This window comes from Molothrus aeneus, chromosome 15 (assembly GCF_037042795.1).
Source record: "Molothrus aeneus isolate 106 chromosome 15, BPBGC_Maene_1.0, whole genome shotgun sequence".
NCBI lineage: Eukaryota > Metazoa > Chordata > Aves > Passeriformes > Icteridae > Molothrus > Molothrus aeneus.
This window is the reverse complement of record NC_089660.1, coordinates 172,228-399,798: the sequence shown is the minus strand read 5'-3', so window position 1 is coordinate 399,798 and position 227,571 is coordinate 172,228. Positions and strand designations below refer to the sequence as shown.

General features: G+C 43.8%; 8 protein-coding genes across 15 annotated transcripts; 4 read left to right on the top strand and 4 right to left on the bottom strand.

Moving 5' to 3' along the window:
• Positions 1-5,973: 5,973 nt before the first annotated feature.
• On the top strand, positions 5,974-22,161 carry STK32A (serine/threonine kinase 32A). Its single transcript, XM_066560206.1, has 12 exons — positions 5,974-6,072; positions 8,773-8,828; positions 9,465-9,616; positions 11,091-11,264; positions 13,859-13,896; positions 15,813-15,902; positions 16,438-16,535; positions 18,356-18,472; positions 20,200-20,325; positions 21,292-21,420; positions 21,750-21,814; positions 22,066-22,161. Exons 1-12 carry the CDS (start codon positions 6,021-6,023, stop codon positions 22,151-22,153), a joined length of 1,185 nt encoding a protein of 394 aa, XP_066416303.1. The 5' UTR covers positions 5,974-6,020; the 3' UTR covers positions 22,154-22,161.
• Positions 22,162-24,899: 2,738 nt separating this feature from the next.
• On the bottom strand, positions 24,900-65,868 carry DPYSL3 (dihydropyrimidinase like 3). 3 transcript variants are annotated; one of them, XM_066559930.1, is made up of 14 exons: positions 65,812-65,868; positions 39,322-39,410; positions 36,863-37,047; positions 35,692-35,856; positions 35,457-35,518; positions 34,967-35,047; positions 33,819-33,887; positions 31,265-31,385; positions 30,422-30,578; positions 28,031-28,172; positions 27,514-27,684; positions 26,747-26,926; positions 26,053-26,215; positions 24,900-25,590 (listed from the first exon to the last, which is right to left on the bottom strand). In XM_066559930.1, the coding sequence occupies exons 1-14, from the start codon at positions 65,851-65,853 to the stop codon at positions 25,502-25,504; spliced, it is 1,716 nt and encodes a 571-aa protein (XP_066416027.1). In that variant the 5' UTR covers positions 65,854-65,868; the 3' UTR covers positions 24,900-25,501. The 3 variants fall into 3 exon arrangements, with proteins under 3 accessions (XP_066416027.1, XP_066416026.1, XP_066416028.1); XM_066559929.1 differs by lacking the exon at positions 65,812-65,868 and adding an exon at positions 53,144-53,437; XM_066559931.1 differs by lacking the exon at positions 65,812-65,868 and adding an exon at positions 45,237-45,377.
• A 1,681-nt stretch (positions 65,869-67,549) lies between these two features.
• JAKMIP2 (janus kinase and microtubule interacting protein 2) lies at positions 67,550-106,088 on the bottom strand. Its single transcript, XM_066560403.1, has 22 exons — positions 105,990-106,088; positions 95,979-96,242; positions 94,877-95,374; positions 93,453-93,662; positions 92,467-92,565; positions 91,606-91,752; positions 89,721-89,861; positions 88,764-88,820; positions 86,826-86,945; positions 85,222-85,350; positions 84,135-84,218; positions 83,762-83,824; positions 83,496-83,594; positions 82,045-82,143; positions 81,661-81,714; positions 80,836-80,901; positions 79,934-80,002; positions 78,842-78,919; positions 78,029-78,232; positions 76,724-76,789; positions 76,014-76,086; positions 67,550-71,639 (listed from the first exon to the last, which is right to left on the bottom strand). The coding sequence occupies exons 2-21, from the start codon at positions 96,105-96,107 to the stop codon at positions 76,036-76,038; spliced, it is 2,463 nt and encodes an 820-aa protein (XP_066416500.1). The 5' UTR covers positions 96,108-96,242; positions 105,990-106,088; the 3' UTR covers positions 67,550-71,639; positions 76,014-76,035.
• Positions 106,089-107,511: 1,423 nt separating this feature from the next.
• Positions 107,512-116,121, bottom strand: CDC23 (cell division cycle 23). Its single transcript, XM_066560338.1, has 16 exons — positions 115,997-116,121; positions 115,460-115,532; positions 114,439-114,576; positions 114,124-114,166; positions 113,657-113,762; positions 113,438-113,570; positions 112,267-112,444; positions 112,083-112,180; positions 111,783-111,864; positions 111,061-111,214; positions 110,813-110,932; positions 110,383-110,458; positions 110,046-110,107; positions 109,104-109,182; positions 108,886-109,005; positions 107,512-108,014 (listed from the first exon to the last, which is right to left on the bottom strand). Exons 1-16 carry the CDS (start codon positions 116,119-116,121, stop codon positions 107,844-107,846), a joined length of 1,758 nt encoding a protein of 585 aa, XP_066416435.1. The 3' UTR covers positions 107,512-107,843.
• Positions 116,122-124,862: 8,741 nt separating this feature from the next.
• On the bottom strand, positions 124,863-140,113 carry LOC136562911 (GDNF family receptor alpha-4-like). Of its 2 annotated transcripts, none has more exons than XM_066560003.1 (8): positions 140,013-140,113; positions 136,336-136,611; positions 135,569-135,661; positions 134,800-135,145; positions 134,617-134,726; positions 133,350-133,484; positions 132,257-132,387; positions 124,863-125,095 (listed from the first exon to the last, which is right to left on the bottom strand). In XM_066560003.1, exons 1-8 carry the CDS (start codon positions 140,053-140,055, stop codon positions 125,087-125,089), a joined length of 1,143 nt encoding a protein of 380 aa, XP_066416100.1. In that variant the 5' UTR covers positions 140,056-140,113; the 3' UTR covers positions 124,863-125,086. The 2 variants fall into 2 exon arrangements, with proteins under 2 accessions (XP_066416100.1, XP_066416099.1); XM_066560002.1 differs by lacking the exon at positions 124,863-125,095 and adding an exon at positions 130,023-131,949.
• A 6,079-nt stretch (positions 140,114-146,192) lies between these two features.
• On the top strand, positions 146,193-157,370 carry LOC136562922 (C-terminal-binding protein 2). 2 transcript variants are annotated; one of them, XM_066560015.1, is made up of 9 exons: positions 146,193-146,358; positions 146,919-147,073; positions 147,164-147,308; positions 149,754-149,960; positions 150,571-150,785; positions 151,594-151,724; positions 151,887-152,014; positions 152,549-152,669; positions 153,713-157,370. In XM_066560015.1, the coding sequence occupies exons 1-9, from the start codon at positions 146,193-146,195 to the stop codon at positions 153,882-153,884; spliced, it is 1,440 nt and encodes a 479-aa protein (XP_066416112.1). In that variant the 3' UTR covers positions 153,885-157,370. The 2 variants fall into 2 exon arrangements, with proteins under 2 accessions (XP_066416112.1, XP_066416113.1); XM_066560016.1 differs by having other exon boundaries at positions 146,250-146,358; positions 152,606-152,669.
• A 2,000-nt stretch (positions 157,371-159,370) lies between these two features.
• On the top strand, positions 159,371-207,275 carry KDM3B (lysine demethylase 3B). Its single transcript, XM_066560004.1, has 24 exons — positions 159,371-159,541; positions 163,058-163,225; positions 165,643-165,756; positions 166,236-166,341; positions 167,764-167,888; positions 169,301-169,369; positions 170,291-170,872; positions 173,261-174,503; positions 174,869-175,070; positions 176,396-176,610; positions 177,595-177,747; positions 178,747-178,854; positions 183,185-183,312; positions 183,965-184,244; positions 185,207-185,463; positions 189,093-189,359; positions 197,211-197,382; positions 200,408-200,498; positions 200,585-200,715; positions 202,039-202,158; positions 202,644-202,783; positions 203,117-203,293; positions 203,832-203,966; positions 205,923-207,275. Exons 1-24 carry the CDS (start codon positions 159,371-159,373, stop codon positions 206,001-206,003), a joined length of 5,235 nt encoding a protein of 1,744 aa, XP_066416101.1. The 3' UTR covers positions 206,004-207,275.
• A 5,059-nt stretch (positions 207,276-212,334) lies between these two features.
• Positions 212,335-227,202, top strand: REEP2 (receptor accessory protein 2). Of its 4 annotated transcripts, XR_010784592.1 has the most exons (9): positions 212,335-212,445; positions 212,808-212,880; positions 216,782-216,858; positions 218,304-218,424; positions 218,980-219,093; positions 219,318-219,465; positions 219,758-219,915; positions 221,819-222,256; positions 226,903-227,202. XR_010784592.1 is itself a non-coding variant. In XM_066560181.1 (8 exons), exons 1-8 carry the CDS (start codon positions 212,414-212,416, stop codon positions 221,891-221,893), a joined length of 783 nt encoding a protein of 260 aa, XP_066416278.1. In that variant the 5' UTR covers positions 212,335-212,413; the 3' UTR covers positions 221,894-223,433. The 4 variants fall into 4 exon arrangements, 3 of the variants coding, with proteins under 3 accessions (XP_066416278.1, XP_066416276.1, XP_066416279.1); XM_066560181.1 differs by lacking the exon at positions 226,903-227,202 and having other exon boundaries at positions 219,758-219,900; positions 221,819-223,433; XM_066560179.1 differs by lacking the exon at positions 226,903-227,202 and having other exon boundaries at positions 221,819-223,433.
• Positions 227,203-227,571: the final 369 nt, after the last annotated feature.

Below are 227,571 nucleotides of genomic sequence, written 5' to 3'. Positions count from 1 at the left end.
AGTGAAACAGAAAAAAGGAACTGCTCCTGCTACCACAAGAATTTTTTTTCACATTTGTGGTCAGTGTAGTTCTGAGCTGCTTGGCAATGAACCCAAGCAGCATGGAGCTGCTTCACAATACATTATAACACTTTCCTCAAAATCTGCCTGCAATCACAAGTGCCTGATAGCTGCACTTAAATGATTACTACAGACATTTCCATTGAAAGGCACATTATTAAGCTGTAGTGCTTTCAACTGTGTTTGCTGCTGCAGCATACTCTGTGTTAAGACTCTCTGAGAGAATTTAGGATTTCATCTACCAATGCTCCTTGTTTCTTGACAGCTCAGCAGAATTTCCCTTTCTGTAACACCGTTTGCACTGTTCCACAAAAAATCCACTGCCTCAAAGGCCAACTTGTTTCCTTTCATCCTAACATGCATTTTACCTCAATGAATTTCCAGACCTGAGGAAAGCAGGAAAATGGAGCCACAAGGACCAGTAAATTTAATCTCAGCTGTTTTACACACAAGTGAAATGTGTAACAGAAAATGCAGGTATTTCACAGTTGGCAGGTGTGATACTGGGCTCAGTCTGGGGTCATGCCATGGAGACACAGACTTGTTACTTCTCTACGAAAGAAGAGGAAAACATGGGGTTGGGAGACAATGTCCAGCAGGGGATATGACCAAGCTATATGGACTATGCTGTTGCCTAACTGGATGTCTTTGTGAGATTTCTGTCTGATTTTATTTAGGTTTTTGTATATTAATACAGGTATGTATCAAAAGTAATGTAATCATCTGGAATACACAAAAGGTACAAAGTCAAGAGTGAGCTTTATTGGATTATTCAAGCCAAATACAAGGAAAAGATAGAGTTTTAAGGGTATGAAAGGGGGAGGGTGAGGATTAAATGCTGCATCTCAGCAATGAGGAGATGACCATTTTCCGGAGGCTCTGTGGTGCTTCCTGCAGCTTGGGCAGAAACTGATAAGAGTGACAGTGAGTCTAACCTCTGGGCAGTTTGCAGGGCTCTGTCTCACATCTTCACCCTCTTAAACACTGCTGATCAATATATTTTTTGCCCAGCAGTCTCTGACGGGATTTGCTCTGTCCTCACCACTGTGGTTCTCCCACTGACACCAGGGATGGCTTATTCCTGCTTTGCACTGGAAGTGCTGGCAGCAGCAGACGGGGTTTCTCAGGCCTTTGTACCCCTAGACTTCCAGAGCACAGACACTCCACTGTTGCAGACACCAGGCTGGGAAGAGCCTGTAGTAACTGAGCCCTCTTTTCCTATGATTTAAAGAAAGTTGTGGTGGTTTTTAAGGTTTATTGCTAACTTAATTTGTGAAATTTCTGTCTGGACCATGCAGACCACCCCTGTAATTCTTGGAGTTCTTTCTCTTGGCACACCAGTTCTTGCTTTAAGGATGGAATTTCACTAATGAAGTACATACACCTATTGACACCTTGTGTGACAATGAACCGGTGTTAACTAATGAGTTCCATTTCTCTGAAATGAAAAGTTGTTAGTCTCTGTTAACAACCCAGCTTGCTGGAGGAGAGCTGTCGCTTTGGATTCTGAAGTCCTGTCCTGCCTTAAATTCTAGTGACCCCTAGCTGAGGAATCCTAGTGCTTCACTTCCTGCAGCCAGGAAAAGACATTCCTCAGTGTGTTCTCTGAAATGGAGCTCAGACTCCACAGAAATCTTGCTGGGATTGGTGTGTTTAAAAATGCAGGTTCTGGAACGCTGTGGTTTGCATTGTGAAAAGGATGTCCAGGCTGCTTTCAGAAGCAGCCACCTCGCAGCATATACCAGAGTGGGTGCAGGTGCCATCATCTGTGCTGAGTCAGGGGCTGGGGAAGCTGTGGATGGGATAAGGCACCAGGGACAGATTTGCCCATCCAGAAAACACTTAATCCCTGATCATGGGAGAGCCCCTGCTACAGGAGGGGAGCCCTGGGTGGTCCACACCTCTGCACAGCCTGCAGTGAGTTTTAACCTTGATTAAGTATGTATATCAATACCTACACTTTGGGACTGGCAGCCACCTGCACAGCATACAAGACAATTCTTATTCAGAAGGAGCTGTGGGCAGTGTGTGAAGGTAAGCCCACTTTAATCACAGGAGATGCCAGCAATGGGTATTGAAATCTAGCACATTACAGGCATACCATAACGTTAAAGTTTGATGGAAGATTACAGATGAGTTATGACTGCTCAGTATCATTTAACTTCTTTAAACACTTGTGGTTCCAGAAAATACATAGAATAAGTATAGCAAAACTTCTCTGTTTTTGCAAGCCATTGATAAAAGTTAGTTTGATAGTTGAACCAAAAGTACAGTTAGCTAAATAGTTAAGATTGTAAAGGTGAATAAAACTTTTAAAACTTATTTCTTAATTCAGTGGCAGCCATTAGGGGCTTTGCCCCTCTGACCTTTGCAGACCCCACGGGTTTGCCTGGTGTGCCCAGGCCGGGGGAGAGGTGGGGTTTATGTGCTGGAGGAGTGTATGGGTTGGTGGCAGGAGCCTCTTGGAGGAGAGGGATAAGCTGTGCCTCCTGTCCATTAGAAGGCACCAGAGATCCACCACAGCGCTCCCATTTCTCAAGCCAGGAAAGCCGTGGTGGCTGTTGTGCATGACGGGTGACAGAAAGACCACTGCACTCCCCTGAGTTTCCTTTTCGAGTACGAATGAAAAAATTCCCCAGCTTGGGACACGCCTCCTCTTTCTGAGCTGACACAGTAGAAAAGCTCCATTTCTTGAGAAAACTGCGAGACATGTTTAACTGTTTGTTTTTTTTTTCTAAGTGTGCCCTCTTTTTATTGCAGACCGAAGCCCCAGCTCTGGGACAGGAGGCTCTCTGTTTCCCATGGAAAATTAATCCCTCTGCTGCAAGCAGAATGGTGTTTTCCCATTGCCCAGTGGGGAACAGAGTTGGCTGTTTCACAGGAGCTGTTGCAGGTCTGCCTTTTGTCCTCTCATCTGCTGTATCTTTGGCCTACTCAATAAATGTGGTGTCTCTCTTCTTGTGGGGTCCTTCCAGGGGCAATGCGAACGGGCAGGGGAGGCAGCGTGACCCCGGCGCTCGGCCTTGCCAAGATCAGTGACCGAGGCTCCGACGGGACCGCCCTCTGTGAGCTGCCCCGAGGCGGCTGCGGGGGCTGGATGCACCCGGAGCCCGCATCCCCCTTCCCGAAAACAGCAGAGGGCCGGGCGCGGGGCTCAGAGAAGGGGAAGGATAACCCCGCAGCGAGGGGCGGCGGAGCGGTGCGGGCGGTGGGGTCACCGGAGGGACTCTCGTTCCTCGCCGCAGGGCGGGGACAGGGACAGGGACAGGGACACCTTCCTGGCGGCGCGGCCCCACGCGAGTGTCGCTCTCGGTGCCGCAGGCTCCTCCCGCCGCCACCGGCGCCCGGCCCGGCCCGGCCGCTCCCTCGCTCCGCCGCCCCGGCTCCCGCTCCGCTCCTCCCGCAGGCTGCGCCGGTCCCTGCGCTCCGCTGCCCCAGGTAGGCGCCTCCCCGGTGCCGCTGCCCGGAGCGGGCTCTGACCCGCGGGGTTGGGCGGGGGGCGAGAGGGGGACGGCGCTCACTGCAGGCTCGGGACGCGCGGGGTTCGCCGGCGGCAGCTCCGCCGCTGCCCGCAGCGCGTTTGGGCCGGGGGTCCTGCCCGAGACCCGGCTGCGGCGGGGAGAACCGCAGAGACACCCGTAGCTCCGCGGGAGACGCCCAGTGCACCCATGGTGGAGCTCAGGGCGCCTCCCCTCGTTCTTGCTGAACGCCGCTGTGGCTGCGGGGGAGTTCAGGGTCATCGTTAGTTCCTGTGGGACCAAAGCTCAGGGTGATGTCCCTCCGGGCTGTGGCGCCGCCCAGTCCCAGCTCCTCAGCGGAGCAGCGCTCGGGTAGTGCAGAGGTGCTGACAGAAATTGTCTGTGAACCCTCGGAGGTAGCCGTCCCCTTCCAGGGTTTCGGCAGTCCCACAGGGGTGACTCCGCCGGTGCGACCGGTGCCCATCCTCGGCTGAGCCTCCAGCCCTTCCCTCGGTCCCCCTGCGCTCCCGTCCCCTCGGAGCGCATCCCGCGCCGCTGGCTGCATTCCTCAGTTCTGCTCGGGGTTTCCGTTCATCTCTGGTGGCTAAGGCGTGCTGGGCCGTGTGCGTGTGCTGCGGCTCCGGGGCTGTGAGCTGGGATGCCCCGGCACTGCCGTCCCGCCGGTAAAATCCGCCGGTGACCGAGGAGCCCCGGAGCGCTGCGGAGCGGAGCTGCTGTCGCGCTGCTGAGGGAGCGAGGGTCCGACTGAGCACGACGTTAGCGTGGAAGACCTAGTAAATTTGGCCAGAGGAAAAGTAGTGATTTTAATAGTTTTGTGACGTTGCAGCGTGAAACAGTAAAAGATTTATCATTTCCATCCCCTGGCTACACTTTGTAAAGGTGCAAATCCTTGTAACTATTACTCAGGCTAGCTTAACTTCAAGGAATATCTGCACTCCTTCCTCAGAGCTTGTATGTATTGATGTATTTTCAAAAATGAACTGGCTCCAAACTGCTGTGCAAGGAAGTATCCCTGGGAACCTGTGATATGGGAACCTGATTTATGGCTGTTGCATCTGAAGGTCTATTTTTATTCTGAAGAGTACGTTTTGGGGCTCAAAAAGAGTTACTGCTGTTGGTTTGTTTGAGACTGAAGGCTCGATCTGTTCAGAAGCACTGATGGGAATCGTAAGCATTTGCTGCTTCATTTGTTTTCTTGCTGGATCTTGTTTCAGTTCTGAGATGGGAAATTAAGATTTTGTATTGGTTAGCTGGAGAAAAGGAGCTGCATATGCTGGTGGGGTAACTCATTGTATCCCATGACAGACCCAGTTCCCAGTAATTCTCTTTTCTCCAACATCTTTCTTAGATGCTTTTCTGCTTCTGCTTAAATTAACCATAATTTTGTTAATTTAAAGAAGTGAAGTTAGTTAGTAGTTTCCAAAATGTAGATCTGAGGAAATGTTCGGTGAACATACAGATGCCCTGGAAAATGCTCTGGGCTGGACCCAGTCCAGATCTTGCCGCACTGGTACTCCCTCATTTTGTTCTTTTAAGGCTTGGTACTTGCAACAAGGTATAAAGTTGTATGTCACAGGGATGTTTATCAAAAAAGCACATAAAGGTGCATTGCATGTGAATGCTTAAAAAATATGTGGCTGCTGTAACTTACAGAGTGTTCAAGCTCTCTCAGCTGCCAGTAAACTCTACAGACATGTCAGGAAAGATTGGAAAACTCCTGTACTCCCTGCTAATGAGCAGACCTGTCCCATTGCAGTGGGAGAGGAAATCCAGTCACTGCAGCCAGCATCAAGCCAGAAATCAGGTTTGCTGTTCTGTTCATAGCTCGTATCCAAAAAAACCTCTGAAGAACCTGAGTGGAAACTATACCTTGATTTTACATGGAATCTTTTTGTTAGAAATACCAGAATGGTATGATTTTTTCTCAAATGAAAGACTTGTGTAACTGCTTAAATCAAAAGGTGAATTCTGTGAATTTCTTCTTCCGTAGTTTTTACCCCTCCACATGACCTCATCAGTCAAAAGTGCTTTTTGGTTTTATCTAGCCAAGTCAGTATGTCCATTTATTTTGGATATTGGTCTCACTGCAATTAGTCACCCCCGAAGCTACAAAATACATGCTGAATGACACAGAAAACACGAGCCAGATCTTTGGGTCTGCTGGTCTGTTCCTGCCCTTCCTGCACTGGGCAGCAGTCCTGCTCTGAGGTGCAAGGTTGTGTGTTGCTGGTTTCTCTAGTGAGCTCCATTGCAATGTGCTTTTCCCTGACAGTCAGGCTTGTCCTCAGAGCAGAGAACCTCCAGTGAGACATTTGCAAGCTGTAAATGATGAACTTTTGCTTCCTGCCTTCTGCAGGATGCGTCAGCAGGACATTGCCAAGGTCTGGCAGGACTGACCCACAGCAGAACTGTACCAGAGGCTTCGAGTGTGGGAGCAGAACCCAGAGGAGTGGAGAGTGCTGAGCCTGGGCTGAGCACACCATGGGGGCAAGCACCTCCAGCAGGTCACCCCCCTTTGATGGGAATGAGGATGGTAAGAACTTTTCCCGTTGCTGTCTGGGGCTGCAGAGTTCTCCAGTGCAGACTGACTGTGGGGGTGCCAGCCAGCTCCTGTGCTGAGGCGGCACACTCCTGGGTGCCCCAGGTGAGCAGAGGGCTGTGGAGGTCAGCAGCAGCAGCAGCAGTGTGCCCCTGGTCCCTGCAGAGCTGTGCTCCGGTGTTGGGGTCCCTTTTGCCTCCCCTCCCAGCAGCTCTGAAAGTAAAACCGTCAGCAGAGGTTTGGTGTTGAGGAGTCCCTGGGACACTGCCAGGCACCTCGAGGGCAGGGACAAAATGCTGCTGCTCTGGGGCCTGGAGAGGTCTGTTCTGGGGTCCCAGTGCAGGGAGCAGTGGTAGAAGTGTGGTGGGAAGGTGGCTGGAGCGATGGATGTTCCCATGGGTGCTACTGTGGCTGCCCAGCTGGGCAGGACTGCCTGCAGGCACTGGGAGGCCAAGCCTGCAAGTTGGGTTGGCTGGAAAAGGAGCTGGAAAACTACTGCTGGGAGCAGTATTGGAGGCCAGGCTCCCCGTGCTGCCAAGATTACAGAGACAGTCATTAAAAGATTGCTCCATAAATATATTTGCTGTTGCATGAGTCAGCTTGCTGACTGCCATATGGGCTTTCACCTAGGTACAACAACAAAATGCATATGTGGATAAATACAAATACATAGTAATAAACGTAAAGCATACAAAGAGCTGGGTAACCCATCAATGCTGTTCCAATGTGCCCTGTAGTGCCACTGCCTGTCTGCAGCTGCTCAGCAAAACCAGCTTCAGTTTCCAAATGATTAATGCAACTGCTTACAGTTTTTCTTTGGTTTTCATATTTTTTCCATTTCTGTAGTTCAAAAGAAATCTGTGCTGTGAAGTTTTCCTGAAGATTTTGTTCCTGCTGCATCTAAATGCTCATTATTGGCATTTCTCATAAGCAACCACTTATGCTTGCTTGGGTTAATGAGCAGTTGTGTTCCTAACCACCTTCCTCAGGGTGGTGTGCTCTGGCTGTGGGATGTTCCTGGCTGGTCTCTGCTGGGTCTGTCTCTGGGTTCAGTGTTCATACAGCACCAGCTTCTGTGACTGAGAAACGCAGTGCCAGGAAAGGCCCTGTCCTGACCATGTCGGTGGTTTGCTGTCAGTTTGTTGGGTTTCAGTGAGCTCAGGGCCACTCTTGCATGCTGACACAGTGTGCAGACCAGTGCAGTTCTGTTTCCATGGCCCTGCACAAATTTAAAAAGTGGTACTGCATTTTTTCTCTAATAAGTCATGTTTTAATATACTGAGGGGAGAGAAACCCAGCTGAAACAGAGATGCCCCCTAGGGAATTTTCCATTATCCTGCAAATTGGTAACCAGAGGCTATCTCACCTTAGATGTCACAATCTTGTCCTCATTCTGATTTCAATTAAAATTGTAATTAATTAAGAGCTTCTAGGTACAGTAGGAAGCAGCACACTGCTCCATGGCACGGGCAGGTTCCTCCCCCGGGCAGCAGGTGGTGGGCACCAATCCCATCTCTGCAGCTGTGGCACAGGGAGACTTTTCCTTTGGGACCCACGAGTTGTGTAGGTGCTCCAGTGACAGTCCTAACAATTCTTGCATATTTTCCCAAATTGCTGTTGCTATAATTTCACTATTTTCTGTAGCACCACAATTTCTGTTTGAACTTCTTGAAGGGCACTGTTTACCTTCAGCTGAAGTAGGGTTACAGGATTATTTTTCTCTCAGCATTTCCTCTGAGCAGACAGGTGTGGATAATAAGCAAGTGAAATGAAAATATAATAACCAGACAGAAGATTCAAGGCTATGAGGTGATCTGATTCCCAGTGTAGTCAAGATGAGACCATTCAAGAAGCCAGATTTTGTTTGTGCTGCTCCTGGGCAGAAGGGTGTGGGAAGTGTCCTGGGGGATGGCAGCCAGATGTTCCCCCAGCTGGCCGAGTTTGCTGCAAGATAAAGAAGAAATAGGTAAAGGTGAGGACAGTGGTGGGCTGAGAAGGATGCTCATCAGTCTGTGGGCCTTTGCCAGTGTCCTCTCCAGCCCACCCGCAGCTGTTGTGGTTAAATCACCCTTGGACCAAGCAGAGCATCAGCTGTGTCATTGTTCCTCTCCCTGGTGGGGAGGGACTGGCATGGTTGTTCCCAGTCGTGTGGCCGAGTTTTCCTGAAGCTGCAGAGCAGAGGAGGGGAGAGGGAGGGAGGGAATATAATAAAAATTGGGGAAATAACCGCGAGAAAAGGGAGATGAGTTGTAACAGACCATGTGGTGCTGTGCTGGCTGTGCTGGGGTGAGCAGCAGGGATGAGGGAACCTGAGCCTCCAAGCATTGACTTTGCCTGGCAGATGAGCCTGGGGACCTCAGCAGTGTTGACTGCTCTTTGCTAAAGATGGTTTTTGTGGCTGGTTAGGTCAGTATTTTTTATCTAAACATTTTTTCATAAACCTTGGTTTAGAAATATGACCCCTGTTTACAAAACAGTGTTTCATGATTATACACCAGTTGCTTCTTTATGGCAGTTGTATTATCCTTCTTTGCATCTCTTAAACCAGTTCATCTGAGCTGGTGAATTTTGATCTGAGCATGTGAGTTTTGTCCCTGAAGGGCAAAAGCTCATAGGCATAAAAAGTAGAAATAACATAATTTCATCAAATGCTTGCTCAGCCATTTAATATTGAAATGTTGCTCTTTCTTGCAGTTACCTTCGACCATTTTGAGATTTTGCGAGCTATTGGGAAGGGCAGCTTTGGAAAAGTGAGTGTTGTGGAAATTAATCACCATGTGGGCAGCTGGAGATGTAACTGGGTGGAAATAGATGAGTTGGAGACTCACATGAGAGTACAGAACCAAAGCCCATGCAGTATCAGTGAGCCTTTACCTTCAATTCCTGGTAATCAGAAAGGAATCAGAGCCTGAATACTTTTCCATTCTGTAGCCACAAACCAAAGCCCAGTGCCCCTTAAACAAAGCCCAAGATTACCTGTGAACTGAGTAACACTTCTCAGGAAAGTGAGGATCAGGTGCTGGTCCCAGTGTTTGACCCGTAGCTCTGTGGTGGAGGGGGCTCTTCCCAGCAGTATCAGTGTGGGAGGAATGGACATGATGGTTAGTGAATGGCATTAAATAAAATGTTGACTTCTCTGTGATTCCCTGTCTCCCATGTTGTTCATGATAAATTCCTTCCTCTTATCTTCCCCCAAAAATTTCTCTTTGGGTGAAATTCCCAAGAAATTCCCAGGCAGTGTCAGTGTTGCAGCATTGGTGGATGCAGTTGTGCCCTGGCAGTGTCAGCACTGCCAGAGCTGCTGGAAAACACTCATGTCACTGGGCCTTACCTGCCCAAATTTGCTGACAAATCATCTCTGTTTTATCCCCTGACTGCTCTCCTAGGTCTGTGTGGTGCAGAAGACTGACACCAAGAAAATGTACGCCATGAAATACATGAACAAACAGAAGTGTGTGGAGCGAAATGAAGTGAGAAATGTTTTCAAGGAGCTGCAGATTATGCAGGGCCTGGAACACCCTTTCTTGGTTAATTTATGGTAAGAGGTGGTGCCTTGGCTCACTGGTTGAGTCAATTGCAGACACTTTTGAGATCAGACCCTCCTCATCTGCTTCAAGCCTGTCCTGGGAGCAACTGGTGTGTTCTGCTGACTGGGGCTCTTGTTTCAGGGGAATCCTGTTTGGTTAAGCAGTTATCACCCTTCTCGTCTCAGACAGCACAAGAGAGTTTATTCATGTGTCCTTTTGCAGTGTCCCCCAGGCAGGTATTGGCTGTCACCACAACCCCACCTGTATTTAAAGGAGCTCTTTGCAATCACCAGCAACTTCTGGCAGCGTGGGATTGATGGCCAAGCAGAGCTCTTTGCTGGTTATCCCTTGACATTTCTTTCTTCTTAATTTTATGAGGACAGCAGTAACGTTCCAAGGGTGTGAGGTCACATATTGCATGATAAAGTGGCGAATATCCTGTAGTTTCAGCATTCCTCTAGGGTTGTGGGTAATTACATTTATTGGAAATTGGATTTCTTTTTAGAATAAAGTAGAAATTATCAATGCTAAACACACACACACACACACACGCAAAATAGTCTAAAAGACACTGAAGATCAAAAATCTTTGAATAATTCTTCCTTTTTAAAATCTCCTGAAACCTCAGTGCAGTTCAGTGAACTCTTGGTATTTTGCTGCTGTTGCCATTTCGAGTGGTTCTTATTGGGGTATGAATGGTAAAGGTGCAGCTGCACCTCCCATATAATATCTCCAACCTTGTCTTTCCTACTTGAACACAAAGCTCCAGGCAAAGCTCTCTCAGCAGCTGAAAGCTGACCGGTGTGTCTGTGTAGAGATCTGTACAGAGCAAGCCATCCAAGTGTCCCTGCTGCTGTTCTTGCCCTGCCAGCCCTGGCTTCAGGATGCCTTTAGCATTCCTGTGTCTTTCCTGCACTCTGGGTGATTCAAAACCTACAAGCTCTGTGTGGAGCAGTGGTCTGGCTCGTGGTGCTGGTCAGCACATCCAGCAGTGTGCTGATAAGGAAAAGTCCATGAGAAAAGGGCTCATAGCTGGTTGTCAGCCCCTCTCAGAGAGACACAGTCCATCAGATGAGATCACTCACAGAGGACCAGCAGAGACCAGCTGCACCCTGTGGTGTTGAGCACACGGGGTCCCAGGCAGATGCTGCCCTGGCACAGGGACCTCAGTGCTGGGTCTGGCCAGGGGTGCAGGTCCAGGCTCCTCTGCCTGGCTCCTGTGGTCACCTCCTGTTGGTGCTCAGAGAAGGCAGAATGCCCATCCTGAGCTGTTCATACAATCTGCTCTGACTCTGTTACGGACCTGAGACTGAATTATTGTTGTCACAAGTGTGACAATAGTGGGAAACAGAGCATGGAAAGGTTGTGAAATTTGGAGTGAAATATTCCAAGAAATTATGAGTATTCCCAGAGGTACCACATGTTCCTTTATTACCTGTCATTTTTCAATGCTGCTGTCCTTGAAGCACGCGTGTGCTGTTTTAGGTACTCGTTCCAGGATGAGGAGGATATGTTCATGGTGGTTGACCTGCTGCTTGGAGGGGACCTGCGCTACCACCTCCAACAAAACGTGCGGTTCCAAGAGGCAACTGTGAAACTCTTCATCTGTGAGCTGGTGCTGGCCCTTGACTACTTGCAGAGCAGGCACATCATCCACAGGTCAGCCAGGCCACAGGCAGGCTTGTTACTCCTTTATGTGAAACAACAAATAGAAGCTTAAGTGATAAACAACATATTCTCCTATGTGTATTTGCTTTTCTGTGAAACACAAGGCTTCCCCCAGAAAAGTATTTCAAATACAGCAGAAACCATCTGATTTGTCCGTCTGGGATAGCTGTGAAATAGCATATTTGATTGCTCACTGATCCTGCAAAAATATGTCTCTGATAGGTTTTAATTAGCTGTAACTCATTAATGTCCATCCTCATCCAGGGAGAGTAGGTGCCAGCACTCAGAACTCCTGTGTTCATGCCTGAAGATGTCTCCCTTTGCCCCCCTCTGTATTGCACCAAAATACGAGGACTGGGCCCAAACACAACTTTTTCCTGGATGAGGTAAATCCCTTTTTAGAAATGCTGAGAGTTTCTTTTTGGCTACCACAATTTCTCATGGCCAGTGAAAAAAATGCCTGAGCTCTTCCCATACCTTTGAAGACCTCCAGAATAGCAGAGGAGGCAGAGGTTTCCCTGGCTGGGAAGCAGGGTTTGGCTGTGGATGGATAGACACATGGCTCTTCTGCTGCTGTCATGGGCAGCACAAAGCTCAGGGGCCCAAGAGTTTTGCCAAGTTAGCTGCTGTCAGGGAGGATAATCAGAGAGGGTCTGTCAGGGTCAGTAATTGCAGGGTTGCTGTAGGGAAACACTTTCATTTAGAAATACCACTCCAGATGAGCATTCTTGAGCAGTACAAGAATTAAGCATGGAAAGTGTAAAATTGAAGTGGTCCTGGTAGGTAGTGGGGAAGGCACACACTGGTGAGGAGCTGGTGAGGGTGAGTGCCTGTCCTGTCCTCAGTGCCCAGCTGCCATGTCCAGGCTGTGAGGGCAGAATGACCCTTGCCTGTCCCTGCGCCACAAGAGCCCAGAGCAGCTCTGCTCTGCTCTGCTCTGCTGCACTGGGGGCCAGGCCCGGGGACAGCTCCCACCCCCTCAGGGTCTCCTCTTTCACGCTGCTGCTTTCGTGCTTTACCTGCATGGATCTTTGCCCCAGTGTCAATAGGAGTGGGAGAAACTGCAGGTGGGGTTGCAGTGTGCTTCACACAGCTGCATGTGTTTAAGCTAAATCAAGTACAACAAAACATGTATGGCAGGCTGTAAAATTTGCAAGTTATTTAATTAACACTGTAATGCGAGTTGTTTAATTAACACTGTAACCCAGTGGGATAGTATTTGATTGATAAAGTGATTCGTCTGAGGCAATTACACTGCAACAGCTGTAATTGGGAACATCGGGAGACAGGGAAGCAATGGTTTTGTTTGGCTGAACAAAACTGTGCAGAGACACCAAACTCAGGCTGCAATTGTTTCCCACCTAGATGTAAAAGAATGAGAAATATTAATATCTTTTAGGTTAGGATATTATAGAACCAGCTTATAAAAAAGAAATATATAAATGAGCAATAACAAGAATTATCTCTGGTATTTGTTTGCATCCTGAGAATGATCTTACTGTGCTAGTGTAATTTCAGAGGCTGTATGCCAGACTGAGGGAGATCAGAAACAGACACAATAGAAATTTAAAAGTAATAACTTTGAAAAAAAAAAAGGAAACAGTTCCACTGTGCTCAGGGGGAAAATCAGCTGCTTACCTGACACTGTCCTGCTCTGCTAATGACGCTTGTCCCTATACCCACCTGTATGATGGGATGGCACCAGGAAGGGAACCAGTGCTTATAACCCACTGAAAGTTGTTGGGTAACAAGATGCCAGAAAACTGTAAGCTATTAGATGACAATTAGTTATATTGTGGGGCTTTGATTCCAGGTGGCTTGGAGAACTCAAACTGCATCCTAATGATTGAATTTTTAAAGATAAAATCCTAAACGTGTTCATTTCTTCACTTGGACCTCCTGTGCCTGGTGGGGAGCACCAGCTGGCACAGGTCACTGCACCTGCTGCCTGCCTGCTGGCTGGCACCTTTTCTCTGGGGCATCAGCTGGCCAGGTGCTCAATGGGGACTGGTGTAATGAGCTCATTAAAGCCAGGTAATGGCTTGTAAAGTCACTCAGGTGACACTGTGGCTGTATCAGAGTATCAGGTGTATGCTTTCTGCCTTCAGTTAAAGTGTTTCCCTGCAGCATTGCTATAGGTATTATTTTTTGGGGTCCTTTCACTTAGGAATAAAACCTGTGGGTAACCTATTTGTATCTAGAGCAATGATGTTAAAATACTTTAATTTGTCCTGGGGACCCCTTCTCATACAGTATTGAAATAGATTGAAAAGTGACAGGAGGAAAACGACAGGAAGACTCTCTAAGTGAGCTGTGGGTGCACTTAGCTGAGTGCTGCTCACCCAGACCCCTGCAGCCTGGCAGCACAGCCACTGCTGCTGCTGCTGCTGCTTCCTTGGTCACCCTCTTACACCCGAACCAAGGGGGAGCATCAGCTCTGGGAAGCCCCAGGCTCTGAGGGTGCAGTGTCCCTGCCAGTGTCCCTGCCAGTGTCCCAGAGCTGCTTTCCTGGGGTGCCAGCAGCCCTGCTTCCTGTCACTTCTCCAGGCTAATGGCTCTCTCTCCTTCTCTGCTTTGTTTCTCAGAGATATCAAGCCCGACAACATTTTACTGGATGAGCACGGTAAGTGCCAGGTGCTCTGTGGTCATGCCAATATTTAGCAGCAGTCAGGAGCCTGTATATATCTTTACATAAATGTACAGCAGGAGACAAGCTGCACTCTCGGTGCTTGCTGCTGCCATCCTTTTGTGTTGGGCTCTCCTGCTCTGCCCAGCTGGGAGCAGGATCTTCCCATCCTTTTGTGCTCACTTGCTGTCTCTTGCCTTTTGAGCAACAGTGTCTTGTACCTTCAGGGCACTGGGCAGCCTGTGATGCTGTGGTGTTTCTGGGGTTGCCTTGGTGTTTTAGCCAACACCTTCTTTGGCTCACTGACTTGATGGTGTCCCTACAAGACACCTGCAGGGACCTTATGTTTGGTGCTGCTTGGGATCAGGAGCCGAGCACACCTGATTTTAACATTTTCTTGGTTCTTGTTTAAAACTTATTCAAAATGCATCATTTGAAGGGCAATGCTTGTGTCACTGCAGGGTTTGTGCACAAACAGAATTAATTATGGTGCAATGGATAAGCCTTGGTCACATATTTAATTTTTCCTTGAGCATTTGGCATGGGGAGGGAGCTCTGAAGAGGATTAGGGGCTAGGTATGTTATAAATGTTGCTATTGGTTTTTCTATAGTTTTTCATAGGCAAAACTCTTGACTATATTCTTGCATGGCTCTTCAGTCACATTTTTTCCCAGCAAAGATCTCACAGTGAAGAGCTGTCTGATATTTTTTAGTTTGTAAAGAGAAACATTTTGTTAGGTCATATTTTTTTAAAATCCAAGTAACTGTATTGTTGTGAGAAATCTTCATTAGTAGCTAGAGCGAGGTGCTTGAAAAGTCAGTGCAGGGAGGAGGCATACCTGCATTTGTTATGACTTCAGAGGCTGTAGCAGAGATGCTGCAGCTCCCAAGGGAGGCCCTGCCTGGGTGTGTGTGACCAAGGTTGCCTGGCAGCACCGAGCCCAGACTCGATCCGTTTGCATATGACCTCCAATTTCAGAGCACGGGTTGATTATTTATTTAGGAGCTGGCAGCAAAGTGGCTTTGCCTCCCGGTGCTGGAGCCTCTGTCCCGCCCTGCTCCGTCTTTCTCCGGCTGTTGCTCCCTGCACGGACTCTGCAGAGCCCTGTCCTCCCTGCCATGTCGAGGGCCTGGCACTGCCCATCCCATGTGGGGCTGCTTTTGGTCAGTCCTCACTGTTGGGTGCTTTGGGGACCCATCACCATTGTCCCAGAGCTCTGTGCTGCTCAGACTGGGATGACACAGCTTCCTGAGAGGAGCTGGGATCACCATGGCCATGGGAATGTGGATCAGCACTCCCTGAAGAGGGAAAAAAAAGAGGAAAAGGCTCTGTTAGTCGCTACAGCTGCATTCAGCACAGGAAGACACAACCTACTAACTTTTATAATGATGCTACAATTTGGGATGAATTTTGAGTCTATTCTCTGCTCACTGTGATTTTTTTAAACTCTCTCTTGCAGAGGTTTCAGAGTGGTTTTTCTGGGTATATACCCTTGGCTCCAGTGTCCTTTTGACTGTGACTTGTAGTATTCTTTTTCTTCATCCATGACAGCAAAGGTTTGTCTTCCAACAAACTTGGAAAAGCTAAGAAAGCTTTGCACACACACAGAGTTCATTTTTTTTTCCCAGACTGATCCTGAAATATAGGAAGACTCAAAACAATCACTGCTAAATTACTTTTTGGAGAACTCTTGTATTTTCTAGTTCCCCAAAGGGAAAATAAGGGGATATTTGAAACAAGAGACATCTGCAAGCAGCCTGCAAGCTGAAATATTTTCTATCAGTTCTCCCACCAGATTTTTTTACCTGGAAACTCCTTTCCATTGAGTATTTTACTTTATGTTTCTGATTCAGAGCTATTTCTTGTGTGAATTTAAAGCCAAGCCTGTTACACGTTGGCCTCTGTCTTTCAGGACACGTGCACATCACTGATTTCAATATTGCCACCATGCTGACCAAGGACAGCCCTGTCACCACCATCGCTGGCACCAAGCCCTACATGGGTGAGAACCAGTGGCAGTTCCATGTTCTAGAATCTCCATTTTGTGGGCTTGGGGGGAGTGCTGTGGTGGGACACAGGTGAAGACAGTTTTGGTCAGAGCTGGGACTCTTTTCTTCCCGATCCACATCAAAACACACAGAGTCTGAAGTGAGGAGCACCCTGGGGAGGGGATGCAGGGTGGGGACAGGAGTCCCTCCCCAGAAATGCCTCAGTGCAGCTGGGGAACGTGTGCCCTACTTCACAGGGGGGTGAAGAGACGCTTAGGCCACCTTATGCCTAGGTTGAGTGAATGTGCTTATTCTGGAGCACATTTACTGTGAATGGTAGGCAGCTCCTGTGTCAGTAAGAGGAATTTGCTCTTTCTGGGCTTTGGGGCAGAGAAGCACAGAGAGTTCCATGTGGAGAGGGCTGTGGGCAGCCGGGTGGCCCTGGTGCAGGAGCATGGCAGCACGGGAAGGGCAGGGGGCAGGGGTTCTCTGTTGCTCATTTCCAGTGGGGACTGCAGCAAGGCAATTTTTCCCCCCTGTATTTCACAGCACCTGAAATGTTTAGCTCCACAAAACCCACCAGCTACTCCTTTGCCGTGGACTGGTGGTCACTGGGAGTCACTGCCTACGAGCTGCTCAGAACTCGGGTATGTGTGTGGCTCATGGCCTGGCTTGCTCTGCCCTTGGACACGCTGTTGGGAGGGTTAATGCTTTACAGCAGAGATGAGATGGCCAAGCTGAATTCAAGGCTTTAGGACTTATTACAGCAGAGGAAGCAGAGATCACATCTTCACCAGGGTTCTCGTGATCATGGCTAAGAGCTCAGAGAAGCTGCTGCAATACAGAACAGCATCTTGTGGCAGTTCCCTGTGCAGCTGAGGCCCTCTGGGTTGATTTAAGGGGCCAAGGCAAACAAGCAACAGCTCCTGAAGTTTGGGGTGCAATATCCTTTACTTGGAGCTTCTATTCTCCAAGGAAAAATAAAACTTGAAAAAAAAACTTGCTGCTGTTGTAACAAGACTGAGCAGTTGGAGCAAATGATGGGAAAAGCCCAATCCCTGCCTGTGCCGTCAGGGCTCTGCTGCTGACACGGGCAAGGTTGAGAGCTTTGTAGGTAGACAAATACATGAGTGTTTTGAAAGTGTTGTGAAAAAAAGGGGGACAAAAATTTTAAAATTACAGTATTCTAAACAAAAGAATGTAATTTAAAGAGAAACATTTAAGATCTTGTGAAACTTGGAAGCTTCTTTCAGTATAAGTATGCAAAACATGGTTTTTAAAACCTCTTATCAGCAGTCTTTGCAGAAGACATTTAGATGAACAGATTTTTTCATTTGAATCTGTGTGTCTCAGTTGCAAGAGATCAGTTTAGCAGACATTGAAGAGATGTGGCTGTCTGACCTGTTGGGTAACTGTAGCAATAAACATCTCAATGCAATATTTGAGTTTTCCACCTATAATGCTAAATGAATGGCAGGACTGTGAATCACATTGGGTTTTGACTTGTTTCTAAAGGCAGGAGAGGAAATGCTGTCTTGTGCTCATACCTGATGGCACAGCTGTGGCAAGATGGTGGCACCTGGATGCTGCCACCCAGGGGAAGGGAAGGGGGCCTTGAGGTCCATCTAGCATTGGCACACGTCAAGCACACTGCACCTGATCTGATCTCACTATTTATAGCTACTATTCTTTAAATGTACCTTTAGTACACTCCTGCCTTCTTCCCCCCAAAATAAGGTAAAAATCTGTGAATCAAAACTTTCAAGATGGAAACACTGCCATTTTAAGTTCTCTCTCCAGATAAATTGGCAGAATTGTAGATGGAAAATAAACAGGGAGGTGACCTCACCTGCACTCTACACTGCATGTGTCCCCGTGTCACTCACTGGCTGTGCACTGCATGTGGAGGGGTCCCTGGTGCTCCAGTGGGCCATGTACTCCTCTGCAGTGGCTCACCTGTCCCAGTGACATGACAGTAGCCACAGGGCAAAAGGGACTGTCACCCTGAGTCCTGATGCCCACCTGAGGCTGATGACCCTTCCTGGGACATCCTTTTCTGAGCTGATTTTATTGTTGGGGGATATTTGTCCTCTTTTCACTGGCATTGTCCCCAGCATGAGTGAAAAACGTTTTACAGGCAGTATCAGGAGTGGTCTAACCACAGCACTATGTGTCACAGCCTTGTAAGATAAAAACAGTGAAAAAACCAAGCAAATTCCCACTGGCTGATAACTCTGACTTCTGGGGTTTGCTCCTGCCTGCCCTGCTGTTAAATGTCCAGTTATTAGTGTAGTTCTTGCTGACATTTTGGTTTTTTGACTGAGCCATGGTCACACAGGGAGAGATGTCCCACAGGAGGCTGGGGACCGGACAGTGAGAATGTATGAAGCTTCTGTGCTCTAACCAGATTTCTCAAGAAGTCTGAAAAGCAGATAAATTCATGCTTGTCTTGTGGTGTTTTCCACAGCGGCCATACCACATTCGGTCCAACACTTCCCCAAGTGAAATCGCTCGCGTGTTCAAGACAGCTGCGGTGGCGTTCCCGGCGGCGTGGAGCCCGGGCATGGTGGGGCTGATCAGGAAGGTGAGGGGGCTGGCAGGGCCAGTGCTCCTGCCACTCTCAGCCCTGCACGGTGGGGAGCGCTTGCAAATGGCCAGGGCCAGGTCCCTCCAGAGCCCACTGTGGGACACATGTCAGCTGCATGAAGGCGATGGCAGCGAGCTGCGCTGGTCCCGGGCGGGCAGCTGCTGCTGCAGCCTTGGCTCTGGAATTAACGGACTTAGAAGCAGATCTTGAGACACGTGTCAATAAATTTAGTCCAAGAATCACATTTTTTTAATCCTCAAGAAACATTTTTTCCAGTAATGGAAATATTTGCAAGTGCTGACACTGTTGTAATCTTTTGATGCCATGTGGTTTATGCACCACTGCAACTGTTTTTCAATAAAGCTGTTACAAAAATTGCTTCAAAATCATTACTGGAATAATTTTGAAGCTGAAATCCCATTTGAAATGAAGCCATAGCTTCAATAAACAAGACTTGGGCTTAACAGTGGCAGCAAAGCTGAGCACTTACACCCTGCATAGCAGCACTGGCAGCAAATTTTAAGGAAGTATGTAAATAGTTTTTTAATCTCAAATAAGTGTGGGCAATGAAGTAGTACTTCATGTAGCTTTCAACTGGTTTTTGTTCCAAATAATATATATATATGTATTCTGTAATTTCTAATGAAATAGATTATCAAACATTTTAACAAAAAGAGGCTGTCAAGGAAGAAAATTGCAGAATATCTCCATTTGCTGAAAATTCAATGAAGCCAGTATTTCATTAAGCCTAACAGTAATACAGGAATACTTGCTGCAGATGTCCTGTGTGTTCCTATGCTGACAGTGTGTTTCCTGCTGATTTTCCAGCAGGAGAACCTGAACCACAGCAGGCCGCAAGTCATGGAGGCTCCCTTGTGAATAAATAATACAATGTCGCAATTATTTAAATGTCCCAGTGCTCCTTTGCATCTGGTTTAGCAGCCATATGCATTATATATACATGGCGCCAGCTGTGGCTCCTTCCTGGCTCTGCCGTGCCCTGTGGATTTCTGTGTTTGTGCTGCGGAGCTGCAGCGCTGGGCTGAGCTGGAGCCCAGGGCTCTGCAGAGGGAGCTGGGCTCTGGGGACAGTGCTTGTGCCTGGCTGCACACCAGGGCAGGGCTGTGCAGGTCACCCTGCCTGTAAATTCCCCAAAGTGTTTGGATCATCTGGTTTTCCTGCTGAGTTTTAGGAGCACAAGGTATCAGGAGTTTATGTAATGTATAATCCTTGAACAGAGACCACCTCAACCCTTTCCTTCCACACAAGTAATCCCTACAGCAATGTTAAAAAATTATGAAAATGAGCAGTGTGAAGGCATACTTTCACACTGGAATAAGAATATTACTTTAGTAGAGTGAGAAAAGAGGATGTTTTACTGATCCAGTACTGAAAGCAGAGCACAAACACCTGAGTGGAACTTCCCATTCCAAACAAACGCTTATTTTTAACATTGGACAATTTGTTTAATGCCACTGTACTGCCTCATTGCCTGCTCCTACAGTGGGGATAAAAGTAATTTGTAAAAATGGGAATAAGCAGAGGCAGAGCTTGTGAGCCTGTCGCATGCCCTGGTGAAGGGACTCTGAGCCAGAGCAGGAGAGGCACTGCTCCAAACGCCAGCCTCGATGCAGTGTCTCTGGCACCACGTGTCCTCAGCCGTGCTCCACAGAATGTGTGCCCTGTGGGATGGTCTCATCTCTCCCCTTTAACTCTTGCTGCAGTTGCTCGAGCTGAACCCCGAGAAACGCTTTTCTCAGCTGAAGGACATCCAGTCCTTCCCGTACCTGTCTGATGTGAACTGGGATGCTGTTCTCCAGAAAAGAATACTGCCAGAATTCATTCCCATGGTAAGGCAATTGAGTGTAAAGGTTCCTCACACCCAGCACTGGGACATTCTGACAAATTTCCACTGAAGCATCAGGTGTCCCAAGGAGAAAAGAGAGACCCAGGCAGAGCTGTCTCTTCCGTGAGTGTGTCGCAAAGAGTAATGGAGGGAGACTACAGTGTGGGTGCCCCAAAATGACATGCCCTGTTTGTAATGTTCCCAGAATTTCTGGGTGCAGAACTGGTGTTACAGCCCACTGGGCTGTGCATCTGTGTGGGAGGGATAGTGCCTGTGAGCCCTCTCGTGCTGACCCATGCTCTGAGCAATGCTGCTCCCCATATCCAAAATCCTAGTGCACCAGGATGGACTCAGCAGCAGCCTGGAGATCACCCACCATCTTATGGGAATTGTTTTCTCCTGCAATGCTTCCCCAACAAGCTCAATGTTAACAGTAAATAGCACATGCACTAGAGTTGTATTTATGGGCCTTTTTAAATTGAATTAAAACAGCACATAAGTAACATAACCCTTATAAAGAATAGTCCAACTACTCCAACTGGTTTTCAGCAGAAGTTGAGCTAAACTATGTATATTTGTTAATTGTAAATCTGCCCTTGTTGCTGGGTTTCTCTGTGGTGGGTATGATTCTCTGTTGCTTGAAGACCAGTTCCACTGGGCTGTTGTGCTACTCTCAAAAAGGCACAACCCAGCCAGGACACTGTCCTCATCCTCATTGCCACTCCAAAGCAGGCAAAGGGCAGAGTAGAAGCAGGAGCACAAAAGGAGCCACTGTGACACCTTGAATATCATCCATATCTGAAAGGACTGATAAAGTATATCAGAAGGATAGCCAATGCTCTTGGCTGCATGTGCAATTATAATTAGTGCATTTTTTTTACAAAATTCAGCTCCCAAATGCAGTCCAGTTTATAAGAGACTCCTTAAGACAGGCTCTGATCGCTTAAGGCCACTTCTCTCTCCCCTTCAGAAAGGCAGACTGAACTGTGACCCAGCCTTTGAACTGGAAGAAATGATCCTGGAATCCAAACCTCTTCACAAAAAAAAGAAACGCTTGGCTAAGAAGGAGAAAGACACAAGCAAAAACAATTCATCCCAGGTGAGAGCAAACAGGTACAAGCGTGGTAGGCCTTTCATTTTTCAATGACTGCCATCTAGCAAGACCACAGTAAAGTGAACAGAATATTTTTTTTCCATTGTGACCAACTTTATTCCTAAAACTCTCCATCTTCTCTGTGGTAAAGGGCAGAATCTGTATGCACTGCTTTACTGCAAGAGGAGAGCCTTAATGCCATTCTTCCCACTGCAGGGCTAAAAATGCTCTGTGCCTAAACATATTGCCATGTGTCATTGAAATTGTCCTTGCAATGTTCTTCTGTGTAAATTGTGAATTTATCCCCTATATCTTTTATTTTTCCAATATGAAAGGCCAGCCACCTCCAGAAGCACCTGGAAATACTCCAGAGAGACTTCATTGTTTTCAACAGAGAAAAGTAAGTTTTGATCCAGAGGCAGCAGAAGAGGCACTGGCCCTTGCCAAAGCCTTTGACAGTTTTTGGGGCCCAGGGCAGGGCCAGAGGGGGCTGTGTTGGAGGAGCTTGGGGCACTCAGGGCTGGAGGAGCTGTGCAGTGAGTGGCAGCTCATGCCAGGCAGTGGGGAGCTCCAAGGCAGCTGTACTTCTATGGGGTCTTGGCACTGCCTGGGCTTTTCCTCACAGTTCAATCATCCTTTTCTATCCCCAAGGGTAAGACCCCACCATGACAGCATCCAAGAGACCATGACAAAAAGTGGAGGCCCACACAGGGAGGACAATCAGAACATCAACCTCTGAGAGCAGCTCAGCCCCTGCAGGGGACCTCCTCATGGCACTGGGGCTCACCCACCCATCCACCTTCACAATGTCAGGCCGTGGACTTGTCCTCTGCTGCTGGGACCCTGCCAGCAGCCCAGGGCACAGAGGAGAGCTGGGGCACCACTCCCTCAGCTCATCCCCACAGCCCAAGGTCCTGAGCATGGGGGGAGAGGCTGTGGGGGTTGCCTTGCAATTGGCCACAGTTGGTTAGACTCAGATCCTATCGTGTTGCCTTTCCTGAGGCCAGGAATGGGACCACAAGACAATGGATAAGACAGTTTTCACTATTTTGGCTTGGCTGGCAGGTGCCACAGCCCTTGGTGTCGCCATGCAGGCTGCGCTGCCTCACGCTGAGAGGTGCCCACAGCTGTGCCACAGGGCTCTGCAGATGTTGGCATTCCCGCATGGATGGGCTCATGGCTGGTTCCCCAGGGAGAAGAGGTGGCTCCCAGATGCCGGGTCTTCACCAATGCATTGTGACAAAAGTGGCCTTTGCTTACAGACAGCTCCTGCAAACATCCTGTGAGGGTGGGCACAGGAGGCTGGAGATGAGCTCCTTTCTCAGCTGGGAGGAGGCAGCAAAGGTTTCCTGCCCATTTAGTGCTCTCTCCATGTACCCAGCAGGGCTGGCATGGTTGGTGGCCAGTGTGCAGACAGATGTGGACACCAAGCTGTAACAACCAGGTGCTGGTGAATCCAGATGCTTTACCAGTCTGGCCTGAAAAATACATTCACCATCATGTTAAAACTGCTGCAGCTCACTGAATCTGATGGAGTTTGGCTTCCAAAACCAGATGGGAATTTAAATGTGTATTTTGAATGCCTTTACCACTGAAATCACACTTGATTTAAGCAGGAACTGTCTTCAGGAACAACTGCACTGCTGGTGTGGTCTTTCCAAGACTGAGATTGACAAAAGCATTGCTACTGTGGTAATGCCAGGAATAATGCTTTTATTTAAATGCTTTGGCATGCCTGAGGTTTCATTCTTTATTTGACATTTTTCCCATTCTTAGCAATGTAGTGAACGTGATGAAGAGTTTGCCTTCCATTAACCCGAAGGTAAATGTCCTCTCTGCCCCGTGTGTCTGTGCAGCGGCTTGCAGTGCAGTTTGTGTCTGAAAACGAGCTTTAGTTTGGTGTCTTCCATGCTCTGGTCCCTCCTGCAGTGGTGGGGCCAGGTCAGTGTCCCACGGCCAGCTGCTGCCCAGCCCCTCAGGGGTGAGGGCAAGGCTGCCCACTCTGTGTGCTGCAGCCTCACCACCTCCCTCCGCATCGCCCTGCCTGTGGAACAGCCCCGGGAAGGCGAGCGCAGGGAGCTGTAAAGCTGGAGCGGAATTAATTCATCACTGAGAGGGTATGGGCGTCCTCAGTGAGTGTCATTGCCATGGGAAAGTCACCTTTCCCTGCTCCGTAGAGGGCACCCCAGTTATGTCATGGTGTGCTTGCTCTCCCCCTCCCCAGCCCTGCTGGCTTTCAAGCAGCAGGACTTCGCAGTGGGGTGGGGACTCCCTGTCTCTCTGCCTTGGACTCATCATTCCCAGGAAGGCTATCCAGAGCACCTCCAGCGTTCTCCATGGATCCTCTGCTCTCTGCCCAGTCCTGCAGCAGGTCTGGCACCAGGCAAGACTGTGCTGACAGCTGTCCCTGTCTCCTGCACAGCACATCGCCATCGCTGCCTTGCTCTGGTGCAGGCAGAGGTTCACATACCATAAGTGTATTTATCTGAAATCCCAGCTCTGCTCCTCCCTAGGGAAAAATCTGCTGCTGCAGAAATACCTCTCCACTGGCTGGTCAGAAAAGCCCCAACACAACTGAAGTCCTTAAATGGAAAGAACATTGCATATTTAAAAATTTTAAAAGGTAGAAATTTAAAGATTTCTACAACCATCTCTCTCTTCCCCTCTTCCTCTGTACACAGAGGCACAGTCTCAGCTTAATCTCTACCAGGCAACAGGAAAAAGCCTAAATTACTTGATGGAAGAACTTCACAATGCTTGTAAGCACAGCCTTCCCTACCCTGGCACAACTATTATGGCCTGGCCCCTTAAGGACTGCGGCAGAGACAGCTTGCCCTGCCTGAGTTGCAGACATGTAAAAAAAATATTTCAAGGTCAAATACTAAAGAAGAGGGGAAAAAAGTGTTATTTGTTTAGCATAGCTGAAACTGACCCTTAATTTTGTAGTCTTTAAACAACAATCACTTTTTTACATGCTTTGCAAGCTTTAAAGGACAGTGCCTTTCATTCAGACAATGCCTGATGGAAGGGGAGCATTTCACTGACAGGAGTCCACAGAAAACAGCCTCCAAGGCTGTCTGGCCAGGATGACCCCAAAGCCGTGCCCAGGCAGTGCCATGTGGAGCTGGTCCCTGTCAACACACAGAAGACAGGCACAGCTCTTGCCAGACAGTCACAGCCCATGGTGGCCAGGCCAGGCTCAGAGACTGCACGGACAAACTGAACAGCTGTTACAAATACTTGCATTGTGCTGTTCTGCCAATACCTTTACCTTTGCCTGAGAAGCTACACCAACACCCTGGCAGGTGTAGCAGCGAGCACTGCATGCTGTAGCCCCGATAGTCTGTTGCTGCAGCCCCCTCCAGCCCCAGCACCACCCAAACCCCTCTGCTGCCCCAGCCCACTTCCCTGCGGGGGCAGCTGGGCACTGCCCCTGCCAAGCAGCAGGGGCCCGAGGAAGAGAAGAGCCAACCGACAACACGAGCTGTTTGAAGGAACAACTGTTTTTTTAATAAAGTGTACAAAGTAGTAAAACTCCTTACACAAGGTGCTGTGACAGCTGTTACAGAGATGATTCGAGCTCCCCCACAGGCCTCATGATGGAACGCCAGAGCATTGGGTGGAGATGAAGGAGATGAATGTGACAGACCCACCTCTCCCTACGAGCTCAGTGCACCTGCCCTCCCCATCTGACATCCTGCCTCCGGCCAGACCCTGCCCCTCACCTGCCTGGCCGGGTCGCCCTGTGGGCCATTCCCACTGTCCCACACCACGGCATCCCACACACGTTCAACACCAATAACATTGAACCGAGCAACCTGTCCGAGCAGCATGCATACAGAGAGGAAGAGCAAAACACAACCCAACCAAACCCACAACAGTAACAACAACAGAACTTTAAGGCTATGCAAAAACAAAATGAAGCAACATCTTTAAAGCTAGGTAGCAAGTAGCATTTGTGAAACATAAGGCTTGAGGCTTATTGATTCTTCAGAACAGGTTTATTTCTTTTCATTCTTCAACACCAATGTACCATTTTTCCTCCTTTGCTTGAACAGGGGTTTTGTTTCCTCCTCAGCCGGGACATTTAGCTCAGGGAGGTGATGTTGGAGCGGCCTCCCGGGGGCGCGACAATGCGCTTGCTTGCTGAGCGCATGCCTTCATCAACCTGGGTACCTGGGATAGGATGAGACAGTACAAAGGGAACGGGGAAAGTAAAGTTAAGAGCATCTTCTTCACAGACTGAGCAGTCAGGCAGCCTGGAGTCCTGCCAAGGCCCTCCAGAGGCTATCTACTGCAACCTGCTCCCTCTCCAACTCCAGCAGCAACTCAGAGCCGCAGTGGCTTTAAAGTCTCTGCAGATTCTTTGTGAACAGACCCACACAGCAGGAACAGCATCGGATGCTGTGCTGGTCTCCACGGCCACGGTGGCCTCCAGGCAGTCTGACTGGCTACTCCTGCAAGGTGCAGCTCCAGCCATGCCCTTTAAGGGACACACGGGATCTTGCCCTGCCATGATCCACTCTTGTGCTTACCTTGCCGCAGGCCACCTCTAACTGCCCCCTGCCCCAGGCCAGGGACAGGGACATATGGCCAGCGGCTCTGCCCTCTCCCAGCCCACCCACAACACGTACTCACCTGACAGGCTGAATCCAGACTGATGGAGATTCCTGACGGGCGGTGTCTGCCGTGTGGGGGACCCCCTAGTTGACCCCGCAGGGGTGCCCCCCTTGGGGGTGGTGGTCAGGTCAAACACGGGTCCGTCGTACAAGCCCCGGGGCACAGCATGCACCTCTGCCATCTGTCACCAGAGAGAAGAGGACAATGACACTTTTCTGAGCCCAGGGAACGTCAAGCTCCAGCCATCCACCCGCTCCTTAGTCCCCCTGCAGAAGGATGTCACATTGCTATAGGCCTGCAGCACTGAGGGCTGGCACAGCCCCACTGCCCTGTAAGGTGTGCAGAGCCGGTGCAAGAGGCTATCCCCCAGATGGGATTTATGCTGCACAAATCAGGGAGGAGAAGGCGATTTTGGCCAATCTCTTCATTTTAAACAGTGTTTCCCTCCAGACTCCTGCTGCAGCAGGATAGGATGAAGAGAGACATTACCACTGCTAACCTTAAGGAGCATCTGTCTCCACCATGGCACATCACTAACACAAAGGGCTCCCTAACCAAGCCTCAGCTATTTTGTATATTCAAAATACACCAGGAATTTGCAGCACTGCTTACAGGGTCCAGCAAGAACAGCAAATGAAAACCAACCAGTTAATAAGAGCAATTTGGGCTACCAATAACCCAACTCTGTCTCCTGGCATCCCCACCTCCTCACCTTCCTCCTGGCTTTGATGCGCTTGTAGACGTAGTCAGGGAAAGGGCTGCTGGGCAGGAATCGTCCAGTCCCCTGGGTCACATGCAGGTTGCCATCCTCCAGCATGATCTTCCCCTGGCATATGACAACCAGTGGGGCCCCACGGAGCTCCATCCCCTCAAAGATGTTGTATTCAGCCACCTGCAGCAACCCCAGGATGATGGTCAAGAGGGACAAGAGCACTGCCTGCCCACTCAGGGTGGGTCAGTCCCCACACCTCACTGCTGGAGTCACCAATGCAGGCAGAAGACACCCCTAAAGCCTTGCATGCTCAGAGGCCTCCTGTAGCTCACTAGCCCATCACAGTAAAAGCCCACCAGAATCCCCAACATGAACCAGGACCTGCTGGTTTGAAGCTCAGCATGAGGAAGAACTCCCAGAGCAGACAAAGCAGGACCTAGGCTTGAGGTAAGGCACAAACAAAGCACTGTGGCAATGCCAGGAAAAGTATTTGTCCTGGAAGAGGAACCAAGGTAAGGAGAAATGTGTGTCTTTCCACCTGCATAGGCCAGGGTCAGGAGAAGAATACTCAAGCAGGGGGGAAAAAGCCCCATGTGCCTAGGGCTCATGGACATTCAATCCCTAGTCACAACAGGCACTGCCTAGAGCCTGGGCTCAGTCCCTCCTCCTCAGAGCCAAGCAGGACAGTACCAGGCTCCCAGCAGCCAGGCCACAAAACTACTCACCCGCCACCCTCCAGCGTTCACACAGAAGAGCAGAGGACTTACAGACTGATGGGTTTTTGCTGTGATGATTTTTACTGCATCAGGATCCCATATAACCAGATCGCTGTCCGAGCCCACTGCTATTCTCCCTTTTCGTGGATACAGGTTGAAGATTTTGGCAGCATTAGTGCTTGTCACAGCCACAAACTGGTTTTCATCCATCTTTCCAGTGGCCTGCACACACACAAAGAGAACTAAGTCCATCTATGGGGAAAGGGTGAGTAAGAGCCCTGGGAAGCACCTTCCTCACTCCCACACAAGGCGCTGGCTGGCTGGGCCCAAGCTTCTGAGGCTGATCTTACTAGCTAGTGCCAGACAGACCAAGAACTGGGGGCACAGTTACAGCTTCTGGATGTTCACCCCAAGCCTGCAACAGCCACCTCTCCTGCCCCAGCTTGATTTGACTCTCAAAGCCAGAGAGGGAACAAGCTGGGTGCCCAGCTCTACGGGGCAGCAGCATGGGTGTGTGAGATGGCAACCACCTCTTCCCACTCTGCCCCTTCCCTGGTTGGACTCTCACCACGGCCTTGTCCCAGATGACAGACATTCGTTCCTCTATGCCATTGGTTCCTTCTGGGATTGCTGTGAAGTTGTCTTTCCCAATGGCTTTCTGCGCAGTGCTGAAGGTACAGTGGGCGCTTCCTGACACCTGCAGATCACCACTGCAGAGGGGTGGAACAAACCCACTGTCAGTCGTTTGCAGTCAGACAGCAACAGAGACATGACAGATATGGATTTCCTCTGGCCACAAGCAGCCCCCAGCCCAGTTTTTTTTACTCTGCACCCTCATTTCCACAGTCCCTCAGCCTGAAGACTTCCACCTGACCCAGCCCCTGGGGCAGCTGTGTCACATGGGGGCAAGAGACCTCTGCCATGCTGTGCCACCCACCCGAGCATGGACAGCATCCTGCACAAAGGAAAAGCCAACAGCTCAGGTCCTAGGGAACATGGTGGTCTTTTGTCAGGCCAGAAGATGTCCTTTCCTACTGGACTCCATTTCTGGCAGTTTGTCAGGTCTGCTTGAGAGAACCCTTGTGCCACACAAGGAGGAAGAGGCCTCCCTGCTCCAGGGCTGTCTCCCAGTTGCACAAGCCAGCCCTTGCATTGTGCACTGACAGCTCCTGCATGCTGAGGGCTAGCACAGTCCTCCCCCACCCTATGAAAGCCTGCTGCAGTGGGATGGAGGGAGTTGGGAGTGCCCAGAAGCAGCTCTCTGCTTCACTGAGGCCTCGCCACCCTCTGCCCAAAGGGGTACCTGGACGGAGGAGATCCCTAGGAGTGGGATGGGTCAGGGTATGAGGAAGACGAGTGAGCTGCCCACAGACAAGGCAGGGCAAGCAGCTGTCCATGGCTCCCTGAAGTCATCCAGCTGCTGCTCGGTCCTCAGGTAACATTGGACAGGCAGTAATTGGAAAGTCATTGCTGCCAGGCAAAAGGAAGCAGACCAAGGCAGGCCAGCTCCCAGCACTGCCTGCATGAGGCAAGGGGGCTCAAGCACCTCAACAGTGCAGACAGTGACTCTCCTTGAGGCTGCAAATCTGCTCTAATCCACTGGTAATCTCCACCTTCCTCTGACCATTTCTGCCATATGTCTGATGAACTGTACAGACAGAGGCCCAGAATGATGAGACAACATGCTTCCTGCTGGAGACAAACAAGCCATCCAGCCCAGCTGGAACCTCACAGTCTCTCCTCCTGCTGCAGCCTCACAGAAAACGGTATGGCAGAGGTGTCAGGACAGACACCTATGAGCTGCAGGGACCAAGAATTGCTTGTGTCTTCTTTGAGTTCTGGGCTACATTGGAAGTGGAATGTAAGGAGTAGAAAACCAGTTCAGGAGCTGGGCTCACATTTCCTTGCCACTTGTGAAGACCTGCACCTATATAATACATCCAGTATGCGCTGAGGTGTCTCTTGTTCATTGACAAATGAACACCTCATGGAAAATGCAGAGTAAACTGCATACTCAGACTTCAAATGCACTGGCACTTCTCTTACACCCAGACACACCATCTCCACTCTGGCACAACCCAGGCTTATCCTAACATGCCCTGCTGGAGACACCTCTTAGTGACTCCTCATCCCTTGTTCATCTTGGTAGAATTGTTTCCAGCATTACCTCAAAGGACATTTCCATTTACAGCCCTCTCAGTGTCAGCCATTCCCCTGGCTAACAGATCAGGCAGCACACGCACAACTGATGTACAAACATGGGCTGAGAGTGGAGGGGGATGGACACATGGCACACAGACAGGGCAGAAACATTCAGTGTCCTCAGCTGCTGCGCTGGCCTTGCCAGTGAGAGAATGGAGTGTAACTGTGAAAGGTCATTGCAAATTGCTTAAGTGCTTTTTTGGTTTGTCTTTGTTTTCACAAAATCCTTTCTTTACCCGCTTGCATTCAGGATGAAAAAACAACCTGCCATCCCAGCCAGATGTGCAGGAGCTGCTCCTGAAGGTCTCCTGCACTCTGCAGGCTCTGCTGCTGCTCAGCTGTATAGGTGTGTGAATATATCTGCTTTGTATTTGACTGGGGTTCCTAGCAGCCTGTCTAACCTGTAATGCTCTCCATGCTGGTGCAGCATCCCAATTCAAGCATCCATTCCCCAGTTCTCCAGCTCGGTGAATCCTTCTGTTGACAAGTCTGTTTTAGCTTGTCCTCATTTCTCTGTCTTCCTCAGGGCTTTTAAAATGGTTCATGACTACTGGTATTTTTCTCATTAGTGATGTTAAGCTTAACATGTCCTCCCTCCACTCTTGAGGACAAACCAACATGGCTTGGAGTCAGAGCCATTTCACTGCTCAGTTAATTACATACCTACAGTGAAGTGGTTCAGGCTGGACTAACCTCTTTCTTCCCTATCCAGAGTCCACTTTCTCCTAGCAGTACCCCCAGCAGAGCTGTCACTCACCTGGCCAGGAGGGAGTTAAGGTAGTCAGGAGTGGTTGGGTCTGGGCTCAGTGGCGGAGAGACCACAAATGCTGCAGCCTTTGCCCAGTTCTTGCTCCAGTAGTGTGTTCCATCAGTCCCCAGACTGGCCGTGATGGGCTCACCAAACACCACAATGCCTGCAGAAGGGCACAGAAAGAACAGTGTTTAGGTGGAGCCTGGTGGCATTCTCTGCTCCACAGCACTACCAACAGCCTGCAATGTCCTGAGAATACCCAGACCCACGCCATCACCATAGGGTCCTCCTGCTCAAGGGCACAAATCCTTCATGCACCAGAATCCCCCTTCACACCTCCAGGGGCAGGGGCACAGAGCCCACTGAATAGAGCCGTGCACATGCCTGCACTTGTGGGGCATCTCTGTGCTCCAGCACCACTGACAAATGGAGCTCCCAGCCACCCGAAAAGGCACCCAAGCACTTCCAAGGGGCGAGCATTTCAAAGGGAGGCCAGAGCTATACACAGCAGCTCAACCCACATGCACTGAACAAGTATCTTCATTGAGCCCTTCACAGCTGCAGACAAACTGTGGTGTTTAAAACATTGCTCCTACCTGTGCCCCACATATTGATGTCACCTGACTGTCAACAGGAGGTGTCTCCATGTGGCCTACTGCAGTGTCACCCTGCCCTTCACAAGTCAGGCAAACTCCTAAGCTAACTGCTCCCTAGCAGAAGGGGAAGCGCTAGACAGCACTCGAAGCACGGTGCTGATCTTGGCAAAACAACCACGAGGACATGAGGACCACATAATCCAGCATCCTGGTGGCAGCAGCAGGGCTGAGTGTAGCACCAGCTGCCACTCACCTTTTTTTCGGGCTTGTGAGATGAGGTCAGCTGCACTTTTACTCATCACTTTAGTCACGTAGAGAGGGCAGTTGGTCTGGCTGGCAATAGTGATGGCCCGGAAGACAGCTTCTGCTTCCAGCTGGAAAAGAGGATGGCACACAGCTGCAGAGGAGCACTGGCTGGGCAGGGACAAGGCCCTGTTACTCCCAACACATCACTGATTGCTGCGGACACCCTGTGCCCTCGCTTTTACCCTTGACTCCCCCAGGGCAGTTCCATCAGGGAGACCTGAGGGGGGAAGTTTCCATCTCCCCAGGGCCTGGCCCAAAGGCAGGCTACAGCAGCACAATGCCTGGCACAGGAGCACCGTCTGAACCCTGCTCAGGGGCCAGCAGAGCTGCATCTGCTGTTTTTTCCACTGCCTGGTTCCAGCTCTCACGACAGCCCAAGGAGCCCAGGGACTGCTGCCCAGCCCAGCTTGCAGGCTGCTGCCAGGCAGTGGCAAGGTCCACCCTTTCAGAGCACTCCCCTGCACCAGGCTGTCCTACAGCTGCAGCAGGTTTAACCAGATGTCCCCTGTCACCCCCATGGCAGGGTGCAGAGGGCTGCACGCTGGCAGGCAATTTGTGTTTGAGGCCTGGCCATCCTGTAGTGCAGCTTCTGCTTGCCCCAGCCTGCTGACAGCCGCCCCATCTCACTGTCCTGCTGTTAGTGGAGGGTAGATTTCCACCAGGAGGGATATCTTTGGACCATTACATCAGCCTGTGCTCAGCCTGAGCTCAGGCCCGGAGTTCTCCAAGTGTTAGCTCCATCTGGCTTCAAGTGTTGGCTTGAGAAAGTTCAAAACAGAAGCCTTAAAAAGACACAATTATCCAGCCCCCAGGGCAATGCCTGGGACCATGCCAGCTGCAACGTCCCAGGGCACAGAAGCAGAGCACTGCATCCAGACACATATGCACTTCTCTCATACTTCTGCAGATCTATTTGCTGTACAGTGAAAAGAGGTTTTTCTCTTCTTAAAGACTCTTTAAACAGAAATTTAAGCAAGAAGTGATTTTTTATCACCATACTTAGGGCTGTAGTAGTTGATGGGGTTTAACATGTGGACAGGAGCAAACAGCCATCACTGCATACCCTCAGAGCAGGTTACCATCTGGAGCTGCATCATTCTGCCCTACCAAGTCACCACCATCACCTGACAGAAGAACATGCCTTTAACCCCCACTGAGGTCCCTCCAGGACAGAGAACAGCCACAGAGCATTCTCCTAATGCTTTGCCATCTGTCTGCAGGTTTTATGCAGTAGCAGGGTCATTTGTGCTCCGCCTAATATTTTCCAAGGAAGAGTATGTTCTGGAAGAAAGACACTGTTTATTTTCAAAGGCAATGAGATCTGAATTTGGCTGAATGCATAATATCTACAGCCTTGCACTGTTCTCACTTGCCTTATACTTTAATGGCATTTCAAGATCAAACACCTAACAATGTTTTATTGGCTTTGGATGAGATCTGCACTGCTTATGGTAACAGGACAGTTCTCAAATCTGGGCACAACCACAGCTTCCCGTAATTGCACTTCAGCTTGCCAACTAGTGGCAACAGGTTGGAATCGTAAAAATAAGAGGGACTCTGAGCCACTGTGTTTGACACTGATACTCTTCCCTGTACAGGAAAATGCTTTATACTCTTGCATTTCAAAGAGAGTAAGTACTATTGTTACACTAGGCCATTTATGTTGTTACCAGCCCAAATACAGCCAACTTCCTACACTTTTAATTTAAGCCAACTGATTTTATTTCAGAAGGACCTGAAGTACAAATCTCTCCCTGTTCTTCCCTGCTCAACTTTGCTACTGTACCAAATTCCTATTGTTTTCTTCTTTCACATGCTGTGGGAAGTCAAAGCACCTCTCAGCGGGGAGTTATGTGAAGGGAACCTATCTAAAATTAGACTCAACTCATATTAATGGACCAAACAGAAAAATCTATACAAGCTAAAATTAGAAGTAATCTCATTAGTGTTCTGACAATGAATTGTAACCAGAGAATTCCCCTTCTCTTTCCCTCCCACTCCTTCAAACAATGGCTTCATCCGTCTGCTTCTGAAGCACAATTTAGAGACTAAGCAGATATAAAGGAGGAAAAGGCTGGAATCTGTCAGCACTTAGATGTGAACAGTGAATTCTAAAACTCGTCAGTAGATTCTTCTTAGGCTTCTCACACCTGTGGAGTCACCTATATAAGACAAATGCCGCCAAAGCAGCCTCAAAGACTGCTACAGCCATACAGACACTTTGGTTGATTGATTCCTCTCTGTGAGACTCAGAACAAGGGCTTCTGTCTCTGCTGGGCAACTCAAGCACAACTAAGAAATGTCTGTCACAAACATGCATCTTGCTCTTTCCTGGGCTGCTGATGAAAAAGACAGCAGTGCCTGTAAAAATGGATACCGCTGGATGTACACACACTCTCCCCTGCCCTGATGCTTGCTTGGCCCCATTGAACACACTGAGCCCTACTGTGACTGGGAAAACTCTTCAGTGAAGCAAGGCTGAGCTGTCCTCTGCATCTTACCTCCTCAGGTCTGCTCAGCACATGGCCTTCAGGGCCTGTTATTCCCATCTCCAACATCCTGGCTTGTTCCTAGGACATCAGAAGAACAGAGGGATATTACAGGACTGAAACTATATCAACCACAAAAAAAGCAGATCCCTTCTGTGTCAAGCCCTTCCCTCAGGACCATCAACACCCTATGTCCTGTGGGACCACCAAGCATGGGGAGAGGCTGCTGTACCCTCAAGGGATTTGAAAGAGAAGAAGGGAACATGGGGCAGTGGGAGGGCAGGCACTGAGTTAAACCACTTCAGTGAAACAAGAACAATGTGGCAACAAAACAGGCCTACAAAACTCCCAATCCTCTCCAGTTCCCAGGTCTGTAAAGTGCTACTAATTAGTAATTTTGGGGCATTTTATGATTAGGCAGGTGCTAAAACAGAGATAAGCCCTGGCAAATACAATTCCTCTGACCACTCGGTTCTCATGTGAAGGAGCCATCCAACTGTGCACTGCAGCTCTAAAAAGTCCAAACAAGAACTAATTCTTGTAGTCTGAAAAGATGCTCAAAGAATGACCTCTTGGTTCATGCTCCTTCAACTCCCAAGAACAAGAGAGAGAAAAAAACAAATAGTTGTAGAGCTTAACTGAGCAATGTCTTCTGCGTCTTAATGAGAATTGAAAACATTTGGACCTTCTGTCACCCAGCACCAATTACAGCACAGCAGGCCAATACACACTACCCACTTGATCACTCAACCATGTCCCTCAGAACATCTGCCTTGTAAATTCAGCTTCATTAGCTACCTGTTTGCTTACAGGGAGAAAATCTCTCTTGCCAAGGCAGTTCTCAATGGACTTTACCTCTCCTGGTTTGTTATGTGCAAGGCAAAGGTCTCTGCCTCTCCTCACTGAAGGCAGCTACAGCAAACATATCCTACTTGATGGACACTCACTTCCATTTAGGTAATTGCTAATGCACTATTTCACATTCGCTTATGCACACGGTATTCACAACAAAAAATCTTGCTAACTTTGATATTGCTGCTGAACAGCAAAGATATCACCTTGCACAAGATGTCCAGCTTCAGAGCCATTTTACTAATGCCCCACACCAAATCTGCCTGATACAGATTTTTAGTTCTTGTATACCAGAAGTAGTTAGTTACCTGTGCAACTATATCCCCGTTTTCTGCATGAACTTGAGCTATGGCACCCAGCTCTGCCAGGCAGCTGAAAATCTCATACAGCTAAAAGAGAGACAAGAAGAAATTATTAGTGAGCAGGCTGCCCACAGCCCTGGCACCCCTCATGGCCCTTCCACCCATAGCCCTGGCAAGCAGCAGGACCCAGTGTAGCCATGCCAGGCAGAGCTCTGGCTGTGCAGGGACCAGCTCTCTGAAGAACGCAGTCACCAGCAGATGTTCTTGGTGATCTCCACACTCGACCTGTGCCTCCACCTGCAGTGCAGGAGCCCAGCCAGCCCACAGCACAGCCTGGAGCAGCCCTGCACAGGCAGCCAGGGTAGAGGTGAGCAGCAGCAAGGACTGGCCAGGGGCAATAGGTACCAGCCTTATGAGCTGCCCCACGCCCGCCATGGCTGTCACCCTGCACCGCTCCTTGAATCAACACAACCATGGCAGTGCAGGGGGGTCTCACCTCAGTGTTGGACATCTGGTACAAATCCTTGTAGGCCATATACACCATGAAGGAGTTAACACCTGGGGCAGGGCAGAGAGGAGAGAGAGGTGAGCTGGGTAGGTTAGGCTGCCTGCTCTGGCCACCCTCCCCACCAGCCGCCCTGTGGGGCACAAAACTCCGCAGCCACCTCTTGCCCTCCCTGGCCAGGGGACAGGGCTGGCCAAGGCCAGGCAGGGAGCCACAAGACACAAACCTTTCTCCTGGACCATGGTGTGCAGCTCCTGCCGGACGTGGTCGCTCCAGCGAGGGATGTCCACGTGCAGGGCGTAGTCGCAGCAGGCCTTGCCATCAGCCCACTCCCGCCACCGCTCCAGCGCCTCGGCCAGGCTGGACTCCGGCTCTGGCACCACGTGATCCACTGCAGGGCACAGCAGAGCAAGGGCTGGCCAAGGGCTCCCATTCCCCCGTGGCCTGGCAGCTCACCGCCCCAGGCCGGCCTCTTCAACCGCTTCAGGGCAGTTCGCCTTCACAACATGCCTGCCTCCTCAAGTGCATTTATTGGCAGGGAAGTGCACAGAGCCTTTGTTTAATGGCCCCTGGCATAGGATCAGGGGTTTTTACATGCTTCTGCGGAGAAATTGTCTGAAAGCTGAAGAGCCTTGTCTTTCCCCATCCCCTATCCCAACCCATCAGCACACAGCCTCCTGCCACACTGCAACATTAATGCACCTTTAATTGCACAGCATGGAATCCCCACACTTTGCCACAGACCATTTCATAAAACATTTTTGTTTTTGCCATAGAGGAAGGAAAAATGGTGGGGGGGAGGACAAGGAACTCAGCCCTTTATTGGAAGGATCAACACTTGCTCCTGCATCCCAAGAAACCCTGCAGTGCACACAACTGTAACCACTGCACAGGACAACAGCTGGACCTCAAACCAGTGCACAGCCATAGCATCCTCCAGGAAAGGACCTCAGAATTCCCTCTCCTTTTTCATTAGCGCTGTTTATTTTTGAGCAGTGTGGGATGCCAACACACTGCTCTGTTCCTCTGCTCAGAGCTATCTGAGCACCATGCTGCCCTACTGTTATTTAACAGAGAAGTTATGCCATTGCTCCTTTTTGAGGCTCCCAGAGGCAAGAGTGGCTGCAGACAAGCACTGCAGAACAGAGGATCTCCAAGGCCAAGGGGTCCTATGCACCTCTCCTGTCCTATCATTTCATCATTACTGAAGATCAAAAGATTCATCCCAATCCTTACTCCCTAGACTGCATTGACAGAGATCACAGAAAATATGAACACACTGTCATGGGCTTTGAAAACACAGAAGACTGAGAAAAGTACATCAAAAAATAAAGAACTGGGTGATCTTGCAGGAATACTGGGAGGTGTCATGCACAGGCCATGCCTACTGCACTTACTAATCATGGTGGTTCCACCAGCCAGAGCTGCTTTTGTTCCTTGGAAGAAATCATCCACAGAGGTCATTCCCTTGTATGGCATCTGCAGGCGAGTGTGGACATCAATTCCTCCAGGGATCACCATCTTCCCATTGGCTTCTATGGTTTTGACCCCTCCAGGAACAATCAGGTTGTCTCCGATCTGCCTGATAAGATCACACCAAGATACTGTCACAGAGGAAAACCTGCCACAACTTAACCTCTGAACAGCTCCCTTAACCTCCGAACAGGGACTGCCAGGGCAGCTCCCTGCCAACAGGAACACCCCACTCTGTCTTGCTCCCAGACCCAGGCTCACTCCACTCTGCAGCAACATTCGGGATTGTCTGGCTTGCTTACACCTATGCTGTGCCATCTGTCCAGCTGTTCTGCGGGTGACTCGGATGGCACCTGCTGCCTGGGGCACACACTGGGTTGGGGTAGCTGGGGAGTATGGTCTCATGGTGATCTCTGCAGTGCGTGGCGAGAACCTGCCTAGGACACCTCATCCCATTCAGGCTCAGGAAACAGGCTGCGGCACGCATTTCAGCATAGCAGCTCTAACTGCTCACCCAGGGTGCATGCTCACAAAACCCAACACCAGCCCTGCTTCCAAGTGAGCTACACCCCTAATCTTTCCTGTCTCCCATCCTTCTGCCCACCTTAAGTAAGGATCAAGTCTGAGCTTACTTACAGATAAAGATGATTTCCACTGTAATGCCACAGCTGCTAGACCAGCTCAGGGCTTATCAGGGACTTGTAATGCTGCTCACAGCACGAAGTCCCAAGAGTGAAGGGACTCCTGGGAGCTGGGAAATAGCTCAGCAAGTGCCCAGCTAGACTGGCTGCAGCCTGCTGGGCTCATGGCACAACCTGCAAGCTCTGGGCTCACCATCTTCCCAAGAAGTGCACGGTCCCCCCCTCTCACCTTGTTTCTTCTGCAACCCTGAAGAACAGCTTTGCTATCAGCAGGGCCTCACTGTAGTTAAGGCAGCTAAAATCACAAGTACCTAAAAGTGTCTTCTGAAAACAGGAAATCTAGAGAGTTCCAGCATAAATGCGCTAGTAACCTAATACACAACTACAGTGCTCTGGATCCTGTCCTGTTCGAGCACAACTTGACGTATCCAGCCCTCCTGCAGGCCAAGTTACCTGAACCTCAACATTCCCTTTTTCAGCCCCTGTTCCCTCAACCCCTTTATGTGTCCATATGTTCAACTCAGCCTTCAAATATCTTCCTTCAGAAATCCTACTTTCATCAAGCCTTTCTCAGTGCTCCTTGATAAATCAAGATTAAAGGTAGGTTGGTTTTAGTGGAAAATTTCTGATTTCCTTGGCACACTGGGGAGGTAAAAATGAGAAACAAATTCCATTTTTGCATTTCATTCAAGCTGAGTCACTTTGCAGGTTTTTTCCCTAGTGTAACAAAAATTCTGTGGACAGAACTGCTCACTTTACTGTCCTCACAGCAATAAATCAGCAGCTCTTCCTATTGCTTTTATGGAGATGAATCCATCACTAAAGGTTTTTAATTGCTTACTGTATTCTTCGCAGAATTCACTTGTAAGAGCATTTAGCTCCCAAGACAGTGAAATTCTGTGGCCTCCAGGCTGCAGATGAGGCTCGGTGATTTGCCCATGAATACTCAGAAAGCATGCACCACAGCAACACCAGAAGCTGGCTCTGATCCCTGCCTGTGTACAAGCACTTGTCAATCACAAATGGTCTTGTCCACCAGATAAAAATACAATCACACTTCTTGAAGTATTTATCTGCTGCTGGATATTTAGCATCTACCACCCTGGTAAGGCTGGATATATATAACTGTTACCATAGAGCAAGCAATGCCTTTTCAAATCTCAGGGCTATAAACTATCATGGCTCTTTCACTTCACTCAGTGTGGAGCTGGCTCCAGCACAATTCCTTTGCCAATTTTGAATGGCAAACTTTAAACAACTGAGCTATTCCTGCAGCTCTGAGACATACACGGAGAAGCCAGGGGAACCCAGAGGTTTCCCTGCAATTCCTGGAAATCTCAAGGATGCAGATGACTTGCAGCACAGCACTATCCTTGTAAGCACTAACAAACAGGATCCTGTGTGGGGTCATTCATGCTAATACAGTTAACACAGGGCAAAAGAGAAGTCAAAGATAAACCGTGTTCTGGTGCAATCAGAAACAACTTTGCTGTACAATGGACGCAGTATCATAATCCCACAAGCCTGACTGCAATTCAGTCGCTGGAGCTCCTCTGAGAACACGTGAGACAATCACGTATGTGCTTACACACACTGCAGAGAGCTGAGCCTCTGAATAGAGAGGGTTATCAGGTTTTACTGCTTGGCAAGTTGGGCACATACCACACCCCCAAAAAGCCAATAACCACTCAACCTGAAGCCGGTTTAAAAGGAGATGAAGATAATAGAAATCAAATACTTACTTTATGAGGCCATCCTCCACGTAAATGTCAGCATAGAATGACTGGTCATCATTGACTATTCGCCCTCCTTTAATAAGGAGACGATCACTCTGAAAAGGGAACAGCACAGCAGCTGTCAGTAGCACATACCACACATGCTTCATTCACTTTTGACTGAGAGGGTGGTTAGACACTGGAACAGGTTGCCCAGGGAGATTATGGATGCCCCAATGCTGGTGGTATTCAAAGCCAGGTTGGTTTAGTCCTTGAGCAACCTGATCTAGTGGGAAGTGTCCCACTAGAGGGGGTTTGGACTACATGATCTTTTAAGGTCCATTCCAACCCCTTAATATATTATGATTTTATGATTCTCAGCACGCTGTACAGGTGCTCTCCCACTGCTCACCTCAACCACTGATGCTGCAGAAGGGTCACTGGACCTGTGTCAACACTCCAAACAACACTACAAGAGCAAGGATTGAAAATGTCGTACTCCTACAGATGTTTCTAAGTGGGAGAAGGGCTGCCAGAAACACCGCCGAGGCAGACTGAGCACAGGGGAGAGTCACTGGGGACACAGCAAATATGCTTCCCTAAAATATAGAGAGAAGTCAAAAGCTTCCTACGCTGGGACATTACGCACATTACTTGGCAGCCAGCATGAGCCACACATCAGCATTTAGAGCAAGTTTGTACTAAGGGCATGTCTCTAATGACACCCTGTAAAGTAAGTTGCATTAAAGAAGACAAGTTACTCTCTCCTCTGTTACCACCTTGCAAAAACCACCAACAGGACAGGCAACCAGCTGTTAATCTGTCACTCTCCTGCTGTGCTTGGGGTAATGCTTCTGAGGCATTTCACAGGTCTATACAAAAACCAGAAGGCACTAGACTGCACTCCAATCTCATGATTTACCACCTCTTCTGTTCTCCTTTCTATTGACCAAAATGGCCAGCAGCCTTCTCCAAAGGAGCACAGCCAGACGCCAGAGGAACACCCCAACCAGAATTGTCCTTATGCTCTTCCTGCATTTACACTTTTGGACCAGACAACTCAGCATACACTGATGGGAGAGGATGGGCACTGTCCTGTGGGAAACAGACCCTGTCCAGAGGAACTGGGATGGCTGAGGTCCTGCTCTCCTACCTTCCTCTACCTGCACAAGTCTGCACAAGCAGCTGCAGGAAGTAGAGGGGCAAACCACCTGATCTCACATATGCCTGCCGCGGATTCAGGTGACATTGGCTAACTGCTGTGCCAGAGAACATGTTGTCTACCTGACTGCTTAAAACACCTCCAACAACTCTTCAGCTCTTAATGACACCTTACTGTTCCTCTCTGTTACCCCTGCTGCTCACAGCCCAGGTTTTGGCACGTAAATACGCTCCCTTTCCACAGTCTGAGCCTGGACAAGAGCCGACCAGAGCCTTCAGCAGGGCTCACATGCCAGCCTCACCCTGTGACGCTGTGGCATGGTTAATTGCTCCGCAGGGAAATGGGTTTGCTCTCCACCCACCACCCCTGGGGCCATTTCTTAAGTATCACCACCATAGTGGGAATTCGCATCCCTCTGTCAACAGAAGGATGCAAAGAATACTCCTGCATCCCGGCAGTAGCCAAAGCCCAGAGCCCCGCGTGCGTTTTCACAGCAATCTCATGCACACGCAGCGGAGACAAAGGAACTGGGTGGGGAAAGGAGGGGAATGCCGGCGCCTGCTCAGCCGCCGCAGCGCAGCCCCCGCACAGGGCCGGGGAGCGGCCGCACACGGCTGGCACCCGGCGAGGGGGCTCTTACCCTCCCCGCCAGCACAGCCCAAGGGAGCCTCTCCTCCCACCAGGGAAAGAGCTCCGCTGAGCTGCTCCGCTTCCCCTGCCACTCACCGTCCTCTCCAACAAGCAGACCCGCGGGCAGCCCCGCTTCTTCCCCGACCCCAGTAACACATCGGGCACAGGCGTGCCCAAACTGCGCTAAGGGGGGCCTGGAAGCAAGGGCACGTCACAGCCCGCCATGCACAGCTCCCTCGACATCCTGCACTCCATGAGCACGCAGAGATCCTGATCCTGACCAGCGACCTGGGGACCACAGCCAGGTCTCCCTGGGCAGCACAGACGCGTCTCAGGAGCAGCTGGGGCACAAGGACAGCTGGTATGCACTGGCTTGGCAGCCCCAGGTGCTTGGGCCAGAGCACAGCTGTGCTACGCCTCTGCCCACGGGGCACACGCTGGGCGATGCTCAGCTTTGGGGCTGAGGGCCCTGAGCACACACACGATAACAAAAAAAATCTCCCTGCCCAAATGCACTAACAGCCCTCCATTTTTTTTGTCTTGCCCTCTCCAACTTGCTTTCTTGAATTCCTGGAGCTGGTTCTCACTAGAGTGCGGGAACATCAGCAACTACTGATGCTGGCCTGCCCTTCCCTGAACATCAGACTGGAGGAAGCCAAGGGAGTCAGGCAGAGGCAGCACAGGTGCAGGAGACTGTCCCATTGACAATTACTGAATAAAGGGTTAATATGAGCTCAAGAAATATGCCTGCTCCACACTCACAAGAGGTCATTCTGCAGTAGATGTGAAGGGCTGCTCAGTGCTAACTGTCAGTACACAAAATTGAGAGAGCCACAGTGGCTGAGGCACAAACAAGGCATCCATTCAGGAGATCAGGCACTGCTAGAACCCACCGTGCCCATCCAACAGCAAAGGGACTGCACCAGCACCAACCACTGACTGCAAAGAAAAAAAGGCAACTAAATTGAATGAAGAAAATCCAAATGACATGCCTACAGGCTCTGGCACTGTTCAGGAGTGCACCCAGGTGACAAGAGGCAGGGAAAGAAGAAAGGAAGAGAATGAAGCAGTTATGAGGAAATGAGTCTGACTTAATAGCCAGGCTTCTTCAGTGCATGCTAGCAGAGCAGCCCCAGACCACAATAAATGCACTGTTCCCATATCAGGGCTCACTGTGCTCTGTACACCCACCACAGCTCCTGCCAGCCAGTGTCAGGCTGTGTCATCAGCCTCTGAGCAGAGGGAAAAGCCCTCCTGCAGCAGGAGCCATGGGGCCTGGCCAGGGAGGGAGCAGCCAGTGCCAGCACAGCCTTAGGGCACAGGGCACCAAAGCAGCCGTGAGCACGAGATGCTGTGGCTGTACACAGCCCTGCCTCACGCTGGCACTGACCTGCCAGGCCCCTTGGCCTGACCTCACTGCTGACACTGCCTCCAAAGCAGCCAGTGACAGCTCCTCTGCCACCTGTGTGGTGCCTTCTGGTGCCTTCAGGCACAAGAGATGCCTACGAGGCCAAGCCTGGAGCTTTCCCTCCAGCACAGCTCTGCCAAAATCTGCCGGACTCGCCACCAGCCCTCAACACCTCTCCATGCTGGTAAGCCTTTATGCAGAACTCTCCCTGTCTCTCTGCCTGTTTGCATTTGGGATCAAGCTTTCAAACCCATTATCCATTCCCTCATGCCCACACTCTGCTCCTGATGCCCTTAAGCATCATCTGGTCATGTTGAGATCCCAAAGTATCAGGTGGTCTTCAGAGTGATGCTGCAGAAAAAAAGGCAGGCAGCACTTCCAGAAGGCTGCTGAACCCAGCCAAGAACAGTGCTCACCTCATTTACGAAGCACAAGGGCATAATTAGGGGAGCACAGAAGCAGGTGTATGGTTTTACTGCTTTTTCCCTGGTAAAAGCAGAGACACTAATTGCAGAGGTGTTTCATCAGAAGCTTATGGTTCCTCCTTACTAATGCACCACACAACAGCATGGAAGAAGCCCTGGCTAGTGTCATAGGGAGAGATAGCTGCCAGCTACACTGTGATTCCCTACGGTTTGTGGCTTAAAATGACATACTGACAGCTACCAGTTCACCAAAACCCGTCTAGTCAGTAACTGAGGCCTTCTGCCCCGTGTGTACCTGATACACCATACACACCTCCTTGTTTTCAGAGGTGGCAGAGACATCACAGAGATGATATTTGTGGGCTCCAGCAGGGGAATTGGGGTGGGCATGGCTCACACCAAGAAAAAATATGGGATCTCCAGTCTACCTGGCCTAGGAAAGGATTTTATGACAAAAGCACAAAGACTGAGTAATTTTGATTCAACCAACAGTTCTGTTAACAGGTATTTTGTAAAATCAGGACAAGATTTTCGTCTTCCACCTCTCTTCCTGCAGAAAAACATACTGCAAGAGGGGAAAGATTTTGATCACCTTTCCAAACAGCTAAAGAAAAGGAACCAATAAAAAGTCTCTCAACAGACACACAAGATCTGAAATTGCTATTCTCCTGAGCTGGGCACCCTAGAATCAGCACACATGTAAACAGTAATAGGATGTTTAGTGGTCTCTGATGCATGGTGCACAACACGAGACAGTGAGGAGCAACACATCCATACCAGGCTGATGGAGCCATCACTGAGAAAGCCAAAGCTTTGGCTCACCTCCCCTCCCTGTGTTTCCTCCATGGCACAACTGACAGACGCGCCTGTACTTCCCAGCCTTCCATCAATGACTACAGTCTTGCCTGTCACGTACAGCTTTTGACCAGGCTTTTACAACTCATGTTGGGAATAATTTGCACAGAAATTTATCTCGCACTAACACATGCACCACTCACTCGTGCTCCTGGCCTCTCCACTAAAATGGCTGTCCTGGAAAAGATGAGAAACTGCTGCAAACAGATACAATAGGCAAACTCTGATTTTTCAGATGTTACTGGCAGAAACCGACTACAAATATTGACTGCAGCACTGTTGAGTACAAGAGGAACCAGAAGGGATTGTTTCTGCATCTCCAGAAACACACTAGGCAGTTGAAACATAGCTGGTGGGAAGTACAAATACCCAGTTTTCCAATACATCCTTCATGAAAGCCCAACCTGCCCATTGCTCAGGTGACAGAAGTGCAGCATTTTCAGCTTCAGGAAAAAAGCAAAGGATTTAATAGGGATAAATCAAGCAGCTTGGAAGATTTTGTTACCACTGAGGGGAGAAAGCTGCCATTGGATCCCAGAGGAGCAGGCACAAGCCCTGCATATTGATTAGGCATATCATAAAGAAAAAAGCCCCAGAGAATGGGAGAAATCCCACCTGCAGCAGCAGTTGGGGTGTCGTCTCCATTGTGGTCTAAGGATACAGAAAAGGCAGTATGTGTAAAGCCATAATATTGCTTGTGAAAGCATCTGAATCTAGGCTGACAAAGGAATTTCTCTTTACAGTGGTCAAGATCTTAATGCTTCTTTAAGAGCATTTTGTTCACATTTGTAAAAAGAATAATGGAAGTCGAGTGCTTTGCTTTTCCTTTTTCTTCAGAGAGCCAGAACTGTCCTCAATAGAAAAACCAGGAGCTACAATGAAGCCAGCGAAAAGCCAGCAAGATGAAAGACCAGACTGCCTTCCCAGAAGCAAGCCCTCCGCGGCCTCCGCAGGGCGAGCCTGGAGCAGAGCTGCCAGGCAGAGACCAGAGCAGGAGAGCCGCAGCGGGAGCGCCGCGGCAGGGCAGCGCTGGCACCGGGGCTCCCGCAGCTCCAGGGCCAACCCACCGGCCGCCGCCTCTCCCGGGCGGGCCGGGCGGGCGGGTCCCGGAGCGCTGCAGCGGCACCGCCGCACCTGACACGGCGAGACCGAGGAGCTGCTCGGCGGGGGCATCGAGCACGGGGAGCGCCCTGCGGGAGGCTGGCCCCGCACGGGGGAACACCCCACGGGCACCGGGCACTGCCGGGCACCGACCACGGCAGACGCTCCAGCCCGCGCTGCGCCCGCGGGGGCGCGGGTCCTGCCCAGCACAGGTCACCAGCGGGGCCGGGACACCTGCGCGGGCGGCGGCTCTTTGTCTGCACGCCGCCGCCGCCGCCCCGCTCCGACCCGCAACGCCGGACGCCGGCACCGAGTTTCCCCACCGCCCCACGGGCCGCCCTGCCCCGCCCGCCGCACCCACCGTGATGCGCGGAATGTTTTTCTTGCCCTGGTACGACATGGTACCGCCGGTCCGGCCCGACCCGCCGCCGCCACCCGTTCTGCCTCCGCGCCGCTTCTCACAAAGGCGAGACCGAGTCCGCACCCGCCGCACCGGGACGGCCGCCGCCCGCCCCGCCCACCGCACCGCCCGCCGCCGCCAGGGGGCGCCCGGGCCTGGCCCCGCGCAGGGCGCGCCCGCCCCGCCCCGGCAGGTGCCGGCATCGACCCCGGGCACCGGCAACGGGCACCGACCCCGGGCACCGACCCCGGGCACCGACACCGACCCTGGGCACCAGCAACGAGCACCGACACCGGGCACCGACACCGGGCACCGACCCCGGGCACCGACACCGGGCACTGACACCGACCCTGGGCACCAGCAACGAGCACCGACACCGGGCACCGACCCCGGGCACCGACCCCGGGCACTGACACCGACCCTGGGCACCAGCAACGAGCACCGACCCCGGGCACCGACCCCGGGCACCGACCCCGGGCACCGACACCGACCCTGGGCACCAGCAACGAGCACCGACCCCGGGCACCGACCCCGGGCACCGACCCCGGGCACCGACACCGACCCTGGGCACCAGCAACGAGCACCGACACCGGGCACCGACACCGGGCACCGACACCGACCCTGGGCACCAGCAACGAGCACCGACACCGGGCACCAGCAACGACCCCGGGCACCGGCAACGAGCACCGATCCCAGGCACCGGCAACGAGCACCGACACTGGGCACTGAGACCGGCCCTGGGCACCGGCAACAAGTACCGACACTGGCCCTGGGCATCAGAAACGAGCACTGACACCGGGCATTGACACCAACACCGGGCACTGGCTACGAGCACTGACACCACGCACCAGCACCAGCACCAAGCACCGGCAATGAGCACCGATACCGGCCCAGGCACCAACGCTGTCCAGTCTGCGTCTCAACCCAGCCTGCGGGGATGGCCCATGGGAGCGGCCACAATCAGGGCTCTGTGCTGGCCAAGACTCTCCATGTAGCACTGGCAAGTAGAATGAACATGGTCTGTAACAGAACAGGCTGTCTTGGGCTGCTGGAATGCACCTGCATCACCTCACCCTTCTTTCACATGCACAAGAGTTGGAAGCATTAAAAAACAATAAAATACACCACACATCTGGCTCCAGGAATCCTACATGCGATGCAAACACTACAAGTGCTGGCAAGGACTCTTCCAAGGACTTTTTCCCTTTTCTCTGCTGTGACTTTGGTAGAAGGTTTAAATGGTGGAATTGTTTGCAAGTACTCAGCAAACAGCTAAAACAGACGATGCCGAGCCTGGCCCACAGCTGGCCAGGACCATGCCAGCAAGAGCTGTACCACAATGGGACAAATCTGTCTACTCTTTCCTGCTTGCCACAATCCACTGTGTTGCCAGCAGGTCGTAAGACCCATGGCCACCCTGAACCTTGCTTTCTCTTCCAGGCCAGCTGCAATTCCACTCTTGCGCAGAGCTTTGAACACCATCAGCAAAAGATGCTCCTACAGATTCTGCTGCCAGGCAGCTCCACTAGGAAAATTTTACAGCCACACCTGGCAAGGACATTGCTGTAAATCCAATTCTACTTCCTGGCAGAAAAACAAGCCATCTGACAAGCCTGGGTGACCAACACCCAAACCCTCCCTCCAGTTTGCTTTCTGAACTAGAACCCAACAATGGCATCAGGGGCCTGACAAGCACCCTGCTCACCAGTGTGTGCACAGGCAGAGCCATCTCACAGCACAACCCCTGACACTGCAGCCAACTTTGACTGAGAGAAGTGGGTGACAGCAGCGTGGACTGTCAGTACCATGTGCTCTGCAGTAACCCAGCCTAAAGCTTTTGCTACCCACTGAGTCTGTTACTCTATGTGCTTCTGCACACTAGTTTTACTGAATTTGTGTTTATTCTAAACTCAAAAACCTTTCATCAGTTTGAAGTCAAAGTCAGCAGAGGCTCAACAACTTACTTATTACTACCTGGACTGTGAGAATACTGACAAAATTGTAAGGGCTGCTTGGCCCTCCTGTTTCCCTGTCCCAGCTACTATGCCACTGCTGGTGAGCTGCTGCACCCCTGTAGTCAGCAAGAGATGGCTGGAAACCTTCCCCTCTATGGCAGATCCATGGGCAGGGGATGTCTGCAAGCACCAGGCAGTGAATGGGGGAGCAGGGCTGTGCCAGAGCCTCTGCAACCAAAAGCCTGTGGGGAGATCAGGTACCAGACCACACTGTTCTTGTCACAACACTGCAAAGCATCAAGAATGGGTCCTGGTCTCTACTGAAATTAGACTGGCTGGGTCTGGGAGATGAGAAACAGCCTCAACTCCCATCACCAAACCTCTCAAAACTTCACTCAACACATTTTCTGGAAAGTTTATCAGTATCCCCATGCCTGGTGGTGCCACATTAACTTTGTCTAGACTCAGAAAGAGCAGCAGTTAATTAGTTAATAATAGATAAATGACTATACAGATGCTGCTGACTTCAACACTTGGACAGTTTCAAGAGTCAAGCTTGAATCAGCCCCCTGGATGCTGGCCAGCCACAGTGACTTCAGATCCCTAGTTTGAAGAGATGTGCTTTCCTCATGGTTGCTATGTGACACTCACACAAATACAATCAAACACCCTGCCCTGGGCCCAAAACATTCAAAACAGAAAAAAACTTTTTCCATAGGATCTCTTCCAGGTGCAGTGTATGAGGCGCTACTCACACACTTTAAAATATCCGCTATGAGAAGCATGGTCAATCTGAAAGTTACTTAAAATGGCAATCCTCAGAGCTCAAAAGCTCCTCATGGCTCCAGGTGTTTGTGGACAGCCACAAAAGAGAAGAGCGGGGTGAGGGGCACTAGTGGTGTGAAGACTGAACAGAAGGCGCATGCTGCTGCAAGGACTTTGGCACCAAAACAAATGCAGCTCCGACTGTGGCCCACCAATGCTCAGCAGCCTGGCTCAACCCCTCTGTGGGGACCAGGAGGCTTCTGACCCAACTCTAGTGCAAAGGGAAAAAGCAGATCCCACCACCCCGAGTCCACGACCAATGACTCTTATACAGCACGACCAACATTCAGTGGATATCACCATGGAATTATCTGGGCTCAAATGTGTCATAATGTTCAGCAGATTTGCCAGGCCAGCCTGTCCCCATGCATACAATCTCCTCCTCCCATACATATTCTTTGCATGAAACCATCCCCTCTGCTCTCCTAGCAGATGAGTTTTCAGGGGTTAACTTACTTCAGAGGCAGTGAATCCAAGGGACAGAAACACCATCCTTTCACCAAAGTGGGATGTCCTGTGCCCCCAGAACGGTTCCTGCACACCACACCCAGAGCCCCTGCCATGTTCCTGGAAATATCTGCTTCAAGCAGGCTGAAAACAGGCTGTGTCAATGTGGAGCTGGCTATCTGTTTTATACCTGACTGCAAAACCCAGTTTCTTTTCTGCTTACAAATTCCATAGTGAACAACATTTCCTGAGAAGAGCATGATGTTTTCAAGACCACATCAGCCCAAATAACACTGGCACCATCATATCAAAACCCTGGCAGAGCAAGATTGGCCCGGCACCTCAGTGCCCAGAGGCCAGGTACCCCAGAGGCTACTCCTGCCAGCCAGATCCCTGCCACCCCTGCACTGCCCACACACCGGGGCCAGCCACTGCCAAACCCCAGAGCTGAGAGTGAGGACAGAAGGAAACCAAGGACCATTGCCACAAGCTAGTGTGAAAAATCAAACTACTTCCATGCTAGGGTAAGTTTTGTGGTAAAACATAAGCTCTTTGCAGCAAGCAGGAACTCTTTAACTGAATCCCTAATTTCTCTGGAAATCTAGCCCTGCTGCATAACTCCCATGGAATCCAATATCTGTCTTCTTAAACAGGGGGGTGGGATAACAAACTCAACAGTTTTGCTTAAGTGCTGGCAATAACCTCTGTCCTAGCACAAGCAGCCAAAGAACTGACTCTTATTGCTGTGCTTCAGGCATCAGATTTCTTAAAAAAACACAAACACATATATGTGGGATTTTTTTCAATAAAGACCTGAATATTTAGTATTCAACTCCACAAACTGTAATGCAAGTTTAACTGTTGCATTTGTTATGTAGGAACTAGTTCAGTGGGGTGGATTTGTTCCTATTGTTTGTAAAAGTAACAGACATAATGTAACTCCAAATTATTCTCTTATAAAAAGAACAAGTAAAACCAAAACACAGATGCTGAATGGGGTGATATTGAGGTGTTAATGCTATTGAAGTGCTTTAGGATCCCTTCCACAAATTCAGGATTTTAAACTGCTAAAGGCAGTGCACAACTGCAACTTCAGGTTGTGCCAAGCTGCCTCATGAGGCACAGACTGCTGTTGGCTTGGTATTCCTGCTATAAATTGCTGGCATTGGAAACCAAAAAGCTGAATGCTAAAGTCAGAGCACATTTTACAAGTGTCAGAAAAACAAAGAGAGGATCAAGTTAGTCCAAGCTTTGATCTCCATTTGAGGCAGCCCTGCCTGTATTTCCAGGGTGTATCACAAGTTAGATATCACACACACCAGGAAAAAGCAAAGGACTGGCTCCTCCCAGTCTTCTGGAGGGGACGAACTTTTTGCCTGCTTTCACTGCCCACTAGTTTCCCCTGCATTTCTTTTCCCCTTCCTCTCCAGCCAATAGAGCTGCCCCAGCCTGAGGTGAAGCCACAATCCCGTGTTTGTGGAACCACAGCCAGTTGCACTGGAAATGACAACTTAAGCTGCAGAACCATGCAGCAGGAAGGACCAAGTGTCTGGGGATTAGCACCATGTGCTCCTACCTGTGTGACTGCACAGGAGGGTGAAAATGCAGGGTCTCTGCATGGCTGAGCACTGAGGAGAAATGTGGAGGATGCCTCCACAGGCTTCTGGTTGACCTTCCCAGGCACCAGGTGCAAGGCTCCTTCCCCTCTCCTCAAAGCCCTGTTGCCTCTGCAAATGCCCAGGATTGCAGCTCTCCAGTACCTGTACAGGTATCGCCCACCTTCCATGAACATCCTGGCCAAAGGAATTCACAGGGCGCTGTCTGTGACCTACAGAGAAACTCTCTTTTTACTTAATGATAGCAAAGTGAACACAGTAATCCACTCTGGCTAACAAATGCATGACAGCTCTCAGAGAAAACTACAAGACACTTCAGAAGGGTAGAGTCCACACTGGCTATTACTGATGAAAACCTGCACCGAGTTAAATCACTCTTATTAAAAATAACAAATATCCCAGATCAGCATTGAATCTGGCCCCGCAGTGTTGTTCCTCCAAATCTTAAGTCTTGTGTGGCAAAAACTCTTGCTGCAGCAGAACTCAGTAGCAGGGAAAACTAACCTCCTGCTTTGAGCAAAGAGCACCTGAAGGACACTTCAGGTGCCCACCTCTTGTTCCCCAGGAAGCCCACCAGCCCACAGAGGCAGCTCTCCATAACCACACAGTAGTAGTCCCCTGGGCCACCACGCTAATGACCGTCACTCATTGTCCCTGTCACTCTCTGACCCTAAATCCACTGGCAAAGCTCAAACTCCCACTGACAGAGCAAAGGCATAGCTCCCAACTGCTTTGAGCTATATCCCCACTATGACTTCAGTACACTTCAATATACAGCCGAGCTTCTGTCCTTCCAATAGACTTTGTGATAAAACAAAATAAGGTTGGACCATGTGCCTGAGTCTATATTATGCTGCCCAGTTGCATGACACCACATGTCATCACTCGGCATTTATTCACCGGGGTTGTCTCCCTGTAGAAATGTTGTGGCTTTAATTGTGATTAATATCATTATAGGAAAACAAACAAACAAGGTGTGTTGGTCTGTTGTACTTCCAGTAAACTGTTCACTGCAAAAATTAGAAGACAGATCTGTCTGCTGTCCTGGGCACAGGCAAGTCTCTTACTTTCAGCTTCTCTAATAAACAAGTTGCTTGGGCAAGAGTAGATGACTTGTGCTCTCTCACTGTTTCTTAATCTGTGAAATTATTCAAAGTTCAATTTGCCTTGACAAAAGTGCCTTTGTGTGCCCTGAATCTGTAGAGTCCAACACAGGGAAACTCCCCATGGCTGTGCAGGCAATGGGGCTCAGCATGCACAGTTCATTTCCCATTGCACTGTCCTATTCTGGGTCACCTCAAAGCTTGAAAGCCACAATACCAAGTCATACAATTCCTTCTAGCCAGGCACACACAAAAACACATGCATGAAGGTGCCCACCCTCTTAGGCAAGATGTACAGATAAAAGGGGTTACTTACTTAGTGACCCTTACTCTTCTGATGCTTATCAGCTGAAGGCCTGAGAGGAAGAAATCTAGAGGCAGAAATCATCAGGAAGAGAGGAGCTGCTGAAGGAAATCCTCAGCTACAAAACACCGGAGATAAGGGTCTACATAAGACCTTAAAAGGGAACAAGGCTCTTTTTGAATTTTTGGCACAGCTAATACAGAAAAGCTCACAGCAAAGCATGCAGACAGGCTGTCAGGAGCTTCAGCTCCTTGTCCAACAAGCAACAGCATAAAATTGTTAATGCAGTGGTTAGTTCTGCAACTGCTACTTAAACCACGTAGACAAGGTTGATACTGACAGGAATAATGTTAATTTTATTCCCGACTTTGTAAAACAGCTGCAAAGCTCAAGAACATGAATTGAGAAACATGCCAAAGCATGCCAGTAAGAAACCAAAAAGCAGAGGCTGAAGAAATTAAAGTGCAATGAAAAAAGCTCAAATTAAGCATTGCCTAGCTAGACATTCCTATAGAAGACAGTGGACACTTAGGACAGCCTGATGTTTTTTCCCAAAATCGAGACAGCTCAAGTCACCACAGTTCACTGCTGTGCTTCCACTAGGCTCATGCTAGTGAGGTTAGGCTTCCAGATCACCAGTGTCTGCTGTTTATCAGGGTTTGCACTCCAGACCCAAGTGGAGGTTTCTGCAGAATGCCAAGACAACCACTACACCTTTCTGTGCTACGATGCAGGTGATTTTTTATTCCATCTTCAAAAATGGGGAGGTGGGAGGAGGTTTGCCCCTGCTCACAATTGAAAAAGAGTGACTTTAAGATGGCTATTAAAAAGTTCAGCTCCTAACAAACTTATTGACCAACAACAGCAAATAGCCTTACTTGCCTGATGCAAAAATCAGCCACAGGACCACTGAAATCCCAAACAAGATATTCACGCAACACTATTAACTTAATCATCTTCTTGCCCAACTACTAGTGCAAATAGGACCAGAACCAGCACAGCAAGCCATCTCACCCTCCAGCAGGAGGACGATACCGTGGAGCCGCATGGATTAATTTATCACTTTCACTCTGGTGTAAATTGAGAAACTTTGTGCCTAGTGATACCTTCAACGCTGTCCGTTCCAGATCAATGTGCAGCCCCCCCCACGCTGGTGTGGTACTTCTAGTTTGTGTCCGTGAGAGGTAAGAATCTGCCTGCTTTGAAGTAGCAGCTCCAAAAATCCCCACTGTTTTTGTTTTTCTTCCATGTTCGGTGCCGCGGGAGTAGCTATTCTTTCATAAAAGTATAAAAGAGTTCCTGCAGCAAACCGAGCCAGCGACTCTGACTGTGCCGGTGCCGCGGCGAGACCGCCGACATCCCGCTCGGCGGGCGGAGCTCCGCGCACCGGGGACGGCCGCGACGGCGCCTTGCCGCGGGGGCGGCGGGGGAGCTGCGGGCGGCCGGGGCGGAGGAGCCACCGCAGCACCACCAGCGGCTCCTCCAGGGCCGGCGCCCGGAGGGGGGCGAGCGGCGGCCGGACCCACCCGCGGCCCCACACCGCCCCCCGAGACCCCGCCCCGGGGCCCGCGCCCGCTGTCCCGGCCCCGGCCCGGCCCCGCCGCGCCGCCGGCCCTACCCTGTCGTCCGCCGCGGCTGGGTCCTGGAGCCGCTCTTCACCGGAGGTGGCGCGGAGGCCGCCAGCGGTCTGACCGGGGCCGGGGGCCGCGCCGGGCGGAGGGTCGGGGCCGGTCGGCGGCGGGGCGCGGCGCTGCCCAACGCGCAGTGCCCCGAAGTCGAGGGTCTTGCTCTCGAAGGCGCCCTCGACGTTGCAGAACAGCCCCCCGCGCTTCGGACGAGGCGCCGCCGCCGAGCCGGGCCGCGCCAGGTACACCGGCAGCTCCTCGTCGTCGCGCCGCCCGTCCGCCGCCATCCCCGCCGCGCCGCCAGGACGGGACGGACGGGGCGGGATGGGGCGGGACTGGGCCGCAGGGCGGGGCAGACCCGACGGGAGGCTGAGGGGCGGCGGGACCCGGGTGGGTGGTGCTCGGTCGGAACCGCCGTCGGCTGCTCCGGTGTGCCTCGGGCCGGACGTTGCTGTGCGGAGCTGCCGCCGGCCGCCCTCCTGGGACGCTCCAGCCGTGAGGACGGAGCGGAGCACGGGAGCGCCTCGCCTCTGACCGTGCGGGGCGCTTGGCAGACGGGCTGTGCCCGGGCGCACCGGCAGCGGCCCCGACAGCCGCGTGTCGGTTTTCCCCCGCCGGTACGCGGTGCAGCCTGCAAACCAGCGTTCGCTCGCAAGCCCGGGGCCGTACCTCGCTTGCTCGGGCCGTGGTTCCTGCAGACCCACTGCGGGTAGGCGGACGCGACAGCCGGGCGGAGGCAATGTCCCCTGCACAAAGGCTTCGCTGCTCCCAAATGCGACCACGGCTGCTCCTGACTGACTGCACAAACAAGCTCCGTGTCTTGGCTACTTCAAGGTGTTGCTTGGAGAGCTCCATTGCGACTTCATTTCAAAAGTACTGGAGGCCCGAAGAGCAGACAGACAGCCAAGACTGGGTCTTACAAATGCTAATGGCTGTATAACAGTAGTAACCTGTGAAATCGATCGTGAGCACCAAAACTGGAGCTTTGACTAAAATCGTTTTGTTAAGTGCTCATTTCTTTATCTAGAACAAGTGTGCATGGTACCTGGGCTCGACATACTGTCAAGTGATTTCTCACACCACATTTTTGTGTTATGAGATATTGTCAGTCATGTTTTTTTCAACCTTTTCTGCAAAAACAAAAGAGTGCCATTATCTCTGCCAGTCCTCCAAGGGCTGGTGGTTCTTAAGGAAAATCCACATGGAGCCTGACCCATCATGGGTCAGAAAAATGACCCTGTGATTAAGCCTGGAGAGGCAGTCTGGGGGCACTGGCTGACTGAGGCTTGAGGCTGTGTGGGAGGAAATGGTTTGGGATCATTTCCCTCCTTTTCAACGCTGGGAAGCAGTCTGCTTTTCTAACTGGACTTGTACCAGTGTCATTAACTGAATCAATTTTTTTCTCCATCTAAGTGGAATAATCTACAGTAACTTGAATTTCTGAACAATTATTCAGGTCTAAAGGGTTAGGAGAAGAGAGGATGGACTAAATATAAACAGACTGTGTCTGTAAACTTGGAAGAGTTACTTTAAAAGCCTTGTGTTACACAGCACGGTGAAATACTGATCATTGTCTGCCCTTACTTTCTCTAAAGCAACACCAGAGAGGGTTGCATTTGGTAGTTCTTGGGCTCTTACGTCAACTTTAATATGCAGCTGCCCCAGCACTGTGGCTTCAAGGTGCTCAGCACCATGAGTGTAATGTCTCACCTGGTGAGCCCCGCTGCCGCCTCACCAGGATGTGCCAGGAGAAGAGCCCAGCACTGTGACATCTCAGATGCAGGGGCAGCAGCAGTGGCTGGCAGCTAGAGAAGGAAGTATCCCTTCAAATAGCCAGAAAACGTTTGTTCCGGAGTTTTTTCTACTCCTATTCTCCTGGCAAATGCCCCTCCTCTGTAACGGATGCTTAGCAGCAAGACCACCAGTACTGGCCAAGCAAATGCACACAAAGTGGCTGCCCACCAGGTCTCTACCTTCCTAAGGGACTGCCTTAGCATAAAGGAATTAATCCTCCTGCTGCAAGTGGGATCCACTGCATAGAGGATGAAGCCCCCTCTCAGACAGCTTCTGCCCCCGTGAGAGGGCTGTGCTGATGTTGGAGCTGGCGGCTGGCACGCTTCACACAGCGAGCGGAGCCCCTGCCTCCTCGTGGCTAAGCAATAGCATGCGAGGAGTGAGCCTCTCCCGGGGGGAGCAGCACTGCAGGCTGCCCTGGGCCTGTGTGCACTAACCACAGGGGAGTTAGAGTGAACCCCTTGCTTCGGCTGGGACACCTCCGTATAGCTCTGCAACTTTATGGGGACTTAAAATTCTCTGGAACAGGGCCTGGCCTTTGTCTGATTCTGCAAACATGCAAAAATTTCAGCATTGTACTTTAATAGCAATATTTATTTCAATCCTGATTCCAATGTTTATCTTTCCCAGTGCCTTGCTGCATAGATGGTTGCACTGAAATTATCTGCAACAGTAAAGGAGTACAGGGCTCTTCTGGGGAGTGAAGGCTTTAAAACCTGACTTTTAATGAAAATCATTCCCTGTATAAAAGACAGTTCTTGATTTATACCTTTCAAATTGCCATTCACTTCTAATATCTTTTTTGTTAGGTGTTGTAAGGCTACTAGTTCAAGAATACCATGAAAATTGAAGTTTGTTTTCAGTGTGTGTTCACTGCATAGTTGCTTTTGAGCCCAGCAGAAGGCATTATTTATATTTCTGTATATGTATGCCTTGGATCAGATGTAAAGCTTTTAATTATACAATGCCAAAATGTCTGCCTCCGTAGTTAAGTAAATGTTCTCTTCTTTAAATCACATGTTTATATGCTCATGGACAAAAATGTTTGTCAGGCAAACGGTCATGAGTGGTGCAACCTCAAATCCTGCTGGCAAAGCAGCTCTCCTCTCGCTTCTCTGTACGAAGTAGATTGAAGATAGAAATCAGGGAGGGATCCAGTGGGAAGGCTGCTTCCCCTGCCTGAGCCCAGGGAGGATGGAGATGGTAGGCACGTGAACTCACGTGCTTTGTGCTGCCACGGACTCACCAGAGCCAGCCATCAGTCCTGGAAAGGTTTCCTTGGCTCAAGGGCTGGGTTCCCATCCTGACCCCAAAACAGAAGTGCTGTTCCTCCTGGGTCAGGAATCTGAGCTGAGCCTGACAGATGGGCACCGCTGGTTGTCTCATGAAGGAATAGAAATAGGCTGCTTTTCTGATCTAGGGAGCAGCATTTATTTTATGGGAAATTCTATAGGGGCAAGCTTCTAATTCATGTCTTTCTAGTTGAGTAAGAACTGTCTAAGGCACACTGAGAAATGGAAATCAGTCATGTTACAAGGTGAGGTGCACTGGTTATGAATGGGGGAATGGTGCAGCCTTCTGGGAAGTGTTCTTTAAGCAAATCCCTTTCTGCAAAAGGATTAGTTAATAAGATGGGACATAATCACCCCATCTGGGGTGTGCATTTTCTTGTTCTGTGCTCTCAAAACCCCAGTGCTGGTTTTCTTTGTCCTCACTGGCTGCTGCCAGAGCACAGGCCGGGTTCCGGTCAGAGCCTGTGCAGGAATCGCAGGCTCTAAACGCTGAGCCTCAGAGTACCCAGTGAGAGGCACAACGTAGCGTGTCACTTCCTCAAGCATTTTCTTCATGGGGCTGTCAGGCTTACTGTTATCTTTTAAATCTTTGAAGAGGAATTCAAATTGCCAAGTGAATCATTCAAATTTGACAGAGAAGTCAAATTAGGTCATTTTGCTTGCCACTGCCAAGACACTCTTGTCCTCCAATACGTATTTTCTGATGACTTTGCTAATTTATTTTCCATTTGTCAGGGCAGTGGGTAGTTTCTTATTTGGAAAAACTCTACATCCTCTGCTAGCAAACTTCTGTGCCTTTTCCCAGCTCCCAGATGCTTTGTGCAACATCATTCTATCTGTAATAAAAATTAAAAATGGTTTAAAATAGAAAATGGTTTAAAAGAGTGAAGCATGTCCCAGATTGTGACACGTTGTTCACATAATGCCACCTGTGTCACTGGAAGTTGCTCGTTACACCAGGAAGCATCTCAGGCTCCATCGCTGTGACTACAATGCTCACTAGACTCAGAATATTGAGTTATTTGAAGGAAATAGACTGTTGACATTAGCTGGGATTTGACCCCTTCCTTCACCAAAGCTGACAAGCCTGAGCTGTGTCCTGAGTGAGAACATTTCCTTCCTTGATGTCAGTTCTATACAGAATGGTCTTACACTGATTTTCCTGTGAGTCTGGAGGCAGCATATCTTTGATTGCATGTGAAAAGGATGTGATGTAATCACTGCATAACATTGTGAGCAGGATAAATGCACATCAGCTTTCGTAGCTTGTTTTCTTCTAATGCCTGTGGGTTCAGCTGGAGAAGCAGCAGGACAGTGGTAGTAGCAGGTTAACACTGATTTCTTCTGATTCCTACAGGATTTGATAAAACTGCATCCCTTTATTACATGCATGATAAGTTGCAATGATGAAGTAAGTCCTAGTTGTCTTGTTTCATGCAAAGTTAGAGCTGCCTTCTCATACTCTGCAATCGTGATTTACAAGTGTGTCCTGTTTCTGGAGGCTGACAGATAAACAGGGTTGTTCTATTATCATTCTTGCAGCAATGTCAGGACAGCCCCTGGCACTGCCTTTCATGTGTCTCAGGGAAAGTCAGGCGAAGTACAAATGCAGAAGAAACAGTGAAAGAGTTAAGAAAATCTGATTGTCCCACTTAGATTTAGAAGCAGAGGTCAGAGATGGGTGGGCTTCTTTGTTCACTCAAAAAAGGCAGGTTTATGACGGGCAGGTGACTGATGAGCCTGCTATCTCAATCAGCTGGGGAGGGCCAGTGGCTGATGCCTGCATCACCACACTCCAGTTTCTAAACTTTCAGACATAGGCATGTTAGAAGATGAGACAGACCTTTGTGATCCTCCAGCCTGCTCTGCACATTGGTCCCTGGGGAACTGCTGTGCACAGGGTGTTGTCCTTGCTGAAATCCTTTACCAAAGCCAAACCACTGCAGAGTCAGAAAGCCAAAGCATTTGACTCTGTCAAAAGCTTGTTCAGTATTTCATGCCAAAACCACAGGGAGAGTGGGTTAATAGTGTGGTTATTTCTACTGCAGAATGCTATTGTATTGTTGGAGGGAGTAACTTCAAGCAACACACACAGCCTGGCTTCAGTATGTGTCGTACTAACAGAGACCACAAATCTGATAAGCAGCTGGAAGTTATAATCTTCTGTGCTTTGGTTATTCCAAGAATATTTCTGAAATGCAGTAATGCTTTTTGCTCACAGATTTTTTTAGTGCTGAGCAAAACCCTGTGGAAAATTCCAGTATTTCCACACATGGGGTATTTTTTTCCTCCTAAAATGAGTTGCTAGACAAAATATTAAGAAATCGTAATAGTGGAAAAAGAGTTCTGAAAAATTTTCTGTGGGGAATCCAGACTCTCCTTCTCCCTCACCAAGTCCTCCAAGGAAAGATTACTGTCTTCTCAGTGCCGAAGGACTCCCGTGGCACTGCAGGCCTTGCGGTCAGATGCAAACTGAGTGAATTACGAAGTTGTTTGGGACAAAAGGCACCAGAGATAAGTAACGTTTTCAAGAGGATCAGAAGCACAGATCTGGCATCAGTATGAAACCCCAAATATTCCAACCTGCCTAGAGTGTGCTCGGCCCACCTGAACCAACAAGGAGGAAAAGGTGGTGACCCTGGAGGTTCTGCACATCAGGCGAGCTCCAGCCACCTTCTATTAAGATGGACACACCCAGAGATGTCACTCCAGATTTCTAGGAACAGCCAAGTAAACTTGTAGACACTTCTGTTGTTTGCATGTCAATAGGTACCTTCAGGATCACAGTTTCAGGAATGGTGAGATTTTAGCCACTGTAACATCTGTCTGGCTTGGTGTGGTGCGGGCTGTTAGGGCCTGGATGAGATGGATTTATGTAAGGAAGCACACATTCCATATAAGTTTGAAGCCCAGGATATTCTGACAGACATGTGCCACCAGATTCACTTCAAGAGCAGTCAGCCCACTTCCTCTGAGCTCATGTTCTGCATCTCAAAATCAGTCTCTTTCCACCCGATCCTGTTTGTTCCCTGCTTCTTGTATGGCATTGTCTAGCATCTTCCCTAAGCTGTGAAGCCTGGTTTGGCTGGTCTCACTGTGTGTTTGGCCTCTCTTGTGATGGCAAATGCTGACTTGCTTCCAGTCATATCTGTTGTTGTGACTACCTCTCATTCCAGCTTACCTTAGGGATCACCAGCTACTCTCCTCTGTGCCTGCTTTTACTCCCAGAAATGAGTTGAAGGATTAAGCTGAGATTTCCTTGTTTCCATGGTGTTGCACTTGACCTAATCAACCATTGCAGACCTAAAGTGTCCTTTCTTTCAACCTCTCTCTCCTTCAACATGTAGCTTCCGGGGAGCACACTGATGCAAAAATGGGTGGTGTATCTAGAGATAATTAGTGATTATGTGCCGGTGATTACAAGCCTGTAACAAATAATTAGATGTCAGCAGAGTAGAATCACAGTGGATTTAAAGGTACTGTGTTTGCTTGTTTGTTTATATGGCTCCATGTGACTGTGAGGAAGCAAGCAGTCAAATATACTTTTGCCAGGCTGGTGAGGGAAAGAGAGCTGCCATTTGTGCATTTTTTGTCATGGCCCTGCACAGCCTGGATAATGCACAGAAGTAGCTCTAGAAGTACTGCAGAAACCAGGCTGAGACAGAAGATCCTAGTCTGCTTGCCTGTCAGTCTGTTTGCTGCTGCTTTGGAGGAAAACTGTATTCTGTAAATTGGAGTGACTGATGCCATGCAGAAGCTCGAACCTGTGCTTGCCATGGCTGGGACTACTTCTTAATTTTTCACTTAATTTTCATACCTCCAGCTGATCGAGTTATGTTAGAAATTGTGTTCAGTCTGTATTTACTGTCCAACCAAATTCTCCTTTGAAATCAGTGTTAAACTGTCCCACCATTAAGGACTGGTGGGCTATCCCTTCCACACAGATGTTAAAATAGGTAAAAATAGATGTCCATCTATGCTGCTCACTAAGTATGTCCTAGGGAAAAGCTTACAGTCCCCACTTTTCAGGGTATAGAAGAAAAAGGCTTCTATACTACCAAAATCCATCACCCAAACATAGCCTGCCCTCCACTCCTTTGTAAGACCACTCTTTTGCAAGCAGTCTTGGGATTGGTTGTTCCTTCAACTCTTTTTCAGCTGCTCATGTGAAACCCAAGACTCTGTCTGAAGGCCAGAATCCAATCTCAGCTACATCAAATACACCTGGAAGAAATCGCATGAAAAAGGGGGACTTAATCCCAAATAAAGCCTGCTACATCAAGGTAAGTGTCATCCCGTGACAGACCCAAGGGTTGAGAAGAGCAGATTGTGCCAGTTTCAGACTACCTTTCATTGCTATTTCCCAGGGAAGTCCTTACCTTACCTTGTGGGATTACTGTGTTGCACAGACATTAAATTAAAATCAAGGTTTTGTCTGTGTGCTCATAACCACCTTTGTTCCTTGCTTTTCCTAGCTTCCTAACTTCTGGCTTGCTTCTTTCATCTCAGCTGCTTTTTACTTCTAAACCAGTGGACAGTGAGTGCCTCACCTTGGGCAGACAGTGGTGGAAAGAGCTGAGATGACTCATCAGACTGCAAGCTGTCTAACAGGGAATTGTGCATCACAAAATTCCATTGTGCTGAGTGTCACTGCTTTATGAATTTTAGTAAATATGAAAAAATAAAGATGAAAGAGAGAACAGATAGTGAGCCAGATGCTATCTTGATGGAGAGGCTGGAACCCAAGGTCAAATTGCAGCATTTTAATGTTGGTCCTTTCCTGAGCATAGGCGAGTTATCAGCATCAATTGCTGTGAACTTTCGAATCACAGTAAGGTATTTTGGATTGGGAAAAGGTGAAAGGCAGCTTGTTAGTCATTTCCCTATGATAGCATATAAATCTTGCATCTTTTATTATAAGCTTTGAATGCCTGAGACTGAAATCAATCTGCGTCCCAGATGTGCTAATGCCTTACCTGCAATGCAGCTTTTATGCATCCAAAAAGCATATATAATTCTAAGAATTTCAGACCCATAACTGCCAAATGAACCACTCACATTCTGTGAAGCTAAAATCCTTTTCCCTTTCCCTGTACTTGTTCCATCACTATGGAGCAAGAGATTTCTCTTGATAGAACATGGCTAAGAACATGGCAGGTTACTTTTGCATTGTGCCCCTTCTGATTCACTGTTAGTGATTTACCTTTCCATAATTTTTGATGTATACGTTGATACAGAAGTGGGAACCTGTGTGTAACCCACACATTTGTGCAGGTTAGGTGCAGGTTCAACAGTGTTAGGTACCATATCCATTGTTTGTTCTTACAGGTTTAGACTAAGTGGCTGTTCCTCAAAATATTCAAATCCTTCATTCAGTGACTAGGCTAGCTGATAAAAATCCAAGTAATAGATACCACAGTAACTTCTGAAGTTTCTGTGCTGAGAATGTAAAAACAGAGGTTTGTCTTTCTTGCCAAGCTGGAATGCTTGAATTCTTTTCACAGCCCCCATCAGTTAAGCAATTGTAACTACTGGCTGGCTTACCTGGGGCTTAAGAAGGATCTTGAGGGAACTGGCCACTTTAAAAGTTCTCTGTTTTGTATACAAAGAAGCCCAAACTTCTGCAGGTTTTTACTATAATTCTTGGTTGATTTTACTGTTCTTATCTCTTCGTAATTCTCAGAAGTGAAAGTTTAGCACCAATGCTTTCTATCTGTATTCAAAACCAAGAGAATGGTTTGAGAGAGTGTGTTGGTTCTGGATGAAGAGGTTTACACAGAGGGCTTTTCCAGCATCACCTCTGGAACTCCTAATGCTGCAGGGGGTCTGACCTACAGCTCATACAGCTGCCCACTGCTCTCCTCTGGCTTGTCCTATAGACATGTAATATGTATGCATTAATTGTGTTAAGGAGTGTGTACCATTTCTGTAATTTTTTCTGTACTTTACATTGAAACTTGCTTAGTAATATTTCCAATGCATTCACATTTTTCCTTTGAGTATCACTAGCACTTTCCACAAAAATAAAGAAAGGACCAGATTTTCCTGGCAGAGTCTAACAACAAGGGCAGCTATGGAACAACCCAAAGTGGAGTGCTGGGGACAGTGCAGGCATCCGTGAGCGGTCTGCAACTGAGGAAGCATTTCTGGGAACACGGCAAGCAAAGTCCTAAAGCACACTGACTGAGAGAATTACTGTGGTTCTAAGCTACTGTGGTTCTGTGCTGGTTTCAGCTGGGGCAGAGTTAATTGAGTTAATTTTCTTCACAGTGGCTATGTTTTGGATTTCTGCTGAACATAGAGTTGATGATATAGAGGCATTTTCGTTATTGCTGAACAGGACTTACACAGAGCCAAAGCCTTTTCTGCTTTTTGTACAGCCACAATGGCAAGGAAGTTAGGGGTGCATGGGAGGCTGGGAGGAGACACAGGCAGGACAGGTGACCTGAAATGACCAAAGGAATATTCCATCCTAGATGATGCCGTGCTCATATCTAACATGGGGGGAAGAAGGAGGAAGGTGAGACATTTAGAATCATGGCATTTGTCTTCACAAGTTACCATTGCGTGGGATGGGGCGCTGCTCTCCCAGAGGTACCTGAACCCCTGCCTGCCATTAGGAAACAGGGAATTAATTCCTTGGTTTGTTTTGCTTGTGTGTGCAGCTTTTGCTTTACCTACTAAAGTGTCTTTTTCTCAATCCACGAGTTCTCTGTCTTTTACCCTTCTGATTTTCTTCCCCATCCTGCTGGTGGAGGAGTGAGCAAGTGGCTGCGTGGTACTTTGTTGCTGGCTGGGGTTAAACCATGACAGGTTCTCCTCATGAAAAACTGTTTCACACATTCTACACTGATGACTAATGATATTTTTGTAGTTTAGAATAATTCTCTGGATTTAAATTAAGGAAACTATCACAGCTTACAAACTCAGGACTAAAATATAACTGCATCCAGTGCCACTTGTCAGAATGATTATGTAGAATTTCCTAGGCTTCCATTCATAAAAACCTATTTTAGATGACTAATGAAAACACACTGATTTTCCTGTGTGCTAAGCACTTCCAAATCTGTAATTTTCCCATTTTCTTTTCAGTGTAGTCTCTCCATTAATCCTAAAAACTATCCACTTGTGTTCTCTGCATGCCTGTACAGGAGTTCAGATCATTAACTTGGAAACTGCTGTTGAAATATGCTGTCTTTTGCCAGGTCTCAGACCTCCTTTATCTGTCTCCAGGAAGTGAAGTTCATTATGTTTCCCCTGGACCATGCAAAGCAGAATAATAATCTTTTTTTATAAAGTATGTTTTGTGTCACGTTAACATGACTTAACTTCTGGGACGGTTGAAAACATACAAAGAATGTACAAACAAAAGACTTCCAGTTCCATTCAAATCTCTGAATGCACATAAACATGGCTATTGTAAAAAAATCAGAATTAATGAGTCACTGATCCTTATAGCAGAAGGATCTTCCTGAAGATGATCCTTACTGCATCTTCATCACAGTTTGTTGTTAAAGGAAATGGTCTGCTCAAGACCAGAGCATTTAAAGCACTTGAGTCAGCAGCTGATATCCCAGCACATGAGAGAGTTTGTCTCACTTGCTGAGTGGGTTTGTTTCTCTGATTGTGCCCTACATGGCTCAAATATGCATGGTTTTCCTGTGTCTGAGGCAGTTGGGGAATTTGGGCAATTTGTAGCATTAATTTCTGCATTGGGCTAATTCTGTAGGTTAATTTCTGCATTTTACTAGGTAGGTTGGTGTAGTATAAGGCCAGAAGTAAACCAAAGAGTTACCATTAATTTAGGTACAACAGGAAGCAGTGTTGGTGACAGGGTCTCAGTTATGGCTCTGGACTCAAAGCCCTGCTGGCTCCAGCCAGGCACTCCAGGTTCATCAATGCCAAAGCTGTTTTCTCTCCCAGTCATTATCATGTAGCTAGGTCTGGAGACAACAAATTACACAGGGATAAGCTGACCGTGTGGATTAGAATTCTTAGGGTTAGGGATCTGGAGTAAAAGTGTTGTTGACCTTAGTTAATAGATGACCCTTGTCTGGCCCATGACAATGGGGTCACCTGCTTGGTTGCTGATTGCTTTTAGTTCTTTTGTCCCAGGACTCAAAGGTATCAATTGAGTGTAGTGCTACTTTTGTGGGCTCTGTACATCTCACTATATTGCTTGTTATGTAACTGACTGGGACAAAATAAGGCACAAAGGAGTGGGAAGAGTGTTTTCATCTTCTCCAAGGCCAGAACTCAGTAAGATGGGACCATACAGGGATTAGTATTATGGTCAATGTTCAGGATTGTATTTGGAGGTCCTGGAGATTTGTAACTGGTTTTTGGAGGCTCCCTCTTTATACTGAGAAATGGGACTGCCAATCCATCCCCAAGGGAGCCTGGTGTGGAGGAGCCTGTTTCATGCAGCTGGGGTTCTGCCTTTGAGTGCATGTCAAGCCCACTGCGCGTGTTTCAGCTTCAAGATCTGCAGTGGACCAGAACTCCATGCAGCATTTGAAGATAAAAATGACCAAGAAAATGGTACAGTGACATTTTCCAATCTTCATGCTTTCCCTAGTTATCCCTAAAATGGCATTCAGCTGTTGAGCACTGACCTGCAAGATCCCTCCCTTGGCAGAAGTGCCTCATAAATGGTAAATGTTAGTCTATAATTAGGGAGTCTGTAATCCATGGATTAGTGACTCCGTACTCTAAAGTCTCCATCTGTTCTACACACTGAAATCATTATATCTCTAGTCTCAGTCCTGTTTCAGGCTTCTAAAATGGTTTTCACAGGATTTTCTTTGTTGTGCAAAGCAGCTTGTTCATGGCTGGCACTTGCTGTTCAGGCACTGGAGCAGATGTAGCACAATGGCCTCTTGTCAGTTTAGCACAAGCTATGGGATGCATCTCTGCCCAAGCAGGAACAGGGCTTTGAAATGTATATTTTGGTCATGTTCAGACTTAGCCCCCTTCAACACAAAGCAGAGGGCACACTGCCAGTTTTTAGGGCTTTTACTATGTTTAGATGATATCCCAAACAACGGAAAACTGTTGCCATCCAAAGGGGTTACAGAGACAAGCCAGAGACCTTCCAATGCATAGTCAGACTTCAGTCTAGCCATGAGCACTCACCATGCCTGCTCTGGCAAAAGCACAGCCAGGGACAGGGCCTAGTCCCTTGCTTGCCAAAGTATTTTATGATCAAATAGCAGACAAAATAGCGATGCCTCAAGGATGGCTGCAACCATGGGCCTCATATGATTACCCTACAGCCTGCCTGGGGTAGTAGTGACATGTACTGTCATGTACCAGGGACAGACTCACACCAGGCCTGCCCATGGCTTGTCCCAGGACAGTTTGCAACTCCCTTGCATTGTCCCATCATTGTATTGTCTTGTAGCTGAAGATACCTTGCAGCTGTCCCAGAGAAACACCCAGAGCATTTTGGACCGAAAATCTGGTGCAGAGTTCTTGTTATTGTCAAAAAAAGGATACCTAGGATGGCCATGCTTCCGTGTGTATACAGGAGATGGCAAAATCAGACATAACAGATGTTATAACACCAGGCTTACCATTCTGAGCTGTATCTCTACAGGATGCAGGTTTTTTTGCATTGTGTCTTCATTCCAATGGCAAAGTACTCCTCTACTCCAGCAGGTGTTCAGTCTAGGAGCTCATGCAGGAGCTTTTCTACACCCCTACTGATCCAACTTCCATTACCCGCAGTTTCCCTGAAATACATTTCTAATTTTATTAGAGATTTTTAGAAAAGTGAATGCCTCCTAGTCTGGGCACTGAGCAACTACTGTGTTGCGCATCATTTGGTGTAAGGGATGTTTGTATAGGCAAATGAGCTGCACAGCCTTATCCAGAGAGGATCCTCAAAGTCCTTCTGAGCTGAGCTCATTCCACAGGCCCTGTAGCACACATCTATTTTATATTGTGTATCTTTAATTCTAAGTTAGTGTATTGTAATATTAAATGCTCCTTCCATTTTTTTTTCCAGTCAAAGGAAACAAGACTGCTTGGCTCAAGTTCTTTGCTTCATTCATTATTTAAAGATTATTGTGCAAGGGAAATGAACTCTCTGATATTTGAACTCTCTAATAGTAGATAACTAAATCTAGATCCAAATTTCTGTGTTTCAGACTCATTTAATGCGTTTCAGTCTTCTAAGAGCACTTTAAAGATACAAAGAGCAGTTCTTGGGGACTGGATCTTGTGAAAGATAATGTTTGGGATTTTTTTAGTAAAGAATACATTAGTGTACTGGGCTGTTCTGTAACAATCTGATATTCTTCAGCTTAGATTTCTTGAGTGCAAAAAGGATGAGAGAGGTATAAATACCTGGCTACAAGTTTGCACTTCCAAATGTGCTTCCCATTTACTTTCTAAGATTTTCTTGACAATTCTCTTCCCAAAGGGCTGTTTGGCAAATCCAGAATCTGAGCCTCTCAAGGTCCGAAGGTGCAGCGCTGACCCCCGCGAACAGAAGCGGGAGCCAGCTGCGCCCCTATAGCCGGTCACCGCCGTTACGGCTCTGGGATCACCGTCACTTCCAAGGGTTACGCTCACGTCCCTGAGCTTCCACCGAGCCTTCCTAAAGCGCTCGGTCCGTCCCGGCCCGGTGTTCCCGCGCTGCCCTCTGGCGGCACGCGCGGAGAGCGGCCGCGGCCCCGCCTCAGCCCCGGCCCCCGGCCCCGGCCCTCGGCCCTCGGCCCCGGCCCCCGGCCCCGGCCCTCGGCCCTCGGCCCCGCCTCAGCCCCGGCCCCGGCTCAGCCCCGGCCCCGGCTCAGCCCCGGCCCCGGCCCCGCCTCAGCCCCGGCCCCCGGCCCCCGGCCCCGCCTCAGCCCCGGCCCCGCCTCAGCCCGGGCCCAGCGGAAGGCGGCGAGCGGCGGCTGTTTTGTATTTCAACCTGCGGCCAGAGCCTTCAAGAGCTCCCAGGCCGTGCGCCGCGGACTCCAGAAAGGCAGCAGCTTGCTGTTACGTTTTCTGCACAGGCCTGGCAAACAGCAGTAAATTCGCCCTTGGCCCCCGCAGGGACCGCTACGTGCCGTCCCTTTTCCTAGTGATCGCGCCAGGATCTCGCTCACTCTTTAATCGGTGTACTCCCCACCCCACGTACCCCCCAGCCCTTGCTGTGTCCCAGCCCCCGCGCCCCAGCATGTGCCTCCGTAACTCAGCTTGAATGTGATTCCTCTGAACCAGCTCCAGATATGCTGAATATCTCCGTGAACGTAAAGTGTTGGTTGCTTTTTTTTTTTTTAAAAATGCTGCTGTTTTATTTTTTATACAAACTAAAACACCAGAGGTCATTGAATCCTATATTAAATACATAAATTAAAAAATAACCATTCATAAAACTTTACATACAATAAGGATTCTCTCCTACACGTTAATACATATAGTACAGGTACATGTCCAGTGTTTATCAAAGGGTCATTCTGCAAGTAATTTACAATTTTGTTCTGGAATAGACACCAAAAAAATCTGGAACAAAAAGTATATATATAAAACCACAGAGGTGCTGATGTGAGAGAGGGCAGGGGAAGAAAAAACCCTTTGGCTCACCAGCAGCATTTGTGTGTTCTCTGAGCCCTGCTCATGTCAGGAGGGCCTGGCCTGGACAGTCCTCATGGGATGCCATAGAACTGAAAGCTTCGGGTTTCAGAGGATGTTTCCCACTGACATAATGGTAGGTGGTTGGAAGATTAACAACACCTAAAAAAAAATTTCTCCGTTGTCCTCCAGGCACATCAGTAAGAAAGGATGGACCTGTGAGCCAGGCTGGTAAACACTGCAAGAAGTACCATTTCCTTACTGCAACCCCAATTGCCTAAATTCATCTCACGTAACCAGACCCTCATCTGAATTGTTTAAATTCAAAAAATAGTCTTCAAAGTCTCATAACTTGGTCACTGGGGGGAAAAAAAGCAAGTCAAATTGTGGTCAAGCTGATTTGTACTACCTTCTGTGGCTCACCTCCTGCTTTGGCAGGATGGATAGCCTGGAGTGCTGCCACTCCTGAACAGCCTTGAAGGGATGCACGGGAGGGATCCAGGGCTGTATTCGCTGCCCTCAAAGGCTGCAGTAAATTGATTTTTATTTTTGTTGCTGGCTTTGGGGAGGTGAGGTTGGCTACAGTAACTAATCTGAGGGAGGATTCTCAATCCTTTGCTTCAATGAACATCAGCAGAAAGCCCAGGATTAACAGTCCAAGGAGAGTGAAGGGTCCAGAAAAAAAGAATCAAAAAATTAGCTGCCCATGAGATGTGAAACTAAACCTGGAGGAATAATCTGGATTCAGTTCCCCATGCCTAGATTAAAGTATACTTTTGTAAACTACAGCAATAATTTCTATATACAACAGGGAATTGGTAAGTATATGCTTATATATGTATATATATGTTCATATACATATAGATACATGTGTATATATATATATATACACACAGACATGAAACTCATTTTTATCTAGCTGATAGCAGAAAGTTCGCATTAACTCGCATCAGCATGTGTGTTTTTAGCATGGCATGTGTTATGCTGCAAGGAGAGTAAAGTAGTGGTAGTTCAGCTCCCTGGAGGGAAGAACAATCTTTGAAAAGTTTGCAGATCCAGGTCTGCTGCAGTCAGACCACCAGCCTCCATCCCACCCTGAACCCTTGGGAATGCAATACCTGCATGCATATGTATACACACAGGAGTAAGGGAGGGCAAATTAGACAAAAAAAAAAGAGAAATTAAATAAGACAACATGACTTAGGGAGTCTAAATAATGAAGCCTGCCACAAGACCAGTTAGGTATGTTGTAAAAGCGTGTATTTCTAACTGTGCCATAAACCTTCTGTATGATTGCCTGAAATAAATGTTTCTAGGGTTTTTTTTTTTAAACCAAACCAGTGGTGGAAGTTATTGCACCATCACTGAAACCAAGACCTGCTAATTCTTCTGCAAGAACTCAGTGCTTTAACTGCCAGCCCTAACACTGAGGAAAGCCACCTGAAGGTGTGAAATTACCTGATGCTGCAACAGAGGAGAAAAGAGTGAGGTGGGAAGGAACAACCAGAGAGAAAGCTCCCTCTGTAGCTAACGAGCTGCTGTTAAGCTGCTCAGTAATCTCCAGCTGTCACAAGAGTGGGACCACTCTTCAGGGCCTAACTCCAGAGCTTCAGGACTGAACTGCTAGCTCATGGAAAGCACAACCTTATTCACAGAGTCTTCTGCTAGAGAAAGGAGTTTGAAAAAAAAACCACGCAATGTGCCTGCAGTCATGTAGTGTATCTACCTACAAGCATATTTCTTTAAAATGAGCCAGCAAATATACAGCTTGGTGCCAGAACTCAGTAAACCCCTTGGCTGAACCAGTGTTTCAAGAAGATGTGGTCATTCTATAATTTAAATTAATTTTAAGGAGCAGGAAAGAAATCACTTGCTAATAACTTCTAATCTTCCATGGAAGGTTTAACACTATCTCCTGGCACTCAAGAAATAAGGATGTTAGCTGTCTTTGTGGAGAAACTGAGCCCAGAATTGCAATGCAGTTAGTCAAATGGACATTACTGATTAAAAGCTATTCTGGCCAAAAAAAAAAAGGTATCTGTGAGGGGCAGGCATCCTTGACACTAGAGAAACTTCCTCCCTCCTATGGCTAAGGAACTGCTTTTGATGTGCTGAGTTGCTCTGGCAAGTAACCTTACTGCTTTGTGCCTCAGCTGCTTTGTCTGTAAAAGTAAACAGGCAACCAAAGGAGATCTTTGAAAAACTCTTCGAAAGCTCTTTAAAAGTTTCTGATGTGCGTAAGATGTTGGTACATGTGATCCCTGCTTTGAAGGTGTAAGTAATGCACAAGCTGTATTCTGGCCCTTAATTTTCTAGTTTTTAGTACAGAAATCCATTTCTTCCAGTTAAAATTAAGGCTCCATTGCAGACAGAGCCTGGCCACAGGAATCCAAAGTCTGAACAGGCGGGGACTCCATTCCCCAGAAAATGAAACCAGAGGCACTGAGAAGTGTACTGTCAGCCCACCAGTGAGAAAGGGAGGGTGGGTGCAGCTGGCTGCACTCCTTCCCTCAGCACAGGACTCTCACAGTGATTGCTGCAGGCATTATGCTCCTCAGGGAGTACTCTTCTGAAAGACTGCTGGGGTGCATGGACCTACATTTCTGACAAAGTAATGGGTGCATGGACCTATGACCTCAGGGAGGCACCACAGCTGGGTTCCAGGCTTCATGATTACAGAGCTAAGTAATGCTTTCAAATGAAAACTGCTTTTAGTTACTCTTAACTGTGGAAAAATCTAAACAGACTAGCAATATTTCTTATCTCTAATAAGGTTGTGTTCACAATGTTTTTCCCCATTTTTGGTCTATGTATCATTGATCGGGAAGCCAACAAAGTCAGTTGACAAGCTGAACCAAAACATTTTTTCCAAGCTGGGACAAAACAGTTGGAAGCTGATGCTTTGTGAATCATGTCACATGGATAAGGGGATTAGCTTTCCTCCCTGCCCTGTCCTCACGTCTCTTTTCTTTCTCAGAAGATACTCTGTAGGTCCAATTCAGTGGTTACTCTATAGTGAAACCAAGTATAGTCATTATTATCTCAATGGCAGTCTTTAAAGAGTATGAAAAGTATCTGATAATAGACAGGCTGTTCTTCATGGAGGGATGGTGAAGAGAGATAAGGCTTCAACTCCACTGGAAACCTTCCTTATGCCATTCACCCTCTTCTTCCATTCCTTGGCCAAGGCAGGTGGTGCTGTGTAACGATCTCAAGCACAAAACATGGCGACCTGTCCTGCCCACCCTGAAGTAACACAGACTGGGGTTTTTTTCCTTTCTTCCTTCCACATTGCAGCTGTCATTTGTTCCTGAGGTTAAAACCAAAGAGGGAGAGCAGGAGTCCCTGCAGCGAGAAAGCCACATACTTCAAATTGAACACTTTGTTGTCAGCATCTCTTGAGTTTCTCCTACTCTCATCTGTTCATTTTTGATCCATTTGTCAGATGACAGGGTAACATTTAAATGATTGCCCTGCACAGCAGGAATAGATTTTTCAATTGTAACTTTGGTTCCATGCCCAAGACACACTGACTTGATCAGCTGAAAGTGGTCCCATCCCTTTAAGTTCTTCCTAGGTGATGTGGGTTGTCAGTTTATTTTTCTTCCCCTTTTGTAATTTCAACATACAGGATTTCATTAGATGCAGCATATATCATAGCTTTAGACAGGAATTGTCAGGTAACAAATTTTGAGTGATGGCTTTAAAATACAAGGTGGTTGCAGTCTTGGCTACAGGTTGTTCATTTTTATACTTTTGAAAATAGGTGTAAACAATATTCTCTTCATCGAGGGGTGGAAGCATTTGCCTTTATAAGGACTTATCTGTGTGGTCGGGCACTCTAAAAGTTAAAAAAAAAAGAACATCTGTATCAGATAAGGTACAAGTTTCTAAGTTCCTCTACCTACCTATCCCAGATTTGCCGAGATAGAATCAATATATCAATCAGGAAGCTGAAAAGGCTAGTTCTTGTAGCTATCAGTGAAACTGGTTTTGTCTGCATGAAAAGCACTTGTGAGAATTCTGTGCATTTTGATAAGCTTGTCCATTTAAACCCCACGAACTTCAACCCTGTGGTGCATAAAAGCCCCCATGGGCATGTTCACGTGAGTAGTATGCATAAGTTTCAATGACTCTTGAACCAAAGCTGCCTACAATTCACCCATAACAAGAGCCATGGCAGCAGGCAATATCCTTGGGGTGTCAGAGCAAGCCCGGAATTGTGGCTAATGCAGCACCGAGGCAAACAGAAACTGCTGATGTTCTGAGAAAGCCTACCCTACCTATAGAAAGTAACTTTGGTTCTCAGGTTTGAGACCAGGGAAAAAAGGGCATATTTTGTCTTTGTTATCTCAGCATTTAAGCCTACATAGTAAAATTCACTGTGTGCAAAATCCACACAGACCACACTTCCTTATGTGATCACAAATAAGTGAATACATATGTTCACAAGCACAGAGAAAATGCAGGTAGGAAAATCCCATATAAACAGGAATCAGAGAGCTTCTGGTCCGGATACTGTATCTGCTGCACATGGCTTCCTTCATTTGCACATTCTTGTCCTTTGTTATTGCCGTACAGCACTGAGTCAAGTGTTCACTCTGGGTGAGAAGGAAACCAGAAGGTATCATCTGTGACCACATTGTGGATTTCTCTCTCCTGGTTTCTCTCTGGCAAAGAAAAACCTGCACCAAGGCATGAACAAAACCAAAGACTTTTCACCATCAAGTGGCTCCCCAGGATGAGCTGGGCTTTTTGTTTGTTTTGTCAGGGATCTATCTGTATGAAGTCCCTTATGATAAGGCTACGACAGTTCACTTGCATCCAGTAGAAGTAAAGCAATTTTGTAGTATATATATATAAATATATATATATATATATAGTATACTATACATATGACAAAACATACAGCTCAATAGTTGTAAGAAGAAATGCTGATGGCACACTCCCCATGCCATGCTCACCTTTGCTGAATTAAATCACCTGGGTAGGCAGGTGTTTTTTAACGCGAATGGGCAACACAAATCAATGTTAGTTATTCTCTCCGATTCCATGTATTCCAGCCTTGGAGAATACGACTTTGCTAAAATCCCTCTCCATCTTGCCAACACCATTCCCAAATTGCCTGTGTCTGGAGATTTCCCCTCAGGTACTGAAGGGAGAGGATCCCATAGAGGAAAATGCAGGGGTGAAGGCAGGGGATGAGGAGCTTACCATTACCTTGTTTTTGAGGAACTGCTACAAGACTTGATGCTTTGCACCTGTGGAGTGACTGGCCTTGGTAAAACACTCTACAGGTATCATGCGTGCTGTGATGCTGGGCCTGCTGCAGCTGTCTTTACAGTTCAAGGGAGTTCACAGCAGTGCAGATCCTCTGGAAAAGCATTGAGTTTATATATCCCCCACACACACCTCACCCGTAAGATTTTTCCACCTTCATAGTCAATGTCGATTCTCTAAATCACTGTATCTCCACCACTGTCACGGCTCTTTTCCTCTGTCACTCAGCTCACTGTAATCTGTCCTGTTGATCCCTACCTGATGTTCATCAAGCCGAATATGTGAAAGAAGGATGGGAAAGGCAAAAGAACCCTTCACCTCCTGGGTCCTAGGAAGGCTTTATGGGGCTGTAACCCACATTTCAGCTCCTGCTGATGCTTCTCATCTTCTCTATGGGGAACTAGAACCCTGTGTGCTCCAGGACCAGCCATTATGGAGCAACAGTGACTTCAATGAGTGAAACTCATCTTGGCATTGTAGTTAGAGCAGCATTCCTGGGCTCAACAAAGTGATCTCGAAGGGATTTACACCTGCTAAACCTTAGATGTCATGTAAAACAAGAGGAAAACCCATTGAAGGAGATTGGGCCAGAATGGGGGGTGGAGGGTGGAGAGAGAAAGGGTGTGAGGAGCGAAGTGAATTCTTGACACAGTTCCTAATGGATCCACGTAAATTCCCCTGCAAAGACATCAGTCATTTGTGCAGCTGGGACAGTCATGTATGCCTTAAAGACAGCACAGAAATGTTTATGTTGTTTTGACTATTAGTCCTGTTCAATGAACATGACAGCAAGGTGTGCATCAGCTCCGTGAAGAGCAAGAGCTGAACAGGACCCAGCAGCCCATGGAGGCAGGATGACTCCAAGTGAAAAATAGCAAACCTCCTAGAACTTAGGAAAAATATGGAGTTCTGACCTCAAGCATCTTATTAGTTTTTCTAACCAGCCAATACCTGCCCTCAAATTAGGCCAAAAGGACCTAAGTGTTATCAGCAAATGGTATTAGCAGATTGGTATTGGTAATACTAGGACATAAAAGCTTCTCACCAATTCTGTAGCTGTACTAGAAGAGGCAAATACTCATTAGACAACCAATGCCATACCCACACTGGTGGAAAATGTAGGTGCAAACTGTATATATAGAAAACTCTGAACCTCTTATTGCCCAAGTTTTTCTCATATGCTGCACAAGGACATTATTTTAGTTGTGATAGGAACGAAAAAAGGACAACAGTACAGGCAAATGGAAAAAAATCATGCAGGCAGGTTCTCATAAATATCACTAGAGGTTCCTGTGATTTTTCAAGGTGCACCTTAAATCCAATATTTTCCTTTATTTGGAATCTTCCGCTAGGTTGACTGCTTGTTCTAGACTCATGATTCTGTGGTCAAACTACCACCAGTCAGAGACACCTAAAACATCTCACAGCCATACTATGCTGTACCATGGTTCTCAGAAATCCTGCAGGAGGAACACAATTAAGTATGCAGTCATAAGTTATTGTGTTTCATAATCACTGGATCAAGGCAGTATGTTTGAAACAGCAGCAACTTGATAATGACACTGACTCCTGTTCACAAGAGCTGTGATCACTGATCTGTCTGCATTTCTCCTAATTCTTCTCTATGGGTTGTTCCCCGTTCAAGCCAACCTCCATGTAAATTGCTGCCTCAGCCCATGGAAACATTCATTTTGAGGTTTGGCCAAAAAAGGACATAGTGGATTCCAGTTGATGTGGATAATTCTGAGAGTTGTCTCTGCATCAGCACAAAACTGCAAATGAAAGCTTTGCTCTAGCTGAAACAAAACACAAAGCGGGGGCTTTTCCTTAAAGGGAAAAGGAAAACCCACCAAACATACCCATGCCACTTAATTATAATCAATACATTGAATTGTATCTGGAAACAAAGAATGAGCTGGTACAAATGGTGGAAGGGCATGGCAGAACATCTTTCACACAACTGTATCTCAGCTTGTATCAAGTGGAGAGCAGAGGAATTATTCATTAACACAGCTGAAGCCAGAGCCAAGAGAGACTGAGAAATTTAATGGTATGGGTCTGTCCTCAAATCAGAAAATTATGCTGTCATTACATGTTCTTGAGACTTTAACATTATGTTTTCTATGCTATGTTCTACTTTTGTTATCCTGGATCAAAAGAAAAATTGTCCTAGCCCAGCATCCTTGTTCTGGAAGTGGCTCACAGATAAAAATGGGACCATTACAGTTCTCTGATTTATTTCCCCATCTTCACATTACCTTTTGAATTCTGAACTTTCAGCTGCTAAGCATACCGTGACAGACTTCTTTACCACCTGCACCCTTAACTATGAATTTTTGTTTCTTTAAGCTTATCACACGGTAATTGTTTGTATTAGACAGTGAACAATAGCAAGTTGTCTGTCCGTCCGTCCATCCATTCTATGACAAATTTTTTAGACCTCTCCAATACCTCCTATTAGCAGTGTCACTTCCTGAGCCAGAAAAATCCTTCCATTTCTCTATCTCTCCCTTCCTGTCTTTCAGCAGTTGATCACTCTTCCTTGTCCTTCTTTGTACTTTTCCTGCTGCTGGACACTTGTTTAAAATCCTGATCTCCTTCCTGAGTGTTAGTTCAGAATGTGTTTACAGTTGAGGTTATTTTAACTGTTTTCCATCTGCATCCCTTTGTAAACATCAACATTAAATTTCCCCTGCAATTCCCTTGGCTTTTTGATACTGTGAAATTCCTTGTTAGCTTTTGTTTTTACAATTATGAATAGCACAATATCATCAGCAGCTTGGCAGTACAACAATCCCCTACTGTGAACTATTGCAAATCGACAACAACCTGCTGTATTCGCTGACTCCAAACATCCACAAGAACACACAAGGATGTGATCCTCCGGTCTGTGCAAGAAGTGCTAGCTTTGAGGAAATAAATAAAACAGTCTTACCTTTCCAAGAGGCACATTGACATCAAGGCCAAAGAATAAAGGCAAGAGAGAAGAACAAGAACAGAAATAGAAACTGCAGAAGAAAAATAAGACTGTGTAAAAATGAAAGATAATGGCATTGTAAGCATCAGAATTATTTTTGCACTCTGTAGAACATAATATTTATTAATCCAGAAAACACTGTTATTTTCCTCATTACTTCTGTAAGTACCACACCACCTCCCAGGCTTAGAAAACAGATCCAAATAATTTTGGTGATGGATTACAATTGGCACCACATTGAAAGCCTGAGGTGTAACTATCACGTCATGATACCCCATGGGTTGACAAGTCATAAAGCTAGATAACAAAAATAGCACGTGTGGTATTTTTAAGCGTGTTAAAAGACAGTGGCTGCAATCCATGCTAGAAATAGCCTGGATATATAAATACATAAATATAAACTTATATATATGTACACATGTATGTTTATAGTACCTACACACACCTATATCAAACACTCACCATTACATGTTTCATAATGTAATGTAGTGTTTTAAGATTAAACTCTGTATCTACTGACACAAATTAAAAAAAAAAAAGGACAGTGGACCAACACCAGCAGGTGCAGCTGACTGAGCAGAACAAAAAGGTCATATAGTTCAAGAGAACTGGATGACTACTTTCAAAACAAAGTTAATCAGTGTGCTTCAAAGGCTAACAGAACCAACCTTTTCCTCCAGATCCTTAATTTGTCTCTTTTGGATGTCAGTTTTATCTTCTAAATCTCGGATCCTCTGGAAATCACAAAAGAAAGCATATACACTAAATTCTCAGTAAATCTATCCCGCTGAAGAAGTAGCTTAATGTTCCAAGGGCCAAAACCCTAGAAATCAACAAATCCATTTCTGTGGCAGGGACAATCTTGTGTCATACTGTGACTCGATCCACTCATCCCGCCAAACCACAGCTTTACCATGTGTGCAACTGCTCAAAATATGATCCTGCATATATGTAACTGGATCCTTAAATGCTAGAAATTAGTACCAATGACTGATAAGTAATATCTCCAGGGAAGGAAACTATACATCCTCCCTGGGTAATCTGATCAGTGGTTGGTTACTCGCACAATGAAGAAATTCTTTTTCATGTTCAGGTGGAACCTCTTGTACAACAGTTTCTGCCCACAGCCTCCTGTCCTATTGCTTGGCTACCTCCTCCTTCCTTTGCCTCTCAGCCACTTCCAACTGAGGCTGGCTCAGAGTCATTCTGAGAAGCCAAAACTGCTGTGGCAGTGTCCCTCAGGGCAGTGTCCCTCGGGGCAGCTGGCATGTTTAAAATCAAGAAGCTTCTTATGTGGCAAAGGCCTGGCATCAAAAGGTGGACCCAGTCTCAAGTGCCCAACTCAGGATCAGGCAAAACTGTGAGAGCCTTTCTGTGAACCAATTCCCCCTAACCACTGGGGATGTGCTTCTTCTCCTACTCCCATAAATGTCTGAGTCAGATCTGTTTCATGGTGCAGCTTTCATGTTATTCAATGTGCTGTGACAGTTTGCCATTTTGCTCTGGGACCTCACAGCTTGCAGAGTAGCAAACATCAGTCTTTTAAGGTAAAATGCAGTACCTTATCTCAGCAGTGAAAAGTACAAATGCCCACTTGGGAGGGACAAGTAGTATCTGGAAAAACAGACAGCTCTCCTGTGCCATACGAGCCAGCAGTATTTACTCTGTTTCTCTCATGCCCAGTCCAGTAACTAGGGATGACCATTTTTATTACAAAGCTAGAACTGTGCAGACAGAATTCTGGATGAAAACTTAAGGCTAGAATTTTAAAACTCAAAATATGCCAAAACCATCTTGCACAAGCTAGTATCATGTGTGCTTGCATGCACAGAAAAGACAAAGTAAGAGACAATTCAAAAAGCTGGATGCCAGGCTCCCTCATGGCCTGCAGCTTGCTTAGATTTGAGCTCAGATTGTGTTCTTACAAAGAAAGGCTGAGAAGATACCACATGTGTGTGGTTTCCTCTTCTTACCTGATGAGCCTGCTGGAGCAGCTCCATCCTCTCCTGAAGAATCTGGCAATCATATTCTCTGCTCTTCCTCAGCATCTGACGTCTTAGCTTTTCTACTGCTGTCCTCAGCTCTTCCTGCTGTTTTTCAGTGAGTAGCTCCCCAAATTTTATCACTGTTTCTTGCTGCAAAGCATTGTACAAGGTGGCTTCAAGCTCCTGGATCCTCTGGTTGATGCAATACCAAAAGTCAGTTAGAGATGAAACATGGTTTAAACCACATTGGAAACTGGGGGATTGGTGGCAGATTCAGACCCCTGCATGAGAGGCAGTCCCTGTGCTCAAGTGTGCAAAAATGTGAAAAACTGAACTCAGAAAATGGTTCTATGTTCTGAAAAAAGGATAGGAACTTTTATTTTTAAAGTATTTTAATATTAACTTTCACTGATATCCTTCACTTCTACTCTTTTTTATGGAGTTAAGAGCTGGACGGAATGTTCCTATCTGAAGTGTAAATTATTTCACCAATTCTAAAATTTCCACCTGTTGCGCTAAAAAACTCCAGCTAGACAAGCCGATATTAATGAGCAATATCTGCCTGAAGCTGACAAGAGTTCCAGACTTCAGCAGATGTGCCTGTTTATGACATGAAAAGGTGAGCTATTGTGTTGAAGCTGTGCAGATTGCATGCTAGTACTCAGGAGAATGAGGAAAGAACAAATTTTAAAAAACCCAGTACTAACAAAAAAGCAAAAATCTCTTCTGCTGATTCAAGAAAAGTCTGTGTGCTATTGTAGAGTTGGCCAGTACGTGCTGCAGAATTTCCTTTGTACATACCATGTACGCTTGGTCAAGAGCTTGCTTTCTGTAGTCTAATTCTTCCTCCAAATAACCTTTTATTTTGCAAAATTGCTCCTACAATGAAGGACCATTTGGACAGAAAAACAAATTAGTTACTCCAAATACTTTACTCCAAATACTATCAAATCATTTACAGATACCTAATTCAGCAGGACAAGAAGACTGGTTTTCGACTGATACTCAGCAGAGTTATTAACACCTGACTCAGCTAGAACAGAAGGAAGGGCAAATAGCTGTAGATTGCTCTTGTAAGTGAATACACCTGATATACATGGAACTAAATCCATCCTCTCTGTTGGCTTCAGTCGTACTGCTTGGCATTTCAGTAGTGAAATTTAGGGTGTTCTGTGTGATTTTTCTAAAGATACTTCCTCTGGCATCAGGAATTACTCTTCTTGTGCCTTCTCTTATTTTTGAAGAGGTGTAAAAGTGGACAGAACTAAAGAGGAACTAACTATACATTCACATTCACATTCCTTGGGAGCAGCTGCTGTGCTTTATCTTATCAGTCCACCTTAAGCTGAACAGACTTAAGTACAGACATATCACAGGAACAAAACAAGCCACTACTGCTGTCTAATTCTTGTAGTTATGTTTGTTCATCTTGTAGGCTGCTGCCATTAACTAGAATAAGAACAGGGTAAGGTACTAACTTTACACACTTAGTGTGTAATGAAAGCCAACAGTGTTATGATTCAGTTCAACAATTTCTCACATGCTGGTCCTGAAAAAAATGCAATACAACAGCTGATGTTTAGGCTGTGAATCTTATGAGACAAACAATGCATGCATCTCTGAAAATTATTGAGAAACCTTTGAACCCTCTGTACTTATTAATAAACAGTCATCCTCGTAGAAACAGAGAGGCATTTTTTAAACTTTTACTATTTCTGTTACTGTTATTCTGCATGTGAACTGGACCAGGAACAATTTTATGGATTCACCAATAATCAGACAAAAGCTGCATAGTTCATTTGTCAATACACTTTCCTAGTTATTTTTTGGCACATCAAGTAAGTGTGACACAATCAGTGTCCCTAAAACGTGTAATAAGGAAAGTTTTCTTACCATATCACTTTCCAGTTCCATCATCTTCTGATGCAGAGCAGCTTCAGCTCCCTCAATCTGCTGGATCCACTGGAGAGAAGACAATGAGACCTGTAACCTGCTGTGTTTTCTAGCACACAAGCAGTGGCAAATGGGCTATGTACAGCATCTTGTTAGTCTGTTTTTAGCAGCCTATTGCTGCTGGGCTCATCTTGAGGCTGTTTGTGACAGAGGCCATGATGTCTGCATGTAGCACTAGGCAGGGAAGCAAGCAAGAGCATCACCACTGCTGGGTCACCAGAAGATGGAAAAGCACACACCCTTTGATGGACAAGGAACCCATTCCACCCCATGCATAAAGGCCCACAATGGGTCTATAGCATCTCAAAAATACCTTAATTGGCTTTATGGCAGTTCTGTTTGAAGCAGAGGCATTGTTGTGCAGAACCCTTGGAAGCTGTCATGTTGAAATCTGTGTGCTGCATTTGAGCCTTAGAAAGCAATTTTAACCACCCCCCACTTTCTTCCTAATTCTTGGAACAAGAAATATAGACACATACTTTCAGTGATATTTCGGCATACAGATGCTTTTGGAAGCTTTCGAAATCTCAGGACTGTAAATCCCAAACTTTATCTAGTTACAGCTTAAATTTCTGATGATTTCTCATTCGGTTTTCAATTGCAAGTTTTGTTTCATGTTATTTTTGTATTTGTAGTTTTTTCTATTGCACAGCTTGGGCCAGCTCAGTTTGTTATTTTTGCTGCTTCAGCAAGGTGTTTGGGACTGTGCTGGCACAGTTTATTTTATTTGGGGAATATTCCCAACAGCAGAAAGTTTAATGATATTAATGACAACAACAGGGCAGAAAATGTGTTAGATGAGGCTTTAGATAACACGTGAGAAAAGCAAGGATGTGATTTACCTTTTCTGCCAAGGACAATACCGTGGAAGCCTGAATTATGGCCACTTGTTCTTCATTCCTTAAATTCTGTGAAGAGAAAGACAGGAAAGAGGAAAATTGGCAGCAGTTTCTTCATGAACAAAGACAATCCAGACTACAAACAAGGTCTACAGTTTTCAGAGGATACCTGTACTACTGAGTATTTGGTTTCCATTGAAACATTCAGTCTCTGTTCACATATTATTTTAAGAAGACCACTAGTTTTGCCTTTTTACATGATATGGATTAATTGTATCATTCATTCCATTACACCTTAAGAGAAATGTAAACTAAAATTAGACCCATTTGTTTGTCTCCATGCTAGTTTTACAAAGCTGAATTTCCATTAAAGCTTTTGTAAAAATAGTGCTGATCTACATCAGCACATGAATGGACAATAATGATCCTTTGTTTTTATTTCTTATAAACTTTTTTAAGACGTATCTAATGTTGGCCAGAGATACAGCATCTCTTTTACATGGGCAGCTATGCCTTCTTAGAAAGCCACAGGGAATTTGATAATTCTTGCCTATTTATGAAACTGTAAGAAAGAATCCTAGTCCTGATGAAGAGTGGTTTACTCAGACTGCCGAACTCCTTCATGTGTTTTCCCGAGTGAACAGGGTGCAGTTGGGCCCAGTCCCAAATATTAGTAGTCTTTGGACATTCTTCCCAGTCTGCTAAACCGTATGGAACAGATGCATAATTTAACAAGTATCTTTGAAAACAGTCATAACTATACATAACACTTACTGCACTGTACAAAATGCAGCTTGTAAAGACAAAATATCTCCCATTTCAACTTACCCCATTATCACCTAGGATGTCTAACTGCTTTATAAGGTCTGGGATGCTGACATCCTGCAAAGAGAGAGTAAGGTAAAGGCATGGCATCCACCTTTTATCATGGCTGCAATATCCATCTATCCTATGAACAACATGGAAGTCAGCCATTTTGTTTTATCCTATGGAAATGCATCACACATTGATTTCAATTGCCTTTGAACCAGATTTTATCATTATGGAGAGAATTTTGGGTCTAATTGAACTGTGTCTGTCACTACACTCTTACATTAGACCATTTTTAAATACCTAAAGTCTAGTGGAGTTATTTGTAATGGATTATATGGGCAGCACCCACCACTCCTCCCACTTCTTAGGGAGAAGCACTCCTTTATACAACTGACCTACCTTAACCCCTTCCTTCATGCAGTAGATCTGTAGAGCACTCACACCATCTGAGAATGGGTGAATCTGGAGATTAAATGGTGGGGACCGTCTCTCTCTTTCCTGCAAATTAATTGAAAAGATGCTAGAGAATCTATTAGAATGAAGGAGATGCACATAGAGAATGCCATAGCTGCTGTTTATATCATGCTTGGCTTGCAAAGCCAAGCTCTTCATTCTATAAGCCAAGGAAAGAATCACGTACACCTAGTCTGAAAAAGTGAGCCAAGTGGGACAGGATCCTAAATCCAAGGTAACTGCTCAACAGGAAATTATTTGATAAATTATGTCAATTTGCAAACTGGCTGTGGAAAGGCTGTTACCTAGCTGAGATTCAAGTGATTTGCTTTATTAAGTGTTGAACAACTCTACATGATTGTAAATACTCCCTTTAGAAACAGGTGTTTGACTTCAGATATTGGGAGACTCAGATTACATATTTTCCTCATCCTAGTATGCGTGGAAAACCATGTGTTCAAAAAAAACTGATCAACATAGCTATTTATAGACCTTTATTGCTTAAAATTTACAAATATTTGTCCAGTTTTAAAGGACCAAAGACAAGAAAAAAATTTAAGATGCTATTTCTCATTCCTTTCAGGTATTCAGGCAAGCATGGAAGTAAAGATTAGACTTTACTTTCACACACATTTTTGGTTTATGAATATGTAATTCATTTGATCAGTTCAGTTCCCTGCCATATGGAAACACAGCTGTCAGGTAAAACTGTAGGACAGTTCTATGAATAAGGGGCAAGTCTGAACAGCATTAAGTTATGAGAACCAGGAAGGGCTCTGTGTGGCAAATGTATTTGCCCTTGGACAGCAACTGAAAAGAACAAATAAAAAATAAACCATCTTACACTGGGGAAGAGAGCAGGTGAAATTTTGGTTGGCTGGAGCTCCAAAGAAGAGTCTGGAACTAGAGGCAGTCTGGGAAGAGGGAGCTTGAGGTCCTGCAGAGGCTTCTAAAGCTCCTGCACCAATGTCCAGTGTCACCTGAGAGACCGTTTGCACCCACTGCAGGTCATGGAAGAGCTGCTCAACAGGGAATGTGTCCAGTGCCCGCAAAAGGAACAGCACTCATACATGGGCAGACAGGCATCTCCAAGTATTAGAAAAATCATACCCACAGGTGTGGCAGCTAAGAGGCACACTCATGTTAATCAGTTAAGCATACCTGTGCACACTGGGCACCTGGCTCAGGCTAAAGTGAACCAGCTGGGTATGGTGCTTACTATTTCCAGGATATTAGAGCTGACATACTTCAGCTCACAATTAAAAATGCTAGGCCTGATTTGTTACTCTGTTTTATTGCTACAACACTTGTGTAAATCCTTGATTAAAGCCGGTGTCCAGTGCAAGTGCAGTAATTTAATTTTCTACCAGCTCTACTGTAAGAAGCACATCCATCACCTCCAGCTCAAGGTTGCGGAACTCCAGCAGCTCGTTCTGGTCTCGCGCATCCTGCAGCTCCTGTTGCAGACGGTTGTTTTCTGCTTCCGTTTTCTCTATCTAACAGAAATATGTAAAATCATGACCTGTGTGACTGTTACAAGAATCATAAAGTATTTGGTGAGTAGTAGTTGAGGAAGCATAGGCTGTGCAAATCTAAACCCTTAAGATGTCTCACAGCATCCAGATAACCCTTCAGAGTGAACATGCAAACCTTTGGAATGTACCTTGTCTAAAAGCTCTTGGTTCCTCTTAATAAAAAGCTGCTTGTCTTCCACCCAGTGTGAGTCCTGTTGAATGAAGTAGTAGTATTACAGAATAATCAAATTCCATAAGGCTGTGCACATTTATTGAACATTGGAGCCACAATATTCATTGGAGCCACAATATTTAACATCCTACAGGAACAAGCTGTCTTTTACAGAACAACATTTTAAGTTTACCAAGGTGTAGCAAGGCTTCTGAACTTGCGAGATCTGCATGTTTACTGACTGGCAACATTAGATCTCATGGAAGTTTATACTGAAATTGTGCTTGGTATTTTGTAAGCAGAGTGGGTAAGATACAGAATAGGGGAAAAAACACACAAGAATTACTTACCTGCCCTTTCTGAGCCAAAGTTTTCTCCAGATCTTCTATTTTGGCTTTATACCTCTGGACTTCAGCTTGAAGTTGCTCCTGAGCCTGTTGAAGTCAAACACCACATTAAAAGTAACAAAACCAGCAATGTGACTGGTATTGAAAGGAAACCAAAACCAGCAGAGCCAAGGTTCATGCTGTCAGTTCCACTGAGTGAGCAACCATTAGAAAGATTCTGACTTGGTGATGTTTTGTGCCACCCCTTAGACTGGCACACAGATGACACAAGAGAACAGAGCGGTGGATCTGCCCCAACTCCCCACCCAAGCCTGCTCCACCATTGCATCGGATTGCATCGGAGCAGCAAAACAGAAGCTCAGGTATTTGGGGTGCTCTGCTCCAAGACCCTCATAAGGGGCAATCCCTAAATTACAAAAAAAGTGCTTAGCAGATCAGAGTGGCAACAGGTAGTGGGAAGAGGCAAATTTAACTGCCAGGGGGTTCTTCAAGAGCTGACTCAACTAAATACTAAAAAAACTGGTATGATCTCACAGCTAACTGCTTTGAGCAAGATTTTTGGGCTGGAGACTGCCTGAGGTTCCTTCCAGCCTGAATGATTCTACTGTTTTATTAGAAGGACAATATTTTTAGCCTTGGAAGTTTTACTGTAGCCTGCCTCATATTAAAATTTAAATGTAATTTGCACTCATCTGTTAGAAACATTCAGGTGTTCCTAAAGTTGGCGCAATGTATGCCTTTGTGAAAACCCACAGGCCTTCATTTGCCTTTAAAACCCAACTCCCATCACACCTAGGCAAATGATGAGAAAACTCTCGTGATTCTGTGTCAGGCTGCAGAGTTGTCTGCTTTGGCATGCCTGCCTGACTGCAGAGTTTTCAGGTTCATGTGGAGGACAGCTTCCTGTAAACGGAGTGATTGTGTCCATTCTTAATGGTCACTCTCTTTCAAAATGTACTCAGTAAATGAGTGAACAGACATTTCTCAGTGTTATGGATGCTGTATGTAGCACCATTGCATTGTATGTCCCTTTGAGGGGTTTCTTGTCCTGACAGCAATGAAATACTGTTACTCGCAAACAAATACTGACCCTGGCTTCTCTTTCAGCATCTATGACCCCTCCTGTCTGCTCCTGCAGCAGTGCATACGCTCTCTGCAGGGCCTGGTACTCCTTTGTCAGCTGTCGAAACCGCAGCTCTGACTCTTCTGCTGCTAAACCCTGAAGAATAAGAAGGGACATGTCTAAGCCATGGAGAGCAAAGCACTGTCAAAGCAAAGAAAGCAAAAGTGATTTGTTAAGCACAGTAGTTGCTTTACAGGTCTTGATTCAAATAGTGTTTTGGATCAGTGAGCTTGCTGTGATCTGAAATTAAAAAATGGGGAGATTATACAGCATTTATTTCACAGTATCAGCGGAGTTGGAAGGGACCTACAAGGATCATTGAGTCCAACTCCCGGCCCTGCAAAGCACCATCCCCAAGAGTTACTGAGAGTGCTGTCTAAACACTTCTTGAACTCTGTCAAGCTTGGTGCTGTGACCCCTTCCCTGGGGTCATTCCAATGCCCAGTCACGCTCTGGGTGAAGAACCTTTTTCTAATATCCAACCTAAACCTCCTCTGACACAACTTCAGGCCATTCCCTCAGGCCCTGTCACTGGTCACCACAGAGCAGCCATCAGTGTCTGTCTCTCCTCCTCCCCTCATGAGGAAGTTGTAGACTGCAATGAGGTCGGCCCTTAAGTCTCTTCTCCAGGCTGAATAGACCAGGTGACCTCAGTTGCTCCTCATACAGCTTCCCCCCAAAGCCCTTCACCATCCTTGTTGCTCTCCTTTGAACACTCTCTAGCAATTTAATATTTTTCTTATATTGCGGCACCCAAAACTGCACACAATAGTCAAGGTGAGACCACCACAGAGCAGAGCAGAACAACAGACAATCCCCTCCCTTGACTGACTGGCAATGCTGGGCCTGATGCCCCCAGGACATGGGTGGCCCCCCTGGCTGCCAGGCCACTGCTGACTCATATTCAACTTTCTGTCACCCCCTGGGTCTCTTTCAGGGCATTGCTTTCCAGCATCTCATTCTCCAGTCCATCTGTAGATCTAGGGTTGCCCCATCCCAGGTGCAGAATTTGGCACTTTCCCTTGCTGAACTTCGTCTGGTTGGTGATGGCCCAGCCCTCTTGATTCATCGAGGTCTCTCTGCAGGGCCTCCCGGCCTTTGATGGAGTAAACAGCTCCTCCCTATTTTGTATCATTGCAGAACTTGCTCAGTATCCCTTCCGGTCCTGTGTCCAAGTAATTTATGATGAAATTGGAGGGCACAGGGCTTAAGATGGAGCCCTGCAAAACCCCACTAGTGACAGGTCACCAGTATGATGTCATCCCATTCACTATAACTCGTTGATATGTCTTTAAGCTACAAGAAATGTGATATGTTTCCTTGAAAGAGGAGAGGAAAAAAAACCACCTCAAATTGCAGGGTAGTCATACCAAAGACTCTACAGACTATACTGTGGAAGAAACTCTCACCATTTTAGTATATGAGTAATCAAAATTAAAGTCAAACTTAAAAAGTATTTATCACTCAGTATGCACTATAAAAACCCACGTGTTCTCGAGAGCCTGAGCGCTTGTTTTCAAAGTTGTCTCTTAAAAACCTGTAACTTGTCTGTGGAAAGAGTCAGATCTTACCTCATCCAGATCATCATCTGGGGTTGCTGGTGTCCTGTCTGTTCTATATGAGGCCACAGAGGATGTTTCAGAGTCCATAGAATCATCATCATACCCAAAAACCGTATCCACCACATGCCTCTATAGAAGGAAAAGTGTGATTTCTGAACCTTCATGTAAACAGAGGGGGGAGTTGCTAGTTACTTAAAAGATGAGGTGTGAAAAGTGAACAGTGGGCTACCCCTGCAATTACCATCTTCACGCAAACTCAAAGGAAACCCATTGAAGATCAGGTCTTGTGCTGGTGGAGAATAAGTTTGCTGACTAATTTTTCTAAGGGTCTGTCTCAGTCTATTTGGAAAACCTAATGTGAGCAGCAACATGCCAGAGGAAAAGTCTCTGCCCTTGCAGGAAGGCAGGAAAATTGTTTGCAAACCAAGAAGCTCTTCAGAAGACATCTATCAACATGCAAAGTGTAGTGTAGTGTGCAAAGGTTACACCATAAGGGCTAGAAACACATGTAGAATAGGCAGCCCTCCTTCTTCTCTCACAGACACTGCTGATACTTTTAATGTCCAGGTGCTTCTCCTGCTGATATTGCTGTTGGATCATATGAGTGAAAGCTATGCTATATAAAACTAACGTGAAGGAACTTTTATTGCATCTTTCCAGGACTACAGTAACTGGCACCCATTATAAACAATTGCTCATGCTCCACAGTTTGGCTGTATGTCTGACACCTCCCTATTGACAATTTCATAGCTGAATTAAATTAAATGAAAACTGTGAGATGTGTCCTGTGAAGACACAGATGCTTGACCCTGAAGGCTTGGTTTCAGGGTACCAATTTGAGCATTTAAATACTCGGCTTATGGATAATTCTGAAGACAAACTGATCAATGAGCAATTAAGATGCACTTCTTCTTAGCAACATCTTTCACTTTGCTGACAGGTTAAAACCTTCCAAACCTGGAGTTTGAATCACAAAAAAAAACATGTACTGAAGATGTCAATTAACTTTTGCATATATTATAATTTTTGCTCATTGTGTTGTCAAGTGAAAACAGTTGCCATATTCTCCAATGTTATAATCTCTGGTTTAGAAATAAAATTTACTGATGAAAATACTATTTGGTCCTTGCTGTGTCTGCTGTACACCATTTCACAACCCACATAGAAACAATGTGATGACACAGCTAGGATTTACTGGTCTGAAATTCCCAGTGTATAGACAATGCTGTGTGACTTTCAAAGAACATGCCTGACACACTAAGGGATGTCCTTGGAGGACTGAGTGCAACCAAGTAACCCATATTTCCACTTTTTGGAGGTGGGACATAAATGCTGCAAAGTCATGATTCACATCTAGCTGATAAAGGAGCTATGCAAACCACTCCTGACTACTCAGCTCTAAAATTGTTGTAAATTACACCAGCTTTGGACTTAACCTAATTCAGAGTGATGCAAAGGTTAGTCAAAGGCATGTGGAACTGAGCAGGAGAGAATGACACAGTATCTCAGGCAGAAATTTCCACCTGAAGAATAGAGATGCACAAGGATTTGGCTTTAGCCCATATGTGCTGTGAAAAATAGATTGCTGAAAAAAAAATGGGAAGGTCTCTGATAATACTAATACCTGTCAGCATAACAGACCCTGAGAACCTACTTATAGATACCAAATGGAAGGACCATTATTACTACTGAGTGGGGGGGTGGGCATGGGAAGGACAACGGATTGGACAGGAGCCCCATTTTGCTGAAAATAAAATAGCTGCACGCTCTTAACAGAATTTCAAAGTGGATTTTAAAAGCTCTCCCAAAGTAACTAAGCAATTTATAAACCTGATCACTAAAGCAGATGTTATAATCCACAAAGCTCTGTTTAATCAGATTGCTAAAGTGTGTTTTCCTACACAGCCTACTTGAATACTGTAAATAAGAAACAATTTTTCATCTTACCTTGATTGGTTTTGAGCTCCTTTTATGCTTTCTCCGACGAATGAGTTTCTCCCTGTCCTAGAAAGTAAAATTAAAAAGTTACTCTCTCTTCTCTTCTTTAAAGCTGACAGATGGCCAAATACATGGAGGAAATAAATAATAGAAGTTCCAGTGACTCTCTCCATATGTTCAAACAGGAATCTGATTGCAGGTAGAAGGGAGGATTCATAACCAAATCTGTAAGTGTGTCACCTAAAAACCACCTGAAAAAAGCCTTTGTGCATTTGCCTTGAGCAGCTGTCAAACAATAGGAGCTGATGGATTACCCTCTAAAATCACTGGGACGCCTGGTGCATGGATTTGGGCACTGTATAAGAGGCTGTCTGCCTTCCATGATGAGGAGATGCTGCCCCTGTCTCGAAGTCATTAAAGGATGGGAGTGGCGATCTCACCATTCCTAGCAATGACATCTCGGAAGAGACAACAGCCTGTTTTGGAATCCTTCTCCTTCTCCTCAGTATCATAATGCAAAGTTCACTGACAAAGGAATTGTCAGCATTAAATGACAGAAGAACTGGAAACCTACTGTCTAGCTGTACAAGCTTTTCCAGCACATGATGTGGCACTGTGGGCCAGCCTCCTGTTAAGGGAACTTTTTAAGCATGACTTAGTTATAATGGTAAAACACCTCAGCACAGTCCTGCCTTGTGAACATGTAGGTACCTTCCCAAGCTCCACAGCTCTTAGTCTGCATTCCTTTCTGGAGCTCAATTCACAATGTTATGGTTTGAGTTGTAGGGGCTGATGCTCCACTACAAATTCAGTAAACTACACATATGCACACCTACAGCTAAACATCTGCAGATGTTAAAAGCACGTAAGGTATTAATGCTCAGACCTCTAGTTATAAGAAAAAATACTATCAGCGGTAAACTGTACACAGCAATCATTCCTGATTTCCTTGTGCTCTGGACATACCCTTGTTAACTCATCAATTATGTTCTGCTGTTCTATGACCTGAAGCTTTAAAAATTCAGTTTCTTGTTCCTCATTAGCCTGATCCAGGTCATTGAGAGATCTTAATTTCTTTAGAGGAGGATGTGATGTTATTTTTTCTCTCTGTGGTAAAAAGAAAAGATAAAAGAGATAAAATAAGATCCAGCAATTAAAAGACCACCTTTCAGTTAAAAACTAAACATCACCTTTCATTTAAACTATAGAGACCTTTAAATATGCTTCAGCTACACCATTTTTTTATTCATGTCCATCAGCACTTCTTAACAATAAAATAACACAGCATGGCTGAGTTCTTCAACCAGAACAACAAAGCTTTAGCTGTTTAGTTACCATGTGGCAACACAGCCCCTCCAGCCCTTAAAGGTCACATATCGTAGCCCTTCCTTGGCCATGCATCAAGATGCCACCACGTGTGGCAAATGGAGTTGAACCTGTCCAGTGGGTAGGCAGATAGTATCTACTCTCACGACCTCATGTCCTTACTGATATTCAATGTAGGACTGTACACAGTGAGGCAATGGAGCTGCTTTACTCATGTTAAAGACATGCATCCAGTCACACCAGGAGGAAAGGCAAAAACTGTGATAACAGATCTATTTTAATCACAGCTCAATATCCTGCCTGCTCCTGTGGGAAAGGAGATGGCTAAATCCTGTGAGAATTGCTCTAGCCACCAACAGCTTTCATGATTTGGGCATCCATAGTGTGAAGAGCAGATGTCAGGGAGCTAACTGAGCACGTATACACTGTGTCCACAGATATGCACCAGTGATGCTGCCCACTGATGCCTAATGCATGCAGATTCCCGAGTCCTTTCTCTTTACTGTGGGAGACTTCAAGCGACTGTGATCTGCACTGCCACAGCTGTGGAAGAATAATTCTGACCCATGACACCTGCAATAAGTTTATCTGTCTTCTAGGCACGGGTAAATTGCAGAGTCCTTAGTGGATTAACTGTGTAACACTAAAGTCTGTTTTCTGTGGGACAGGAAAGTTAATCTGATCACCTCTGCCTAATCAGCAGGAAAGCTGCTCCCATTGCAGGGCACTTGCCTGCTCAGGACAGTGGCTACTACAGGTCAGGGCAAGGTCCATGGACACCTTTAGCAAGGGAAGTCGTCTCAGTCTGCCAGCTTACATCTGGCAACCTAGAACATCCACCTCCTTTTTCATTAATGCCAAAACCACATCAGTGCGTGTGTCGGAATATAGGGCCTGGAAGCAGACTGATAATCAAGGCAATCCCATCTGAAGGATATACAAACATAACTGTTTTGACCCCACTTCATTTGGCCCTGACATGGGAAATGTATAGCCCTAACTAAATTTAAACACCACCATTCTTCCTTTCTCATATCCACCTACCACGCATATATTTTATGGAAAGATTCTATGTGCTTAGTGCCATACCTTAAGTTTACTTTGTCATCATCAGCTCTAAAAGGAACATGTACATGATGTAAGAACATAATTCCGGCTGAAAACATCTTAACAGCTTCCTTTTTGAGTTCCAGATAAAAAATAGCACAGTAGGACATGCCTCAAGTATATAACATTTTCCTCTTTCGTTTTTTTGAAATGATTGACACTCAATATTCTAACTTTGAAAATATAATTAACTGTGATTATACATTCATGTAAATATATTGCCCATGTATGCATAATACACAATGTTATAGTATGTAAATCTGTAATAATACAGACCAAAACATGGCTCTATCTTAGCAATAGTATTACACATTATATATAATGCATATTCTCTATTCATATACATCATGCATTATGCAGATGTGGCCACCAACACACAGATCCCCCAGTAATAATCATTTTGCTCTTCAGTACCAACCATTTCTATATTTTCTTTAGTGACTGCTTTGAGTTTATCTTCCATGCGCTGCAAAGACTGCATAAGTTCATCATTTCTCTTCGTGAGGCACTTGTTCTTTTCCAGAAGAGGTTTACATTGTTTCTCAGCTTCTCGGACACGCTTCAACTGGATTGATAATAGCAATTAATAATTGTCATGAGAGACACATGAATATACTTGTAATTTGCAATCTTGACATCTATTTTGCAATTATGACATAAAGAACATTGAAGCTGGCTAAACTGATATGAAAGGAGTGCATTAAGATTTCTAGCTCAGGAATAAAAAAACCCATCAAGAGTTCAATTTATCACCCTCATCCTTAAGCAGAGAAGTAGGAATATAAACAGGTTAAATAGCCAGGGTCCTGATTCAACACACAGATATCACCACAGAGTAGAAAATCAGATAAAGGGATCAATTCAAAGTTGCCAATTCTTCCTAGACTCAGTACTTCACTATTTTCAACCTGGTCAAATACTGGACTACAGACCTAACAGACGTTATTTCATTTACAAGGTAAGTCTCAGTGCGTATAAGGTAAGTCACCAAGCACATGTTGTGTGCTCAAAGGAGGGAACAGAAGCATTACACAGAATCCTACAAGCCTTGCTGCCTCAACCTCTGCTGTGATTTTGTATTCACGTAATTTCAATTACGTTTTATTGTTAAATTACTATTTTATTCTAGGATAAAAAGTCCTCTTCAGCCTCCTGAGTGACGGGCCTGTTGGATGGACAAGGCATGTTCATCACCAGCTTTACCCTTGGATCCTCCCCCTCTTTGCCTTTCCCCACGGCTCTCAACCTCCTCTGTCTGCCAGTGCAAAAGCTCACATACCAGCTCATTTCGTTCATCAACGAGCAACGTGTTCCGGTCTTCCAGCTTCCGTATGGTGGCATTCAGCTCTGCTATCCTCTTCTGGTTTCTGCGCAAGTCCTGTGCATGGGCAACAATGTCACGCAGTTACTGATTCTCTTCAAAATACATGCTTGGGGAAAGAATCCTTAAAAAAACAGTCAATCTAAGCTGTCATCACCAACAAATTATCTTTACGGACTTTCAGAGTACTGAATATGTTGGCAAATATATATATATATTTAGGAGAAAGCATCTGGTTAGGGGATACTTTAATTGAAAATTTTAAGCCATTAAAAAAAATTAAGAGAAAACAACCAAACAGATGATAAATTTTTATGACAGAGATAAAAAAGCTAAAAGATTCTAATTTTTCTTCCCTTTTCCTATAGATTGCTTCTATTAGCTGAGCCACTGCCTCAGGTGAAAAAGCTAGGACAACCCTTTCTGTATCAATTACATTTATTTTCTTATTTCTCATTTGTATATATGAAAATATGATTTTAAATATGCATTGGTTGTGTAGACATCTTCTGTTTAGTCACACAATGGGTGACTTGTGTGCTTTGTGAATGACACCCAAGGGCTGTCTGTGGGAAACAGACAAAGAGGAGGATCTCCTAAGGGTCTCACAGATTCTCCACACCCAGCGTTTTCCTTGCCCCTCCCTGCTCATCCTTGTAATTCTATCTGGTTATGAGGATGCATGTTCTAGGTAGTTAGGTTCATCGATGATTCTTTCAAAAGGGCACTGATTATTTAGGATGTGTTATACTTGTGACTAGAACAACTGATGAAAACCAGCAGTACAAAGTTTTGTCCAACTAGCATGCCCTCTGAAGACTCTATGGACATTAACTTGTCTGTAGTGAATGACTGGGAATGTTTTCCTAGGGCCTGAGAAGGTATGTCAGAAAGAAACACACATCCACGCTACTGTTTTGCAGAGACCAGTAAAACCTGCATACAGGGCTGCTGCAGTGCTCCGAACCATCTCCAGCCCTTCCTGGGATCTCTCTCTTGGGACTGCTCATGTTACACTCTGCCTCCTTCACCAAAAAGAGCTGTTCATCCAGAGCTTCCTTTTGCAGCTGCAGCTTCTGCACATAGCCTGTCTGTGTCTCCAGTTCTTTCTCCAATGAAAATATGATCCTGTCTTTAGCCTTGATCTCATCCATCTGAATGAAAGAAACACCAGAACAATATTACCACGTGAAGGCAACACATTTCTCCAATTTGTATTGTGTGATTTACTTAAGAGCAGTGATCACCCCTCAAATCTGCTCTACCATACTGCACCAGGCCTGTAAAACAGCACAGTCTGAGCCATACCCATAATTTGGCACAGGAGCACATTCATTGAGCATTTTGGCAACACAAGAACACAAGAATACACCTCTAGGATGCAGACTGAATTTGGGGGGGGGGGGGGGGTGGGTGGCCAGTGGTATCATTCTTGACAGTTTAAATTCCCATTTATTTTACTTAAATTGTAAATTCTCGAATTCCAATTTTCAAGCTCAACTTTCTACCGTTACAAGCAGGTCCAGCTCTCCACACGACAGTGTGTCATGGTTCTGGGCAGGACAAGGTTAATTTTTGCAATAGCCAGAGGTTATTCTATATCATCTCATGTCATTTTCTGGGCATGGGGGAAGGACTCCCTTCTGGATGAGGGTAGCATGGCTGTGGTCGGGTCACAGGCTCCACGATGAGCATTTTGCACCTAAGTTCACTCTCCTCTCTCATGTACATATTTCATTGCTGTTTCCATCCAAGTGGTCTTACTTCAATTCATGATCTCATCTTTACCTTTTGTACCTCCAATTCTCCTCTCTAGCCCACTGCAGGGAATGGGGGGTGAGCAAGTGTCAGTATGGTTTGGAAAGTCAAAGTGGGAGCACAAATTGGGAAGTTTCTAAACCATGACACAGGGAAACAATGCACTTTGCTGGTGTGAGCTTCCTTTTGTTCATTTTCCACAAAAATTACTGAAGGTTACACCAAGGCCAACCTAAAAGATTTCTCCTCTCCTGCTATGTTTTATTGTGTTTAGGATACTATAACACAGACTGGAGAAACCAAAAAGCTGCAAGTGCAGATGCAAATGCTCTTTATCTAACCCTTTGCACGTTGCGTGTATTAACAAATCAGAGAGCCAGATCCTCGTGGATTAGACCAATCACTCTCCTAATTTAAGCTGTTAACTGCCATAACAGTGTTATAGCTGACTCATTGTGATCTATTTATTTCTGACAAATGACAGTGCGAAATCTGTAAAACGTTTTCAAAGTGAGTTGCATTGCAAGAGATCTGTTACGCAGAAAGCTGAGACAAAAAATGTAAACTCAGTGCAGCCTAAGAGAACACATGAACTGTTTTGATTACTGACCAGGCGTCGAATATCCCTTTCACTCTCCCATTTGATCTTGGAAATGGCCTCTTGGTGGGACTGATGCTCACTCCGAAGATCGCCTGCCTTGATCTTGTCAGCCTGGATCATATTGTTAAGGGCCTCATCTACCTGCTTTTTGGCAGACTTCAGTTCAGTAATTTCCTGCAGAAGCTTAAGGCGCTCAGAGTCAAACTGTTTCCTGGCCTCTTCACGAGCCTCAATAGTCAGCGCAGTCCGTACTTTATCACTGCTCCCATCCCGCAGTGCACACAGCGCCGACTTCAGGCGCTGGATTTCACTGTCTCGGACTTTCACCATTCTCGTCATCTCTTGCTCATGCTGTTTGATGAGGTTCTCCCTCACAGCCTGCAGCTCCTTCATTTTCTCTTCATGGAGTTTGGCTTTTAGCTCTGTGATCTGCACGGTCTGCTTGCGTTGCTCCACTTCACGGATACGCTTCGTTTCTTGAGTCTTTTCTCTTTCGAGCTTAGCAACCTACATTAAGATAAAATGAAAGTCATCTGCTGCCAACATAACATTATCAAAACAAGTCCACCCAGACACATCCATGTCAAATTGAGAAAAAACCCCACTGAGACCCTATACAATCCTCCATCTTTCTAAAACGAAATATAGGCCAGCTCCTGAGGTATTCACATAGATTATATTGTCCTTACTCAAACAAAAACCTCTCTCTTCTCCAGGTGTCCTGCCTCACACAATGATGCTACATGTACTTTTAATATTTCCTTCAGAAGTAAGACTCCACATATATGTGTGCATTTGTGTAAAAGCTTTTTAACCCAGAAGTCAAATTCACCAGAAAATTGGAGGGCTCAGAAAAAGCAAAATTCCTACAACTTTCACAGACTGCTCCATTTGAGGGCCAGAGGTTTCTCCAACTTGTAGCTCAGTAAAATGGAGTCTTTTCCAGGGAAGTCATAGGACATCCATAGTAAATGTTTTAAGTTGGGAAAGAATCAGACCACTTTTTTTAGGAAAGAGTTGTGTGACCTCTGTTGAATTCTGTGCTACTATTTTTTCCACGTGTTTGCCTTCTTCAGCAGACACTTTTATTTAAAACTGAACTGTCACTCACCTTAGATTTCTCCTGATGCAGCTCAATTTGAATGTCTGTTAGCTTAGTCCTGAGGTCCTCATTGGCAGCCTGTAGGGCAACAATCAGTGCCTCAGGCTTTTCGCCCTTGCTCCGTCCTTTTTTTGACATGGTTTTTTATCAGAGAGTCCACACGTTTATTTCAAATATGGATTGCCATCTTCTTCTGTTCCTTTCAGTGTCAGTTAGGTCAGCAACTACTGCGTGACATTCCTTAAGGTCCTTGACTCAGCTGCTTTGGAAGCCCTGTTAAGAAATAAGACGTACTATTATCTGTCAGCAGATGCTGCATCTGGACAGCTCACATGCTTACAGAACACAACAGAGCACTCCCATCTCCAAAACACTGCAATCTTTGCCTGAAAACCTACAAGGCAGATCGAGGCACAATCATGCTTCTGAACACCAGCCTGCCACACTTTTGGGAATTCCATGCTTGCCCTTTCCTGTTCTTAGAAAGGGGCACCATGCATTGAAGACAGGTGTTCATTTACCATAAAGATTAGTGCTACTGAGAGTGCGAGACTGGAAGGGACAGGTTATTTACTCCAATCCTTGCAGTCTGAGGTAACCACAAACCAGATGCTTTAATCTCAAGAATCTACCAACAATATCATTCTCTTCCCCTTCTCAACCCCTGATCCTCTTCAAGATCCTGTGCCAAACTCAAAGACTCTCCACAACACTGCTACCATCTGTCACAAGAGGAATAGGCAAGTGAAGTCCTCAATCAGCATTCCAGGTCTCTATGGAAGCAGAAAACTACTAACATGCAAGGGCCTGTTTACACTAGAAATTGTCCCCATGGAGTGAGAAATTAATGCCTACGCCTTTTGGAGGATTAAGATCCTAATTTACAAATGAGGCAAGAAATGACAATATCACACTGTAGTCTAGCAACTGAGGTTTTAACATCTGGTTATGAACAGTAAAAAATAAAATTCTGGACAAACATCATCATTATCCCTGTATTCATTTTAATTTTATAGCATTATTATTCCCATTTGTGGCCCCTAGCTGAAATAATGTTTGGAGATGTGGTATATCAGTTTGGAGATAGGCAAAGTGCTGAAACATTAAGACTGCAAAGAACGGGACAGAGCACAGTGTAGTAGTGGTAGTGATGAAATTTCCCAGCAATAATAATTAGTGCTCCAGTGCTAGATTCCAGGTAAGCTTTCCTCCATTATTGTCAGGTTGCACATTAATTTTTTATATTTTATTCGCTTTGGGTACAAAACAGAATTATCATGTCCCATGTTAAAACAGAAGAGACCTCCAAATATGAAAGACTGTTTAACTCAACAAAAACTTGCACACATCAGTTATAATTTTCTGCTTTCTGAGGGCAAGAACAGACAGAAACCCTAACTCGTACATGTGCTCCTCCCAACATCTTGCTCTCAGACACTTGGTTCTGCTCAAAGAGTGGCTCCACTGTGAAGGGAATTTACCTATGTGAACAAGCAAAAACTCTGATCTAAACTTGTTTTTCTCTGAGCCCAGAGCCAGCATTTCAGCTCTTGCCAAGACAACAATTAACATGCTAATTTGGAAACCCACTGACCCAACTCTCCATCAGGAAAAGAGAGCTGTGATTCAGGTTAGGTAACTCTAACATGAGGGGATGCTCCAAATCACAACTGCTGATCCAAGCACCCTGGCTCTAGATCCCAATCCTCACTCTAGAACCAGAACTTCAGAATGTGGCAAGCATGATGAGAGTATTATGAGAAACTTTTTCATCCTTGGCAAATTCTCATGACCTTTCTGAGCTTCACCATCTCTGCCAACAATCTGCAACAATTCTGAGAGAGGCATTTTCTACTCCCGCAAAATGATGAAAATCCCTTGGAACTAGAGGAGCAGTTAAAATGCTTACCTGCTGGAAATTCCAGTAGCCAGATTGGATTCACACTTGTTGATTGATCCGGCCTTAGGCAATACTCTAAGGAAATAGTATTTCAACATAAGCCAAATCCCATTACTGCAACAACGGGAATACACAACTCCCTGTGCCTCCAAAATCTGTCTCATTTGCCTAGTGGGATTTGAATGAATCCTAAATTAAGTCTTTGCTTTGGATTTTATTTACCAGGTTTCATCTATGTTTTGCATTTTTCAGAATAAAATTCAACCCCTAATTACTGCATACCATTCTCTGTGTGTTACGACACATAACAAAATACATAATTAATGAAAACTGTGATTAAAAGCATGAGTTACATTATTTTAGTATTTCATCATAATTCAGCATGTCAACATCAACTCAAAAACTCAGCTCAGACTTGACAAACAGCTCTTCAGGACAAATCCTAACCACCCTCTGATTTTGACTGCACAAAAATCACTGTATTGTAGTTAGATTTCTAATCAATACCATAATAATTTTCAGGAATATTAAAGTACCTTCTGAACCGAGCTCACAATATCCCTTGGATATGAGGCTCTATACAAGGAATACGGGATGAATCTGGTGCTGCTAGGCTGCTCATGCTAAAATTACCATTGGCCCTTGCTCTAAAACAGAACCAAAAAAGCCCTATCCAAGCTGATGACTCCATGGAAACAGTAAAAAGGGTACAGAAGCATTATTGTTACCCGCAGCAAAGCTAAGCAGATTTGTTAAAACAATATTCTAGTATTTTGTGGCTAAAATACCATCTGTCTCTTTCTCACACAGTTATTTTCCTAGAAGCTGGCATAACACAATGCACGCAGAGAACACTAACAGTGATAAAGAAAATCCTGCCCTATCCTAAAAGCAAGTGGACATTTCTCAGAATCAGAACTTTTTGCCATAAGATGCAAATGCATACTGACTGGAGGCTCTACTTAAGAATGGCAGGATTGTCAGAACAAGGACAAGCTCTAACAACCTGCTCCGCTCACTGCAAGATGGGGGCCTAACAAAACATTTTAGTGGTTTTGTACTTTGCACATTATTTTATGCAAGTGGATCACATTCAACCAACAGAACATGCACCACCTAGAAGAGAAATACTTCAATTCATGGAGTTCATTGTATCAGCCTCTCCTTGATTCGATTTTAACAACCCAACAAAACCCTGTTTTATTTCATTGAAATGCATATAAACGAGAAAACAACAGAGAGGGAAAGCCCATGTCCCAGATCCTTCTCCTGAAATCCCTTCCTTTTCCTTCTAAAGCTATATGAATGATCACCTCTTGTCTTACAGATACCAGAGGAAAGTATCTTACATTCACTACTAAAAATTGTCAGATATTTAAGTAATTTCTCTACTTAAAGGAATAAGGTTAACTTTGGAAGTTTTTGCCATTTTTACCTCAGGTCTTGATACAGCCGATAAACACAGACATTGGTTTCAGAACAGATTTTTAAAAAAATCTGTACTCTGGCCTCCCACATTCACTTTTAACAATACAATGAACTGTTTTCTTTTTTTGAATACCTTACTTCCAACTAGATTGCTACCTTCTTGCAGTTTCTTATCAACTTGCAGTTCAATATAGCTTAAAAAATGTATTTTCTTCTCCCACTCTATTGCTATCTATCAATGCCTTAAAGAACCTCATGTACACATTGCTCTAATTTCACGTGTCCTGTATCCCTCTTGCCTTTTTCTTCCATTTTCTGTGAAAAGAGTATGGATGTTCCCATTACCAGGGAAGTTCAGCAAAATCAGAACTAGCAGTTTATCTCTTCACATTAACTTTCTAGTAGAAATGTAAACACATCTTTTAATTAGTCATTTCTATACATCGTTTAGACTCAAAATACCTCTAAAAATAAAAACATTACAAGCAATAGTTTTTTCGCATTTGCAAATTGTTGTGAATCTTACCCCTCTATCATATGAGGAAAGATATGTTCCTTTGTCATCCCTACAGGCTGTGAACTCTTTAAGAATGGTCTGAAACAACAGAAATCTTTTCCACCAGTGTCACAGCTCAGCTGAGAAAAAAATACCCGTCATGCTTTGCCTGTTTCCCAACAAAACAATCCAAATTAAAACATACCATATAGTACCATACATGCTGACTTAGGTAGCTCTGCTCATAATGGGAAGAACAGAACTTGACAAATAAACAACTAGAATTAAGTGAAACTCATGTTAAATGTAGCATTATCCTTACACTTTACTATTTAAAAAGTACCCCTGAAAATTTACAGGATGATATTTAGCTGAACTCTGCTGCTTTATAAATGAAAGCACCACCTTCCATTTGTATCATGATGACCAGGGCAGCAGCACTCTCCTCCCATATAAGTAGGTGATGAACTGATTTCTGAGCTGGAAAAGGTGTAAGCATGAAACACCACCCACTAGATCCAGCTGAGATGCATGATGTGACAAAGCACAAAAAAAATTAAGACATTTCAATTATAAGGCATTCAGGAGAAGGTGCAGTTTTTCATTAAGGCTGAAACCAGAAAAATATTCTATGGTAATTTCAGAGAGATTTGAATAAGCATTAAGCTATTGTATATAATTTCAAATAAATTTCCAAGGACAATGCTTAAATCCTCATTGAGTTCACCCAACATAGGCTACCATGCTGGTCACAGATACCCACCGCATATTCCAAGGAAACAGCAACATGTAGGTCACGCTGCAACCCACAAAAATCCATGGCATAATGCAGAAGGGATCTGCAAGCAGCCTTGCTGGACATGGCTGGGGCAGTGATCCAACCACAGCAAAGGCACAGATGTTTGTCAGCTGTCCAGTGTGCCTCTGAAACAGGTACTGGACACACACAAAACTTACAGGTTTATTCCTGAAAGCGCTTCCTAATTAATTACAGAGTCTTTCCTTAAGTTATAAGCTACCAAACAGTAACCAGCACAATTATTCTTTCAGATGTAAATAATCCAATCTTTTTCCAGTGCAACAGTCCCCACATACTCTTTGTTTGCCTAAGACTTATTGTAACTGAGCACAATTTCCTGTCAGAGAGGGGACATGAAAAGGGGATATTATTAAGGGCTATATTAAATAAGACAGATTCTCAAAAAATGACTGCATCTCATTTTGTTCCTCACCAATGCACAGAGATGGAATAGAGCATCTTACAGAACCCTAAATATTAAGTACAAATAAATACAGGGAAAAGAAACCCCAAGGACTTAACTACAAATCACAGAACATAAAACAAAAATCACATTCATGTTCATGAAGATCTAAGTGTATGTTATGTATTAACATCATCATAAGTCTTTTCATAATTTTTGTATACCAAGCCTACCCCAAATACATGCCAAACAGTACAGTATTGATTCTAATTAATTTCTATCACGTGTAACATTTAGAGTTCTTAGTATTTTGCTTACATTATAGAAATGAAAAATTAAAAGTATTTCTGCACCCATTAAAAAAATCAGCTTAGTGAATATTAGCAAACCAGTGCACATACAGGGGAAAAAAAATCCAGAAGCCCCGACACCACCATTTCTCACAACTTTATACGCTCACTCATTACTGTTACCCTAAACCACCTGGTACCTCAATGCGATTTTCAACAACTGTTTTTTCTTCTTTTCAGTTTTAATTTCCATGTTATTTAGGCCCTTTGTTTACAATCCATGTAACATAAGGTTTAACAGGTCTTTCCCTTAAGCACTTTGAGAAGTATTGTAATATCCAATTTCAAAAAAAATAAACTAATAGCTTGAGAAATGGAGTATGGGATGAAGATATTACCTTCTGGATGGAGATGGAAGAAATGCACAAAATAAAAATGTGAGCCAACATGCATTTTAGCATCAGCTGCTCTCAATTAATTCAAAAAATTCATTATTTTTTATAAAATAATCTGAGATGCTGTTATACTTTGCATTATCATTTTTAACATAAAAGAAGATCTGCCATACTAGCTATACCAGACTAGCTCTTCTAGCCTAACAATTTTCTCAAGCACTGAGTCAAGTCAATTTTCTCAAGCAATCAGTCTGCTTTATTATTTGAGTACATTTAATCCAAAGTTAGAAAAAGAACTGTAGTCTATCTAATCTTCATTTACATTCCTTATTTGTTGGTATTTGTTAAACTTTTAACTAAGAAGGTTTCACTGCACAGCTGTGTACTAAAGTGTGTGCTGCACTTGTGTGCCTCTTGTGAAATGCCACTGTGTGGATGGTCACATACATCAGTTCACTTTACTTCTCTTGTGACCATGGCTGATGCACACTGTTCAACACAGGAAAATGCGATGTCCAAGTATGATCTTCTAGAGAAAGCACAGATCCTAAAGTTTACAGGATGAGTGATGGTTTCTCAGCAACCCACAGTGATCCAAATGCATGGCAAGCAAACCATACAGCATCACCACTTCTAGCAAGAAGAACTGAAAGCCCATGTTCCTGAAAATACTCCATGTTTTATTTTTCCTTTCCACTTCATTGGATGTTTCAGAGAACCAAACTGCAGACTATGATCCACTCTGCTGTGTCATTTCCAAAGAAGCTGTGTTTACGCTCATTTGACCTGACAGCGTTCAGTGTGGCCACACCACAGAGCTTTCTCATGGTTCTTCTAGCGCGCTGTTGAATTTTCTATTTAGAGCCCTACCTCCTGGAGCAAAGATTTCTAGTCCTCGTATTTTAAAGGAGAAATTCAAACAAACTTTAAAGATACAGAAACTAGAAGTACTACCAAAATTACATTTTTCTACCCTCATAGATTCTGGATTTTGAGAGCTGATGACAGAGAACTGTACAGATGCTTTGCACAGACCTATAAAGAGAAGGTAGCAGGGAATCCACCTCTGAAGATGGGAAGATAAATTCGCTATAATCTGATAAAGACCTGACCTTGAAGGGATATAGATTCATAGAGGAGCTTTGAAGATGTTACCTGCTTGGAGGCTATTGATTTGAAAACACATAATGCAAACATGTAATTATAAATTCAAGTAAATAATATTAACATAAATATTTTTTAAATTTGGTTTTTAAAACAAGAACATTTGGTTTGCAGTCTTGTAGTACAAATATTGCACTGCCATGCACAAAGATTAAAGAGAAATCTGATGGATGTAGAAGATACAACATCACTGGAAAGTGATTCAAAATTCGGGCATCAGGCAAGGGTTATTTTGCTGCCTCACAACTTCACAAAGCCAATAGAAAGCAAAATATTTACCACTATTAAAAATTACCATGACTGAGTAGTGAAAGCATCTTCAGGCTCTCACAGTTTGGTTAAAAAGAAGAGAGGAAAACCCCAGAGGTTATAATTAACAAACTACTTGGATTTCAAGTGCTCAAGCTACATCTGAGTTATACCAGCATTACAGCAGTGAAATCCATCCCCACACCTTTGTAATAGTTGGAGGACTATTTTTGTAACTTTCAAAACCACAATATCAACTATTAAATGAATTATTAGAGATCAACATTGAAAATTATTCTGGGCATCATTCTACAGTTACATTTCACAGCATTTCCCTGACTTGAATACCCTGAGGTCACTTATGCTTTGTAATGACAGAGAACTTATGCAGCATCTTTCCAGCTACATTGAAATCTTGAAAGTAAAAAGTCTACCAGAACCCAGCATATATTTACCAATGAAAATAGCCAATCACCTCTTTAAAATACAACCATACACAACCATACATAACCATACATACATAAGCCCACCTTATGTTCAATTCTTAATGTGCAGGATACCAAAGTTCTTACACAGAAGATTATTTAGCTGGGAATGGCCTCTGAAAGCAGAAGGATTATCAAAAGCCACTGAAAGGTGACAGTGGCAAGGTTCTCAGAACGGAGGCAGAGTCAATGCATTAGCAGTATCACAGAGCTTGAACTTAGGCTTGGAGAGGACACTGGAAATACCTGGCTCAAAATCATCTCCAAGGTGAGAGCCGTATTTCCCTATCTTAGGCACGACCAAAACAGTCAGTCAGAGAGCAGGAAGTCAGAAAGGTTGCAGTATGTCACTGACAGTCTAATCCTTTCTGCTAGGAGTTCTGCTGACAAAGCAAGGAATCCCAGCAGACCACCAAATCGCCACAGTTCTGGGAAACAAAGTCAAAGGGGCAATCCATCAACAGCTTCTGGCAGCCACCTCCATTGGGTAACTCCTATGGAAATCCCAGCAAAAACTTTCCAGCCTTTCCTCCCTGAGGCTTCTCCTTGGGATTTTGCTTCCTGTAGAAGCAAAGGTGGAACTGGCTCAAATCACACAGCTTGAGTAGAATCACAGAGTATCTCAAATTGGAAGGTACCCATAAGAACCACTGAGTCCAATTCCCTGCTTCTCACAGGACCACTTAATACTGAACCACATGACTAAGAGCATCATTCAGATGGTCTTTGACAGGTTTAGTGCCCTGACCACTTCCCTGGAAAGTCTGTTCCAGTACCCAGCCACCCTCTCAATGAAGCAGATTTTCCTACTGTACAGTCTGAACCTCCCCTGATGCAGCTTCATTCCATTTCCTTGTGTCCTACTGAGTCACCAGAGAGAGGAGATCAGCACCTCCCCATCTGCTGACCCCCTTGAGGAAGCTGTAGACTGTGATGAGGTCACCCCTCATCTTCTCTTCCCCAAGCTGAATAAAACAAGTGACCTCAGCTGCTCCTCCTAATCCTTGTCCTGAAGACTTTTCCCCATGCCTGCTCTGGATCCACTCTCAATAGTTTGATGTCCTTGTATCGCGGTGCCCATGGCATCTTTTGATTGACACAGAACTACTGACAGAGTACTTGTGTCTTGCTCCCTGTTCAACAATGACTGTCTCACCACTCCCAGATTTCACCAGAATCATACCCATTCCTAGAAAACCTTTCAAAATCAGCAAGTGTTCTGTCTGAGCCAGGTTGAGTACCATTTACAGCACAGCAGCGCTGGGTTTGAAATTCCTATGCAGAGCAGTAGGCCAGATCAATAGAAACAAAACCCGAGTCAGAGCAGAAGTAATAAACCTCATATTACTGCCTGAAAAGGAACAAAACATTCTCCTGATAGGCTACCTCGATGCTTAGATCAAGCATGATACCTGCACCACGGCAGAATCTGACCCAGCAAATCAGAGATGTTGAGAATGGGAGTCCAACATGTCACTTTACAGGTTAGGCACAGGACAGCATCAGAATGCAAATGTTTTATAAAAATGCATCTCTGCATTTTTTTTCTTGCAAGAGGTCAAAAAAAATTTTTAAAAATATGTTTCTATGTTCCCAACCTATAAGGTATGAGTAGCATCTTTTATTTGCATTCTCAGCAAAAACCAGAAACGAGTATAAAATGAGTATTCAGTGCCATAAGGTAACTCAAATGTAGGATCTAGATCTGTCGTAAGTGGCCAAAATGAAACTGAGGAATGGCAATCCCGTAATTTAAGCATAAATTGCACACCAGTCCAAGAGGCAGGTTTCCTCCATCAGTAGCTGTGAAAAAGGCATGCGTTGCATGTACAAAGAGATGCACTCTGCGGGGTCTGTGTTTGCAAGACAGAATGCCTTCTCACACATAGACACGCCAGCCCTGACAGCCCAGGACACGTACAGGTGCAATTATGAACATTCTGCTGGGCTGGAAACCTTGCGTACCGCCGTGGGAGCGGTGGAGCGGGCACAGAGGCATCGCGAGTGGAAATGAGCGCAGAGAGCGCCTGAAGGGCCGCGCTGGCCTCGCTCCGCTCGGGCTTCCCCGCGGCGCCGAGGCCCAGCCCGGGCGCCGCCGAACGCCCCCAGCCCTGAAGCATCCCTTCCCTTCCCTGCACCAGCCGCCGCACCCAGCGCGCCGCGCCCGCTTCGGGCGGACAATGACCGGCGGGCATACAATGGTGCAGGGCCGGCGGGAGCCTGAGGCGGCTGCGGGCTGCGCCTGCCACACCTCTCCCGCCATCTCCTCTCCATCACCGCTGGCTCCCGCTCGCGCTCCCCTCCCGTCCATCACCTCCATCCGCGCCGCCGCCCCGGCCCCCGCAGCCGGCCGGTCATTGTTCTACCGCCGCGGGCACCGGGCGACCCTCTCGGCCGCTGCCGCCGCTCACCGTGCCGCCAAGGAAAGACGCCGAGCGGCGAGGGATGAGCACGGCGCATCCATCTTCCTGCCGCCGCGGCGGCTCCAGCGCCCGCACCGGCCCCGCCGCCTCCTGCGCGCCGGCGCTGAGGGCGCGCGCCCGCCCCGCCGCCGCCGCCCCGCGGCCGAGGCTGCGCTGCCGGTCCGGGGCTGCGGCAGCCCCGCCCGCCCCGCCGCAGCTGCGCCCCGGCAGCGCCGGCAGCGCGGCGGGGAGCGCGGGCCGACCCGGCTGAGGGGGGCCCGCGGCGCCCGGCTCCCTCAGGACTCCCTGCCGGCGGGGCCCGAACAAACCAGCCTCTGAGGGCGAAGGGCCGCAGCCCTCGGACCGCAGTGACTCGAGCTGTCCGGCGTCTCCGTGGCCTCAAGCTGGAGCTCGCCCCAAGCCTTGCGACTTCCGAGGGACACACCTCATCACCAGTCTCCATTTGGACAGCACGTCAATGGCCACTATATTTGGGAGTGTGACCTTTGTCACCCTGGGGTCGACCTATCCAATCCATGTCTTTCCAGCTTAGAGACGAGGACACTGTCTGGAAGCCACAGTATCAAATGCTTTGCACAAGCGCAAGTAAATGACAAGAGTCACTCTTCGCTTATCCACCAGCACATTAATCCCCACGCAGAGAGCCAGTACCAAGTTTATCAAGCACAATTTGCTTGATTATTCCAGTACCCTAGTGACAACAATTTTATAAATGGTCTCATTGATATCCTCAGGTTTGCATGGAATTCGGAGAGCTCTTGGAAAATACATCAAGATCCAGTTTTACTGTTTAAAACCATCTGCAGTAGAAATGGTTGTTGAATGGATACTATGGGACATAGGACAGTAATTTCTAGAGATGCCCAGAACTAAGAACACGGGTTCCCTCTGCTCCATGGACAGAGAGCCCAGGGCTGTGACCCAGGTTTCCTGATGTGCCCACCTGTACAACTGGTCTCATGAAACACAGGAAGCTATGGCTAAATGGGAAGGGTTTATAAATGCTTTGTCCTTGATTTAAAGTCATGCCACAGACATAGGGGTGTGGCTGTAAATTTATAGGCTGTAAATTCTGAAAATCGATAGGCTGTAAATTCTGAAACAAAGGCATAATTATCTTTCTGCCTCCTTAACAAAATGATCCATTATAGTTCATTTGATTCCATTGCTACAGTACATATGGAACCTGAACCATAAAGCCCAAGAACTGTAACTTCATTATTTTTGAATTGTGCTATCCCAATTGCTTTTCTACTGAAAGACAAGACTATCCATCAGATCTACAGTGAGAACTCAGACAGCTGTCACCTGTAGCTATTTGGGATTCCTCTGACATTTGCCAATCCTTTAACATACCCATGGGACTATCTCTAAGTGCCTATTCTACTGCTGTGTAGTTCAAGACAAGCAAAAGTCATTACGTAGATAGGTAGGTAACAGTTTCTGATGAGGACAGCAGTGATACCACTAAGAGGTCCTCCAAAGAAGTGCAGTAAAGACCACAGGTAACTTAGCAGAATCAAACTTAAAATGTATTTTAACTCAAGCAGACAGCTCTTCCCAATGCCTCACTTAGCAGTCCTGTGTAGTGGGACATGTCTGCCCTCTGACTGGAATGACTTGGCGAGAAGTAGAGCAGGTTCTCACATTGCAGCTCAGGCACTTTCACATCAGGCTCCCCTTTCCCTGTTGGGGCCCATCTCTCTTCAGCTGTGGACTCTGCTAACTCCTTCCCTTTATGGGAGGGCAACAACAAAAGGAGGAATTTCCCTAGAAAGAAGTGGTTGCATCTCCCACTTGCAATGTCACATCCAATGCACAAGTTAGAAGTATCAGAATTGTTCATGGTGTTACAGAAGACAGATTGAGAGGGGAAACACGACGTGTGGGAGTGTTGTTGGCTGACAATGATGCCGGAAGGAAAAAGGGAGCAGCAACATCTGTGGATGATGTTTCTCCTTGGTTGCGAAGCTGTAAGATCTGGCGCAGCAGGGCTTTTCCTTCTTCTCTAGTCTGAAATTAATTTGTAGAAAAGAGAACATTAAAACTATGAATGGATGGTTTCTGGGTCAAATTCAGTATGTAAGCAGTGTAACTTAAAGTAGCTTGTCATTCTGTAAGGCTACAAGCTATAAAAGCCATTCTCAACTCTTTTTTCTTCTGCTCCTTAAAAATGTTAAGGTAAGTCACTTTTTTTCATTTTAGTCTTTCCTCCTTTTACTCCTGATTGGTGTGTTTCCTGGGTATTTCAGAGAACAGAACCACCAACCACTGAAGCTGTCTAAATATTCCAGCAAGAAGTAGATTGGGAAAACTTCAAATAAGGTGAATTCAGGTTGTAGAGAGCTCCAGGCAGCTTTGTCAAGGACAGGCCAAACACCCTGCACTCATGGTTAGTGTCTACCACTAGGCTGAAATTAAAAATCCCGAACTGCCCACTTACAGATACATAACATCACAGAGTATGAAGCTGCACACAAAACCCAAGTACTATTATGCTCTCTGTGCCGTCTACACACAGAATATGAGGAAAAAGGTTTTAAAAGTACCACCACTACACAGTGTGTGGGAGTTTGAGACCATTTCACTAACACCAAGATTTTTAGCAGCTGTAAGACTGCCATGTGAAGCTTCAAATTCTTTTACTTAGTGAATTCCAATGAGGAATGGTTCAGTTTCACTATCTACACCACATTCCATGATTTTTATCAACCATACTCAGCATAACTGATCAGGCATAGATGACAACCACCATTCAGGATGTAACTTGTATGGTAGACAGCCCTTATTCCTTCATAGAAGACTCCTTCTACTCTGAGGGGAGCCAAGGTCAAGGTCATAGATCCCTTAAGGAAGAAGCACCAAAGACTGCGCAGGTACTCACATCATTGAAGGCACAGCATTTCTGAGCACATGCTGAGGCTTCATCCCAAAGCTTACATTTGAAGTAATACTGGGCCAGGTAACGAAATGCAGTGCTGACCTCCAGGTGCTCCACTACCTCCTACAGTGAGTGGGGTAAAAAACATCATTTGTAAGTGCCTTCCAAAGTAGCTGCACACCATGTTTACTTCTCCTTTTATTCCCAAGCTATCTTCTTACCCCACAGGAATAGATATCCTGGATGTATTTGATGTAGCATTGAGCTGCCTGTTCAGATTCATTCAGCTGTTCATGCAACCTACAAAAGGAAAAAAGTGGGTCACTGGAACAAGGCTGCCCTGTTGAAGACCTTCTCGGTCTATGAGAATGTACATGCTCACCCTGACCTGGACTAAAGCCAGGTCCTTTCCTTCAGAATTTGCAGGACATGCGACATGTACTACCCCTTGTGGAAGGAGATGATCCAGTTTGCATTCATGCTGACAGACAGAGAGGCAGTCAGACAGTGACTAGACAGCTAGAAGCAGTGACAACCAAAGCAGGGGCCTTGGTATATTCTGTTGCATTTTAAAACTTAACAGACCTTTGCCATTCTACTTACTCACTATTTCCTCCAGTGCTCCTTCTTCCCCTGCTACAATCCAAATTTGTACAGCAGTTTCACTTTTCATCTGCCCCTTTTTTTCCCCTCTTCGCTTTTCCCACTTTATACTACTTTATCCCCACCAAAAAAAAATTAGTGCTGATGTCACAGTATTCACATTAGACCTCTTTCAATGTCACAGCTATATACTAGAAAGGAAAAATAAAACCAAACTACAATTTTATACATCATGTACTGTCACGGTCTGCTTTTAAGTTGCAATACAACAAATAAAATTGCTAGTACTACATGCTCAAAACACCTCAGGATTCAGAAGTCATTTGCAACCCACATAATGCTATCATTCTCTCTAGTTATCCTGATGGAAACAAAGATAAAGCTGGACACCAAAATTTGCAGTCACTACAGCCCTAAAGATACCAATTCTTACACAGCTCCAAAAGTCATATTAGCTAACAGCAATTCCACTTGTTTACATTCTATATTTTATCATTGGGTATCAAAGTGTGACTTGCATTTAACACAACCGTGACAGTTCAGTGAGGGTACATACTCACTTGGCGAGTTTCACAAGTGCCATTTTCTCCACATCTCCCACAGCATAAGCTCTCCAATAGCACTGTCAAGGAAGGAAAATCAGTGAAGCATGCCACAAAAATTAGTCCAGCTCATGAATCCAGCATGCAAATCAGAAACAAAAAATTACAGGGATTGTCAGCAAAGAGGGCATGTATCTGTAGACAACTCCTTATTTATCAGCTGCTCTAGTTATACTGCAGCAGTACTTCCCCAGCTGTAACTGCCAATGAGTTTAGGTAGCACTAGCTACGTAATTTTGCTGCAATTTCACCCAGTGTTCTGGAAGACACCCTAGTCTTACACATCAGTTCTCACCTTCTTAGCTTCCACCAACTGATTGAGTTTCTCATAGCATTCTCCTAGAGCAACCAGCATACGAGAGTCATTTGGTCTGTAAAAGAGCAATTCTTCAGGTAGTTTAATGGACTGCCAGCTGATCTCAGGGTGAGGAGAAGATGGGGGGTGGTCAAGGGAAAAAAATAATCTACACCTGGCAGTCTGTCATGTCTTTTGCATAAAGCATCACTCTTACTCCCAACCAGTCACCCTCAACATTTAACTGACAAAGCTTTTGTTAACAGTTAACTGACACAACTAAAAGGATTTGGAACAGTGGGACTGCACACATCACAAAGCATAGATGGTTTTTTCCTTCCCCAACTTAGTTCTTGCATGTAAACTCCTTAGCCAGTATCAACCAGGTCAGAATGAAGACCGATAAACATGGCTCCATTCTCAGCCCTACCTGAGCTGGTGGGCCCGTCGGTAGTAGTAGAGACAGTAAAATGGCATTTTGAGGATTTCATAGGTTTGCCCCAAGCCATACCATGCTCTGTAGTCCCTTTTGTTCACCTCTATTGCATGCCTGTCAATGAAAAGGAGATGAAATAGACAGAAAGTCAGGATCAAAACCAAGTCCAGCAAAACACTAAGAAAAAATAGAAGATACTACTTCAGAAGCAAACACAATTTTGTGCAGTACATGAGCGGTACCTATAAGCCTGGATAGCTGCAGATGTGTTCTTCATCTCCATATACTCATGTCCCATAAGTGTCCAGGCTCCCAGATAACGAGGATTCAGTTTCAAGGCCCTCTGGAAATAGAGTGCTGCTTTTTCATGCTGGGAACGCAAGCTGTAATAATTTCCTAAAGTAAAAGGCATAATATTTAAATAATTTTTTAAAACCCACAACCAATCAACGAAAAAAGCCAACACCAATAGAGAAGTAGAAAAAATGATGTAATGTGCATTATCTACTAACAAATTAAAAAGAGTCCTAATAAAGAGAGAACTAACTCAAACCTCAAGAGACCTAATAGCATTCTGTTCACCAGTCTTCTGGTCAATCCTTTTCCAGTTGTACCAATCCATTTATGATTCCATTGCCTTGGAGTGTCATGATCTAACAAATTAATTTCCTGCTCCTGACACAACTATTTCTACTGGAGTTTGAAGACTATAAACGGATTTTTAGGTACATGGGTCTACTTTCTACCCTAGTACTATTACAGCAGCTTTCAGAGAGAAATGAGGGAAAAGGGTACTCTCTCATTTTGTCTAATTTTCAGGCTGCCTGAATCCAAATTCAAAAAGTGGTGATTTTAATTGCCTTGCCAGCTTATCACTTCCTCAAGTGTTTCCAAGATTCCCTCACACAGCCTACACACAGCAAAATAAGATGTAAAAATAACATGTTAAAGAATTGGCTCTCACCAATTACACAGCAGGTCTCAACACGGTACTTGTCTATCTCACAGAGATTATGAGCCAGGTAGCTCAACTCAGGCTTCATGCTCTAGTGGAACAAAAGAATCAAGTAATGAGAGAGTACATTATGCTTTGAAAGAAATTGCAGTAAGCAAATGGCAATGCATACAGTGCCTCTCTTCCATGGAGTTGGGAAGAGGAGAGCAAGTATTCAGAGAGGCCAGACAGCACCAGCTGCTTTACCCGTGTTTAACATACCTCCAACAAACACCATCACTACGGACAGGCCACAGGAAGAATGCTTACCCTTACATAGAGCAAGTTGGAGAAAGTGTCCATGTTTTCTATCCTGTAAGGATCTTGTTTCCTCAGCTCATTAAAGATCGATAAAGCTTTGTCAATATCTGATGAAAGAACAGCATATGGGACATCAACAACTATAAAAGCCCAGTTTGCATTAAGGGGGTCATTCCTACTTAGTGTCACTGACCTCTTATATTGTGGTAGGCAACTGCAATCTGAGAGATGATATAAGTGCTTTTGGAAAATCCTGCATCAATGAGAGACTGATACTTCTGTAGAGCTTCCTCTATCAGCTGCAGCTCTGTATAAATGTGTGCAAGAAAGAACTCTTTCATCCATGTATCTGGCAAGGACAGGAACTTCAGCTAGCAAGAATCAAAGAAAAGAGATGAAAATCAGAAAAGATAACAATCAGAAGTATTCTACAAGGTACACATCGCAAAGAATCCATTCTCTTCCCTCCAATGACTTAGTAGATGGTCCTGAGGTAGGAGGCCTTCCTGCAGTCGCTTTCTTAAACCCATTTGGTCAATCAGGGAAGAAATTGCCTTCAAATATGACATTACCTGGCTCTTGCTGCAGCTATTAAATTCAGACTTTCTTCCTATGTTTATACATCAATACCATAACACTAATTTCAATGAACCATGTAAGCAGACTCAAAATTATATAACGAAACTGCACTTCCCTTTTTCCACGAATTGGTAACACTCCTCTGTATCACTTTTTAAAACGTTTTTTAAGTACTGTTTTAAATACTTCATCATGCAGAATTTACTGAAGAATTCCAGAAGTGGACTCAAATTCCATACAGAAAGAAAAATAATCTATTTTGGTTTTATATCTGAAGTTCGTTTCCCTGATACAATTCACCTCCTATGTGGCTTTGTACATTATCTTTTCAGCTTTGAAAATAGCAATTCTATATATCCTTTCAAGCAATGAGAAGTGCTCAATAACTGAGGAATTAGAACCAGATTAATAAAAAATAAAAAAGGGGTACCTCTTAGGAGGATCTCCTTCATGTGACAAGATGATAACTCCTGACAGTGACAACTGCTTCCAAAAATACATGAATTGGAAATTTCTTAAACCACTTCGTGGGGGAATGATAAGAAATTAGCTGTGCCTGTATAAAGATTTTCAAGCTACAGCACGACAAGCTATTGAAGATAAAGAGGCTTTTACAACATAATTTACAGTCATGGATTGCCTTGTCTGACAGAGGCAATCCATTCTGTGTCTCACAGAATGAAGCAGTGGGCAACATCAATCTTGTGGAAACAGAAACACTGTTCACTGCATCAGGCTAAACTCTTGAGATTTGTTACCACATCTCGGTATCTCCAAAGTTTTACCATCTCTTTATCTGTAATCAAGTTGCAAAGTTCCAGCCAAGCTCCCCAGTGCAAAGGCAGAACATGAGCAGCTTCAACAAACACATCTATTGCTTCTTTCACGAGGTCCAGTTTCCGCAGCACAACACCATACCTGCAAAAAAAAAGTATCAGGTTGACAAAAATCATGTAATTCTGCATATCCACACAAATATATAAGAAATACATGCAAACACTTACAGATAAAGGCCAAATCCATCCAGTTCCTGTGCCTTGTGTTTCTTGCTGAGCTCAACTCTCAATTCTCGTAGAGCTTCATTTTTCACCTGTCCTTTTTCCAGAGGTCCTACATGAAGAGAACGTCACACAGCTAGCTTTCAATAAGGAGTCTCACCACAGCAATGCCAAGTCTAGGGTACAGTCAGAATTATCACTGACATGACGGCTTCCCAGCCTGTGTTTATGTTCCCCATTTTAAAGAAAATTGCTTAGTCTGGTCGTCCAGTTTAAAAGAGGACCCCGAAGAGATGAAAATCTGCAACCTCTAATTAAGCCAATGAATCGAAAGAGAATGAAAGAAATCATGTTACAGCACCTATTATCCAAAAAATTGAGGGGAAAGCCATAGACCCAAGGTGAGTTACAAGAAGAGTCAACAGCAAAAGCTTCATTATCTCATCAAGCATTCCTTGACACCAGAGACTTACCCAAACTATCAACTGTCTCATCATCCTTTTTCTTTTCCCCCGACTGTGGAAAAGAAAGAAAATCTAAGATTATATTATAATAGTGTTTTTCCTGTGTTTGCTGCAGCACTTGCAGCAGTGTTTAAACGGAGTTTTCACAGACAGCACAGTTCTGAAAAGAACAGCCCTATCTTTCTTTACCCCCAACACAGAATTTTGACTTCAAGGTGGTCATTAGGAACCAAGCAAAAGAATAAGCAAAAAAATAATATATGCCAGGGAGGGGTTAGAAGCAGAGGAGTTCAGTGCTAGGAGGCAACCCTTTTTCTACCTTACCAGGTATCTGGAGTACATGTACAAGAAGTAAGCTTTCTGGCTCTTGCAGCCCTGTAAAAAGTAGGCAGCCCTGTCATATTCCTTCAGATCGAAGTAAGACTTGGCCAACGTGTAGGCATCCAGATCACGAGCATCCTCCTGCAGGGACACACAAGAGTTTTAAGACCCAAGAAGCTCTGACATACTTTAGGAAAATCATGGTTACAAACATAGCAGTGAAATTGCTCCAAAAGCTAAAAATGTAGTTTGTCCATCTTTAGAGATGGTTTGAGCAGTATCAGAAAAGTTCCTCCATGCCCTTGCATGAGCCAATTCTAGAGTTCTCAAATAACAAGTACAGACTATTTAAGAACATTTAAAATAAATGGTGAGATTTCAGAAACAAATTGTGGCAAGCTGCCAGAAGGCAAGGCTTAGCTGTTCAATTAGTATGAAAAACCATAAACAAGAAATCTGCTCAGGAATTCCATATAAGAGAATATTAATCTGCAAACATACAAGAGAACACTTCCTTGGTAATTATACCTTGAAATGTATTTATGACTTGTTACACTTCTATAACACACCAGGACACGCACCTATGAGTTCTACTGTATTCCTACAGAGGTGGGGATGGAGACACAACTTGTTTCTCTTGTGTCCTAACAAGCACAAGTTTAATGGCAAAACATAATTTGTATTAAAATAAATTTTGACCTCAGTAAAGAGGAATAAAAATAAACTAGCAGGCATGTGATTTCAAATTTGGCTTACAGAGTGCTTCATTTAGGACACAGCAACAGATAATGCTTTCATCTGGGAAAGCACATTGAGCTCTCTGGCCCTGTTGAACACACTATGGAAAGATGCTCCCAGCATTATGGCAAGATCAGAGCCCACTGCTGACTCCCGCCCGTGGGATTTGGGAGATTGCAGTCGCATATTTTCCTCCATAGTTAAGATTAAACAGCTCACCCACATGAGCTGCAGCACCTTCTAGGGCTCACAGCCACTTCCCCCTGAGCACAGCCTGGGCCCGTACCTCGGTGAGCACGGGGGGAGGCGGCAGCTCGCTCAGTGGCAGTGGCTCCAGGGCGAATGCAAGTTCAGCAGCCCTGAGGGAAAGAGAGCATTAGGATTATTGAATCATCGAGGTTGGAGGACACCTGTGAGATCATCAAGTCCAACCGTCGGCCCAGCACTACCAGCGTAATCCCTAAACCACATCATCTAGCGCCAGATGCAGACACCTCTTAAGAACCTCCAGTGACTCCACCACCTCCCTGGGAAACCTATTTCAGTGCCTGACCACCTGAACATTCAAAAAATATTTTCCAATATCTTATCGAATCTCCCCTATCTCAACTCAGGGCCATTTCCTCTGGTCCCCTCCCCGCAGGCACAGAAGAGACTGGCTCCCACCTCACTAAAAACTCCTTTCAGGGAGCTGCAAAAAATGATGAGGTACCCACAAGCCTCCTCTTGTCGAGACTAAACAAACCTAGCTCCGTCCCATCCTCCCTCCCGGCACAGAACATGTTAGCCCGGGGTCCGCCGAGCTGTGCCCGGCCCCGCTCACCACTTCCCGCTGTGCTGCAGCCCGCGCTCGCGGCTCCGCTCCGCCACACTCAGCAGCTGCTTCTTGATCTCCCGCAGATCCGAGAAGTCGCCGCCGCCCGCCGCCACCATTGCCGCCGCCGCCATCGCGCCAGCCCCGCCAATCACAGACCCGCACACTGCGTGCCAACTCGCCAGCCAGACCAATCACAGTCCCGTCCGCCGTTCTGGCCAATCACAGCCCCGCACACTGCGTGCCCGCCTGCCGGCCCGGCCAATCAAAGCCTCGAGCACTGCGCTCCCCCGCCCCTATACGGAGTCGTCTGCCTGGGCGAGTGCGAGCGGCCTCGTGACCAATCCTAGGCGCGCGCAGGAGCCGTGCCGCCCGATTGGCCGATTGTGGCGGCCGCGCGCAGGAGCCGTGCCTCCTGATTGGCCGGTTGTGTTTGAACTGGCAGCAAGTTCACTGATGGAGAAAAGAGCGTCACATCGTAAAAGATTTCTGGTTTTTTGATGAGCTGTGAATGACACTAATTTTTACACTGACTCCAGTATAGAGTCTAAGGCTACCACTGGCCTTCACTGTAGTGATGACTACTATGAAAATTTCAAGGATGCGTTGATCTGGAACGGTTTCATCTGGAGTCACCTACTGAAATTAAGATTGCTCCAGAAAGGTTTACAGAGATAGGAAATGCCCAGTTTGTCGTTAAAGTGGGAAATCATGAGTTATTTATAGTCTCCAATGTTTTTTCAAAGAGACAAAGCAAATTAGACCATTATTTGAAGTATAATTTTAGCCAAATGTTTTGCAAGTTCAGTTGTAGCTTTGACAGAAAATACTTCTATTACTCTGCCGGCCCATATGTCCAAAACACAAATAAAAACTTCTTTGTTATTGTTGTTACTACACAGATGGGTCTAGTCAACACAAAGCCTAACTTATACCTCATTCTCTCTCTCTTTGCCCCATCTCAGAACACATGTGAAAAGAGCTTCAGAATTTTTTTCGATGATGCATTTTTGTTGTACTTCCCATCTCTTTTATGTTCTCCATATGTAGGGATCAGCTGTTAGTGCTCTATGCTCCTAAACATTATATTTGGTATTTGTTTGAGTCCATTAGTTGGACTCAATGATCTTATCCAATCAAAATGATTCTGTGATTCTCTGCTGGTTTTAATATAAGGATGTTCAGTTTTTACATGAATACAAAGAGTGATATTTGAAGAAATCTGTATGTGTGTGTGAGGTGTATGAAGTAATTTTATTAAGGTCTGTTTATCTTCAGTTTTGGGCCCACTGGGTATTGTGTGCTGTTTTCCCAATGGAAACTGTGACAATATGTTTGAAGTGAGATTTCAATACAAAATACTGAACCTGCTGCAAAAATGCACAAAGTGCTACTTCTCTTCTTGCAGAAATCTAAGCAAAATACCCTTTGAGTCACGTTCTGTGTGTGAGCCCTGGGCAACTGCGACCCAGCTTTTCACATGCCTGCTCCTCTGGAAGAAAAGCGTTTCTGGCAGCGGTGACACACGGCGCTGCCCGTGGCAATTCGTGTTTCGGTCCCTAAGCGGGTTTGGGTCCCGGGGCCGCGCCCGCGGCCGGAGCCGGTCCCTGTGGTTCCGCTGCGCGGCAGCAGAGGGCGCTGCGCGCTCGCGAGCAGCGGGGCGGGGGAGGAGCGCTCGGCCGGGCCCGGCGGTTCCGCGGCTCCGTAACGGGAACTCGCGACTCTCCGCCGTTCCATCCTCTGATAGATGGCTCTGAAGTAACACCCGAGGCTGGCATTTAGAGCCAGGAGACTAATTAAATCCTCCGTGCGTGAAAACAGACAGATAGCATCTTGGGGAAATACAGATTAACTGAGCAGTACTGACTGGGTGCTCTAGGAAGCGGGGACCTTGAGGCCCTTGTTATTCCACAGCTACCTGGATGAGATTGTCTCTAGTCCCTCCGAGAAACATACTGACAAAAACAAGGAATGTCGGTGATGGAAGGGTGGGAATTGTGTCCATCATCCCAATGGGTTGTGTAGGTGCTTTAAAAGGAATTTTTTTTTCAAATCTACAGTTAATCTCGATGAAGTCCTGTTAAGTGGTCTTTACCAAGTGAAGCGTCTTGTTAATACAGTTCATTTCATCTGTTGGCAGTTAGAGAATTGAACTTCTTTATTATGATGCTGTAAAACTGTGTTTTTTAACTTTTTAGAAGATCAACCATGATTACAGTTTCCTGTATAATTTTACACTGAGAAGTCTGATGTTATAAGAACTTATTTTCTACTATTGGTTGTATTCACCATTGATCATAGTTAACACAACTCCCACTTTTGCTTTTTGTAGTCTGTTGGGACATCATTCATGTTAAAACTTGGAAAGCACGTGACTCTAAAGTACGAGGGAAACCATTTATACTTGATTTAAATTGAGACGAAATAATAAATTTGCACCAACTGGGGATAGTTTCAAAGGGTAGGAGACCTGAATTCCAGGAAATCTGCCTATGACTCAGTTAGTATAGCATTGTGATATCAGAGTAGGCTATTGTGTAGTCAATAATGTCATTTTTCCCCCCTCTCCCTCTTGTTCAGATCTCAATTGTTTTCTTGGGAGGTTAATTGAGATGAAGTGATATAAAATGCCTCTGAATGCCTCTGAGAGCTGTGGACTAATGCAGTAAAAGTGTTTATTATGTCTGAATCACTTCTCCATATCTGAAAAATTCATTGACTCATGACATGTATTTTCTAGTTTTAGGAGATTTGGTTTAATTGCAGCTTTTGATGAGCTTGGAAGTAGTGGCAGTTAGGTGTGCATATCTAGCCCATATGCTCTGAGAAAACCAGCATGCACCATTTACTTAGCATATTGCCCACTAAGACCTCTGGATATCACAGTGAGATTCTAAAGAATCATGCAGACACTTAATATACTGTTATTCAAGAACCTTCATGTTGTTGCTAAACTGCAGTTCCCTATTTAATGGAGCATGGACTTGCTTCCTTTTCAGGAGACCAAGAAATTTGTTTTAACCAGTTGTCAAAATTATGGCTAGGCTGAACATTAGGAACTAGGAATTTGTTTAATTGGGTTGTATTTAGTGTGCTGCTGTGCATCCTTGAAGTCATGGAGGAGAAGGGAGTCTGCATACAACACAAGGAGTAGTGATCATTTTGCCACACGTGCAGCTGGAATCTACAATTGCTGAGCAGCCTGGGCACTGCTGAGATCCTGCAGCCTGTGGCTCTACTGGCACTGCTGTCTGACACAAGTGTGTGGTGAGAAGGTTGGTCCTACATCTGTCATCCTCCCTTCAGTGCTAATGACTATGTACCCAGGCAGTAATGAAAAACTAATTTGGTTTCAAATCCATTGCTGTTTTTTCTTGTGGCCACTGAAGTCAAGAGTGAGGCAAGTGAATTTGGGAAGGCAGAACTGCCCCTTTTGTCATTGATGAAAGCTTATGCTGGAAGAAGTAGAAGTCATTGACATGCAATGATTTTTTTTCCCTAACCTCCCTGAAGGAGGGAAGTAAATAGTGCTGCTGCTAAAAAAAAAAAAAAAAAAAAAAAAAGTAAAAAAGCTGCTGTTAGTTTCTTTATGTGTAAGCTTTGTTACTGAGCAAGTAAGAACAAATTTCTAGTCAGGAAACTTACAAATTCTTTCTGAAAATCCTTATTTATATTTGGTGTGTCCAGGCACTTTCCCCCCCTTTTCATTATACTTACTCTCCATTTGAGAAAAGAGGAGGATATTTCATGGTGAACAGCAATCCGTTGCTATGTTTTAAGGCAGTACCATTTTATACAGTTTTGACCTTGCAAAATAACTAAATGCCTGGTACCCACAGCTCTTCCTGATTGTAGGAGGGGATTTACAGTTGCTCAATGCTACACAAAATCAGAATGCTAGGTAGCATTTCCATTTAGCATGAGTGTTACTGAGAGGATATATATTTAATAGGAAGGATGTCACCATCAACTTGATCTTTTCAAATAAAACACAGTGTTTCTTTGATGTTCTTTTGAACCTTAGCATTTAATATTTTCTGCATAGTGCATCAATGAAAAAGCAATTCTTTAAATACCTGCTATAAAACCAGTGAATCTCCAGAAAAGAATGCTCTGTTTTCTGCATATAAGTTCCTGTGAGGCAAATGAAGGCACAGTGCAAAGTAGAGCTCTATGTACTGGAGAACAAAAGCAAAACAAAGGTGGATAGTTGTCAAAAGGGTGTGGCTGACATCTTCACGAATATTCTGAAGATGTTGGTACTCTGGATAGCTTTGTAGAATTTACCTTGAAGAATAGCTTGTCTTGGCAGCTATGGACAGCTTATGAAAGTTGATGAGTATCATCATCACTGCTCAAGAGCAGAAACCCTAACTAATGTCTGAGCAAGATGATGAAGTAAAGGGAGTCACCTTGGTTTGCTTTTGATTTGATTTTGCTTTTTTCTTTGGTTGGTTGCTTTTGGTTTTGTATGTTTGAGGGGTTTTTTAATAGCCAGAGTAAGTAGAAGTTCAGCAGGTGAGTAAATGAATGATAGTTGAGGAGTTTATGAAACAGAACTCTTGGGTTGTGTGTTGTCCTTTACTCCTACGGGAGAAAAATAGTATGTGTTAGGAAGAAACTTGTATAAAACATGGTACTTTAGAAGGCTTTTAGGACTACTACAGAAACTTTCTTCATTCGTGAAATATTTCTGTTTCATCATCTTCGTGGCCCTTTGTAGGACTCTTTGCAGTAGGTCTGTGTCTCTCCTGTACCGGGGAGACCAAAGCTAGACAAAGCACTCCAGGTGTGGCTTCAGCAGTGCTGAGTAGAGGGACAGGATCACCTCCCTCAACCTGCTGACAATGCTCTCCTAATGCATCCCACTCCATCTGCAGCTTGTGTGCAGCCTGGTGCCTCCAGGATATCCAGGTCCTTTCCTGCAAAGCAGCTTCCTATTGTAACCAGGCATCCCCAAAGGAGCAGTAATTAGCACTGACTCCATGATTCCAGAGGGCTGATCAATCACTTTATTATACTGTACTCAATGAGAAACCCATCACCCTTACAGACAGTCCAATACAGGGGGACCCAATTGGTCCTTGGATCCAAACACCATCACCAGTGGCCAATCAAGAAATCACCCTTGGGTAAACAAATCTCCCTAACACATTCCACATGCTCACAACAACAGGTGCAGCAAGATAAGAATTGTTTCTCATTCTTTTCTCTGATCTTGTCACAGCCTTCCCCAGGACAGGCCCAGGAGAGCTGTGTCTGTGCTCTCTGTGGCCAGAGAGCTGCTGCCGCAGCTTCCTGGGTGGGTGGCCTCCAGCATAAATAATACATGTATTAAGTAAGTAATTTTCTTTCTGCTGCATAGGTCTGCTGTCAGAATGAAGTTTAAAATGGTTTTTAGCAGGTTATTTTCTACTGTTGTGGTGGTAAAATGAATTTTAATAGACTTTTCAATATAGTTGTGATGACTCCTAAAATTTTACCAGTTCTTTTGCAACATAATGATTTGCAAGCCTTGCTCAAGTGAAGAATTTTTGAGGACATAGTGAGTATCCAAGTAAATAGCAGTGTTAGATTACAAGGCTTTTTTTAACCTGTGCTAATTAGATTAACATTCCTAGCTTGTTAACTGAGTGTACTGATTTGGATGGAAGATAAAGTAGTGTGCATGTAGGCTTCTACCATGTTGATAAGTTGAGGCAAAAATATTTTCTGTTGTCACTGGATCTGAGAGAAGTGCAAAACTTATTTTCTTGGTGTATCAGTGTATCATGCTAGACATCCTGAGGAAAATTACGTTAAGTATTTCTAAAGTATGTTCTGCATATAATTGACTTTATTTTAGTTATTTGAGGGTGATGCTGTTCTGAAACATAATTAAGTATATCTAAATTGTCTGGTGCTAGCTGCGTTATGATGGATTAGAAAGTCCAAAAAACCCAATAGCCACTTTAGTGACAGCTTGTTTCCTATGAATTTTCCACAGGTCAACAGAAATTGAGGTAATAGAGACTTCCAGTTCAATTCTGACACTGATATGTTCAGTGCTACCTCTAGCCATTGAAGTATTTATTTTCTGTAATTGATGCTTTTAAACTATTTCTGAGAGAGTGTTGTGGATTTTGTCTAGCTGCCCAGGTAAACATGTGTATGGATTATATCTTTTTCCCTCCCTTTTAAGAGCAGGAAATATAAAATCCCCAAAAAGCCCACTAGACTGCATCTCCATAATGGAGATGCAATATAAGGGAATTTGTAGGGATGTTTTTGATAAAAGTTTTTTATGGTTTTATCACCATTAAAAGTTAGGATGAATCCCCATATAACTGTAATCGTATATCAAAATGCAACATTACAGCAATTCCTGGTAACTGCTTTGGTTCAGGAAAGAAAAATACCACTTTATGTAGGTTTGCTCCCAGTGGCACATGATTTACTGCTTATCCTTATTCTGTGTTGACATGATCTGGAATAACTTCTATGGCACTTGAGGCCACCTCTTCCAAGGTTGCATAGTGTCATTTGGTCAGATGACTGAAATCATTAAGTTAATAGTGATTTATACTACTACTACTACAACTACATCCTCTCTGAAAGATATCCCTTTATCTGCTGAAGGAAGGCAGCTGAACATAAATTCTCATCTGTTATCACTAAAGGGAAAGCAGGTTAGCTTACATCACCATGGCCTTTCAGTGGGCTATAAATGTATAGCCATTTGAAGGATACTCAAATCCTTTTAAAATTGCTCAATATTTGTCAGAAGTCATCATCTCACACTGTCATTGCACTGTTAAGGGAGATGAGTAAGAAAATTCTGTATTCAAAGGCAAAGAGGAGGCTTTTCATGCTCACTGAATCAATGCTTTCTGCCTAACTGAAAATGGAACCTAAATCAGGTGCCTGTGTTGCTGCTTATAAATTGAGTTTCTTCTAGTAGTTTCACTTCAAAAAATGGTGTCCTGTCCTCCTTCAACCTCTTGGCCACTCTAAAGAAGTGAGCTACAAGAGGTATGTTGGTACCTAGCTTGTATGATTAATTCAATTCCACACCCATATCAAATCAGTAACTAGGAAAGCAGGGTCCAAGGAGGACTGAGTCTGGAGTTTTCAGTGAGCGACAGGTACAATAGGTGAGTGACGGTGTCCAGATTGGACTGAATGCAGCTGGTATATAAATGGAGAAGCACTGGTAGCATGTCACAAGAGTGTAAGCACAACATTTATTCAAGGAATATTTAATTAAACTGGAAGGTAATTGGAAGATACAGTGTATAGTTCTTCCATTACAGAAAGTACTAGATTGCTTTGATGATTTATTACTGGGGAGAAATAATGGCTTCATGTTTTTTCCAAGACACAGAATGAAAGTGATGTGACATTTTAAAGCTACGCAGATTGCATTGATATAAACTTAAGAATTTTCACTGAGCTGAGTACTATCCTTCTGTAAATCTACTTGTTTCTGATCTTGTTAGATAAAACATCTCAGAGGAAAGATTTGACTTTCAAATTTGCAACATCTACTCTACAATGCAGAAAATTTGTAGTGTAGCTGCTGTATGCTGCCTTTAAAGATAAAATTCAACACAGTAAAAATAACTTCCTGGTTAGGGGACCACGATAGTGTTGCTGCAGAATGGGAAGCGGTTTCAATTTTTGTCATGAGAAGTGTAGGCTGAAACATGTAACATTGTCGTGTCAAATCTCATACCAGCTACAGGAGTTCTCAGTTGAATATTTTACATTTGCTGATTTCAATTTAGGTATGTATTCTCTGCAGAGTTGTTAAATACAGAGTAAAAATTGTCAGTCTGATATGACTGATGGGCTCTTGAGTAATTTCTGTCACTGAAATGGCAAAAAGGGATGAATCTGCTGCTGCCAGTATGGGGGCTGTTGAGTTTTACAGGATGGAGCAGCTGTATGTAAAGATGCTTTTCAGCCACTCTTAAGGTAGCTGTGAAAATAGCACTATTAATACATGTTGGAAAACCAGTGAGGTTTTAATAGAAGTAAATATGCTTCTCCAGCCTGTGGGCTGCCGGTCCCATTTGGGAAGGCATCTACAATAATCTGACATCTTGTTTAGCACTGATAAAGCTGGAGAGTCCAATTAAAATATTTCAAGAAGACATCCCCATACAAGACTACACTGATTGTCGGCTAATGTGTATTGAATTTTAGCTAAATACAGCCCCGGGTGCTGTGCTGGAAAGCAGGAAAGCTTGCTTTTCAAGCTCTTAATTCCTTTTATATTGATTTGGCTGCTAATGATATAACCTTCTACTCTAATTAACTGACATCTGCATTAGGCTGAATAAGAGCCCCCTGCTTGAAGCTGTCTACTTGTTTGTTTTATGAAATGTGTCCTTCTGTTACATTTTACCCAGATTAGGTCAGTCTGTGCAAAATAGACCATCTAAAGGATTGACTTTCTTTTAAATACCTTGTAAAACAAGTTTATCTTTCTGCTGTCTCCATTTCTGCCTGTTTTTCCAGGGCGTATGTTGCTGGGAAGCCTGTCCAGAGCTGGTTCACTGACTGGGTGCTTTTCTAAACCTTCCTTCCCCATGGACTATTAGCTCCTTTGACTGATTTGAGGCTGCCAAGAAAGGTGTAAATTGAGATAAAGATGGGCTATGAAGACCTGAGGATAACGGGCCATTTTGTATGGTTTAGGTTAAGAAACAACTGAGATGTAAGGGACTTAAATCAGGCAGAAAACATTGCTAGGTTGGAATAGGCAATCTGCTTATGAATCCATGTTGCCAAAATTAAATTAGTTCTCAGTTTGGGAAATTTTGATTTAACATATGAAAAAAATAAAACACATGGTTTTTTTAGATCATTTAATAAATTAAAGATGCTAGTTTGCAGAAAGCTCATCAAGAGCAGCTGTTTAGGTTCATTATGTGCGCTGTTGTCACATATGTGTTTGCCCATTTTTCTCTAGGAGAAGATTGGGAGTCTCAGGAAAAATTATGTGAAGTCAAGATTCTTTCACATTTTTATCTTTGTAGAAGTTTCAAACCCAGTGCAGGTGCTGCAGGAAATTGCTTCTTGCTTTCTCTTGTTGTGGGGACTGGAGCATCTCTCTTATGATATCTGAGAAAGAAAAATTAAAACAGGGCGTTAGACTCAGTCTTGGAAATATCTTGACATAGGCAACTGGAATCTGAATTGAAAAGTTCATGCTTGAAAATCTGAATTAAATACAGGCTCAAGTAGCTACCTGAGCAATGCTATGCTATCGTAATAGCAGGACTCCTGGTGACATCTGTTAACTGAGATCAGCCAAAAACAAATGAAAAATAGACTAGTAAATCAATCAACTCATCATCTTGTCCATTTCATTACCATTTTATTGTGTCTGATTTACCAGGTGGAAGATGTAACTCGGTGATGCTTGAGAAGACAGGCCAGCCTTGAGCTCTTAGTGTTAGCATTTCAAGCTTGTAGAGGGACTATTATGTCCTACAAGTATGAATAAAATGGTTCAGATTTAACTCCAAATATTTTAGTAAATTGCTTCATGCCAAGTCATGGTCTTTCTCTCGGAGCCTTTCTGTGTTCAAAATGTATATAAAACTGACATTTTCACTGTCATTTGTAGTTCTATATTAGTTCCATTTACACTGTGATTTGTATTTGTATATTAAAAATGAAGCGTTCAGTGCACAACAGAACTTCTGTTGTGATGCCTCTGCAGCTCCTAGTTGGGAGTAGCATAGCAATTGGTTGTGTAGTGTATTGGTAGAACTGGATTCCTTGTGCATTAAAATTTTTGCACAATAACAGATTGAAATTGAGAAAAAAAGATGGGAAATATCTTAGCTGGCTTCTGGTAGAACCATCATAACATATCACATACTCTGATTTGGAATGATGGGTGTGAAATCCAAAGAGCTTGTGGCTGGAAGAATTAGCTGCTAATCTCACATTTCTACAGAAAGACTGAGCAATTCCTGTTTTGTAGCCCTGAAAACATAATGGAGCCCTGGGGATCATTGACAAAACAAGCTTCTCAGAGCCACTAGCACTTAGCAAAATTGACTTCAGTTAATCAAAAGATTCTTGGGCGGGGGGGGCGGGGGGGAAGGAAGAAGCTGGTGGTTTGGAAAGCTGGAGAACAAGTAACTGTGCAGATGTTTAAAGATATTCCAGTTTCTTGTGATGAAGCTCAGTGACCTATAATATCAGTATCTAATGGGCAAACTTATATTGACGATAAAGTCATTTAAGTACTAGACTGGTGTGGGGCAAAAGGTGAAAGGGGGGAGAGTGCAGTGGCACTTTGCTCAGCTTGTATGGACATAGAGGCATTGACCACAACTCTCTGGTTCCATCCATCCAGCCAATTCCTTATCCACCAGTTTGTCCACCCTTCAAACCTCTTTCTCTTCAATTTGGAGATAAGGATGTCATGTGATTTACTAATCAATTTTGATTCGGCCATATTATCAGCAGGACATTTCTCAGTCTTTTTACAGTTATCTCTGTATATAAATAATCTTCTCTTGTGCTCTCAGGCTCACTAGCAATTCTTCTTGCAAAGTGCTTCTAGAGGGTCCAGTCCATACCGCTTAGCTCTTCAAGCATCTCATGGTGTGAACTCTGTGATTCTGGCCATACAATAAAGCAAAGGCAAAGATTATTTTCTCTGCATCAGGGTAAGTGATTGGAGTGTTGCTTAATAAATTTTGTCATCTGATGGGGGGGGGGGGGGGAACAGCTGAATCACATGCCTTACAGGAAAACAGGTGGGACCAATGGGAAGAAAGATGAGCCAAAAATCACACAATTATTTTGTGCTAGCTTAATGTCTGCTTGTTCTGCCCAAAGGTAAAGACATAGTTATCAGAGCCATTTATCAGGTATACCATTTTAGTATAAACTTGTTTAAAAAAGGGTAGAGCCCCTTTGTCATTTTAATTAGACAGTAAGCCATTGATTCCAAGTGGGCCTTCATTTTCTAATTATTTAGTAGGTAATGTCATTAAACATCTTCTAGTGGACAGGATTGCTCTAAAAGCTTTAGTTCCAGAGCTCTAATATTAGGTTTTTGGCATTCATCCCTGTGTGTGAAAAGCAGTCCGTTTGTTTACCAGGAATTTAGATTCCCATTACTGGCGGAATTAGCAGCAAGCTATTAGTCTGATTCAAGCACTTAACAATTGCTGATCATCTCCTCCTGGCTTGGGGATAATGGAGGTGATCATCTGTAAATGGAAAGTATGTGTGGCTATTTTCATGGAGGCACTTGGAGAAAGTGCAGCATCCCCTGACCTCTGCTAACCCTGGGGTTTGCAAGAAACCCAAACACCAAGTCACTTCCTGGAGGAGAGCTAATCACCTATCAGAAGAGCTTCCATTAGAGACTAACCAAGCTCAGGCTCAACCGACCCTGCCTCAAATGAAAAAAGGTTCAGCCACAAAGTCCCTGGAGTAGGAGTGATTAGCCTCTGATTGTATTTACCAGGATCTGTTTCAGTGGGGGAGGCAGCTGTGGAATAGCTGCGAGTTGTGATTCCATAGCAGTGGGGAACTATCTTGTGGAGCTCAGCAGTGCTGATTGGCTTCCTCTCTCTCCACTGCTGTCCCCAAAAGCTTTGCGTGGTTCGTGGACACCTCAAAGATTGCTTTGACAATTCTCCTTTTTATTCTGTGTAGTTTATTGTGTGAAGTTGCCTACCATTTTGGCAAATGGAGTGACATGATTTTTAGGATGTACTGAAAAAGATATTTTCATTCCTTATAGATGCTGAACCTGTAGCCTTTTCCTATCAATTGAAAGTTACCTTTTATTGTCAGCTGATTTTGAGAGGTGTGCTGGAGACCTGTCCAGGAATCACTGTTTGAAACCAAAAGTGCTTTAGCTTTTCGTCATCTGCAATAACATATTGTTCGCCCTTCTGAAAGGAAAACTGCAGCCATTTGATTCTTACTAAAACATAGACATTTCTTGGAGGCAGTGGGAATTATTTGAATGAGGCAAGGACACTATTTTTGGACTTGCAAAATCAAGGTTTATCTCTGGCATTATCTTGCTTATGACCTCGGGCAAGAAATGTGAATTGGTTCTCCCACTTGTCACAAGAAACCACTTATCTAACAGTTGGCTGAGCTCACTGCTGGAGGACTATATGAATGCCCTTTTTAAATGCTACAAGAGACCTAAGGCTCTATCAGAGTTCTAGAAGCCCCATCTGAAGTACCTGACAGTGAGTGATATCTGTAAAAGTTAAGATTGCTTTGTAAGAGATTCTAACTCTGTTCTTAACATTTCTGTTCCATAATGCCTCCAGCACTGGAGATAAGGAGTGTAGCTTCTATGAAAAGGAAAGGAAGGCAGGAGACTTCTAGAGTTGCAAGATAAATTTTATTAGTCAGACCTCACATTATTTTACTCTTTAAAAAATAATCTGCATTACAGTAATTAGAAGGTTCCCTCCTCCTATATGCTTGCTGAATGCTCATTTTTAAGGCTGTCTGGATAGACAGTTTTTATTGGATTAATTTTGCGTTTTGTGGATTATCTTTTGTGAGACCATAGGTGCTCACAGGATGTTGGTTTCCACTTTCTGGGAACAGAAGCTGAAGGGGGGTTCTTAATTGCCCTGTAGTATGGTTAGTAAGCTGTTCTGAATGGGTTTAGGAAGTCTGCCAGTCTTGGAACATTGATGGTGCTGACAGAACTGAATTGATAGTGATACTGGCATGACATTTCTAGTAGCAGTTAAGTTCTGCATGCATATATGCTGTGTAGTTGAAAAACTCTGATATATGGAGACCAGGTGTTAGAAAAGTCTAAGTGAAAATGGGTTTGTACTCACAACAATGTGAGTACCTATGAATGAAGGGGTAGTTAGAAGTGAATTTTGCTTGCAGTTATTGATGAACAAGCTAAGAGGCAGCTGTGTATATAAAGGTGCATGAAAAAAGGACACAGGACACTTGGAAAAGAAAACCCAACAAACTGACATGTTTTGTTTCAATCTCAGCCTAGAGTATGATTTGTCCAAGTGTCAAGCATTTTCCTATACAATCCAGGATATGACAGAAGACTGCAATTGTAATCAATAATCCTCTTAGTAGGAATTTAGTGCCCTAAACATGAACAAGAAATTTCTAATCCCTTTTTCCATATCAATCTGTTTTACAGCACTAAATTTGGGAAAGAGGAAAGATCACAGCACAGATGAGTGGGAGATCAATGCAGTACATTGTGTACCAGTGTGTGTGGTACAGATCACTCAGAAATCTACTCCATTTTTCTCACAAGTATTCTCTCTGTTGTGTGGAATAGTGAAAAGACTAACATTTTCTTCTTCCCTGTCACTCTCCATTAACTTCTAGAGATGACAGATGCTATTACACTACAGTCAAGAATCTTGATACATTTCTGAGTCCCACAATATGGAGGATGGTCGAATGTACATACTATATTAGGGTTACATGGACTCTATTTTTATTAACTAATGGTGGCAAACATGTGGAAACAGTGCTGTGTCGTGCTCCAAATAGCCATATTTCAGTAGGTAAGGAGAAATATCAGCATTAGTACACCTGTGTATCAAGAAAACATATTCATTCCTACTGCACGTAAGTAATACATTGCTTCTCTGTGTGACAGAGGAGATGATGCTGCTGCATGCATGTTTTCTTTGCTCTACCTGCCTAGGAAATAAACAGAAGTCTGGAATTGGAAATGAAAATATTACCACTGTAGTAGGATAATTACTTTGATACACATGACGGTGTAAGGTTGTGTAATAAGGTGTCTGATAGTGACTGTGCTTTCTTGGCAACAGATAAAACACAGGATAAAAAGAAATACTCAGCTACTCTGCCTCTGTTCAGGATTATCTTGTTTGGATGTGTATAGTATTGTTCAGATCTGTTGCCTCTCTCAGTATGAGCAATGGGCTCGACATGTGTGCATGGAGGAGCTGTTTTGAGTTTCTGACTATTTGAAAATGTTGTATGGCTGGTGAGGCAACTCTTGCACACAATTGATTGTAGACTGTTAACCTATGCTCAGAAATCAATATTCACTTAACACCACATTTTAACAGACAAATGCAGTACAAACTAACAGCAGTTACACAGCGCACACATTTACATTCAGAATAAATAGGTTATGAGACGGTGCTTGGCAGAAGAGGAGGATGAGGCAAGTGGCTGGAAGGTGACAATGGTAACTTGAATATGCGGACAGATACAAGGAGATTCTTGCAACTGTACGTCCCAGGGTTTGTGATCAATGCGCCTTCAAAGAGCCAAATGTATTCTCTAAGTGTTACAGAGATGGTCTGTCCTGAGGCCAGGCATCATCTTTTGCTGGATAAGCCTAAATCTACTGGAGTTGAGTATCATTCATCTTGAACAACAAAACCCAAGTGTGTTGCTAGCTGCGATAATGGATTACGTGTATGTTGAAGGAACAACAGAATGGAGCATAAACTCCAGTTCTTGATCTGGACTGGTATTTTTCATATACTTAAAAGAATGGATTTGAAAAGGGAACTGAAAGTAATCCAGAGATGGTGTTTACCGAGGACTTCACATGTATATTTATTGAGCTTTACTTGAAACCCACCCTGAAGCACAGGCTTCTAGTCTTTAGGATGATATGCTCTATGCCTTTGTAGGCTTGAGAAATGGATACCAACAAAACTCATTAAGTGCAACAAGTCCAAGTGCAAGGTCCCGCATCTGGTTTGGGGCAACCCTCAATAACAGTACAGAGTGGGGGAGTGAAATGGATTGAGAGTAGCCCTGCAGCAAAGGACTTGGATACATGGCTAGGTGGAAAACTAGACATGACTCGGGAAAATGCACTTGCAGCCCAGAAAGCCATCCTGCAGCCTGGGCTACATAAAAAGAAGCATGGCCAGCAGGCTGAGAGGCGATTCTTCCCCTCTACCCCAGCCCACCTCCCCACCCAGAGTTCAGCATTTCAACTCTGGGGTGCCCACCACGTGACAGACATGGGCCTCTTCAAGCAGGTTCAGACGAGGCCATGAAAATTACGAGAGGGCTAGAACTCCTCTCCTGTGAAGAAAGGCCGAGACAGTTGATGTGGTTTGGCCTGGAGAAGAGAACGCTCTGTGGAGACCTTGTTGTGCCTTTTCAATACATCAGGGGGGATGATAAGCACTGAGACTTTTTTTTTCAGGGTCTCTGGAACAAGATTTTTAAACTGAAAGAGGGTATGTTTAGATTGACTATTAGGAAAAAATTATTCCCTGTGAGGGTGGTGATGCACTGGCATAGATTGTCCAGAGAAGCTGCTTGCCCCATCCCTTCAAGTGTTCAAGGCCAGGTTGAATGGGGTTTGCAGCAACCTGGTCCAGTGGAAGGCAATCCCTCCCGTGGCATGGGGGTTGAAGCTAAATGGTTTTTTAAGGTCCCTTCAAACCCAAACCATTCAATGATTTTATGCCTGAGGAGGAGCTTCAGATGGTGGGGTGGTCGGAGACACTGTCAGATCATCCCTACTGTCAGAAACCAAACTCTGCACAAATTCTGAAAGAAATCAGATCTTTGATTTAACCTATTAAGCTGGAACATTAGCCTGTTACTCAGAATGTGTACACAGCAGAAGCAATGGTGAGAACTGTACCTGCAGAGCTCAGTGCAAACTGACAGGGGGAAAGGAGGGTACAAGTATGTGGGAGGTTTCCAGTGACTGCCATTCTGCGTTAAGGCCGTTCCTCTTGTCTGAAAGCCTTCTGTTTCCCAAAGGTAAATCTGTATTGGGACATGCCTGGATATGGAATAATATTAATAACATGGGAAGGAAAGATTCCTTTTATACCACATTAATGTGGGCTAAGCAACAGGGGCAGGAACAGAGCCAAAGAAGGCCAGGAAGTAACAGCTCCAGAAAATACAGAGGAGGCCATAGGCATACTGCTCTGTTTGGAGCTGTCTCGTTGTGTCTTCCCTTCAGCCACCTAGGAAATAAAAAGGAGGGATGAATCCCAGTTAGACACATTTATGCTCAAACTTCTGGCTGCAGAACCTCTGGTTCTGAGCACTAGTGTGAGACTATTGAAACTCCTGTGGCCAGACATACAGCCTCCTATTTTTCCTTGTCTGTGGAAGGACTAACTTAAGGTAGAGTAGTCCAGTGTTCTGCATGCACATGGCATTCCTTGGTTTGATGTCCAAAGTCACATATTTCCAGATCCAAGGTTTTTCAACTACTGTCTCTAGGCTACTTGACTCGCTGCTTTGTGAAGGCAACAAAGCATTGCGTACCTGGGACATTGCCGAAGAGAGAGATGTGCTGGCACTGTCTCTTTGGAAGCTTAGGGAAGATGAATAAAATAAGTCTTCTTGTCTTTCTAGAGCTGTCTGCTTCAGGTGCATTTGAGACCAAATGGTATTTTCTGCAAACAGAAGAAAAGTAAGAGTCTTACTGTGCTTTTCTTGTGCACACCTTGGAGTCTAGTGAGCAGAAATCTAGAGAAGCTATTTTAGGGAAGGCACTCACAGGCTGTGTGGTCTTGATTTAGAAAATACATATTCTCTGTTTTGTGAATGGCCTGTCAGTTTGTGAGTTTACTTGTGAGATTGAGCAGACTGCAAAAACAGTTTGAACTGTACTTGAAGACTTTTGGGGCCCCTCTGCGACTTTCCCAACTCTGTATTTTGTAAGGGGCAGGTTTGTAGTATCTCGGATGAGATGATTAAATTGTAGATGTGTCTATAGTGCTGGGTGTAAGGCTTTTATATACTGTAGGAGGCAGGTTTAAATATTAATCATTTATGTAATGATGCTGCTTTCTTTTATATCCTTTTAAAGCTTTTACAAACATAAAATATTTAAATCTCATTAAGGTATGTTGCTAAAACACTAGGGAAATAAAAGAAATACAGATTTAGGATTGCACAGTTGCATATAACAGGACTTTTGCAACTGCTATGCTGAATCTAGTAACAGGCTGCATCAGAAGCTACTTATCTTGACTGAGTAAATGAGGGCTGGGGGTGAGAAACAGAGGATGAGGAGGGGAATCTTGACCCCATAATCCTGGTGCACAGATGTGGTTACTCAGCAACCTATGGATACAGCATGTCTCATCTCCCTTGGTGATGTTTTTGCAGTGCCCTTCATTTGAATGATGTTTGGAGATAGCTTCAAGGGTGTTCAAGGTGAAGAGAAATGTTGCCAAAAGATACAGAAACAGTTCTTAGAGCAAATCCAGGCTGGTCCCATAGGTTGCAGAGATGATGGATCATTGCAGAAGATAGAACTATACACAAGAGCAATGCAACACAGAATCTTGAAACCACAGGATTTAAATTGCTCTCTGCTGAGCTGTTTCTCTGTGATGCGATTGATGCTTACCAAGGCATTTGTTGCTCTCAAACAGGCCGAGTATCTGGTCACACTTCTCCTTCTGGTTGCCGCTGTTCTCACATGTACACCACAAGGAAACTTCCACACTGGAGTTACTGACATAGTTGGGTGTCATGGGTGTGCCTGTCCCAAACCCCCAGATGAAAGAAGCATTATGAATCATGTTATGCTGAAGGAAATGCTGCCCTGGAGGCAGAAGCCTTCCACTGTGATAAGCATGTTACCCAGACGAGGTCAGGCTTGATGAACCTACCTGAAGTCTGCTGAGCTGTGAGAAAGTGTTGAGATTGCTACCCCTGACACAGACACTCTGACATGTATTGATAACTGAAGCTGGTGCAAGCATTAAATTGTGATGTGTACACAGCAGACGCAATGGTGAGAACTGTACCTGCAGAGCTCAGTGCAAATTGATGAGGGGAAAGCAATTTAATGGTGCAAGCATTAAACTGTGAAGGATTTTTGGTTTAGGATGTGAAGGACTTGCGTGGACTCAGCTGACATATGGCAGCAAAAGGTACTCTTGCTTCTTGGGTAACTGGCAACACTGTGTAGCCAGGTGTCTTTTGACAAACAAATACTGCACACCTGTAGCGTGCCATTCAGGCAGTGTTCATGTAGCTCAAAACTAGCAGAGCCATCAGGAAAAATTGAAGGTATAGTCTAGATTTACAGCTTCTGAGGTACTGCTGCTCTTTACATCCTCTTTTGAGCTACTCTGAAAATGTTTTAGTAGGTTGGTAGATAGTAAATAACTAAAACCAAAGATGACCTTCCTTCTAACAGCTGGTAGTCCTGTGTTCTGGCTGCCTCTGAGAACACAGTGCCCACAATACTAACAAGCCATCAGGAATCTAAAAGTCAGGCAGTGACGGAACGCTGTGTTAAATCACTGCTGTGATGGGATGTAACTCCAGCATCAGGAATGACAATGACTTAGTTCACACAAGCCCACAGAGTGCTGTTGCTGAGGTACTTGGAGTGCTTTGCACCAGCAGATGATGCAGGCATACAGAAATCTCAGGCAAGGATGGGGCAAAGTACAGCAAAAAATGCCATGGAAGAGCTCTCTTTGGACTGCATTTACCTCTGAGGCAAGGGAGAGCACTAGCATCCATCAGTAAGGCATATTCACCAGTATACTGAGTGCTACCTCCTGCAGGAGACCAGATTGGTCCTTCACAGCATCAGAGAGTGCCTGCAAGTTTGTGGCCTGAAAGCATCTACCCTGTATCTTCCTGTGGCTATCACTTACCAATCATCCCCATGTAAGCCTGCAGGCATGCAGCATGGTTGTGCAGAGAGCAGCCATCTGGAGACGTGTCTACAGGTTGACAATTTTGTTGGAAGTCAGCCAGTCGGGATCTGTAGGAAGGAAAATGGGACCATCAGTTTTGATGTTGTTCTCTTGGATAACATCCTCTGCTGCCTGACCTACTTGCAGATATGGTCTTCTAAGCAGGAGTCCAGAAGCCAGAGGCAATTTGGTTTGGTGTTATACTGGAAAGAACAATCAGGAACAATAGTTTTGCGGCGTCTTTCTCCACAAAATTCATCTTGACATGGACAGAACAGGATCCTTTTGGTGAAATCCTCAGGAACTTTCTCAAAGAAATTCCTTAGCCCTCTGTGGCACTTGCGCCGGTCACACACATCCTCACTTGCTGCTCCCTTGGTGCAGATGGAGGCATAGTCTGTGCGCAGACGAAAACACTTCTTGCTCAGATTACAGATGTGTGTTGCTCTCAGACATGGATTTGTTGCATCTCCTGCTAACTGTGAGCCTATAAAGCCAAAAGAAACACAAAAACCATGAAGCAAGTCTCCAGAAGAGATTTGGAATGGAAGCAGGAGCACTCCTTTCTTGATGGTCAGATTTGAAAAATCAAAAACGACAAAGCAAACCTGTCCTTCTATGTGCCTGCTCTATGACACCGTGATTATACTAGTTACAAAAGAGTATTTTTTTTATTGGTTCATAGGCCGCTTGTTTCAGAATATGGATCATTGTGGGTTATTACCGGTTTCATGGGCCTGGATCTGTGGCTTTATTTATGCGTGGTAGGAGTGACAAATTTAGGCAAGTAGCTAGAGCAGGCATTCCTCTGATTAAATAGGCCATTACCCCAAATTGTTCTTAATAATCTTCAACTCATGAAAAGATAAGAGAGGGCAGCATTATGTCATGTAACCATTACAATTCTTACCTGATACCAGAGCTGCCAGTTTATTATAATCTGTCTTCCAGTGTTCTTCATTTGCTGAATTCTCATAGGGAGAGGTCTCCAAATTGAGATAACCTAGGCAAGATACAAGATATTTAATGCAGTGGGACATGGGAGAAATGCTTTATGACCAGTTTTGTTTGTTTATTCTTAAATGGCTATTTTTCTTATTTATGCCTGGTTCTTTCCTCAGGCTGGATTTCAGAAATGCTCTGTCTCACTCAAAGCCAAATGCCAAGAATGGTTCTTCTGGAAATGCAAAGCTATTACTGTATAAAACCCTCATTACATTTTGTCCAGCTGGAATTGGGTCTATCTAGTCATTTGGATTTTTCAGCTTCAGTAAGTGTCAGGAGCTGAGCAGCACAGGCAGGCTCTAGTGGGAGGTCAAGTAGAAGCATCCCACAAAAGAAAGCAGCAGAACACTTAGGGATGCTATGGCAATTTGTGTCATAATCACATGTGTTTTCAGTGATGGACAGACAGGACCATTTTGAGGTATTTTTCACAGCACTAAATCTAACCATCTCAGTGTAGCTCTCAGGTTTGCTGGTGTATTTGAAGGGCTGGTCCCATACCAGATCAGTTTTCTCTGCTCATCGGAGTAGTAATGAATTCTCTTTACTAGGAGATACGGTTCCGGAGCAATTACCTACAGAGCTGAGAAGTGGACATTGACCGTTGTTTTCACCTAGGGGGTGGGGGTAAGCCTTACTAGTACCTTGTAAATTTATATTACTTCATCTCACCATCTGTCATGCTGGAGTGAACGGTCCAGAAAATGCGTAAGCAGTGCTCCTGTCTCTTCATGCGCCGGTGACACTTGCAGTGCAGCAAAGAGCTGTTCCCGAGGTCAAGCTCTGCATTCAGACATCTGACCCTGCTATCATGATCCAGCGAAAGGAGGCGAGTCTTGGCCAGGGCACAGTTTTCCAGGGTCCTGTATGTGGCATTGCAGGTGGAGTCAGAGAGACATAGCTGCTCTGCCATGACACAGTCGCTGCTGGGCAGAGCCATGAGGTCTCCTGATCAAGTAGAGAAAAGAGTGTTAGGGCCCCAGTCAAAATTAATGCCACACAAGCATCTTGTAATTGTTCTGCAGGGATTCTGTCTTCAACGAGGACTCCTTGCAAGAAACAGAACTTGTTGGGATCTTTCATGTGGAGTAGTTAAGGGACAAGAGCTGTCTCCATTTAGAAAAAAAAAAAGGATGAGTATAAATGAAAGAGGGAACAAAAGGTTAAATAAAAGCCTACATAATAATTTTGTTCAACTTGGCTGGGATCAGGGATTGCTCTGTATTTTGGGGACTAGTAAATGCCTGTGAAACCTTGGGGTTGCTGAGGCCTGCTTTGAAGAGCTCTTCTATCTGGCCACTGAAAACCACAGTGCAATAAGCACATAGCAACACCATACTATGTACTGTGGGTCAGTACTGCTGCAATTACTAAAGTATATGCTGGCCATTAAGAGATGTACTGAGAAAACCATTCGTAGGGTATAAAAAACAACTACTTTAATGAGCCTGAAGACTTAAGAATATGTATTCTTTGCATAATAAAATGAATCCTTAACAACAAAGGATGCAAGTCGCTTCATATGGAAGGGCTGATATGCAGTCAATTAAAGAACATAGAGCCCAGTCCCTAAAATCCCTGCCAAAAATGAAGATAAAGGTTTGGCCTATAAGAACCTCATGAAGTTCAACCAGTCTAAGTGCAGGTGCTGCACCTGGGTCGGGGCAATCCCAGACCCAAGTCCAGACTGGGAGATGAATTGAGAGCAGCCTTCCAGAGGAGGACTTGGGGATTCTCAGGGGTGAGCTGGTCATGTGCACTTGCAGCCCAAAAAGCAAATAGTCCTGAGCTGCATCAAAATCAGCATGGCCAGCAGATTGAGAGAGTAGGTTCTGCCCTTATGAAACCCCACCTGCAGTGCTGCATCTAGCCCTGGGGCCCTCAGCACAGGAAGGACATTATTAACCTGTTAGCATGGGTCCGGAGAAGGCCCAAAGATGCTCCGAGGGCTGGAGCACCTCCCACTATGAGACAGGTTGAGAGAGCTGGTATTATTCAGCCTGAAGAAGGCTGCAGGGAGACCTCCACTGGATCCCCTTTCAATACTTAAAGGGGACTTTTAAAAGAGGAGGGATAGCTTTTTATACAGGCAGATAGTGATAGGACAAGGGGGAACAGTTTTAAAATAAAAAGACAAGATTTAGATTAGATGTTAGGAAGAAGTTATTTACTCAAAGGGTGGTAAGGGCCTGGCACAGGTTGCCCAGAGCAGCTGTGGCTGCCCCATTCCTGGAAGTGTCCAAGGCCAGGTTGGAGGAGACTTGGGGCAACCTGGTCTAGTGGAAGGCGTCCCTGTCCATGGCAGGGGGGTAGACCAAGATGATCTTTAAGGTTCCTTTCTGCCCAAGTCTTTCTATAATTTTATGATTATGTTGTCATGGGTAGATGAATTCAGTCTGTAATCTTTCTTCATTTCTGCAGTATATGAATCTATGTTTACAGTACAATTACAATGAAGTCTTGAAACAAGACAGTTTCCTAATAAAATTAATATATAGGCTGGTATGTTTCTTCCCTTCAGGTCAATATTCCTTGGCTGGCTTTTGGAAATGACTGTGCTGAGCCTTACATCTACCTTTAGTGTTCTTTGGGTACATCATGTTACTTATCATTCTCTTGTTCAGCAGGTGCAGTAGTACTATTTCAGTCTGCCATCACTATAAATTAGGAGAAAATCTTGGTACAACTCACATTGCCCAGTGTACCATCTTCCCCATGTAATTTGTTCTTCCACTTCCTTCATTTTTGCTAGCTTCATCAGGTTATTTGCTGCAAGCAATAGAATGCCAGCCTGCTTGTCAAAGTTTCTACTTTCCCTACAGCTCAGTAATATTATCTAGGTACCTCTGTCTCACTTCTACAAGTTTCTTTGTTCTTTCAGCAACTTACTGTACTTTGTAATTCATCTGGCCCTTACATAGAGACTTGATGACTTTTCAAACTCCCTGAAAAATCTCTCATCAGGAATCCTTTGTATCCAGCACAGTGGGTTCAGGTGAAGGTGCTCTAAACCTCAACTTTAAAACATTCCTCCTCTAAAGACATCATTTACTGTCTGTGCATTGTTATAAGCCCTGAAGTTTGGCAAGTTGTTTAATTTTTTTAAATTTTGTCTTAGTAGTCCAGTAACAATGTGAAAGAATAGGAAAGCTAATTCTTTCCTAGATCTGTGGTGTAGGTTGCAGAACATGTTAAAGATGTATGTGTATTGGAATCCCATCTGTAGTTAAAAAAAAAAGTTAAAAGGTAATAACCAATTAACACATGATGATTATTTATACCTTAGAAAAAAATGGATAGATAATACAATACACCTTTATTCTCCCTTTTCAATGTCCTGTCATATAGATATGTCTATCTTGTTTCCCCTGGTGCACTATGCCATTTAAAGAGATGACAGTTACAGAAGGGAACCTTTCCTTTATCAGTTACCAAAGAAGCGTTGGCATTTGGACATGGCAAATTGTGGGAAATCTTTTGCAATCGTTTGCCGCCAGTGGCTACTGTAGTGTAAGTGCAGCAGCCCATCTTTTAGCAGGTAAAAAGCTGCAGCTTTTTCTGAGTGCAAAGCACCCCTAGACAGAAACTAGGAATGCTTCAGAGCAGTTTCTCCTTTCCTTATTCCTAGTCACATCAACCCTGAAGACTGAACAAGAGATGAACTTGGTAAAGGAATAATTTCAATCCTCAGCTGTTGTCATTTGGAGGCAGAGTAGAACAATCAACTGCATCTCTGCAGGAGCTCCTTGGATTGGTCTTCGCAAACCGAGCCTAGCCTCGGAAAACTAGGGGCCTTAAGCATTTCAGAGGGCGAATGAATGGGGGATAAGTATCAAAAACTGCTCTGGGCGAAGCTAGCGAGAGCGCGGCGCAGCCGGGACCAGCTCAGGCGAATGAATCTCCGCATTGTGCCTATCCGGCCGCATTCAGGGATCGGCTCCCGGCATCTCCTCTCGCCTTCTCGCGCCTTGCCTCCAGGGCAGACGGTCCCCTCCCCAGAGCGTCCCTCCAGTTTGACCGCAACCGCACCGGAGGTTCCCCGTTTCGGGCCAAAGCAACAGCCGCCTTTCCTTTGAATCCCGAATTCTTCCCCGCCGCCGGCGCGCGGGGCAGCTGGAGCCGGTGGCCAGGAGAGCCGCGCAGCTTTTGGGAGTGCCGTGCTCTGGACGCGCTCCGCGCCCGCCCGGCATCGGGGGAGCAGCGGTCAGCCCTGGCGACCGCGAACCCCGGCGTCGCCCCTGCAACCCGCGGCGGGACCGGCGTGCGAGCGGTGCCGCTGTCTGCCCGCCGGGAGAGGGACGGGGTCGTGCCGCCCTGCCCAGCCCGCCCCGCGCCCCGGGCGCTGTTACCGGCTCGGGAGAGAAGTAGCCCCAGGAGCAGCGCCGGCCCCATGCTGGCGGTCAGTGGCTCCGAGCGCCGGGGCTGCGGCTCGCAAGCTGCGCGGCCCCGCCTCGGCGCTGCTGAGCCCAGCCCGCCCCGTCGAGGTGCGGGCAGCGAGCACCGCCCCCGGCCCGACCCACCGCGGGTCCGCGGCCCGCGCGTGGCGACCGCAGCGGGCGGAGGGGCCGGGCGGTCGGCGGGTTGGTGTGAGGTGGGGCGAGTTACGGGGTCATCCGGCGGCCGCTGTCCCCAGGGCGACCGGCAAGCCGCTGAGCCGGGGGCCGGGCAGTGTAGGAACGCTTCACAAGGGCCGTTTTGGAAGGGGCTGCGCAAGGGGTTTGTTTATTGATTGATAGCATACTTCAGTACCGAGAGCAGAGCTGTGACTGCGCACCCTCGGGGGCCTATTTGGGTAAAGGACAGTAAGTCTCCAACTTAGGGGAGTCGCCTTCACTCTGGAGGGATTGTTCTTGGAGGATACAGAGGCAGACTGGCTTTTGAGTAGATTCCCCAAGCGATTCTTTGGTCTGTGGATGGGATGACTGAGCTTGTGGCTTCTTCCTTTTGGCTTTGTTGTGAAGGCTGTTATTTCAGTTTCTTACCTGGTGCTGGCTCTGTCTTGATTGAGCTGCTTGTCTGCAGCCACACTAAAGATGGCATTTCTGAGAGCCCATATGGCGTTTAGGCAGCATCCTAAAATCAAATTAACCAGTGTGGAAAAGTTACAGTCCAACACATGCACATCAAACATTAGTATATGAAAATAGGGCAAATGTTTTTGTAAGTCTGTTGTTTGCATAGAGAGACCTACCCCATCTGCCTGAAAACCCCAGCAGAAAGGGTAATAACTGTGCAGATACATTAAGTATTCAATGTACATGAATATCTAATTCAGTGGTGCCCTCCTCTTCTTGAGTTTTTAAGAAAGATTAGTCCTCCTGCTTACTGCAAGGAACTGGTGTGAGAGAATTCTTCTGCGTGGAATTTACTGTATATCACCATATTAAAGCAAGTAGCAGTTCCAGTGATACACTAGACATTTCTTCTCGACATACATGACTACCACGGCCAGTGAAAAGTGAGTTTTACCAAGGAAGTATGTTGTTTGCTGTAGGTGCTGAGTTACTTAGTTGTACCTTATTTTGAATAGTGTTAATCTTATGAAGATTACAGCATGCTGGTGCTTCTGCTGCTTTTTTTCAGGATTTGACCACTACAACCCTTCTTCAGTCAAAACAAGAGCATTTTACTGGGAAGTGCAAAGGATGCTGAGTCTTGACCATTTGTCGGGAGTACTATCAGAGAACTACTGGGGGAGGTAGCACAGAGGAGGGCTGAGCAAACACTTCTATGCCTGGGCTAATATTTACAGCCACCACACTCTGCTTTTTACAGGGCTAGAGACAGACAGCAGACATTCACACCTAATAGTAACACCTGTGCACTACAGAAATATTAACCTAATGCAAACAACCCAGCAGAAGTTGATGTCTATATTTATGGAAAACCAAATAAAAACCTCCTCCATTTCCTAGCATGAGTGCTAGTGCCCTAAACAGCTCTGGCTGCTCATTGCCAAAGAAGGTTCAGGGCTTTGACATCCATAGCAGCTACCCATAGTTTTGTGTTTCAGTCCCTGGGACACTTGGCCACTTCTGGCTCAGACAGTTTTACTCTTTGTTCCTATGAGAAAAGAATTCAAAACTGCCCTTGTATTCTACCCTCAGTGTGGGTCACAGCAGGAAGGTCAGAGACATTTGGGTGTCTGTCTGATTAAGTACAGTCATACAGCTCAATGGGTAGACTATATCTTTGGTGAGAATAATTGTAAGTCATTCTACAGGAAAAGGGAACTAAGAAATTTATGATGCTAAAAATTCAGGATGAGCAATGGACATGCTGAACAACATAGCTTCAGTCCAGAAGGACTTTGAGAAATGAAAGAACCGAGTTAACAGATGCCTTATGATGTTTAGGAAGGACCATCCCATTCTGAAACAGGGCACAGCAACCCCATGCATCTTTCCTCACTGAGGACTGAGTGGATGAGAAGCAGTCCTGCTGGAAGGACCTAGAAGTTGCCATGGATACCAGTAAGATGTGATTGTGAATAAAACAACCCACACACCACACTGTATTAGGAAGAACATGGCCAGAGAGTGAAAGAAGTTATTAATGTCTGCTTAGCAGTGGAGTGGCCACACCTGGATTGCTGTGTGCAGTTTCCTGCCCCTGAAGTTCAAGGGGGATGAGGAGGAGCAAGAGAGGGTCCAGTGGAGGGCTACGAAGATGGTAGCACATGACCTACAAATTGATTATCAGACCTGGGCTTCTTTGAGAGACCATCTACTACCACCCTACAGCTATTTAAAGGTGAGCTGCAAAGGTGATAAACCCAAATGGCAGGTGATACAAGAAATTATGATGGCCATAAATTTCATCTTGGGTTGTTCAGGCTGAGTGATATGAAAAGCTTTTTCACTAAGACGTTGGTGCAGTGCTAGAACAGGTTATCTAAAAGAGTCTGTACTGACTAGTACAAAGATGTTGGATCAAAAACTCTCTAAGTCCCTTTTCACCAACTAGTTAAGGCAATGGTTAGTGTGCACATGCTTGGATGACAGAAGCAATTTAAGGCATGAGCAGCTCAGAAGAAAAATTATTTGTAAAAAAGGAAAGCAAAAATACTTTTTTAAGAGAAGAAAGGAGGAGTACCTTATAACAGCGCTGCTCTACTACCTTAAGTCTAAATTTTTTCAGAGGCAAGAACGTAGACAAAATAAATAGTTTTAATAGTGCATTACACTATATTTTGATCCAAAGACATTTAAGTGATGCACTGTGAGCCCATTTTTCTGATCCAGATATATCCGTGATGCATCTCTCCTTGTCTCAAGTGAAGCTTAATTAGCTGTAGGACAGTGAATCTGGCAGAGGCAAGACAGACCCAGGACTTAGGGGTCATAGCTGTTCAATGTAGTCAGAAAAATAACGTCATGGTTTTGGAAGGGTATTTCTCAATTTAGTTCTCCCACTAAAACTTTGCTGCTTGCTCCCCTGCCTTCCTTCAATTGGAAGACCAAAAGGCAAATATCACGGGTGGAGATAAGAAACGGGAATGAGATAAGGAATAGTAACAGCAACAATATTAATAACGAAAGGTATAAGACAAAGAAATTATTTGCACAGAAAGTCCAACAATACTCACTGGCTCTTCCCAACCATGCTTTCCCCCACCAGAAGGAACCCCTTCTCCTCAGAAGTGAGAGTTCCTTTCTCTGCCCCCAGCAATGATTTGAGGTGGTATCAAATAATATTAGGGTATTGGCCATGCCCACTCTCACTGATCTCTGCCAAAACCAGAACAGGAACCAAATCAAAGATTTTACTTTCATGTAGGCTTGGAAGGTACTTAAACAGGTATTAAAGCAATCAAGTTAAAGAACATGGATTAGATTATTTCCCCTTGTTTCAGCAGCAGTCCTGCAGCTGCTTTCCAAGTGAAATGGACTGGACTTCTATTCATCCAAGCCATGAGACAGAAGACTCAAAGTTTCATTAGGCCACAAAGATCAGTGATGCCACTCTGCTGACACCTTCACTGCCTTTCAGTGCTGTGGAACACAGAACACGAACCAGTAGGTTCTTATTTTAATCACTCCTGTAGGTTCTTATTTTAATCACTCCTGTATATTATCTCCTCTTTGCTTGTGAGAGAGATGGGCACATGGCAGGGCAGCAGCACAGGGCCTGTTTACTTTACATCTTATCAGCAGCATTATCTGCTTTAGAGACTACCAGGAAAGACTGAGGTACAAGCTGCTCCTACTGAGTCAACAGTATGCCCAGGCAGCCAGGAGGGCCAACCATGTCCTGGGGTGCATCAAGCAAAACATTGCCAGCCAGTCAAGGGAGGTGATTGTCCTCCTTTACTCTGCACTGGTGCAACCCCACCTTGAGTATTGTGTGCAGTTTTGGGCACCACAATATTAAGAAGACATTAAGCTACTAGAGACCATCCAAAGGAGGCCACGAGGGTACAGAAGGGACTGGAGGGGAAGCTTATGAGGTACAGCTCAGGTCACTTGGTTTGTTCAACCAGGAGGAGACTGAAGGGAGACCTCATTGCAGTCTTCAACATTCTTATGAGGGGAAGCAGAGGGGCAGGTGCCAATCACTTCACTCTCGTGACCAGTGACAGGATTCGAAGAAAAGGCATGGAGCTGAGTCGTGGAGCTTTGGGTTGGGTATCAGGGAAAGGTTTTTCACCCAAAGAGCAGTTGAGCACTGGAACAGGCTCCTCAGAACAGTGGTCACAGCGCCAAGCACCTGAGTTCAAGAAGTGTTTGAACATTGTTCGCAGGCACATCATGGGACCCTTGGCACGTCCTGTGCAGGGCCAGAAGTCGGACTTGATGATTGTGATGGGTCTCTTCCAACTAAGCAAATGCTATTATTCTATGATTCTGATACATAGCAGGACTTTGGACCACTGCACAGAGTAGCTGTACCCAGATAGATGAGGCTTTCTTTACTAATTTTGCCCCTGGCAACAGGGTTTCTAGGATTTCCAATTTCTTTGTCTGTCCTCAGGAAAATCCTCTCTTGCCTCCTATTCCTTCTGTTTTTTTAAAGCATCCAACAAAGTACTTGCCTGAAGAGCTATCAGCAAGAGTGTTGACAGTTGAGGAGGATACCTGAATGCACTCAGGGAGATTTTAACTGAGGTTTTTTATACAGACATGAAGGTCAGCCAGCATAAATGTAAAGGGAGACTCTCTGGGCCATAGGCAATTGTGCTCCAGAAGACTAGGGCTGCTTCGGTAATGTGTTAGAAGGCTTGCCTCTGAGGTTTGGCATGCAAACCAAATGGGTAAAACTACCCAGTTTTTTTAGTAGCCACATATAGCACAGACACTGAATTAATTCTTGACAAACTGTTGGAAACAAGTAGTAGTCTCACAGATTGCCACAAACATCTTACATGCGCCAGATTATTTTTTAATTACAGGCAAATTAATGAATTCATATTCCTTAGCCTATCCTCTTGTCTCTTTCCACACAGGTGGGGTTTTGCCTCTTCCAGGTTCCTGGTATCAGAGCCACTCTTCATGGTTTTGTCACTATTTCAACCAGTTCATGAAATAACCCGAGATATTTAAGGGTCATCTAACCAAGTGGGCCTTGAAACACATTTTTCTAAGCACTCTATCTTTGCCAAACATACTTACCTTGCTATTATTAAACTGCTTGAGTGAGTGTCAGCGCAGGCAGCCAGCAGTCAGGAGAGCCACAAACCCATGGCTAAACCCCAAAGAGTAATTTATTTCCCTTCTTTTGCTAACTGGGGAATTCCCACAGCAAACCCTTAGCAGAGGCACACAAGGGGAGACATAGGTGCCATTAAACTGGAGTCATGCCAGAGGATCACTGGAGTGTTCACATCTGTTTAGTAAGGATTATTTCCAGCTTCGGGTTTACAATCCTCCTCTGCAGACAGTCATCTATTTTTAACCCATTTGTACCGACACATAGTCGCCAGCTGGCAGTTCCAATTGTCACGTTGCTTTTTGTCCACCGAACTCCAACACAGAGCACACAGATTTGTTAAAACATACCATGGCTTATCTGAATAGAATGTGGGAGGTATTTCAGAAAAGGACCGTGTGAAAGTATAGCAACCGTATGAACTTCACATCAGGTACCAGGAACATTTGTGTAATAAATAGCTTTAATTTGTTCCTCAATAAACCGCACAGAACTTGCTTAGTAACGTCCTTGTCATGATTTATGTAGTGGATTCTCAGGATGAGCGGGTATTGCAGCGCTGATCCGCTCCCAGAAGCACGGGACAAGTGCAGGAGACCCGGCTGCAATAGTGGCAAAACAGAAGCAGAGCCGATTTGAATGACTCCCTATTTGTCTCATGCACAGAGAGCTTTCTAGGAAGACCTGCAGCTACATCCCAGGATCCACCTCCCAGCTTTTTGTAAGCACCCTCCTGGTCCACTCCCTGCAGCCCCAGCCGGCCCGAAGCCGGCTCTGACCCGGGAGTACCGAGCGAGCCCGGCCCGGCCCGGCCCCACTCCCTTCGCACGCCCACAGTCCGCGGACCGGAAGCGGAAGCGCGCAGCGCCTCGGTGGCGGCGATGCCGCTCGCGTGGGCCCAGTCGCGTCTTTCCGGTTCCGCCGGAGCGGCGCGGGCGGCGAGTGACGGGTCCCGGGTCCTTCCGCGGCGCCGAGGGCGGCGCGGCCCCGCCCGGCCCATGGACCGGCACAAAGTGAAGCGGCAGCGTCTGGACCGGATCTGTGAAGGTGAGGCGGGGCGGGCGCCTCTCGGCAGCAGCGGGCGGCGGGCAGCGGCACCTGCCCCCCCCGGGGACCCGCTGCGCGCCTGTGGGGCTGAGCGTCCGCCTGGCCGGCGGCGAGCAGGGCCCCGCCGCACGCGGAGGCGCTGCCTACGGCCTTCTGGGAAGGGCCGGATGCTGTTGACTGTCGGAGGTTCTGTGGACGTACAAGTTCTGCTCACTTAAGGGGGAGATATTATCTGGGCATGCTGGGATGGAGGGAGGGCCGGTCACTGGGGAGGAGGTATGAAGCGACTTTGTCACTTGTTTCAGGAGCCAGGAGTAACACGGCATGCTGCTGAGCAGATCACCTCTCATATATTATTATTGATAATGCATGTTTTATTTTCCTTCATCTAAGTGGTGGTTGTGCTTTTTTTCTCAGCGTCTTTTCCCTGTGTTTTGTATTCATGTCTTTTGCTTTGCCTAATCTGTTCCTAAATGCTATTAGCAACTTGTTGGACTAGCAGATGAGGGTTCTAGAATTCTTGTCTGTTATGTAATCACTCCTGCTGACTTTCTTAATAGGCATACGGCCTCCTATTGTGAATGGCCCAATGCCAGCACGGCCACTGGTTGCACTCCTGGATGGACGAGATTGCACTGTGGAGATGCCCATCTTGAAGGATGTTGCTACAGTGGCATTTTGTGATGCTCAGTCAACTCAGGAAATCCATGAAAAGGTGGGCAAGAAGATGTGCAAGATTCAGAAGTAGAACTTTGCCTCTTAGGTAACCAAACCAGATATTGATTTGGACTGGTTTTTGTTATAGGTGCTGAATGAGGCAGTAGGAGCTCTGATGTATCACACCATTACCCTTTCTCGTCAGGATCTGGAGAAATTCAAAGCCCTCAGGGTCATTGTGCGTATTGGCAGTGGCTATGACAATGTTGACATCAAATCCGCTGCAGAATTAGGTATGATGACACTGTTAGGTGTCTGTTGTGATCAGAACTGAATGTGAAATTGAACACTGCACATCTTTTTGTGCTTTGTGAGTTGAGTGCATTTAAAAACTTCTATGTACAAAGATTTGGAGCTGCTCAGTATCAGGTATCTTTAGGAAGCTGACCAATAGAGGGGCTGCTAGGTGGCTTAAAAGAAAGATTCTCAGTTTTCAGATTGCTCTGCTATTGATGTTGATGTCTTTGTTGTTGTTTGGGATTCAGGAATCTGAATATGGTGTCTAGCTAACTTTTGGTGAGATGACTTTGGTCTTTTTGTGACCCCTGAGCAAACTGTTGTCTGAAAAAAGCTGCTTGCAAATGCTGATGCAGGATAAACTCATTGTAAATACTTCGTGAGTTTTCTTCTTAATTTTGCATATGCAAATAGGTTCTGATACAAAACTTTATTAGTTATCCCTTTAGAATCCTAGGCACGTGAAAAGTGTCTGGATCAGGTGACGAGATGATGTTATTTACTAGACAGATGGTAGTGAGACTTCTGGACCTTTTAGTCTCATAGGTGAGATGTATCACTCAAGTATCCTTCCCCTTCTTTTTTAAGTCTTACAGGTGTAAGGGATTCTAAAGCTTCCTTAATGCAATGCAGGTCTTGTTATGGTTAAATCAAATACAGGTATTAGTATATAAAATTGAAATAGGCAAGCATTGCAATTTTCAGATCTGTAAGAACAGGTGAATTTCTAATAAATGAAGAGTGTGTATTGGGCTAGTGCTTGAATTAGGTCAAAAGAACCTTTTCATTTGGATGATTCAAAGGAATAGTCTCAAGAGTTCCTGTCAAGGTCCTTGGCTTTCATCCAGCCATATTTGTGCTGAATTTGGAACCTAACCTAATCTTAATGCTTCTCTACTTAAGGTCACCATCCATGTCTTTGATTCATTCAGATTCAAAGGTTTCCCTCTTCCTCCACTGCACACTCATTAATCCAAGGTGAAATGAGTCAAAATTCCTTCACCATCAGACGTTGCTTGCCACTTTTGCTGTGGAGTGACAGTGTGATGACCCTTACATGTGGCCAGATTTGCTTTTTAATAGGCAATTAATGGTTATTTTCATGCTTAGCCTGACCTTTTTATTCATTCAGAGGTAAGATACTGTTCCTTGTGTGTTCTGAATCTTCAGACCAAAGGGCTGTTGTCTGTGTTTGTGGTTTATTACATTTAGGTATAATACTGTATGTTAAAACAATCTGTGTCTGACTGTGTAACAGATGAATGCATGGGGCTTGACTAGAGTTGAATGAGATGGCAACCAGTGAGATTAAGAGAAACTGGTTTTTTCTATTAGCCCTACTCATGTCCTCTGAGTTGTCTGTGTGGCATTATGGCAAAATTGGAAATAGTTTGATAGAGAAAAACAGTCGGATATCTGGGGTTGTCTGTGGCCATTGCTCTCCTAGTTCTCATGGGAAAGCACGGTCTGAGTTTAGCCTCTGACTAGGCTTATGAAACAATGATGCCTTCAACCATTGCCTAGATTTTGTTTCCAGTTTTTAGCTAGGTGGTGGACTTTTGAGGTAGAAGAGTTGCCTTGGTTTGTCAAGTGACTAGGGTTATATTTTGGGAATAGACCATTTTTCCATCTAATTATTTTTATTTCTTCGCTGCTTTGTCAAACGAAGGATAGCAGTAATGAAATTGTATGTTTCCAGCCTCCCCCCTCCTATTTTTTTTCATAGATTGCCCAGAACTTCAACCAGATTTTGATACAGAGTTCCATCTTTCCCTTTTGTGATAGTAATTTATGCTTCTAGGACTTCAATTCTGTTTGCATTACTAATTTACTTGATAGTTGTAGCCATGGGTTTTATGGTCCTTGTGTTTGTATGTTATTCTAGAGTGGGAGTGGTACGTGTTGTTATTTTTAAGCTTAACTTGAAGTGGATTTAGAGAAGCTCCTGGGACTTCTGTCTTCATTTACTGAGTTAGTTACTTATTGTTGCTCCTGGGGAGGCTGACGCTTGCAGTGAGCATCTGGACCATGAGGCATGAGGAGCTCAGCCATTTGTCTCAATTCTTCTACAGAATGCCTGTTAATTTGTCAGGAGTATCTGTGGAAGGAGTACATCTTTTTGAATGCAGGTCTTCTAAAACAGTTAGTTGCTTGTATCACTTGTATGGCCCAGTTTTCTCATTTCAGCTTGTTTGTTTTTCTGCTGTGTGTTAATCAAATACGTATTTATAAGGAAGGAATGGTATTTCCTGGGGGAAATCCTGGGGGACTGAAAAGATGGCTGATCATCTGTGTTGTTGTAGAATGAGGTTCTGAAATGAATCCTGTGTTTCTTGAGTTCTGGAATACTCAATTATCTTTCGGCATTTGTGCTTAAAGTGCTTTATGTTGGTTTAGGATTGTGATGCTAAAAATCTTATATGACCTCTATGGCTTTGCAGGCATTGCTGTTTGCAACATCCCTTCCTCTTCAGTAGAGGAGACTGCTGACTCTACCCTCTGCCACATCTTGAACCTCTATCGCCGTGTTACTTGGCTACATCAGGCTCTGCGGGAAGGGAATCGAGCCTCAAGCGTAGAACAGATTCGAGAGGTAGCTGGAGGTGCTGTGCGTATCCGTGGGGAGACTTTGGGCATCATTGGACTCGGTAAGTGATGGGAATTGTTAGACTGAAAAGAGAACTGTGAACGTTTTTGGGAGGCTAAGAGTCACATACTGAGAAAAGTGATAATTCTACAATTGTTCTTTGTGAAACACACTGACTCCTAAGGAATGCTAGTGCCCTATTCTGGATATCTTCAAGAGCTGGGTATATGTCCGGGGATTGGTTACTCTTTTTTTGATTCCAGATGGTTAGAAGAATTGGAACATTTATACAGCTCTTCTCAGTGACTGTTTCCCTCTGTGCTAAGTACTGTATCAGTAGCAAAACTGCCTGAAAGGTGGCTACCAATTCCTTCTCCAAGTTCTTGTAGCCAGATTATTATCTCTGTCTCAGAGTCTAGAGTTGGTTTGAAAACAGAACGGCTTCTTGACTACACTCTGGCTATTGCATGGGGAAGAACTAGAATTAGCTACATAGGAGCAGCACTGAATAGCCTCCTCTGGATCCCTATGGCAATCCTAGGGGTTTCCAGGGCTGCAGTACCTTGGGCCCTGGTAGTAAACTTCAGTGTACGCTCCCAGTCTACCCCAGTATCTTGTCTTTAAAGTTTGTTTTACCTTTCCTTGATGATTGTGGGTTTTCTTTTGTGAAGGCCGAGTTGGACAGGCAGTGGCTCTGCGAGCCAAGTCCTTTGGCTTCAACGTGATTTTCTATGATCCCTATCTGCCGGATGGAGTGGAGCGATCCTTGGGTTTACAACGAGTAGGAACCCTGCAGGATCTACTAATGCACAGCGATTGCATCACATTGCACTGCAGCCTGAATGAACATAACCATCACCTCATCAATGACTTCACTATTAAACAGGTGCAGCAGGAGCTTGATTTCCCCCACAGAGCACTGTGGAAATGAATGCAAACCAAAACTGCTGCTTTCACAGAGGCTGAGAGCGTGTGAATCCTGCTGCCTCTGTTGTGTGCCTCCTGCTGCCTTTGGAGGCTTGGGAGCGTGTGGATCTGGGTGCCTGTGCTTTGTGCTGTATAGAATTTTATGTTAAGAGAAGAATAGGATTGGCTCTTCTTGCAAAGTAGTTTCCTTTATAAAGAATATTTTAGGTGATTCCATAATTTCAAATTATCTTTAAAATAATTTACTGCACTGGTTAGAGATAGATGTGGCATGGCTGGGACTGTGTACATTGTTTTACACAGTGCTGCCAAAGCCTCTCTGCCCAAGCCCACTGCGAAGCCAGTCTCAGGCTAAGCAGTCTATGAATGCTTTCCAGTGCTATTATGAGAGACATTTGGACATTGTAGTCCAGTTTTGTGTAGCTGGATACTTGAGTCATGGTTCCTGTCCTCTTTTTTTTTTTTTTTTTTTTTTTTTTTTTTTTTTTTAAATATGTAGTAGGATGAATATGGAGTGCAGAACTTGAGAGTTCCACTTTTGCCCTTGTTGTCTTATGGTTTTGTTTGTTGATTTTTAGAGCAAATTTCTCAAGCATTGCTTGCAGGCATTTCCCCTGTGGAAGCTTTGCAGTGAAAGCACTCCTAGTTCCTCCAGACCTCATCTAGTCACTGCAGACTCCTGCTCATTTCCAGTAGATTTCCCAAGATTCACTTAGCTTCCATGAAAAGTCTCATTCTCAATGCATGTACTATTTTTCTTCTTTCAGATGCGTCAGGGCTGCTTCTTAGTGAACACAGCCCGGGGAGGGCTGGTAGATGAGAAAGCCTTAGCACAAGCCTTGAAAGAGGGGAGAATCAGAGGAACAGCATTGGATGTGCATGAGTCTGAGCCTTTCAGGTAATGTTGTACCTGCATGCCTGCTGCTATCTGGTGGTTCACCTAAACTGGATGGTTCTTTTGACGGTTTGGTGGGTTTGGGGTTTTTTTGTGGTTTTTGTTGTTATTTGACTTACAGATGGGGTTATCACTTCTGGAAAAAAACCTTCTTCTTCCCCCCAGTTTTGCTCAGGGGCCGTTAAAAGATGCACCCAATGTTATCTGCACCCCTCACACTGCTTGGTACAGTGAACAGGCTTCCATTGAATCCAGAGAAGATGCAGCTAAAGAGATCCGTAGAGCTATTACAGGTAATGAAGAAGATTTGCAGCTGCTGCTGAATTTTGTTAGTTCACTGCAAGGATTATGCTGATTGTTCTGAAAACTTAGACTCATTAAGTGGTTTCTGGGACTGGAGTGTAAGTTGCTAATTGTATCTTTGGCTTCTGAGAATTCTTGTACCTAGTGCCAGAGTGGCTCTTTCCCTGGAAAAGCCTTTTTACCCACATCTTCCAAATCCTTTGCAATAATTCCTTTGACAGTTTTACTGTATGTTTTTTTCCTTGAGTAGTACATGTTGTCTCTTGAAAAAGGTGAGACTTGGCAGTTGCAGTTTGTGGCAATAATTTTTACCTGATCACAGAAGTGGGAGGAAAAGATCAGTTTCTTGCCATCCCCAGACACCAGAGGATTAGAGGAGAGTCTCCCATATCCAGTGTGTCCTGTGGAAGTGGATGAAAAGATTTTGCGCTTTTCCTTTCTACTTTCCTTTGTAAATGCTGCAGGGAACAAGTCTCTCCTACCTGTTTTCTGGTTTTTTTTTGTCATTCTTGGTGCCCTTGCAGGTCATATACCTGACGCTTTGAGAAACTGTGTTAATAAGGAGTACTTGCTGTTAGCAGCTCAGTGGTCCAATATTGATCCTGCAACTGTCCACCCAGAACTCAACGGAGCTGCAGCTTACAGGTGAGATACATAGGTTTTCCAAGCATATCTTCCTTCTGAAGTAGGCCAGGGCGTTTGAGAACTGCTTGTACCTGCAAACAGGTATGTCTCTGTTCCTGTACACTCTATATGAGTTCTTTCCCCAAACTTAACAGCAGCACTTCTAAAGGTGTATGAGTATTTAACATGTACTTGGTCATATTGAGTTCCAGCTGCATATTGGTCAGTATTTCCAAATCCTTGGAAGACATGCCCAAGAGATACCTTAATATAAGAAAGCCTGCTGAATGTCCTAAAAAAGGTCTGCAGCTCTACATTAGAAGTTGTGCATAGCATTAGGCCTATATAAAAACAAAGCACAGTTCTTACATGTAGCCCAGATACGGACTATTACTGAGTCACTGTTCCAGTGGATTTGTTCAGTAGTCTGAACAGAGTGCATTTGAGTTTATCTGTTACAAACCTGTAAAGTGATTGTGGACAGCTTGCTTCCCTTCTGTCTCCCATCTGCAAAGGTAGGAAATATATTTTCCTTCCTTCTATGAGAGATCTAGAGAAGTTGAGATGTATAGGAGAGGGCATAGGGAAGCAGAATGGAAGTGATGGAAGAATAGTTAATTAGCAATTCATGACTGTCACTCTCCAATTTTTCATCTTGCATCTAGCTGTTTTATTAGTTCAGCCTCTTACTTTTTCTGTCTTGGAGCCCAGTGAAGGATAACTGCAGCTTACACCCTTCCTGCTGATGGGGAGGGAATTCCTAGGCCTCCAGGTGCCTTCATAGAGTGCCTCACAATATTTTCAACTGGAGATAAATTTTGTATCTGTTTTCAAATGCTTAGTATGTGACCTCAAACTGTCTGGGTCTGTCTGCAAACAGGTGTCATTTGGCATTAGGATACCACTGCTACTCCTCAGTTCTGGAGACTTTTCCTGTGTTCTATCTCCGAGTGTTTCTGTTAGAAAGAGGGATTTGTTTTCAGCACGTCTGAGGGCATGGCTCCTTTTCCTTTGAATAACTCTATTGGACAAGCTTGTAATTTCTATGTTTTTGTTGGTTTTAGGTTTCCTCCAGGAGTAGTGGGAGTAGCCAACCCTGGGCTACCAGAACCACCAGTAGTGGAAGGGATTGTAGCTCATGGGATCCCTCCCGTTTCTCACTCTGCACCACGTACTCCTTCCCCAGGAGAGACAAGCAAACTGGATGCAGACAGAGAGATTCCTGCTGACCAATAGCAGCGTGTTTCTCTCCTCTCCTTTGGCAGCAGAAAAAGTAGGAGGACATCTCCTCCTAGGACCTTTTTAACACCCTACAGACACTGTTTCCTGTTCACATGGGACAGGAGAATGCATTTCCTTGCCGACAGACTTTAGCTCTTGCCTTTATTTTGTAACCTTTTAGTTATAATTTCTTGATGAATCTTTCTCCTTCTCTGGGGCATGGCAGCAGTGACCTTGCCTCCCATTGGCTTAATGAATCAGTTCTCCCATGTATCTGCTTCAGTTGTCTGTGACAGGGAACTGTCTTTGTGTGCTTGAAAATGGAAGTGAAGCCACCTGATCAGGGATGGTCCTTGGTGGTTCAAACTTAAGTGCACACTTTTCAGTTGTGACTTGTAGCTTAAATTTAATTTGGCTGAACCTCTTTTAAGTGTAGCCATGGGGAATATTAGAAAAAAATATTAGTGAATTGGAGAAGTTGTGATTATTGTCTTTATTATGCCCTTGATAAAAGGCAGCCAGGCTAAGCTCTCTGTGTTACTTTGCTTGTTTTAATTAACGTTTCCTGTGAGAACAGGCATAGCGCAGGCACTGTTAATTCTTGACCATACACAGTTTTCTCTATGCAGTTCTAGGCCTGAAGTTAAAAGTAGCACTGTCAAAGCCAGCCTTTTAAATAGTTTGGAAGGGATTAAAATGTATTTTGGTGGCAACCATGTTTGTGAGGCTTCAGAATTTTTCACCCTGGAGTCTATAACTTGGAGAAGGTAAGAAAATGCTGAAATAGGAAAAGCAAGCACTGAGAGACAGCAAGTAGCAATAATGTGCAGCTGCAGTTGCTGGTTCTTCACACAAAGTACCTCGTAGTCTATGGCAGTGTTTATCCACAAGGGATCCATCACACTAGAATTCTAAGCTTTAAGATACAGATTTTTTTTTTTCTTTTTGCATAATTGCATCAGCTAGAAGTAACATCCCACTTGTCTGTACTGGTAGAGAAGGCAGCTTTTAACAGTCAGGATAAAGTTTACCACCCAGAAGGTGGCTAACCACTGGAATAGACTCCCCAAGGAGGCTAGCACAGCACCAAGCCTATCTGAGTTCAAAAAGTGTTTGGACAATGCTTGTGGGTACATTGGATTCTTGGGGTGTCTTGTGCAAGGCCAGGAGATGAACTCCATGATCCTGATGGCTCCCTTCCAACTCAGCATAGTCTATAATTTTGTGATATACTGCATCTCTATAGCAGGGCAGGGCAGGGCAGCAGGGCAACACAAGACAGCAGTTTGTTTTACATGAATAGGCTTTGTGATACTAAAAGGGGAATTAATACTTGCAGTTTTTCACCTGAAGCCAAGACAGGATTGTTGCTGGCAAGTCTTCTTCATTTCACAAATGACTGAATATCAATCGCTTCTTTAAGGGGTGTGGAGTCTTCAGCAAAGAGGTTCCACAGGAGAATATTTTTCTTTAATTTCATATCTTCCTTTAATTTCATCTTGTTACACTTCAGTTATAGTCTTTCCATGCGCAAGATGTAACAATATCTGATTGATTTGTTTATGTTGTTTGGATATATTAAAGTAGGTGCTGTATGGGAGGCATACCCTATGTGTGGGTTTCTTTGCCTCCCTTGATTATTCTCTGTTGTGTGTCTGTGACTGGAAGCTGAACAGATGAGAACAGACTGGTAAAAGAACTTGAAGTATGGACAAAATCTTCTGTTTAGGCTGTTTAGTTTAGGAAGGTAAGGAAAGCTTTCAGAATAACTAAGTTCTCAGATTTTTTTTCTGGTTTAAATTTTTTTCCAATACTGCCTTCTCTATAGTGGCTTACTACTAATACAGTGATTCATTCCTTTCTCCTCCCCTTCTCCACTCCTCTCAGAAATTCAAGAAAGGAAAATAGTCAAGAAGTAAACTTCAGGTGTTTTCTTAAAATTTTACACTTGAGCTGTTTAGTATTACTGAGATAATACTAGTTTTCTAGTGCTGAGTGTCTTTTTTTGATAAGGTATTTGTCTCAGTGAAGATTCTTGGCTTCTATGTTTTTGTGGATGATTCTGATTCTACTTCAAATTCATATACCTCCTTGGCTGCTCAGGTCTAGCAGATCAGACTGAGACTGGTGGTAGGCATGAGTTACAGGAGAACTTTTTCTGAACAAAAGCCTGGAGCTCAGAAGCCCATTGATTGCAGGTGTACCTAAAATACTCAGCACTCTCCTGAATTCTCTAATCTCTAGGAAATGAAGATTTCACAAGCTGCTGGCTCAGAAAGATCTTCTGACAGGCAGGTGTGGAAAAGTTTTCAGAGAGCTCATCTTCTATTACCACATTAGGGAAGCAGTCTGTCAATAACTACTCTTTATTTGCTGCTGAAAATTCCTGCCCTGCTTAGGGGTTCAGGACTGAGACTATTTTGTGGTAAGGGGCTTCTAGTTACGAGCTTTGAGGATCAGAGTACATTGACCTTGTCTTTTCTAGAGCACAATGCAAGATAGATTTATTTTTTTAGAAGAGGCAATTTATTTTTTTTTCTTTGTTACTGCAAGTATCTCTATAGACAGTCAAATAACTGAGCAGAGAAAGAGTAGAAAAATTTCATTTGGGGGAAACATGAGTTTCTCAGTTCATATTTTTGGTGGCTAGATACACTAGTGATTAGTAAACATAGGAATTAAATGATTGATGATGTAAGAAATATTTCCAGTTATGGGTACCAAGGAGTTGAACCTGACAGCATTGATAGTGGCTCTGTTCTATCCAACACAATGTACACTTGTTATTGGATATGATGGTAATTTTCCTCTTGGTTAAAGCCACAGCAGAAAATGTTGAGGTAAAAATGAACAGAACCCTCGTCTTGTCCTCAAAGAAGGACTCTCTTTGCATTTATAGGATTACTCTGCTTGTGTGCTGTTTGTACCTCTGCTGACAGCCTGAACCTATTATCACCAGACAAAGGCTGTTCTGAATGGATAGCTCAAAGAAAAATTTACTGGTACTAAAGCATCCTGAGGTCTTCTTTCCCCGAGTGCCAAGTACTTTGTCAGCACTCTTTGTTTTGTGATACACTGAACTTGCAGCTCCCCCTTCCAAGCTTAGTGCAGTATACAAAAATGGAGTGACTTTTTTTTAATGCCTTCTTTCAGAACTAGTGCAGAGCTTTAATCCCAAAGAACAGGAGTCTCCCAGGGTGAGGCAGGCGTTCCCTAGCCGCACTAATCTGCTTACAGGAGGTGCTCACACTATCCCAAGGTACATTCTGTTTGTCAGGGTCACTGCTGCTGACCAGCTTTTTTTATAGAGGACTCAGAGTTTCAGAAATATATTTTTGTAGACAATGATTAAACTGTGAAACATTGAAATAAAGCATGTAAACAAAAATTTACAGCACTGTCCTCTGTACAGATGTTTTCCTCACTTCAGTTCTCTCCTGGCTCATTAGAAAATGTTTGATTACTGATCTTGGATATATTTTAATAAAGTTCTCCAAAGAACATGGCTGCTGTCTATGGAAGGGGTAGCCTTAGATAGAGTATTGAAAAGGAGGGTTGAAAACCTGTACGGGTGAGTGTCCGCATCTCAAATTATTTAAATTCCACAAAATCGGTCCCTGGATCAGCCACTCTGGAAAGTTACTTTCTTTGTATGCTGTAGCGTTGACCATCACTCAAGGCTGTGCAGGTGGCAGTCTGGAGAAGAAGCCATGTTCAGTGCCTAAGGGACACCTTTGGATGTAGGGTGCTGGTTACTTACCTGATTTCTCACAAGCTGAAATTGTGATACCTGTTTTGCAGCCATTTAAGTATGTAGTTTAGCAGCAGTAGCTGTCTTTACCCTTTCACAGTAAAATAGTATTGGAAAGTAACACACAGCTTATGAAACTAATTTTTCTAACTTGTAGTAGAGGTTGGTGCAACAGAATTAGCATAGAAAAGTTGTTAGGTATTTTTAAAATTGAATTTAATTCATGTTTTATGACCTATGCTGTCTGGGTCAATTATTAATGACACTTAGGAAACCCCTAGTACTGGTGAATTTTATCACTGTTGGCCCACCTGGTGCTGTATGCCATTGGAATATCCAGCACCATGCTTGGGAGATGGGAAATGCTGGTCTGCTTTATCACAGCAATGGGAGTCTGAACTGCTGGAATGGGAAGGGGCATAGGAGCACTTGGAATCTTTCACAGGGTGGTACTATTTGTGGTGCACAGCTGATAATATTACTGTTTCAGTAAAGAAACTGAAGGAACACATGAGGACAAAGACTGGTCTTTAAAGAATGTAGCACTGATCTTGGATTTACCATGGCACTCACTTAGATGTAAGACATAATGGCTCTGCTACCATTCAGTAATGTTTCATGAAAGTACTGTACTTAAAAAGAAAAACAGGGGAGGGGAGTTAGTAAATCTAATGGTGTGTAGTAAATCAAAACTGAGAGATGCTGTACAGCACAGGAGGAGAGCACGGAGTGCTAGTGCCACTGATACTTTGAAGTTTTGTGTAGTTGTTCAATTGGTATTGGGCATTGCCTTACCCATGTTCCAGTCAGTACATTGCATCCCTTTAACTAGAAAGTAACAAAGAGGAAATGTCATCTGCTTAAAACAACTGGGCACAATCATTTGAATAAATGGAAGTGAAAGCAAGCAAGTTGTCTTTGCTGTTGCTAATTCAGTGTCAAATGGGACTCTGCCAGAGTGAAGAAACAATACGTGCAAAAGAGCAACCTACTTTCACAAGAGTATCCTTGTGCTGGTATGGAGTATAGCATCTGCTCCTAATTACAGTTTCTAGCACTGCTACTGTGCCTTTACTGCAAAAGCAGAAACAGATATAAAACCACATATCATTTTTCTAACTATAGGATGCATAAGTATTTTGTGGTTCATGTTGAAAAGGGGCAGGTTTAGGACATTGAGCTGTGCTACATGATAACTGTTCAGATTTATGAGCTAATCATGACAGCTGAATTCATTCATCTACTGATTTTGTATCTTAATTACTTCCTAAATGCACCTGCTTTCCAAAATCTGCCTCGCTGGAAAGTGAAGCACCCCGCCCTGTGCGGTGCTGCCGGTCCTCTGGGGCCGGCAGCAGTTCCTCGTGCTATCTGTGGGATCCTGCCTGAGACGCGGGTAGTGGTTCTCCTATGTGTTTACATCAAAATTTAGGTTAAAACTCCTTCATTTCTGCGATAATTCCAGGTTTTGAATTTGGCGGTCGTGTGGGATTCTGCCTAGGCAAGCCCTACGCCCGCCGACCGGCCCTCCCGCTCCGCAACGAGGCCCGTCCCTCCCGACGGCCCCTCGGACCGCCCGGGTCCCGCCCGTCCCGCGCGGGGCCTTGTGGGGCCGGGTCGATCGCGCAGTGCACGCCGGGACGGCGGCGGGCGGCGCTCGGGCCCAGCGCGGGGCAGGAGCCTCTCGGTGCCTCGGGCGGCGGCTGCGGCCGGAGCGCTCGGGCGGTGGCGGCGGCTCTGCCCGGCGGGGATGGCGGACGCGGCGGCCTCTCCCGTGGGAAAGCGGCTTCTGCTGCTGCTGGCGGCGGGGCCGGGCGAAGGCGAGACGGCGGGGTCGGAGCCGGGGCCTGCGCTGCCCGCACGGGCCTGGCGGAGCGGCACCGTGAGGGCCATGAGCGGAGCGGTGCCCCAGGACCTGGCGGTGAGGCCCGGGGCGGGAGTGGGGTGCACAGTACCGTGGACGGGGCCGCGGGTCGAGCCTCCCGCGAGGGCCGCGGACGGGCCGGGCTAGACTGGGGGCGGGCGGGGTGCTGCGGCCGAGCTGTGCCGGCGGCCCGAGCCCTCCTGCAGCGCCGGGCCCGCCGGACGCGCTCGGGGGCTGGAAGCGGCGGGTCCAGCCTGCGACGAGCGCAGCGGCGGAGCGACTGGGCAGATATATGAGGGGTCCGGTACCGCCGGTGCGGTGGTTGGAAGTAACATAGGTGTAAAACAAATACGTCTGGGACATTTCTGGTGCTGATGGATATGTATGTATATAACCTCAAAGCGTTGTTTTGGGGTTTTTTAGGTTGTTTCGTTTTGTTTTTCCGCCGGGAAGATGTTAAGTATTCTCGATTACTGTGAATTATATATGAAAATACATATTGAGGGCTGACTTTTGAGTCAGGCTCATCCATTTGATTTTTTCTCAGGTTTTGTATTTAGTTGTAGGAATTTGGGCTTCATGTAATGTATTTAAGCACTCTAGCATTTGTCTGGTTTATTTCTAGTATAGCTCAGTGAAACGTTTGGGTGGAGATCCTAAAAAGAGCTCTTGAAGTGTATTGGTGGAGTGTCTCTTTGCATGTGTCAATTCTGCAGGCACTTGTTTTAAGTGCTGGCATGCTTTGGAGGGCTGTGTCTGATTTAGTGTCCCATGGTAGTAGGAATGAGGTTCTGTGTTTGTGAAGAGTTTTAGTTCTCTTTATGATCATTTTTTTAAAAATTAGTAGTTACCATAAGTTCTTTGGCCTTGTTTGCAGAGTTCTAAATTTGAGCTGTTACCTTGACATCTGTCCTCTAGTGATACTGCTTTCTTGTCCTTGTTCTAGAACTTCACCTATGGCTGTCAGTAGAAAGCAGTGTGCTAGGTTTGGCTCTGCAAATCGGGTGGGCCTGGCACCCTATGTCTGCAGTTGAGAGCTGCGGTTGTGTACTCTAGCTGCTTCTAACTTGTTCAAGGAGGAGGAAGGAAAAGCCCATGCATAAAGCATTTCTTCAAAAGGGAAATGTGTCAGGTGTTTGAAACTATCTGAATTGTGAAAGTGTGTCGGGGCTAAGATCCAGCTGAAGAGCTGCTCTTGTAGCAGACTGCATTGGACATGTGTGTCATCAGTAGTCTTGCATTTTCATCGGTGTGTGAATTCATTACCTTCATTCAGCACTGCAGTTCTCTCCCCAGCTCCTTTCATCAGTAGCCTTCCACTTAATACTGTTTCAGGGGTGTAGCTGTCTCTAAACAGCGTATTCTCAAAAATCTATGCAAGAACTGTAAAATGTGAAACGTGTAAAATAGTCGAGGCAGAATTTAGAGTAATGTGGGACATTTCAGTGTTTTCATGGACTCTTCCATGCATAATGAATGCTGCTGTGACAATGGCAATGATATGCTATTGGAAAAGAGTTCTCTTTAAAGTAATTCTGTCAGAAGTGATGAGCTGGCAGGCACCAAGCAGTCAACCACTGTTTAGGAAATACTCTTCTAAGGTAACAATGTGGACTAGGTGTGATAAAGGCTAGGAAAAATTTATTTTCTACTCTTTGGTCTACATAAGTCTGTCCTTTCTCATAGTATCCTGCAAGGATGGTATCAATTGCTAGCCTGTAGTCTCATGTTGGGCTTATAGAAATACAAAAGTGCAGTTGAATATCTCCACCTTTCTAGGGCAGAAATCTTGGGAATAGAAAGAAATATAAAACTTAAAAGTATGGGTTTCGTTGTTGGTTTTTGTTTTTTTTTCCTGGTAGAGGAAAGCCTCTGAAAGATCTTTGGGCTTTTTCCCCTGTAAAATTTTGGTTACAGAGAGTAGCTCGTAGACCTTCTTACTTTGCTATAATGTGGAGTAACCTAATTGTGGTTAGTCCTCAAAAAAAAAACACGTAAAGGTCAGTCATAGTTGTCGTCCCATATTCAGAGCATCTAGAAGAAATTCTGAGGAAAAATTATGCTGCCATTAGAAAACAGCTTTGCCTCTTCTAAATGGAAACAGGTATTACCCTCCTTCTCAAAATGATTACTAGAACAGGATCATTAAAGACCTGTTGAGCTTTATCTCAGTCTATTCCTAATATTGTAAAAGTGTGTGCTAATGGGAAAATAACTCAATGTGTCACATGAAGGACAGTACTGCTTTTCTTATGTGGAATAGAAGTATGAGAGATCATTGTTTTAATTGATAGGCAAGCTCTACAATACCATAAAAGTTAGGAGGCCTGGGACACAAAGTGTTGGCAAAATAGCACAAATGTAGTATTAAGAAAGCTATAGACCCACTGAAAATGGAAAGATGTTCAGTCTAATTTCCACTATATTGCTGAAAATTGTTTAATTGGTGGAAGGATATCTTGGAAGGTCTGACACTGATTCTCAGCAGGGCAGCTTAAGCAGTAATGGAGTTCAAGAATTGATCAAGAGAGTTACTTCATATTCTTCCCTTGGGGTTTGAGCTTTTGAGTCTGGGGGGAGGAATGGGGTAGAGGAGTTAAGTGGTCTCTAGTACTTCTTTTAATACAGTGTATTGGTAAAGCAGAAAGTCGTTTGTCTCTGGTTAGCCTTGTTGCTTCCCAGTGATGGTTACAAAACCCTGTTTTGATATCCAGCTTAAGGTGTTCCTTAACCGATTAGTAATTTTTTGCTGTTCATCTGACATATTTGATTATATTTGGCAAGTGTGTAAGTTCTGTTGGTGAGAGATTGGAATGTGACTTTTCTAACAGATTATAGCTTCAGTTGTTAGGACATGGAATGAGATTTGAGACCTTAGCATTCTTGCCATGTAATTTCAAATTATTTTAACAGTTGTCCTTTGTGATATGAAAGAAAAAAGAGAATGATAGAATAGTGATTTAGATTTGTAGTGTGTATAGTGTCGTTTATATTATTACACTTGTAAATAAGGTTATTAAAAATCTAGCAAGTAGGTAATTCTGGGTAATCTCATGCCATCCAAAATATTTGCATTTGTTCAGGGAGTTTACTAACATACAAGACAAGACAAAGCTTCCGATTTAGAATGGGTTTTGCAAACACAAACCTTGCAGGCTGAAGAATTTAGTTCTGTGAATGTCAGTTAACCATACTGATACAGGCTGTCTACTGAAGTGCCAAGTAAGAGTGTTGAGATTCTCTAAAAAATCCTGCTGTGAAAGAGGCTTGCATTGGGTCATCATCTGTATTTTGGGATCAATTTTCATGTCTTTAATTTTGTGTAGGAAAACACAGCATTTGGAGCCAGTGATGTATGTTTGGGCTTAAATAGTTTTTCATAGATTAGTGATTGTTAATTTGATTCCTGTAGCTATGTAGATGTATTCTCAGTAATAACATTGCAATACTTAGCCTGATTTTTCTTACTAAAAGTGCGATCTCGTTTTCCATAAGGATTGTAGGAATCTTATTTTCTATTAAGTGTCTGAAATGAGATTTTTTTTTTTTTTTTTTTTTTTTTTTGAAAATCAGATCTTTGTGGAATTCGATGGCTGTAACTGGAAACAACATGCGTGGGTGAAAGTCCATGCTGAAGAAGTTATAGTGTTGCTGCTGGAAGGATCATTGGTTTGGGCACCTCGAAATGATCCCGTTATGCTTCAGGGGACTAGAATCTCACAGGCGCAGTGGCCTGCGCTGGTGAGTATTTGACCAGAAGCCCTTAGATCCTCCGAGATTCTCATCACCTCCACTGTGAAGTTCAATGCGTGGATATTGTAGAGGGCACCATTTTGTAGGTTCAAAAATTGCTTGGGGCATGGACTTTTACTAATACGAGTTCCTTAACTGGTACTTAATAGTGCCTTTGGGAAGGCATTGGAGAGGCAGTATGCTTCCAGTTCGTACCCCGGAACTTGCTATGACATATTGTACAGAAAAGTGATATTTACTATTTAAAGTTAGTCTCTGAAGAAACGTGTTATATATCTGAAAATATTATTTTTCCCTATTTTAAAACCTTGTGTATGTCAGGGTTTTCTGCATTGTGAGAATAAGCCTTTTGGTCTTACGAAGGACTTTCCAGAGCTCTGTATGGTAAAGGCTGTTGCATCAATTGAATAGGCATACCAGAAGGCAATCTTCAGGAAGAGAATGCATGCTGTGCCTGATATATAAACCATAAATTGGCCACTCCTAATCTAAAAAATCTATTTGTTTTGTTGTCAGCATTAACTAACATGACGTGCAAAATTTTCTCATGTTTCTTGATGTGGTTAACCATATTGCTATTTACATAGCAGTTGCATGTCATGACACTTAAAAACAAAGCCAGTTTATTTTAGCTAGCATATCTGAACATACCCATTCTGCAAACATCTTGATGAGTAGTATATAGTGAAGAGCATTCCTTATATATTTCTTCTCTTAGTGACTTCTGAAGAGGAACGATCATTATATGTGGGAATCCTTACCTCATTTTTATGCTGTTTAATTTTTATTATTTGCCCCTTTTGTTTCTTTTGTCCTCCCACCAGGCCTTGGACTGCTTGGTATCCTACTCTCTGCTTTTTTAATACGTTTTGTACATGGATACATTGAAACATTTTTTCCTGTCAAGGATCATGTGCCTTGGTAGAATTTGAATTTAGTGTTTTGAATGGGCACTCAGGCTCAAAGCACTAAGTTCATCACTGCATCTTTCTCTGAAGATTTCTTTTATTGCATTTGGTTTAAGGCAGAAGAAGACCAGGCCTTTACAGCAGTGACTCTGTAGAGAGTGTTTTTTCCATAGGTGAAGTTTTCCTGTTGGTGTATTTCCAGCTTGTCTCCAAAAATGAACTCCAGTTAGTTTCATCTGGGAAACTGTTTTTACACAGGATCAGCGTCTTTCAGTTGATTTCCAAATTGGTCAAAATCTGAGTGATTCGGGGGTGTTACCGTAGTCTGCATGCTGACTGTGTAATTCCAGACTATTTCCACTACAACTCAAGCTTTATCTGTAGGCTTGCTGAAAAAATGTTTCCATCCTCTGTACTCTGGACAGCCACGTGAGCATTGGAGCTTTCTCTAGGTACTACAGGCCTACTCAGATAACTGCATGGCAATGCAGATTGGAGTTAGTCAAAGCACCAGAGTACATACTTGCAATGGGAAACCAACTGCTTAGCATTACAAAGGGAATGGTATGTTTCAGGAGTGTGGGGGATGGTGGGTTTTGGTTCTTTTTTTGTTTGTTTGTTTAAGATATATCACTTATGAATGTGTTTTCATTCTTCATTGTCTCTTTTTTGTAATCCTGTTTGCTTTCAGGAGAGAGTTTTGCATAAACTGAGTGACTAAATTTTTATATTTTTATATTTATTCTGTTGTGTACGGGAGAATGGAATGTAAACAAACTTGATGAGAGCTGTTAAGGGAAAAATGTCGTGAATACTTGTGTTAAAATCATGTATGTGAGAGCGTGAGACAAGTAGCACATTTCAGACTCTGGTTGGCAACTTCCTCTTCCGACAGCAAGTTATGTTATAAGGTTGTCTGATTCTACTATTACAAGGTTTCTGAATTCACTAGGTATTTTTAGTGATTTGCTCTGCATCTTGAACATCAGTAATACACTTGCTAGGAACTTCAGCTTTTCGCAAACCACTAGCCAAAAATGCTCTCATTTGATAAGTGTATAAATTCCCTACAGCTAGCTTCTGTAGAAGAATAAAACTACTCCTTTCATGAGGCTATATCTGAAATATGTTAGATAGTTTGAACTATTAACCAAAGCTTTTTTTTAACCTTAACCAAAGCTTTTTTTTTTAAACCTGAGCATCAGAAGGGGCTTACCTATGAAAAACCAAACACCACCACAGGTGTTTTCATTTCTTCTTTAAGATTTACTGAAAAAGTGGATCCAGTTGTCTGTAATTCCTGCTTGTAATGCAAGAATTACTGGCTTAGACATAATGACTAGTATTTTACATTAAAACTCAAGCACTGGGCAGTACAAGTTGAGAAATGACCATTTTTAATTTTTTAAAACCCTGAGTAGTATGAAATCGACTGTTGTTGGCCTGTATGTGTGCTCAGTCGTTTTGGTAACTTCTTTTTTTTGTTGTTCATCACAGACCTTTACTCCTCTAGTAGATAAGCTGGGGTTAGGCTCTGTGGTCCCAGTGGAGTTTCTTCTGGACAGACATTTACGTTTCCTGTCTGATGCCAGTGGATTACGTTTATTTCAGGTATTTGAACTATGTTCAGTTGAAATGTAAATTTAGCCTTGTGCTATGCTTGTGAGATTAGTTTTGGGGTTTTATTTACTGTTTCAACAACATACCCATCTTTCTCCTTTCACTGCCCTGTCACATATTTGTATTTGTTTCCCCGCATTTCCAGGTCCTTACACTGACCTCCATTTGCATTTGAAAAGTACTGACATTCTCTACATGGTTCAATTGGAGAGCTAGCTGTCATTGTGTAGCTGTTAATTACAGTGGAAGTTTTGTCCTCAGAATTTCTATGAATACACATTTTATAAAATATACGGCTTTTGCATAGTTAATTCCTTTATTCCTCCTGGCATGTTCAGTAATATTTTTCTTTAATTTTACTTTTTTTTTTTGTCAATCTGACTGCAGTCCAAGAAGAGCTGTTTTGTAAAAACTAATGTTTCTATTATCCAAGAAGACTATACTTTATTAAAACTGTTTGTTTTTGGCAGATGGGAACAGAGAGTCAAAATCAGATTCTACAGGAGCAGCCTTCACTAAGAGAATCTGTCAATGCGCTGATCAGCGACCAGAAGCTTCAGGAGATATTTAGTAGAGGTGAGGCGTGTTTTCTTTCTCAGAGCTACTTTGTTGTGCAGCCGCCGTAAGGCTACGGTGGAATTTGTGAAGGGGGATAGTAACAGTATCTGTTACTGGTTCATTTGGGGTCAAGTTCTGTATTTTGCAAGTCCTTTACAAAGTAACTTTATCACAGGTACAGGTAAGCAGTTGCTTAGCTACAACCAGAAATACCTACTGGGAATGGTCACCTAAGGTGTAGTTCAAGTAGGGCAATGTCTGTGTATTTACAACTTCCCTATTTTAAGTTTTACTTTTGAATTTTTAAAGTGTTGGTCCTTTTCTATGGTTCTGTTCTGTAACTGTGGGAACTTAAAAGTGAAGTTCCTTTATAGCTGCTGATCCTCAGAAACTTTCCTTGTAATAGCAGTTCAAATTTTGATGTTTTGATAATTAATACATCCATTGTTTAAGTTGAATATATGTGTGGATGTGGCTGGTAAGCATAGAGTTAATATCTGTTGTCTGGATTGTGTATTAGGGTTAAGCCTGATTGTGGCTTTGGTTGTCAGATTTGGGTCATCTTGGTCAAGTACTAAAATAATTTCTATCCAGAGTTCATGTGCCAGGGAGCCACCCTACCGACAGACCACTGTCTTAAATCTGAAGGAGGATGTAGTTCTTCATGGGAATTTGGTGCCTTTTGGTCAAATAAAATGTGTATTCATAGAAGTTCTGAGGACAATACTTCTTTGATGAGCAAGTAGCTTAAGAATTGTCCAGTTTGAAGCCTTCTTCTAAAGTGCCTAATTCTGGCTGTGTCACATACAGGTTGTTGCATCATGTAGATTTTGATGATCCAAGATAAGCAGAGGTATTATTTTGTGTGGACTTAGGGTGGGAGGAAAGCTCAGCATGCTGATCTGGAGAGCAAGGGCAGGGTGAGAGGAAACCTTTCTGTAGATGATCTGTTATCTGTGTGAAAGAACTAAGACTGGTTGGTTTAGAGATGTTGGATATCCAAATACATGTTTTTACTCTGAAATGCATAGCTTTTTATCTGGGGCTTGAAACATCTGGGCTAAGTCAGAATACTGGGACTGTTCACTGGATTGATGGTGCATAATTACTAACCTGTAGGTTAGAAAACAGAAAAAAAAGAATTTCATTAGCAAGGAACCCCCATGTAGCTTGATTTTGTCAAAGGAGTGAGTTAATTTTGGTCTTTCACGTTTGGGTTTTTTTATGTGTAAACTGTATTCATGAGTTACAGCAATGAGGACCTATTGACTTTTTAGGATAAAATGCCTGCTTACACAGGATTTGCAGCAGAAGCCCTGGTGTTTTAATTTCTTTCCACCTGGAAGATGACACTTCAAGCCCTAATTAAGTACACAGAACCATTTTATTGTATGACACAAAGCTGGTTTGGAAAATGTCCTCAAAGTCCTTCTTTTCCAGGTCCTTACAGTGTCCAAGGCCAGCGAGTTAAAGTTTATCAACCAGAGGATGAAAATAGCTGGCTCTGTGGTGTTGTGAGCCACCAAGACCCAATAACTCGTCTTATGGAAGTGTCTGTGACTGAGGTAAAAATATGAAGCGCTGCTTTGGTGTTCCTAAAATACCATTCCTCAATATCTGTATGTGGAGAATGACAGCTTCACCAAAACTTGTTATTTTGGGTTGTTTTTCTGCTTTAAAAGATTAGTAATTATTTGTGTTGTGATTCACAGGGTTTTTTTTTTCCTATTAGGATGACTTTCTTGAAAAAGTGATGTCACACAGGCCACTTCTATTAAAAAAAAAAAAAAAGCTGTAAGAGTTTCATTGGAAATTAGTGCTGTAAGAAAAAATATTGGAAATTACTCTCCAGAAGGGAAAGCATGCTGATGCATAGAAAGCTACCTTCTGGGTCCCTTACGTTGTGCTTTTCCTATGCCTTCTCTTGGTTTCCATCTGACAGACTGCACAAGTAGTTTGAAACAATTGTAGCAAAGCAGATGAAGTCATTTATATGAAAAATTTGATTTATATATTTTAGCTCAGACTATTTACTTTTGCCCTGTTCCTATCAGTAAACCTGGGTACAGCACAGAGAATCTGCACTGCTAGTTACTGGTTTTTATTATGTGCTTCTGTGCAGTCTGACAGGTAGCTCAGTCTTGCCGGCGGCCTGCTCCTGATAGCATCCGTTTTCTGGAACAGCTGGGAGCGGGTCCATGGTGCTGTGTAGCAGTAGCATGCATCTTGGTTTTTAGACCCCATCTTGTGTCTTGCGCCCGCTGCCTTTGTAGCCTTTTCCATGTGTAGACGGAATGCACTGAATGAGCAGTAGTCCTGCACTCTGAGTGCTGCTATTGCTGGCACACAGGGAAAAAAGTATACTTTGTATGGTAAATCAGTATAGTACTTTGGAGAGCATAGAAATTGTGGAGTTATGTGCGTTCAGCAGATACGTGCTAGGAGGCACGGAGTTTCCTGTGTACTTACTGTGAAATAGAAAGGAACCTCCAAGAACAGTTACAGAGATTGGATATTTGTTGCTTCTTTTGGGGAAACGCTGATGAGGATACTTGGGCTACACGGATGTGCTTCTTCCAGTAGTCCTTTCTAGATCTAAGGGAGTAAACATATATGTAACAATGTTAAATGAAATTCAAGAGTTACATTTAATGCAAAGAATACCTTTAGAAATGCTCAATGGAGCAAATATACAAACAGTGGTAGGAATCAAATCTGAAAGTTGTTGAAATAGAGAAGGAGCAAAAGGATAGAAGGTAAACTAGAAGCCTGTAGTATTACTAAGGAAGTGACATAGGAAAAGGTAAATAAAGATAGTAAAAGGTAAATAAGTAAAAGAAGAAAATGTAAATGGGAGAGGGGTGTGCAGTAACAGTGTGTTTAAGTCTCTTTTGATGATACTATATACTTTGAATTTAAAATTAACCTCTGCTTTTCTTTTTCCTATTTCCTCATTATCAATCTGTCTAAAAATTAGAGTGGTGAGATAAAGTCGGTGGATCCTCGACTGATTCACGTGGTGATGGATAACACTTCTCCAGGCGAGGTAGTACAGCAGTTCATTCAGGTCTTGTATACGCAGTGTGCAACTTTGTAAAATTTTTGATGTGAAATAAGTAAAATCTGGAAAGGACTGAAAAATGATGCAGTGTTTACTGTGGATTTTGAATAATTTTAGTAATTTTCCTCCTAAAGTTTGAACAGGAAAATTTTGTTTACCATTTTGATGGTCATAGCTTTCTTTAAGCTATCTTCTCTTTTTGTTCAGGTCTGTTTATTAAATTTAGCATGGATCTGAGAGGGATGATCAGTAGCAATGTAACCATGGTGGTTGTACTCCATTTTAAGGTGGAGTGTTGCTGCCTTTTTCTAATAGGATCATTCTGTGCTCCTTCACAGACCTTTTAAGGCATTTCTAAAAATTACCATCTGGCTGCTGTGCCTTGTAAGCAGGCTTATATATTTATGGCATTTCACTGCCTCGATTGAGATGTTCCATGATAATGTTTGAACCTGAATTTTTACCCTAGGCTAAAGGGCAAGCTATCTCCTGCAGTTAAATATTGTAGGCTTTGTGTAATGAACAGAAAGTGTGCCATTCAAAAGAATCATGGGGTTTATGCTTGGAGCAAAAATTAGTGTGCAGGTGGTATTCATACGTTACTAAGAGCTTTGTTGGAGTATTGCGTATTTCTCAAAATTGGCCAGGATGTGGTTCAAGCTACAGCAAGGTTGCTCAGCTAAAAAATTACTTGTGCAGATCTTACTCTAGTACAAAAAAGACAAGACTGTGCTTAATGCTTGTGTTCTGTGCTCACATATCATCTCTCTTTAGATGTCTCAATTTGTGATAAAGTGTTCCTAAACTTCAGAGCAGTGTAATATATTCTGTTCTAACAGAAGAAAGTTGTCTGAATGGGTATCTGGACTGTTCTGTTTAGTGATTGCATGGCTTTGTCTATTATAGGGAGGGGGCCTAAAAGCAGCTAAATCATCATCTAAAGGGAAAAAGAAGAAGGAAAGCCTGGAGGGAAAGGATGGAAGGAGGAGGAAAAATGTATCAGATCCTGGTTGTGATCCTGCAACAAAGAAGCTAAAGGAGAGGGGTGAGGCAGATAGCAATGGCAGTGATGGAGGTGAGGCAAGCAGAGGTCCCTGGAAAGGAGTCTCCGGTAGTGAAACAGGACTGGATCCAAGGGCCAAGCAGTTGCCTTCATTTCTTCCTCAGATTAGTCGCAATATTCGTTTTGCTACTTACACCAAAGAGAATGGCCGAACATTAGTAGTCCAAGACGAGCCAGTTGGTGGTGACACGCCATTGCCCTTCACTCCATTTTCTTCTGTGGCTGGACAGCCATTGCAAGTTGGATCTGGGTGTAAAGAGGCAGGAAAATCACTGGAACAGGTTGGCCAAGGCACAGTGACTTCTGCAACTGCAGTTACTACAACTGCTTTGACACTGACAACTGTGAGGATCTCTGATACCAGTTTGCCAGCTGTTACTGGACAGGAAAAACTGAAAACAGTCCGATCACAAACCCAGGGAGAGGTGAGTAGCTCATGATCCCGCTTGTTCTAGAAAGATTTACATGTTTGCAACAGATGTTCTGCAATATACTCCTGTTAAAATGTGTGCCCATGGAACTGAAAAAAACTACTTTTTCTCTCATGAGTCCATCTCCTCACAAAGAAAACCTGTTATCTGACCTAAAAAATTACTCAAAAGAAAATTGAGATAATTGGTGAAGGAGTAGTAAGAGATAACTGCAGCAGCACTCTTGTGCTTATCCAGCCTTAATCTGAGAAATGCAGCTTTAAAATAATACTAAGCACTGCACTTAATTAATTTTGTTGTGTCTTACAGAAGACAGCCCTCTTAAAATCTCTTGCCTTTATATAAATAAATCTGCATGCACATGTACACTGAATTGAACATTCAAGTTACATAAAGAAAAAAGCCTCAAAACTAGAAAAACAATGAGCCTACATTTAGAAGACCTTTAAAAGATGCCTGTCTTGTGTGTTAGAGCTGTGTTACCTATATAGTAGAAAAAGGAGCCAGTTGCATTGTATACTATCTAGGACTAAAACCAAGGAAATAATTAAAATATTTGAGATGAGAGGTCAGTCTGGAAACAACTTGAAGGCCTTTTAGTTATGCCTTTGTTTACAAGGACAAGAGTAGAAAAATAGAAGGGAAACCCTGTTAAAGGCAAAATAGAAGACTTCTAAAATAAATCAAATGAAGGTTTGTAAAAACAAAACAAAAATGAAGCCCATCTCAATTAAGTACAACAAAAATAAAGAATCTCGCCATCTGCTGTATAAAGAAAGTGAAGAAAATGGGAGATGTGTTAAGAGAGTCCAGTGTGATTGCCAGGAAGTTGAAGGCATTGTTATCATCCCTGTCTTTTGTATTACATAATGGAATGGGTGGAAAGGTTAAATATTTACCTTGGGATAAAGATTCCTGGATGGGAAGGTGTAAAGGAGGAATAGAATTGTGGAAAACAGGAGTGTTGCATATGAGCATAATATGATGTAATATGAACTCTTCTATCCTCCACCCCCCAATAAATAAATTCAGAGTTGGGAGCAACTGTAGATTGTGTAATTGTACTGAGAAATTTTGGTACCACCTCTCCTTCTTTCCCTCTCTCCAACCCCACATCACTTTTTTAAAACATTAATAATTCAGCTTCAGAGTTGGCAAGCAGGCCATTAGTCCATTTTAAACTATTTTTTTTGAGGGAGGGAACCTGACATAAATCAATAAGAGTGTTGTAGATAGTTCATATATGTTACTGTTTCAGACTTATCTATTTTATCATAGTGTAACTGGGTCCTTGAGATGGCTTCACAACCTTGGTTTCCATTCAAATTCATATTCTTTTAGAAACTATTAGAACACAGTTTTCTAAAATTATTTTTATCTCTAAAAAGAAATATCTAAAATTCTAATATCTGGAAGAACTGTTAATAGGTTATTAAAGTTATTACAGCTGTAGATTGGTAATGAGGAGCCAGCTAAACATTAGTATGCAGTCAGGTAGGTGTGCAGGGACACTAGTGACCAGTAGGATGTGTTGCACAGAGTCTGTGGTTGTATTTAGCCTGACCTTGAAATAAAATTGTGTTAATGATGAGCAGATTTCTAAGTGGAAACTCAAAGAAAAGGAGTAGAGCTGATCTAAATGATTCTATGAGGAACTAGTCACAGTATAGAATCAGTTATAGTAGGACTGTCAGAATTGGAATCTGAACAAGTACCAATTGAGAAGAGAGCAAGTGAATATTCCATATCACAGTTATGGTTCTAGTAGAAATCTGTCATTCACAAAACTTTCCTGTATTTAATGGTCATAAAAATTAAGCATTTTGTGCTTAACCTCTACTGAGTTGTTCCCTGGAAGGCTCCGCGTCCTAGGCATCTGTCTACCTGGCAGCAGATGTGAGTTGTAGGGATCAGGAATAGTTTGTCTGCTAACTGCTAGGGGCTTGCTTTGTTTACTTGCAAACTAAGATACTTATTTCAGGGGTGCTACTTAAGTAGATGAAGCTTATCAGAATGCTCTTGGGGGAGGGTGAAAGATTGGAGGGTATTCAAAAATAGTTTCAACTATGGTTCCCTTTTTGTTGATTTGAATTCAAATTATCAGCAGTTTTACTAACTTGCTTTTCTATGAATTAGTTTACCTGTCTGGTGCCTCACCTTTGTTCTAAAGTGTGATAAGACATTAAGTATTAGTTTTCTCTGTGTGTCTTCAATTTCAATAGCTTGTGGGTAGGAATCTTTAAAGAAGTAATTGTAAGTCTGCTGGAAATTTTTATTCCTGATGGGTAAGGAGAATGCTGATAGTACTACGAGATGAACTAAAGTAGTCTTGTTTCAAATAACAATCTTATAATAGACTAATGCTTACTAATTTTGTTCCAGAATTCCCGAAATTCACTTTTGGCTTCTCCTGGATTTGGAGTCTCTCTCCCAAGTGCTTCCCAGTCCTTGATATTTGGGGCTGGAAGGAGCCAATCAAATGGAGTGATGGCTCCAGAAAGCAAACCTTCTGGATTTCCTTTTGGCTGTGGTACTGGACAAGAGGCTCAAAAAGATTCTGATTCATCCAAGAACTTATTTTTTCAGTGCATGTCCCAGAATCTTCCTTCCAGTAACTATTTCACGGTCATTTCAGAGAGCTTGACTGAAGATGTCTCTAGTCGAGACTCATTCAAGCAGTGTACAGAGAGTGTGGGTGCTGGGACTTGTAAAGGTAAAATTCTTTCAGTGGACTGTAAGCCAGGAGCCCAGTCTGGTAGTTCTGTAGAGCGGAAGCTGCCTGTGGAATCTATGCCTACCCTTACTCCAGCTTTTTCACGAAGTCTGTTGAATACTCGTCCCTCTGATAGCCATGAAAACCTATTTTTACAGCCTCCAAAGCTATCACGAGAGGAACCCTCGAACCCTTTCCTGGCATTTGCTGAGAAAGCAGAATTCAGTCCTTTCAGTGGCTTTGCATCTTCATCTCAGGCGGGGGTTTGTGCTCCGTCAACACCTGTGGGTCATAAGGCCACTTCTGGCTGGCCGGAATCACTCACCTGTACAGACTCTTTAGCGAAGAAGAAAACCTTGTTTATAACAACTGACTCCTCAAAGGTGATCTCTAGTGCTTCTGGTTCAACAGCTACTGCTGGTGTTCAAAGCCCTTCCACTGTAGGGAATGGCCGTTCCAGCTCACCGAGCAGCAGCCTGACACAGCCTATTGAGATGCCCACACTATCCTCCAGTCCAACAGAAGAAAAACCAGCTGTTGGGCCTGGGCAGCAGGACAATCCTCTTCTGAAAACTTTTTCTAATGTGTTTGGCAGACATCCACCTACCCTTTTCTCTTCACAAGCAGAGTTTCCACAGGAGAAGAAAGCCCCTTTTGAAGCTGTGAAAAGGTTCTCCCTAGATGAGCGGAGCTTAACGTCCAAGCAGGACTCTGACTCCAGTACAAATAGTGATCTGTCAGATTTGAGTGACTCTGAAGACCAGTTGCAGGCTAAGGCTTGTATGAAGGGTATCCCAGACCATTTGATGGCGAAGCTAGGCCCCAATGTGGAGCGCAATGCAGAATTACTGCTGGGTAAAGGAAAGGGGAAGCAAGCCCCAAAGGGCCGGCCCCGCACAGCTCCCCTAAAAGGTGATGACTTGAATGCAGATGATGTTTTGGAAGCACAAGGAGGTGGGATACTGGGTTATCTCCTGTGTAATAAACTGCGTAAACTAACCACAGTTGTAGACCTCATACATATTCAGTAGGCAGCACACAGGATGCTTACAAGGCTGAAGCTTAATGCTTCATGTATGTGAATTTGGTGCTCACTTTGATAAATGTTTAAGCCTGTGTGTCAGGACAGAAGTGTGGTATGCTGTAGGCTTGAACAGACTTACTGGTTTTATATGGGTATGAACATACAGATCTCTGAAAAGATGGTTGTTGGAGCCAGTATCCTTTTGCTGTTGCAGTTAACTAATAGATTTTTACTTCTACTTTGCCTCACCCAGTTGGCCAGTCTGTGCTGAAAGATATGAGTAAGGTGAGGAAGCTGAAGCAGTCAGGTGAGCCTTTTCTCCAGGATGGCTCTTGCATCAATGTAGCTCCACATCTTCACAAGTGTCGGGAGTGCCGTCTGGAGCGGTACCGCAAATTTAAGGAGCAAGAGCAGGATGACTCAACTGTGGCGTGTCGCTTCTTCCATTTCCGGAGGTGCTCAAATTCTTCCTTTCTTCATATATAGTCTGTGTGCAGAGCTTGGGCCATGTCCAAGCACAATGTTTTATTTATTAAATATGCTTGGGTACAATAATGAAGGTTTTGAGTGTCTTGCATTTCCCTGCATCACCTGACGGGAATTCCCTCACTGGCCCAGTAAGAGCTGCTTTTCAAAGATAAAGCTATAAGATACTAAGTGAGCCTCTGGGTACAGCCTCAGGAAACTGAATTTGCTTTATTGGGTAGAATTTTACTTCTGGGTGGCAGTTAGTATACAATAACTCTCACTCCTTCATAAGGCATTCAGAACAAAGGTAAAATTTTAATCCACTCAACAAGTAATTAAACATTTCCGGCATGAGGCTAATGTTCGACCATATTCTGTAGAGCACAGGACTAATTTTTAGGAGTAGAACGCTATGTCTGTGTTCCCTCTGTGTTATATACATGACTTACTCTTCTTTGACCTGTTGTGTTTCTTTTCGTCTTCCTTAACTGTCGATCCTAGCAAGTGCTACGCATCTTTTTCCGAAAGTAGTTAAATGACTTTCTGACGTGTAAAGGATGAACTGAATTTTTAGTATGTGTCACCCATCCAGTAAACATGCTGCTTCTTTTCCTAAACTTGTTAAAAATAATCTAGCTTGAGGTTAAAGATAAGATGGTTTCTGCTTAAAAATGAAGTTATCTTTGATATTGACAGGAGATGCTTAGGGTTCTGTCATACGGTTTTACACCTTTTGCCACACAAGGTAAAGGGAGGGTTAACAGCTATTGGTAAAACAGTAGTGATTCATCTATGTGGAGACCAGTGGGACAAGGATTTTTGCATATATCGTCATATGAGCTATTGGAAGAGTTGCCAAGTGTTGGCAGCCCTAGCCAGAACTGAAATACCGTTTTCTCAAAAGTTGGGAAAAACTTTCTCATGATTAAATTAAAACTGAGAATGACAGCCATTCAGAATTTTGCAAGCAGCAGCATGCAGCAGGTCAAATTGAATTTTGTCATCTCTTTCTATTAATGAGATAGAGAAGTGGGATGAAGCAAACTGTAGCAATTGCTTTTAGGTGGAATTTCCCACCAATGTTTACTATGACCTTGGGATTCGTTCTAATGGGTGTTGTAGCTACTGCTTTGTATGCCTTATTCTCGGTGTTACTGGGATTTGCATAATAAGTGTACTGTCTGTAGAATATAGCACTCTAGCTGAAGTCTTTTTCCCCCCTTTCAGGGTTTATGTTCTGATATAGATGTCATTTTAAGTTAACTAAAGTTGATAGAGCAGTTTCTCAATTACTTCCTCCTACTTCCTGCAGGCTGGTATTTACCCGGAAAGGTATACTACGAGTAGAAGGTTTCTTGAACCCGCAACAAAGTGACACTGATGCTATGAGCCTATGGATTCCTTCTTCCTCCCCTGCAGAGGGGATCGATCTGGAAACTTCCAAATATATCCTGGCCAATGTTGGGGACCAGTTCTGCCAGCTTGTTATGTCAGAGAAGGAGGCAATGATGATGGTGGAGCCACATCGTACGTTGGGCTTTTGTCATGGTTTTTCCCACCCTTTATTCACTATATTCACTATAGTGCTATATTCACTCTCGGGTGGGGGGTGTGACTGAGGGACCAGAATTTGAGACTTTCTTTTGGATCGGTGAAACATTACCACCAAGGAAGCTAATGGTAACTTTCCCAGATATTATTCTTTTAATAACTAAATGCAGAAATCAGCTGGCTCATGCTCCTAAGAAAACAGAAATAAGCCCAAGCACCTACCACACTGACCAGCTATGCTTTAATGAACAGATTTTCTGATGTTTTCCTATCCTTTCATGCTCCAGGGACCTCATGTAAAAGCTCAGGGTTTTCTAGGGAGGGAGCAGTAACTTAATTCATCCCGCAAGGACTTAGCTGATCATCTAGTTGCCAGCTTTCCATTTCAGGGGGAAAGGGTTTGGGGGGGTGGGGGGGGGCGGTGCGTGGGGAGGGTAGCCAGTTAAGCTTATCACATGGGGATAACTGACCATCTAATTTTTTCCTGTTAGTTTCTGGAATGTACAAGGGCAGCCATTTGGAGAACCCCTTCCTTGGCAAATATGTTGGTTTAGAATCTAAATAGTTGACAGAGATCTGATTACTAAAACTAAATACACATTCTTTATGGTTTTATATATTGATATCACTTGTTGATAAAACTAGCAGAAGATTTGTGATTTTGCTGTAAGTTCCATTAGTCCTCCATTAAATTCAGTTATTACAGAACACTGTAAGGTGCTGCATTTCCTTGTAGTGTGCGTTTTGATACCTGACCTTACCCATTCTTAGAAATGGGAATTCTAATAGTGTCACTGGACTAGCAACTCAAAGAATGGGGCTATGAATGTAAAAAGCATGTGTTCCTATACTGCCTTCGTGTCATGTTGCTAGGAATTTATCAATGTTGCTGTGATACTCTCAGATGGGAGAAATGCGAAATTTCAAAGCAATAATTCGTAGTATGCCTTCTTTCTATAGAGAAGGTGGCATGGAAGCGAGCAGTACGTGGTGTGAGGGAGATGTGTGATGTATGTGAGACAACACTCTTCAATATTCATTGGGTTTGTCGGAAGTGTGGTTTTGGCGTCTGTCTGGACTGTTATCGGCTGAGGAAGAATCGTCCACGTAGTGGTGAGTACTGGGCATTTTTCTCCCACTGTCATCTTTGAGCTGAGTATAGTCAGGTAATAGTTTCTGGGAAGTTGTAGAAGGTTTTGTAGGAGAGTTACTGAGTATCAGCTTGGAAGGCTGCATGATTGGAACTTGTCTTACATGCTGCTGTTCCATTCTTCATTTCCTTATGTACCTGTGTTTTATCTATTTGCATAGGATGGGATTATTAAAATCACAGCATCAGCAGGCCCAAGCATAGAGTGTCTACTGAGACAGTTGACTGTCTCAGGCTGTATAGTTCTTTTCTTCAGAAAGTATAAAAGAAAAATTATGTACTGTCTTAACAGTTCAGAACTGTTGTATGGGGAACTAGTAAGCAGACACTGCAGAGAAAGCTGTCTTTGATAAGGCATTAGATTGGAAGGTTTTCCTTTTTTTTTTTATTTTTTTTTATTCTGTGACACACCAGGGCTTCTAATTCAGGAAGAAGTTCAGTAAGTTCAATTTTAAGAAACAGAGGCATGAGAAAGTAGATACCTGGCTGGGTTTTTTGGTGTACTCTACTGTACTGAGACCACTTTGGTAGCATGGATGCAAACAAATGGTAATCCCAGTGAGAATAACTAGTGACACTTACATTATTACATAGAGCAGATGTATAAAATACTGGATGTTAATAAGTGTGAATACTACTGTGTATTCATTATGATAACTTAGAAAAGTATAATGAGAACAAGAGTATCATATTTTAAAAATTGAGGTTAGAAGCCAAGGTTTTTAGGTGATTGAAGACAAGCTGCTATAGATGACTGAGGGGAAATTACTGTGGTAGCTGTATAATCTGAGGAGGCAGAAGTTGCTGTATATCCAGTCCTAATGATCTGTATTTATAATTTATTTCTGAGATCACCAGGTTAATTTCCTGCACTGTAAAGAATCTAAATAAACAATAGTAATGCACAAATATCCTGCATTGTAAAGCTTTAGTACAAAAATCTTTTTTTTTCTTTATTCCAGATACAGAGGAGATTGGTGATGAAGAAGTTTTCTCATGGCTGAAGTGTGCAAAGGGTCAGTCTCATGAACCAGAGAATCTCATGCCAACACAGATCATCCCTGGTACAGGTAATGCTTGAAACATGAAAGGAAAAATAGCAAATTTTGTACTAATTCTGAGCAAGAAAATGGAAAAAACATAAAGATAGGTGATGTTGTAGCTGATACCTCTTCTAGCATGGATTTAGAGGAAAATTCCACTTGCTACAGCAGAGGGGTTGAAGTGAAGGTAACGCAACTAAGGATTTGAAGCGTGCGTCCTTCTAGTATTAGCTGTGACTTGTTGTGGTCAGCTGTTTTTTAGTTGTATTTTAAGTAAATTTGTCTAAATAGCAAGAAAGAGTTTTTTGGTGATGGTTTGGTTTTTTTTTTCCCTTCTTCTCTGGGGACAGGGAGGGAAACTAAATGGTCCATGCTGACTATTTACTGGTCCTAAAAATCACAGAATCATAACATGGTTTGGGTTTGAAGGGACCTTAAAAAATCATTTAGCTTCAACCCCCATGCCACGGGCAGGGACTGCCTTCCACTGGACCAGGTTGCTGCAAACCCCATTCAACCTGGCCTTGAACACTTGAAGGGATGGGGCAAGCAGCTTCTCTGGACAATCTATGCCAGTGCATCACCACCCTCACAGGGAATAATTTTTTCCTAATAGTCAATCTAAACATACCCTCTTTCAGTTTAAAAATCTTGTTCCAGAGACCCTGAAAAAAAAGTCTCAGTGCTTATCATCCCCCCTGATGTATTGAAAAGGCACAACAAGGTCTCCACAGAGCGTTCTCTTCTCCAGGCCAAACCACATCAACTGTCTCGGCCTTTCTTCACAGGAGAGGAGTTCTAGCCCTCTCGTAATTTTCATGGCCTCATCTGAACCTGCTTGAAGAGGCCCATGTCTGTCACGTGGTGGGCACCCCAGAGTTGAAATGCTGAACTCTGGGTGGGGAGGTGGGCTGGGGTAGAGGGGAAGAATCGCCTCTCAGCCTGCTGGCCATGCTTCTTTTTATGTAGCCCAGGCTGCAGGATGGCTTTCTGGGCTGCAAGTGCATTTTCCCGAGTCATGTCTAGTTTTCCACCTAGCCATGTATCCAAGTCCTTTGCTGCAGGGCTACTCTCAATCCATTTCACTCCCCCACTCTGTACTGTTATTGAGGGTTGCCCCAAACCAGATGCGGGACCTTGCACTTGGACTTGTTGCGCTTAATGAGACTTGGGTGGGTCCACTCCTTAGGCTTGTCAAGGACGTGCTGGAATCTGTTGCGTACCTTAGCTTGGTGTCATCCACAAGTTTGTTGAGGGCATGCTCAATCTCACTGTCAATGTCGTTGATGAAGACGCAAATAGTATGGGTGCTAGTAAGGACCTTTGAGGGGCACCTCCTGTTACTGTTCTCCATTTGGGCATAGAGACATTTATGATAACCTTTGGATGTGATCATCCAGTCACTTCCTTACCCACAGAATAGTCCATTCATTAAAATGTATCTCTCCAATTTAGTGACAAGAATGTTGTGAGGTACTATATTGAAGGCCTTGCAGAAGTATAGGTAGATTGCAGCTATTTGTCTTTCGTTGTTTAATGATGCAATCACTCCATTGAAGAAAGCCACTAGATTAGTCAAGTGTGATTTGCCCTTGGTAAAGCTGTGCTGGCTGTCTCTAATCTCCTCTGACTTCCGTATGTTTTGACATGTCTTCTAGGAGAATCTGCTACATGATCTTACCTGGTTACTGTGGTGAGGCTGACGGGTCAATAATTCTCAGGGTCCTCGTTTTGAACCGTTTTAAAAATGGGCATAATGTTTCCCTGTTCCCAGTCCCTAGGGACTTCATCGGACTGCCAGGACTTTCCAAGTGTGATGGAGAGTGACTTGGCAACTACATCAGCCCAATCCCTCAGGACCCTGGGATGCATCTTACCAGGTTTCATGGACTTTTATACGTTCCGGTTCCTCAGGTGCAGCCCCACCTCAAATACTGTCTGCAGTTTTGGGCATCTCAGTACAAGAAAGATACGAAGCTGTGAGAGTGTGTCCAGAGCAGGGCGACCAAGATGGGGAAAGGTGTCAAGGAACAAGGCTTAGGAGGAGCAACTGAGGTCACTTGTTTTGTTTATCTTGGAGAAGAGAAGGCTGAGGGGTGACCCCACCACAGTCTACAGCTTCCTCAAGGGGGTCAGCAGATGGGGAGGTGCTGATCTCCTCTCCCTGGTTACCAGCAGTAGGACACAAGGAAATGGAATGAAGCTGCATCAGGGGAGGTTCAGACTCTGCTTCACTGAGTGGGTGGTTGGGCACTGAAACAGACTTTCCAGGGACGTGGTCAGGGCATCAAGCCTGTCGGGTTCAAGGAGTATCTGGATGATGCTCTTAGTTGTATGGTTTAGTGTTAGGTGCTCCTGTGAGGAGCAGGGAGTTGTTCTGAGTGATCCTCATGGTCCTCTTCCTGCTTGAGATTCTGTATGGTTCTCCAATGAGAGGAGGAACTTTATTCTCCCAGTTTCTCCTTTGAGGTTCAGGGTCTCAAGAGAGGTGAGAAAAGGGAATAAAACTGAAAACTGATGGGAATTAAAAATGTTGAGTATGTCAGCTTTCTCCATGTCAGTTGTCACTTGCTTGGAGATCTTATTTAGTGCAGATAGTATGTGTTGTATACATTTTCTTTAATCTTCTTTTTCTGTCCAGGATAACTGTTGAAACCCTTATTATTCTCTTCATCCCTTGTCAAATCCATTTTCGTCTTTGTGTTGGGTTTCCTGATGCCATCTCTGCACATCCAGGCAGCATCCAGGATTATGTGTCCTGGTTCTACTGACTCTGCATTTCATTCTTAGATTTTAGTTTGATCAGGATGTCCTTCTTGACCCATGTTCTTCCCTTGTCTTCCTTATTTTATTTTTTACATGGGGGAATTGGCAGTGCTTGCACTCCAAAATAAATGTTCTTAAAGAGCTGTGAGCTCTGTTCTGTTCCTTTGTCCCTGAGGGCAGTTTTCCAGTGCTTCCCATACACTAATTCCTTAAGCAAGTGAAAGTCTGCTCTGCTGAAATTCAGTCTTCTGACTCTACTCTTGATCTGGCCTCCACTCCTCAAGGTTGTGAATTCCACCATGACCTGATCACTGCAGCCCAGGGTGCCAGCAGTCTTGGCATGTCTGATTAGTTCTTTCATGTTGGTATGCGACAGGTCCAGTAATGCTTCTTTTGTGGTTGGTCTCTATGTCATGGATTAAGTTACCCTCAAAACACTCCAGAATTATCCTTGATTGCTTGCAGCTTGCTATGTTGCTTTTCCAGCAGACGTCAAGGTGATTGAATTTCCCTAATCATCATGTGAGCATGATGCTTCCTGTAGTTGAAATAAGAACACTTTTTCAACAGGCTCCCTTTGGCTGAGTGGACTGGAGTAAACCCCAGCAGTGAGGTTTTCTTTGTTGGCTTCGTCCCTCATTTTTGCCCATAAATTCTTGACCTGTTCATCACTGTTTTTCAAGGATCGTTCTCTGTGGTCAGTATGTTGTTCTACATGAAGAGCACCTCCCCACAGTTCACCGGTTCCACAATTAATTGTATCGTGCTTCAGTGATAAAGATTGGATTGTTGCTTTCTAGTTGCACAATGACTTCTGTCTCCTCCTGCTCATCACCTGATCTGCATGCATTAGTATGATGAGGCCCTCCAGCTGGGCTATCAACCTTACCTCTCTTGATAGGAATATACCCAAATTACTTTGAGTTATTTCACAGGTGTTTCCCTGTTGCTTCCTAATATGTTGGTAACCCCTGGCTTTTGTCTGTTGCTCAAATCTGCATCCCCTTTCCCCACTAAATCTTGTTTTCAAGTTCTCCATAAAAGTCTGGTCAACTTGTTGGCAGAGGCTTTCTTGGTCTGCTTGGGCAGGTGAATCCCATCTGCTCCCAGGAGACCTGACTTCTTGGAAGTAGATTTGTGGTCACAGAAGGTAAAACTGTTGAATATGGCACTGGCCATGCCGCCAGGTATTCATCTGGTCAATTCATTACATCTGTCTGTGTACCAGGAGGATAGAGGTAAACACCTGTGTTCCAGATCCTTTCAGCATTGCTTCAAGGGTTATATAGCTTCTTGTGGTGGTGTAAAGTCACCTCATTGCAGTATCATTGGACCCTACATGGAATAGTAGAAGCAGATGATAATCTGTAGGATTTGCCAGGTTTGACAGCCTCTCAGTGACATTGTGAAGGCAGTGTTAGCACTGTTCGCCACACTCTACTGATCAGGGACAATGTCTTGTTATATAGCATGTGACCTTAAAGATACTTTGTGGTAATACTAAAAAAAAACCCACTTCTTTGAAGATATAATTTTGGCCTTCTTTTAGATTTCTTTGCATGTGATATTCAAGATCTAACTTCATTTACAGCACTTTACAATATTGGAGACATGGTTCATGCAGCACGAGGCAAATGGGGTATTAAGGCCAATTGTCCATGTATTAACAGACAGAACAAATCAGTGTTGAGACCAGCTGTCACTAATGGAATATCACAGGTATGTAATTTGAAGCTGAAATTACCTTGTTTGACATTTACATTTTAAAGATCTATTAAGATGTTAGATCTGTTAAGCTAATCTGTTGTGAAACAGGAATTTTGCTTTCTCTGTATGTACTCTGAGGGTAGCAAAATCTGGGTCACTTTTTAGGGACATGAATTGCATCTGTTATCTACCAAGTAAGATATTATTTGGGCTAATACTCTTATGTAGAAATTGGGGAGGAAGCCATTAATATTGATGCTGTATTTTAAAACAAACCACTATGAGTAGCTAGCAACATGTGTTTTTATTTTGTTGTGCTTCCTGAAGGAATCTAGAGCAATTCTGTAACTGTCAACACAAAAAATCCTCCTGTAATTAAAAAAAAAAAAACAGAAAGAAAAGGAAAGAAATCAAAAAGATTGGGCTTATGTTAAAAGATGTCTAAAAGATGACATGGTAAGAATTCACACTACAGTGCAAAGGTGAATACACGCAGATAAAGAAGCTCCTGTATTCTGCTAAGCATAAATGAATTTTACTGTGAGCTTATAGCAAATGGAAAAACAGCTGACAAAATCAAATGCATTGGATATCGAAAATGTCTCCAAGTTGAACTCTTCCCTTTATTCAACATTTAGCTGTTTTTAAATATTTTTTGTTTTAGCTTCCAACTGTAAATCCTAGTGCATCAGTCTCTGGAAATGAGAACACCTTTTCCACTGGAGCAGGGACAGCAGGAGTAGGGCAAGTAGAAATGGACACTCTACCAAAATCTGAAGCAACTGACAGTAGGATAGAAGAATCTGTAAAAGCAGAGACGTTACCAGCCAATAACACTGGGGAAGTAAAGACTAACAGACCACTTTGTCCAGAAACAGCTCCATCGTCAGCTTTGCACTGGCTTGCAGATTTAGCAACGCAAAAAGCGAAAGAGGAAACAAAAGGTGAGCAGAAGAAATGCCCTCTGGGGTTGCTATTAAAAGATAAATGATAACATACTGTTTGATTGCTATACTTTGTGAGAGTGCCTTGCCCTAAACAGAAAAGAAAAAGGTAAGTTTTCTTCCTTTGCATCTTAGAACCAGTTTTGTTCTACAGGCTTAGAAAAATGCAAAGCTGGAAAGATGATACAGCTGCAGACAATACTGTCTCACAGTTTATTTCTGTGCCAGGTTGTGTATTTATTTTCTCAGAAGCTGATATCCTGATGTAAAATGATAGTAATTAATTTCAGATCTGGCTTTGTCACTTTATAACTGTTGAAGTAAATACAGCTCTTTTGTGTGCTATGTGAAGAATGTATTTCCAAGGAACTGAGACTAGAGTCCAGTTGGAGAGTTAGATGAAAGCTTAGAGCATCTCTAATACTCAGTAGTTGGAATGAATACACTTCCTAGAACTCAGAGGTAACGTGACTAACACAGGATTTATTCCTGTCCATATGTCTAGAAGGGACTACTTTACATATTGATGTTAAATGTTGATGAATCACTTGCAAGTTTTGCAGGTCACTGTAATATTAAAATTTTAATATTTACCATTTATCTACCATTAAAATTTTAAATATTTAAAATCAAAACATTAATTCAGAAAGTGAGGGAAATGTTTTTTTAACTGAATCCATTAAAAAGTTGTGTTTACATGTGTCAGATCTTTGATTGGATCTATTGTGCTGTTCAAAACCATAGCAGCATATGAAGGGCAAAATCTACGTGAAGTACCTTTGATGCTCATTGAGGTTCCTCATTCACTGTTACAGTGATAATTTACTGTTACCACAAGATTCTGTTAATATCCTATTTAATGTAAGAGGAAATAATTTCAGAAAACTTTGTGATCATTTTAACTTTGCCTCTTGGGGATTTTTTTCTCTCCCCTCCCTGTAATGTTTATATTTATCTTGCAGAATCAGGATCACTGAGATCAGTGCTTAATAAAGAATCCCATTCACCCTTTGGATTAGATTCCTTCAACTCCAGTACAAAGGTTTCCCCGCTAACCCCAAAGCTGTTTAATAGCCTCTTGTTGGGCCCAGTGACATCTAGCAACAAAGCTGAAGGCTCCAGCCTCAGAGATCTGCTACACACAGGGCCAGGAAAGCTTCCTCAGGTCCCATCAGACACAGGAATCCCCTTTCCTCCAGTCTTTTCTGCAGCTTCTACGGTAAATAATTTTGTATTCCTTCAATGATATCTGTTCTAGGGAAGGATTTTCATCTAAATGTTTTTATAGTATTCTACTCTTGAATGTTGAAACAAATGTAATGCCTCATCAAAACTCACCACCCCACAAATTTGTAGAGAATTTTCGTGCTAATTTTTAGTTTTAGTGTACTACTGCTGAGGAGAGGCTATTCTCTTCAAGATACCAAGAAAGTGGGTTAAATACAGCCTATAACTTGTTTTTGTTTAAATACAGCCTATAACTTGATAATCAGAATCCCTGCAAAGTTCACATTAAATTTCACATCTTTAAAAATATTGTAAGAGCATACCACAGAAAAAAAGACAAAAACTTCAGGGTAAACCAGTTTCTTAAACTTATGTATACTTGAAAGGCATTTGAGCTAGAATATACTTGGCCAGGATCTGCTGCTCCACCTGCATCACTACAAATCTATGGGGCCTGATGGGATTAAGAGAGCTGCTGATGTCATCACAAAGCCTCTCTCAATGAGTTTCATGTGGTCTTGGGAGTCTGGAGTGGTCCCAGCTGACTGGAAGCTGGCAAACGTTGTCCTGATTTCCTAAAAGGGCAAAAAGCAGTACCATGGAAACCACAGGCGTGACAGTCTCACTTAAGTGTCCAGTAAAATAATGGAAAATATTATTCTGGGAAGTATTTGAAAACATCTGGAATACAATGCAGTCATTGGTCACTGCCAGCAGTGTGGGTGGAAAGTCCTACTTGTTGAATGTGATTTCCTTCTATGACGGCACCACCTCATTCATCGGGGAAAGCCAGTAGATGTCATCTTTCAGTAAATTTTTGATGATGTCTCTCCAAATATCCTTCTGGACAAAATGTCCAGCAGACAGCTGAATAGCCACATTGGGACAACGTGCTCAGGCACAGGGTGGGATTCTTAGCGTGTCCTATGGAGGGCCAGGAGTTGGACTCGATGATTCTGATGGGTTGCTTCCAACTTAGCATATTCTATGGTTCTGTGATTCTGTGAGTTTAAGCTGTAGTTGCTATTTCTGAATGCCTTTTCTGGAATAAGGATACTTTAATCCATTTTGGAAGAAATAACTTTGAAAAAAAACCTGAACTAATCAATGCTGTTCGGAGTGGTTAGAAGCATTTCGTTTGAGGAGAAGGATAAATTCTGTGGAATTTATCAACACTTAGCTCTTTTTGGTGAATACTTTCTCCAAAAGCTTAGGCAGATAGAGTAAGAAGGAAGATGAAATGGCTTGTCTCATAGTGGATTTTTTTTTTAACTCTCTGACAGGCAGGCCAGCTGGCTAGCACCTTGATAATAGTTCATGTTGGTTGGTTTTGGGAGAGGGAACTGTACGTGAAAATATGATGCTGCTACAGGAAAGTGAATCCAAGAATACTTCTGCCTCTCATCACTGAGTACAGGCAAGGAAATTGTGGTCACTTGTTTTAAATCCAGGAAAGTGAATCCAAGAATACTTCTGCCTCTCATCACTGAGTACAGGCAAAGAAATTGTGGTCACTTGTTTTAAAGCAACTTATTCCTTCAAGGCTTGAGATAGCCTGTCTGAACTTGTATCCCTGTCCTGGCAACTCTACGCGTTGTCTCACCACATCTAATCAGATGTATTGTGTAATGTGTTTTTTCACTTTCCTGGCTTCTGATCTTCACTGAGTAATTTAGATTTAAAGAACTTATGGAGAACTCTGGTCCATCTCCTGACTTAAATGTCTGGATGCTTCAGACTTAAATGTCTGTAACACACCTGAGAAACAGGTGTGTTACTCAAATTGAGAGAAGTAAGACTGCTGCTCATGGAGAGAATAATCTTGATCTTTCTGGAGCATTGATAGTCTGTTGTGAAGAATAATAAGCATTATCTTTAATAATTAAGCTGCATCTATCTTACAGCCTCTAGCAAGTCAGAGTAATGGTACATTTTTGAGACCATCCAAAGCGGATGATGTTATGATCTAGTCTTATTTGGGTAAGACAGGCTGTAGAAAACTAACATAATTCCAGGCAGCAGTAGAGAGTGGAATCAGACTAGCAGTGAGGTAGTGCCTGTTAAAGGAGGCCAGGGTCCTGGAGGACAACAAGCTGCACCTGGGCCAGCACTGCACACCTGCAGCTGCAAAGGTAAACAGTCCTGGGCTGTATCAGGAAGCATACAGCCAAAGCACATCAAGGAATGTGGTTATTTCATTCAGCTCCTGTCAGGTTACACCTGGAACACTTTCCAGTTTTGATTTCCCCGGGTGAAGAATGACAGTGAAAAATTGCATGGGATCCAGTGAAGGGCCATAAAGAATGATTAAAGCATTGGAGAGCTTGACACATTTAGAAAGGTTCTAGAAAATGGTTCTCTTCATCCTAGAGAAGAGAATGCTTTGGGGATCTGATCAATCTTACCATTTCTAAAAGGTGCTTGTAGGGAATATGGAGGTACTCATTTCATAAAGATGCATGGTTAACAGGGCAAGGGTCAATACAAGTTTCATTTAGGAGAAATTCTATCTGGATCTAAGGAAAAATTCTCCCTTTACATTCAAAGAGTGGAATAGGCTGCCCTAAGAAGTGAATTAATCTCCTTTCCTGTGAAGTTAAAGTTGGCATGACCCAGCCCAGGGGAACAAAACCTAATTTCAACAGAAATTTACAGCAGATGATCTCTAGAACTTCTGTTGGACCGAGACTCTTCTACAATTCCATAACTATTTTTTACTAATGTTATGTTTTAGATTGATAGCTCTATATATGGTGAATTTTTTATCTATTGAACTTTAGTTTTTAAGATGATGGGAGTTTTTGGGGAGGGAGGAGAGAGTGGTGTTGATTGGTTTGCTATGTTTGTTTTGTTTTTCACTTGAATGAGAAGTTTTTTCTACCAGAAATCTTTCACTGCTCTGCCTCCTCCCACAAATGTGTGAAACAAGGTCCAATAAGTGTTTATCTTCTGTTGAATATATGAAATTTATTTAATGTCTTAAGTATTTTGCTATAAGCAAGGCCTATAGGCAGGCTTTTTATTTTTTTAAGTTAAAACGAAATTTTAAGATTGTGTTGATAACCTGTTACGGATTTTAAACACCCCTTGAGTTTTAAATGTCCCTTGAGGAGCATGGCTACCAGAACCAGAGAGTCTCTCTACTAGTGGTTCCACTAACATACAGGAAGCACTTTCTCATTTCTCTGTCCATGTTTACTTAGTGTTCACATACGTGAACAGCTTATGTGTCCCAAGGTTGAATTCACTTCCTTAGTAATGGGATGAGGAAAATGGGGAAATGGAGTTGAGATATTAATGAAGTTGGAAAAACTATGAACTATTTTTACAATCAAAGTAGCTGAGCTGAATTTAGATCATTAAAGTTTTCTATTTTATGTCTGCATAATATTTTTATAGGTAGCCTTTAGCTGGTTATTTTAACCTCTACCATTGTAAAACAGAGCCGTAGCCATCTCTGTTCTGTTGTGTTGGATACATGTCTGTCTCTGAGCCAGTTTGTTTCTGATGCATGTTTTCCTGGTAGCAAGGTGTCTGTGCTAAAGTCTGAAGGAGAGCAGATATACCTTAATACTTATACTGTTGCAAGACTAAACTTACCTCTGGATTTACGTCTTCTAGGGAGTCAAAGGTAAAGCCAGCCTGCCAAACTTCTTGGACCATATCATTGCTTCTGTGGTGGAAAATAAGAAGACGTCTGATGCTGCAAAACGAGCTAGTAATTTAGCTGACACACAGAAAGAGGTGAAGGAAATGGTAATGGGATTAAATGTGCTGGATCCACACACTTCCCACTCTTGGCTGTGTGATGGTAGACTTCTTTGCCTTCATGATCCCAGCAATAAAAACAACTGGAAGATCTTCAGGGAATGCTGGAAACAAGGCCAGGTGGGTGATAAGTATCCAAGCTTTACTGCTTATTAGTGTCCTGAAATTGCAGTCTGTACATTAGTAAAAACGGTCTATTCAAACTTTGGCTCCTGAGTGAATATGGTGAATGAATACTTCAACTGTAGCTTTATAAAGAGGGGACACAGCAGCCGTGTTCACTTTATGCTATATTTATTTGGGTCCATGTCCTCTTGCATGTTGAGCTTTTCTCAGCTTACCATCATGAGAGTGTTTGCTGCGACAACCCTTTTAGTTGTAGTGTGCTTAGTGTGCTTTGAACGTCCTCTGCTCTACTACAGCCCAGTAGAGAATCCACTCTGATTTCCTGAGTGCACCTTGGCATCTACCCCACACTCGATGCTTTATATAGCCTCAGGGAAAGACTCGTTTTCTTCCAGCTACAGTGTGTACAAGAGTGAAAATGCTGCATGCAGTAATCTACTGAATTTTGGATGTACTTGATAGAGTGTCTCACCCTGAGCCCTACAGCCAGTGGGAACCCAAGTATTGTTGTGGACTCAGCAACTCACGCATGGAGCGCTCTCATGGATTGTCTGAGGTGCCATCAAGCAGTTAGGCCTTCAGACAACAGATTATACCTTAGACCTGCTCTCAGCACAGCCACTTTTTCAGGTGTCAGTCTGTAGTGCTGCAGCTTAGACTTCTCCAGAAGGACAGTAAGATCAGCCTGGTCTGACAACCTGAATCTTAAAAAATGGATGAGTAATTGCTGCTGCAAAGAAGTGTACCCACAGCTCTAACTGAGGATAATGGCCATTGCTGTTCAAACTGTATTCTTGGCACTTGGTTCTGCAGCTGCCTCTGTCACAGTTACCTTCACTAACTACTCAGAAGTGAGGCCATTAGTGCTCGACCATTAGGTCCATCATCATCTTTTCTGGAGAAGTGCTTGTTGTCGGATAGTTTATGTTACAGTGCTAGTGCGCTTGGCAGTCATAGTCCATGCTTATTTGTGGTTTTTCTCAAGACGCTGAGGTGTGGTGGGGGAAACAGGCTGCATATACCTCTTTTGGCACTCAGAGTCTACTCCTGACAGAAGTAGAGTACTTTTCATTTAAATGTAGTCCCATGGAATTGCACATTCTCTGGGTTGCCTGGGCACAAGCACAGCTAGCACATAGCTGTGAGAACTGCAAAGATGGCTGTTGTGCCACATGCCTCATTTCTGTTCATGATTCCTCTGGCCAGCTCCTAATTGTTGGAGGAAGGTACTGTGCAGCACACCCTCACTTGTCTGACTAGAAACTTCACTGCCAGCTTCCCACTAAGTGCAGTTGTCTACGTGTCCTGACTTTTTTGGGGTACATAGGAATCTCTTTTTTTTATTATTTGTTTTCTTTTTCATCCTGTTATATTTTTCTGATTTATGAGAGATTTCAGATCATTCTTCTGCAGTGCTGTGGTGTCCATCATCTGCTTTTCTTTGCTAAGAGCTTCTTAGTTTCTGGTTAGCATACTTTGATAATTTTCTCAACACTTTCTGTCAGGAAATACTACTGCCTCTCCTAGGATGATCCTAAACATCTTGGGAATGCCTACAAAAAATGTGCTTGTCAGTTTCTTTGCCAATGAGACTGGTTAATCACCATGTGCAACATGCTGCTTGTGACCGTGTGCTTCTTGGCTGGCGATGAGTCTTGAGAGACTGCTTAGGGAGTCTAGAGATGTGATTATGAATCGATGTGTAGCTTGCAGTGTGCAGCGCCATCCAAGTTGGTGTACACCCTGAGGCTCTGGCTACAATTGCCATGCTTGTGTACCTAAAATAGCAGGTACTTTGTGACCTGCTATTTTAGCATTTGCTCCAAGGTATGCTATTGATGCTTCTGGATCATTTAATCATTCAGAGGACCCCTTGAATAGGAACAGACTGGGCAAGTCCTTTGCTCATTCAGCAGTCCTCAAGGTGGTGTTGCAGTCATTGGAGTTTCCTGTTGAAATGAGAAAAGGAATTGAACAACCTCCCTTGTTCCTGCATAAGAGAAAGCATGTGACCCAGGCAGGTGTTACTGTCTCAACAAGAGTATTTTAAAAATCATTTCTTCAAGCAGAGACTCTCTGAAGAAACTGTTCTCTGTCACTGTACTTCCTTGGCTTACATCCTCCTGTACATCCCAGCTGCACCTTTAAAAGTCAAGTGAAAGATCATTAATTCTACCACTATTCCCCAAATCCCCTTCCTGCTTTGTGTTTTGGGAAAGGTTATTTGGAAAAAACCCCTTAGCCACCCTCCCCAGCACAATAAATGCACACTGTACACTAGGTCTGTGCCATATGAAGATGTTGGATATGATGGCATCCCAAATTGTTAAAAGAGAAAATTCTTTTCCCTTAATGCTTAGATAATAATGGCACTCTTTCAGTGTCACTCAAAAAGAGCAGCGTTTTGAGTCCTTCATCTTAGAAATTGTCAGAAACTAGTTAAACTTCGTCTTATCCCAGAATTCACTGAGACCCTAAGAGTTATTCTTGAAGTTGTTTTTAAAGAGCATTTTTTTCTCCTGAAAATGGTTTTTGCTCATCTGGGTATACTGTTAGGATCCTCATCCTATAGCAACCTGGTATTTTCTGACTTTTTCTGACTTTCCATGTTAGGATTTCTCTTTTTTGAGACACTGAAAATATGGTACGGTGCTGGTGCTTTTTGGTTTGGTTTGGTTTTTTTGGGGTTTTTTTGTTATTTTTATCTCCCTGTAGTTTGAGAGCAGATTTGGCAGGAGATGTCTACCAGGCAAGTCCACTGTCATTTTATCTTGGAGCCCTATCTGTGTTATTCACTAGAGAGAATATTTTTTTTTCTTCCATTCCAAATTTGCTGCTTAATAGCCAGAAGGGTTCTACTAAGTTAAGCAGTTTGGTTGTTTTGGGGTTTCTTTTAATTGCTGTTTACAAGTGGTCAAGTGAATACAGTGGGGATCAAAATGTCATTATTTTTCTGCACTGAAGACAGCTGGTTTAGCTATCAGCTTAAAGTCTACCAGGCAATGCTTTCTACACATCCTGTGAAAGGTACTGTGAAAAGTTATTTTACTCATAGGTGATCCCTAGTGTTTGTTGTAGAATATGCTTAAACTTTTTAATTGCCCTAATTGCTACCATTTTTGTTGGGATGAGGGAGTATATTCAGATTTGAGATTGCTGTATTTGGTTTGTTATCTTGGGGAGGTTTGCTGCTTGTCAGGGTGTCACATTTGGGACATAGTGGGAAGACGACCAAAGCTTATCTGTCCCTCAAACACGTGCCCTCTGCTGCTTTTCCATATTGGCACTCAGAGTACTACTGGCGAGACCGGGAAAGTATCAAAAGTGGCTGTATGGCTCTGGAAGTGTTAACCAAGGCCGTGGAGCCCTCATGGTTTTCTTGCTCCTGCCAGTGAAGGGTAGGGGAGTGGACAGATCCTGCATGTCAACCATGGTTTGCACAGCCATTTTTAACCAAGAGGGTTTTGTGATCATGGGAACCTCTTTGAGGATTGAGGGTTGTGTGGAAGAGATAGGATCTATCTAAGCAAAAAAAAAAAAAAAGGATCTTTGCCAACAGGCTGGCTAACCTTATGAGAAAAGCTATAAGCAGGAGCAAGGGATGGAGAGCATGACCAGTGATATCAAGGAAGGAATTGATTGATTTGGCAAGCAAGCAGTGTGAGGTGATGTGAACAGGGATAATCCCGTACTCAAGAAACAAAGGATGAAAGATGTCCACCTCAAGTATATGCATGTAAGTAAGGATCTGTATGCATCACAGCATTGTGAAGAAAGCTCTCACACTGTTTCTGGGAAATGAACATGACTAGATGTCTTTCTGAAGTACCTGTACACTAATGCATGCAGCACATTAAACAAAGAGAAGGAATTAGTGTGCAGTTGCACAGCTGTGATCTCATTGGTATGACAAAGTGGTGCGATAGCTCATGCAGCTGTAGCATGGTAAGGAATAGGTAGAGGCTGTTCAGGAAGGACAACACAGGAATGACAAGCCAGGAAAGTAAGCAGGGAGCATTGCTGTTTTTGTGAGGAAGAATCTAGAATGCTTGAAATTGTGTGGGAACTGATGATGAGCCATCTAAGAACTTAGGGGCCAGGATTATTGAGCAGCAATTATGGACAACATTATGGAAAGTATCTGCTACAGACCAACTGACCATAAAAATGTGGTAAGGCCTCAGAAAACTGGAGGAAGCCCTGTGTTCACATTTCCTGGGCCTCATGGGACCACCCTGATACCTGCTAGAGGAACAACACAACAGGTCACAAGCAGTCCTGAAGTTTTCTGAAGTGCATTGATGTCAGTGTTCTGAGACAGCTGATCAAGGAAACAGCTAGGGAAGGGCGCTTGTTCTGGACCTTGTGCTTTCACACAAGGAAGAACTGGTAGTTGATGTGGAGATATGGGGCACCTTTGGCTGCCGTGACTATTAGATGGTGGCATTCAGGTCAAGATTCTGAGAGGAGGGAGCAAAACAAAAAATCATGATCACAAATTTGGGCTTTGGGAGAGCAGGCTTTTGCCTTTTCAGATACTTGCTTGGAAGAATCCCACGGGGATATGGTCAGGAAGAGAAAAGGAGCTCAGGAATACTGGTTGAATCATGCTTAAACTGCCTTGTAGCCTTCTGTGATGATATGACTGGCTTGGTACATGAAAGGAAAGTAGTGGATTGTTTTTGTCTTAACTTTAATAAAGGCTTTTTACACTGTCAAAATGTCATCAAAGTGACTTGGTAAGTGAACAGTGTGATGGACTTAAAACTGATTGAAATGCCATGTGTGAGAGCACTATCACTATCACTATATCATAGAGGGTCACTTCTGCAGTGAGTAGTACTTGTCGTGTCATTAGTGACCTAGATGGGGTAGGGTTCATACACCCTTAGCAAGTTTACAGGCAATACAAAACTAGGAGGAATGACTGATACAGCAGATGGGTTCTGCTGCTATTCAGAGGGTCTGAACAGGCTGGAGAATTGGACCGAGAAGAATCTAGTGATGTTCAACAGGGGAAAATGTAATGTCCTGTACATCAAGGAAGAATAACATCCTACAGCAGCTGCTGAGAAGCAGCCATTTGGAAGGTAGCTTTGCCTGGAAGAATCTTGGGGTCCCAGTGGGCAAGGGAGTGAGTACGAGCCAAGAATGTGTCCTCGCGACAAAGAGGGTTGTCAGCAAGTCAAAGGAAGTCATGGTTCCTCTTACTGTGTTCAGTTCTGGGCTCCCCAGTTCGAAGGAGGGGAGGGGGACCCCCAGTGAAGGGTCACAGAGATGATGAAGGGACTAGAGCATCACTTAGCTGAAGAGAGGCTGAGCAAGTTAGGACTGTTCAGCCTAGAGAAAAGGAGGCTCAGGAGAGTGTGGGGAGGAAATCTTAAGAGGGAGTCAGGCTCTTCTTGTCAGTGCCCACTGACAGGAGAAGTGGGAGTGGGTGCAGAAAGTTCAGCCTCAACACAAGAAAATACTCTTTTTTGGTGTGAGGGTAGTCTAAATGTTTCTGTGGGCTTTTTTGCTTTTTTTCATTCCCCTATTCCCCTGAAATTCACAGGAGTAAACAACCCCTTTTTGTTTTCTTAAATCTCACTCATCTGAAGTTGAGGTTTCATTGCTGCCTTCTAGAACTTAATGGCTGTGTTGTATTGTATTTGAAAACCAAGGCCATTTCCGTTATCCCCAGACGTGGGATTTTTACAGTCATTTCTGAGTCAATAGTTGTCCTCAGTTAGGGACTAAATTCAAAACTAGGCCTTTTAGAGGCTATTGGACAATACAAAAGAAGCAGCAGTTAGTTACTGGAGTGTGTTTAAGCAGCATAACTTCGAAGTCGCTTGTATATAGCTCTGTAGGTATCTTGGCCTAGCACGCTGATAATACATCTAGGGTCATGTGTGCTTCTCAGGGTTGTGCTGAGCTCTTCATGTGAATAAACCAAGACCCACCATCACTATACATTGTTAATGTATAGGGCACAGCTTGGAATTAATTCAAACTTGCATAGCCATGGGAACTGCCATTTGAACATAGGTAGCAGTTACAAAAGTAAAGCTTTTCAGGTGGAAATAGTTCATGTGCAAGTTCACTTTATACCCTCTTCATTTTCTCTCAAGTTTGGTAACTCTCTTTTGAGATAGCAGGGTGAGAGGAACTGAAAAGGTTTTGGCAGTGTTGGGAGGTTTGTCTGGTATAACTTTCCCAATTGTCAGTTTAGCAAATGCTTTGAGGTTGATTATATTAATTAATTAATTAAAGCATTTTAAATGCTTTTATGGGGAGAGGCCACTGAAATATCTGTTTGGAATACATGTACGTCATTAGCCTAAGCATCTTAAAACCCCTTTTGCAAGTGAGCAGCCTTTTTTCCACTGCTTGGTTTTGTCCTACAGAGTTGATGTTGATCTGTGATTATACATAAATAACAAGTGAAATAGTTAAACAATTCATATTAAAATACAAAAATTTCACATGAGAAGGCTTTACTACAAATGCTGTTTCTAGTGGTAGTTGCATGTGTGCCTAAGAAAAAGGTCAGGTGGTGGGATTCTACACCTACTCTACTGCCACAGGTGGATTGACCCTGTCTGGCTGCCAGACCCTCTACCCAGCTGCTTTCTCACTCCCCTTTCTCAGCAGAGCACGGGAAGAAAATCAGGTGAAGAAGTTTCTGGGTCAAGATAAAGCCAGGGAGATCCGTTAGGGATTGCTGTCATGGGCAAAAGAGGTTTAATTTGTGATAGAGGAGTTGAATTTATTGCAAATTAAAAATAGAGTAGGCTGGGAGAGAAGAAAGACAAATGAGTAAACACCTTACCTCTCCCCGCCCACTTCAACTTTTTCCTAAAGACTCAACTTTACTCTCTCATCTCTGACTATTCTACCTCCTTCCTGCAGGGGGGATGATGGGGGTTGTGGTCAGTTCACAACACAGTGTCTGCTGCCCTTTCCTCCTCACACTTTCCTGCTGCTTCCTCTGTATGGAGTTCCTCTCACAGGATAGTGTCCTTCACAAATGGCTCTAACATGAGTTGTCTCCATGGGCTGCTCCAGCGTGGGTCCCCAGTGGGCAGTTTTTGCTGGAAAGTTTGCTTATAAGTGGGATTCTCCCTACGGCTTCTGCCAGAACCTGCTCCAGCATGGGCTCTCCATGGACTTCCTCCAGCAAATATCCCTCTGCTGCAGTGGATCCTCTATAGACTGCAGGTGGATCTCTGCTTCACCGTGGTCCTCCACAGGTTGCAGGGGACAGCCTGCCTCACCATGCTCTTCAATGGGCCGCAAGCACCTCCTCCATCACTGACCTTGGTGTATGCAGAACTGTTTCTCTCCCTCCCTCCTGCCTGCCATCTGCGTGTTGTGTGTCCCCCTGTCTCTCTCTCTCTCTCTCTCACACACACACATGCGCGCATGCGTCAGCTGTGGAGAACTTTATACCCTTTCTCATTATTACAGAGAATGCTACCAGCATCAGTTGTGGGCTCAGCTTTTGCCAGTGATGGGTCTGTTGAGCCCGGTGGAACCATCTGTGTCCACCATGGGGCAGCTCCCAGCCTCCTCTGACAGAGCTTATACCTGCTGCCAACACCTTGCCATGGAGACCTAATGCACTTGCCTCGGCAAGTCTAATCCAACGCCACTTCTAAGGCAACTGCACATGGCGTGGAGCTGAAGTTTGCTTTGACTCTGGTTATTTGCTTGATGCACAAAAGCCAGACATGATGAAAATAGACTTGTGGTGTCTTTTATATGGTGGTAGCCAGGAGTCTTGGCTCTCTTAAGAAAGTTTGGCTGCATATGTAAGATAATTGGTTATGGTGGAGTAAGCATTCATCTTTGTATTCTCAGCCCGTGCTGGTATCTGGTGTCCATAAGAAGTTGAAGTCAGAACTTTGGAAACCAGAAGCTTTCAGCCTGGAATTTGGAGATCAAGATGTAGATTTGGTGAACTGCAGGAACTGTGCCATAATTTCAGACGTGAAAGTGCGTGACTTCTGGGATGGCTTTGAGATAATATCTAGTAAGTAATATTTATGGCTGACTAGTTTAACTGAGCAGTCTGTCTTGTTATCTTCAACTCTTAATTTTCCACCTATTTTCCTAAAAAATAAATGAAGAAAAAATCTGAATACCTATCAGTCTCATCCAAAGAAGCTATTGCTCCTTATATGTAGCACACCCTGGAAAATGCTTTATTGGTGGAGATTAGGGCAGGACTGTCCAAGAGAACTGTCTACTGCAGTGTGTTGGTGTGTGTAACTTTCATGTGTCAAAAAATGCTCCATTTCATGGGAAACTGCCTGTTTGTTTGTTTTAACTTTTCCCAGTGAAATTAATCCTCAGTTACCATTTTTAAGAAAGTAAGTAATGTGTCTACCTTTGCTCTCCTTTCAACCTCAGGTTTTATTGTAAAACTAAAGGGAACCTGCTCTCCTAAAATAGATGGAGACTTTCAGTACGAAAATTTGGATTTGGTGGAATACATCAGTCAAGTAAATCTGACATACAAATGCAAATTTATATCTATTATGAATAGCAATGCTATATGTGTGCCTCACATGATAACACTTTGTTTAATGCTCAAGGTCTTTGAGAAAACCTTCTGTCAAGTGTGGATGGGGAAACCAACCAACTAAAATTTCTGAGGACATAATAGGTCAGGTTAAAGAGCTTCTGACAAGCTGAGTGCTCCATTTTAGATTGTATATACCTAGATCTGAGTGGTCTTATAGTTACAGGTGTTAGAGCTGTAAGAGTTCATTGCAGTATTGCTGATTTTAGAGTTGTGTATAAAATGTTTTCTGTATTTATTGCTGTGTGCATATTGCAGAAATGGTGAACTGTTGGATGACTTATTGGAATGTTCATTCAGCAGTCAACAAAATTATAGATTTGCAGACCAAGAATATTCCTTTCCTAGTAATTTTCCAATCAATAAACTCCCTGCTTTTGACTTGTTTTTTTTATATGGTTAGTACAGAGTGTTGTATTTTGTACTGTTAAATTTCATACTGGTTTTGTTATTAATCAGAAATAAATGGCCTTGGAGGATATAATGGTGTGGTCTTTGTGTATTGACAGTAATTGGGAAAGTTCACAAACTCTTCACTTTTGTGCTGGGGTCATGAATGAAAATAGTGAATTTGTATGGGTCAAGTTATCTTTGAGAAATGTTACTTGCAGTTTGTCTCCAGACAGATATGCTTCTTTCAGCAAAATCACCTTTGGCTTTTCTTTTAGACAAAGCCTTTACCACATTATACATGAGAAATATTAATGACCTAGGTTGGAAAACCTTATCACCCTTGATAATTTCTTTTAGATACCTTTTATTTAGAGTTTCTTCAGCCATGTTCAGTCCCTAGTATAGAGGAATGTTATTTGCTGCTAGTCCAGATATTTCACATTCTAATTCTTATGAAAACTGTTGATAAATTACCTAATGTCTCTGACTTCTCTGCACTACATGAATTCTACATTTTTTAAATATGTGGCTGGCTCCTGATCTCACATTAAGTTACCAAGGAGATGTAGAACAGCCACTGACTTTGGAGGTGTTACTGAGATTATTCTATATGATACTTAAATTAATTTCAATCTTTTGCTGTTTCTTTTAATATTTTTGGGCTCAAAGTGGACTTTTGAAAGGTCTGACTTTTTGTTTTGATCCTTCTTACACCTGCTTTTCTTTGCTGATATTTTCTGGGGTTTGTCCAGTTTCATGTAATTTGTCAGATCTGTGTTATCATCCAAGTATTTCTTCACTCTGTCCTTTCTGAATAGCCTCCCTACAAACTGCGTCTTCTTTAGATCAAAGATCCTTCACAAATTCAAAATCTTGAATATGGGAAGTTGTGAAACATCTTGAAATTCAAGTCCTTGAGCTTTTCAGTTCGCTCACCTCTCTAAAATCTGTAGCTTATCAAAGTTTATCTTTAAATCAGTCACTTCAGTCACTACATATCTGCAGTTCTTAATTCCTTTTAATTTCAATAAAATATTTTTTTATATTGCAAACTCGGGCTGTCTTGTGTAGCATGTTGATATGTAACACAGATGTGATTCACAGATCTCCAAGTCCTAATTTCTTAGATATGCTTTCTCTTCCAATGCTGTCAGGAGCTCTGCTAGATCAGTTTGGCTGACAATTCTCAGTAAGGTAGGAAGCAGTGAAGGGTGTTACTCTCTGGGGAAATGGGCATGCTAAATTCTTAAGACTGTTGTACACCTAGTTTTTTAATTGGTGGCTTCATGTAGAGTTGTGAAAAATCTCGTAGAAGAGTGAGCTATGGTTTTCTCTAAATGTTACAGTGAGTTCTCTGCTAGTTGCGTACCACTTCCAGAAAGACTCTCTTAGCCCTAAGATCTGAGGTAGAACAGCAGTTGATATGGTCAGTACTGTCACAGCATACATCCACTGTTGCATATGTAATGCCATCTTTCTGTGCTGCTCAGTTTCTGTTTCCAGTCAGGACTTGTGTAAAACTCCTAAAGTGAAGAACAAATGTTTGGTTTTGGCACTCTGCTAATTTGAGTTCCTTCAGCAAAGAAGAATTAAAGAAACCTAAAGGCTGTCTTCCTTTGTGACCACCTGCTCTTTACCTTTTTTTGAATGTAGTGTACGATGGTTTCTTGCTTTACACTGAAGTTAGGATTGATTTCAGAACAAGAACCAATCACTTTAATTTTATAGAAGTACCGCTTCTCTTGAAATTAATGATAAAACTCCCATAGACTTTGGTAAAAGGAGTAAGGAAGAATGTTTTGGAAAGGCTTTTGAAGCTGAATAAAAACTATTCTGAAGCTTAGCAGCTGTGCAAGATCTGTCAAACTTCTGCTGTCAGTGATTATATCTGTGTATGTATACTTATATAGTTGGTAAACTGTTGTTGATCATACTATCATGTTGCTTGGAAGCCCAAAACAAAACCAGGATCCATTTTGCTGTGAATTGTAAGAGGTACAAAAACCCTTGCAGCTTTAACAAGGTAGTGGGCTGTGGTAAAAAGGTACTGCATGAAGAAATCTTAATTTGTTTCTTGCAGAACGGCTCAGGTCAGATGATGGTCAGCCAATGGTACTAAAGTTAAAGGATTGGCCTCCAGGGGAGGACTTCAGAGATATGATGCCTACAAGGTAAGTAACCTTTAGTATCAGTGCTGACAGGACTGCTGTAGGTGCTACAGGAGGATAACCTGCCTTTGTCTGTCTTTATTCTCTAGGTTTGAGGACTTGATGGAAAATCTTCCTCTTCCTGAATATACCAAGAGAGATGGCAGACTGAATTTGGCTTCGAGGCTGCCAAGCTACTTTGTCCGTCCTGACTTGGGTCCTAAAATGTACAATGCATACGGTATGTGAGTATAGGTCTGCAGATACTGGTGTTTGTGACTCTTTATTACACTTAGGGTAAATACAAGGCTGTGGCATTACACAAGGCTGTGGCTGTGGCAAAACACAGTGCTTATCCTAGAGCCTGCTGTTTCTTTTTTTTCATTTAGTCCTGCAAATCTATTCTTATATTAGCTCTCTCTCTGTCAGGTGTGCCCTTTTCTGCCTTGTGTATCCAAGAGATGTACATACAGTAAATTAAGTTTGCAAACAATTATTAATACATATAACAGGCATAATACCAATACAGGGTTCAAGGAAAAGTTAGTATGTTTTTGAGAGCAACTGAAGTATTTAAGAGGAAAATTACCCACCTTCTGGGGACTTTGACCTGTTTCTGGTCTTTTATGATAGGTACTGTTCAGTGAGTTGAGTTCCTAACTTCAGAAGCTTGTATTTTAAACAGAAAATAGATAAATACGATGGTGATCCTGAAAACTCTTGTGGGCGCACGCTTCTGTTACTGTTTGCTGATACAAAGATTTTTTTTTTTTTTTTTTTAATATTCTGGTTCCCTGCCATGTTCCTTGCTAGAGATGGTTGAGCAGAGATAGAAAAGAGAGGGTGCTATTGAATGGCCAGAGGAAAAAAAAGGGAACATGTTAATAAGAAGGTCAAAGAGTTAAGAAGCAAACATTTGAAATCTTTCTCCATTACTTACAGTCACTTGAGGGAGACACAAGTTCCTTCAACATGCAAAGGTACAAGCACTTGAGTCTGCAGGTGTTTCTCCTTACTGAATTGTAATCTGAATTGTTAATGATGAGTTGATCACTAACTGCTGTGAATTCAGCTGGTCATGGATTTTACAGCTAGTATGAGAAAATAAAAAATGGCTGGAGGCTTATACTTCTAACAGATCATTGACTTGCTGCACATAGTAGGATGCTAATGCCATTTAAAGCAGTTCTCTCTTGCCTCCAAGCATAGGAAGACTTGCTTTGTGCTTATGGTAGCTAAGTTCTCTAGTACAGGCTGTATAAAAGACTCTCAGAGAGAAAATTGTAAAGTACAAGTTATGGCTTTGGTGTTAAAATGCTTGTTTTCTCATGACTTGAGTAAACTAGGTTTGCTTCTGTTTTCCTGTAAAATAAAAATACTAGTTATCAGTAAACTTCTTACTTATGCTACACATGACATGAATATACCTGTTTCAGTTGCTGTTGGACTTTGTTTTCTGCTCTCATTGCCGTACAAAGTTAGATTTTTAAACAGGTTTTTCAGCTAGGTTATTTCTATAAGAGATTAGTCACAGAATGTTATTTTATTTTGCACTCTGTTATAGGCCTAATTACTGCAGAAGACAGACGAGTTGGTACCACAAACCTGCACTTGGATGTGTCTGATGCTGTTAACGTCATGGTGTATGTTGGGATTCCCATTGGGGAAGGGAGCCATGACGATGGTAATGCTTAAGGAAAGCTGTTTTCTGTACACTAAAAATCAATTGTGTTTGTAAGAAGAGTATCTTTTATTGTTTAAGCTTGTCATTTCTATGATACATAATTCAAATATACAAGGCAGTTTGCAACATTTGCAGCACATAATTAAAAGTGCAGTAATGCTTCATTAGTTTCCAACTGTGTGAGCAGCAGAGTTTTGCTAGAAATTAGGTACATTCCTGAAGAAAAGAGAAGAAAGAGTAGATTACTCCCCTTTCTTCTCCTTGTATTTGAATAATTGTAGCTTTGTTTAAATTCAAGACTGAGCTTTGTGATTAGCTGTCAATTGACACATTCACTGAATTCTGTTAAGATGAAGCGTGATGGGCTTAGGAAGGGCACTATATGATGCAACAGTTGCAGTGTGACTGAATTTAGTAGCTCAAAATGCTCCTTCCTCTTCTCTGTGTCAAAAAATGAGCAGTTTTTACATGGATTCCCCTTTCAGAGGTTCTGAAAACAATTGATGAGGGAGATGCTGATGATGTAACAAAGCAGCGAATCCATGAAGGAAGAGAGAAACCTGGAGCATTGTGGCACATCTATGCTGCCAAGGATGCTGAAAAGATACGGGAACTTCTCCGGAAGGTATGCTGGTTGCAAAGAAAGCTGGAGCTTACAGGGTTCCTTGACTAGCTTGCTTATAGCAGCTGAATGATTCCAATTGCTATCAACATCAAGTGTGTAGGTATTGCACTTCTGTCTTTGAGGGCACTGATAGTTACTATGTTCACAGGTTTGCAGCCTGGTCTGGAATCTTCATACTAATGCATGTTGCTGTTTAAGACCTAAATGACCTTGATGAAAATCATGTTCTACCTTGAAATAGTTTCTTAAATTTTTAGATACAGACCATTTTGTGAGCCAGCAATATCAAGGTGCTGTGTCATGGTTTCCTTCCACCCCATGTCTTGGCCCTAGGTTGGAGAAGAACAAGGCCAAGAAAATCCTCCAGATCATGACCCCATTCATGACCAAAGCTGGTACTTGGACCAGACCTTACGTAAGAGACTATATGATGAGTATGGTGTGCAAGGCTGGGCAATAGTGCAGTTCCTTGGCGATGCCGTCTTCATCCCTGCAGGTGCTCCCCATCAGGTAACTATACCAACTCTAGGCCATATTGACAGATAGAATTGAATTGGAGGCACAACAGCTGCAGTTTTAAAATAACTGGTAATTAATATTGCACACTTAAGGTTTCTTTTTCTACATATGCAGTTCTTACATTACTAAAAGTTATGTAAATATCTGCACGATGTGTACATAACTGATGAAATTACAGGGGGAAAAAAAGCTGGGATGAATGGAGGGAAAGCATTTCTGTGTAGTGAAACTTCAGCCAAGGAAACCAAATTCAAAGGTTAAGAGAACTTGCTTTAGGGAACACTAATATATATGGGAGAACAGGAAACCTGTTAGATGTCATGTATTTTGTTCTCATTTTACTATGAGATACAACTCTGCCAGTTTCTGGTTTCGATGAGTAAATGTAGCAGAGCCTAAATATGTGGGGGAGGGGGTTCTGGGGGTTTGGTTTTTGTTGTTGTTGATGTTTCTTTTGGGTGTTGGGGTTTTATTCTGTTTTGTATGGTTCATTGTCTTTATATATCAGTCATTTGATACGGATTTTTAGGTCCATAATTTGTACAGCTGCATTAAAGTGGCAGAAGATTTTGTATCTCCCGAACACGTGAAGCACTGCTTCCGTCTGACCCAGGAGTTCAGGCATCTGTCTAATACTCATACAAACCATGAGGATAAACTGCAGGTAACCATTTTATGTCAGTGAACATTAAATACATCCTGTGTTTGGCCAGCTTACTTCAGTACTAGAAATGTATCTCTAAGGAAAGAGTAACGACTTCCCACAAATCTGGAGGTTCTCATTTGATAGGTACATTATTTAAAAATTAAGTACTTCTGTCTACAGTATTATGTAAACAAAAATTAGTAATAGACTTCAGCATTTCCAGAGAGCTTTCCCCCATTAGGTTAATGCACGCATTGGTGTTAATAAGTTTTTGAATGGCTGAATCCTAATGACAGCAGAGCAGACCAGAAGAAAAAAAAATCTTAAAAAGGAAAGAGCAGTGCTTTGTTTTGAAGAGAGATGGTTTTTTGAGCAAGTACTCTTACATTTGTTTCTTTATTGCCTAAAGGAAAACTCCTCTGAAAGCGAATGGCTTATTTAAGTCAGGGATATGGTTTAGTGATGGATTTGACAGTGTTAGGTGTGTGGTTGGATTCGATGATCTTAAAGGTCTTATCCAACATATGTTAGTCCTAAAATTAAATGTGATTTGGTTTGAGGAACCGTGACTGCTTCAACTAATAATTATGCACAGAACATAATAGATACACAAGGACACTGGATGTAAGACAGTCAGTTGTACAGAGAGAAGACCATAGAATATTGTGTTGGATTTTGTCTAATGCTTCTGAAGCAACTTTAGTAACTGCTCTGTTTGCAGATTTTGTTGTCAGCATTTTTTGTGTATCAGTAATTACACGTATGTGAAAGGAAGGAGGGTGGAGATCTGCAGAATGATTGTCCTCATCGAAGTACACAGTTTATGGTCACTCTCCAGAATGTCACCCAAGGATGTCAGAATCTACAACGTTAATTCTGTCATACCAATTCAGTGAAAGCTTGCTATAAATTTCTATGTGAGTTTTCATGGGATTATAAAGGAAAGCAGAAGTAGTATCAACTCTCATTCTGGCATCTAACACTGTACCTCTTCAGCTGTGATGATACAAATGCAGAAATATTTCTGTAAATTAAAAAGTTGCAAATTAATAATGCTTATTATTAAAAAAAAACCCCAAGAAAAGTGCAACTCAGTAATCCTGTGAAAAGGAATACTGGTTGTATTTGTCTCCATCTTTTTTTAAAAAAACTTTGTCATTTTTAATGTATATTTTTATATAAACCTCTGTCTATATTTTTATATATTAAAATACACAGAGACAATAACAGCTGCATAAACTCTACCAAAAATGAGGTCACATGTACATCAGGAAAAGATGATAGTTGTTGCTAGTTAGTTGAGCAAGTGCAATTGAGCTACTCACTTAGGAGGTGAAACTGTTCTGTTCAGCACCTGGAAACAGAATTCAGATAAACTTAGATCAGAAAAAATCAGAAACTAGACAGAACTTTTGATTCTTAAATGGGTAACTGTGAAAAAGATAGCAGTGAGTACTAGTGGATTTCTCATCTTGGGCTTGTCTTTCTGCAAGATTCACAAATTTGAAGTATTTCTAGCCTCCATGCAAAGACAACAAGATGATTTGTTGCATCATATTAGTCTTCATAGGATTAAACCATATCATTTTCTTGCAGCTTTTAGATTTGATTCATGTGAGTCTCTAAGTGACTTCGATCACAAGGACTTTTTCAAAATAAACTTATATATATATAAAACTTTGTACTGCACTTCCTCCTAGCTCTCACAAGAGAAGGAATTTTCTTAAAACAACACAAGTAAATATGTGTTGCTGGGTGACCAGAAAATGAGTTAATAAATCAGTGCAGGTGTCTAAGATACTTGTCATCTGTGACAATTAAAATTTGTGCTGTTGGTATTCTGAAGCAAAATAGTATATATTTTATGTATACTTGCCAACTATTACAAATTCAGTTGTCAAAGCTGATTACATAGCTATGTAATACTCTCCTTGTTAGTCTGTAGAAGTTGATTTTTCTTTTTTCCTGTTGCAGGTGAAGAACATTATCTACCATGCAGTGAAAGATGCTGTTGGCACACTGAAAGCTCATGAATCTAAACTAGTTAGATCGTAGGAAGTGCTAATTCCAAATGCCCTGTCAAGTAGGCCTTTTGCTCACGGTATATCCAGGGACTGCACATGACTGCCTCTGCAGGAGCAAAAGCTTCTCACTGGGAGCTGGTGTGGTCAGTATTACACTCTTCAGCCACTGTTTTCTACGCTGCCTCAACACCGAAGGTCTAATGGAAGGTTGCGCTCTTAAATGCAGAATTCCAGATTCTAAAAGGTGCCATATCCCTTTCCTGTGGCCTTTTGCAAATTGAAAGAATATGGAAACCACTTGGTGTTCCTGCATATTACGATCAAAAATGGTAGAAAGAGTGTGGATGTTTTTTTCCCTCATGCCTACTTAGTCTCCACAAAGTTAGACAGAACGTGCTGGAGGTGGGTTGTCCTACTGCAGACTTGGTTGATAACTGCTGAAAGAATGTGACCAACAGTAGCCCAACTGCAGAAATTCAAAACTCCCTGTGTGAGATACTGGCCAAGGAAAAGGATAAAGCTATTCTCTGCACTCCCATTCTTCTAGCTGTTTCTCTATACACTGTAGAGTTGCAGAACTAAAGGGAGAACCCACTTTTTTTTTCCCCAGGGAGACTCCAGAAATAAGAGAATTGTGTATTTAGTGAAAAAATAGGTTTGTAGTGAAACAGTTAATATTTCATGAAAGTAGATATTTTTAGTATTTTTGAAGTACCACAATTGTTCCTGGATTTTCAAGGAAAGGTGTATTACATTTAGTCTTCCTTTCAATAAAATCAAGAAGTGATTTTTAAAAAGCAGTCCAAAATAGCACAAAAACAGCCAAAGGAGAATTGAATAGAAATTGACATCCCACCTCCCTTGCCCACATTACCTCACCTATCTTCCCCCCTCTCTCTACGCCACCCTGCTTCCTCAGAATGAAAAGTAAAAAAGGAGTATAAACTCTGTTCTCACAAGGAGATGTTGTACATCTCTCCCTGCACTGGTGACTGCAGGCAATATTCACCCAATACCAGTGCTACCTGAAAACATCTATAAAACATATATCCTTTCCAAAGTGAAGGAAAAGTTAATTTTTGGTGTCAACTTTGTCCAGAACTATTTTAAGTAAAATGTTCCTGCTTGATAGAACTGTATTCAGAATTTACTAATGTCAGCATTGATGCAATGGATTTCATTGTCCAGGTACATGGGGAAATGTATTGACCTTCTCTCCAGCTGTACTGTAGTGCCACTTGCAGGCCTGTTAATATGTTCACGGTTATTTCATTTTTTAAAAAATAAAAGTCATTTACTGTAACAGCCTGGGCAGTTTTTTTCATACCTGTACACTGATCTTCCTGCCTTGAAGTTGTCTCAGCCTCTGCCCCTGGTAGTGTAGGCTGTCTGCTAATTTTGACCTGCTGTGCTTGACCAGAAGGCTCATGTGGTTTAGCCTGGCGTCCCAAGTATGTGCTGGGAGCACACCAAGCTGCCTGCTAATTTTTGATTCTTCAAGGTAGTTTGGGTAGAGGATTTGTCTTGTCATAAAAAACATCTCTTGTACTGTGCTTCCCATCTCTGTCTTCCCAGCAGGTCCAGAGATGCCCTCTCCACTGGAGATATGGATGGGGTGGTAAAAATTCTGTGGTTTCTGACCTTGGAGGTTGTGATGGCAGCAGCAGTTCTGTTCACTGCCGTGTGGCATTCTAGCAGCCTCTCAGTTTGGTTATTAGGTGCAAAGTCCAGTCACAGGCTTTTGCTGCCTCATACCCTTGCAGCTATCCTGTGAATATGGGCTAATTTATCTGCTGGAGATAAAAAGAGTTATTCCAGACGCATAAATCATTCAGCTTCACTGTATCCTTCACTGTATAATTGTTGTGTACAATTTCTTGTGCACATCTGTTGTACTCTGTGCATACAGATTAATTATAGCTGAGACGTTTCCCTCATTTCTCTGTGTGTGTATATAAGCATTAGAATTGGATAAAGATCAAAAAGGTAGAGACTTGGCTATATCTTAATACAGTAGCATGAGTAATTTTGAATCCAGTGATCTACAATAAGGGTTTTGCGTCTCATTCTAAACCTTTGTTTAGTTTGAGTCTATCAAGTACTGCTTCTGTCTCTTGAGTTTTCTTTTTTACTAATCGTGGAGTACAATCAACCTGAAGCAATATTCAGCCAAAATCAGAGGGATTACTAAAATTAAGAAATACCATAGAATCATAAAATGGCCTACCTTGGAAGAGATCTCAAAGTTCATAAAATTGTTCCGACGTATCATACAGAGATTATACCACAAGTAGCCAGCCAAAGTGGTTATAAAATTGACTTAAGATATAAAATCAGTAGTTTTTATCACAGTATTTTCTAGATCAAGATTTTAACGGGCAGCTGGTATGTTACATAGAATGTAAGCAGATTAAAGCAGACATCATAAAATCATAGAGGCTTTAGCAGAGGGAGAATAAAAACTTGAGTTACATGACTTAATATAGTTTGCTGCAGCCATCACACTTATTCTATCTAATGCTCTCTTGCCATTACCAAATGGAGGAGCATGGGACAGTGGGCAGCACCATTTTTGAATATGGGCTTTAAACTCTGATGTCTTTTAGCCAATGTCCTCTGTAACTACAGACAAGATGAAGCAAGAATTCAGGAATAAATGGCTGTTGGCCTGCCCTAGTGAATTTAGATTGCATTCACAGTACTGAAAGTTGGTGTGTCCTCAGCCATGTAAAGGTGTAATGTCCCCATAATGTCCCCAGCCTGAAGATTTCACTTCTTTTCAACCAAAAGCCTCCCTTTTCTTGATAATGAATAAAAATGTAGCAGCATGCAAGGTTTAATTTTACAAAACCTAAATCTTTACTCTGATGCAACTGTACCAGGCAACATAATACAGGAAAAAAATAAGTACCTAACACATCTAAAGTTATGTTCCGTGTGTTGTTTCTGTGAAAGATTCTTGGACAGCCTTTTGTAAAACCTGAAGATGTGGAATCAGAATTGGAGCAGTGAAGTCCGATGCTAAGCAGTAACTGGAATTTAACTACAATCCAAGTAAGATAAAAGAAGTTATGAGGCATGAATATTATTTAAAACTATTGCTCCCCTGTATGTATAATTTCCTTCTTCCTCACTCCTGATAGCCCTTGGATAGCTCTGAGCTTCTACAGTTGAGGTATTGGTTGAGGTGTATGACACACTAGTGATTTATTCATGTATCAACCACACCTTGTAAGCATTGATTCAGTGGAAAATGATTGTGAAACTACACAGCATGTGAGTGAAGCATAGCATAGAAGGAGATGTTGACAGTGCATCTTCCCAGTTCTGGTCACAGTAATGAATCTTATCTTCTGATTGTCAACTTCAGTGTTTCCTCAAACTTACCCCACTAGCTGGTATGCATGCCAATGCCTTCTTGTGTTTACTATCTTCCAGTGCATCTCAGAATCTAAAATCAGCCCACAGCTTCTTTCCTCTCAATTGGCAGTGTCTTAAAGATTCCTATTCTCAACTTTTGAAAAAGAGCTGCACATTCCCACCATGTATTTGAAAAATAACCAGGCAGAAATCATCTTACTTTTCTCTCTTATGTCCCTCATTCCCCTGCCTTGCAGGGGAGCTTTTTATTTATCTCTGCCTTTATATAGTCTAATAGGAAAATGGTAATATAAGTTTCAAGAGCTGGATACAACAAAATACAGCTGTTTCCTCTAGGAAGGTATCTTCTAAAAGAACAGCTTTCAGTCGCAAAGCAAAACTGTTAAAGAAATGTTCTCAGAACAATTTCCAGCTCTTACAGTGTCATTTTTGGCTGTCAGCTTGCACTTTTTCTGTTTTCCTTACTTCTTTCGACTTTTGATACTCTTGCACTACAATCTGCACTTTTATGCTTCAGAGAGGGTTCCCATTGTGTTCTTCCACTTCACCTGTATTCCTAAGACCCATATTTAGTCTGCTAAACTTTTCCAGAGGGAATCCTATATTCTCGAGCCGTGATGAATTGTTGTTTCTTCGTCATTGCAGCTTCTGCTTCAGCAGGATCTCTGAATCTGACCTGGCATTTTTCTTAATGTAGCTTTGCTTAAGCTGCTTTATTCGAGGAACAGCTCATTTGATTTCCATGCTTTGTTGTTTAGCCATAGCAGATTGATAGATATTTGGTGGCCTATTTGGACTACTTGTAGAACACAAGTTTATCATGAGTTGTTTCAGCAGTAACATAGCTGCAAAAAAAAACCCATACAGCCTTAATTTGAAAACAAGTGATGAATTGCTTTCCTGGTTAGGTCTTATTTACACAGCACTATACAGTATTACTAATAACTTAATAAAAAGAAGACTACAAATAAATATTTTTATTTTCATTTAACCTGCAGCTGACTTTTATTGCAAAAATAGCCCTTAAACTACCAGTAGTTTCTTCTTGTGGAAAGGTCAGTTAATTAATTAATCTTTCATTTTTATTTATGATATGGAAAAAATTGAACAACTTATTGCTAAATGTAAATTGCTGGCTTAAAATACCTTTTCTGAAGTTGTTCTAAAGCTTAACATGCTACTAAACAGTGAGCTAGCACTACATTTACAACACCACCTTCTCTAACGATGTTGACATTCTGTTGTTCTTACCACCATTTGTGTCTAATGCACTGTAGATTTTCATAATGCCCCATGGCACATTAAATAGCTTAAAACACTAAGGCACATTTTATTTAGGTGTAACTTACCCATGCTGCAGTTATTTAGCGCTCTCGCACAATCATGTGTGTTACTCACCAGATCTCTGCATTTTCCCCCTCCTGTTTGCGTCTTCCACTCACCCAAGCATGAACAAATTACGCAAGTAACAGACCTGTTGCTGTGTTGGTCACCAGTAGGAAACAGATGCAGTTAGAAATGTAGTCATTTTGTTGAAGGTTTTGCGTGTTATTTGGACATGTGAAAGCAGATTCCTTTTATCCTATTAGTAGGTCAGTTATGCCATCAGTGGTGTAAATTGTGGAGTCCCTTATGCAATCATTTTCTGGCCATTCATATCCAAAAGCAGACTGTGACAAAATGTTCTTTGTTGCTGTCTGTAGAGACATTTGTGTTTTCATCTCTTGCATGTAATGGGAAGTTGTCAATGTTTTGTATTTGTCTCATTGCTCATTATACTGAATTTCATGCATTCATGAGAAATTTTTTCCCAAACAGCTCTTTGTTTTTGTTATGACTCTTTCCTTGGTCTCATTTCTTTTCATAAAGACTCTTCAGCAACCATCGGTAACTAATGAGACTTTGCTGTAGTGCCTTCCTTCCGTTTTTGTTTTGTTTGGCTGGTTTTTTGTGAGATTTTTTTGGGGGGAGAGGTTTTAAATTTGATTTTTTTTTTTTTTGTTTTTAGTGGTGGGGTTTTTTTGTGGGGGTTTTTGTTTGTTTGTTGGTGTTTTGTTTGGGCTTTTTTTTGTTAGCTGAAGAACCATGGTAGATTTTAGTGATTTTTTTTTTCCATTAAAAACCAACTTATGTAATAGTTATCTCAGTGTGATTCAGAGATCTGTGTACAGGGCCTAATCAATCCATGACTGCAATATACTACAGGCTCCCGGGGACCCAGTAATGAACTCTGGCATTGATTGAGGAGGAAGATTCTTTTAACAGTATTCCTTGGTGAGCTGTTAAAATACAACAGTTTCCGGTACTCCAGTATACTTAAGTATACACATTTATACCCATTTCCCACCCTGCACTAAGGATATTCCAACACATACACTGTTCAGCCTTGTTTGTGTAGCTAGCAAAGGAATCCTTGACCTCTCAGCTTACGAGAAAGAGTATCTGGCAACACTGAAATTACCTGGAAACTACAAGTAACAGCCTTTATTCTTCTGGTTTGATAACGTAAACGTCAGTATTGGCTAGTTGAGTTTTGTTTTGGGCGAAACTCGGAGCCGTGGAACTCTGAAACGCTTTTACACTTAAGTACCCTGTTTGCAGCATGTAATAGCTGTTGTTTTGATTTCCCTGGAGGAGGCAACTGGAAGGAAGATGGCTTCTTCTGCTGTCTCTCTTACTCTGTCCTCCCAAGTGCTCGTGATCTCAATTCAGCACTCTCCTGTAATTTTCCTTACGTTGCGCATGTTGCTTCTCTGCCATCGTTCCAACAACGCCACTTGTCTGCCTCGCTGCTGCCGTTCCGCTGCCGTGGCTCCGTTCCCGGGATTCCGCCGCACCTCCCGACCTGGTGCGAGCGAACGCGGAGTGTTCCCCCAGCGCGGGGCGGGCTCGCGGGGCTCCGCAGCGCGGCTGGATGCTGAGGGCCTTGCGGCCTCTCCCTCCGCCGCGTCGGCTCCTCCCATGCGAGCACACGGGGCGGAGCTGCGCTTGCTGCAGGAACCTGTCCTTTAAGAGCCGCCTCCCGCCGCTGCTCAGCCCTGAGCCGCGCCCGGTGCCGCCATGGTCTCCTGGATAATCTCCCGCCTCGTGGTGTGAGTGCGTGCGGCCGGGGCGCGGGGAGGTGCGGGCCGCTGGCGGGGCCCTTCCTCGGTGGTCCCTCGGGGGCCGCGGCCCAGAGCGGGGCTCTGGCGGTGGCGTCAGTGCTGCCCCGCGGGACCCCACGCCCGGGAAGGGGCGGCTGGGGGGCGGGCGCCCTCGCGGATGGCTGCGGCCGCAGACGGGCGGGTTCGCGCGGGCTGCTGCGGCCCACGGGCGGTGCCGCGGGGAGGGCGGCTGAGCCCCGCCCGGAGATCGGCATCACGCCGGCACCGGCATCCCAGGGGGAGTGCCCGCCACTGCGGCCGGGGACGGTGCGGGGCGTCGCGAGGCGCTGAGGGGTCTGTTCTTCTCGTAGGCTGATCTTCGGCACCCTTTACCCCGCGTACTCCTCCTACAAGGCCGTGAAGACGAAAAACGTAAAGGAATATGTGAGTACGGGCTCACCGTGCCGGCGCAGCGCCCGCCTCGTCCTTCGCGGCCGCCTCGAAAGCCCCCGGTCTGTCCCCGGGACGATGGCACTCCGGCTCCGCAGGGGCTCGGGTCAGCCAGGCCGCCCGAGCAGCAGCTCCAGTCGTCTCTGGAAAAGCTGCCAAGGATGGGTGCCTTCTGAAATGGGAGGTTTCAACCCGTAAATGTGGGCTGTATTTTCTCAGGCGATGCTGAGTGAGGAGGGGAAAGTGGGGGAAACACTGCAGTCTGGAAGCACATGAAAGTCCAGGACAAGTTCTTTCTTGTAACTTTATCCTTGCTTTGTGTCCTTTACTGCTTTTTCGGTACTACTTTTGTTTTCTTCCAAAGGGTTGAATAATCCTGCTTAGTTTGTGGCTTCCTATCAACTTTGCTTGCAATCAGTGTTTTATGTTGGTTAAAACTTCATTCTCCTTCCCTTCTGAAACCGTTTCCCTCTCTCTGTCTACACCCTTGCTACAATTACCATACTTACAACACCAGGTGTTTTTTGTGGTAGTGTGTTGCCTTCTTACAGAAGCAATGTTCTGAGTAGATCACTTGAGACAAGACCTATGATGTGGAAAAGTATGGCACTAATTTTTGGGTTTTGTTTAGTGATTCAATGGTATAGGTTTCCTGAAGTAGTTGGTCTGGATTGCTGCAGCAGAGTGGTTCAAGAAAATTTATTTGAACTGCAAAAACTTGCATATTAATTATTTTTCCTTGAGAGGACCACATCAGAAATACGCAGTTAGATGTTGGACTGCCGTCTGTCTAATTCAGTTACATTTGAAACACTTCTTCCTTTTCAACACAAGTAGAAAGACAGGAGAAAACATAGCAGAAGGGGCAATATCTGTACAATATGCTCTTCATGTGAGAAGTCAGCAGAAAACTTGAATGCTGTTCTGCCCATTTTCAAATGTAGCTTTTTTATGTACTGCTGCTTGCTCATAGTGCTTAAGAACCAGCATTGGTTAGGGTTTGGTGGTGGTGAAAGGTCTTAGAGGTGTATCTGTGCTTAAGTGGTGTAGTGAAGCTTGACTTGACACGGACAAAGCTACCACGAACAGTTCATCAGTGACACCAGAGTACAGTGCAAATTTACTGTTCTCTACCACCATGATAAAAATTCAGGATAAATCCTTGATCAGTTGTGGCAAACTACTTCTAGTAGCTCAGATTGTCCTAAAAGCAATTTCTTTCTTTTTACATGTTGTCTTCAGCATTGGTCAAGTCTACATTCCAGTTTTGCTTTTGCATTTGCTGAATTTGTTTAGGTTTTTGGTGCAAGTTCGGGAGACTATATATGTGCCTGAAGCCGATCATCATCAGGATGAGCTGCAAATGACTCCTGACTGCTTTTAGTAAATTGAAAAACAAAATGCAGCCTCATTCAGCCCACAATTTTGGAAGGTGTTTGTAATCTGTAAGAAAAAAAATAGGGCTTCTTCCCATCTGCTTTCTGCTCTTTTAGTTTCTGATCATCTGCAGGGACTTCTAAAACTAGAAGTAGAATCCTTCTAGTTTGTTTAGGAGCTATACTTCTTTTTTTTCCTTGGCTTTAAAGCATAGGGTGAAGGGTGCCAGAAGGAGACAGAGGCAAGAGATGTGTCCAGTATCAAAGATGTGAACATGAAGTTTATTTAAACAGTAACAAAACAATGTTTTCTGTTCTCAGTTCATACTCCAAACATTCTGTTAGCAGAGTGGAAAATAAGCACAAAGCTTACACTAAGGCTGCCGACAGTGACCTCTTTTGAGTGAAATCTACTAATATATGTAAATGCAATAGTTTTCACTAAGAAAAAGGAGACACTGTAAATTCATTGCTTTGTATTTAATCCCATTTAGAGACAAAATGTCAGCTGGAGATCAGTCAGGATCCTTTTTTGAATTCTTTAATCAACTCCTATCTAATCTCTTGGATAGAAAAGTATCTTCTGCACAGTTTGTCATCTCACTATTCGCAGCCTTTTCCAGATGTTTCATGAAGATGAGCAGCACAGATCTCAACAGATTCCTGTGGGATTCCACTGGTAACTTTCCTCATTGTGAAAAGTGGCCATTTACTTTTATCCTTTGTTTCCTTTTTTTTAACCAATTGTTAATCCTCAATAGTCCCTTCATTTTTATCCCTGACGATTTTGTTTCTTTAAGTGTTTGTATAGACCTGTTAGAAACTACTTAGAAGTTTAATATACCCTTGCCCTGTAAGGAAAGCACGTTAGCTAGCAGAGTCTTATGGAAACCTAAGAGTTCTGCTATACTTGTGATTTTTTTTTTTTTTTCTGAAAAAAGCCCTTAATCTTTGTTTTGTTATATATATGTAGGTATTTGCTAATTGCTTTTATTACTATTATTACCTTCATGTTGCCTAATGCTGAAGTAAGATTTACTGGTGTATAGGCTTTCTGAAATCTCTCACCCTTTTGGATCCCTTTTTGCAAACTTAGATTTATCATTATTCACACACTTCTTCATACAAGAGCTGATTCGTATTGCTGCACTGAGGACTTAATCATTCTTTCCAAAAAGTTGCTTTAGATCAGCTGAATGGCTACTAGTCTTGTCCAAACTGATGATACAAGGAAAAAAAAAAGGCAGGAGAGAGCCATACAATACAAGTTTTTGCTATTTTCTGTTGTGAAAGAGTTTGCAGTAAAGTGGAAATAATTTGGATTATTAACTACTCATTCACTGTGTTAGAGCAGCTGGAGGCAGATTAATTTTCTTTTATGAGAAACTTGTGGAGAATCAAGAACAGATCACCAAATTTTCCAACACATGCAAGGTTGGGGAAATACCTGCTTTTATAGTATTTGCAAGGATTGTCAACAAGTCATTATTATATGAACATAATTGCTCGTGTAATTTTTATAGATTGATTAATGTATGGATTTAGTATGTGGCATTTCCCTGATTCAGTCCTTTTTTCCCATTCTTGATGACACTAAGAGTGTTAAATTGCTTTTAATTGAGGTGTCGTCTTCATTTATCTGCTACTTATGCTCTTTTTAAATCCTCAACAGGATAGAAAACTAGCAATTTCCCTTATAATTCAGCTGACTCCTCTTGAGGAGTAAGCTGAATGAATTCTAAGCTTGTAGCTGAGAAACCAGTTACCAAAACAGCAGTGTGTATCTGTGTTTGTTAGGGGGGAATTATTTTGTGCTTTGAAAGAAATACTGCCCCAGATGAGGGTGTGAGGAAGTAGAGAGATAGATAAAAGGTGTCCAAATGTGTCATAATAGTACATACATCTACTCTAAACCTTAAACAAGAAGATTAGGTTGATGTGGCATGTTCTTTGCTTTTATACCTCTCTCAGTGAGCCTTTATTTAAAAAGAAAAATTAATTGCTTGTGTGATTTCTGGGAGTAATGATTAAGGGAAAGAATGCTTACTAGTGAGTTAGCAGAAAATAATGTTTCTTGGTTTGTTGTTTTTCTTTTTTTCCTAAGGAAAATCTTTACATCAGGAAAATACAGGGCTGCAGCTGAAACTTAAGCTTTTACATATGTGCGTGTATATATTTTTTTATGGTATTCATGAAATACGGAAGAGTGTAACTTAACTTAAAGTGAATGGATAAATCCTTTTGGATAGGTCATTTGGGACCTTAACGCTGTTGCACCATAATGTTGCTCCAGGGCATGCATTCATCAATGTATCTGTATGTGTTTATTTAGAGCACAGTAATCCTACATGTTTTCTCAGACCAAAATGTGCCGTTTAGTATGTGTCCATTACAGATTATATATGCCTTCTTTTTGAATCCATCTTAATGTGTGGAGATGAGTCACTTATACTGAGAAGACATTTTACTTTTTTTTCTGGGTTCTGATGTATGTCCATTGAGTGACTGCTCTTTTGCAGGTGAAGTGGATGATGTACTGGATTGTATTTGCCTTTTTCACCACTGCAGAAACACTCACAGACATTGTTCTTTCTTGGTGAGTTCCTTAGTGGCACGTTGTGGGGGTTTTTTTTTGTTATTGCTGTGTTTTTGTTTTGGTTTTTTGCCTTTTTTTTTAAACAGAGAGGAGAAGTGTTAGGATGTTAAGAAAATCAACTCTTGTCTCCTTTAGGAGTTTTCAGTCCCTGTGAAGAGTTAGCAGGTTTCGAGATACTGTGGGTAGCAGCTGCCATCTTAGCTGTTTCAACTCCTTTGCTTGCAAAGTTAGGGTAAATACAAAGTATCTGTAAAAGGATCTTCATCCGTTCATAACTTGAAATATTTTTGAGAAGCTGTTAATGTGAACTGGTACAGTTTGAAAAATGATAGTCTAAAAGACACCTTAAAAATGGTAGAAGGAAGGGACCTATTTTGCTTTGACAGCCTTTTATGTGGAAGAACAGATCACACGCATGTCAGTGCTGTGAGTGGTTTGCATGATGAACTTGGCTTTCCCTAGGAAGGGTGGGACAGACTGGAATAGAAGAAAGCAGATTGTTCCTCCATTCGATGCTCTGTGTCATGCTTGGCAATATGGAGGCCTCCAAAAATGACAATTCATTGTTACAGGGCTTCAACTTTGAAACAGGGTATCTTCAGTTGCCTCATTGCTTTAGTGTTTGAGCTTTGCATACACCTCTGAAACAATGTTAGTCAAGAGTTTCATCTTCTTAAAAGCCACGAAGTACTGTACATGCCATACAAAGGTGCTCAGCAGCTTTGTTTTTACCTGCATAAAATCTGAAAAGCAGACAAAGATCGAAAAAGTATGAGAACTTCAGCTTATTCACATAAAAGACTTCTGAAAACAGGAGTTTCTTCCTACTAATTGAGTCAGTAGAGAATTTGCATTCACTTGTTTCAATCTCTGCTATTGTATCTTCTCGGACTTTATTGGGTAAGGGTTAGAGAGGACAGGCATATGTTCTGCCTGCTCTTTTTCATTTACACTGGCCCTGCTTTTGTGTCTTATCTGAGGAGTACCTGTTGGAAGTTTCAGAAACAGCCATCAGCTTTAGCAGCAACGTGACATTACTAAGATCTATAGTTGAAATTTTTGAAAATTGAGAAGGGAAAATAATGTGATGTTAACATCCAGTGGATGCTCTCTGAAGAAACTTCAGAATGATGAGAGTAGCTATCAGATTGTAATTTGGTGTGTTTGCAGGGCTGAGAGATGCCCTGTTTATGGAGTTTTCATGGCTATGGATGAAAGACTAAATGATACTCGAAGAAGGTATGTCCTAGGATTCTAAAAAGGGTTCTGCTTTTCTGACCTGAATAATTGATTCTCTTGTTTCTGAGCCTTTACCTTGCCTACACTCTTTCTGCCTGTGCTGCTCTCTGCTAGTTATCTCCATCTGTCTCTGTGCTGATCTTGATTCCAGTTCTCCATCTTTCTCTTTCTTCTTCTTTTTTTTTTTTTTTCCCTCTTTCTCTCAGGTTTCCCTTTTATTTCGAGCTGAAAATCGCATTTGTGATTTGGCTGCTCTCCCCTTACACCAAGGGCTCCAGTGTCCTCTACAGGAAGTTTGTGCACCCAACGCTCTCCAATAAGGAGAAGGTACTTGCTTGTTGGAAGATACTGACCTCTCTTGGGACCTGATTGACTTCTAATTCAGTTATGCCACAATAAAAACTGAAATCAGTGAATCTTGCTTGTGCTGACCTTAGTGAATGTAGAATGATTCTGTGTCTGCAATGATGGCATACTGCAGCTTACTGAAGATTGCAGTGTAGCCAATAGTTTGCCTAATGCTTAGAAAGCATGTTTGGCTAACCCAGTGTCATGAGCCCTTACAGTCACTGTCAGTAGTTAAGCCTCTTGAATCACGATAGGAGGAGCATGTTCTGTAGCCAGTCTGTTTTTTCACATTGTTGGTATAAGCAACTGCTTTGTTTCAGTAGTTATGATTTGGAAATAGCATACTGTATTTTAAAGCTGCATTTACATGTTTTCTGTAATTAGCAGAGAAGCTCGAGTTATGTGATCAATGACACCTGATGCTAATAGTCTGAAAAAAGAGATGAGCTTTGTGTTTTTAAGGGTGACAATGGGGAAACTTTGATCATGTTTGTAACGAGCAACTAAATGCCATGTTCCATGTTGCATTCCTAGGAAATTGATGAATACATTACTCAGGCTTGTGACAAGAGCTACGAAACCATGATGCGAGTTGGCAAGAGAGGGTTAAACCTTGCTGCCAATGCAGCGGTTACTGCAGCTGCAAAGGTAATGTAGTGCCTTCTGTAATATTCATGAATTCTCCAGCAGTTTATTTTTGTGTACCAGCAGTTAGGTGCTGTGGGTCTATTAGGGATACTAGTACTTGTTTGGCAGCAACCTACTTTTCCTTCCTTCCAGTTTGCCCTGCAGATAATCCCATCCTTTGACTTAGAAAAAGTAGAGGGGGAGTGGAGTGAGGTGCCTTTCGCCCTAATTTTATGTCCTCTTAGGGCCAGGGAGTTTTGTCTGAGAAGCTTCGAAGTTTCAGCATGCAGGATCTCACTCTGATCCGAGATGAAGATACTGTGCATATGCGAAGCCGTGATCCACAGCTGCACCCCTCTGGTGCAAGTCTTCTGGAAACTATTGAAGACTCAGGTACAGAGCACCTGCTCGGCCATTGTATGAGACCTCTGATTGTGAGCCAGGAGGGTTTCCCTGAGCCTTGGGTCTCAGAAAGGAGTACAAGATTGTAAATTATCTGTGAGAAGTTGCATTGTCTTCCCTAGAGCCTTCTCATTTAATATACATCTCTGTACTTATTCCATACTTATCCCATAATCATTATTCAAGATGGTCTCTCTGTCATGTGTTCCTTGAGGATGGGCCATTTTAAACCTCATGAGATTCTTTAAAAGTATTTGCTAAAACTTCTGCTCTTGTTCCTTAGCTTCGTGTTACTCCTCAGGAGAGGAGAGCAGTGTGGCACATCGGTCTAATGGAACCCCGTCAGATACTAGAACAGACCCATCAGATGAAGATGCAGGAGACAAACTTCCTAAACGTACCCAGAGTCTCAAAACTCCTAAAAAGGTGATGAAAGCTGAAGTGAGTTGGTGTATAAATAATTTCCAGCACTGACACTGATTTGTGAGCTTGGTTGAAAGGCTCTAGATTTATAGTCTCAGCATTTAGAAGCTATATATATAAATTTTGTTGGACTGTCTTTTCTAGTTGAGTCCTACATCAGAGGACTTGTCGTCTACTTGCTATACTTGTCTCTAGCTTTTGCATTTTTGTCATGCCTGTAAGCCTCTGTCATAAGCCAGAACCCAGCTTTTCTTTCATCTGGATTTTGTATTGAAGGGTGGAGCATTAGATATCTTTAACATGTTTTGTTGACAATATCCTCTCTCCTATCTGCTACAGTCTGAATACATAATAGTGACATTTATCCCCGGGACAGCCACTTTGTCTTAATCTAAATGCAGGAGTTGTGAACCCTCTTAGGCCTCCCTTGACTTTTGCACATTAGGTGTGGGAAATTACACCAGTCCTACCTACCCCATTCCTGGTGTTTGTTCTCGAAGTTTGAGTAACTAGTGATTGCTCAGTTGTCTCCATCTGTTCACATGATGATCCAAGGTATTTACAGCCATTCAGTGGGACATGAGATGCCTGATTTCTTATTATTAAAATAAACCATACATGAAAGTAGATGCAGTTGTGTCCAAGAATCACTTGAGCTTAGCAATCTTTTTTCCAGGTGTTTTCAGGTGTGTTTTGTAGAAAATGCTTTTTGAGGTGCTACTTTCCAGGTCTTGACACTTGCTTGCGTGTTTCTTATGGTTTGATTTGTACATGATAAAATGCGTCCTATTTGCTTGATTCAACTTGGATTTCTAATGTTATTATTTTTATCTTAGGTAAAGAATGCTATATAACTGACTCACATTGCCGAGCTATTCAGGCTAAATGTGAAATAGTTTGAAGGAAAGTAATTGCTTAGGGTGTGATTTTAAGTTGTACTGTTAACCTGATTTTACAGTGTATGGGAAACCTTTGCATGTGCTTCAGTGCTCCTTGTAATAGAATCACAGAATAATTGAGGTTGGAGGGGTTCTCTGAATTCACCTGGTTCAAACCCACTGCTTGTGTAGAGCCAGTTCCCAGGACCAGGTCCAGGTGGCTTTTGATTTTCTCCAAAAACGGACATCTCTGTCCAAAGATGCATTTTAATTTAACTGGGATCTTTCTATGGCTTGTTTTGGAGTTGACCCCTCTTCTTTCCTGTCTTCTGTGTTAGACAGGAGCAGGGAAACAAGAGGCTCAAAATTTGAGTGGAAGCTTCCTAGTGAGGGCTTTTCAAAGTGAAATTATGAAAAGACGGAAAGAATTCTTCTATGCTGTTTGTTGTGAATACGGAAGTACTGATAAAGCCCTTTGCAGGCGTATTGGTATTTATGCTCAGATTGTTGGGTCTTTGGGTCAGATGCAGGACTTGTGGGAGGTCTTTGACTGAGATCTCTGAGATTGCCAGCCAGGGCTGAATGCATCACAGATGAATAAATGTGCTCTTCTTACCAATATCTAGAATGTAAGACACAGAAGTAAAGTGTGCAAATTAGTTCAGGTTGTTTCTACAGCTTTCAGAGAACTGCACTGGTGATGGAAGTTAAGAAGCAGAAAAGTTAGAGCAGTGAATGTTACCAGTCAGAAATATCTGTGTTTAACCTTTTGTTTGGACAGCCGGCTTTGATTTTACTACTGTACCTACCTTGTTCTAGAATGCCTTTTTCTGGTCACTATTTGATGGATGTTGAGTGATTTGTTTATTGAAAAAAAAAAAAAAGAATGGTTAAACAGACATTTTGAGACAACAGATGACATTATTAGGGTCATGTTGTTGTTGTTTTGTCCTATTTTTCACTCTGCATTCTTGCATCTTTCTGTTACACGTTTAGATGTTAAAATAAACTAGCCTAAGATGCCTCTTTTTATTTCTCCTCAGCTTCCAGTGAGAAGTGTAAAAGCCCGCCCTAAGAAGAAAGCTGCTGGCTCTCTTGCTTCTGGCGAGTCATCCTAAGGCGACCTGCCCCCCCCAGCACCTGTCTCTGTCCTGGGATTTGCCTTTCGCTTTTTATGGGGAAACTCTCCAAAGGAAGGGAGCTGAGATTCTTGTACATAACCGATACTGCTTTGCAGAGCTCATTCCAAGGCAAGGGGGAGGCTGGGATTCAGAAAGCAGAGCAGAGGATACAAATCCTCAGGAATTTTCTCCTTTTCATCTCTCTGTTGGAGGGAATGCTGATATGTCTGTACATAGCCAGTTGCTTTGGAATTCCCACTGTATAACTCTAGTTGAGAATCTTTGCTGGAAAAACTGACTAGGGTTAGAGACATCCATGCACAGAAGCTGGAAAAATACTAGACACTGGAGTTCCATAGGGTGGGTGGCTCTCAAAAATGTCTTCGCTTGCTCTGGGTATTCTCCTGCAGCTGTGTGTTGTTAAGAAGTGCCCATCATGAGTCATATTCCTTAAGAATGGACCATACCTGATATGTCCATTGCCTTTGAGAAAGTGACTAAAGTGATGTATACTGAGTGCTTTTGAATATAAAGGACTGGCTCATGGGAGGTATATGCTAGATTCCCACTACTCATACTGGAAGATGAAGAGATTGTGTTTAATTTTATTTTTTCTGGAAGGTGATAATTTTTTCTGGAAGGGAGATCATTGGAAAAACTGATAAAGGAAATGTGCTATTACATGCACATTATATGATGGAGTAGGTAGGAGTTACTGTTGAGAAGGAAAGTGTGACATCTCTAAGATTTTGGCTCTTTTTTAAACTGCTTGAATTTTATTTCAGGTTCTAATGCTCACTTTGACTCCTCTGAGAGCATTAGAATGAGGCGAGTCTCATGCAGTTCCATGGCAAGCATACTTGCTTTGCCATTTAGTGGTTGAACTCATGTCGTTGTGTTGCTTGTTACTTCAGACAAATTCTTTTATTCTAGCAGATGTCTGGGGAAAATCTGTCTCAAAATAGTCTGCGAACATACTTGAGAATTTCAGAAGCCCTCACCTCTCAGCTTTAGGAGAGTCAATCCTCAGGACATAAGAACTGAAACAGTTGATTTATTAACCTGAAGTCGAGTTCCTCTAACTTCAGGATTTCGTTTCTGGGGGATAAAAAGCAGGCACTAGGGCACAATACTGGTGAATACTGATTAATCTGTCCTCTTACTTTATCCTGCTGCAGCCCTTGCACAGATTTTCTGTCTGATATGTGCTGTGCTTATCAGCGTCCTGAGACTCGAGCAATACTTAACGCTTGGGACAGAAAACTACAAGGAACGTAGAATATGTATTGTGGGAGGGAAATTGTAGTGCTAGAGAGAAAATTTGCATAATGACAAGCCAAGCCATACTAGACTCTTGAACGTTGTTAAGGGGAGAACCCCTGTACACATGCTGGCTGAGCCTATGAAAATTTAAGAGTAGGGTTCTTGTTATCAAGATCCATAATGAAGGTGCACCATTTTAGACATGGATGTCTGAATGAATACTTGATGGTCTTAATTTTCACTGAAATTAGTTATTAAAGGAACCTGGCTCCTACATGCAGGTGTTTGCATCCCATACTTTTGTTGTCACATTTCTGAAATTACAGTGAATTCTTCAAAGAGCCCAGTATTTTGCTGTCGACAAGGTATAGAAGCACTTCTGTAGCTAATGCTCCACAAGTATTTCTGTCCTAGAGAATAGCTTTTCAAAAGTTTATAAAGTTGAAGATTAGGACTGAATTTTTTTCTTGTTTTCCATTGTCTTGTTGGCAAATTGTTTGCTGTTGAATTCGCCAGTTATTTCAGGAAGCCAATTAAGTTGGGTTTACTATTTTTTGCAGCTTTAAAAAATTTAAACTTTACAGTCCATGTTAGAAACTTGCGTCTTGTCAGAAATATTTGTCCTAAATTATCCACGAGGCCTTATCCAGAAGCCAGTAGAAAATGCTTGATTTGGCTCTGCATTTCATAGAAAAACCACAATTATTTTGTTCTTTTTAAGTTTATTAGCAAACTTCATATTCGTGTCTTACTAGCACATGCAAATGCATGTCCTGAAGCAGGAATACTTGCTGTTTCCAAAGGAAATTCCTCTCTCCAGACAACAGATAAAATCTTTCATGGTTATGTGGAAGATCCACTTGTGAGATATTGCTGTCCTAGACTTTACTGTACTGAGCAAGAGAGAACCATTGTTCTCTGTATACCAAGATACCAAGTATGTCTATGACCATGTTTGTTGATTTTTTTTTTTCAAAATTAAAATTTTGCATAGCAAATTATTTATGTAAATCATTGTGAGGGACTTGATTTGGAAGCCAAGTCTCCCCCGTGCTGTTCTTCTTGCCCTTTCCTTGTGCATGCACTGTGATAGTCTACGATTACTGCGTTTCCACAGAGCTACTTTCCAGAATCTTCTCTAAAATTCATTTGTTTGTAATGGCTTTTCTGCTTTGAAGCACAGGAAGAATTTCTGAAGATTCAGTTCTGGTATTTGGATTTGTCTTTGTCTTCCTGAGCTGGGGCCTGTGCTAAGTAGCATTTACTTAGTATTGATGCTTGATGTCGTTAGCTTGTGGGTAAATACAGGTCAGTTTTACTCTGAGTTTTCTTTATACAAGGGAATTGGCTTTTTGGTTGCAAGAGGGAGTCTACAGTAGAGTCAGGGACTATCTAGTGTGTGATATGAAGCTGATGATGTCAAGGAGCAGAACTTACCCAGAGCAAGACCAGTGTCTTAGCATGGATACTGTTTTCTTCTTGTAGTACAAGTGTGACTGCTAGATTGTGTTTTGCTTGATCAAAGCCACTGCGGATCTCCCACCACCCACATGACCTCTTAGTGAGCTTCTAGATCTAGTTCTGCATTGGATGCACTGTCTTGCACAGAAATTCTCTTGTTAATGAGAACGCTGAATGTGCTGTTTTGATAAAATGCTTTTATCAGCTGCTGTTCGGTGTTTTCAGCGGGAAATGCTGGAATGTAGTTTCTCTTCAGTATCATCTGTGGGCTTCATCATGCAATTAAGCAAATGGTTAAATCTTCACCTAGCAGTAGAACCCTGTTGTGTTTGGTAAATGTTTAGAGCCTTTTCCTAATCTGCCTGGCCATAGAGAGAAGTGCAGTAACCGAAAATGATACTTGAAGGTGGGGGCTAAAGAGGGTGGTATGTGTGGTTGTGTGCCTAAAGGTTATCCTAAAATACCTGTACCATGACATACAAAGTTGAAGCCATGACTGCCTTTTGAAAAGAAATGTTTTACTTTCATGCTTTGTAGTAGGATGAGTCAGTGTTTTGCTGTTGGAAAAGAAAATACTGAAATGGGGTTTCCTGTGTAAGAAACTTAATGATTTGTTGCATAAAAGGGAAAGCGTTTTCTTGTTTGGCAATAATCCTCCGTGGTGGGTAAGAAATATGAAAATACAGGGGAGACAACTGTCAGGTTTTAGACCTTTACACTTTACCTAAACATTGTTACCTACTTTTTTAAAATGGAGTTTGTGATTCTCCAGCTTTACATTTCTGGGACTGATTTCCTTTAGACTAGAATGATTTCCTTGGTATGTAGAGCATATATATAGAGAGGGGTGCTGGTGTTCTTAAAATTGCAAAGCTTGTTCTGGGGAAGTTTCACTTTCCCTCATTTTAGTGCATTGATTTCCACTCATTGTGCTTTTGCAGTGCTGGGCTTTTTTTTTTATACATCGCTCTTGGAAGTATGACTCCTTCACAATATACTTCCTTGGAAAACAAGAGAACCACAACTTTCCAGAAATGGTTATTTATTCTGTGCCATCTTAATCAGCAGGAAATGTAGTGCCTTAGGAGAAAAGTAAGATATCTATGGAGAACTGTGCTGGTTCTCTGGTCCACACAGAGCATTGTATCAAGGAGGCTCACAAGTTAACTGTGAAGTGTCATTGTGTGTTTGAGAGCAGCTGTTGAATTGAGCTGTTTCCTTTCTGTCTTCCAAAGTTGCATATAATGCTGGAAAGTGTGGATTGCTCCCTAAGAGAGAAATCTGGGGAAAAAAGTTGTATTCTAATGGGGACGCTATATTGTCATATTACTGCTTGCTGGGCAGATGCTGAATGACATGTCTATGTAACTGGTCTGTACTATAGCTTTTCTTGCTTTAGCCACTAGGAATTTGTAATGCTGGCTGAAGCATCTTGAGGTGCTGCTTTGTGAGTTGTCTTGCAAAGTCAGAGATGTGAAAAACCAGGAAAGCACTGCAAAGTTACATGGGCTTGTAGAACCATAGAGGTGTCAGAGTCGGAAGGGGCCTCTGGGGGTCATCTGGTTCAACCTCGCAACTCAGTTCAGTCAGAGCCACCCACTGCCAGTTCCTGTGTGCTATTTCTGGTCTGGAATCTGCTGAGTTTAATGTTTAAGAGCTGATAATATGTGCAGAAACGCATATGCTGTATGGGAATGCGTTTTAGTGCTGATAGTATGTGCAGAAACGCATATGCTGTATGGGAATGCGTTCTGGTGTTACTGAGGAGAAATGTTTCCTGGTCACTTTTCATCTGGAATTTGGCTCTGTTGCAAGACACTATAAACATAACTCCATTCTTATGTTCCTAATAGATATTGTTAAAAAGCCTAGAGGTCTCAAAAAAGATCTTGAGGTATGCAGAGTAAATTGTGAAAACAGTTGGTTTCAACAGTAAATGGAGACAATAACTGCATAGCAGCTAAGAACCTTTCCTGTGAGATAGATTGATAGATAGCATTAGAGTAGAAAATGAGCTGTGTATGTTACAGAGTTGTCCAGCAAATACTGCTAACTTTCTGAGCCTCAAGCAACACTTTAACTGTGCATTCTACAGATGAGAGCTTGATTTCTTTTTTGAGCCTGATTTCTCGCTTGGAGTCAGTCTCTGTCTGTCTCCCTCTTTCCCCCTTTGCTTTCCCCCGCCTCCCCATCCCTTTCAAACTGGGCTTGAGCTACATACATTAAGATTCTTCAAACTTTCATCCCTTCAGAGCAATAAAATTTTACTTTTGCTTCAGCAGGCAGCTGATCTGCAGGGAGGACCAGATGAACACCTCTCGTCACTTTTGTAGATGTGTTACACTGGAGAAGCAGTAGCAGGAAGCTTCAGAGGATATGTTTGCCTGGGAAATTCTACCCTCTATCCCCTGCCAAAGCCTGCATTTTTGGGTGAACCAAATGCTGGACTTAGCTATGCTCATATACACAGTTATCTGTAGAATCCCACAATTCAAAGTCAGAATTTCTAGTGCTCTATTTCTGATGATAATAGGAATTAAAATAATACTAAGTGAAAAGAAACAGTTGGAAGTTGGTGGGTGTTTGGGGTTTTTTTTGTTTGGGTTTTTTTTTTTTTTTTGCAACTTTGCAGGTAGATTTAGGTCATTGCTATTTATATGCCTAAAATCTTTGCCTAAAGCCCCTTGCAAGCTATCTGTTACTTTCTTGCTCTCTTTCAGAGCTCCTGTTCTCCTGTTCTTCTGTGAATTGGTTATGTTTTTTATGTTTACTCTTATTAAGCAAGGGCTGGCTTCCATTTTACTGACTGTGGAGATTTGAAATATACTGTATTAGAGCTGTAATTTAGCCTTTTTTTGTTATTTAAACCTATGACCTAGATTGATACATGCAACTGGTACAACAAGGCCTAAGGCTAGATTCCCAGGTGGAATGTAAGTATCTATTGCAAA

Coding starts and splice junctions, on each gene's coding strand:
- JAKMIP2 (XM_066560403.1), bottom strand. CDS start 96,107: ATGTCAAAAAAAGGACGGAGCAAGGGCGAAAAGCCTGAGGCACTGATT. Junction 88,821..89,720: donor TAATTGATGAGTTAACAAGG/GTATGTCCAGAG, acceptor TTTACTTTCTAG/GACAGGGAGAAACTCATTCG. Junction 78,233..78,841: donor CTCTTGACCAAGCGTACATG/GTATGTACAAAG, acceptor TGCATCAACCAG/AGGATCCAGGAGCTTGAAGC.
- REEP2 (XM_066560179.1), top strand. CDS start 212,414: ATGGTCTCCTGGATAATCTCCCGCCTCGTGGT. Junction 216,859..218,303: donor ACAGACATTGTTCTTTCTTG/GTGAGTTCCTTA, acceptor TCTTTCTCTCAG/GTTTCCCTTTTATTTCGAGC. Junction 219,466..219,757: donor GGAAACTATTGAAGACTCAG/GTACAGAGCACC, acceptor CTTGTTCCTTAG/CTTCGTGTTACTCCTCAGGA.
- CDC23 (XM_066560338.1), bottom strand. CDS start 116,121: ATGGCGGCGGCGGCAATGGTGGCGGCGGGCGGCGGCGACTTCTCGGAT. Junction 111,215..111,782: donor TGAGACCTGCTGTGTAATTG/GTGAGAGCCAAT, acceptor CTTTTACTTTAG/GAAATTATTACAGCTTGCGT. Junction 110,459..110,812: donor CGACGGGCCCACCAGCTCAG/GTAGGGCTGAGA, acceptor GCTCTTTTACAG/ACCAAATGACTCTCGTATGC.
- LOC136562922 (XM_066560015.1), top strand. CDS start 146,193: ATGCCGCTCGCGTGGGCCCAGTCGCGTCTTTCCGGTTCCGCCGGAGCG. Junction 146,359..146,918: donor TCTGGACCGGATCTGTGAAG/GTGAGGCGGGGC, acceptor CTTTCTTAATAG/GCATACGGCCTCCTATTGTG. Junction 149,961..150,570: donor TTTGGGCATCATTGGACTCG/GTAAGTGATGGG, acceptor TCTTTTGTGAAG/GCCGAGTTGGACAGGCAGTG.
- KDM3B (XM_066560004.1), top strand. CDS start 159,371: ATGGCGGACGCGGCGGCCTCTCCCGTGGGAAAGCGGCTTCTGCTGCTG. Junction 200,716..202,038: donor TAAAATGTACAATGCATACG/GTATGTGAGTAT, acceptor ACTCTGTTATAG/GCCTAATTACTGCAGAAGAC. Junction 203,967..205,922: donor ACCATGAGGATAAACTGCAG/GTAACCATTTTA, acceptor TTCCTGTTGCAG/GTGAAGAACATTATCTACCA.
- LOC136562911 (XM_066560002.1), bottom strand. CDS start 140,055: ATGGGGCCGGCGCTGCTCCTGGGGCTACTTCTCTCCCGAGCCG. Junction 136,612..140,012: donor GCTACTTCTCTCCCGAGCCG/GTAACAGCGCCC, acceptor CTACTTGATCAG/GAGACCTCATGGCTCTGCCC. Junction 132,388..133,349: donor TGAGAGCAACAAATGCCTTG/GTAAGCATCAAT, acceptor TTCTGTTTGCAG/AAAATACCATTTGGTCTCAA.
- DPYSL3 (XM_066559929.1), bottom strand. CDS start 53,437: ATGGCGGCGGACGGGCGGCGCGACGACGAGGAGCTGCCGGTGTACCTG. Junction 30,579..31,264: donor CTCACAAGCCCGAAAAAAAG/GTGAGTGGCAGC, acceptor GCCCTTCTGCAG/GCATTGTGGTGTTTGGTGAG. Junction 26,216..26,746: donor GCATCAAAGCCAGGAGGAAG/GTGAGGAGGTGG, acceptor CTCTGGTGACAG/ATGGCAGAGGTGCATGCTGT.
- STK32A (XM_066560206.1), top strand. CDS start 6,021: ATGGGGGCAAGCACCTCCAGCAGGTCACCCCCCTTTGATGGGAATGAG. Junction 9,617..11,090: donor CCTTTCTTGGTTAATTTATG/GTAAGAGGTGGT, acceptor GTGCTGTTTTAG/GTACTCGTTCCAGGATGAGG. Junction 18,473..20,199: donor TGGTGGGGCTGATCAGGAAG/GTGAGGGGGCTG, acceptor CTCTTGCTGCAG/TTGCTCGAGCTGAACCCCGA.